Source organism: Cheilinus undulatus, linkage group 9 (assembly GCF_018320785.1).
Source record: "Cheilinus undulatus linkage group 9, ASM1832078v1, whole genome shotgun sequence".
In the NCBI taxonomy this organism is placed as follows: Eukaryota; Metazoa; Chordata; class Actinopteri; order Labriformes; family Labridae; genus Cheilinus; species Cheilinus undulatus.
Genome location: NC_054873.1, coordinates 24,218,148 through 24,506,505, shown reverse-complemented (window position 1 = coordinate 24,506,505; position 288,358 = coordinate 24,218,148). Strand labels below are relative to the sequence as shown.

The window sequence follows — 288,358 nt, the reverse complement described above, 5'->3', positions numbered from 1 at the left end:
AGGGTGAAAGATAAAAGATTTGAAGAAGAAATTACATTTCTCTCCAGTATAACTGCTGCTTATTTCCTCTGTGTTTTTGTTACAGGGATACTGTTCACTTTAAAGTGGCAGACCACCTGTCACAGTGGTTATTCTGCATGGATACAGAGCCATCATAGTTGGTCTTAAAGAAGGCAAAGACCTCTAAGAAGTGTGACACTATTTGAGTGACCTCGCAGCTGCCCTGTCGATCTATAGAGCTGAAGTACTCTGCTGTGTTTTTGTCACCTATTTACTCAGGCATGTGTAATTGATCCTTCATGTGTTGGGAAAAAAAAAAAGAGTACATCAAGGTCTGGAGATTATCACCCCTACCAGCTGACTCACATGTGCCTTTGGGTCTATATTTAAATGCAGTAAAATGATGAAGAATGAGTCGACAAGGGAAACATTACACATCAGTGAGCCTGTGGTGATTAAACATACTGATCTGAAAAGGTCAATACATTATCTCACTTACAGTGAATTATCACTTTCATGGATGCATGTTCTTTTCTATAAATATGTGCCAGTTTTTACCTACATGAATATTTTTATTTGAATTGTTCTGACAGATGAAAGTGAGATAATCTCCTGAGATTATTTGCTTCTCCTCTCTAAAACCAGGATCCATGCTGCCTTGTCTTTGAATGACTGCGGCATTATTCTGTTAATAGTTATCTGTCCTCAAGTCCTTGACCTCCTTGAATTGTAAACACGTTTTTTACACCACTCTCAGCACTCCTTGACCGAGGGAGTTTTGTCGACTGTGGGGCCCAGAGATAAGCAAGCAGGGGCTGAACCTGTTCCGGCCTGCACTGCCCTCTGCAGCACCTCTGCTCCACGCTCAGTCAAATTTCTCCCAGCGCTGCCGGATCACATGGGTTAATCTCTCCTGACCCCCGACTCCTCAAAAGCACAAGCCTGGCTCTTTTGGACTCAGTCCCGGTTTTGAGCGCAGTGCAGCACGATGGAGGGAGACCTCACACACTATTTCCCCCCTCCCCATGTTCACTGGCACCAGTTTGCAGACTTCAGAATTGTGAAGATAAGGTAAAAGAATGTCAGGAAGTCTGACACCAATGAGAGGTATGGTAAACAAACAGTTGCAGACGTCTGCCCGCATCCCTGGCCCCTTAGCGACCTTCAATTCCACCCTTTTAAATGTCAGGCTGTGAAATATGGCTCTTCAGCTGGGCTACTAGTCAAACAAATCACGGCTGCGTTAACTTGAGGGCAAAAACCCTTGAGCATTATAAACTGATTACAAAATTAACATCATTTATTTAGCACCTTATTAAAACATCAGCTTAATAATAATTCACATTATTACGCAAAGTTTCAACTTTCTAAACAATACAAAATAATAATGTAATAATTCAGATTGAAAGTTGGAGCATTAAAAAATAAGTGTACAGAATATAAAAAAGCTTCACAGAAAACATCAGTAAACTGCACTTACAATGATAACAAATTTGGATGCTACATTTAATGATTCACTCAATTTATGATACAATACATGTCATGATTATGGAGAGGATTGAGAGTTGATTAATTTATCTAAATTCTCTGCCAGAAAAAAAAAAAATCCTATTTTTCCTTTTTTAGATAAACATGTTTTCTGTTTTTAATGTTGAGATTGAATACCTGCCAAAAAGAGAAGGATTTTCAGATAAAAGTGAAAGTCAGAAAGTGCAAGTGATTGAGCTAATTACATCAAACAAGAAAAGTCAAAAAATGATGAAACAGTGTGCTTGTTTAACCCACAAAGAAATTTGTGATCTATTCTTTTGTACTTTAGAGATGCATCAGTCATGAAAAATTATGGCTGATACCCAGAGGTGGGTAGTAACACATTACATTCAATTCGTTAGATGTACTTGAGTAGTTTTTTTGAAAAATCCTACTTCTGAGAGTAGTTTTTGAGCAGAGTACTTTTAACTCCTACTCCGTTACATTTCTGATTAAATAACCATACTTTTACTTTTAACGATACCTTTACATTGGGCACGTGCTGGTCGCTACTTTTACTAGTCTGTAATTTATTTTCATTCATTATTTTTTTACACTCAGCTGAGCTCTCACAGCAGCGTGAGGTAAAATCCTCAGCACCACAGAGTAAACGGAGGAGTGACCCTGCCCCCTTAACTATCAACAGTTGGAGATAATGGCTGGAGATGTAATACCTGCATCTCCTTCAGAGAAGCATGTTTATCCCTGGTCCGACATCAAGACTCTTTGCCTTTCAAACGACAAGGAACAACAGCCGCATAATGCGCTGCCTACTGTGTCTACCTAAAACAGCGAAAATCTCAAGCTTCAAAAATAGCACGTCAAATCTAAGAAAGCATGTTATGGTAAGTTAGCTAAACAAGACTACACTGCTGGTTAGCTAAACATATAAGTTCAAATCTCTGTTTTAACCTGCAGACTGCAAAGACACAGTTGCGTCAGTGATAAATGATGTCACGTGTCCAAGTTCCTTTGCAGCTCTGCCACTAGTTTGATTTCACACACCATTATTTAACATTACGACGTAGGTGATACTATTATCATGTGCAAGTGGCATATCTCTTATATCAGTGATTATACCTAACATGGTTATAACTTTGGGCTAGTGGGCAAAAGTTGTCTTTGGTTTATTACGTTTCAGTTTGGCTTGCCAAATTTGTTGAGTGATAATCAGGATAAAAATTCATAAATTGGAGCTAAAAAGGAAAAAATTAAATTAAAAAAGAGCAAAATGTCAGAAATGCTGATACCAAAGATAAGATTAGGAATGAACAATATTGTATGTTTGCGGATAACTGGTATGCCGATATTTATAGATTTATTTTAGCTGATACTGATATGAAAACAAATACTTAAATATGTATTTCAGACCAAAATTTAACCTTCTGTTTTCCTTCTCTTCTGCTGGCAAGAGACTGTAAAATGGAAAGAGCCTCAGACCAAGAATCGGAGGTTTTCTCTTTAGGTCCATGTGACGGCGCAGCTTAAAGTTCAAAGAACAATATATATGACAGCAGGTGCCACCCGTGCTTTAATGAAAATATGTGTGGTAGTTTCCATGCATTAACAACATTTTCTTCAGTCAGACCAGAGAGTCAAATTATTTTCTCGTGTACAGACAGAGGGACCTTGGAGTTGTCATTGAGGAAGCATAATAAGGAGCACTGAATCTCCTTATCAGAAAAATTCTTTGAGTGTTTTTGTTATTTGTGACCAAAAGGACTGCACCTCAGGACACTCCCAAAACATGTGTAGAAAATATTGGTACGAATTTCAATATCTGCCTGCACTGATAATTAACTTTTTTGGCCAACATCTGCCGATACCTGCAAATCCTGATATTGTGTTGATAATATTGTGCATCCCTAGTTTAAACTAACATTATTGCTTTCTCTTTTATTTAAACACTCCCCGACATTTTCTCTCATGTTTGGCCATTACATTCAGGGTTTGTCCAACAGGTGATTTCTTCTGCCCAGTAAAAATATCGTCATTTTAGCTAGTAATTAGGTATGCCAGATGCCAACATTAAATGGTAGGACACAACAGATAAAAACTGGCTACTGCTTTCTGTTCATGGCATTATATGGCAATGTCTAATGTCTGTCAGCAGCGCCAATATAAGCTGATACCAATGTTAAACCAATGCATCAGCGTTCCCCTAATTCATAGGGTTCATGTATTGAGGCAACATGGTGCTGCAGTGAACAGCACTGCCACCTGACAGATAGGAGGTTCTTGATTTGAATCCCTGGCTTTTTTGTGTGGAGCCTGGATATCCCCCTGTGCATGTGTGGGGTTTCTCTGGGTCCTCCCACAATCCAAAGGCATGCTCATGGGGTTAATTGGTGACTGTAAATTGCCCGTAGGTGTGAGTGTGAGCTATAATGTTTGTTTGTAAATGTCAGCCCTGTGATTGAAAGGAGATCAGTCCAGGGTATACCCTGACTCTCCCCCAATGACAGTTGGGTAGGCTCCAGCCTCATGTGACCCTGCCTGGGAGAGGTGGCAAAGATAATGGATGAACATTGTTTATTTTAATTGAACTGCAAGCTATTATTACACTATTTCAGGATATGGGATCTGTCTTGTAGTGCCATTCAAAATGGACAGGTATTAGTTAAAATGTCACAAAGGTACAGAAACATCCACAATAGAGCTGTTATTTTTCAGCTCTAAACAAATAGGTTCGCTGTGGCCCCATGCCGAGAGAGGTAAGTCTATATCACACATCTCTGTGTGATTCGTCTGCAGACATTGCAGGTAGTGCTGTGAAGAACGCTGGCTATTCTAATGCATAGGCGCTAAAAAGAGATTTCTACTGGGAGACTAACGCTCTGATATCCTTCCCAGGTACTTTGATCCCTGTGGTGTAGTGAAGCAAAGAGCCAATCATTCTTTGGCGCATAAAAGTTAACAGAGCATGGCCTGGTATTTAGCTTTATGTTTATCTGTGTTATTAATGTGGGCACGAGGAGCGCGGCCTGTCACTGCGGGTCAGATTGGCAGGTGCTGAGCACTTCTGACACTGTGATTTCACAGCCTCTTTGCTCTGGGCTTCAGGTGAGTGAAATGATGCCTGCTTTAATAGGGGACCTCAGACTGACACGTGTAGGAGGATCATATGCCTCAACAACAACAATTGTCACACTGAAATCTCTTCTTTAGACTTTCCCCCCTCAAAGATCAAATAAAGACAGAGTACTCTGTAATTTCTGTTTGTTAAGTTTAAAAAAATAATAATTTGCTGTTCTGCTAAATAGTCAGTGCTTTGAGATGAGATAGCATCTTTGTGGGGGATAAGTGAGTGGCAATGGGAGAGAGCCAGATAAAGAAATGTGAGCACGCTTTTACACATTCTCTGAAACCACAGGCAATCCTGATGAAGATGATAGAAGGAGTCTCTGATTAACCATCCGGTAAGCAGGATGTATGTCCCTGCCAAGGCAGACAAATGGAACTATTGTAATGCTATGACAGTCTTTGATCAGTGCTGTGTTCAGGGAGATATCTTCATCACAAGTGCTCCTTGTTGAAGCTGTCACAGGCTAGCAGGCACAAGTATTTGCACTGTATTAGATACCATAGGGCATCCATATACAATAATTACATAGAACAAATGAGCACCCTGAGGCCATTTTAAACATTAAAGCTCATGATTTGTCTTTCTACTTCTTTGAATCCATCTTTTATTAAGCTGGGGAAAGGCTATATGTATATGAAATTAATTTCCTATCTAAAAGGCACATGAATTAAACAAATATAATAACTTATTAGATTAATATTATCTTTAATTTATGCTCCTAAGGGATTTATCTATGCTATTTACTTTATTATGTAGATCTCTTGGGCTTTCTGACAGAAATGATGTTAAACAGCAGACTAACTGACCTACGCAGGCAGAAGAAAACTTTTCACAGCCAGAAGCCCATCTGTATGCTTCCACTAAATATGCATGGGGCTAAGTACGGTCTAGGCACAGCCATTAATAATCTTGTCATCACAGCCCAGAACTCCAGAAGTTATTCAGTTATTGTCTTATTTTCTTAATCCTCTGAATTCCGATGACTTCCCATTACAAATGTCACAGCTAGAGTTAAAAAAGCAAAACCTTGTGAAATGAAAGCAGCAGTTCACTTTTCTTTGCTGGGATTAAACGCTTGGAGACTTTGTGATGGATTTAGCCACAAACATACAAAATAAATCCTGGCTGTGTGCTGAGAAGACATTTATAGTGATGCCAGTATGTGTGAATGTGCATGTGGGGAGCTGCCCCAGCCCTGTAGTGAGCAACTATCAGGAGTGAGAAAGCGGGGGGTAAGAAGACTGACGCAAGGTAGCATTTGCAATTGGGAGGTTTTGGTTTCAGGCTCTCCAGTCATCAATCATCCTGGGCCTATTCTGTTCTTTGACAGCTCCGTACAAGGCTTGACATTTAACACTCACGACCCGGGACCAGGCTGCGCTCGAGACCACAGACTTCAGAAACACAAAAATTGAATGGAATGACACTTTTCCCCTCTTCAGTAAGTGGCAAAACTGAAGCAAAGCAGATACAAATTAATAATTCCCATCTGCAATACACTTCACTCGGGTGAAATCACTGCTTAAGGCCCTGTGTTCCCCCCTTGCCCCTCACTCTGACATACACAAAAGCACTAAATGAGAAAGTCAAGAGGCCTCCGGGCCTATTAGACTAAATGCTAGTATGTTTTTTTTTACGTGTGGATGGACCCTGTGAACTTTGTGAAAGGCGGCTTTGAAAGTTACAGCTCACGAAATCATTAGTAGTGCTTTGGAAAAGGCAGAGCAAAGATGTTTTTGTAGCTTAAAGTCTCAGTTAGCAATGCAGCATGATGGAATCTGGATTAATAGTACACATTTCAAATGACAAGAAAACATCTCTCTGTCCTTAAGCTGCCTCGGATATTACACTCATTCAAATTTCCAAGGGGAAATGAGCTTATGTTTTGTGACCACATTTGGTTTTCTGCCTTTTTGGGTCAGTAGGTCGCTATAAACAGAGTAATAATGTTGAACAAACAGTGCTCTGATAATAACCGACATGACCTGACATCAACTGGATAATGTAGCACTATGGCCTATAAAACAACAGATTTATGAAATTTGAACAGGCTCTTTTTTTCCAATAAGCACATCTGTCAGTCCAGAGCTGCTACAATGTGACCTACCCCAAACTACAAAAACTGGTTCAGCAGCATTATATAACAGCCACCACGCACACATCTTTCCCGCTCTTTCTATCTCACGCACACGTCTCTGACCCATGATAGCTTGCTTTTCATTTATTTACACAGTTTTCTCTCAGGCCATACGAACATGAAGCTCGGTGTCTTGGATTTAGTATGTGGACACCGATAACATCGCCTGGACATCAAGCATATCCATTCACTCTTATGTCAGGGAATTGATAGCTTCTTTTGGATTGTGCGAGCCTCAGAAAATCTCTTCCATCTTTGTGTGCGATACGCTCTGCTAGCTGCATACTAAACATGTTGCCAGACAACTGGTCATGTCTTAACTGTGAAACTGGCAACTATTGTTCGTGCTGCTATTGAACGTGCCTCTAATGACTCCAAGGGCAACCTTTTATCTAGGTACCGAGGATCTTGAGCCATTTTGTATCTTCTTTAAGGCAGCAAAAGCCTATGATTATAGAACAATAAACACTTAAAGTTCTTTAAAAAATCATTTTAAGCAAAGAAAAAGTTCCACAGAATCATGCATAGCACTTAAATCCGTGCTGAGAGCATCATACATGCTATTAGGCATATACACACTCTACATGCAGGCACAGCAGTGCAGATTGTTGTCCAGACGATTGGATGTGATGTCAGCATAGAAAACCTCTTTTCGGAGAAAGATTCATCAGATTATGACCAAAGCCAAGCCTTTCTTGCAACACTCCACTAGCTGCACCATATGGTTGGGTCCTAAAGCCATGGGTGGAGGGTTTAATGACAGAGCGGATGTGCAGCGCACATGCCGAGGGATGTTGGGGGGATGGGCTAAAAAAAACACTCATCAAGTCTTTGGCCTGGAAAGGCTGCACAAGGTCAGCTGTGCGGCGGGGGCTGGGTGAGGGAGCCAGACACATGTCTACAACAAAAGGCAGGTGACCAGAGCTAAACTTTGTGCATGGAAAACACACAAGAATGCATAATAAAATGACCATCTGTGTTATCTTTAGAAAAAGCAATTTTTTGTTTAGTATTTCAGTATTCAAATCTTATCACAGTGCTGACCTGTTTAACAACTAATAACAACATCTCTCCTCAAACACATGAGGTCGATAGCATAGGCACATCACCAAAATATAGTGACATGGAGATCCAATCCTCTCAGCAAATATGCACAGCTGCCAGTGTGGGGTGTAGGGATGAGTAAACAAAGATGGACTCATAATTAATGTTTACTAAGGCTGATGCAACTGCATGACATTTCTAGTCCTGCACGACTTGTCCACTGACCACAAATGATCTCTTTAAACACTTTCTTAGTCAGACATCTCTCTTTCAGCACTGCAAACATGTTCAAACATAGAGTCTTAATTCTCTCAACACTTGTGGAAACCTAAAGCCTCGTTTCAGCAGCTAAATCGATCTGATGGGAAGAAAAAAAAATCATAATTTGTAGTTCAATACGAGTTGAGCACATGTGAATCTGTGCCCTCCAAACATGATGAATATGTATATTTATAACCTCTAAGTTTTGCAGGAAGAAATCACTTTGCGTTTTAGTTGGTAGATTCCACTATAGACACAGCTTTAGGTAATATTAGCCCAGCAGTGGTGAGGTGGGACATGGGGCAGCCCGAGGCACGGCAAATGATTGATGGAGTTGTGGTTGGTCTATAAAGGTCTGCAAAGAGTGCTCAGAGATAATCAGAGAGAGGGTGTCTGCAGGCCTCATAACAAACATGCACACACCCACAGACGCACACATATGCCCCAACTCCAGAGAGAGAGAGAGGTGAGACGGGAGCTTCCGAATTATTAAGCAGACAGAAGCACTGATGATGAAATTCTGAAGGTTGGGCGTAACAAGAGACACCTTACAAGGGTCATAACCTTTTCCTTGCTGGGTGTTTTGTTCTTTGTACCCCCCTCACAACATCACCTTCCCACCTTTGTGTTCACTGGGGGGCAGGTGAGCGGGGGAGTTGTGTTACATCCCTGTTTATCTGCTCATGACCTCTAGCCGGCAATTCTGCACTTGATAAGAGGAGGGCTCGCCTCATAATGTGCACGGCAGCTGATATCAGCCCTGTATCCTTGTGAAATTGATTACCAAGGCCCAGGGAGCGTGCAGAATATAATAAATAGAGATGACACATAAGGCACACATGGACTTGTAGGCTGATGGGTAACACTGCCTCAGCAATTACCTGCTACCCACTTAAAACAGGGGTCATGCAGGGCAGGCTGGCAGTGGAAGGAGTTATGGTTATTTCTTATTCTCTCTGCAGGGTGAAACATCTCTCTCCGTCTCTCTCACTGCCTTTGTGCATCAGTGTGTGTATGTGTGAGTGCAAGTAGGTGTGTGCATTACTTTCTGAAAGAGACAGGGCAGAGAGCCTTAAATGTGTGAGGTTGAGGCGTAAAGACCTGTATAGGATGTGGTAAACACATTTCTTTACAAATATTTATTTGTGGTGGAATATGAAGCAAAGCCAAAAATATGAAGTAAGTTCTTGATGAACAGTTTTTTACATGAATAAGATGTTGACGTTTTTCTGAATAGGTCTTGTCCAGTTTTCTGCCAAGCACTGCAAGATAAAAAATAACTGAAATAACTGAATGACTGCACCTGAATTGTAAAATGTAGGAATGCACGATATTGGATTTTTGCCAATATCCGATATGCCGATATTTTAAAACTCATTTTGGTCAATACCGATATATATATATATATATATATTTTTTTTTTTTTTTTCCACTGTAAAAAACACCAATTCCATCCTGTACTACAGCCATACACTAATGAAAAACTTACAGTAATGTCTTTAGGTTGCATGTGCATTACATGCTACATGTATTTTAATTCTCCTTATTACTCAGCCAGTTTGCAGGATGGCTCCCTGAAATACTCCTGACAAAGTGCTTTAAATAACAACAACAAAAGACAGATTCTTAAATGCAAAACCTCTAGCTATAGTTCATAGCTTATACATGCTTAAAGATGAACAAAAGAAATAAAACCTCAACCGAAGTAGTTCTCCTGATTCTGCTTTAAACAGCACAAACTAACTAAGCAACCAAGTTTAATGGGCATTTCACTGTCATCAGCTCTGTAACAACACAGTGACACCCACAGCCAGAGCGCTATCCGTGGGAGACTTGGCACACAGAGGTCTGTCATTGCTTTTGCCATGTTTCGCACACCGTCACGTAGCATGACATGCACGTTCTTTGCCTCTATTTTCCACATCCGAAACATGCGATCAAAAGCGGCTGCTGAGTGAGCACTCCTGTGAGGGCAGGACAGGCTTTTAAAAAGTGAAATCCTCATCTATCCACTGAGGCAGTGAGGCTCAACATGTTAACATGACGGACACTTATGTCCATATATCAGTGGTGAAGCTAATATGTTTAGCTCCTCTATGTGAAGTTTTGCAGTTCAGGTAAAGCTATAAGCACCAGCTAGGTATAACGTAGCGTGGCTTTCAATGCATCATTAGCCCATGGAAACCCGTATATTCTACCACACTGAGACTGATTACCAAGAGCTATAAATTCAATTACTTTCCTGTGTAGCTTCTTACCTCTGGGTGGTCACTGCTGTATTTTTACCTCTGCCAAGGAGGTTATGTGATCGTGTGGGTTTGTTTGTTGGTTAGTTTGTTTGTTAGCAACATAACTCAAAAAGTTGTGGACAGATTTTGATGAAATTTTCAGGAAATGTCAGAAATGGCATAAGGAAGAACTGATTAGATTTTGAGAGTGATCGGGATCACCGTCTGGATCCAGGAATTTTTTAAAGAATTCTGTACTATTGGGAGATAGGGCTGATGGCAGAGGTCTGCGCTCTCTGAGGGCTTTTTAGTTTAGCTTTATCGAATAACTTAGGTAGAGGCTGTTAATGAGTTTTCCCTGCCACAAAGTTTTGTCATTCTTTATTTTAAGAAAGTCCTTGTAGTCATCAGGGTGATAGTTTTTTTTGTTGCAAGATTAAAATGGTGGTGTTAAAGGCGTGTTGTCATGCTCCCATCACATGTACTTTACAAGTGATGAAAACAGCTACTTTGCTGTCTTGTTCCCACTCCTCAAACTTATCCCACACAGCCGAAATGTTGAGTTTGTTGTTGACACACGTTCAGCGTCATCGCGTGTGCTTAATTATGACGTCACATTATCGGCCGCACAGATCGGCGTAAATTTTATTATCGGCCGATACCAATAATTAACTGTAAGCTATTATCGGCCGATACTAATATACTGCCGATAATATTGTGCACCCCTAGTAAAATGCAATGAAATAAGAGTGAATTCATGCTGTGGGCATCAATGTATTAGATGTGATGCCATTAAAGTCCATAATTAGTGCATACATTCTTTAAATTGTATTAACAGCATACTTTATTGTTCCTTTTAGCACATTTGGGCTAAGCCACAGCAATATCTCCCAGAAGCCACAGTGGCATAAAATAAGTCCACCACTGCTCCTTAATGTCTCATTTCACTTTAAATACTCAAATTTATCCGCTTAAATTAAAAATTAACTTATCTTTTAAACTTTAGCCCATAAACTCTTAATTATGATTAACTATAAAAATGCTGAGATACATCAGCCTAGTGTGAAAATTTGCCTGTCGTTGTAAACGAGCTTAAAATGGAAGCTCTCGACTTGCCCTTTCACATGTATCCACAACTAGGTCTAACAGGAGTCTATTAATGATCTAACAACTCTGCAGTAGGGTCGTAAACATATTCATACAAAACCCTTACAGTCGAAGACTTATGGTATGGTTCAGACATGTAACTACCGGGGCACAGAAGCCCTTGTGGTTTTGTTGTGCCCTATGTGAGCGAGTGGCCGGGTTGAGGTTGAGCCTGCGGCTCCTTTCCTGCATGCCTCTGCCCTGCTCTCTCATCCCTGTTTCTGACTCTATTCACTGCCCTTCTTTCTGAATAAAAGCATAAAAAGCAACCCATTGCTAAAAAAAAGTGATATCACTTATCCCACTGACGCACAGGGGCAGAATGGGGTCCAGTTGAGAACCACTGGGGTGGTCAGATGAAGAAAGACAAGACTCTAGAGGAGTCTTGTATGGAGCCCCTTTCCTCATTTTGTCACAAACATGCTTTAAATAAATTTCATTTTTCTTCATTATCACTGTTACCAAATGAAAAGCTGTTTGCCAAACAACCAGTTCTATTGAGCTGAGCCAAATGATCTAGATCTCTCAAAAGAGACAGATTTCCTGTCACAAGTGAGGCTGGACATCAGCTGGAGAAACACAAGCAAGGTCAGAGATTAATGTGTTAAACCATGGCAAAACTGTACTGAATCTAAGGGGACAACTTTGCGGAAACGGACGATGCATAAGTGTTGTGTGACACTACTCCTCCAGGCTTTAGATCAAGGATTTTTAAAACTGTGACTGCTGCTGTTTCTATGAGATATTTTTATAAACATTGAATATTTCACTACTTTGGGGACAAAAAAAGTAGCTTAAGACTGTTTTTATTTTTGCACTTTGAACACCTGGCCCAGTCCTCAACAGCACAAAACACGACCTTCAATTCGTATTTCTCTATGCAGAAATCTATAGTCTATTTACATCTAGAGACTAAACTATAGACAAAGACAAATGGACAAAATATAAGTGTGGGAATTGTTAAGGGGATTAACTAACTGATGTATTTGTATGCCTAAAGAGCAAACTTGGCTCACTTTGGTGTTAGCCATTTGGCTGGTAATTCTAAATGGGCTAAAGTGAAAAAGAAAAAAAAAGTTGTTGGCTTTTTATAGCAGTGGATCTAAAATCATATAATCTGATGAGAACAAAGGATTCAAACCCACAGTAAAGGTAAATGAGCCTCAATTTAAAATTCCTCCTCCTTATACCAGTCCCTTATGAACAGATTAGAGCTGCTGTTGGGCACGACTTGTCTAAGGCCTTGTCCACACAGAAATGAAAACGATATATTTCCATTTTGTTTTGAAAAAGTTTTCCGTAAAGACGGGATTGTTTCAGGAAATGTCTGCATAAGCATGGATCAACTGAAAATGACTGAAAATGCTGTAGTATGTATGCCAAGCCCGTAAGTAGCGCTGTAAGGCTGCCACAGAAATGCACCAAAAGTGAGAAGAAGATTACAGAAAACTGCCACAAACTTTCTCCTAGCTGCCCTTCTGGTTGTTCTCCGCGGTGGATTTAAGAACATCAGGTGTGTGCTGTTCTCGGAGGTGGTAAAGGAGCATCAGATTTGGCTGTAAAAACCACAATTAACTCAGTAGCTTCTGCATCACGGACACAGTGCTGTAATACGCCATTGTTGTTCTGATTCTACTGCACATGCGGCGTAAGTGTGCTACGTTATGACATAAATCGTTTCAAGAAAGATGAGGTTAGCTGTCCATACTGAGATGAAACGATGAGCGTTTAAGGAGTTGTTCACTCTGAGACCCGGTTTCAAAAAGTAGCGTTTACAGCCCCCCAAAACGTCGTTTCCATGTGGATGAAACACTGATACGACAATAAACTTTTGCATATACGCCTGAATTTGTCTCCATCTCCTAAGGCATCTGCTTAGGTTCATTCTGTGTTTAAAGAGTATTTTAGAAAAGGTGTTAGCTAAATAAACCTGAAGGTAGGGTGCAGATGGCTGAGGTGCGCCCTGTGTGCGCAGGCAGCCCGGGTTCAGGTCTGGCCCGTGGATCCTTTCCCTCACATTTCTTCCCCACTCTCACATTCCTCTTTCCAGCTTTATCCACTATCTTCCTCTATGAATAAAGGCATAAAATACCCAAAAATGTACCTTTAAAACAGTAAAGAAATAAATAAAACTGAAGGTGTCAGTACCTGTCTCAACTGTCTGAAGGTAAAGTGAGTTTATTCACCATATATTTTGTATTGAAGACATTTTGGTAAAAGGTTGCAGCATTATTATATTTCTTATTCTGTTGGTTTTAATATCTGTTTTATTTTTTACAAATACAAAAATTTGTGGCATGCTGCCGATATCAGCATTGTTGACAAATATCAACTAACATCAAATAGTGTGGCATGAACAGATCATCAGTCACCATTGTTTATCTATTGTGTGCAATCCATTTAATGCTGGCATCTGAGATTTTTAATTGGACAGAACTGGACAAAAGTGATGAAAAAACATCAGTATTGGCAATCGCCTGAGTTACTATATAAAACATCTGCATCTCACAATCAGTACATCTCTAATTTTCAAGTTTAACATTCCCCCTACAACTACTGTTATCACTACTTATAGTAGGCACATTTGCTAAAAGTATTTTTTAACATATCTTTGTATCCTGTATATATATATATATTTTTATGAGCCATTTACTCTGTTTTTCAGGAATGTATTGTTTTATGCCATTTGTCTTTGGTTTATATGTTGCACTGTATGTTGAGCCATGCCAAGACAACTTTGTGTTATGACTAAGTTGTCTAAATCTGAAATAAGGATCAAGAAATTTTATCTGTTGCATTTCTTTCCTTGGCTAAACTAAAAAGTAGCTAAATGTGACTTAGGAGCAAAGAACTTCAACCAACACAAACCAAAACAAAATTCAGGTTAACCATTGCATCCCTACTTTGCACAACTTCTTACAACAAGCCCATCTGTATGGTTGTAACATGTCGAATCCTGTTAATATCTACAATTTACTGAGGTCATGACATGGCACTATAATCAAGCAGTTTTTTAATTTAGTTTTTCTTGAAGAAAATTTTTACTGCAAATGAGACAAAAACATCTTTAAATTTGTGTTTTACTGTAGTATAAAACATTTACACACTTTGTAATGGCGTGTAGCTTTTGTGTCTTAATTATATCATGCAGACAGGCAGACACAGACACAGATGTGCACAGACACCCTCACTTTTGTAGATCCAGTCATCAACATCATTAACAGACCAACAGCATCATTATGTAACCAGACGACAGAGTCATAATCATCACTGGAAGAACACAATGACTTTCAATATCTCAGAATCATCTCATAACATTTACAGTTGAGACATTTTCTTAATCATCTTTAATCTGCGTGCCCTTTATTGTGCCACCAGCCGTCTACAAACCGTTCCCACATCCGCGGAGACCATAATCACTGCGGTCGGCTTCAGACTTAAAGATGTCAGAGATGGTTTTTGTTGTCATCAAGAGCTGATAATAATCTATTATGTGACACCTGCATCATATCTTTAAAACTAAATTGAAAAAGGGCACATTTCTCACAGTTTTTTAGTTCATTCTCACTACTTTTTAAACAACAAATCTGTTTTGCATCATTAGTTTCAGCATTTCATGTTCTTTAGGCAGTTTGTATTCATTCAGCTAATGATGCAAACCCATTTAAAGTATCAATAAAACCTGTGTACCATTGATTCTCCCTGCTTTTAATCCTCTACATGATGCATCTAATAGTTTATTGAAAATTACTAAATAAAGCACACTATCAGAAGCATCTTGCTGTTGAAAGAACACCAGACTCAGGCTTTTACAGACTGAGGGAATGCTGACAGACTACAATTATTCCAGCATTATTACCATAAAACACAAACATTGTTATGAAGAACTTGTCAGTCTGTTATCATAATAACAAAAAGTGGGAAAAGGAAAAATGCTAATTTCTCAGTTGTTAAATTCTAATATTTTGGCTGATTTGGTTAACAAAGTAAACACTTTTTATTCTGCTATTGTTGCTTTCATCCAAATTAATACAGTAACAAAGCAACACAGGGATAAACAACACATCACTAGCCAATGCTGCATACGACACATTGTGCTGCTGTTAAGTTTGAAAAGAGCCCCATCTCCAGCTCTACACATGACTGTGTACTGCACATTTAATTGGCCAAAAAAAAAAAACACACTTCTTCTGTCTTTTTTAAGTTTCCACCTGAAATATCTTAGCCAGTGTGCTGCATAATGCACAGTTCATTTCCAAAACAGGCACTCCAGTTGCTTAATGTTAGCATAAAGCAGGCCGTGTAGATGTGGTGCCGGCCGTTTCAATGAAGAAATCTGAATGGCTGTAAGCTGCCAGGCAAACCTTTATATCTATTTGTTCCACTTGTCTGGCTCTCAATGAGTTTAATCAGCTGAGAAGAAGCTGTGAGGGGGGTGTTGCCTTACCCGCCCATACATTAGAGAGCCCCCCCTGCACCACACACTCGCACTCAAACACACACAAGCCCACAGCCCCATTCTCTGTGCATCGATGTGAGAGTTGAGGGTCTCCCTCTCCCCTGTTGCCTTACGGATTATCAAGTACACTTCAATTACTGCCGATCGATACACTTCTGGCTGCAAAAGGGAGTGTGAGGGAAATTAGACAGACTTTGGGTATGGCCGTGACTACAAAGCAATGGATTAACACTGATATGCATCTCTTCATTTACATCAGGAATGGGCCCATTCTCCATCGGCATACCGCACTCTCCTCTGCACGGACGTACATTCACATAGGCTTTGAGGGGACTTTTTGAAAGATTGCTTCTTTAAGTGCTGGGCAAGGTGAGGGCAAGCCTGTCATATACTGTAGGAGGATTAAAACCCACTGTAGTCACCACGGGGAGAGAGCCACTGTAACCGGGCTTTCTCACTGAATACAATAAAAGAGGTCCTGTGTTAATGTCATCATGATAATAATACTTTTTCGTAAGGTTGTCCTGTCTGTGTTGTGCTCCAAATTGGCCCGCACTCATTAAATGATTAAAGACACACTAATCCCAGAGTGCTCCAACACTAAGCTTTAAAATCCAGCAGGTTCAAATATTTTGCTGCGAAAGAGACAAAAAAGGAGCATTTCCACTCTTAGAAAAAATGCGTGTCAGCAGATAACACAATGGCTGGCGCTGGTAGGAAATAATGCCGGAGTGCTCGTCCTCCTAAAGCGAGAGGAAAGGGAAATGAAAGCAGTACTGTGGAAGAGGATAAAAAAGAAGTAAAAGTGTAGGAAGAGATAAGCAGTGGCTGTATCCCCCTGAGGGAGGCTGTGAAGGTCTCCCAAGCACGGCCCCTGCCTCTGAACCCCCTCCAGGTCATCTGCCCTCACTCTCCCACCCTTCCTCTCTACAGAGGCAGTAAAAACACTCCAACACCTGGGTTCCCCCTCCGCTCCGCTCTGTTCTGCTACAGTACAACACCCTTCTGACCGCATTTTTCATCTGCAGACAACACAAGCTCAAACGCACAGAGGAAGCTTTGTGATCGGACATTAAACAAAATCTCCGATAGGCTATTGTAGAGAGAAGGCCGTTACAACAACTGTAAAGAGATTATTATTATTGACTGACCTTCAAATATTTATTTAATTCATGCTTTTTATTTGAAGACTAAAAAGCTATGGGATTTCATCTAGACTTTTGGAAACCACCCGCATGTTTTCATCAATTTCTAATTAATTAGTGTAGCAAATATTTTCATGCTCTCTCTGTAGCTTATGAATCAAACAGTTTGTTTTGGTCACAGTCATTTAGATTTGTCTGCATTTACAAGGCCCGCTGAACCACATCCACTCGTCTCATCTCAGGGTCAGAGTCACATTACACATTACTACCCGGAGTGGGAGTTGGGTTTTGCGTCTAAAATGGCCTCCCTCTCCAAATAAAGATGCCTCTCTATTGAAAGCTCCTCACTCCACCATGAATTTGGTTCACCCCCTCCCTCCTTCTCCCTCCTTCTTCCTCCTTCCCTCCCACTGCAATCTGTCCTGCCAGCTCCCACGGTTTGTCTTTGGAAGTGATCCGTCCCCGAGCGTTGAGCAGAGCCACTTCATGTTCACATCGGCCCCAGAGGCATTCCTGCCTGCCCACTACTCCTGCTTTCTTTTGTCAGCCAAATGGATACCAATTAAATCAACTGTTCTCCAATTAGAATTTGGAAGAATCTATCTTGTTCAGTGCTCTAAATCCCACTGCTTGACTTCTTTCTCTCATGTAGCTCCTTTCCTGGAATCAGTTACAGAGAAAATGAGACTAGTTATTTCCTGCAATAGGATACTCCTGGGTTTCTTTGTTTTTTTTCTGTTTGTTCAATATGTTAAAAGTGCATTTAGGCAAATGTTTATAGGAGTGCACACAAGGGACGTTATTATGCTGCAAGTTGGGTGGAGGGCAATGGTCAATTGTGGAAAAACGAGCAGGACTTTGATACAAAAAGGAACTAAAGCTATAGCAATCATTAACAGCAACATTTACATGTTAAACAGGAGCCTCTGTCTTGAACGACATTTCACAAACAGCACTTTCTCTTCTCCTAAATGCTGAGGGAAAACTCAAATGTCCTCCCCTGGAAACTCACATACCCACTTTAGAAACATGTACTCATATACTGCCCTCACACCAGGGCCACTATTTGATTAATAAAAGGAGGGGCATCTTAATCCGCAGACATGGACAGCGAATGGCTTGGACCTGAGCCACGTCATTATTGCCTAATAGTCCTGTTCAGAAAGTATGCCCCATTGTGTTTCATATGAGCAGGCAACACCCCCTCCTGCCACTCGAAATCACATCCAGCTAAACAAACCAGCCGGCCCGCTTCCTGTGGAGCAGTGATTCAAATCCCAGGCACTAGTTTAGACCTCTGCAGCCTGCAGCACAGCGGCTACACAGGCCATGTGCACACGCACCTCTCACCTCTCTGCTCACCCCTCGGCCCTTAAGATTAAAATGTCCAAGAATCACATTTTCTCCATGTAAAATATCAAATTTGATTTTCAAATCTGAGCTGAGTTTTCCACCAGCTTCAGTTAGCCAGTGGCTGGCTCTAGAGTACTGTTAGGTAATCAGCCCCCTGTAGTGATCCAGTAATGGAAATACCAATCAAGTCCTCTTAAATGTAAAGACAATAAAATGAGTTTCTAAATGAGCCAAGTGTGTTCTCCCTGCTTTGCTTGTGATTTATTGAAACATAAATAGTCCTGATGGAACCACAAAAAGCTCAGTCAACAAGTGGCAAAGCAAACAATGATGATCTGGTAATATTATTAAATACGCACATGGACAGTTCATTTCACGTTCAATTATGCCTCCCATGAATAAGCAGCTTCACTCTAATCATTTTTATAAATCTGGGAAGTATTTAAAATCACAAATGCTTCAATGTGACTGACTGTCAGACGACTATTTTAATCGGTACAACTTATTCAGCTCTTCCCTCCAAGAGAATGGCTAATATGTAAATAGTGCTGCTTGGACACTTCTAGATTTGGATGTTTGACGGCCCCCTACTTTTACTTTGTTATGCTTATCTGCTTAAAGAATGGAGGCTTATTGTGTGTGAACAAAGGAAGCCCTTTTATGTCCATCACTGAACAAAGATGGTAACTGACATTGTGCAACAACACAGTGAACTAACTATTTCAGACTGTCTGAAGACGGGAGGTTTCCACTCCACACTTAGAATGCAGTGGGGATTCAGAAGTCTATTTATTTATTTCTTAAAATATTGTTTTTACATTTAAATGGTTCAAGTTATTTTATACCTGTAAAGCAAGGTGATGCATATCAAAACTCAAAATGTGTCTTTCTTTTAAACAAAAAAATAATCATTTTGATTCAAAATTTCTATTGATCAGTATTTTATTCTCATTTATGTGTATGGGTCAGTGTCATGACATACATATTTTTGTGTCCAAATCTATTATTTCCTTTTATAAACAAATTAATAAGTTCATAGCATATATCAAGTATATCTATGAAACCTACTGTGTTTGAATACATTTGCAGTATGTTTGAATAATATGATTAATTTCATATTTTGGCATCTCAAACCCTAGAAAAATGTAATATGGCCCAACCATCTGAGTAAATGAATAGTTTATGGGTATTATCAAAAACTACAATTTAATTGTGGGAAATTAAAATAATATTATTTGGCACAATCTTATGGTTAAAATCCTTGATTCAACCAAATGTAATAATACAATAAAATGTATCAATAAAAAGGTTTTAAGATCATCAAAAAATGTTTGTCCCTGAATTTGCAAGTTTTTAAATGACATGCTGCCACACCCGTAGTCATAGGTTTTCTAAAATGAAGTTATAGAAACAGACTGTAGCATAATTTATCATTTTTTTGACTCCAGCTGACCCTCATGACAGAATGGGACAGTTGTAGATCCCTTTCAAATAATGATAACATTTTCAGTCACAGGTGGAGAGGTACACTTTCCATGGCAGGTGGTACAACCAATGTAAAACGGTGTAATATTCATTTTACCATTAAACACTTTTTTTTATTTAAAAAAATATATGTGTCCACTATGTAACAAGAGCATAAGTAACAGTATGTGTCAAAGTATTTTTCTGTTTAATTTAAAATTAGTTGTAAATGTCAGGTGGCACAACCACAAATGAATAAAGTCATAATGTCATTGACCTGTACACCGAAAATAAAGGATAGTTTGAAGAAAGCGATGAAATCGAATTACATGCTTTCTGCTCATAATTTTCTTGTTTGAACTTGAAAAACAAAGTGCAAGACAAAACAAACGATTCATTAATATGATTCTGAATCAATTCACAATGTACCAAAACATACTATTTTAAATTTACTTTATTTCATCCTTAATTTATTTTCGACAGCAGCCAATCAGAGTGAAGCAAACCTTACTGCTGGCATTTTCTTTAGTGCAGCCTCTCCACCTTTGGCACCCTGCAGGAGGGGGTGTTTCAGCTCTGCTCAGTGCTGCTAGCCTTAGCCAGTGCTAACTCTCAGTTTTGGTGTTTACATGGTCGTCCTGTGTGTATGTGTGTACTAAGCCAGCTAAAAAAGAAGCGAAGTGCTTCAGGAACATCTCAAAAGCATGAGCTCATGTCAAACAGACTTAAAATAAGCAGAACAACGGCTGATTACCATGTTAGGAATCTTCTGGTCAATTCTAAACGGACGATAAAATAATGAGATCCATCCTTCATTTGATTTCAAAGAGCTACGCTCCAACAGCACCATCAACAATGAAGTCTTTATTGATAACTGTGTCATTTTTTCACTGAAAAGATTCTTATAAATAATCAAGCTCAATTTCATATCACACCCCAATATTTAGCCATTTAAGTGCTAAAAAAGTTTTCTCTTTGTTTCTTTTTTTTACAACCAACATTATAATAATGAAATCAGCTGATGAAACACAACCATTAGTAAAGCTGTATTATCTTGAGCATATTTTGTTTTTAATGGCACACAATAATTCTCAGTTCACGGCAGACTGGAGCAGATCCTTCAATAAGCCCCTCTTTGTAACAACTAGGGAACGAGTCTGAATCAAGAAGCTGTTTGAATGAACTCATGACCCACAGAAATAAATTCAGACCTAATCATGAGATCCTGAAAAATCCCCACACCACCAAATAAGGCACCAGCCAAATTAAGGCTGCAGTTTTCATTAGACAGTGTTTTATAACTGGACATTCTTTTAAATATTAATTAAGGGGCGCAAATGCAAAACAACAAAAATTGGGGTGCAGATGGCCCAGCAAAAGGTCACACTCTACGTTCCTTGGGCGGCCCTGGTTCAAGTTCAACCTGTGGCTTCTTTACCGTTTTCATTCTCCACTGCACCGTAAGATCAAACAGATGACGACTGTTAAAAACAAATGAGCTGTGTTAGCTTAAATATCCAAAACAGCTATTTCAACTCTGTTTCTCTGAATTAATAAAACACAATTTAGCTTTTAGTGAACAGTATTCAATCACTCTGAGTATTTTTTGTCATTGTACTCAAACTATTTGACAACCATCCTTTAATCTGCAGAGTTTTCCCAGAATGCCTTTGGGCATAAGACACTTTTGCACTGTGACCGAAGTTACTGACTCAGTTAGAGAAGTCTCACTTGTGGGGAGTAACCACAACATACCATGGCTGGTTTAGTGACCATGATAGAGGAGGACTTCCTGTTTCAGTGTGCACATTTCTGTTACTGTCACTGGTAGTCACTTATGTTGACCTCCCTTGAATGGCATAAATGTTCAAGATTAAAGAATGTGATAGAAATAAGGGAAAATTGAATGGAGAACATTTAGCTTTACGAAAAGTATGTAAATATGTTGTTTGAGTTTGATTGAAACAGATTTTTAAGTGTAGGAAAGCTTCCACTTTAACTTGTTGCAGAACAGGCACCCATATAAAAAGGTGAGAGTCCTCCTCACAACTTGCTCATTGAATTCTGATCCCGATTGGTGCATGTCTTTTACGACTCTTATTCTGCATATTTTCTGTCTCTCTTGAGCTAGGCCCTTCAAATGAAGGCAAAAAGCCTAAAAATAGTATGTGCTTAAAAAAGATACAAATAAAAAATAATCCAAAATTACCATGGCATTTACCAATATAGAATTATTGTTTCCTTAGTAACGACTGCATTGGAAAAGACTGTAAAAAAATGTTGGCCCACAATTGTTGGACAGTATTTATCTATATTGAAATATTTTTCCTGTGGGCCATGTCTGGTGACGCAATCTATTTTTCCTGAGTCAGACTTTATCTCTTAGAAATCTACACCAGAAATGGAGTAAAGTCCAAATAAAAACATGAAAGCAGTGGAGCAGACTTGGCATACAGCAACGCAGCAGACCACAGCAGACTAAAATATACTGTAGAACAAAGATCCTAATCTCATCTGCTGTTTCATATCAATCTGGTCTGTCCATAGTTTTAAGTGTCTGTAGGTGCATTTCAAACAATGTATTATTGATAAATCTTTATTTTTCTTTCTTTCCTGATAGAAATTGCATGTTGGTTTATAAATAAACATGCTCCTTTTCCAGTACTTTCTGACCCTAAACCTCTGAGCTGAACTCTCAAATGCCTGCAGTCGGGAAACCATGTGAGTGAGCTCTTGATGAACGCAAAATATAGCGCTTGTTATTCCAGCTGTTGATACAGGCAGGTTACTGAGTGCATAAACACAGAGAGGACGTAATTGTCACTCTTTAAAGGAGCTTGATTTATATGATAGAGAGCAGAATTAATATACATAATTTCTATCACATGGAGAACATTTGAAAACATTAGTGCTAGAGTTACATTTGCTAAGCAGGCCCAGCCACCCACAGTTTAAGACTGTGCTCACTGTAAGGTAAATAAAGAAACAATCACAGATATTTTTTCACAGCCTAATTCCAGAAGAAGAGGAAAAAAAAGAAAAACAATTAAAAAGTCCCTTCCCCTTCCCTTCCGAACTATTCCCACGCATTTTTTGGCAGAGCTCCTGTGATGATCTCCAGAGGCTTTGCTTCTTGAGGAACTTGTCAGGAAAAGATCTACATTTCCCAGGGATGAGTGTGGGTGAAAGTGAGAAGGAAACTGCAAGAGCGAGCAGAAGTTTGTCAAAGGAGGGAGAATTAAAAGTGAAAAGAAGAGTTCATGTATTGACAGGGGGGAGACTGGGGGTTAAGCATTTGAGGACAGGGCTCAGGGTGCAGGGGATTTGGGATATCGACAGAGAAAAGGAAAGAAAAGGTTAAACTGAAAAGAAAAAATGGCACCTATCTGTCAGGGATGTCGAGCTGACTTTTGTGTCTAAGAAAAAATGTTGGCGTTAAAGAAGCCGGGGAGAAATATAGATCCTTTAATATCACTTTTGTTCTTCAAACTGTGACCTGCTGAACACAAGTGCATTGCTAATCAGTTTAACCCTGCTATACCGATTCAACTCTGGAGTTTCACATGATGAGCGGCTGACACAAGTGCCAGTCCCACTCCAGAAGCAGCATGGCCTGGAGACCAAGCCAGGGCAAAAGCCCCGACCCCCAGAGCCATACTGACCTGGCAGGGGGACACCTCTCATGGCATTTTGACATCAGGATCAGCCACAATAGAAATCTTTCCAACAGCATCTTATAGACTCCTCAACCTGCTGCTATTATGATATTATCCATATTCAAATGAGGCCTCATTGCTTTTGTTTTTTGATTTGTCCTTTGTGACATTTTGTTGATGGACTGGGTCAGTGCTATGAGTAGTGGGTCACAAGCTGACAAACATGTCAAAACTGGTTTCCTTGGCTTTTCAAACACAAATACACACAGAGAGACGCCACACACCCCATGCTTGTTTGCTCTATCTCTTGAAATGAGGCAGCAGAGTGACAGATGAGTGACCCGAGCAGAGCCTGCATTAAATAACGCTTCAGTTTTTTAATTTAACACTTCCTACACAAATAAACAAAACTATTTTTACATCATATGGAACATAAACCCAGATTTTCTTCATTTCAACAGTGCCTGCATAATAACTGACAAGAAAAAATGCTCTCAGTTTAAAGAACTACTTTAGCCCTCCCCCTATGACTTTTAACGTAACTTAAGGATTATTATCTTGTTTTCTTTCAGGCAGTGTGGGACATGTTCATCTCAGGGGATCACAAAACTTCACAGGCGCAACAGGAAGTCCTTACCGTCACGCCTGCAAGGTCAATAAGCATTTGTGCATCAGAGGAGGCCCTCAGCCTCTCAGCTGTAGACATATTTATATAATGTAGACATGATTATAGCTTCTACTCATTCTGCTCTTTATCTCATTTATGTATCTCTACGACAAAGTTTGAAAAGTTTTGCGTGCTTAGTCAGAATCACCGGGGGGCTTTAGTCTGATAATAAGGATTTGTTCATGTTTGCTTTCAGCTCTGTGAATAAAAAAATGTCTGAATTGTCTCGACTTGTTCCTCTAAATGGTGCCAGACGTAAACACCACAAAAAATCAGCAAGCAGTTTAATGAAATCTATCAAAAAAAGTTGAAGCTTATTGTCTTTTTTATTTACCAGTTACAACCTGCAACATATATGTGATGAACACATTACTGCATCAGCTCTCATAATCTAGTACTACAATATATATTATTTTGAAATGTAATTTTACCTCTGTTTCATTAAGTTTATTCATTTTTAATAATTGATCATTTCAATAACTGCCTTTAGTATTTTACTGTAGTATGCAGATTAAGCTTTCTTTGAACATTTTGAGATTATATTATGAGAAAAAAATAACGTGGCACCATAAGGTAGCTGAATGATGGTCTTATTTATACTGAAGTGGCCTAAAAGTTGTATTACAATCTAGAAGTACCTATTTACAAGTTTTTCACTGCATTTTAAACTAAAAAGTTAACCAGCTTACAATTAGGTTTTCATAAAAAAAAAAAAAAAAAAATCCATATATAGTTGGCCATTTCAGGATCCTTTAATTCTGATCATAAAGCATGGATGTGTCCATGATACTGTTGCACATGATTAGCCATAGCTAAGACTAATTGAGTTTATTAATTTCATTTATTTATCACTGTAAGTCTAGGAAGAATGACAATTCAGGTCAGATCTGGCAAAATTAAACAAATCTGTGGGATTAAATTTGAATATAACAAAAGCAGAAAAAATAGTCTACAACCTCTTAGATGAATAGGCTATAAAATAAAAAAAAACAAAACAATATCATTTAAGACCTTACGGCCTTGCAATAAGACTTTTTAATACTTTTTAAAAGCCTTAATTTTGGCTGAATTGATTTATCAACTTTTAATACTTCTTAAGACACTGCTGACACCCTGAGTATTAGGGCTGTAGTCAAACAAAGAAAAACTTTACACCAAAACAAAGACAAAGCAACTGATGATTTAATTTAAAAAAAGTCTGTCATCTTGAGATAATACTAATGGGTGACAGTGCTCTCATTATACCTTTGTGGTGGTAAAAATGAGCTAAAAAATAAACACAGCCAGGTTGCAACATACAGAATTATTTTAAACCTTAATATGTTATATTAAACAACTGAATCCCAGACAACCAATGAACCCCATCCACATGGTCCCTGTGATCACATTACAACAATTTTTTGGAGTTGAATACAAAATATCTTCAGATAATTGTTTTTGTCTTACCTTATAATGACAAAAAAAAAAAAAAAACAGAAACCACTTAGTTTGGTCTGTATTGTGTAATATCCAAACATATTTACCGCCCAGTAGCATGCATCATTTATTACCTCCACCAAGGGGGTTATGTGATCGCAGGGTTTTTTGTTAGGTTGTTAGCAACATAACTCAAAAAGTTATAGACGGATTTTCATGAAATTCTCAGGAAATGTCAGAAATGGCATAAGGGAGAACTGATTAGATTTTGGGAGTGATCTGGATCACTGTCTGGATCCAGGAATTTTTTAAAGGATTCTGTACTATTGGGAGATAGGGCTAAGGGCGGAGGTCTGCGCTCTCCGAGTGCTTTTCTAGTTATTATTATCATAAAGACGAAATGAAAACAAGTCTTTAGGCACTAAGGGGCAGACTCTCTGGGGTCATGAATCACCGCTGTCTCTTTATGATAAAGGGACTTAATGAAACAGTGAATAAACCAGGCAGCAGAGACAGGAGGAGAAGCAAGCACCCCTTCCTAACTAAATCCTTCTCCTTCCTGTACAAGTATGTCGAGTTGTCGATGTGTTTTCCAAATTTGTTGTTGTGTAACCACTGTAAAACATTCAGGGAATAACATCTTATCTCTCTCCATCACTGAACTGTTTGCACCTATTGGTAGTCTCACTCTCCTTCTCTTCTTGATCGCCCACCACTGCAAAGATCCTCTCTCTCTCTTTCTCTCCGTGATTGTCTGACCAAGCAAGATTTTGGACGAACGAGAGCCTATCAACCTTTAATCAACTAACCAACTGGAGGGTGTCAGCTCTACAAAGTATTTTACCCTGTAGTAGTACTATTTTTCCATAAGTCAGTGGTTCCAAAAGTAGGCTGCAGGCCCCTCAGGAGGGGGTGCAGCAAAGAAAGGCAAAGCAACACCACCTGATGACTTCAGCACTGAAGAAGAGGAGCAGTTCATTGATGCCACCTCAGAGGTATTGTCTGCATTTTGGATTGGAGTGGAAAAAGAGTAGCTCTGGCTAGGAAGGAAAGCTCTGGTCACACTCTTCACTACCTATGTGAGATTGGCTTTTTCTGCTGTTGCCTCAATCAAGACAAAACACAGATCAAAGATGGACTTGAAAATGAACTGAGAGTGGCATTCATACAACTGCACCCAGGACCTGAGAAGATCTGTAGCACAAACAAAATCGATAGCCATCACTGAAATTATAGCAGAAGTAAAAAATGTTCACAAAGTTTCCAGGGAATTTTTCATCTTCAGAATGTCAGATTTTTAAAACTTTGTTTAAGGCGATGGTTGATACTTCCAAAAAATTTCAAGCTTCTATGTTGTGGTAAATTGACTTAAAAGCAGCTCATCTTAAGTTGGCTTCAGATATCAGGTATCAGTCTCATGAACCACTATGAAAACAACTACTATGCTTTCGTGGTCAAACATGAGAAAAAAATGCTGCTATTGTGGATTTGTTACGCAAAAAAAAAAAAAAAATTAAAGACAAACAAACAAAAAACAGACATTAAACCTTGCATTGGCTATCTGCTAAATTATTGTTTTTAAACATCAGTACTGGCATCGGGCAGGATTTTTACAATTTCTACATCACCACCTCTAATAGTGGTCATTGCAACACTGTTGTAGTTATTTTGGTTTAGTATCTCTTCTCTAAAATCTTGATGCTTGATGGGGCTCACTTAATAAGTGTCGTTCCAGAGCAGCACTTCTCATCATTATAAAGATGTTGTCAAGTAAATTGCTCCAGACTTTGGCACCAAATGCTTAGATATTCATGCACATAGATCAAAGTGAATTTTAACCTCAGTCAGTTTTCTTGACAAGTATATAAAATGCAATGCACAAAAAACTTAGGGTGCCACTGTAATGGTGCAAAATAAGGACACTTTCTTAAAAAAGTATTCAAAGCGTTTGCCCAGAATGCAGAATGATGTTGGAGTCAACAAATTCAATGGTGGCTGTACATTGCTAACTGGGCGATAAAATCAACATGTGTAATGTTGCAAAAGAGTATTAATTTTTTGGAAACCTAAGTCCAGTAAAATAACAGATTATTGTTCATGGCACCAATCTTGTTGCATAAAAACACCTGTTTAGAGAGTTATTTCCCATCACTGACAAGTGTTATCATTCTCTGAACAAGCAGACGCGCCTTTGAAAATAAAAGTTGGCATAAAACCATTACTTCCTTATTGTGACAGAGCGTTACCATATACATATCTGGATGATAAAGTGGACAGTCAGTACTTTAACTGCTGGCCTATTTTTAGTTGAAAATAATATTTTAAGTTTTTAGTGTTGTATGCACAATTTCTCATTGTTGCCTTACAATAACAACATAGTAGAAATGCCCTGACAGACTTGTTCATTCTCCAGACATGCTTTCTTATATAACCATTAATCAAAACTAATGCAGTATCCTCTGGTGTGTGCTGCAGATGACTTTACTTATGCCACACTTTGGTTGTGTTGTTGGCTGTCATATTGGTATAATAAAGTAGAAAACTGAAACACAGACTACTTGGGTTATCGTTTCTTCCCCTTTAGATAATCATTTGAAAGTATGTCTCTTAAGACTTAACCTTTTACATTTTTTAAAAGAGAAACAGTAAAATTCAAGAAAAACTGAGCTGATTGGAGTTTCTTTGTTTTCAAAAGTTAAATGAAAAAATAATCCCTGCATCAAGCATTGAACTCATTTATATATAAACCATTTTAGAATTAGTGCTCTCTCCCTGGTTTTACATGATATGGGTCTTACATCTGTACTTGGTTACAGGCTACCAAAGTGTAGTGCATGTCAGTTTGTCTTTATTAAGCAACAAGCAAGTTTAATCAATACTGGGGAAACTGTATGCTTTCTCCCCTCTAATGTGCCATTAAGAGCCATTCAGAGTGACTGAACAGTTGTCACAGAAAGTGGAGAAACACTGAGGAATCAATGATAGTTAAGAACTGTAATTTATCACCTTGCCACAACTGAGGCTTTGCAAAATGAGACCTCCTGCTTGTAGGAGAGAGTGTGTTGGGGGAAGCTGGGGTGATATGGTGGCTGTGGCACACCAGGGTCAGGGCCCAATTACTCTTCATCTACTGCTCCTCATCACCACTGGCAGAAGCACAGTTCAATTGCTGCATTATCTAAGCATATCAATAGTGCGGAATTAAAAGTCATTGATTTCTTGTGAGGTTTCTTTTTTCTTCTTTTGGTCAAAAGAAGGTAAAAGGAGCCGTTACCCTGAGCTGATCGCTTTAAATTAGCTAATCCCGAGGTATCAGAATGAGCAAGTTCTGCTGCTGAGTTTTGATGTTATCTTTAAAAATGTCCAAGAAATGAGTCAACTTTATATAAGTCAGAAGTATGGCAAAAAACAAAAACAAACAAAGAAACAAAAAAATGTATATTGTATTGCCAAGTGGTTAAGATTAAGCTGATTAGTTACTGGCTCTGTTATTTATCAATTACTGTAATTTTCATGAATACCCTGAGAAGCACTGCTGTAAATTTTGGCTTACTGAATTATGCTGTTTAATTGATCTGACATTTTAATTGAGTTTGCACCTGACTATTTTTATCTCAACTAATTTCAATTATTGTTTTAAATATTTTTGTTCTGTTTTCAATTTTAATGAGTTGTTTTTGTCCTGATCTGAAGATATTTCAAAACATTTTTGTATAATGTTAAATTTCTTCCATTCTTTTAATCTCATACATACAGTCTATAACTTTTTTCTTTGAAGTTAAAACAACTATTCATCTTTACAGTGCATAGTGTACTCTATTTCCTTCCTTTTGGATATGAAGAAGTAAGTAAGAGTTCACTGTAAGATGGAGTGTAAGACCAAGGCTCACCTTTCTGTGAAAATGACCCAACAGACATAAATAAAGAAGGAAGCGATCATACATCAATCATACTGTGCATGAACAGTCTGAATGACCATATCAGGAAAGGGTTGAAAGGGCCAAAAAAGAGGAGAGAAAAATTTCAATTTCAAGAGCATTATTATTTTCATTAATCATAGCCTTGCCATCAACCTATCCTTATGCCTTAGTGAGAGATCTATTATACGCTCCATTTAGCCCCAGCCATATTACCTCATATGTTTTCCTGGCTGACCAAATAAGACTTAAGAGATAAAACAATTTACTGTTCATTATGAGCCATGTCACTGGAATCAATCTATTAACCTGCGTTAACTGGGATGGCTGGCAAGATCTCATGACTGTATTGAAGGGAAAGAAAATGGATATTTATGTTTTGTATGTCTATGCTCGTAAAATGACTGGGCATTTAATTTGCCCTCTCCCACTCACTGGACGGCTTTATTTTTCCGCTGGCCGAGGCGCCCTCCTCGCCTTTAAGCAGCCCCTGACCTGTGAAAGATTCTAACAAATTAGCTTCTATTGTGAAGCCAAAGGTGCCATCAATGAGGAGACACTCCGCTGCCCCTAAAGTATGATGGTAGAGGCAAGCAACAGAGCAGAGAACCCTGACATGATTGAATTAACCCTTTGTAGGAAACGTGCTGATAAGGATGGTGGTGGAAGGTGGGTTAAAGGGCTGAACTGTTTGCTTTAGATGACAAGAAACAGGTGTCTAGCCTGAATCTTACCTCCCAAACATGACTGTAGACAGAGCCTTAAAGTGAGTCTGAATGATATTCAAATAATGTTTTTCTTCTTATGCTGTACATAAAAAATAGATCTGTGTCACTTAAGATGAAAAAGGGAGACAAATGGCCAGCGGTTCTGTTAAACTGCAAATATCACCATGGTGAAATGCTTAAATAATATAGAAATTATGTTGATGTGTGACTGGTTCAATTCTACCATGCCATCTTAATAAAGCATACCAGTAAGCTAACTCAAGCTTTTGTAACTGAACATCATTTAACTAAATTGCTGTTAAGAATGTCATTCAGTTAACCAATAAATGGACTTATGTTTAACCATATTTATATGATGGCGACAGATTAAAGTCAGTATGAATGACAAAATATGCAAAATATGATACTGCAGCAAGCTTTAACAACAATATCAGTAACAATAATAATAATGATGATGATGATGATGATGGCGATCATTATTATTATTATTAAACGAAGTAGAAAATGATGAAGAGTTAGTGACTCAAAAACTTGATTTTGCAATCCTGTGTTTTAAAACAGAAGCAAAATGACAATAAAATGGCATGACACCAAGAAAAGAGATAAAATTTAAAAAAAAAAGATAAAACAGTAGAAAAAAGTAGTACTCAATAAAAGCAATACAGATTACCCTACAACTACGAAAAATAATAAAAAAGTAGAAAAGGAGATTGGAATATTAACAAATTATAATAATAGCTGTAACGAACTGGCACAAAATTGCACATAGAGAACTTCACTAAAAAAAGAATGAACAGTCAGATCAAATCTTTTTCTGGGATGTCCCAAATCAGCCTGTGTTTTCTAAACTGAATTATAATCTGGATTTTATGCATGGTTTAAATTAGGGGGGAGCTAAGGGGAGCTAAGGGGAGCTCGGCTCCCCTGAAAAGGTTACAAGCCTCGAATAAGACGCTGAGGGAAGCTCTAAAAAGTTGTCAACATGTTGGTTATATATTATTACGTTTTCTTAAATATCAACCAATGGTATCAATACCAACACAGTGATGTTCACTTGTTCATTACGTAATAAATTAAAATTTTCAACCAGTTGTCCCCTCAAATTAACAAGATTCTGAGTCTATTCTAGCTTTGCTTATTCCTGAACTAATCAGTGCATTTTTTCTCAAGGATTTTGTGGGTACAGCAATGTGTTTCCTGTGTTTTTTCATGCTTTTCTTGTTCTGATTTTCTCTGATTAAACTTGTCTCACAGTACTTAATTTGTTGTAATCGTACCTAAACGGCAGGTTACTGACAGCATTCACTTCCTGCTGCAGAAGTGGCAGAATGACTGTTAACTCTGATGTTGACTGCGGTGCATGTGATTGGATTGCTCCTTGCAGCTTGTAATGCGATAGACAATGTTGATGAAAAACATATATTACATGCATTTTATAATATTAATTCAGATAGTGATATGACGCCAAGATTAAGACATTTATAATAGAACTGGGAGACATGCAAATCACTAGACAAATGAAAGGGGTGATCTCTCCATTTAGTCTTTCTGTTAACCTAATTATCTATCATTCAGCTGGACATCAAAATGTTTTTAGCCTGTAACTGTCCTTAGCTGGTGTGAAAAAACTCAACAGAAATAATCTGATAAGAAATGGACTTGTAAAAGAAAATCCACAATCCTGACATAATGCTATTTGACAGTCAAAAAGCCATTACACTGGACTTGAATCGGAATATTAATATGCTCCTAAAATCTGTTAGATTTGGCCCGTTTTCCCATTTTTGTATTTCACTGCATTGTTAAAAGACTTTGGAGCCACCGTGTTGACATTATCATATTTCTAATCAGATTCCCACACCTGTGACACTTTCTGTTCTAGAAACAGAGGCTGTGATCTATGAATATATGTTTGGATAGAAAATGAAGTTCAGAGGTCAGCAGCATGATCTGCAGACTAACAGGCAATGAAATGTGCTTATTTGTTCTAAACTCCAGACTGATTTCTTCAAGACTGAGAAAGGTCATCATGACAAGAAACAGCTATCCAGACTCTGTGGTGGATCAGATTCCACACAACTGATCAAGCTTGTTTGTCTGAGGATGGTGTGCTGTTTAGGAATCTGAGTTTACTTCAGAAGGTTTGGTTGTTATTTACTCAGCATGGACTACTTTAAAGGATATTATACTCAATTTATGTACAGGTAGAATACAGTATGTTTATTTTTTATTTTAGGCTAATGATTAAAGGGAATAAAACTTAGAAGTCTCTGATTACAAATCAAAAATATGTGTTCATAAATATGGTAACTCAGCTCCACCTGTCTGGCTGATTATGATGCTATCAGGAAAGGTAAACACCATTTAAAATCAAAATGTTAGCTGGCTCTGGGCTTGAATGTCGGATGGTTTACCCAAGGAAATGTATGTACCTTATGGCTTTAACAGCAGCTATACAAAGGGAAAAAAATAAATAAAGGGAAGAAAAGATCCCATACAACAGTATTGCCTTCAGGGCACGAGGAGTGTGGAGAGGACAATGGGGTCAAAGCAACTTGATTTGTATCTTCTGTCCTATGGGAAAGGAGAATACACCAGTCAAATCCAAGTTACCTGGCCTTTAGCTACCTCTTCGCTCCTAAACAATAAGCTGGAATACTACAAGATGTCTACCCTGAGTTGGGTGAAAAGAAGGGAATAAAATGGTTTGAGTACAAGACAGAGCAAGGAAAAGAGTGAAAGGACAGGGTAAGGGTCATACTTGTAACAGCACTGCTATGAGGTATATTTTCTAAACTGGAACAAAATCTATCATTACCTTTACAATGACCAAAGCAGATGCATGGTCATCCAATTTATTATTCAATTTTAATTAATTTTAATATTTATTATTTTTTGTGAAGCATCTGTACATATGTATACGTCAAATGAATGTAAATAATTGATTTAGTAGGGTTACATGTAAAAATGAGACGAAAAATGATTCATTAGGTGCTGTTTCAACCTTGTATTGTGCTGATGACTTTGAATTGAATTAGTTCTTGGTGTTTTTTATTATTCTTGTTTTCTCATTAGTGCCATATACTGTTTGTTTTTTCCTTTTTTTGTTGTATGGAGTCCAGGAAGGTTAGCTGTTAAGGCGGTAATAACAAATACTAATCTAGACCTTTGTCACTACTATAGGGAAAGTCACTTTAATTCCTGTATAAAATCACCTGAAACAAATTTGAATATATTCTCATTACTGCGTCTTAATACCCGGAGCTTAGCAAAAAACTATGACCAACTCGTGCATTATCCATCAGTTTTAGAACACAACTTCTCAGTAATTGCTTTAAATGAAACATGGCTTACTGAAGTAACAAATGATCTGTATGAAATGCCATTTTACAACTCGATTCATGCTGTTAGGAAACATAAAATTGGAGGTGGTGTCTTAGTTTTCATACATAAAAATCACAATTTTGTGAATTGATCTGAGCTTTGCCTCAACTCTGATGATAGTGATATAGAATCAGTGTTTGCTGAGATCTCTTGTTCTAGCACTGGGAAAAATGTGATTGTAGGCTGTACATACAAACCTCCAGATACAGATATAATTAGCTTTAATGCTAGCTTAAACAGTACTGGAAATTATAAACAAAGAGGGTTAAATATGTTATACTCTTTGGGACTTTAACATCAATCTTTTCAGGAGAAAAAAATCACTCCCCAACTGAAGATTTCCTGAATAATTCAACGCAAATTATTTTTATCCAACAATAAGCAAACCCACAAGAGTGACAATTAAATCAGCAACATTGATTGATAATATATTTACAAACTCTATCCAGAATAGGTCAATGCCAGGAATATTGTTTTCAGATATCTCAGATCCTTTTCCAGTTTTCCTGCTTTGCTTTACTGATGGAAGGAAGTTAAAAACTGAAGTTGTTACAGAAACATACAGGAAGCTCAATGCAAGTAATGTATGCAAATTGTTGGCGAAGATGTCCTTTGAAAATATTTACAAGGAAAGTGACGCAAATTCAGCTTACAAATTATTTATGAAATCGTTCAACACAGCATTTTGCAAAAGCTTTCCATTAGTAACTTCCTCCAGAAAATTGGATAAAGATAAAAGCAGTAATGCTTGGTTTGCTGCTGGCTTAAAAAAGTCATCCAAAATTTAAAGTAAACTTTATAAAAAATATATTTTATGTCCTATTCCCCTTAATCTAACAAATTATAAGCTGTATAAACATAAATACAACCATCTTCTTCAGATTGCCAAAAAAAAAAGTTTCTTTAGTCCTGAAATCTGCAAGTAATATCAGAGCTACATGGAAGATTATAAACCAACTACTTCAGAAGAAGAAAACTACCAGTAAAGTTCCCCTCAGTTTTTCTGATGGGAAAACTTCTATCACCAATCCATCTGATATTGCTTGCAAATTCAATGAGTTTTTAGTGAATTCTGGAGTTTCAATCTCCAAGAATATCGTTAGCACCAATTTAAATCCAACAGATTATATAAAAGGACACTTTCCATCATTTTGCTCTTTTGAACCTCCCAGCATCAAAGAGGTAAATGAGATTCTACTGGAGCTAAAAAATTCTGCCCCTGGACATGATGGTATTACTGCATCCCTCATTAAAGAGGTAAAAGATCCTATTGTGAAACCATTACTGCATATGTTTACCATGTCTATGAATACTGGTATTATACTGGCTGATCTAAAATTGGCAAAAGTTATTCCACTTTTAAAATTAGGTGATCCTGCATGTTTCACAAATTACTGTCCAATTTCAGTTCTTTCATGCTTATCAAAAATTTCAGAAAAATTAGTGTATAAATGCATCCTTGGACATTTGAACATGAATAATATTTTGTATGAACACCAGTATGGGTTCGGGAAGAACCACTCTGCTTATATGGCTCTCTTACATCTTGTAGATAAGATCCAGACTGCACTTGAAAACAGAGAGTTTGCATGTGGTATTTTTTGGATCTCTCAAAAGCATTAGATACTGTTCATCATAATATTTTAATTGCAAAATTGTACAGGTATGGGTTTGATGACAATGTTTTGAAGTGGCTCGAAAATTATGTAAATGATAGATACCAGTATGTCAGGATTAATGGTGTGGAATCTAAGAGAGCTTTGATACAGTGTGGGGTACCACAAGGTTCAATTTTAGGACCTATGTTGTTCCTTATCTACATAAATGATATTGCAATGGTATCTAATACAGTTTGTCCATTATTATTTGCAGATGACTCAAATTTACTTACCTCAAACAAAGATTTATCTGTACTCATCAAGGAAGTCAACAATGGCCTTCTAGCGTATTCTAAGTGGTTTGAAACTAACTGGCTTTAAATGTAAAAAAAATAAAATAAAATTTTATGATCTTTGCAGGGAAGAAAAAATATAGCCCACAATTAATAAAATTATTTTATTGATAAAGAACAAATTACTCAGGTCACATCAACAAGTTTTTTAGGGATCTTGATGATGAAAAACTTTCCTGGAAAGATCACAACAGTTCGGTCTGCAGTAAGGTTACTAAATCTATGGGGATTATCAGAAAGAATAGTTATTTTTTGCAGTCCTCTTGCATATTAACATTGTACTTCAGCCCTATATATCCATATTTAACCTACTGCAATATCGTTTGGGCCAGTACTTTCTCCACTTATCTTCATAAGCTCCTATTGTTGGAGAAACGCTTTGTGAGAATAGCAACATTCTCAAGTACTGTGATGCTACTTTCCACTTTTTTTGAAGTGCAATATACTGACAATTTATAATATTATCTTTCATATATGCACCTTTATCTTTATAAATCTTTATATAGATGGAACGATAACCTCTACCAATGTATCATACATCTCGAGGACAGTACTCAATCAGGTACCGTGGAGTCCAGCTGTGGAACACAAACTTGTACTTACTGTCAGATACCTTGTCCTTGACTCAATATAAAAGAAGACTCAAAAATGCCTTGATGTCAGCAAGATTTCACAGTGACTAGTCAATACAGTGTGGGCTTTGTTATGCCAGCTAATATTATTACTATTACTATTATTATTATTATTATTATTATTGTTATTATTATAATCATCAATATTTTACTATTATATTTAGATACAATCATCACAGTTTTTTTTTCCTATGTTTATTTATTTTTTTTTTCTATTGTGTATTATATTTCAATTAGAACTTGGTATTTGATATTGTGGTTAATTTTTTACATGTTGATCTCATTAGGTGAGGTGGATGCCTCCACCATCAGGGTAAGTCACTTTTGATGTTCAAGTTAATTTCTTACTCAAATGGAATGTACAATTATAAATAAAGACCAACCAATTTTATTGTTTTTTTTTTTTTTTTAAGACATATTTTTTGGCTTTTTTATGCCGTTATTCATGGAGTTAGGAAATGGATAGTGAGAAATGGGGGCAAGAGAGGAAAGGAGGCATAAGCCAGACTTGAGTCAAGGTTGCCCAAGTGCATGATGCCGGACAGAACAACCAGGCCATCCACACCCCTAGAAAGCATTTCTCTTTTTTTTGCCAGTTATGTTAAATGTACTTTTCAGGATAAAAGGACCAAACAGAAAAAGTCATTTTCTTAAAATGCTGTGTGAACCCGGGCTGTCCACGCACATGGGCGCACCTTTAACCACTAGGCCACCCGCCCCCTGCACTTTTGGGCATTTTTGGGCCGTAACTCTGAACTTAACAAGGGTATGGGTTTATAGTCATGGTGACCTAGCCATGATAAAATAGAACCAGCTTCGTGACACTGAAAACTCTTGACTTAAGGTTCAACAGACCAAGATTACCCTCTAATCTCAATCCCTCCAAGTGACTTCTGTTGTCATAGTCTGTTGACATTTATCATCAAGCCATCAAAACATGGTTGACATGAAATGGTCAGAGTTTGATTTTGGAGCAGATTGTGGTTTGGGGTTAAATTTATATATGTTGTGTCAGTTTAAATCATGGGACTAATAAATTTAGGGTTTCAGTTGGCATTCTTTTCCACCAACATGATCTAACAGAGAGGTGTATAACTAGATCATTAATCTGCTGATCATGAATTTTGGTGTGATGTTCAGGAGATGACATTTTAAAGGCAACATCTGTAGATTAACGGTTTCAGCTGGTATTCATGGTCATTGTTAGATGATCACAGCGGATGTAGTAAGAATATTAATCCGATGTTCAACATTATAAAACTGTCAAAGTTTGGTTGGGTTAGGCCCCCAAACTTTAACAGTTGTGTCAACACCTGCAGGTCTAATCTGTTGTCTGACAGCTTTTGTGTCATAACCACTGTAGAGCAGGAGAACAAAAACACTCCCTCTGTGATATTTTTAAAGGATTTTAAGCACACACAACCTGATTAAACACACTGTATATTCTTTTTTTCTTCGTAATCCATGTTGAACAGAGAAATAAAAAATAAACAGATGCGGGCTAAGACACCAATTTGTCTTAAAACACAGAAAGCAAATCTAGGCCAGGCATGGGGAGGAATGATTTGGCACATAAGCTCCTTGTAAGATATGCTCTGAAATATGCAGCCAAATATCTTACCAGCCCTGTTTTTTCATCGATATCGTTGAATACTGACCTCATATTTGAAACCCCAAACCTTGAAACAGCACCAATCATTTAAAGAGTTTTTAGTCAGTAAAGGGCAGCATTAACAGGAAGGAGGGATCCCAAAATGTCCCTTTTATCTGCAGATGATTTCCAATATAATATACTAAGGTACAAAGCATCCACCTGGCTTAAAATCTCAATAAACATAACAAGTAAGTGGTTAGGATATAAATCTTAAAACTTACAGGATGTTCACACTAAACAAAAATACAGAATGAAAAAATCAATATACATTTTCCCTTTATTAGCTAAAAACCAGTAAAAGGTTGCCACTTTCTGAGTTTGTTTGTTTTGTTGATAGCTGCCAATTATCTAATGGAATTCCAATGAACTGTTGAAAAATGTGCAGTTTGAAGTGGACATTTCTAGTTTCATGGATAATTCCACTAGCAGATGGCTGAATGCTGCAAGTTCATCTGCTTTGCATGACTGCATTTCCTATTGGACAAGAAGCTGAGAGTTGTGCTAACCTTGATCTCCAAAGTGATTGGATTATTTTTCCAGTTTTCTGGTGGGGAAGTTTAATTCCTTATTAGCTTCACCACTATCAAAATGCTTCTGATGATTGATTAACTCTTGCATTTTTATAAAATGCTAGTGTGATGATATGGGTTACAAGAAGCAGGCAAGTAATAATGATAATGTCTGACTGATCCTGGAGCCTTTTGGATTCGTTTTTCCTACTTACTGACATAAGTACTATGCAGAATGTTAAGGCATGTTTCAGGCCAAAAACTGAGGCTGCAGTAAGGCGTAGGTGTGACAAGTACGCCACCTGAGGGTACCATTGGGAAGGAAGGAGGATTGACACAACCCCAGTCGTAGCCTGGATGTCTCTGCATTATCACCAGGGGCATGGGAACATCATCTGTTGCAAAAGAAAACAAAGTCCACTCCCTTTGGATGGAGTAAGGGGTGGATGTGGTGACTAAGCAGGGCCTAGGGGTGGCAGTTGGTAGTTAGGGTTGCCACAAGCCCCTGGTCGTGCTGTGGATGCCCAAAGGGGCCGAAACTCGCTGACAGTCTCTGGGTGTATCAGCAGACATGAAAGGTCTGGACAAAAGAAATGCTATTGAGCTTGACCTTGGGTGGAGAGCTTGACTTTAGCTGCCCTCCCCCTCCCCTGGGGGAGCTGGGTTGTGGCAGGAGATGAATCCTAAGCGCCCTACATGCCTAAAATGTTTGCACATGAAAGTACACAGTTTACATTTGAATACATTAAAAAACACACAAAACAGGATGCGGCAGATGTTAGGGTGGCAGCTGATTTTTTTTAATCCATAGCCTGACTGGTAAGGAGGATATACTGTATGGTATTATTATGGTGCATGTGAGGTTGTTTTAAAACATATTTTCTGAATTATATAAACTTTCTGACTGAGACTCAGTCTACAGCCTTCTAATCCAAACCTTTTTTTGAGAGATCTGTTTAGAGATGTTCATCAGTGGGGCTCAGATGGCTTTGTGGTTAGGTCATACCAAAAAAGTGTGTGCGGCCTGGGTTTAAGTCTGGCCTCTGGCTCTTTCACCACGTCATTCCCCACTCTACCATTTCTATTTCTGATTCTATCTACTGTCCTAGCTCTCAAATGAAAGCAAAGTCTTAAAAATGTTCATCTGTCAAGGAAACAGGGACCGTGGGTCTCATTTACCCACTAAATAAGAACAATGATCCACTTTTCTCCTTTTAAAATGCAGAATTTTAGCACCTTGTCAGAGAAAAAGTTTAAAGTTAAGCTGCCTGACAGGCAGATATTCACATCATAAACTACAGATCGAATACTCCCAGGGAACTGAAACACATTCAAGGTTCTACTCTTTCCTAGAAATTGTTTTCCAGGACATTTTTACGACATTTTCAGAGACAATTTAACAGGTATGACTGGAACACATCATGCATATACACTTATATGATTCCTTCTGAAGAAGTCTGATTCAAAGGATATGTGGTCTATGGAAAAACCATAAACTCTCACAAGTTTATAAATGATGATGAACTAACCACAGATAAATGCAAATACACTTTCAGCTATACAATTCTTGCATTACTCAATATAAGCACATTACTATAATGGTTCGGGCATATCTAGTGGATATGTCCAAACAGACATACTGTGGATTTCAGCCATGAAACATATGAGATAGAGCCCAAAATTAGTGTCCACAGATCTGTAATAGAGTCTGAATTGAAATGTTGCGCTCCATCTCTCCAACTTGGCACAGTGTCAGGATACTTGACCTTGTGCAAATATCCTAAATATATGAAGGGCTGTGTCGGGAGTGGATGAACCAGTGTTTTTCTCTTTAAAGAGCCAAAAAATTCAATTCAGAGAACTTTTTTTCATCACAGAACAAAACCATTTTGCCTTTCATTAATTTTCACCATGAATAGAGTATACACATCAGACCTGGTGTGCAAGCTTTAAGTGTGTAATGTTTTATCGGATGATACATCTAAAAAACAAATCTAATAATAACAGACTGAGCATTCAAAGATCTTAACTAAGAAGTATTTATAATAAAAACCGCTCTTGCACAACATATTGTGCTTTAGGCTTTGGTTTTTCAATGGTACATTTTTCAAGACAAAAGTTGCTGTGAGTGAATAACCTCTGAGCATGAATATGATTTGAGCCCTAGCATAATTTTGCCCTTTCAGATTAAAATTCAACACTTTTAAAGAACTCTGGAATGAAAAAGGAATGTTAAATCATTTTTCTGGACAGCACAAGATTTTCCAGGAAATATCAAGACAGTCTGGCTGCAGACTGTACATCTCTGACGGCCCCTCTCACAGAACGTCTATCTGAGATGCCATCTCTTTCAGACTGGAAGTGCCTTAATTTGGAGTTATAATGTTTTTGCCTTTTTTTTAATCTAACTTTATTCATAAAAAAGTCTAGCAGTCACATTCATTAAACAAGGTTTATACAGGAATTCTAGAGTTGAATTTACTACCATTTTTACTACCTCTGCAATATTTTTTACTACCGATAAGCAATACTTGTGCTCGTAGCTGAGCTTATGTTTGCAGCTGCTGTTCTCTGTGTCGCACCAATAAACAAAAAAGGGGCTGCTCCCCCCGCACGCGAATCCACTGCTGGTGAATGATGGATTCTCGGTGTGATTTGATCACCGTAACACCATTCCAGGTCACATTTATAGGGCCCTATGAATCCGTTTCATTTTCTTGCCAAATTCCATTTTATTTTTTCCAAATTCCATTTTGCTGTTTTAATTTTTTGTAATTCCATTTTTAACCTTTTCACTTATTTTACCATAAAAAGAGTGTCTTGTTTATGTAAATGAATCAAATGTTCACTAATTAAATAGATATAACCTTAAATTTATTGAAAAAGGGCCACAATTGGCCCAGGAGCCATTGTTTGGATAACCCTGATATAAAACAATTATAACCAGTGTAACTGTCAGATATTCCCAACATTTCAAGACACATTCACATGTATAATCACGTCAATCATTGATTATGTATTGTGTTTTACTCCTGACTGTAACGGTTCTCTCCTCATCTCTCTCCATCCTCGCTGTCTGTCCGTCTGCCTCATATCAGAGCGCTATGTTAATGCAGACACGTATTCGCTTAAGTAACCTAAGGGAGCTACAGTAACTACGGGATGAATTATTAAGCTAACTGTTACTCAAATTTAACATCATTCAGACTTCATAAAATCTTGAGTCCGTCCGACTTGATTTTGAACCTCCGAGGGTTGAGCGGTGTGTCTCGCGTGAGGTGACACACACTGTGGTGTGATGAGGTAAAATAACTCGAAACACGGATGAGTTTTCTTGAAGGTGCAACATTTAGTCCCACAATACTGCCCCATGTGGGACTACGTGATGTTTGGCGGTGTTTTGTGAAGCCGCTTTGGCATGCTGTTTTGTTTAGGAGGGGGTGGGGTGAGTGTTTGTGAGTGAGGGACAAGTTGTGCCCTGCTTTAGTGTTCCCCCAGGAACATATTCCTCAGATATACGTTCCTCTTTCTAAAAAAACCCCCACATCATTTCAGTCAAATTCAATCAATTTCCATGATTTCCACGTTTAATTGTAAATTCTGTTTTTATTGACCAATTCCAGGATTCCAACCTCAATTCCGTAAACGCTGACAACATAGGGCCCTACATTTACGGTTTTTTTTGCACACTTTACAAAAAGCTTCCCAGCCATTCCCCATGACCGGCTTAAGCCAGTCTTAAATGCCAGGTCAATGAGCCAAAGTTGTGAAAATTTACATTTTCCCATTGTGATGCTATTCCGACGCATGCGCACAACAGATCGGGCAGCGGAACCAATTGAGGCTATCAACGCCGACCCAGGTCCTGCCATCCTGCTCACATGTATATTTTATTTTAGATTTTTTTAGCACCTTGTCAGAGAAAAAGTTTAAAGTTAAGCTGCCTGACAGGCAGATATTCACATCATAAACTACAGATCGAATACTCCCAGGGAACCGAAACACATTCAAGGTTCTACTCTTTCCTAGAAATTGTTTTCCAGATCAATTTTAGTACATTTTCAGAGACAAATTAACAGGTATGACTGGAACACATCATGCAAATACACTGATATGATATATGATAAGAATAATTCAATTTGGGTTCAAGGATTATGTTGTCGATGACAGTATGAAGAAGAGAACAGCGGTATGCAAGGTCTGCAGCTCAAAAATCAGTGACACAACCACCACCACCACAACATCCAACTTCATCCATCACTACAATATCCACAAAGAAAGGTAAGCCACGTGAATGTGTCTTTTAGTTAGCTGTTACGGCTGTTAGAAAGCTAACGTTTGCTAACACTAGCATAGCTTAAACAAACTACCTAATCAGGGCTTGACATTTACACTCGCCAACTAGCCAAATGCGGGTGGGTTTTGGCCGTGGCAGGTAGCAGCAAGACTCTAACTAGCCACGATGGTGGGTTGAATTTATTAGTGTCACAACTTATGCTTCACTCTGAAAGTACTTGTCTGTTAGCCCTTATGATTTAGGCTTGTTACAGAGAGGCCGTTCGGCACATAAAAGCTCAAATTTCCCTCCCAAATAACAGAAAAGTGGCTGGTCTCTTCATCCATTCGTGCATTTTTATGCAGCACCAAGGGCTCTGATGTTGTATGACACATATAAACGCGACACTAACAGACATATACGGACACACACTCGCACTGACATGTTGGTTAGACTGAAGGCTTCTATCTGTTTAGGGAAAATGTTTCAGAATTTGCAGGATAAACTCAGACCTGAACTTTCTCCTTCTGTTTTAAAGCTTCTCTCTATCCATGGAGGATCCGCACGTCAGCGCCGTTTATGTGTGTGTGTGCTCCAGCTGTGTGTTTCTGTCGCTCGTGCGAGCCAGGGCGGGCCATGTGTCTAAATATTGTTTAATTTATACTCCATCTATATTCTTTGTTTGTTGAGGGTGATCTAAATGATAAAAACCTCAGCAAAGGTGCGCATACTTTAAATGTTATTGAAACTTTTAAACGTTTGTATATTTGGGTTAATTATAAATTTGCCATAAATCGATAATTAAGGGTTATAAAAGACGGGAGAAACTCTGAAACTTTAAATAAGTTCACTGAGGCAGTGAGAAACAGAGGCAGAAGGATAAAAGTCTGTAAGTGATCACTTAGGAGTCCAAGAGAATTCAACTAAACGGTGATTTTTTTTTCTTATACATCAGTTCTTTAATGTTCTCCAAATGTGAGCTTCACGCACCAAATCTAAGTAATCTATTATTTAAAAAGGTATTTTAATTAGTATTAAACACACGTATGAAAACATTTCCTCCATACAGTATAGAGCAGAGGACAGGAGAAGTTGGACACTTAATTGCTTTCTGTTTTTTTACGTTGAGGCAGCAGTGTATATACACTGTCCAATGGTAACGTTTGCTAACATGAATGATAACGTAGCTTACTAAACTAGCGTTAAGTTTAAGATATGCATAAGATTAACGTGATGTTATATGAAGTAATATTCATTTTCTGATATGATGACCAGGCAGACAGCAGGGCACCAGACACCCAGGTGTCTGGTGATTACATCCCAGGTGTTGATTTTATCACGGCAGACGTTGCTTCATTAATAATTACATAAGTAACATTATTTTCTGATGATCAAATTCATTGTAAGTTTTTTTTTTCCTGAAAGTTTCTGAAAGCCATGAAATGTAGGCCTAGCTGAGGGTCACTTAATAGCATACACATGCACAATAATAATCATCAGCTTTGTAAATGTTTAATTTAAATATGTAATATAAACACATCAACCTATTAATTACATTTTTACCTTACATTGTAAAGCAGCCTCAAAAAAAGAGAAGTGAAGAATATTGATTTTGTTAACATTATAAATTTATCCTAAAGTCAGTATTTTCTAGGGACACTTGCAATATTTTTAAGGCCCTAAGCCCTATAAAATAATAATTGAAATAAAACTCAACTTTTGTACAACTCTCTTTACTGATTTAAATGTGGAAACTGGGGTAGATCATCTGATTTTTGTATGACTTGACTTGTGACTTGCTTGACTTATAGCAGGGACTCGACTTCACTTGCTTGATTCTCATCACAGTGACTTAGGACTTGCTTGAGACTTGAAGGTTATGACTTGAGACTTGCTTGTGACTTGCACATGAGTGACTTACTCCCACCTCTAGCATGTATTTCCATTTTGAAAGATGAACAGTCTGTGAGAGTGTCCATTAGAGATCTACAGTCTGCAGCCAGAACCTTTTGGAAATATAGCATTTTCTCTCATTTGCTGTATGGTTTCTATGACAGGGAAATTGGGCAACTGCTTTCCAGGATGGGGAGAACAATGGCATTTCTGTAAGGTTGTGGTATTTGGTTGGTATAAGGTATTTGGTTGTATTTCCAACCTGCTTTGTGGCCCCCACTTGATCAGAGTAAAAATATAGAATGCAGGTTTTTAAATGAATATCATTAAGAGGCATAAAACCTGAGAGTATCATAGCACTTCCGGTAGGTTGCTTTCTAAACAAATTTCCATGGGGCACAGGTGTAACAGCAAATGGCTTGTCAGTTAAGCTGAACCCCAGATGTAATTAAATGTTGAGGTTCTCTTCACACTTCTCCAACCCATCCAGAGGAAATGGCCCTGCTCGCCTATTATCAAGCTGTATTATAACATGACTCACATAAATAACAGCTGCAGCTCATGTTTTCTCTTGTTTCATCTGCCGCAAGAGTTCATCAGCTGTGTATTGACATGTTTTGGCTTCCAATTAAAGTATAATTGAAGGTGTGGTGGAAAATCAATACAAAAAATATTACCTAGTTTGGATGAGGTTGTGAGGTTACTGCAGTAAGATCATAGAGCAGCACACCATCACACGGTTCACATCATCTATAGGATAGAAAAAAATAGAAAAGAAGGAGAAGAACAAAACAACATGCACAATGAAGTCATGGATAACGATGTGAAAAGCAATACCTGTGGAGATAATCCAATGATATTTTAGGTAAATGACACGGTATTCAAACAGTTTGTTCAGTGTCATAAAGCCAAACACCAAATGATCCCACCTGTAATAAAATCAAGGACTCCCCTTTTGTTCCTTCACTGCTGCAGTTCTTTTTCTTGCAGTTTCACATTGACCAGACCTCATTTATTTATGTAAAGTTAATTTAGACTCACTTTGTTTTAATTTCCACCATATGACAGCTTTCAATGCTATTATTTTTAGAAGTGCATGAAGTCCTAAAATCATATTCTCTTAAATGTCTTCTAAACTGCAAACAGAGTACATCTTCTCTACTATCTTTTCTTAAAATGCGCTTCTCTATTTTCTTCTGCTGGTCATTCTGTGGCCGACTTTCCATTTTTGCTCGGTTTTATTCAAAAGTAAATTACTAGGGCAGTAACCAATGCTGGACTCACCTATTTGTGTGTTTAATTGGCCATGTTTTCGCTGGAGTTAATTGGTTCTCTGAGTCCAGGTAGTTACTAAATGTTTGGCAGCATTAGAACCTCAGCACTTTTCCATTAATGGTGCGTGAAATGAAATGTTTGATACTGCAAATAAAATCAGTGATATTCAAGGATGTTATGGTTGGTAATGTGTTGAAACTGCCATTTAATGGGTCCTGGAAGATTGGGGTAGTGTCAGCCGGAACCGCCTGGGCCCTCTCCTGACATTGCTAGTTGCCTCTCCATTCCCTTAACGACTGTCTACACTGATTACACAGACCCCCCGAAAGCTTAAAGCTGGGGAAACAGTCTCTATTAGTAGTCCAATTAGAGTCATTAGCATATTCTACTTCATTTTGATGCAATGATTATGCTGCACAAAATATAAACCTTATATGGAGGAAAATTACAGTCAATAAGAACAACCCGAAGGGGGGAGAAAACAAGATGGCTAAGGAGAGGAGAGAAATTCTGCAACATTAAGGAAATAATGTTACATTACATACTGTAATGGTGGTAGATGTCTGTAGATGAATTGGCAGTTTTGTGAATGACTGACAAGCGTAAATGTTATGATGACATGCATGAAATCACAATTCTAAGCGTGTTATATGGATTATTCTATTAGGAATATTACACCAGTAACTGTAAAGGCTTTTTCACACTAAAAACATGTATGGCTACACATGAATAGAGAGAAATTCATCAGGTTGTACAATATTTTGGCTTAACCCTTCAAGCCTTAAGCTTTTTCCTAACCACATTGTCTTGCCTGGACATATTGTCTCAAAAAGCTTGTAAAACATCAACCCTGTGGTACATAGTCAAGCTCAAAACATCTTCTTTTTTTTCAGGACAACCTGGGCTTTAAGAATATGACTGCTGGACTCATTTCACTTCAATTTTTTAAAAAATTTGGGACCATAAAGACAAAGGCAAAAACTAAACAAAAATTAAAACTCAAACTTGTTCTCCCATCTTTTGGAGACCAGAAAGTTAAAAAAAAAAAATCATTCTGTTCATTGACATATTTACAAGAAAAGACCTTCCGCTCCTTTGTGTAGGCTTCATTTGTGCCATTACTCAAAGCAGTTCCTGTCTGCAGCAACAAAGAGGGCCACACCACAGGCTCTCTAGCTCTCCATTTTGAGCTATTAAGGATGTCTCCATCATGATCTAAGTGTTAGGCATGAGCAGTTTGATAAAGCATGACGCGACAACAGAACAGACTGCCATTGGTTGACAGCCTGTCATAAAGCATTCTACTGTAGAAAACAATATGGCAATTAATGTAGCAGCTGGACAGTAAAGGATCGAAAATTTATAAAAAATGGAAAAAAGACTTTCAATATTGGTTATACATGTGTAGATTTAATCTTTAAAGTCCCCCAAAAATCAACCATTTTCACACTCACTTGAAAAGCTTCCAAAAGGAATTGAAAGGCATGGATAATATCATTGGCATGGCTCAAGGCAAGCTTCAAAGGAAAAAAAAGTAAGAGGGTATGATTTATGGTTGAAAAGTTATTTGACCTTTAAAAATCTATGTCATTCCTTGCTGTATATGACAACAACAGGCCAGGAGGGTTAAAACGTGAAATATTGTAAGAAAAAACTTGTAAGAAAAAAGTCAGAATTCTGAGATTAAAGTCAGAATTCTGAGTTTAATCTCAGAATTCTGACTTTTTTCTCAGAATTCTGACTTTTTTCTCACAAGTGAAAAAAAAATTTTCGTCTCAATTTTTTTTTTCAGTGGCCCCAATACTCTTCCGAACAAATCAGTGTGTTCAGTTTTTATCAACAATTTACAAAGCACTCCAACTTTTTCAAATTGTAAAAAGAAATAGGTTTTCTTGTCATCCTATTGTGATTAATTTTCTGTGATTACTATGTTACGATTTAGACATGTAAAAATGAAAAAAAAAAAAAAAGATATAGATTTTTTTCAGTTTTAAAATTCTTGTTGTCAGATGTTTAGGTCATACATTTCTGATGTACTGTGCCCCAGGCAGCCAAGGAAATGTTCTCTAGCTTCTACCAATAAGCATATTGCTATTGCCTTTATTTGTTATTTTGCCATACTACACATTTTATTGCTCTTGGTCTGAGCACACTTTAAAGCTTGGTGGAAGAAACTCTAGTAAATATAGAGATCCAGCTGAAGATCAGAGGATGGAGCAAAGAGGCTGAGAAAAGGATGACCAGGACCACTTTCTCTGAAATAAATACAAAATAATATCTTCATACAACTTATCAATGTGACTTGAATTCCTTTTATGCCATCCATCAAAATCATACAGATTCTTCATATTTCAACAATGATATGTGGGTACAATCCACCTATTAATAGCACTGCACACAATTACTGTGTAATGCACAGATTTGAGTCATTCTGATTCTCATGACAACTCTGACAATGATAAATGGTGAAAACAAAGCAGAGCTGTTTGTGAGCGAGGAGGATGACGGACAGCTTTTAATGAGCACAGCGGTGTGACAGTATCAGGTGAGAATGGAAATGAGGCCTCAATCTATCTTTGCAAAGGTTATGTCCCTATTTTATAAGAACATACAACAAGACAATCTTTTGCTCTGTAATTGATTTCCTATTTTCTGTGATTTTTAAATAGACATTATGCTTTAACAAATCAGCATCTTTCAGCTTAAATTAAGACTTGAAACTTTCATCAAGATTTAAATGTGGTATGTTTTTAATTTTTCTCTCCTAAACAGTATCAGTATAGATATTAAGGTGCATTGACATGTAGAGTAATATCCTAACAAGGTGGAACTGCATCCAAAGATCCAAGAATGTTTAAGGCAACATTTAGTGATTTCATTTTCTTGACATTAATTTAGGATGCTTAACCGGTGATTATGGGAGGGTTGTCTTTGTATGTGGTGAATATTACTCTTTCTTAAAAAGATGCCCATGTGCAGCAATGATGAAGGCTGAGATTAAGTCTGAAGCAGCTTAAAATGTTAGATTAAGGTAGACAGAATGTAGAAAATTAACTGAAATGAATCCCAAAACATCAGCAGTCTTGAGCTATTTTACCCAACTACCATTGCTAGTTTACACATCACACCATCTTCACTACTCAAAAAATGAGATGAGGTCGATTTGCTGTTAACTTCATATCTTTTGGGATTATTTTGTTTCTACCATGGGTGAGTACACTGGGTAATTTAAAAGGTGATTTTTTTTTCTGTCAAAGATGTGGTGTGGTGTAATACAAAACCCAGGGTTTTTCTTGATGAGATTTGAGAGATTGAGACTTACAATCAGGAGTCCGTGCATTGTGTTTTAGTTTGAAATTTATCAGATGTTCTGTGCAATCTTGTTGCTGTCGGTAAGAGTTGGGTATCATTTGGGTTTTTCTGATAAAGGTACTGGTGCCTAGAGAGAAAAAAAGTGTTTTAAAATCATCAGCTGAATATAAGCTGTGGTCATATCATAAATTATTCAGAAATAAGATGCTAACGAGAAAAGCACTCAGAGAGCACAGACCTCTGCCATCAGCCCTATCTCCAATAGTGAAAAAACATTAAATTTAAAAACATTCCTTGATCCAGACGGTGATCCGGATCACTCCCAAAATCCAATTCGCCAATTACCCCCCCCCCCCAGTGGGGTGGAGACACGGTGAGGCAAAGCATTGGCTTCAGTACATGTGGACTGTCATGGCGGAAGCACCCATGGTCTCCCCGGACGACCGAAAGTCATGGCAGAGGGTGAATATTCCACTATTCCTCCCAGGATTCCGAGTATTCTCACTACAATTCACTGTCTTTCTCTCTGTTACGCTCAGACTCATCTCCTCGACTGGGCGTGTGTCTGTCAAACTCTCTAAACTCCAAAACTTTGACTAAGTTACTCATGTCCACCATCTCCTGGTGACAGCGCAGACATCTGCCATTAGCCCTATCTCCCAATAGTACAGAATCCTTTAAAAAAATCCCTGGATCCAGACGGTGATCTGGATCACCAAAATCTAATCAGTTCTTCCTTATGCCATTTCTGCCATTTCTTGAAAATTTCATCAAAATCCGTCCATGACTTTTTGAGTTATGTTGCTAACAAACTAACGAACAAATGAACAAATGAACAAACCCACTCGATCACATAACCTCCTTGGTGGAGGTAATAAAACGTATGAAGTATGGCTATTAAATAATGAGACTACACTTATGAGGATAAAACTATGTGGTTTACAGTCACACTGAGTGTTATACTTTAAAGGTTGTGTATTCATGCACAACTGCTCTAAGTTTCCAATAAGTGACGTCTTTAGTTCACCGCTTCCTACTAACTGAAGCGCATGTGTTTTTTCTGAGGCGTCAGAAAATTATTAGCTTAAAAGTTGAGCAACACATCAACTTGAATTTTTTTAGTGAAATTGATCAAAACAGCAGCCAAATCCTTTCGTACATTAACTGAGGTGTATGGGGAGCACTGCATGTCACATGTGTTTGAATGGTGCAAAAGATTTAGTGAAGGCAGAGAGGATGTCCAAAACACTTTTGAAAATATTCAACAAATGGAACAAATTGTTCTAAATGATCAACCACACAGTTTAAGAATGATAGTAGAGATGGTCTCCATTGATGAAGAGACAGTTTGAACATTTTTCCCAAAAAATTAGAACATGACTAAAGTGTCCCAAAACTTCTAACTCCTGATCAAAGGCAAAAACATTTTGGAACAAACCGAAAGAAACACAATTTTTTTCAGGAGTGGTGGCTTGCGATGAAACTAGGATCCTGAGACATAACGGCATTCAGTACATTGGAAAACAACGTTGTCACCAAGGACGAAGAAAGCACAACAAAGCAAGTCCAAATTTAAGGCTATGTTGTTTGTTTCTTTTGACAAGAGTATAATTATGGAGGAGGGGGCTACAGAGAGGTCAACGGTGAATCAACACTATCACAAACAGGGTCTAGAAAAACTATGAGATAAAGTCTAAAGACAGAGGCCATAATTGTGAAAAAATTGTTTCATTCTTCATCAAGACAACGTACCAGCTCACATTGTGCTCCTAGTAAAGCTGGCCCATACTCAAATCACTGTGCTTGATCACCCTCCCTATTCACCTGATCTAGCACTGTGCGACTTTTACCTAAGACCAAATCTGTGCTCAAAGCCTAAGTCTCACTTTTAAATAGCCACACCTTGTGTAAGTCAAGGAAACAGGTGTTACTTCTTCACATGTCTTTCTTACCTCTTACCGGGATCATGTCAGGGTGTGGCAAGGCACTACAATGCATCATCCCTGCGCTTGATTGTAGAGGACTTCACTGAAAATAGACTTAGCGCAGCCTGACATGCTGTGGAAATACAAAGATTGACAAGAAATAGAGCATTATACTCTGGAGGGCTTAATTTATGACTCCTAAATTCAAGGTTATTCATTATCAAATTGACTGCTATTGATAAGGGAATACAGCAAGGCTCCTGTAAAAGAAGTCATGAATTGACCCATCATTAGCAAGTTCACACACAGCTGACATATGACTTACACTGAACTGGAACTAGAAGTTTCAGGCAAATTCCCTCCATTGGGAAAGAGCAATCTTTTGGATTAATTATACAGTAATAATACTTAAATAGTGTTACCATTCTGTGATCTCTATCAAACGTATCAATGCCCCTAAAATAATAAATTGCAGTTTTCACTGCCTTTGCTGTGCTAGTACTTGTAACAACTAAAACATAATCCGTAACTGTGCAAAGAAAATGAATGATTAGATAAATGTATGCACAAGTATGTGACATTCAGCCTGATAAGAGTCTCATCACAACCTTGAATTTTTTTAAACAATGGAAAAAAAGACCCAGGCCTTGGTGTTCTAGTTAGCTGAAAACATTGAGACCATAATATCTTCATCTGAATATAAAAACAGACCACTGATAAGTGTTCAATTTGTCAAACTGTTCTAATCTGATACTGGTACGTGTGCAGGTACGGGGATTTACCTGCTCCTGGTTCAAATACCAGCTGTATTTCTTGAGAAAAAAAAGACCTCTTATTTGTGTATAAAGTGGTAAACATGGAGGCAGGAGCACAGGTCTGTTCTTTGTGATAAATATTCAGTTGCTGATGACTGGACAAGATAACCAATGTGTCTTCAGAGGTTATCAGGGAGGCTGCCACATTTGGATATATTTTATCAGAGTTTATCTGTTATCTGTTTAGCTAGTGGCTACCACAGGAATCCAAACAGGGGAGATCTGGCATCAAAATGAGATTGTATTAGTGAAATCAATATTTCTCTCTCTACATAACCTTTTGTTTAATGTATGGACGATGATGCTACTTTTTTCTCTGCTTTAAATGTTAATTGAACATTTTGTGAAAGGATTTAAAGAGGCAAGCAGTGTTCATCTTCTCTAAAATGGCTTATTTGTATCAAAGAAATGTCAATTACATCAAACCAAATAGTGTCATCAACATCAATATGTGGCATTATATATCAATAAAAGACATATAAAAGGGCCTAAAGGTTGAAAGCAAAAGGATATGAGATTATCCGCATTATATTTAATAAAAGCCATTTGTATATCTAAGATGATAGGCTTGATTGAAAAATAAGGCTGCTGTTTTGTTGAGTGAATGAAGTAGAGGCAAATTCTATTTCCTATCACCTACACTTGGTGAGAAAATAAAATTGCAATTAATAAAACACCCAGGAGCCAACATGTGAGATTCATTCTATACCTTTTTTGCCAATTAGGCCTCTGAAGGTGGGAGCTCTTTTGAAAGAGGCTTTTAGATTAATCATATTATCTGCAGGTTCTGAAACAAGAATGGTTCCTGACCTCCTCTTCCATAAGAATCCATTATCTTAAACTATCACAGTAATCCTGGCTTTGGGAGGGGAGGAGAGGAAGCAAGAATCAAGCCTAATAGATAGCAAATAAGATTAATCTATGATCTAAGTGCCGATTACACTTGGACCTGCCCTTGAACACTCAGGTGTAACCTTGAGATCTGCATCCACTCTTAACAGGCAATTGGATTGAAAGTCCCTTAAGGGCCTCGGGTGGTGGAGGGGCACTTTGCCAAGACCTTACCCCTGAGAGATCAAAGGCCAAGCAGCTTAACCCTTACAAAACCGAAGGTGTTAAATATCATAGGTAATGGCTGGTTATAACAAATCTGTGGAAACCGTTCATTGGTGTGTGCTGCCTCATTGCTACTAAGAGCTACTGAAAGCATATTTCAATGACATTATGAGTCTATTTACATCAAACACGATGGGCCCTGTGTGAATTTAAAGAAAAGCTTTACATACAAGCAAGAATCAGCTATATTAAGACTCGCATGATAGTTTGATGAATCTTAAATTAGCTAACTGCATAAATCTCCTCTATTAAGCAGAGATAAAGACAAGGTAGCAGCAGGTAGACATTTGCCTCTTCTCTGAATAATTGTTTTGTGATGGACTGTACATGTTTAACATATGGAAATCAATATATAAGACTTTCACTCAAGGTTCAGATCAGCGGCACGGACAAAGCGTAGACAAACACAGACTTGCGGATCGATGCTCCTCTCAGTTTGACTCGGAGGCTGACTATTTGATTAATCTGCCGGGGCAGGCGGGGAAGAGAGAGCAGGCGTACAACAGCTGATAGTTTCATGCCATTAGGATGGCTAGAGTAATGAAATTTCATTTAATTTGTCAGGAAGAGAGTGCTAATGTTAAAAAGCTTTTGGGTAATAAAAAAAAGTCTTGAGAGATGTGAAGGAAAGCCTTAAGTAATTACTCTGTGTATCTTGGGTCCTCATGATGGAATATTTACATTACTGTCATGGAGGTCCTAAGAGTAATTAAATTAGTGAGGTGGCTAAGCTCTTTATTCCACATTTTTCCAGCCTTTTTTCTGAAAGAAAAGACTAATATGTGGACAAAGCCACTTTTCCTTGTGATGGAATTGTTTTGCAGAGGAGACACGGTGTGCAGGCTTAGTGAATGACTGTTATTTTATCGCATATAAAGTGAATAGCACCTTTACCCTGCTGAACCTGAGAGTGTGCAGTAGTCTGAACCTTTGACAGTACAGTATAAGCTTCACTAAAGGCCTTTCAGAGGATAAGAGAGTACGACTGTGCTTTTGTATGCAGCATGCTCAATCTACTTTATTTAGATTTTGTCAATAATGTGAAATGTGTAGAGAATGATCATGTGCTTAGCCTCCAAATTGAAGGCTGAGTGAAAACCTTTGTCATCGGTAGCATTTTGCAGCTGACATCTCCAGACGTTAAAAGAATTAATTGTGTGATGAAATAATGAGGGGTATGTATTAAAGCGGGTACAAGGTTAAGAGCAATGCTTTCCCAGTTTACACTCCAAGGGTACAGGCTCCATGATGGTGTGAAAAAAGGTCTTGAGAACAAAATAATCATAAATCCTGTGGGCTGTGTGTTGCGTCTGACATCTCTATCAGGGTCTATCAGCATCCTTTCTCACTCTATTCGAGTCTTACCAAGACAGATGTGTGAAAGGGCCTGGAAATGTATCTGACCGCTGGCTTACTCTAATGAATAACTTCCACTTTAGGTCTTGCAATGTAAGCAGAAAATCCACCTTGCAGACGCTGGAGTCCCGTCATGAATCTAACCCGACAGCCGACATAATATAAAGGCGACAACACTTGTATGACTTCCATTTTCTTTGCTATCTATTGATTTTCAGTTAATAACAGAGGGAAATACTAAACGTCCGTGCTGAGTACCTAATAAATCCTGTCTGAGCTTTTTTATTGAGGCGAATTTAATAAAAGCAGTGGGCTAGGCAAGGGGATTTGTCTCAGTGAGAGAAGACCGAAAATAGGGATGAGTGGGGAAGGGTAAATCCACATACTAAACAGTCATTCACGCCTGATAACCATGGCAATTTATCCATCCATTTAATGACCTCTCCTTTCACATTTCACATAATGCCACAAAAAAGTAAAATCTTAAAAAAAGACAGGCATTCAGACATTTTCATGTTGTTGTGATGGCACCGCAAGGATAGTTCATGCTGAGTTTAAAGGCTGTGGCCTCATTCTCACAAATTTATGCAGCCATAAACAACATGAGGTCTGGTCAAATTCCTGAAGGCATAAAAGCATATACTTTATTAACAATAAATAACTAATGACATGACTGTAAATAGCAACTAAATGGTGTAAACTGTTTTCCCTCAGGGGCAAAATCTCTTCAACCAACGCATAATTTGTCCTTCACAAACATCAAAACATTTCATTAACTCAGATATCCGTGTATTTAAAATGAAAACCAAAGAGAAAATGTCCATTTTATTCATATCAGGGTTAGAGGACCTCCCCACTCTTCATTCACCCTTAGGTGAAAACAAACACACAGCACAGAAGGGTCGTAGGAAGGTAAAACATCAGCTATGAAGCCATGATGTCAGTCTGTTAAGGCAGGGCTTCACTGAGCCAAAGGTCCCCATTAAGGCTAATTATGTGCCTTTGAGGAATCATTTGCAGTATGCATACCACAGAACAAAAAAATAAGGGTCATAATATTTTGCAGCTGCAGATCTAGGGTCATTACTAGTGCTCATGTCAATGTCAATGACTTTTTGGCCAGTTAATGTCTCCCTGTTACATTTATAAATGCACTAACAGTCCTTGTGCTCAATGTCATGATCTAATCTTAACCATAGATATTAGGAGAAGCTCAAATGCTAATATGTATTATTTTTCTTTTAAAACGTGAGGGGAATCTGACTTCTTCTCCCTTCCAGCAGAGGACAAAACAAAGATAAACCCTTTGGCAAATAAAAGCCCTAAAAACAATCAGTGCAAGCATCACCACGGATAAAGACAACTCTACTGTGGACGCCATCGCTTCAACAGTTAAAAGGAGCTATTACACAGGACTTCTCCTAAATGTGGATCCTTAATTATGAGGGTTTTAGTACTCCATTAGGCCAGCAGCCAAAATGCATTATTACATCATGAACAGTACTATCACCAATCACATAATGGTTTACCCAAATTGAAAAACAGTATTACAACACATACACCCATGTCAGTAATAAGGCTATCTCATGACACTTTTTGGTCCGAGGTTAACTGGAGTGCAAGAGACCACCATTATGCTGCAGTTGTAGATTAATGGAGATATGGAAATAAACCCAGGGCATATTAGTGAACCAAATAATAATAATAATAATAACAACAACAACAACAACAACAACAACAACAACAACAACAACAACAACAATAATAATAATAATAATAATAATAATAATAATAATAAAACATTCCTGTATTTTGGATTGCACTTCCATTAAAATGGAATGCTTACATAACTCATGCATAAAAAAAGACAGTACATATAGACTATTAACACTGTACACATACAGTATAAAGACAGTATTTATTGCTGTAAAATCAACTCATGTTTTTTTGTTTGGTTTTTGTTTGTTTTTAGGTGGCTGAATTGCACTTTGCACCACACTATGGATCCTGTCCAAAGTGGTACTTGGCTTTGCTTCCATCTTAAGTTTTTAAAAATCAAATGAGGGGGGCTTGTAATAACAACAAAAAAAGTGAAAATATATTTAATTTGTTGGGATTTTGTTTTTGACTAGCCTAACAGCAGGAAGTCAAAGTTTACCTCTGGAATAATATTCAAGGTGTTCCATGTAAAAATACAGCAGCAATAAAAATGGGATCTATAAGTGGAGCATTTGTCCGGTCAAGCGCGCATTTGAAGCATTTTAGTTAGGGCTGAAACAATCATTTAATGAATTTTAACAACTTGTAAGCTAAAATCCATTGAGACAAATTATTTGCATGTAGGCTTTGTTTCAATCAATTATGAATAAACATATGTTGATGGTTTTAATAAACAGACATGCATGGCATACTGTATTCTGCACATACAGTTACCTAAATTAAAAATTGTAAACAATGACAGCTGCAAAATGTAATGGACAATAAACAGCAGTTTTTCTCTATGAAATTTAGAAATAAATACATCATCATGTGTTTTCATTGCTGCTGTCATACAGCACCTTCATGCTTCTCTTCAAAAATGTGTTCACATTGACTTTGTTTATCAGTGTTAATGCATCGCACAAAGCACTGATGTCACTGGTAATTCATAAATTATCAGATGTCAGCAGGTACTGATCCTGTGCAAATAGTAGAAGACTGGAAATAAGAAACAACAAATCTTGACTGTCGCTTCAAAACACCTAGTATTGATGAACATGTGAAACTATACTTCAGATTCAACAACAAAGACGTTTTCTTTCAGCTTTTCTAAAATCTATTTTTTCCCCTGAAACTGTATTTCGACTTCATTCTTGAAATTTCAACCTTTTTCTCAACATTTTGAGTTAAATTTTGAAACTGTATTTCAACTTTATTCTTTAAATTTTGACTTTATCCTCAACATTCTACTTTTTCTTAGCATTTTGACTTTTATCTTGAACCTGAACTTAATCTCGAAGTGCACAACATTATTTTTTCCCTCACTTTTGGCCTTAATCCTCACCCGTAGACCTTGAACTTACTGGGACTTAAGCAATGCTGTGTTTGAGAAGGCAAATGTCCATTAGAGAGAACTGGACATTAAAAGACTTTAAAGGCAGTGCAGAGTGGCTGAGCTGATGTGTGAATGAAGCACAAGACTGTTTGAATCATTCATGGTGTTGGTTATAATCATACTGACGGTGTCAGTAACTTTCACAGTGTAGCTGTTTGTACTCTTTTCTGCTTCACTTCATTGCTGTTCACTCTCTTTTAAACTGTGGATTCACTGAAATGTTTTTTAAAAACTTTATCATCACAAAAACACTTTCATCACAGCTGGTGAGTGCTCTAACAAAGCTTATACCCTTCACTCTCAGATATAAAGGATATTTTATATCAGAGTGCATCAGTGTATTTTGATGTTTTGTGTTTTTACACTCACTTTGTGAGATATCAGACATTACATACGCTTTTGAAGGTTGTCTGCCTTAGAAAAATCTTGAACCTCCAGTAAAAAGATTGCAGTGATACCTTTTCCATGCCTCTACTATAAAGAGTTCTCAACATTTACTATGCCTCTCTTTGATTTCTTTGCCGCCCTTTTGTCTGCATGAGAAAAAGCCACTCGGGGTCAGGCCATTAAAGTGCTACCCCCGCAGTGGCTACATTTTCTCACAATTGAAAGCTAAAGCAAGAGATTACCAGACAATTGATTCAGGGGAAGAGGAAAACCAGGTACACAGACATGATAACCTGTGCAGGTCAAGTATCAACATCAGCCACTATTACGATTATCAGCAATTACAATTGCATGCCAAGTGAGACAGAATGAGAAAGTAGTGTTTAGACTAAGTAGTTCAGGCTAAAACAATTGCAAAGCAACACAAATGGTTAAAATAGCATGTGCTCTTTGACTTTTTATCTAAATAATTCTCAAGCAGAGCGATAACACTGTCTACATCAGGGGTTGTCTGTCTCCTGAGTTACAAAACAAGGGGCAGACTCGTGGAAATTAAAATTGAACACTCCCAGGCACACCTGTTACTACCACCTACAAATGCTCTGAAGGGTTTGGGAGGGTGTCAGAAGGTTATCCCAGCATGAATTTTAGAGCTGTGCATCTTGACTAGTCTCATGATTCCAGTCAGTTACGATTATTAGACCAATTTATCATCCAATGGACAAAGCAGAACTTTTTCACTGATTATGTCTTTTACATATGCAGATAGTGAAAAAAAATCTGCTTTCTTTTGAAAGTCAAATGTGTAACTCAGGGAGAATTGTTGCTGTGCAAAATAAAAAAAAAAATCCTTCTTCAAATAAGTTTATCTGACGCCTCCGAACAGTAGTTTCACATGATTAAATTAACCAGATAAGAATAATTATTCCTTTGATGGTTTTGTATGGTTTAATGGGTCAGCAGTACTTATTTCAGTCTTTTTCATAACCTGCTGAAAACTCCTCACAGGAGCTTTAAATTGCCAGAATTGTATCATGTAACAAATTTGAAAATATATAAAATTTGTAAAAAAAACAAAAACAAAAATTAAAAAAAATCACTGCCTGCAAATGCCCTTTTCTCAAACAATATAGTCAAGTGTAATGATAGTTTGTGTGGTTTGGCATTGTTTCCACTGTGTGCACATAGTCTAAAGAGACAAAACAGGTCAAGTCTTGATCTGCACACAGAGCAAAGTCTCGAGTAATTGAGTGGAGACATTTTAATAATCCAAGTTATAAACATCGAGTACATCAGCTTACAGGCCTCACAAACATATGGTAATTAACATTTACTGCACTGATATAATAAATCCAACCACCCCTCCTGAATACACACATGTGCATGCACATCCACGCACACACAGCCATTACCATATTGCATGAGAGGAATCATTTGCTTGATTGGACATAGCTTTTAAATACTGAAGAGGTCTGGGAACCCAATGGAGGTCTTTTAATTTCCTCCATCATAATTAGTATCTGTGAATTATTCACAACATGTCTTCCACTGAAGCAGCACAAGAGTCGACTTCAAGAACCCAAAAAAAAAAAAAACTGTGAATGCCCTACTGTAATTTTCACTGTGTAAATCAACTTCTCTGTGCCCACTGCTCTGCCAATGGAGCATTTGCCTTTTCCCAAAGCCCAGTTAAAAACAGATACAGTATGTCCCCAAGCATAGGACAGGTAGTGTTTAAATTCACCTCTTTTCACAGAAGTACTGGTGGGAAGTAATATCCATGATGATATATTGATAAATATCAATATTCTTCTTTTGAAAAAAAAAAAATTAAGTCAATTTAAATTAGATAGAAATGTTTTGTTATGTCCTGAAAGCTTTTTTTAAATACTATAACTAGTTTAAATACATTTGGCTGTTGTGCACACAAGGCAAAAGTGATGTCACCAATAGCTCAACCTTTAGCCAAATAAAGAGTAAATGGTGCAAAGCTTTCCATCTATATTGCAATGGTTAAAACAAATGCTTAAAGCTACAACACATTTGTTTTTCATTGAAATGTTTTATATTATTGAAAGATTACTACTACTATGCTATGTTTGTTTCTAGTTGAGGTCCAACATTACCTGAAATATTTTCAACAGCTTTCAAAGCCTGAGATATTCTTAATGTTTTTTATTCTATCAGGATGTGTCTTGTTATGGTGGCTGTCATGACAGAGCCACCATGACAGACACAATTTGTTCATCGTAGCCATGGAAACATTGGATTTTATGTTAAAGATTATTATATAAGGCAGTGAGAACTACTGAAGAAAGGTGCTGCTCTGTTGCTGCATCTTTTTCAAGTTTTGTGCCTTTCTTAAAAATGGAACACGAATATTCTCTGCCAAAAATTGTGGTTTCAGTTGCTCAACGTTTTCATTTCATTGCTGACTTTCTCATAATGATGGAGAAAAGCTGTTAAAAGTGCCCTTCCTGGTCACGCTGCAAGAGATCCTTGGATGCTGTGCGACCAGGACAGCGAACTAGAGAGGCCACTATTGACAGGGTTTTGCCTTTATTATGTAAAATTCACCAGTGAAACCAAAATGTGGTCTTACTGTTCAGTAAATACACTGTATGAGCACCATTTTTGCCCACAATTAAAAAACAGAAGGTATTAGCCAAAGATGGGTGGAGATGAGCTGTGATGGGTCTACTTGTCACATTTTGTTATTGTGTGTCGAGAGCACTCTTGTGGTCGGATTTACATACTGTGCATTTCAAGATGTGTAATAGATGACTCGCTTATCCTAAATCCAAGATGATTCAAAGAAGGTGGCTTCATGGTCAAAGAAGCAGCTGTAAACACTGAATTCCCAAGCACTTACTGTTAATAGTAGCCCCAATTTAACTCAATTCATTCAATAAAACATGTTATTTCAGACAAGTTCATCACAATACAAGCCCCCTCTTTTTATGTTGTTGAGATGCTTTTATTGTGAAGAGCCATACCAGAAAATTAGGTGTAATCAGAAGTAGCCTAACACAACTCAGCAGGAGAAAAAAATAAACTTAAACCACATATTCAGTCACAAGCTACAAGATAATTAAAAATGAACACAGATTTATAAAAGTGTCTTTCTGTGATTTTATGCACAGACATGAGTTGGCTCTTTGAAAAAGTTACAACAATCTTCAGCAGTCTGTAAAATGCCTATGACTAAAATCATCAGTAGGACCTTGCCTTTGTTTCTGTGAGTGTGTCTGTTCAGTTTTAATAGTGCGAGCAGGCAGCACAACAGTTTCCTGTGTTTAAAAGCGACTAGTGCAAGACCTTCTCCATCTACTCAGCTGCTATTATTCTGTCAAGAGCTGCTGTGTTTTCCAGAGAAAAGGAAGTTATTTCATTTCCACCTTTTGTCTCTTTCTGAATGCGAGCGACGCTCGTTCAGCGATATTCACTTGTTTCAACTCCCCTCTCCATCCTAACCAAAATATACAATCTCTCTTTGCCCTATAACTCTCATTGGTCACAGAAAAATAGGAATTTCCTTAATTGGTGTAATTCTCCACACCAGATTTCAGCACTTTTTCCTCCCAGATTCAGCAGATTCCTTCCTCTTAATCATCTGTACAGACAGACGGCCTGTGGACTGATTGTAAAATGAAAGGAAAGAGAACAAATCAGATGCCAACAATTTATCTGCAATGCTTGCTGAAACATTTTAAAACACTCAAACTTTAAGAGAAAGTGAATCTTCAAAATGTTGGAAACTGTCTTATAAAACATGCAGATGTTACTGGAGGGGGAAAAAAACAATATATAGTACTTACTGGTGATAAAAGAAGTGTATCTTTTGTCCTTTTGGCCCCCTGGGTTTGGTTTCATAAAAACAATGATCAAACACGTGCATGAGTACCAGTTGGAACTACAACAACTTAGTTTTGGGAACCATAAACTTGAAAAGGACCTGGGAGAGATGGGATCTGGAAAAAGAGCCTAAGCAGAGTTTTATTTTTTCAAATTAACAAAATGAAACAGCAGGTAGTGTGTAGGCGGAATATCCAAGACCAATATCATCATCTCCTTTCATCTGGTGCAAAAGCTGTGTACTGAAATGATGAACAATTTCCTGTGGATAGGAGGCTGTGGGCAATACATCCTACTTTAAAAACAAGGTGTAAACTTTAGAGGCTGGTGAGTCCATACATTTTAAATGGAGCTGAAGAATGCCTGTAGAGAGGGTATGCAGTGATGTCAGTTTCACTGGACCGAACTCCCCTTAAGGCTCATTTATGATAACTTTACACACAAAAACAGATTAGGTGTGTTAATGTACTTGTCACTGCCCACATACTCACATGGGTCTAGTACGTTTAAAAATGAATTCCCAGGAGGTCACCGTCTCACATAGTTGTCCACAACTCCTTTGTTGCTGCTCTGTTCATCTTCTGCCCAGCTGTTCTGCTAGAGTTGTTTTGGTCCAGTAGGTTCTAGGGGTGGGAGAAAAAATCGATACAGCATAGTATCGCAATATTTTGTCTGCCGATATATCGTCTCGTCCACAAAGTATCGATTTGTTCAAATTAATTGCTGATGGAAAAATAAAATCAATTGTTTGGACAATTTTTTATCCAGTAAGGTCGGCAAAGGTGACTGTTTTAGAGCAGAAGTTAGTACAACAAACATGGCAGTGCCAGGGGAAGGACATTAGGAATGCAAGCAGGTCATGAATGAGATGACACGTGAGGTTTGCAAGAAGTGCTACATGTAAATAAAATACTGCAGAAATACGACAAACATGAGGGCAAGACTAATGCTGAATCAGCTAAACAGTTGAAAAAAATGGTATAGATTGCAATATATCAGGATTGCAATACTCACTGTATTGCAAAATGCTTAAAATCACAATAATATCAAATCCTGACCCAAGTATCGTGATAATATTATATCCTGGGGCCACCAGCGATTCCCACCCCTGGTAGGTACCAGATGTGTTGGTACCAATGAACTGCCACTCGATACATCAATTTTCTCCCGCTCATCCGGTGTCAGGTGGCAGTGGCAGCAGGCCAAGCAAGTCAACCCAGACATCCCTCTCCCCCAGCAACATTTTCAAGCTCTTCCTGGGGATTACAAGGCATTCCCAGGCCAGATGAGATAACCCTCCAGCAAGTCCTGGATTTACCCCAGGGTCTCCTCCCAGTTGGAGGCGCCTGGAGGACCTCCACAGGGCATCCTGATCAGACGCCCGAAGGACCTCAACTGGCTCCTTTCACTGTAGGAGCAGCATCCCTACTTTGAGCTCCCTCTGGATGGCTGTGCTCCTCATATTATCTGCAAGGCCAAGACACTCTCCAGAGGAATCTCATTTTGACCGCCTGAACCCAAGAACCTAGTCTTTTGGTCACTACCCAGAGTTCATGACCATAGGCGAGGGTTGGAATGAAGACTGAAAGCTAATTGAGAGCTTTGCCTTCCGGCTCAGCTCCCTCTTCACCATAACGGTATGGTACAACGTCAGCAGTGCTGCAGACACTGCATCAATCCTTGAGATCCTTGAACTCCTTCACTTGGCCAAAGACACCCTCTCCACTGGACAGAGCGATCCACTGTTTCCTGGCAGAGTTCTTTTTGTGATGATCATGAACAGGATCTTGAGACGCAGCCAGGGGTTTTTTAGTTGGGTGACCTCAGAAATTAATCTCTGATTTTCGCAAATGATGTGGTTCTGTTGATTTCTTCAGCCGAGGACCTCCAGCTTGAGCTGGGGCGGTTTGTAGCAGAGTGCCAAGAGTTAGGGATGAGGGTCAGCACCTCCAAGTCCGAGGCCATGGTTCTTTGACTGAAAGTGGTGGATTGCTCCTTGCCAGAACATTTATTGTGACAACTGCACACAATATAACTCTACTGTCTAAATTCCCAATAAAACCAAATGGATGGAGAATGCAGTGGGGTTAAGATGATATTCATCATTAACTGAATGAATGTCAGCTCTGTAAAATAATGCATACAATGAGTTGTTTCTATAAACATATTACACCAACTGATGATCTACACTGCCAGTGGAGAACACTGTAAGAAAATAATTAGCGAAAAGACAGCACTTTTCAGCTGAATTATAGCTGTTTACTGCTCACTTAAAACTGATTCCAGTCACCAGTTTGTGCTTTCTGCCACTCAGCAGCTGGAACTGTGACTCATGCTGACTGTGGCGTCACATGCAAACCCTCTATAGATGGCTGATACCCTCCTACAGTTAAATTCAATGTCTGTCTCAAATGTCTGGATACGCACTCAAATGAAACAACAAAATCTGATATGTGTGCTATTGCATGTGTAGAAAGTGCTTCAAAGTGAGCTTTGATTATTGTCCTCAATACGGCAAGTGGTTCAAAGAAGGCAGAGGTGTTGTTCAAGGTTGTGCAGAAACCTGTTATTAATCTGAAAGAGCGATTTCAAAATTGGAAAATGGGCCGGTTATCAAAAAGCTGAACTGCTTTTTTTAATGTAATTTCAATGTGTAAAATGAAAACATGCAGCCAATTCAACTTTGAGGCTGAGTCAGGCTAACACACAGCTGCCAAAAGTTCATCTGATGGTGGCTGGATAATATCACTGAGACCCAGAGTCAACTGTAAAGGTCAACAGCAACTTAAGGTGAGGAAAGAGGTGTGTTGATATTGCATGTTGGTGTTCTTTTTCCCAGTCTTCTTAAAAAGTTATCTACAGTCATTAATTTCACCTTTTTTTTGCAGCAACAGTATATCAACCCTTTTCATTAAGCTACATTTTGTTTGCTTTGTTAGCTTTTGTTAGCTTCCACAGCTAGTGATGTAACTACTTCTTTTGGAGGTCAGTTTACTAGGTTTAGTTTAGTGCCATTGAAATGCACCACCCAGTGCAAGGTATCTTCCCTCCAAGCACCTTTGTGAAGAGTAATTTTACTGGTGCACCATGCAGCTGTGTGATATGGAACTAGTTGTCCATGCTCCAAAGATTCATGGTGTAAAAGTCACGGGTGTCCTTCGCATCCCAGCACTACTGTTATTGTTGCTACCTGACCTGTAACCTCTAAAAAGACAGTATCATGTACAAGATTGCTGTTAATCCTACAGGAGAGACATCAGCTCCTACATTTCCTGAAAAGAATGCAGTCTGTTCAATAGAAATGTGCTTAGTTTACCTTCAAAACTGTCACCTGATCTGACCAACTGCTATCTAAAGACAACAAAGCAGTCTAAATCAGTTTTTGTTTAATTCTTTCAACAAAGTAAATATCTAGTAATCTTTCTTGATCTTAGCTTTTGTCCAAAGATGTGCAAAATATATGATCTATCCTGCTGTAGGGGCAGATACATTAGGAGCAATGAAGCAAATGAGATCAGAGGACACTAGGGAGCAGATCAGTTGACAGGAATAATCTAGGAGGAGGTCAAAACATCCTCAAAAAACAACAGGGATTTGTACTTATTACACAACCATGATCCTATAATGGAGCTCCAAACATTTACAAAACTGCTGACACTATGAGATGGAATATATTAAGAAAAAACAGTCACCCTACCAGGCGATTAGTGTCTTGTTAGAGTCTTGACTTTCTGGGATGCTAAAGCGTTTTTATCACCGACTTCTTCGTCTTCTTTTGTTATTAAATGGCAATTAGCAAAGAGTGTTGAGATGCAGTCTGGGGGTGGTATCCCATCAGCTCTATACCAATAAATTAAAAAAGAAAACGTAATGTATTTCTTCAATGTTTTACAAATCAGAATCTGAATTTTTGAAAATCATTCCCAATATTTACCATCTTAATAAAATGAAATGGGGATTACCTAAGTGCAGTGAATGTCTCTCAAGTGATTTTATATTAAAGACACCTGTGTCTGGAAGGTCCAGTCACTGGTAAATCAGTATTCCTGGCTACCATTACACCATGAAGACAAAAGAACACTCCAAGCAACTCAGAGTTAAGGTTATTAAAAAGTATATGGTGGAATGGACACAAAACATTTCCAAGTCACCAAACATCCCCTGGAGTTCAGTAACCTCCATCCTCAAGAAATGGAAAAAATATGGCAAATGTGTAAATCTGCCTAGATCAGGCCGTCCTCACAAACTGAGTGACCATGCAAAAAGGAGACTAATGAGAGAGGTCACCAAGACACCTGTGACTACTCTGAGGGAGTTACAAGCCTCAGCAACTGAAATGGGAGAGACTCTTAATTTAACAACTGTTGCCTGAGTTCTTCACCAGTCAAAGCTTTATGGAAGAGTGGCAAAGAGAAAGCCACTGTTGAAGAACACTCATATCAAATCTGGATTAGAGTTCACTATAAAGCAAGTGGGAGACTCCATGGTCAATTGGAGAATGTTCTTTGGTCTGATAAGACTATGATGGTGCTTTCGGACATCAGACAAGACACAATGTTTGGTGGACATCAGACACTGCACATCACCACAAACACCATCTCCAGCCCGGTGGTGGCAGCATCATGCTGGGGGATGCCTCTTGGCAGCCCGCCCTGGAGGAGACTGTAAAGGTAAAGGGTAATGTAAATGAGGCAAATTACAGGAAAATCCTAGAGGACAATATTATTCAGTTTGCAAGAGGTCTACAGCTTGGGAGAGACTTATTTTCCAGCAAGACAATGACCCAAAGCATACAGTGAAAGCTACACAGAAATGGTTTAAAGAAGAAAAGATGAATGTTCTGGAGTGGCTAAGTCAAAGCCCAGACCTCAATCCAACAGAGAATTTGTGGATGGACTTAAAAGGGGCTGTTCATGCCCAATCCCCGTGCAACCTGACAGAGCTTGAGCAGTTCTGCAAAGAAGAATGGAGTAAAATTGCAGTTTCCAGATGTGCATGCCTGATTGAGACCTATCTACACAGACTCAGTGCAGTGATTGCAGCCATAGGTGACTCCACTAAATACTGACTTAAAAGGGGTGAATATTTACGCATTCACTCTTTTTACATTATTTTTAAATAATTGCCATTAGTTTTTAGAAATCTGTTTTCACTTTGCAAGTAAAGACTTTTGTTGTCAAAAAAACCAAATTATATTGACCGTGACTGATTTATTAAATCAATACAAGATTAAACATCCAAGGAGGCAACATTATTTTTATACAGGCACTGTATGTTGGACAGTGGGGTTACTGTGGTCTACAAGGTTTGGAACAACCATTGAGAGAATCCAGGCTGACCAAAGTGGACTCCGACTTTCTAGTCATGATTTAGCAGCATTTTTATCTCACAGATTTTTTAAAAACATGTTACGCTGTAAATATTTGACAACCTCAATTACCCTTCTAAAAGTAGTTTTCTTACCTCAGTATTCTGTGAAAAATATGAGTTTTATTGTGCCAATCTCTTTAAACGTTTGCTGTTTATTTAAGCCAAGCAAAAGCTCCATATTTGCTGACAAAAAGTAAGATAAATCTGTTGTCCCTTATCTTGTTCCTCTTTGTAAGGAGTGTGTTATGACAAGATGAATGTACTTGGATCAGAAGAAAGGTAAAGTATGTTTTTTCAATCCAACATGGGTTGGATGTCAGAGATAATAGAAAAGATTGGTGAATAGGTCTGAGTTTTGAAGCATACCTGTGTTAATCCTGCTCTAGATTGCTGTGCTGAGACTGCTTGTATTTACATATGCAGAGGATCCCGCTGTTTTGAGCACACCATTGACAAGACAGAGCAATTAATCATCTCCAAATACTCCCGCCGAGCAACAGACGACCCTAGCAGAACATGCTGCCACGGAAGGTGTGCAGGTGTGAATCAAGCTGCAAGCAGAATTTTCAGAGCCTGCCTCTTCCTCAATCTTCCCTTTTTTGTCACGACTATCTCTATTTTCAAGCAAAAACATGCATCTTATGTTCACTCCTCCCCTGTTTTGGAAAGGAAAGATATTTTCTACCACTTAATCAAATTGAGTGTCACTAAGCCTTAATGCAAACAATTTTATAATGCTATCATTTTGTTATACAGTGATGTTAAGTCTAAAAAGGCATTTAAATCAATTTATCAGCTGGGGAAACAAAAGAGCAAGGATAAAGGCTTCATACTAATTTGTCTAGAAATTTAAAGGTTGAATGGATGAATGCTTTGACAGGTATCACTAATAGTCTGTTTAAATATTGCACCTCTTTATTGTACAGTTGATATTTGTCCTCTGAGGGACTGCATACAGCATTGTTATGGACACATCTGTAAATCACATTGAAAATTGAAAATACAAAACTTAAATGGGTCTGCAGCTTCTTAGTGTCCATGCCAGCAAATCAGATGGAAGGTTGTCTTATTTCATATCAAGAGACATTGACTCCCAATTGTTTCCAAACCCCTGGAGCAAGGGAAGATTGTTGAATTTTGCTGAAAACCATCTGCTTGTTCTGAACAACAGGGGATAAGAGCATGCTGAGGAGTAAGCTCTCCTGATAGCTAGCATTGGCTTCTGATTCTTTTGCCTTTAACGTTCCTTCTGGCATCCTGTCTTCAGAGATACCACATCCACAGACCTCTGGGAGCTCAGACTTGTTGATGAGTTGATATATCTGCTGTACATACTTTGTATTTAAGGCAAACATCGTATCTAAACCATCTTGTCTTACAACTGCATTTTCCCACTTTAAATAAAATAGATTCTCTTTGGGAATAAACAGAATCACTTTCATCATCACTGATTTTTTTTTTTTTTTTTTGTGTGTCCAATACAGTTTAGACCAGTCGGGTGAGACAAATGACACACCTTCTTTTTAAATACTGCCCCTACAGCCAAGGGCAATTTGAAGTGGAGAAAATAACACCATTGGTTGTATGAACATCTGCTCCCTGGGTATTTGATTTCCCAGGCAGATGTTAGACCCCAGCTGCTATCACAAGATAATTTGTATGTTTGTGAAGAGAGCTCCCATTTGGCTGCTCTGTTGATAGTTATGTCTTCCTTTTGTGAATGAGCCAGCATTATTGTTAAGTATGGTTTACAGTCTCCCTCACGCTGATGTCCTTTGCCCTCCCCCTTGCTTTTCCTGGGGGTAATTCACAAATTATCAAAGGTCCACAGGTAAAACTAATCCAGTGTGAATAGTACTTCTGTTTTTCTACTTCTGGTTCACTGTGGAGCATGAACTGACTACTGGACCAGTTTGAGTCCAGTTGAAGTATAAACATGAAAGAATGACCGTATGTATTACTCTAACTTTGAACAATTCAACTTAATACAGTTTCAGTCATACTGAAATGCTTACATGTATTTTAAAAAAACCCGTTGTAGCCTGAGTATCATGATAGTTTTTCGTAAGTGGTTGTGAATGTCCTTAGTTTCAATGGCCCATCAGTGCCTAACTTAAATCACAACAGGGTTCTGGTGTTGTTCTTTTATGGTTCAGTAGTGTATGTTACATGTGTTGTGTGGTTTAGCTGTTTTCATATTTATTTGATGGGGTATGTACTTTATTTGCTTTGATTAATACACAGTAAGTGTATACTTTGTTGTTTTTATGTGTGTTCTATTTTGTGATCCCCAAAGCCAGCTACTACCTTAAGTGGCAAACGTCCTTCAGTCAATCTGATTGGCCAATAGATAAGCAGATTTAAGTGTTAGTTATTTCAGAAGATGTTCACAAAAAACTGGCATATACATACAAATTGGCAGCACAAAACAACTAGTGCCATTATTAAAGATGTCTAGTGCATGTTGAAAGTATAACATAAGCCATATAAGTCATAATTGGTGCAACTTAAAATAAAGTACCTTTTTTGCATTACTGCTGTGATAACTGACTGGTAGCTAAAATACATCACAGTTTCTTTATAGTCATGTTTTTGTGCTTACTCTGTGACCTTGTCAGGTCAGGATGACGACACTGTTGACAAAATGATACTACCATAGAAACCAAAAATCCCCATGAGCTCTTTATTGATCTCGTCATGTATAGAAATACAAAGTCTCTGAGACAACTGCACCTGAAACATTATCTGTTGGCATGCTGGTTACTGTTTGCAGATATAGAGCAGGAGATATACCCCAGTGTTTTTAAAGAACAAGTGAGGAAACAGTGTAATGAGTATTCTGGGCTTTTTTGTTCATTTTTCTGCATAAAAATGACACCATTTATGGCTAAAATGCACTGGAATATACTGCAGCTAATTTTGTACAACAGTTTTGATGACTGAATTTGATATCGGCAAAAGAGCCAAAGTAAATGGGGGTTTAAATTTACTTTGTGTTATCATCATTATTATGTACAACATAACATACATAACATCACAAAACACAACAAGTAGAAACCCTGAGCTATCAAACATAAATAATCCATGTGGACAAAATGCTCCAATTTTATAGCAACATTACAACATTATGCTTTCAGAATTACTAAAAATAAATGACTCTGTCCTCTGCAGTGCTACTGCACTTTATCCCCACACTGTGACCAGTTCAGGTGCGGGTAATGTCATCATCTGTGACATGTGAGAGAGTAGGCAGTCTACGAACAGATAACTCAAAGGAGATTAGTCCCACTGCTGACCCAGGAAGAAAAATGTAGCATTATCTTCTAGAAGAGAAGCGTGTCAGAGTCTCACAGGTCTACACTGACCCCACCACTCCCCACTTCTTTTGAAGGCTTTAAATTCTCCCCTCCCAAGTTCAGAGTCGATTTGTTATCAAATCAAGCGTCGAGCTTCTGATTCATTGCTATTCAGCACAGCGGCTGATTTATATGCAGAATGTAAAACAGATGCCTTATGCGATACATATTTATGGTGAGCCCTGCTCTGGCAAGATTTATTATAGGTTCTTTCATCGGGGTGTGCAGGAGCTCTGCTATGATGACTTGTATTTCCTCTCAGCTGCCAATGCCAAACTCATTAAAAAGAGGTGTGACTATTAATATACATTGTAATACTGACAGCTCCTAATTTATAACCCAAGTGCATGTTTGGGTTTCTGCTGTCCCAACCTCTCATTGTTAGGGTGGGGGTAGTGATCTCTTTGTATCTTCAGATGTGCGTACATCCTCATGTGTTCATATGGCTCAAATTTGCCATGCAAATGCAGATTAGACATCATTTGCCACTACTTTTTTTGTGCGTATGTTTTTTTTCTTATCTTATTTTATAATTTCATAACCCTTGAAAACTCTGCTTTGAGCAATAATGATACTAAACCTTATCAAAGTTTTAGCTATATATATTTTTTTTTTTACTAGTTTTATATCAGACAATTCTCTACATAAATAGTTAAACTCAGACACTGCTGTGCTTAAATTTCTTATTTAAAGCCTGAAACAGAGATCTATCAGCTTTTCTTGTTATTTACAAGCACATTTGATTGCAGTTGAGATTTCAAATAAAAATTGTTTCTTATACTGAGCAATAATGAGCACAATTTTTACAAAGTCAAACACTTACACCATAACTCAATATGGGGCAGTCAAAATGTGAGGGTCTATATTTTTGGCTGACCACTGAGGTCAGCCGTACAGATGGCTGTGTCTGTGTCTGACTGACTGAATGTTGATACTTAGAGGGCCCTAACATAACAGAGTTGCGTTTGCTTGTACTGAATGCTGTTGCTAATGGCTGCCCCCACTGTGTTAACTAGAGCCATACATACAGAGTTGTGCTATGGGTGGGGTTTAAGGGGACTGAAAGCCCTCTAATGGCTGCCTCCACTGCTCTAAATACCTCACATTTAGTTTTAGCCTCTGTTTCACCAGAACTGGACCACATTTCTGTGTGACAAAGAATAAAAACAACCCTTTAAGCTTTTCATGTTGAGAAAGATGTTTTCACTCCTCTGCTGACCTGCTTTGGCCTGACTATGTGATAGTTGAGGGGGAAAAGGTAACTTGTTGCGTGAATGCTTGTATACAACGGCCTGCTAGCCGAACATTAGCTCGGCCTTAGCCAGACCAACACATTTCTTCATTACAGTTAGCGCTGAGAGCAACACGGAAGTTTTCTGCGACAGAAAACAATGTTGTTGCTCTTTAGTCGCTCCGCTTTGGCATGATTATGTGATAGTTATGGGGAAAGGGTTAGTTGTTTTATACAGCTAATGAGTTGTTGTGTCCCAGCTAATGATTTTAACAGGCCTGTCATTAGCTGGGACTGAGCCGCAGCAGCGCTTTTGTCTGAACCAGACAACGTGTCTAAATCCAAACAAGCGCAGAGAGCAACCCTGAAACTTTCTGTGACAGAAAAAAATGTTCTCTGCACAATAAGTCCAGAAAGTTCACACTGGTATCAGATCAGTACTCAGTATCAGCCAATACCCAACACCTTGGTAGAAACTTTCCCTAAAGTGAACTTGCAGCAGGACAAAGCTGGCCAGGCTACACAATGTGAAAATAAAGTATAATCAAGGCCCATCTGTATCAGTTTAGATGTACACAGGACATTCATTCACATTCTTAGATACTTTATAATAGTAGTTGTGGATAATCATTTCTCATGTTTTCCCCTTAACAATGGTGGGAAAAGAGTTCATATGAGCTTTTAGGCATAGAGAGAAAGAGAGAAAGATGAATAAGAGACAGAGGATCATTGGACTCTGCTTACCGGTAAAGTTTAAAAACTATGCTTCAATTTTCTATCTCATTCAGCAACCTGTAATCAATGTCACCCTTTTTTATTCATTTTTTTGTTTTTCTACTGAAGGCAATTTGTTAAAGGAATAAATGAAGCACCTGCGTGCTCTGCTTGCACATGCACGTGGGCAAATGCTAGTAAAACATTGTTTTTAAACACCTGGGGGTAATACTGTATACATGTAATTAATGTGGGTAAGGTTCAGCAGTATCAAAAAACAGATACCACCCAATCCTACTCTAAAAATATGCACTGATTTTGAAAATTAGGGCTGATACCAATGTTTAACATAAGCATTTAGCAAATGCCCATCACAATGTTTTCTTTACAACGTCTTTTAGTGTAATACTCCAAGTATGCAAAAATCTCTCACATTTCACCATGACATAAGATCAGAGCTTGATCACTTTTCCTGTCCTGCAGAAAAAATCCTATTGACTCAGCAGCTAGATATCACATGCCAGCATAAAATTGATTGGACACAATGGATAAACACTGGTAACTGATATTAGTTCATGCCACACCATTAAGCTGATGTTTTTAACAGGGCAGACATTGGCCAGTACTGAAGCATCCGTGCATCTACAATAACAGCAAACTCTGAAAATTTTACCATGTGACAAAACCACATGTGGTACATTAATCGATTAATCACAATTATCTTGTTTTCATGATTGTGGGAAGCTAAAATCATGATTGAAATTGAAACTGCCCAGCACTAGGAGGTGGGCAGTGTGAGTTGTGGGCTATGAGTCTATACTGCACAACTGTCACCACAGGCTGAGTGCTCAACTACTGTAACAATAGATAGAAGGAGTGAAAACTCCACAAAGTGAAAACAAATGGTGCTAAATGAGATACACAGAAGCTGCTCATGGCAAACTTTGCTGAATCAGATAAAATAATCCTGCAGAAAAAAATGTGGTCCTGGGAGACCTGGCACTGTGTTTTGGGCCAGGGAGTACCAGTCCCAAAACAGACTGCGTCATATACTGTATGTCTCTGAAACATATACACTATATTGCCAAAAGTATTCACTCAGCCATCCAAATAATTGTAATCAGGTGTTCCAATCACTTTCATGGCCACAGGTGTATAAAATCAAGCACCTAGGCATGCAGACTGTTTCTACAAACATTTGTGAAAGAATGGGTCGCTCTCAGGACCTCAGTGAATTCCAGCGTGGCACTGTGATAGGATGCCACCTGTCCAGTCAAGTCCAACAACAACAACAAGTCCAGTCATGAAATTTCCTCGCTCCTAAATATTCAACAGTCAACTGTCAGTGGTAATATACCAAAGTAAAAGCGATTTGGAACAACAGCAACTCAGCCATGAAGTGGTAGGCCACATCAAATGATGGAGCGGGGTCAGCAGATGCTGATGCGCATAGTGCAAAGAGGTTGCCAACTTTCTGCAGAGTCAATCGCTACAGACCTCCAAACTTCATGTGGCCTTCAGATTAGCTCAAAAAAAGTGCATAGAGAGCTTCATGGAATGGGTTTCCATGGCTGAGCAGCTGCATCCAAGCCATACATCACCAAGTGCAATGCAAAGCGTGGGATGCAGTGGTGTAAATCACGCCGCCACTGGACTCTAGGGCAGTGGAGACACACTCTCTGGAGCGGCAAATCGTGCTTCTCCATCTGGCAATCTGATGGACAAGTCTGGGTTTTGCGGTTGCCAGGAGAACGGTACTTGTCTGACTGCATTGTGCCAAGTGTAAAGTTTGGTGGAGGGGGGATTATGGTGTGGGGACAGTTTGGGGATGGCCCCTTCCTGTTCCAACATGACTGTGCACCAGTGCACAAAGCAAGGTCCATAAAGACATGGATGAGAGAGTTTGGTGTGGATGAACTTGACTGGCCTGCACAGAGTCCTGACCTAAACCCAATAGAACACCTTTGGGATGAATTAGAGCGGAGACTGAGAGCCAGGTTTTCTCGTCCAACATCAGTGTGTGACCTCACAAAAGTGCTTCTGGAAGAATGGTCAAAAATTCCCATAAACACACTCCTAAACCTGGAAAGCCTTCCTAGAAAAGCTGAAGCTGTTACGGCTGCAAAGGGTGGACCAAAATCATATTAAACCCTATGGATTAAAAATGGGATATCACTTAAATTCATATGCGAGTCAAGGCAGGTGAGCGAATACTTTTGGCAATATAGTGTATTTGGGATTTATGTTACATTATATAATGTTTGCAAGGCTGAGAATAATCTGACCAGTCTGGACCATATATCCAGTCTTAAGACAGAAGAATAAAAGGTAGCAGAGTACTGACAGAGAAGAGCAGAACACTTATTTTAATTTTCCATTTTTTTTTTTCAGCTTAAATGAAATAGTTTTGCCAATGCACTTTATTCACTGATATGACATTTTTTAACAATCAACCTTCATACTAAATACTAGATTCACATAGAATAGTACAATCTATAGCTATGAATACTTAAAATCAACGTTTAAGCAATACAATTTGCTAGATTTATATAAAAAAGAAAGTGTATACACTACACCCTACTAGAAGAAGCTGTTCCATAATGTTTAGGAAATCATAAGAGCAAGATTTTAATGGAATTTATTGTTTATGCCAAGTCCATATCATGTGGGAGTTGCTGTAATTACCAGTTTCCTATTTGTAAACACTGTTCATGTCAGTGACTGAGTCATAATTATGACTGCAGAACTCAGATTTTTCTGAGAGCACTGATATCACTGGCTTGCCACTAAATAACATGGAAGCTGCTGAAAAAGCAAACAATGCATCAAGTAAATCAAACAGCAATAGGTAAACTGACAACAGACAACATTTCAAACCACCAACTCTTCTTCTTCACTCTGGTAAATGGAGACACGCAGGTACACACCAAAGCTTCTAGTACTGTTCCTCTACTAAACTTGGCAGTAGTGGTGGCATTAAAGTTAGTCAGAGACAACAAAAACAAACTAAAAAACTAAAAACAGCAATTTTAACTTGAGCAGAAATTACTTTCTGTTACTGTGGAAATGAGGGAATACTTTTATAAGCCAGAGTACAAAGAGGAACAATTTCTGCAGATGGAAACTCAGTGGGAAAAAAAAGAGAGAAGAGAGAAACCTCAGTGGAGACTGGCTGGCAGTACAGATCATGAGTTACCTGGTGGTTTAAGCATGTAAAGTTTGAGCCCAGTGGGACTTCAGAAGACTTCTTCAGGACATTTCTAATCAGAGGATAATGCCTCACAGACACCTGCATCACTTACCATCCAGAGTTCCTGCCTTACAGAATGCCGATCTTTTATAAATCTTCTTTAACTTTTTGAAGATATATCTAATAAACCAACCCTGACCAGAAGAGCTGAATGACAACTCATCATCCAAGTAAGTTCATGGCTATCAGTTCATTCTTTTCATGGCTGATAAGTAGACCAGCTACAGTCAGCCTTTTATTTAACTAAAAAATCCCACCAGAGTGCTCAGTTTAAATGCATAATGTAACATTTTTCAGTTAAGACCAAATATTTTATGATTAAAATAAATGCTGATCGTGTATATATCATGTATTTGTGCATGTTGTTTATAAATATAAACCAGGGTTGCCCAAACAATGGCCCGGGGGCCAAATGCAGCCTGCAGCCCATTTTTGATTGGCCCACAGCAAATTCCAGAGATGAAATGAAATATGGCCCACATTAAAATATGAAGCTTGTGCTTAACTGTATTGTACCTCTTGTTTTCAGCATGAGGCAGATGACCATGTTAACTCTGTAAACAAACATTTTGACTAGATGATATCTTGATTAATGACATACTGATGGATTACCACAGAAAAAAGCATCACCAATAACTTTTCAGGGGTAGAGTCAGTGGTAGCCAGAGCTAAACGGAGAAATCTGATTGGCTCCCAGAAATCCTGAAAATGACTGTATTTGCCCTGTCAGCCATTAACTAGCCATTTAGACATACTCAATCACTAAGCATGTATTAACTTACATTGGATTAGTCTTACTAACTTTAAAATCCTCATGGAGAGGAAAATGGAAATGGCCCTTATCATTCTTATATATTTCTGTATGTGGCCCTCCGTGGAAAAAGTTTGGAGACCCCTGATATCAAAATTCTAAATCAATAAAAATGTGAAAATTTCAAATGGAAATGGAAATTTCAAAATTGCATGTTTATGGGCTTTTTTGTAAATCTGGCTCATGTGAGTGTTGGTGAGTGCAAAATTAATAATTTTACTCCATTATATCAGCACTCCAAAGTTCCTAAGAGTGCTTTTAAGTTGTAGTTGTTTTTCTTTAATCTAAAATTACAAATTACAGATGCTTTTAAACTTCTCAGAAACTTCCTAAAAAAATTCATAGTAATAACATTTGTTGACTGAGGCCCATTTATTATAAATGGAAATGATTCTTTGGTGCCATTGCTGATATCTATTTTTATTCTGATTCTGTATAAACATTGTTTCCTTGAGCTGAGTTGTAGAGGAGTCAACCATCTTACACCCTTGATATTTCTGCTTATGGTCTAAAAACAGCTGTAGTGACGACAAGCGACAGGTAAACAAAACACACTTCTTTTTCTGCTCCAGGTAACCACCATGACTCTAACTCAGCAGCAGCAAGCAAGACACAGGAGCCTGGCTTGAGTCTCGACGAGTTTAGACATTTATTGTTGCACACACAGCTTGAACTGAACATTTGTCCTACTATTTCTTACCAATCACCCTTTCTCCATGCTCTGGTCATGACAACAACATAACTAAATCACACTTTCTCTTGGACCTTTAGTTTCTCTCCTCACTCACACAACACACTGACACACCCAGCTATCTAATTAGTTGGTAGTCATTGCCGTATCTCCCAGTGAACAAACTGGCTGAAATTGTTAAATATGTCATTAGTCTGTAAAAACAAAGATTTAAAAAAAAAAATCCAAGATTTGATTCACGATTGGGTGCATACATACTTTTTTTTTTTTGGGGGGGGGGGGACACTTTCCTTGTCTTCACTGACAATAATAGCCAACACATAGTTGTCATCCAGGGTAGACATATAGTAAGTCTAAAGCACCTTAAACTTTATGGTTCTGTTAACGTAAAACTTAAATCAATAGCAACGTAAAATATGAGGAAAGTTTGGGAGATTTTTTTAAACATATTCAAGAGTATGTGAGACTGAAGGCTATTTTTTGAATTGTTTGGTGTAATTTGGATGCCTACAACATTTTTTTCATAACAATACAGTGGGCACAGAAGTATATGGTTTGGAAATCATAAACTAATCCCTGAAAAAAAAAGACTGGAACACAGCAATATCAAATTTGAATTCAACATTTTCCCTTAAAAAAATAAAATAAAAATAATGAAGTTTTTTTTTCTTTTTTAACCAAATGGGCAATAGAGAAATCATTACCAAATCCTAAACCTAACAAATAAGCTGACAATAAAGTTCAAAGGGGAATTCTATTTAACTTTAGAACACAGCCTCCTGTGGTTTAAATAAAACATCTGTGCCATGTGTTGGTTTATATGATATGGATCAAGCATCAGTGTAGTTTTTTTGAACCCTGTTAAAACCAGCTCCTTTCTCAGAATGGTCTGTTTGGTGTCTGTCTCTTTAAATGCAAATGAGCTCCTTCTCACTGCACCCCTCTTCTTTGTAGGGTATGCCCCCACAAGCTGTGTGCTTCCACGGCTGTGGGTGGAGATCTATGGGTAACGAATCCAGGTAAGGATAGGTATAGTTATAATGACTCTCACTGTGATGCCACAATGAGACCAGATTTAGCTTTTATGTTTTCGGACATAGGCAGCCAAAGGGAAGAGGATTAGGGTTGGGCATTGAAAAAATAATGGTGTAAACTTCGAGACTGAAGTTGAAATGGCAAAAAAAAAAAAAAAAAAAAAGCGAATAAAGTAAAAATTCAAGAATGAAGCTGAAAAACACAAGGTCAAAATTATGAGACAAAAAGTCAAAGAATACTTAAACAGGAGTTCTTAGACAACCACACTATGTTTATGAGCTGAAAGAGAAAGAATCTTGTTGTGAAATCCATAGTATAGTTTCACATTCATCAATGAGAGGCATTTTGTAGATTCACTGCTTCTTATAGTCTTTAGTGTTTGGTGCAATGCATTTGCACAGGAAAATCAAAGTCAGTGGAAAGAAATTTATTGTCTATGATCCACTGAAGGTTATAGTAATAAACTTTTTTCTTGGAAGTGTGCTTCAACTTTTTCTTCAACTTTTCTCAACATTTCAACTTTCATCTAAAAACACCAATCATACATATACTGGACACCTTAATGCATGTGCAAACATATGAGAAGTGGATTTTTCACTTCAAGTCCCCGTTAAAGCTACTGTGACAGACTTATTTTCTGTATATTTAGCGCCTCCTGTGGACAAAGCAGTACTGCTCCTTTTTTTGCTGACCTTTATCTGCACATGTAAAAGTTGTGTTTTCTGACCAAAACACACCGTGCTGTGCTTGATGATCAAACAAATTTGAATGTTTCTGAAAAAATACTCTCTAAACTTGTCTGACACCTACCCTGCGGCAATGTTTTAAGCCTTTAAAAATATCACATACAGAAAAAATATCATTCTTGTTGCTGATGATCTGGTTTGCTGTTTTAGATTATAAACAGGCGTCAGAATAATTTCAGTCTGTTTCATAACCAGATCAAAAAGTCCTCACAGAAGCTTCAATCAGATTCTGATATGATTTTTGTCTGAAATTCATTATCTCAATGCTGAACACCTTAAATGTAATACTTTTATAATTTAAGCCATTATTCACATCATGTTATAGCTTTACTTTTAGTAATTAAAAAGCACTGTTTAATGATGATGGAAAAAAGCTGCTAAAACATTAAAGACATACCAAAGAAATGCAGTATATACAGTGTATTAGTCTGTATGGATACTATTTAGGTAAAAAAGCAGTAAATAAGAATGTGATAATGACTCATATTTATCATTAAATTGATAATTTGGAATCTTTTTGAGAACTGCTGGATTATAAGTTGAAGTAAAAACTGAGATGGCTTTCATTTGAAATGTGGCTGTAACAGGTGTGTGCTTCTGTGAACCATCATAAACGATATCTCACCTTGTGAGACAACACAAGCATGTGCTGAAAGGAGTTAAATGATTTTGTGCACTTCACGTTCAAATTCATCCCAGCCATCTCTTCCCATTTCTGTCTCTGTGCGTCTCTGCCTCAGCCCACTCTTGAGGTGCTTTTATGTTACATGACCACTCGAATTTGAGCCCAGGGGGACTCGATGAGTCCCTGAGCAAAGAAAGCCCCTGAAAAATCTATAGACCAGATGTATGATGTTATATGGTCAAACTGGCAAACACAAAAGGTCTAAAAACAAAAGGCATGAATTAACTGAAGGCTTTCAACAGAGTGTTTTCAAAACAGCCCAGCTGAGCGCTCAGATGCCTCTCCTCCCTCTCAGTCACTCCCTCGCTCCAATCTTGCTCTCAGCATTATCCCGTCTCTCCTTTTCTCCCTCACTCACTATCCCCCCACCCGTCTTATTCTCTCTCTGCCACCCCCCGAGACTAAATGCTTAAAAAGAAAAGAAAGGACACCATTTTTGCTAATTAGTTGAGGACTTAACAGGCGCAGGATATGCTGCCTTAGTTTTTCATCTGCTGTCCACGGGCTGTCGACCGTCCTGTGAAGTTGAGCCTGTGTGGCTAAGAGCAGAAGAAAGGAGCTGGGTAGACATACACACACAAATGCCTCAGTGGAGATCCTGAACAGGCCTCCAGTGGGGGTTGAGCTCGAAATGGGGGCCAATCATTAGTATTTAACATTTGAGAATAAAGAAGCCTGAAATAAGAAGTGTAAATGGCTCTGAGCCCCACCTCCATCTTTAGAAATGTTCACAGACTTTTTCAAATCACAGCCTTTTTTTTCTCTTTTTTGGCATGTTTGTATATGTGGCCCCTGCATGTGTGGTAACAACCACCGTAGAAAGAAAGATATCAACCTAAATGCAAATTAATTCCTCTCATTTTCTTAGAGAAAAAGTGTAGTTTAGTTAGACGATTTCTCTTGTTTTCAAACCAAAGCGTATATTTGAAGTTTAAGGCATACTTCTTGCGTCTGACTTTTGCGGGTTTCTTTTAAAAATGTTTTGCTCCTAATTTAAATCAAGCTCCACTTTAAAACAGCTTATATGAAACTGCAGAAATTGTCTGGGTGTAATTTTCTGCATTTACTCAAAAATTTAAATACAGTTGGAATCCTGACCTGACACTCTGCAGACCCTGCAGGACGATATCATGTTTGTTCATTAATGTTACTGCTGTTTATGTAACTGTAGTGATATGAACCTGGTCTTGTTTGATTTGCTCATGATTGGAAAAGAAAGCTCAAAATCAAACCATATTCCACCAAAATCATGTCCAGGTATCAAAACTAACAACAAAAAAATAAAAGCAAATTATTAAAAAAAAGACTACAACAATAAAAACAAAAACTCAGTTCAGTGAATTAATTTACATTTCAGAAACAGCAACCATCAGCCCTTGGGTTATTTATTCAAAAATATGTACTCATAAATTACAGAAACATATGCAGCACTACTCCACTGCTTTTAACTGAACACCCTCATAAAAAAATGCGTCATCGACTCTAAAGGGAAGGAGAGGCTGATGGGTAGGTATGGACATCTAAAGTTTGGAGAAGCACAACAAAGTGAGAAATTAACAGAGTGGAAACTTAATAAACTGTTGTTTCACTGCAGCACATCTAGGGGTAATTCCCGCAGGAAGAGAAAGGCCAAGAGCAGAGGAATGGCAATGAGACTCGCAGCAGAGTCGAGACAGGAATTCAGGGGTGAGAGAGGGAATCTGGGAGTCAGAGTTCAGCTATCACTATTAAAAAGGGCCAGAGTGTCTCTGGCTTTTAGCTGCATTTCTGCCTGAAAAGCGGGGCAGCAAACACTATCTTTTCCCTGATAACTGAATCAGATAAAGCCTCCGTCAGAGGTAGGATTGGTAGTTCTGTTGTCATGTCCTCAAACACTTGTATCTAGATGTGTAAGTGGCTGTTATATTGCTTGCTAAAAGGCGCAGGATGAAACGACACAGGCTGCTAGCATTCGCTGCTACTTGGCTCAAATGGGTGTATTTATCAGAGATGTAAGACACACATCCTATAAAGCCAAGGGCACCAGAGAAATTCCTCACATGATCACTGCAGCCCCATAACTGTCTGGGACAAAAATGGAGGCTGCGCCGTATGTCAGTTATATGGAGCAATAACCAACTTAAAGAAGTGCGGTAATAGAGCCATTTACCTGATCCTGAGAAATGAGGAGAGAGGACCCCACTCCCCTCAACCAACGGCACCTCCCCATTCCCCTAACCACACATACTGCTCCATTAGACATCTTCAAAGTTTATGATCTTTGTCCTCTCTTTTGTTTGGACCTTAGTATGAAGAAAATATTCTAAGGCTTAAAAAACATAAATAAGAAACAATGAAAGGACAACAAAAGTTACACTTTTGTGCATCATATTTAGGTAATTTTAGGGCTGTCAAAATAATACATTTTTAATCACTATTAATCTCAGAACTTCTGTCGTTAATACACATTTTAAAATGCAACAATTTGCATTTTGAACAGTTTTTGTGCCATTTTAGATTTGTCTTAAACTAAAGGTAACTGACTTCCTGTTTGGATGCAAACCTGATTTCATAGGTAGATTGAAGATTATGATACAAACTTAACCACAGAAAAAGGAGTTTGTTATGGACTTAAAAGGATACAAGTAGACCATAAAAAGGTATAAATTTGATAACACAAGGCTCAGATGACTTTGGTTTTCCAAAGACTGAGATGTCTATGAGTTTTTTTTTTTTTTTTAAGAAAAATGAGACATTAAAGACAAATCTTGGACTTATTTTACATCACTGTGGCTGCAGGGAGTTGCTGATGTGGCTTAACCAGAATGTGCTAAGTGGAAAATAAAAGCCTGCGATTAATCACTGTAATAAAAAAAAGCACACTAATTGTGGACCTTAATTAATCACAGTTAACTCAGTTAATCTTGACAGCCCTAGCAATTATTTTTGGTGAATTATTAATGCTTAATTGTCAAATTAGACAACATTTGATTGACTGTTTCAGGGCATATGCAGAAAATCTGGCATCAAATTAAATACTTTCTAAGACCTTTTTCATGACACTCTTCGTGCTTTTTAATACCCTATCACATCTTCAATTTCTACCCTGTTTGTTTAGTGGCGGTATGTTTTTGCTGACTGTAGGGTAAAAATGTAACAATTTTTAAAAGACTATGCCAGTAGTATTTCTTATTGTAGCATGAAAAGAGTTTTGTTAGAGAATTTTGAGCGTATGAGGGAAAAGACCTTAAGGCAGCTAACAATGCAGTGACCTAGAGCTGTCATACCACAGTCTTAACATATCTTTTTACAAATTTTGGACTTCAGCTCCAACTAAAGACACAGCTGAGCTTTGAAGATGCACTGAGAGCTCAGCATCGTCGGCATGGCTCCAAAAGAATCTCATGTGTGATTAAATAAAATATAAAAAACAAACAAACACAGAAGAACTAAGTTACAACCTCGTGGTTAAAATGAAAAATTCAAGCTTCAAAATTTAAAACCTCAGTAAAAACTTTTTAATAGTTTTTAAATGCCTTCATTTTCACTAAATTGATTATCAACTTTTATCATTACCTTTTAAGACTCCTTGGACACCCTGCTTTGACGTGATGCTATTTTCTCCAAATTTTGACTTCAATTTCCAATATAGGAATCTAATTAAATTTAGTGCAAGAATTCAGACTTTTTTTGTCATGCCAAGTATCTTGTTCCCTTTCTTACAATGTGTGTATAGGAATAGGCTTAACATATTTATTTGAGATGAGGAATGTCTGTTAACACACCTATAAAAATACAACAGTAATGCATTTTTTATTTTCATCATAAAATCAAGAGAAGAATGAAATTACTTTGTTACCTGGCACTTATTTAGCCCACAAAACCAGACATGATCAAACAAACAGAGACATGCCAAGAAGTTTAAATTAAATTACATTTAATTACTATTATATTTGCAGGGCTCTCCATGTTTTATTACAGACAAAATCAACAAGTCAGCACACATTAAGAGCACTGTAGAGCTCTCTGTATGTACTGTAAGCTACGTATAATAAGATGTTGCATCTGCGACCACAGACATAACAGCTTGTCATGATGCATTGCCAGTGTTTAAATAAATGTTTTGTTGTCGATGTTGTGGTTTGTCTTGTTATTGTGGGAGCTGTTCTCGTCAAACACAAATGCATATCGACTCGCCACACTGACATTTGTTACTGAAATTGTAGAGATGGCTGATGCAGGGAAGTGAGTGTACAGTAGCTGAGCTCATTGTGAAGGTTTCTTTTTCTCTTTGACAGGCAGCATTAAAGTGCTGAGTAATGTGGAGGCAATGATCTGCAGAGGTAGACATCAGCTTACAAAGGCTGCTGAAGAGGGGGGAGAAGATTACTCAAAAACAACTACTGATACTGATTTATAAACAGGCTTTTAGTAATAAAAGTTTAATAATGAGAAGGGAGAATTGTCAAGGATTGATTGTAAGAGAGTTAAAAAAAGAACTTTTTTGTTTCGATGTGTGATTGTAGACACAGATACAGAGAGCAGTTTCCTAACAGTTCAGGCCGGGAAAGTGTGTGAACAAGCGTGTTGTTCAGGAGTCAGGCAGGATTACTCTCTGAAATCCTCTGAAACGGGAGCAGCAGGGGCCACTTGAGGCAAAGCAATTGGGCAGACTGTGAAGCAGGTCTTCAGCAGAAATGTGCTTATTTATGTAATCATGCAAGAAATATCTCCTCCACTGCTTGTGAAAGCCTCCAAGATGGGAACTCCAAGCTCTTCTTTCCTCTGAATCAGGATCAAAATAGCAGTATAACTGCTCCCCCTGGTGTGCTTATAACTGCATTGCCTGGGAGAATAATCCATGGTGTAATTAGTATGCACCCTCAGGTCAAAGTACTGACTTGGTAGGAGAGAGTCTCCATGTAATACTCCAGCCTCCTTTTTCACCTCTCCTCGCAGATGGAAAGTACAGCACCATATTTCTGCTCTTTGCTGGATAAAATGAAGACAGAAATCCAACTTAAACTCGCACTGCTCAGTTAAAAAATCTGATATCACGCAGAAAACATCAAAGATAACTCTCAAGTCTTGAATTTCAGTCCTTGAAATTGAAGAAAATAGATTTATACTTCTGTCAGAGAAATGAAAAGAAGGCCTACACAGAGACACACACGTGCTCACACATACACAAACTCTTGTAAAGACGAAACACACTCCTCATAATTCAGTAAGCTCATAAATCACAGCAGGTTAATGCTCCACAAAACCTCTCCAACATCCTCTAAGTGTTAAATCATCACTTTGTGCAGGGAGTGGGAGAGAAGAGAGAGAGGGGGTGCAACAAAAAAAGACAGTGCTGTACGTTTTCAAGTCTGCAGTCTGGGAGTGTGTAGATCCAGCCCTTCAGTCAAATATGTTGCCATGCAAGGGGATTAGAGGTCTGTGAAGCAATATAGGTCTTGACCTGCAAGCCTTGGAGCCTGGCTGTAACCTGACCCAATACCAGGTGTGTGCCTGTGGGTCAAAGGGTTGGGAAAGCATGCAACAAAAGACAGCTCTGCAATAAAACCCTCACTGCTCCAATCAACCATTTTAAAGCAGTTTTTGTAAAGCTGTTGCAGCACGGGTTTGCTGAAAAGCCTCATATTTCCTTAATTGTGGAAGCCCACACAACTGTCAGCTAAATGAAATGTCTAGTGTGTAGATCCTAATAGAGAGAATGTTAATGGCATGCTTACTCCCTGCACCCGCCCGGCTTTGCTTTTACTTTCAAAATAATTTACTGCACCTTTAAAGCAGCCCGTCATCTGCAGCCAGAGACCCATAACTGTCATGTGAGTCGATCATTTACCCAGCGATCTCCTAAGTGTTACGTGTTAATGGGTGGAAGCGGTGGAAAACATAGGGAAATAACTAACACCTACAGAACCAACAGATCACCTCCGCAGAGGGGAAAGCTGTATCATTTCATAACACATTCAGGACCGCAGCGGTTAATCAAGCTAGCTGCCAGGAGGACGGCCATATCTCAGGAACATGTCAGAGGAGAAGTCTTTAAGTACGCTCATGTGGGACTGTCCCACTGAGTGGGATTCTTCTTTCACTTACATTAGATGTTGACACCAGGGAATTGGGAACATTATGTTCTGTGGTGACAAGGTTAATGAAACATAATGTAAGCCTCTAATATTCTGTGCTCATTTTTGTCCATGAAAGATAACTTGAGCTGTATTTATTTATATGGAATAGCTGAAACTGAGATTCAATGTTAAATGTTACACACACATTCTGAACCATTTCCACATGTGAGCCTGATGAATTTTCTTCGTTTAATCTGAGATCTAAAATAACAAGAATACCTCAGTAATTACAGCCCTGATTACTTCAATATTTATTAGTCATTAACGTTTGGTTGACCTGTAACGGCACAAACTGACTTCACTTGAACAAGTCTAAGACTGGCCGGCCTTAGAGGGTTATTAATTGCTCCAGCATGCCCTCGCACATTGTGTTTGGATAGGTGTTTCTTGTTGCTAACAAAAAAGCCTTTGTATCGCTTCACTTTAGTCTCTGACTCAATTAGGGAAGGAAATGAGAGTAAATACAAAAAGCCATTGTCCTTTTTTCCCCAGGCAGCTTCAGCTGAAGATGTTACATAACTTTACAGTATCTTGTCTGTTTTAGGTATCATGTTTTTAACTGTGTCAAAGGACACAAGTAGGTTGAGTGATGACTCAACAACCAAGCAGTTTTGTTGACTCAACATACGCACACTAACGAGAAAATTAACCTACATTCTTAGACAAGATTGCTAGTTTGGATTCACTAAAAACATGTCAATTCACCATTAAGTTGATTAGTATGCACATTTCAATATATGTTAAAACATCTAAGCATACAGAACTACAAAAAAACATGATTTTCTTCTTTAAAACGTATCTGTATTTTACTATCACTTCATGTGGTTGCTTTGAAAACATGAAAATGCCATGGACTGTAGAAAACAGGGATGATGCATTGGTTTACCAGAGGTATCAGCCTTGCTGACTAACATCAGCCATCGGTAAATAGTGTGGCATGAACCAGTCTATGCAGATGTCTACCTGTTATGTCAGATCATTTCATTGCTGTCATCTAAAGCAAACCTAACTGCCCACTAAAATAAGGGTTATCCAATTATCAACCTGATGGGGCCAATATTTGGCAGATTATCTGTATTTAAGTTTTATTTGACAGAAGGCTGATGGAATTCATTCATCAAAATGTGTGCTACTTTGGCACAAATGTAAGTTGTGGCTTCCCCTCCGGCTCTGTTTTCACCCTCCACAGTCTCCCTAATGTCCTGTCCACAACAGTATGTGATTGGCTGAATGTCATACAAGTAATAGCCATCAGCCAGAAATAACTGGCCTCTCATAGACGACTGAAAGGATTTCCTTGGATCTGATTCAATGCATGGATCAGCAACATTAGCAGTGGCCCCTTTGCTTATATTCCCTTCCAAAGCCATGCTCTGATCAACTTTGAAGCTGCTCAACCTTTCTTTTCTAGTACCCCAGCTTTTATTCAGGTCATTGCATGAGTGTGCAAAGTCCACAACGATATTACCCAGTAGGTACAGATGCAGTGTGTAAAACTGGGGGATATTAGCAACATCTAACAGTCAGATTCTAGATCGCAAGTCCACTTCTGGTTGTAAACGAAGCAACCAGTGGATTTTGTTTTTAGAATATGTTAGCTATTTGTTTTTTTCTGTGGTATGGTAGAAACATGCATGTTGAAAAATTAGAGGTGGTCGAGTCCATGGAGAGGACCCTCCCTGTGTATGAATAAAAGACTTATTCTAAGTTGATAAATATGAAACAGTTTAATATACTTAGCTGGTTAAAAACAAACTCAGATAGGCCTATTCCTAACAGTCAACCAGTATTGATTTAACAGGACCTATATTGATACAGATTATTAGTAGTGCAATTGACAAATAACCAATACTGGAAACCGACATCCATTTGTTAAGATAAACAAAATAAACTTAGTGCAGTAAAAGCAAAACTGCATGTTAAAAAAAATAAGCAAAATAAACAATTTAGCATTAGCTCTGTTAACATGAGCAACAGCTCACAGCAACACTGAAGTGGCAGGAAGTGACGCCGTACTCTCTGTGTCAGTGACGCCCAGGTCTCAGTGTTGATTGGCTAGTAGTTGTGTGACATCAAGCTAGTCAGATAGTGTTGTGGTCAGGACATTTGGTGAGAATGTAAAATGAAAATCAGAGGGAAAAATGCACCTTTGCAGTGAAGCCAAAGCAGGAATTAAGAAAAGAGGTGAGTTGTTGTTGCTTTAATAAGTAATTTTGAGTGTTTTTGTCAAAAACATAATTTGTTATCATTGCTTAAATTTAGGACTGACCATGTTTTTGCTTACCTTTATGGGTCCCTAATGTGGCCTAATAAACATATTCATCTTTGCTAATTAGTAATAGAGTTGTCTATTTATTTTCATTTTTTTTAGTGACAGGTTTGCATCCTATTACATCTTGTTTATGTACTACTGCAATTATTGACACTTATGGCTCATGTTTACAGTAAATACATACTGGATGTAAATATCAGTTTTTGGTCTCATGAAGCACTAATAATCACTGCCGTAACAGCCCTGAAAAATCAATGCCAGTTGACCCCTAGAGTTTAAAGAAGAGATGTATTTTACTGGACAGACAAAGTCAACTATTGAAAAACCTTGTCATAATCAAATATGAGAGGAAATGTTTGTATCATGGGAGTATTACCCCAGAAAAAGTAAATACAAACATATTGCTCTTGGCATTAGCAAAGCTGATATCTTAATCATTGGTGTCAACACCGGCCTGATCTTTTACAATCGGCGTATGTCCAGTAGAAAATACTGAAAGAAACTGACTTCTGCCATTTGGTAACTGCAAGGGGCTCTTTAAACAAATTCACAGTGGCCGCCATATTCAAAAAGCTGGCTAAAACTATCAACCAAGAAACAAAGAAAGAGATGGAGCTGAAGCAAGTCTTAAACCTCGGTCATGACCATGCTTATGGATAACTCATATGCATAACTTATTCAAAACCAAACCACTGACAACACATTATGTGCTAGTAAAGACTTTAACTATCTAAGCCAAAAACGTCTTTTTTAATAAGGCCATAAATACGTTTATTTTTATTGTAAAATTACATTACATTTGAGATCCAAAATAGTAAAACCTCAGGCTCATATCACAAAATAAAAGCCCCATTTGAAAGAGGGAAATACCTTTCTTGCTTTCTAAACAAGACAAATGATCATCTGACTGGTTCTGCTCACAATGAGGTAGATCACTTCAACATCAAAAAAGCTTTCCAGACACATTCCTGTCTAACCCCGTGTTCACAGTCTGCTCTGTCTCTCTCTCTTTCACCTCTGTGTGTCTCCCTGTCCGGCTCCTCTCATTCACTCCACTCGTCGTAGAGAGGGGTTTCCTACCGAGGTGAATTCCAGCGTGCACTTGCCAGGTGACCCATGACCATGGGCGGACAAGGTTACCAGTCATGACTTTTACAGCCATTTCTGCCTCCACACTGGTCTCTGTGTCGCCCCTGCCTGAAATAGCAAGTCGGATACTGTCGTAATGAAAAGCTCAGAAGTGAGAGGCTCAGGACAAACCTGCTGCTCTGATGCCCTCCAGGCTCAAGCTGACAAGAACATCAAGACAATGACAGCAAAGTATGAGAGGTGAACAAAACCCCAAAGGATGTTAGCCAGAGAGGGGAGCAAAAGGTGGCAGAACAGAGGAATCTACACACTAAATAAAGTGTAATTTAGCACCTTAAGGTGTTTGTTATCTTTTATAGTACACCTGAGGGGGAAAACTGTTAGCTGCAGTGTAAAGCATGCAAATGTCAACCCTTAAAACTGTGTGTATACATTTTAATACTTTACTATCTCCAAAGAAGATACTGACTCTTCGTTCTGGTACAATTTCCAGTAATTAAATTAGGTGATCCCAACCCAAACTAGCACTGAGGACTCAAACCACTTATGAAAATTGAGTCTACTAAATTAAGCCTAATAGTATTGTGTGTTTTTAAATAAAGTACTTGGTATCTAACTGATAAAACAGAAAATAATTAGCATTGCAATGTGACTCAAAATAAATATTACTGGACTTAATCATACCATATTGTTGTAGGGCTTAAATCACACTGAGTGCATTGTATTGTTACTCTAATTTCTTTAAACAAGCGAACATCTAAGTGATACCACGCACAAGCAACAATTTATCTTTCCTATTGTTCACTACAAGACAAATAATCCAGAAGAACAAAGAGATGTCCCCTGTTGACATGCAGTGTGCTCTGAAATCTTTGTTTGAGTAACACAATGTGACAGCATGGTCAGTAGAGGCTGATGTGAACTTCAGTCATGCGGGACACTGCTAACCATGCTGGAGATATATAGTCCTGTAAAATAATCCCATCTAGTGCAATAAAGTGTGCTTTAAAATATTATGGGGAATATGGGTATAGCACCAGAAATACTGAACATGGAGTGGATAACAGTTTTATAGCACAAGTATTTAAATCTTATGGTAGCCATATCAGTGAATGGTGGTATAACTCAGTTATCCTAGAAGACAACTACTCCATATTTGTAGTGTAGCTAAGACAGAACACTACACAGCTTTAATTTCTTAACATTGGGGAGGATTTTGAAACTTAGATTGTGGGATGGGGTGAAATTTTAAAAATTAAACATAGTGCATGTTTTATAACGTGGTTAAGAAACCACATTATTCTAATGCTTGTCATCTTATCAGCGTCAAATGAAGGATAGTACAGCACATTAAAAGTGTGTTAGATTACCATATCCATGGACAAACACTAAGAGTGTGCAATGCAATTAATCATGTAAAGACAGGAGGATGTATAGGCCAAGCTCTGCAAAAGTGGATGTACCAAAACTAACACAAACTCCACAAACTAACTTTTTTGGTATTCTCAGTTAAACACTACTGTACTTCCAAGTGCATTTAACTCTTTTCTGCCAATTACCACCATGAGCTTCTCAAAGCTGTAACAGTGACATTTGTTGTCATTGCTTCACCCAGAAATGTGTTAACTTAAGTCCTCCAATGACTGGCTCTTATACTCATTAGTATTGGGAGTTGCAAAAAGAATGAAATTGTCTTGTATTTTCTGTATAGCACTTTTAAGTGAGTTTTACTTGAGATGTTACAATACAATTTCTCTTTCCTAATACTGATTCCGATACTGGAGCGTTGGGTATTGGCCAATACTGAGTACTGATCCAATACCACTGTGAACATTCTGTGAAAACTGACATGCTATTTCAGCCCTACAGTATGGGCATAATTAATTAAACTTTTATCTCAGTTAGGATTAATGAAAAATATGTGACTGCAAATAGATTTTTATCATGTTATGTATCTGATTATTATCAACACTGATCTATATTTCATATTAAAATTAAACAGTAAAGTTTTCTCTCTGCTACAGCCACACACGATGACGCCATACATGTGCCAACAACAAACTCAACATGTCAGCTGTGTGGAAGAATTTTGAGGAGTGGGAACAAGACAGCAAAGTAGCTGTTTGCATCACTTGTAAAGTACATGTGATGCAAGGAGGAGCATGACAACATGCCTGTAACACCACGAGTTAAATTTTGCAACCAAAAAAAAAACGTCACCCTGATGACTACAAGGATATTCTTAAGGTAAAGAATGACAAAACTTCATGCCAGGTAAAACTCATCAACCGCCTCTACCTAAGTCATTCGACAAAGCTAAAAACACAGCAGTGACCACCCAAAGGTAAGGAGCTGAACAGGAAAATCATTGAATTTATAGCTCTTGATAATCAGCCTTTCAATGTGGTAGAATAAACAGGCTTCTGCGGGCTACTGATGCATTTAAAGCCCTGCTATGTTAAACTTAGCTGGCACTTATAGCCTTACCTGAACTGCCAAACTTCATTTCCAGTCACGTAGAGAAGCTCCTCATTAAAGCTAAACTGTATTAGCTTCACCACGGATATATGGACATCAAGTGTCCGTCCAGTTAACATGTTGAGCCTCACTGCCTCAGTGGATAGATGAGGATTTCACTCTTAAAAAGCCTGTCCTGCACTCACAGGAGTGCTCACTCAGCAGGGCAATTGCAGCGGCTTTTGATAACATGTTTCGGACATGGAAAATGGAGATAAAGAAAGTGCATCCTGTGCTAAATGATGGTGTGCGAAACATGGCAAAAGCAATGACAGACTTCTGTGTGCAAGTCTCCAGTGCCTAGAGCTCTGGCTGTATAGGTGCTCCGTCTCTAGCATTGGAGATGTGGGTTTCACTGTGTTGTTACAGAGCTGATGACAGTGAAATGCCCATTAAACTTGGTTGCTTAGTTAATTTGTGCTGTTTAAAGCGGAATCAGGAGAACTACTTCAGTTGAAGTTTTATTTAATTTGTTCATCTTGAGTCTAGAAAATTTTAAAGCATACTTTGCTCTGAACTATAGATTTTATGCATTTAAGAATCTGTCTTTTTGTTGTTGTTGTTATTCAAAGCACTTTGTCAGGAGTATGTCGGGGGCAATCCTGCAAACTGGCTGAGTAATAAGGAGAATCAATCTAAATTTATAGGCTATTTCTTTTTTGCACTGTTGAGTTCCGTGTCAGCAGGTTATTTTGCTGCTTTTTATTACCCTCAAAGATGTAGATGACTTTGGCAGAACTGTTAAAAATACATGTAGCATGTAATGCACATGTAACCCAAAGACATTACTGTAAGTTTTTCATTAATGTATGGCTGTATTTGAAAAAAAAAAAAAAAAAACAATACATCCTTCATTCCTGATAAAAATGTAATGTTTTGTCTGTTTCTAAAAAAAAAAAAAAAAAAAACTACACTGCTAGTATCAAAAAAATGTAGTACAGGATGTCACTGGTGTTTTTACATTGGAAAAAAGTGTAATTAAATATCGGTATCGGCAAAAATCCAACATCATGCATCCCTAAAAAAAAAGAAAAAGAGCACATCATAGTAGAGGGGCAATGATGCATACATTTTATTTACTCATTGTTTTTCAAGACAATTTGCCAATTTCTCAAGGAATTACAGATTATCTTGAAAAATACAGTTAATTTTCCAGGAAAAGGAGAAAAATAATTTGAAATCTGGAGAAAAAGACTGAAATTTACCTGTCACCACAAGAAAACCTAAAAAAAAAAAAAAAAAAAAAAGGATAGATTTTCGTTCCACTCAGGGCTTTTGTACTTCAAACTTTTTTCAGCCAATTTTTTCCTGCACACCTTTGGGATCTACTCAAAACAGCTTCACGACTCACTTGTGGACCCTCAACCACCCGCTGAGAGCCAATGCTTAAAAAAGACTGAAGAAAATTGATCACATACCTTGAATGACAGATTAATATTTGCAAATTGAGCAGTATGCATGTGGAACAGGAAAATAACAAAGAACTGCAGCTTTAAGTATAGCAACTAAGACCAGGGGCGTAGCTAGGGATTTAGGGCCCCCAGAAAGAATATTACACAGTGCCCCTCTTAACTGGCTAGCCAAGCAGCAAATGTTGCCTCATTTTTACATATATCTGCATTTTAATGTCTTTTTGAACCTTAATTTCCTCATTAATGAGCAATATTTTTACTAAATTTACTTACATTATTCTGCAGCACTGGACCACAACATTTAGACATTTTAAGTGAGGAGCAGGGGCGCCCAGCATTGTATTTCACTCTATTTGATACTAATTTTAGTCTGTTGACCGATTCATTTAGCCACTTTTGATTCAATAATGACACTAAATGCTAAGGAAATATAAATAAAAACACCTTTTTCATTGCAGTCTTCTCAAGGGCCCCTCCCTACTGTGGGCCCAGGTAATCAGTACCCTTTTCCCCCCCGTGCTACGCCCCTGACTATCACTTTCATAAAATTTTAAAAAGGGGAAGAACATAAAAAGCAAACAAACCAAAAAATGACGATAAAATGACATAAAACACAACATAAATCAAGCTCAGTGGAATCATGCATTCCCGGGAGTTTGTGTAATTATTTGTCAACAAAGGTTGAATAAAGTGGAAGATGACCTAAAGGGAACTGGGCTTTTTAAAGGATCAGATGAACAGTGAACAAGGAAATGGGTGTGTATGTGTGTGGGGGTGTGTGTGTGTGTGGGGGTGCCGGGGGGGGGTGGGGGGGTGAATGGCAGCCGTTGCATGGATTGCATAGCCTATACAGTGACTGAGTGCGTGTGTGTTCATGAGAGTATGAGACCCCCAGGGTGCACACCCTGTCAGAGAGATCATAATAAACTGTCATCTGTACAGCCAGGGGCTAAAGTTGCATGCTGGTGCTGAGACCACAGGAAGACTGAGACACTTAACTAATGCCAGGCCTCAGCAGCTCTCGGTGCAGTGAACACAGATGCCTGAAGACAGAGGGAAACGCTTTATTTCACCACCTAAATAATTAGATCATAAGCTAAAAAACTCCCTGTCTAAAACCACAAGCACCACTGCTGTTCATCTACAACAATATTCACTTTAAGCTTCTAAGCTGAAAATTAGAGCACAATTGAAGTTTGCAAGTATCTGAAGGGAATTGCTACATCAGTATTCTCCTGTCATGTAAGGGGAATATGGACAGTTTTAGCATCTGATTACTTTTCTTTGAGGGGTAAAAGTATTTCTAATTTCAATAAAGCACATAGTGATTAGATTGTGTTTTCTAAATTTATGTTTAAGGGTCTTCACTAAAGGAAAACGACTTTAAAATATCCCATTATTCAAAACTTATAAACCGTGAACAGCCCTCTAGGAGACCAGTTGTCACAACCTGGTGTGCATAAATAAGATCAAATAAATACATAAAGAATAAAATCTCTGGTCAGCAACGTTATGTTTAAATGTGATGCAAGTACATACACACTTAGATTAACAATAGTTTAGGCTTAAGACAGGCTCGCTGCAGACTGCCTCTCTCAGACGTCTGCTCTGCAGACCACTGCGGACAGACACCACCACTGTCAACACAGAGACACACACAAAAACTGCTGTGATTTGAAAATTGCAGCAAGGCATATTGTGATTTAATTTAAATGTTGATTCATTGCCCAGCCCTAATAGACACGTGGGACTAATGATGCAAATCGCATTCTCCCATTAATATACCTGGCAACAGTATACAACAATGCAGTACACAGCACGTACGTCAAGAGGGCAGTGTTGCCCCAAATCGCCCATTGCTATTTTGTACTTTGCAAAAGTGTCACCATATTAGCTGCCTCTTTTTGTCTTCTACTTCTTTTTTAACAGGGAATTGCAAACTAAAGTCTGTGATTATCTTTGAAATTTCGCAGCTATTTTCACCCACCCATTAAATTCTAGAACTTGTATTTTATTTGAACATTAATCCCTTTTCATTAAGAGAAAATGCCTTATGTTTGTCTGAAATGTGCGCTGTTGTTTGTAGCTTGTTAGTTATCTAGCAGACGACTGGGTGAGGCCAGTGTATTTAAGTTTCATTTTGCACCCAAAATACTACGTATTTAGTGCTGAAATATGCGAACCTTAGGTCTAAACAATTTTAAGTAAAAATGTATATTCAACTTTCTAAAAGCTATTGTGATGTGTTTTTTTCCACTGGTTTAGATGTTTATACTGATGCCTCTTGACGACCCACATGTCAACAAGCCCACCAGCAGACAGTATCTTTATGTGGTTTTTAAAATCTGAAATGAAAATACACAAGATAAAATAGGTGTTGCATAAATATTAATTCCCTTTAAAGTGATGGACCTAATTCAAAAGAGGTCCAGCCAATTGGTGTTAGTAATTTCCCAATTAGTGACATGGGGTTCACCTGAGTGCAGTGAATGTGTCTCAAGTGATTGTAGTGTAGCTTTATGAGAGAGTGGCAAAGCGAAATCCACTGCTGAGGAAAACTCACATTAAATCTTGACTTGAGTTCACCAAAAGGCATGTGGGAGACTCCATGGTCTTTGGACTGAAAGAAAAGATGGTGCTTTTGGCTATCAGACAGGATGCTATATTTGGCACCAAACACTGTACATCACCATAAACACACCATTCCCACTGTGAAGCATGGCAGCATCATGTTGTGGGGCTGCTTCTTGGCATCCAGCACTGGAAGGCTTGTAAAGGTAGGAGAGAAAATGAATATGGGAAAATCCTTGAGGACAACCTTATTCAGTCTGCAAGAGAACTATGGCTTGGGAAAAGATTTATTTTCCAGGAGGACAATGACCTGAAGGACACACTGGAAGCTACACAGAAAGCAGTTTAAAGACTACAAAGTGAATGTTCATGAGAGGCCGAGTCAAAGCCCAGAGCTCAATCCAATAGAGAATTTGTGTCCAGTGTCCAGATGCGAAAGCCTGATTGAAAGACTCAATGCTGTGATTGCAGCCAAAGGTGCATCTATTAAATACATATGTTGTTCACTTATGCTATCTATGTTGAATATTCTGTTTTCACTTTGACATCAAAGATGATTTTTTTTTTTGTCAAAAAACACAATTATATTGACCATGATTGATTTACAAAATCAATTAAAGGGTAAAACATCCAAGGGGGTGAATATTTTTTATAGGAATTGTAATTAAAAACCACTAAATAAAGTTAACCAAAAAAGGGTTTCAAGGTCTAACTACTCAACTGTGAGTCTAAACATCATGTAAATGCTGTTGGGTTCAGGCTGTGCAACCAAATTACCATATAAGGGTTACTGATACCTCCTCTGGGATTTGACCTCTCAGTCTCTGTCACTCATGACCTACAGGGTGGTGATGAGTACTCTAGGTAATAACACAGACAAATATGCTTTGAAATAATACTCTAAACATTTACATGGATTAAGCAAAGCTGACATACAAGCTCTTACAGCCCACCCACTCTCGTACTAGAACAAAATCTAGGAATGTCACTGGCAGACATGGGGGTCAGTTGTTCAAGCTCACTCACTGCAGCGTCATGCGAGGAATTCTTCACCAACCAGCTCCCAATTTCATGGCAAATTTTCACCACTGACTACCATCTGTTTGGGGAATGTAAAGTGAAGCGGCAGGGGGCAGTTCTCCTGGATTAAGTCTGCTCATCAGTTTATCATTCATCAGACAGCGGGAGATTCACTACTGAAAAAAAAAAAAGGCGGAGGAAAATTCCCTAACTTTCTACAGCCATACCTTCCTCTGAACTGGAGGATTAACGACAGGGCTGAGAGGACCTGATGAGTTTAAAGCTTCAGAGGAGAGCAGGGTGAAAGAAAGCCAGATCAGAACAGAGATACCATTAGGGAATCCCATAAATCAAAAGTGCTTATGGCGGGAGGGACATGCTCTTAAAGACCATCTGGACTTTCCAACCTTAACATTTATTTTAAGCTGTCTCCATTGGGGATTTGCTTTTAAGGACAAAGTTTTCTTCTGTATTATTATACTTAAGGAGGCTCACTCTATGTTGTCTTGGATAACTTTCTGTCTGTGATGTCCTTCATAAAGAATGGTTATGCTGAACACACAAACACTACAGTTCAGCAAGACAATTAGGGCTAATGTCAAAGATACAAAAGAAATCAGTGGCAAGAAAGTAACAGTAAATAAATGTTTTACTGTATGCATTGCTGTGATGACGCCTAATAAAAACCCACACAGGCCTCTCTGTAAGATAAGTGTGATTCTCTGTGAGGCCTTCACAGGCCTGCCAGCTTCCTGCAGACACCTCTTCCTTTTGTGCTTCCTGATGTTATCATAATCCGGGACCCAGAGTGGACCTTTGTGGCTCATGGCCTCGTCTTCCGCTAGCACACGTGTGCGTCACATTATCTGCTGAGAGGCCAGACTTTGCATCCTGTCAGGTGGGGGAGGGGTTGCACAGCGATGTCGGGAACAGGAAAAGGAAGTGGACAAGACCAGGATTAGGTGAGAGAATGGAAGGAACAGAGTACAATATCTATCCCCCCTCTCCCTTCAATAATTTATAAACAACAGTGTTAGATTTTCAAAACTGTAAAAAAAAAAAAAAAAGGGAAAAAAGAGCCTCTGTTCGATGTCAGCATGGTTAAAAGAATCTGTCGGGAATCAAACCGAATGACCCCAAGTCAAACAGTTTCAGCATTCATTTGCATGCACACCAGTGTCAGTGTGCTGCCATGGTCTCACAGAGCTGGTTCTGAAGAGCAAAACACTGAGACATTCAAGGAATAAAAGAAAAGATGTGTTTCTTTGTGTTCATGTGTGTGTGCTTGCACATGTGCATATGTTGGCCCAATGCTTGGCTGTAGTGTGAGTGGAAGTCATGAGCTTGGTCTGGCTCTGCACACTTAACTGGGCTTGGAGCTCTTATTTCAATGGAAGCCTAAGTAGAGTTTGACTTTGAAGGCTTTGATCCGGAGGCAATGCTATGGCATTTGACTTCTAGCTAAAAAAAAAGCAGTGTGTCAGACCTCTGGGGTCACTGAGATCATTTATCGCGGCTGAAAATAACCAGTGGCAAGCCACGATTTGGGGAATCTAAAAGAGGGCTGACATTAGCAGGTGCCCTGAGGTGGAATAGAGACAGCTACAGAGCAGGTCACTGACCTTGGACCACAGAGAACTTCTTTTTCTTTCTCTATCTTTTTTTTTCTTAAACCCGAGGGCCTGGTTTCACTTAGCGGAAAGGTTCTTTAGCTGAAACTATAGTGAGCAACAGTAATACTTTACCTAGAATGAAAACCATAGCAAAATAATATGTAACAAATAAATATAAAAACTAACACCCAATATGGTTTCACTTTCAGAGGCTTTGTTTTGCTGTTACACAATGTCAAACGATCTTCATCATAAGAAGGGGTTTGGTAACCTCTAAAGCACATCAGGACACAAGAAGTTATATAGGCTAAAATAAATGAAAAGCTTTGAAAAAGAAGCAAAGATAATGGATATAAGTCATCATAATATAATCAAGTAAACTTAAGAGAAATGTTCCAATCTCTGAAATTGTTACCTTTCACTTGATCATTCCTGGATTCATTGCAGTAAACTAATGTACAGTGAAGATGAGAATATAACCAGACTTTTTTGCTACAGGGTTTGGTGTGGGTCATTATAATGACAAAGTTTTGACTGAAGACAGCTCTAGTGCAAGAACTTCTATTCTGAACAGCTCTGATGCAAGCAACATAGTGAAGAAAGGAAATAATGTGTTACATGTTACATTACATGTTCACTTCTGTGTATTTTGGACCACAGAGTTGATGCAACGTATTAGATTGGGTCACCAGAAGTCGGTGGCTTGCAGTGCAACATTTGCTGATTCAGAGACAGGAGTCTATATAAATTAAGTGCTTATTGATTTTTACTTTAGTGGTCATTCTGCCCACGCTCACATGTCAGAGATGGACAACTCCTTTCCCAGAAACCCCAGGGGAAAAGAGGAGAGGGATAGGTTACTGCCTGGGAAACTTGACTGTTTCATCTTAATGGTTCTTTACTTCTTAAGAGGAGAAAAAATACACAAGTACACAATGGATTAGCGTACACATTTTCTTTCTGTTGAATTAAATTAAAAATAGCAAAAATTACATCTGGACCTCCTGTAATATTAAAGTCATATTAAAAATTCTGTTGTTTATAGTCTGTTGCTGAGGTTTTGAAAAGACTAAAGTAATGGATAAGAATGTTGGAGATTGTCTCCAAAGTTAATGATGCACTGAATTAAAAAACTACACTTAAAACAAGTGTTTTTCAAATTGGAGGTCAACCACCTGAGGAATGCAAGTGGGCACAAGGGGAAAAAAGGGAAGCAAACGGGATATTAAAAAAAAACTTTAATCTGGTATTTTTTTGTTATTTGTCTCTAGAAATTAAAATCTTTGTTCTTTTCTCAGCAAGTTACTCAATTTGAACAAATTAATACACACCCAAAGACATATTTTGATGAAGTCTTTTTTGATGTTACTAAAAAAAAGATGAAATCAACTACACTGATTCCTGAGCCTTTCACTACCTCTGCAACAGAAGTCCTGGTGATGCCTTCCTATTCTGCTGTAACTTTGGCTGTTCTTAATACTGGCACTTTATGGTCACCGTATGATCTGAGCTTAATCCTGCTCTGAGCAAGCTTGGCTTTTTCACTGAGCAACTTGTAAATACCATTCCTTAACATTACAGTGTATCCACAGGCTGTGTGCACTTCAAATGTTACATATTTCCCATCTACTGTCAGTTCTTTTCTGATTGGTTCTTCTCTAGGAATGACTACCTCCTTATCCAGACTACATTGCCACCCTCTTTAGGCCTTTGCACACCGAGTCTGTTTCTTTCCTACTCATTTTTTGCATGTTAAAAAAAAAATTTAACTCATGTTGCACTTATTACTTTTACACACTGACGCTGAAACTTAAGTTGATTATTATGTTCTTCAGGACAGGTTGTATTTTTTTTTTTTTAATAAGTCCAAGTCATTTTAATCGATGATTGATGATTCAGATCAGCGCCTGCTGCTTCCTTCTTTCCTCCTCCCTTTCTCTCTTCTTTCTTACCTCCTTCACAGTGAACCCTTATTTAAAACACCCTGATTTGTATTTGTAAAATGTGGATATAAACCGCAGTACACTGCTCAAAAATCATAAAGGGAACACATATTCATCACAGTGTAACTCCAAGTCAATCACACTTCCGGGATATCAACCCATCCTGTTATGAAGCAACACTGATTGTCAGTTTCACCTGCTGTTATACAAATGGGACAGACAACAGGTGGAAAGGAGAGGCAATTAGCAAGACAACCCCTATAAAGGAATGCTTTTGCAGGGGGTGGCCACAGACCATTTCTCTCTCCTCATCCTTTCTGGCTGATTTTTGGTTACTCTTGCATTTTTCCAGTGCCCTCACCAATAGTGGTGGCATAAGGCAGCGCAGCTCATCCAGGATGGCACATCCATATGCGCTATGGCAAGAAGGATTGCTGTGTCACCCAGCACACTGTCAAGAGCATGGAGGAGATACAAGGAGACAAGCCAGTACACCAGGAGACATGGAGGGGGCCACAGGAGGGCAACAACCCAGCAGCAGGACCGCTATCTGCTCCTTTGTACAAGCAGGAACAGAAGAAGCACTGCCAAAGCCCTACAAAATGACATCCAGCAGGCCACTAATGTGCATGTTTCTGCACATTAGTGTGGTGTATCTTGTCTTCATTTATGCCAAGGATCAAACAATCTCTCAACATGACAGCAAATCACCAGAGTTACAGTCCCGCACCAGCATCTTGCATTAAGATGCAATAATATTCCACAGTCACATCATAGAACAGGGTAAGTGCCCGAATTATGACATTTTTAATTTACTGAAAACCTGTACATGGAAACATCTTTTAACTAGTACACCCAAAAAGTATTCTGAGAGGTATCAAAGAAAACTGGAGCAACAGTGTGGCATGCAAATCGACACAGACAGACATGATGCCAATTATAGTAAGCCGTGCTCTTTTTCCATGACAATCATTCAATCACAAAAAAATCACATCAAACATATTGAATAATAAGACAATGATTTCTATAACAATGAGGCAGCATATTGAGAAGCTGTAATTTTCAGTTCTCCCATCATAATGTACAAACGGCTGTAGCAACTCTGCAAGATGGGGGTTCTTGACAGGGGTTAATGCCAAATGAGTGTTCTTGACATGACAAGAACCCTCATGACATGTCTTGGGGATTTCTATTGCTGTCAACAAACTATGCAGGAGTATTGCAAATTAATGATTAGACTTGAAATCTAGACCTTTAGTCACACTAGGGCATAGATATAACAAGTGCTGGTCAACCCTTGTGTCACCCTTTTCTCTGTCCTGTTTTAGCTTGTAAAAACAAAAATCAATGCGCGGCAGATGTAAACAACAGTGTTTACACGGTGATCTGAGGACATGGTGTCACGAAGGATTAAGAGAGATATTTCAACATGTTCCTGTACTTGAAAATGAAATTTTGTACAAAGTGTTCTCCAGATGAACCCCTTGATCTACAGAGGATTACATTCCTCTTTAAAACTTCTGTGGTACATGGTCTAAAAAAAAGGATAGATTTACCAAGTCAATAAAGCATTCTGGGTTTCCCCCAAAATAACCTGGGAAAAATACATTTTCTGAGCACATACAGCCTCACAATAGGGCAAACCAATTTCAATGTAATGACCTCCAACCTTTATTCATTTGCCACCTTCAGGACAAACCAACAGCAAGAAAGCTCTTAGAATAGCAAAAAGGCCAGAATGGTGTTTGTTTAGTCTGAGGCTTTTGTAATACCCGGTGTAATGAACACTAGAGGCTGCTAAAAAGGTTTTATACTTTTAGTCTTGTTAATCCCTAAACCACACACTACCACTGACCCAGCTGCTGCTCACCCTAATAAGAATAGAGTCCTAATAACGGTTATAATGGTGCCATTGGAGCCAAAGAAGCTCCATTACAAAGACTCCCACTCCTATTATCATGGAAGTACAACAGATGAACACGAAAGCATGAATCTTGAACAGCCTTCCCTTGAGGTTCAAAAAGAAGTTTTATGTTTTCTTGTGTATCTGGGAGCTGATTTATTGTTGCGTCAAAAAACTATAAAGATGTCCTGTTCCAATAACAGAAAAAAGATTTGTATCTACAATATTAAGGTACCAACTCCTCCCATTTGAATGGCTCTTGCATGACAAACTATTAAAATAACATAATCTCCAATCAACCAATAAGATAATTATTTTAGCTTTGATAAAAATATAACACAAAGCCCTTAGCTATTAAGCAAACTATATGGGATATGCATTTCAAGTGAAACTGGCTTTTGAAAGTCACTAGTGACTAATTTTCTCACATTTTTCATTACACATGATGATTGGTCTATATTTTGCACATTTAGCATTTAGTATCTCAGTTGTATTAGCTCAAGAAACAATTTTACTTAACTATCCATGGTAAAACAGCTAATTTACTAGCACATTATTTTAGCAATGATTAGTTTGATAGATCCTAAAGTTCAGAGTTGCTAGTGCAGATGTGCATCTTCAGTGGTCTCTCCATTCAATGTGATTTTGCCCATCATGCCAATGATCTAATTCTGTTTGATACCAGGATGCACATGGAGATTCATGGAGATGGGCTGCATCTTTAATTTTCTATATTACTCCACATGGCTGCATTACTGAAGAGAATCAGTTAGATAAACATATCTAACTGATATGTCCAGTCAATATAAATTTCTTTACATTGTAAATCAAAATAACGACTAAATATTGGGCTCTTAGTTCACTTATTTGCTGTCATCAGATGACATGATTGCTCCACAGATGTGTTGTCTGACAGGAATGTTTGATATGACCGCATAGAGTGATCCTGACCGTACTGAAATATACAAGATACAGAGGGCTTAAACTATCAGCAGGGACAATAAACATGTAAGAGTCCGTCCATTCTGAATAATGAAATCTTCTTCACTGCAGTTCTTCCTAAATCTCCCTCACTTCATATCTCTGTGTTTCTGTCTGCCCTCCATGTTCACAGCCTTGACTGGAAAAAGGATTTGAATAGTTGAGTACCATCACGTGTGAAAGTGAAGAGTAGAAAATCTGTGCTTTTTGAAATAGACTAAGATTAAAATTCTACCTGTTTTAAAGGGAAATTGGTTATTACTTGCGTATTTGTGGTGGTACTAGTGATGACAGTATACATTAATCAGCGCTGCCTTTGCATCAATGCCAAATTGTCCACTTCGCATCATGATGCATCATGGAAAAGATTATTTTCAACCTCTCTAGATGTGAGGTTACTTTCTTTAAAGTTTGTAAGGTGACATTTGGGTCACTTGATACATGGTGCTTCTTCTCTTGTTATTTAATGGATGTTAGCTAACAGCCTTCGGATGCACTACAGTTACCACCAGAGAATACAACTGTTTAACCTTGCAGTACAACAGTTTGACTCCGCATTACAACAAGGTGTAGGTTTATTAATTACAATTCTAATACTGAGTAATCCTGACCCAGTCCTATGATAAGAATCCTAAATATGATAATTATAAAACAATCCACCCATCTAGACATGTTGGCTGCATTCACACTGCTTGGATCAGATTGTCTTTATTGGTCGGTTCACATAAATGTAGTCTGTATCAGACTCTTCCATCCACTCACTGTCGACCTAAAGACAAAAATAGCCCAAATCTGATTAGAAAAGAACGTGACTTTTGCTGTTCACAGAGTCATGAAAAAAAAAATCTTAGTCCAAATTAGATTTAAGTAACTTTGGCCTGCAGACTGAAAGCAGCCTCTGACTTAGGACTGGACAATTTCTTAATTTATTACTATACTTTTGGAAAATTTTTGAGTTTTGGAGGTGAAAATTAAAGTTTTATCTTGAACTTCATTGAAGCTATACCAAATCTTAAAGATACCTGGAACTTAGATTTTGTTAGCTTTGGCGACCCCTAAAGACACATTGATACATATTTGTTTTACACACTACTCATGTACAGTATATCCAGTGTTCTCACTCCATAAGAAAAATGTCCTGCTGCCTTTTCACGATCACTGTACACTGAACCTTTATTAAACACCTTAAAAACCGTTGCTCCAGGTGCCATATGATTTTCATCGGACACTGACCCAATTAAAGAAATCAAAAGAATTTCATACAAAAAAAGAAATACTACGTATATTTAGGATGGTCTCACATAAAGACACCAGTATTCATCTAATTCTGTTTTTCAAGCAGATAAAAAATTGTAGATTCTTAAGTGTTGGTGTAAATAACTCCCCTCTCTTAAAACTGCACAGTTCTCTTTTGAAATTCTGTTTACTTTTGTTGAACATTATTGACAAACTTGATTGATAGGGTTTTTTATTTTTATATTAAAGCAGGAATGAAAATTTATTAAAAGGTTTAGGTGTGAAAAATCTCTCACAGACAGACAGCTACATGGCTGCTGACTTAAATATCACTTGGAATCTTTCTTGTCCCAAGGTTTGCTTTCCAAAGTAGACAGCCTGCTGCAGTTGCCTCTGCATCACTTATTGACAATACAATGACACGACATCAAAAGAATTACAGAAAAAACGCACGGACTATGGATCCTCTTCAAATCCTTCTTTATAAGCCAGGAAACAAGTTTCTTCTTACCCTTTTAAAACAAAATGAAAAATGAATCAGTAGGGTCATACAACAAAATAAAAACATCTGAAAGCCTTTTGATACAGACTTGTCCTACAGTACAAAAGGCTGTTAAAATACTCCTTTTTAAACTGTTCATATCATAATGCAAGTCTTGAAATATGCTGACTAGGAACAGACATGAAGGAGAGCATGAGATGGTATGTGGGGGACCAGAAGGCAGATGGGGGGAGGAGAGACGGATCTATACATGCCAGGAAATAAGGTAGAAAAGGTTATTTACTTGACATTGATCTGTTGCAGTGGCAGCATGAGCTCAGCCTGTTTCTCTTTTGTTAACCTTTAAGCTTGAGTTTGCTCACAAATGACAGGGGAGTCAACTAAAAGGTGTAAAGTGAGGATCGATGGAGTTCTCACTACCTCTGTCGATGACCACTACCTATGTAGTTACAGCCATAAAGATATTTAAACATCAATAAGGATGATAAGGACAGTTTTACAGTCAATGAGGGTTGAGTTTCTCTCTGAAGAGGGCAGCTAGTCATGACACTAAATAATCAGGGATAGAAATATGGGAAAAATATGGAACGTTCATGGTTTTCCAAAAGAATGAGGGAGCAAAAGGTTACAAAATGAAAGGGAGCTTTACAAATACCCTAACCTGGGTGGAAATGAACAGATTTTCTCCTTTATCTTCAGGTTCTTAAAATATACCAGTAAAAGTACAAGTCAAAATAAGTAGTTATCAGGCACCAAACAGAAACCTTGCAGTTAGGTTAAACTGAATTAGTAAAAATTGAGAAATGTACCTTTAATGGTGGTGTTTCTGTTTATCAATGATGGACAGTTTATCCTGGATGTACTCATGTTACAAAGCTTCCGTTTTCCTTTATGCCTCTTCACTGAACATCTCCTTTTGTTTGCTCATGATCATATAAGTGGCTGGGCTTTGTTGGGTTGATGAGTAGTTTATAATAAACGACAAGCATTGTGAAAACCCACGAAAAGTGTGATTGTTCACCTCTACTAGCTTCACTGTCTCCAGATCCTCTGGAAGGCAGATCCACCGTCTTGGAGCTGAGCAGGTAAAAGCAGAGTTGCCAGACTTTTCAGTTCTGCTCTGAGGAACAGCCAAGAGAAAACCAGAGGATCTGAGAGGCTGTCCTGGTTCATAAACTAAAACCATCTCTGAAAGATAGTCTGGAGCAAGACCATGTGCTTCTTTATAAACTAATACAAACAATTCAAAATCAATATGGAAACTAGTAGGCAACCAGTGTAAGGAATTTAAAAGTTTAATGTGTGCTCTCCTGGTCACAATCAGTCCTCATGCTGCACAATTTTGAATGAGCTGAAGCTGACTTGTAACATGGTCTGCAGTAGTCTAGCCTGTTGGTTTTAAAAGCATGCATTAGACTCACTGTTCACCAACAAACATCACTAACTTTAACCATTAGAGCGCCATATCGACCTCCATGCTTTTGTCCTAACAGCAGGCGACCCTGGTTCAAATCTGACTGAGTGCTCTTCTGCACACATCAGTCCCCATTCTCTTTCTAGTTTCCAGCTCTATATCCTAAGTAAAGACAAAAAAGCCCTTAAATATGTTTTTGAGAGAAGAAAAGGGAATTTATTTACTTAAAATTTTATGTACTGTGTGTGAAAAAGGTCAAATCTTTTCTTGCAGCAGCAGTGTCCCATTAGTTACCTAGACTATGGCGGCTCGAAACAGTCAGATTGTTTCTGCCATAGTCTGCTTTGCCCCTATGATGTTACATTTATAAAAGGCCAAATGGCAGCAGCCCGGGACACATTTAAGGATGTACACAGACCTTTCCCTGCACTTGTTGCTCTCTATTTTATGTCGATGTAGGACCTGTTTTACCAAGCTACCAGTAGATAAGTATGCACGCAGAAACATCCACTGTCTCTGTCTCTCCCACAGGTTCAGGCTGGGTAGCACAGTACATTAATGCATAATTTGATTAATATTCCAGTGATATTCTATTTTAAATGAAAAAAACCTGAGTGTGCAAGTGTGCAATTACAAAAATTGAGCTTCAATCAGGAAGTATAGTTCAGTATAACTAATTAGTGGAAAAAATCATTATGAAAACTCTTTGCTACCTCAAACACTGTCATAAGAGAGAGGTAAATGAATTTAAACAACAGCTAAATAAAAGTCACTGATTTCAATTTATTTTTATTCCATTTTTTTAGTTTACTTTATTGAATAATCCATGATTCCTTCAGCAAACCTACTCCAACAATACGATTTAAAATTCACAAATAAATAAGGGTGGGCAACAAGACATTGTTCAGTGAGCAACCTGGTGGCTAGATGCTAGAGAACTGGACAAGTGTTTCCCAACAGTACAGAGTTCATTTATTCAGAGTGAGTCAGACAAAATCAATGAGGGGTCTGGGGTCCTCCTCCAGGAAATGTAGGACATCCACCGCCAATGACATCTAATTCCCTGATTTATAAAGAATATGCAAAAATTTGTGGGGGAAGATGATTCAAATCTACCAAAGGCTGGCAAGAAAACAAAGCATGGATAAGGACATGTCTAACTCAAAAATGTAAGGCCTCTCACTGGTAAAATTAAGACTTCTTATGGCCGTGAATTGGGATAGGTACACCCCTCATATTATACCTACAAGAACACAAAATTGTTTAGTGAGAACAAACATTTTCATAGATTTTGCCTCTTACTCTTGCTCTCAAAGTGCACAAGATTGATGCATAGAAAATTTAAAATGTACAGTTATTTATGCCAGGGGAGCATGGCCCCAGACTCCACTGGACAGTTCTGGGTCCTCCCACCATAGTCTCTTAGATCCTATAGGAGACACTGAGCAGCCATCTATAGATGGGTAAAAGTTGTCGGTGAGAAAAGAAAAGAACATTGTAACATGAGACAATTTTCAGTTTCTTTATCTTATCAGACTCTGTAAGAATGAGAGAAGAAGCTGGTACTTCTTAGCACATAAAGAAGCCAAAGAATAATATCTAAAACGTATTCAAAGTACAAACACATTCCTACACCAAAATTATGAACATGTAACATAGGATAAGAAAACTGAATGCATGCAGAAGGTTTATGCTGCGCTCTTTTGCTGAACATCAGTAGAAGCTGGCCAGAGCCCAGTGTACACTTCTGGACATCCATCATGTCTGTTTTTTAGCCCATGAAGATGGCACAGACCTGATGCACTGAATGAGGAACTATTTGTTCTTCCATATGCCAGTACTTGTAATCGCTTTCTCAGGATCCTGCCAAATTTTGCCCTTTGCCAACAAGGGCCACATGTTTCCACAAAGGAAAGTCTGGCAAACAGTGCGCTGATCATTTTGTAATTTGGGCTTCAGTAAGCAAAATCTTGATGCCATGTGAGTCATTATAAGCATACTGTTGTTTCATCCTACGATGTTTAGTCCTTAAAGGGTTCTTACTATGAGAGTTTGTTCATAGGAATTTAATCTTTTACAGTCAGATTTGTATATCTAATTCATTTAGATCTTCACAGAAAGTAAACATTTCCTCTGTGTCATTTTTGTCAGCTTGATCCCCACACCTCATACGTCCTTAAACTAGTAAGGCATTGTATTCAAGGAGAATTTTTCCCTGGCCAAACTAAAAGACTGAAACTTAGCCAGTCTCCCAGAGTTGGCAGGACTGCTAAATAAACATGCATTGGTTGTTCAGGTTCACAACCTTTCCACAAGGCACAACCAGGTGCTCTAATGGAAACATTCAATGTTGCGCTAAAGGCAGTTTTTTTTCTCCCCTTTGTCACACTCCTGAATTTCATTTAGAAAGACAAAAGAGGGCTGCATACAGAAACCAAAAGCAGGTAAACATTTATGGTAAGCTATGAATACTTGAGTAAATACATGCCTTGCCTTGTAACAAGGGGTCATGCAACCCCATAAAAAAAGAATAGTAAAAAGGGTATACATATTTTAATGTCCTTATGTGGAAGCACTTCTCAGAAATCAGTCCATTGTGTATTCTGGTGACTCATTTTCACAGAGGAAGTAAACCCATGGGGTGAGCTGACCCTAAAGAGGCAGGAAATTTGTTTTTTTTTCCACCTGAACTTGGCTATATCTCACTTTCTAGAGGTGCCTGTCCCTCTCACTCACATTCAAGGACCAAGCCAATCTCCCTTTGTAAATAGAACTATGTTTTATAATTCCCCCTCGCTCTCAGATGACCATATCAATAATGCAGAGGAACCACATCTGTCCAAGGCCATGAGATTATTTCTCTGATTTGGGCTGACAGTTATGGTAATAGTTTGGCAAACAATCTACTCGAGCAACAATGACCACAGATTACAGCTGTTTTCAGATCAAAGAGACTGCAGAGAGGCCCATGATTGATTGCTCACCATGAGACAGAGTCAGCCGGTTCAGCCCCCCACATCTCACTTTTACCTCTCTGCTCTGATAATGGAAAAATTCCTCTTCCTGGGAGTTTTGATTGATTTATGATACCAGAAAGGCCATTTAAGCATTAAAAATGTTGATGCTTCAACAGGTGCAAATCTATGAAAATTAAAAGTACAAGCAGCAAAAATCTAATTTTGAGCCCAACCCTAGCACACCTTGCCCCTACCACTCAGTCCTAACATGTCACTTTGCACATTCATGTCTAGGATTAGGGGTGTCCAGGTTTTTGTTGGAATGAGGGTGTACGGTAAAGTTCTGGGGGTGCATGGCCTTTCAAAAGTAGATTTTCCAGAAGCACACCTCAAGTCATGTGTTACTGGAGATCTCCCAGAATGCCTTGTGAATCATTGGTAAGAAGGCTGCTCAAGCAAGGGATGAAGTGTATAAATCCAAGTAGTTTCTTAAATAATGTTTGATGACTATGAAACACATTATTATGATTACTTTCACTGAATAATGGTGATGTTATGATGAACATGGTGTTTAATGTTTTGAACAAGCATAAAAACATTTGTGTGATTGCTTGACTGTCATCTGGTAACGTCACATCTGTTTGTGTAAATGCCCTCAACTACTTCCAATGATGCATCAGGTTTCGAAAGGAGTTGCCCTAATCTTTGTAACTTTGAATTTAAACTGGAGTTAAAATTAGAAATGGGACTGAGCCTTATTGTACTTTAGAAAAGCTTACAGTTACATTTTTTAAAAGAAGTGTGTTGAAATACTTTAAGAAAAGGAGCCAGGTTGCTGTATATATTACACCTCTAAGCATGAGCAATAATGTTGATTCTGACAAGGTGTGAATGTGACAGAAAACTACATCCCTCATTAAGAGAATCAATCAACGGTCTAAAGAACTACAATAAATTTGAATTTGACAGATTAACAAATACAACTGCAGCCTTTGTATATCAGATAGAGCTTTGCATCATTACTGGTCTCAAAGTTCAATTATAATTATCCTGTTAATGATTCGATTTAAACTAATACAACGATACATCACAACGGGTTGCACCATGCTGCAGAAGTAAAAACTCGCTTTTTTAAGTTTTAAAAACTTCTGCAGAAATCAATGTTAACATGAATGTCTTTACATAGTAAACCAGAATTAATTATTGTGTGGGCCTGAAAATTCACAAGCAGCATCCCTGCAGAATCATCAACATCAGCATCATGAGTACACTGGAAAGTTTAAATTCAAAACCACTAATAGATAAAAAAAAACCTTCCCAGAAAATATATTGCCTCAAATGCTTATTTAGTTATGAATAGCTTCAGCATCAGTGCATTACTCGCAATTGATTAAAGTCCATGGTGATGAAAATGAGCATTTTGCTATACATCAGTGCATCTGGGACCTGTGCATGATTAAATGTTATAGCATCAATGTAACTTTGTGTCCATGTTACATCAATGTTAAATTAATTAATTAAATAATAATTAGTGCATTAATGTTTTTAATTGCATCAATAATGTGCTTGATTGTCCCTTTCAGTAGACACTGGTTAAGCAATTATCAGATCTAAATCTGAGTGTGTTAGCTTGATGCTAACACATAATGGACATTTAACATTCATTTTAGGCCAAGAGATTTAGCATTCTTTAATGCTACTTTATTACAGAAAAAAAAAACTTCTTCCTTGACAATTCTAAGTTAAATACATTTAGTAAGTGATCATTAATATAAAACTGTTCAGTAAAATAATAGACACTACTGTTATCTAGCTGTTGCTAGTAAACTGATACCAGTACCATCAGCGATTGTAATGTTTGACATGACAAATTTTTAAAACATGTCATCAACAGTTTACGTGAATGTGATGAGTTGTAGCAACATTATGTGAGTGGGTTTGTTTGTTGGCCTGTCTCTGGCTTTAACACGAGCTCTGTGCTTCAATGGATCGACTCAGACTGTCTTGAGTCCAGCGCTGCAGCAATTTGTGTTACAGTGGTTTAAACAACTGTTTTTTTAACTGATGACCTGTTTCTTTTTGCAGTCCATGATGATTCTAAGAAGCACACTGTAGCATTAAAAAAGGTCAGAGAAGCAGCTAAAGACACTGTAGGTCTATACAGTGCCTATAAAGTGTTCAGCCCCTTGGATGTTTCGCACTTTCATTGATTTTATAAATCAATCTTGGCCAATATAACTTTGCTTTTTTGCCAAAAAATTAAAAAAAAAAAAAAAAACTCTTTAATGTCAAAGTGAAAATAGATGAATGTTAATTAAATAAGAATATGTCATATAAAATAAGTGACAGCATAAATTTTCACCCCCTTCAAGTCAATATTTAGTAAATGCACTTAGTCTGTGTGGATAGGTCTCAATTGGGCTTACACATCTGTCCATTGCTATCTGTCTTGTCTTGTCTTGTCTTTAAACTATTTCTGTGTAGCTTTAACTGTATGCTTTGGGTCACTGTCTTCCTGAAATATAAATCTTCTCCCAAGCTGTAGTTCTCTTGCAGACTGAATAAGTTTGTGGTCCAGCATTTCCTGTATTTTGCTACATTGATTTTACCCTCTAGATTTACAAACCTTCCAGGGCCAGCTGCCGTGAAGTGTCCCCATAGCATGATGCTGCCACAACCAAGCTTCACAGGGAGGATGAAGTGTTTGTGCTGATGTGCTGTGTTTGACGCTTACCAAACAAAGCATATTGTCTGGTGGGAGAAAAAGGCACTATTTTGGTCTCATGTGTCCAAAGAACTTTCTTCCACTTGACGAGTCTCCAAAATGCCTTTTGGCGAATTGTAATCAAGATCTGAGTGTTCTTCTACAGTGGCTTTCTCTTTGCCACTCTCCCATAAAGCTTTGACTGGTGACGAACCTGGGCAACAGTTGTTGTATGCAGAGTCCCTCCTTTCTCAGCTGCTGAGGCTTGTAACTCCTTCAGAGTAGCCATAGGTGTCTTGATGGCCTCTCTCACTAGTCTCCTTCTTGCACAGTCACTCGGTTTGTGAGGATGTCCTTATCTAGGCAGATTTATACGTGCCACATTCCTTCCATTTCTTGATGGATTTAACTGAACTCCAGGGGATTTTCAGTGCCTTGGAAATGTTTTGTATCCATCCCCTGACTAATGCTTTTCAAAAACATTTCTCTGAGTTGCTTGGTGTTCTTTTGTCTTCATGGTGTAATGGTATCCAGGAATACTGATTTACCAGTGATTGGACCTTCTAGATACAGGTGTCTTTATACTTCAATCACCTGAGATACACTATATTGCCCAAAGTATTCATTCGCCCATCCAAATAATTGAAATAAGGTGTTCCAATCACTTCCATGGCCACAGGTGTATAAAATCAAGCACCTAGGCATGCAGACTGTTTCTACAAACATTTGTGAAAGAATGGGTCGTCAGGAGCTCAGTGAATTCCAGCGTGGTAATGTGATAGGCTGCCACCTGTGCAGCAAGTCCACTTGTGAAATTTCCTCGCTCCTAAATATTCCACAGTCAACTGTCAGTGGTAATATAACAAACTGGAAGCGATTGAGAATGATAGCAACTCATCTACGAAGTGGTAGGCCATGTAAAATGATGGAGCAGGGTCAGGATGCTGAGGCGCATAGTGCGCAGAGGTCGCAAACTTTCTGCAGAGTCAATCGCTACAGAACTCCAAACTTCATGTGGCCTTCAGATTAGCTCAAGAACAGTGCGTAGAGAGCTTCATGGAATGGGTTTCCATGGCCGAGCAGCTGCATCCAAGCCATACATCACCAAGTGCGATGCAAAGCGTGGGATGTAGTGGTGTAAAGCACACCGCCACTGGACTCTAGAGCAGTGGAGATGCGTTCTCTGGAGTGGCAAATCATGCTTCTCCATCCGGCAATCTGATGGACAACACACACAAATGGTAAGAATATGAGCTCTTTGGATATAAAATGTTCTACATATGAGCTCTGTAAATGGGGTGTAGCTAATTTTAGAAGGCAAAGTATACGTGTTTGTACTTCTATGTTAATTTTGATTTATTTATGGACTTTACACTATAAAACTTTAAGACACCTAGCGGGTACTTAAAACCAACTGCAGTGGAAAAAATAAAGTTGCTGTAGGTTATAATTTGTGTAAGACTCCAGATGCCAAATTGTAGCCATTCTAAAAAGTAAAATATCATTTTAACATTGATACACACATATTTGGTGGTTGTGCATCACTGTTTGCTGGTGTGAGGAGTTTGTATCTAAATACCTTAGATATCCAACAAAGAGGCTCATTATCTATTAATGACACAGAAGCTGTAACACCATTTGGATAATATAAATTTGCATATTTATTAAAAAAGAGACATTTGTGATTAATGGCATCCAGCCATGTCACATGTGGATGAGGAGGAAAATCATGGATCCTCAATCCTGTAGAGCCTTGATCAGTGTGCTTCACTTCTTCAATCAAGAAGAATAAAAGTGTAATAATTTTTGTCTGTTATACACAGACCTTGGTCCAGTCTTTGCAGGGTTACGCAGAGCTGTTAAGGCACATTGTTTCTTGTATGAATGCAGCACAGTTTTATAGAGAGTGCATGTTTGTTGAAATACAGTAAGAGCTACACACTACATCAGCAGGCTAATAACAAGTTAGTAGACTGTATTGAACTGTAAAATACAAGGTGGAAAAACTGGCTTGTCTACCCTTGATTCAAAGGGGAAAAATAAAAAAGGGAATAAAAAATTGCCTTGACGACAAGGACATTGTCAGATAAGTGGAGAAGGGCAGTCAGAGAGCTATTTAGAGTGACGGTAAATGGCCTTTTTACCATTCCAGCTACCCCTGCCCCCCTTCCCCGTTTAGGGATGGCATTAGAGACTGCAGACTGACATACATTTTTTATAGCTTCATAAAGTCGTCCAATGACCAGGTCACCCTTCTCATAACTAGGGAGCAGAACGCTTGAAAAAAGCCATTCATCACCATGAAAGGGCCTGCTTGTCCAAACGCCTTCAAACATGCACACAGTCTGGCATGAGACGCTCGGCACAAATGCTAACGTACTTCTGCCGCTAATGCCAGATGACCTTCTCACATCTATTAGCGGGCTGGCTGACGCAGAGGGCAGACACGAGCCCCTCTTGTCTCCTGCAAAGATTTCAATGACAAGGAAAAGAAAATATCATGCATGATAATGGCTGTTGCCACCAACAAAGCAATCTTTGCCTTTTTTTTGAAACAATACAGGGGAATGTCAGGTGAATATTAAGTAATCTGTGATCAATTACACGCTGAGAAAATCTCTGTCCCCACATATATTGCCCTGTAAATTAGTTGTTATTGTAGAGGTGCAGTTAGAGGTAATATAACAGAATAACATGACATGCTTTTTTAAATGTGTCCCCTTTGATTTGGCGAGCCAGAAGGACCTCCGATGTAGAATTGGAACGCCCCTCACAGACAAACCATCAGACCACCAAACCCCATTAGTGGGCAATTAGTGACAGCTGGTGGGTTGTCAGCTTGGTAATGGCCTCAAAAGGAGTACCCATGGAATACAAAAACTAGCAGCCATGCAACGGTTCACACCTTGGCTGTAAAACTCAAAACAGAAAGCTTGTAGCTAGCATGTCCACTGATCATCATTTTCTACATCTATGTAAAGCAAAATGCCATTTGTAAAGCAGTAAATACTATCAGGTGTTTTTAATGCGGGGCAATTTTACAAGGAGTTATAAAATAGGCTGCCAGCTTCAAACTCTGTGCCCTGGGGAAATGTAGATCTCTTCAGGTAATCTCATTTCAGCCAAAGGTGTGCTATTTTAGTGCTCTACCAGTTCCCCCTATTGCTGGCCTTTCATTTCAAAAGCAGGGGCTAAGCTGTGAGAGGCACAAGAGGTGGACGGGCAGAGAAGCAGGAGGAGGAGGTGGAGAAGGAGGAGGGGGTGAAGTAGTTTAATAATTTATTTAAGAGGGAAAGAAAGCAGCCAAGGGGAACAAATAGTGTTTCTCCCAGAACCAAGCCCTCCTGACCCCGGCCCTGCGTACCTGAAGCCCAAGCCCCATCGCATTAGTGAAATTCTTATTTGATGGCATTTTAATATTCTGCCTTGATGACTTTTTAGCAACATTTACTTTCGGAGGTCTCGAGCGCTTCCCCCAGAGGAAATGAAACATGTCAAAACCCATTACGAAAAAATCAAAATTTAAATACCTCAGCCGTGTTAGCGGTAATACACACAATCCCCACCGCTCAGAGGCAAGGCTCACAAACACTCATCTGCTTGCCGGCTCGTAATGAGTCTGTTTGATGGGTAAGCGATTTGTGGGTCACCGAGCATACGTTACAGATCCAATTTAACCCTTGATTGCTTGTACTCTGGAGGACCTGGGAAAACGTGTTATTGAAATTTAATACCAGATCATTTCTTCTTCCTCCCATGCAGGGACAAAGGTATGCTTACATGACTCCTTCCATGGCCTGTGCAGACGGGGGAGGCAGAGGGAGAAGCAACCAAGGAGGAGAGGGGAGAGACAAGACAACAGAGAAAAACAAAGACAATTTTATGCATGAGGGTAATCTTTGCCTCATCTGCAGGTCTTGCTAAACACCAATCCAATTAGCCCCTGAAGGCACTACGCTGAGCACCAACTCAATTGACTATGGGTCCTCCATCATGTGATATATCACTTTTCTAATAATGTTTACTGCAGTCTGCTGTTTACTGTCAGTGTTGACACTCAGAAAAGATGAAGACAGATTCAACAATGGAGTTTCTACTCCTCTACAAGGACATCGCCTTGTTATCAGGCAGAGGAGTTTGGGCTGATTAACACCCTCTGCAGAATTACTGTAAATAAAAACTTATGATAACACACTTCAAACCAAAAGAAAAACATGTATATGCATGGACCCAAACAAACATGTTGAACAGGTTTTCTTTTCAAAACATTCTCAAGGCCATATTTTTTAATATTTCAAAACCTGCATTTTTCACATGAAATTACATACCAAGATGTTTCTTAACCTTCATCAAAATTTGCACTAACAAAATAGTGCATTTCTGACTGATATTCATACTCTTTCAGAGGATAGTTAATTTTATCTGCAGAGATACTGTCGCCACAAAAGTTTAAGAAGCAACAAAAATGTTTAAAGAATGTTTCACATTCTAAACAAATGGGTTATTGCTTTAAATGGGTGGAATCACTGAGTTTATTAACAATACAATACCTAATTCAAAGATAGCGATTACATCATGATGCATTTAAAACAATATTTTAATGACACATTATATTATCTGATCAACTGCAAAATTTAAACTGTTTCAAAATGTGTTAGGTGCTGAACCTATGTGTTTATCCCCTGATGTGAATAATACCATTTAATGTTGTTTGGAACACTGTATTGTTCTTTTTATTATTATTTCAGTATATTTTTGGATTACATAATAGCATCACACAAGTCATCTTGGCAATATATTGTCTAGGGAAAAGTGCAGTTTGCTAAATGGTTGAAGTGGGATTCCTCAATAGCCGACACGAGAATGACTCCTTGTTGAAAATAAAGTGTAATATATTTTCTTAGTTCAGACTCACACAACTAAAGAACTGCTCTGTCTGTACTGTAGCACAGCAGGCCACCATTAGTAACAGCTTTAACTCAGGTGAATGGCTACTGCAATGGTACCATAATTCTCTTTACTCTCACGTAAACAACAGGGAACAGATACCAATAGCATTTATGACTGTGTGGCCAAAGCCTGATGAGCATTAAAGATACTGTGAGGAATGTTTAGTATGTGTCAGTTTTGGAGCCCTCTTGTGGATAAAGCATTACAATTTGCTGATTTCGTTGCGTTTATGTGTAGGTACACTCAAAAAAAACATGGGTGTCTGCTACACGAACCTAAGTCTAACATGTAGCTCCTATTATATAAAATCAAGTTTTATGGTTGAACACTTTCAAATTATGTAGTTTTAACGTAAAATGCAACAACTTAAAATTTACTAGACTAATTTATGTTAACACGACCTAATTCCATTGAGTTAAAATTGCAAATCACCACTGCTTACAACTCCAGACCAGTAGGTGGCAGTAATGTGCAACTTTGCTTTGTTGGATCAGCACAATTTATTTTATGTAACTGTACTATTTTAAAAAGTAGTTGTAACTACCCTATTAAATTAAGTAACTCATAATTATATTGTGGCGATCCAGGAACCAGTCGCATGGAGCAGGGACTTCTGGGATTGTTTTGTGCAAAAGAATTCGCTTTTCTACTGCTCTATAATGTCCATGTTTCATTGCAAAGTTATGATTATGCATGTTTTGTTTATTGGTTCATGTTTTTAGGGGAAAATGTTTTTCCAAGTATGACACCATGAGTAAGGGGGTTAATGCTGCAGACTACCCTGCCTGTATGGCTCTGTATCTGAGTTCTAAATAAAAGATGGTTGCTCGTGCTTATTGCAGGACGGCTTGATAAGCTCATTCAGCTTGTCTTGAGCCTTTCCTCATCACGGGTTGCCACAATATCATACCTTTTTTTTTTCTGCCACAGTATCATACAAGTTTAAATGGCCCAAGAAAATTGCATCAGTGTGTTACATTTACCCTTACAAATCTAGTTGGCCTGGACCATGGTAATTAAGGAACATTAACGCAAATACATCATGTTGACCCAACATATTTACATTTAGGTCACTCAAAAAAATTGTTTCTGGCTAAGTTAACGCATTTTACTTGGGTGGAACCTCTTTCCATAATTTTATTACGTTCACTGAGCAAGTTATTTTTTTTGAGTGTAGTGTTTCCTGACAAAAAACATCTCCTACTGTCATTAAAAAGCCAAACCAATCAGCTGTGGAAAATGGAAAAAAAAAATCCTGTTTTGGCAGGGTGCTGTTACTTACCTTGTCTTGACACCTACCCTGCAGTGGCATTTACAGGCTTTTAAAATAACACAGCATTAAATCTTGCCCATGATTGTCTCATTTGCTTTTGTAGATCAGAAAGAGGCATCAGCAATAATTTCAGTATTTTTCTAAGCAAAATTAAAAACTCCTCAAATGGCCTTTAAGATCACAATTATTAATGTATCTTAAACAATTTTTTGATTTCTAAACTTTTTTAACTCAAGCATTCCATAATTCATACAACCCCATCACATAAGCTTTACCAAGACAAGAAATATCTGTTTATGAAGATTTTTTTAAGGGGTGAACAACAACATTGAGCTTAAAGTTCATGTCAATCAACACATTGCCACTTTTGGCATTTTTTAGACTGGTGGTAGTGAGAGAGGAGTTGCGTGTGTCTCTTAGGTATCCTTGGGCGAGACACTGAGCTTGTACTTGATGAGTCATTATTAGTCACTCTGAATAACAGCGTCAGCGAACAGCTTAAAATGTAAATTGACAGTCATGAAAACACTTCAGGCACGACCCAAACCCTCTTAATGTTCGCTGTTCTTAAGGTGTTTAAGGTCACTGTAGAGACATTTCTGTACTTTACTTGCTCTCTCATGTTGACTGAATCCTTTCTGTTATAGTTCATTTTCTAGGAAATCTGAATAATACTAGAGCTCTGAATGGTCTGGGGACTTATGGGTAAGGGGGTCTAATTGAGAGCTCAAGTGAGCAGTGGCAGGCTGGCACGGCTCATTCAGTGTTTGTCATTAGACCCGACTGCAGGGAGAGAATAAAGTGCACTGCACCATTGGTGTGTAACCAAGATTTATGCTAATGTCTCCCTGCATATGCTTATTCTACATATCTATATTAAACTTAATAGACTGTTACATTGCTTCTTAACCCCGGCTTCCATACATGATTAACTTTTCTGATTTCTTTGCAAAATGGCATATAAACACGGGGCAGGGATTTTATCAGCGTGTCAGTGAGTTTGTTTCCAGTGGCAGCCCATGGCTCCCGTAATCGTTTTGATACTTCAGGGACTCTATCAAGAATGCCTGCCTTAGAGGCCACAGATAATATGTCACTCTGTAAATATAAAAGGCAGCTTAAGAGAGTGTGGATTTCTTACCCTATTTGCTTATGAAACATCATCAATTACAGGAAGTTAAAACAGCTGGTCTCAAAAAAAAAGACACCTTTAAAAATTAGGCAAATTTCCAAAATTGTGGGGGATATGAATTCAACAGCATTTAGTTAACAATGTCAAACTTTTGATCACTGTGGTTTTCAGGGTTGATTTACAGTACACCAAACCAGTGCTGAATTTTCTGATTCAATGCACTGCTTAGTGAGGGGCCCCCAGGAAATTTTGGGCATCCAAGGTTTTCTTTCTTGCATTTTGGTGAATATTTATGAAACAATTTGTGAAGGAAATTCATTTAGAAATCCAAGTTCTTGATTTATAATAGAAGATAACAAATATTTCCTTTATAAAGCTCAAATTCTGTAAGCTTGAGTTTGTTGTTTTTCCACATGTCCACGTTTAAAATGACTAGATTTGTAGAAAAAACAAATCATATTACAAAAGCCTGTTAACTGCTTTTACACCTAAAAAACAAAGACTATTTAAGGATAGCCTTACATTAAGTCAAACACAGAATAGTATAGTCTACATATTTCACTAAAATAAGGGGATTAGCTTGTTACTGTTGCAAAAGATGACTTTTAACACACATTTTTCAAAAATTATTATTGATACACCTTTAAGTTTGATAACCTTAGTACCTCTGACTGTAGTATGCTAACTCTACCTTTCTCTCTTTGTGCATCACTGACTGATTTCAGATCTTTTCAGATGATTTCTCTTGTCTTCGCTGTTCCATCATTGGTACACTCTGTTTATTTATTGGTCTTTAATACCCATGGTAACACATCTTGAGTTTATTTGAGCGAACTAACACTAAAACACTTTTTTTTTTTAACATGCAATCGCTATTTTTTCTTAAATGTCACAGGCAGGCCATGGCAATACACATCAACTTACTTGATATCAAAGCATCCTGGTTGGCAGAGAGGGAGAAGGAGACATGAGGTAGAATGAAGAAAAGTTTTAGGCTAATGCTTACTGTACAGCCATCACGTAGCTGCTACTGTTTTTCTGCTGTTTTCTGGGGAAGTCTTAAATAACGATGATTCTTGTCTGTGTGGTTGGAGATATTTCTTACTCTTTTCTTAAATTATTTCACCAATTTCTCTCTACGATTGAAGACTTCTCTCTGACCCTGCTCCCACTGAGGGGCAGGGCTGACACACAGTCAGTCAGGCAGCACTGCTGCAAATGCCGCTAACTGTAAGATGGACAAACCTGCGCAAAAAAAAAAGACTTAAATCGAAATAATTTTAGTTAGAGAACACAATAAAGACATGTCCAAGGCAATGTGCCTTATAAATTTCAAGACCTCTTACAGGTAAAATCAAGATTACGTGTTGTCTGTCCAAAAGGTCAGAACTGAACTGTGAAAAAAGGCATTTAAATTGACCGCCCCCTTCCCTTTACCTGGAAGGATTTACAAAAAGTGTTGAAACTCAATGAACTGATCTCTTTGGACACTTTTAATTGAAAGACTTGGACGCAGACTCATCTGACTGTAGATGCTTTGATTAACTTCACAAATGTGATCAATTCTGGTAAATAGTTTCTGCTTAAATTGTAATCTTGTGCCTTTGATACATTTACACTACATATGTTGTATTATGTTGTGCATGACTGCTTTTTGTTTGTCTGAAACTCTGTTTGCTTCTGTCGTCCTGGCCAGGACACTCTTGAAAAAGAGATTTTTAATCTCAATGAGGTTTTTCCTGGTTAAAGAAAGGTTAAAAAAGACTTCAAGACTTTTTATGGCCTTAAATCTTGAAAACAGACTTTTGAAGAAACTGCAGCAACCCTGGGTTTTGAAACATAAGATGAAATAACAAGAGGGATAATCATGATAGAATTCAAACAAAGCTTTTCTGATTGATATATTTATGTCCGAAATAAATGATATGATCACATGCAATTTTAATACACAGTATTCATAGTAAATGCACACAGATAATAACTAACAACTTTGGAAATGTCCCTGAACTGTAAAGCATTTCAGCCTCTTTTTGGACAATGCTTTTATTGTCTAGCCCATAGCTGTACGGTTTAGATTCTGCTAATCTAAACCAATTTGACTATGTCTTAGTCTTTTGATTGATTTTTTTGAGGCTAGTTATTTATAAAAGTTTTTTTTTTGTTAGCCAATGGCTTAACAATAAGGTATAAGATGTCAGGTATCAGGTATAAGATGGAATGATGTCAAAGTGTCAGAACCACCTTTTATATCAGGCTTTTATAAATAACTAGCCTCAAAAAAATCAATCAAAAGACTAAGACATAGTCAAATTGGTTTAGATTAGCAGAATCTAAACCGTACAGCTATGGGCTAGACAATAAAAGCATTGTCCAAAAAGAGGCTGACTTAGTCTTTTGATTGATTTTTTTGAGGCTAGTTATTTATAAAAGCCTGATATAAAAGGTGGTTCTGACACTTTGACATCATTCCATCTTATACCTGATACCTGACATCTTATACCTTATTGTTAAGCCATTGGCTAACAAAAAAAAACTAATTTTGAATGCTTAGCTATTATTTTTAAGTTATATGAAATATAGCATCTTGAATATACCCTCGTTCAGGCCTGGTATTGATCCAGTTTTCAGATGTCCACAATCATATATTGGTAATATAATAAAAATGATAACTTTTCCAATGATGGATAAAATTAGGATTTTTTAAAATCATTAATTTGGGAAAATCACCTGAAAATCAATGACAGACCCAGACAGACAAAGATGGTAGTGACTAAAAATAAGGTAAAAGTACAGGATATATTGCACTCAAATTATTCATGTGAACACAAAGACAACCTCATATGAATAGGGCTCTCTATATAAAGATAGAACAGTTACATTCGCTTTCTTTAAACCTTATGTGGAGACAACAAGCTACGAAAAGCTGCTGTTTATCTTAAGAGAGCAAGCTGCAAGTAATTTAATACCACCTCTCTGCCAAATATTATAATGTATCCATATTCTAGGGACAAAAAAGCACAGTATATGGCAGGTATTTGTTAAAAGTAAAACTGTCAGCCTCAGACTCATTTTCATGTAGGTGTATTTTGGGAGCACCGTGCTGGTGAAGTGACATTTTATTCATCACCCGCACCTATTTGGCATTTTGGTGCCTCGCCCTGTGCTGAAGTTGGAGGAGACTTGCAGTGGGAGTGTGCCATTGGTGAGCCAGCACTGCAATTTTGGTGTCAAGGATGTCAAGGTTAGGATCTGTTCTCCACCTGCCAATTAGACAAGCCCAGAAGCTCAAAATTTCAGCAGGAAATACAATTTTATTAGGTACAGCTATAATGTCAGGGAGGTAGAGTATGGACAAGTGGTTGATTATTACAGAATACATAACTAAACAATAGAAGCTTATGGAGACTGTGAAGAGAAAATATGCCATCTCTTGTAAATAAATATTTTATTTCCTAATTTATTTCAATAAGTGCTATTTGACCCTAATTAAACATGTCTGGGTTTTTGGCTCTTTGGGAAAAAAATGTACATTATTGTGACATTTCATTTTATGTTTGCTGACACCACAATTGACACCAGATAAACTCAGCAATCCAAGCACTCAGAACTGGTTTGAACACATCAGGTGAGCTATTTCAACCCCTGTCAATTGTACAGTCCCTTTCAAACTTCAATAACTTTGTAGTTTGATGCAGTGAATGATGAATAAAAGGCCTGAACAGTGTAGGTGGTATCTTTACAGTAGAACTGCAGGGAGCCACTTAAGTGGCATGCAAAGCTGACCAGAGCTCCACTTGCCCTAAACAGACCCTCGGCTCTCACTTTACACGCCATACACTTTCAACACCACCCCCCCACACACACTACCCATTTTGCCAGGCTCTTGACTTACAAATTGCTGCTTTAGACTTGGTTTCATTGTAGCAGCTTTCAGGGGAGAAGGAAAGAAACATTTGAAAAAAGCCCACTCAGGACACTTATGTCCCCATGCAATACAGCAAAGCTGGTCCTTGGCTAACAGTCAGCACATTGTTTCCGCTTGTCCCTCAAAGTACTAACCTCAGCGCTGTCAATAACCTCTCTATCCATTCTCTAACCTTCCTATCTTTTCAATCTACTTGGACGACTTCCAAGAAGCATGAAAAAAAAGTTAAAATGCCCTGGACATAAGCCCTCAATAGCTCAGCGTAATTCCCTCTTTAAATGTAAGACAAAAATATCAGGGCTCTTTAGCATGCCAAAGAGACTGCACACAGAGCCGTGCTCCCAGTGGATGGCTGACAGGAAGAAGGGCAAGTCCTTCCTTGGCATAAAGAGGCACTGTGTGGAGGGAAGACATCAAGCAAAAGAACCTTTTGAGGTGATACCCATGCACACAATGACCCACACTCTATCCTAATAAAGATATCTCAACGCAAATAAGCTCTGCGTTAATAATAATCTTTATCACATAACATATCTCAGCACCAAGAGTCAAGGTCTCACCTTGTAAATGTTTTAATCACCTGCAGAACATTTACCCTTTGGTTCAGATTTACTATCACAACAGCAAGCGTTTAAAACTCCAATCTCATTGAAAGCAGCACAAGCTTTTTTTTGGGTCCAACCTCAAACCTAAAATACCCACTCCACTCAACAGCCTTGTACATTTCATCACACTCACCACGGCGAAGAATTAAACGAGTAATCCAATGAAATATTAATTAAATTATTGTGGGGTTTTCACTTAAGCGCACCATTTTCATAATTGTTCCATAAATTATATTTTCCAGTACATTTGCTTTAGATGGATAATTAATTTCTGGCTTTACCCGTTTCAATTTGATTTTGTTTATGGAAACAGCAGAATGCAAATTTGTGTGAGTGAGTGTGTCTTTAAATACACAAATTCAGCAGTACTTCTAGTGATGACAAAATGTGACTGTTATTTACTTAACTGTATAAGTTAGACTCTTTATTTGCAAAGGAGGTAAAAGATTAAAGAGGTACATGGCCATATAAAAGTGAAACAGATGCATTTAATAGTGATGAAGAGGGATTTTATCACACATGCTTCGCCTCCATGCAGCTTTTCACCATTGTGAAACTGATACTATGATAACTACATAAGGACGAGGATAAAATTATCAGCCCACCTATGGAAATTTAAGTTTTGGAAGTTTAAGTTTGGTTTCGTTTTGGTCTAATCACACACTGCTTTATCAGAATTTCCCACTGCAGTTAAGTTAGTTTTATTTTGGAGATTCATACCATAGACTTTTCTCCATATTGGAAACACTGTAGAAACCAAACCACTCCCCCAATTTAATCATGCTTAGCCTTCAGGACTTGTCACACAGGAAACAAAGACAACAGATGCTTGTCAGATCATCAAAGAGGATGCGGAGTTGTGGGAACAGACTACCTGATCAATGTTACAGCTGAATGTTAATATAGATATTAGGAAAAGTAAAAAGATGATTAGAAGCAAAGACTAAGATTAACTTATGATCTTTAATATTTTTAAAACATTACTCATGCTACTCTATCTCCTATTGTATGACTTGACTATTGTTTTGGTTTAAAAGGAAAGGAAAATCACAAGTATCAAGAAAGTATTGATAAAGATACAAAGATAAATTGAATCGGCACCCAAGAATCATGATTAAAAAGTACAGACAAAGGTATATCATCCTAATACGTAGTTTAGTGTCCAGCAAATATGCAATCTAAAAACTTAACTCCTCTGGTAAGCATTCCAGCAACCGCTCCATTTATTATTTTCATCTCCAGTCTCTAAATAACCATTTACAAAGGTGAATGAGAACACATTCATGTTTCCAATGTTCTCTGCAGCTTAACTCCATGCTGGAGATTCAAATGAATATGAAACAAATCCTACATCATGGGAGAGGAAACAGTGGAACAGCAGACATCAAACTCACATGTAAATATGCATTTCCATATACACATGTATCCAGTCCCTCCAAGTTTGTCCTATGATATCTTTAGCTGCTAAAAAATGAAGCTTCGTTGCTTCAGAATCCTGTATAAGTGAGGCCACATTACCATTTCACAAGGCAAAGACAGAAGGCAACATATGCCCAGTGCTGTCCTTTGGTCGCTCAGATTCAAAGTATTCATCAAAAAGCTGTGCTCTCCCATGAGCCTACTGCCATATGCCGCTGGAAAATGTCACCAGTAAAAGTCACAATAATTCACCGGCTTCAGATACGCTCATATTGCTGTTTTTCAAATATCGGTTTCTGCATTTCAGACTTAGGAGATCTATGTTACCCAGCAGTGAGCATAAGACAATTGTTATCATTGGCCTTTACATGTGGAAGATGTAATATTAGTATGTCCCTGCTATGTAACTGGGTACACCTGGATTGACATGTGTCATGTGACTTGTGATAGGTTTAGGTTTTACATTATTGGTGTTATGTTTCAAAAGATGACAAAAAGTCAGTATAAAATAACTGAGATTGTCACAGTAACAATCTTAAACTTTGATACAATATGGTACAGGTATCAACAGAAGTCGAAGACTCCTAACATTGAGAACTTTCTTGTTTTTACCACCAAAAATGCAATCAAACTCACAGTCTAAATGGCACAAATGTATTTCGGTGTCAAAATGTATTTGTGCAATTAAGACTATGTCACTTTTGATCTGTGAATTTGGATGCACCAGTCCTGCTCTCCTGTTTGCAGCAGCATTAGGTTAAAATATGAGAGAATATCTGTGTCCTTTTCAAAACTTCTGTACATTTTTTATGCCATCAATCATTTAAAAAATAGATGCTTTCTGATATCTTTTTGATAACATTTTTTTTTAATGATAAAACCTAAGTGCCTGAAAATGTGACAACCTTTGTAACAAATCAGATACAATGACAAAGTTGTACAACTGCATACAGATTCCATATACTGGAGTTTTTCCCTGAACTGAAAGCATTGTTTAACTTTTGTTTTGATTCAGCTGCATTATTTTTGGATCCGTTAACATGTTGTTGGCTACCAGGATGGCGATGCCCAAATTAATTAGTAAGAAGAAGTCACTAGTATTTTGGAATCTGGAAATCTAATAGTCTGAGGCAAGACTATAACAGCTCTTGGTGTAGTCCCCACTCTCATCAGAAGTCAAATCATCTGAGATGTTATTCTCTATCATAGCAGAACATTCTGAAATCATAATACTGATATATTATCTCCCCCAAGGAGGTTATATGATCGTGTGGGTTTGTTCATTTGTTAGTTTGTTTGTTAGCAGCATAACTCAAAAAGTTGTGGACAGATTTTGAAGAAATTCTCAGGAAATGTCAGAAATGGCACAAGGAAGAACTGATTAGATTTTGGTCATGATCAGATCACCGTCTGGAACCAGGAATTTTTCAAAGGATTCTGTACTATTAGGAGATAGGGCTAATGGCGGAAGTCTGAGCTCTCCAAGTGCTTTTCTAGTCTGATGTTGAGATTGTGATTATGATTTTGCAACATCTGCATCATTTGTTAATCTCAGGCCTAGTTCACACATAGGTCAGTATTTTTGAAAAGAGAGGTTTATCTCCTCTCTTCTCAAAAATAGCCATATTAACACACACTATGATCTCAGACACTTCTCCACATGAAAACACAAAACAGCACTGTACCTGCTGTAGAGAGCCCATCATGTTAACCGTAGTCTGTCCTATACTGTGGGGGCAAATCAGCTCACACAGAGACAGTGACGTCTCTTGACATGAAATTTCCTTGCCATTCCTTGAAGTGTTGTCTGAAGCAGCGGTAACCACTGTAGTCCATTCAGATTGCTCTGTTCATCAACACAGAGAGAAAACGGGTGCATGTGATAGCATGTCAAAATAACAGTTAGCAACGTTAGCACCAGAATAAGTTTAGCTTTTGTCCACCATTGCCATGTCAACTAAAGTGATAACTTTGCATTCCAGCAGTGTTAATTTTGTTGACTATAACTATTTTATTTATTTAGATTTATTTAACCAGGAGAGCCTCACTGAGATTGAGAATCTCATTTAGAAGAGTGTAAGGATATGCCAGTGATTTAGCCTATGTGTGACTAACCAACTTGATCATACAGAATACAATAAGGACTTAAGGTTCATTATAAACCTCAGTGCCCATGGTACACAGTATCCAAAGATTAAAGGCATTGAGAAGACGCATGTACAGAACATCACCGTAATCAGTCAAAGGCACTGACGGGATTAGCAGTAGAAAGCAGCAGTTTTAGCATTGTGCCACATTTCTTTATTAAAACAAGAGCAAAGAGCTACATCATAAGCTTTTCTCAGCAGAGAAGAAGTGTCTGCTCCTCTCCTCCACTACCTGGCATGTCAGATTAAAAGACTAAGACTAAATTAAAAATAGCTACAAAAATGATTACTGCACACCAGTAGCATCAAACAGAGGAGAAACCGCACAGTCTGACATTACATGTCCAGATTGTGACTTACAACCTTTACATAAACACTGAAAACAGAGTTTCAAGAATGTGGAAGAGGGAATTTTCCAAAAGGTGAGTTTTCAGTGACCTCAAAAGTCATTTGTATGTGTAGAAAGGCATGGAAGCATGGAAAACCCTGAAATACCCGCTGATGAGTGGACAGGACTAGGCCTCAATTATCTTGTTTTTATGACAGTGAGAAGCCAAATTAAAGCCAGAATTCTGACTGAAATTACATCTCTAGTTCCCAGCATTAGAAAGTACGAGGCACTTCTACTGTATGTCTACTGTACCTACTGTATTCAGATGTACAAGATCTGTTTGACAGGGAAAGCAATTAAAAACTCAAAATGGCTATGAACTAAAACATTATCATGTTGTTGGCATAGTAAAACAAAAGGAGTGTTTATTTTTAACTTGCCTTTTTTATCCTATGCACCTACAAACTCAGAAAGAAAACCTTGATGAATATTTAAAGTTTTCGATAATGAAAAGATATGAAAAAGGTAAATCATTTTCCAAGCCAACCTAAACATGGAGCATGTGTACCCTTATGACCATTTACAAAAAGGTATCCTGCTGAGGACATCTCTGATAACCACAAATTCAGTCTAAGACAGACGCTCCATCCTGTGGCGTCCTTGAAAAATCCCCCTGACATATCAGTGAATGCTTGAATAACCATAGAATTTTAAATAGAAGTGACACGTAAAGATTATTATTTCATAATTGGTTTTGAATACCAGAACATGAGTCCTTAGTGACCACTCATCTGAGATAGCACTAAAGCCTGCTTACATTTGAAAAGAGGGCTAGAGTTTCCATGATGGCCCACTGTGGAGTATGAAATACAAGAGGGAGGAATAAAAGTCTGTTTTAATTACTAAACTGGCAATCCACAACAGGGTCACGCAAAAGACAGAGCCGTGTACATGTTTAATGAGTGGTATTGTAGAAGCTGTTGTTTGCTTTGTAATGATGTGCAGTTCCATGTTATCATCCATTTTTAGAAGAATAATATTGTTATAGGTTTAAAGGAAACTGTGGGGTTTTCCAGAGAGAAAACTGTTTGGCAGACAGGAGCTTGGAATAATGGAATTTTTTAAATGGTTAAAATTGGTGTTTCCCTTATTCATGCAAGGACGGAGAGGCTGAGAGAAGCAACACTATTCTGCGTGTTAGATGAGGGAGCTGAGCTGTTATCTGCTGATCCCAGAACTTCCCTTGGAGCACCGGAGTGGGTCTGTATCACGTAGTGCACCCTGCACTGGGACCGTGCAGCCTGCTGACAGGAAAGCTCGATTAGCGAGCCACAAAGAGGCCAATATAGAGGAGCACTTCCTCAGCCAAAGGGGGTTCGTCCGGACAACACGCTCCAAGCCTCTTTCCTGACAGGGGACAGTGACAAACACACACACCGGCTCGCCCACCTTGGGGAATGCATGATGGATTGGGATTTGGATTCTCCGACACACGTGTATGCTTGAATCGCAACAAACATCGCAACAAATACACACATACACTAGAATCGATGAATGTGAATACAAAAACCTTTCCTCACATGCAGGGAGGCTGTGATGTTTGTTACATTACTAAAATACAAATGTTAAAAGGATCTGGAAAGTAACAAAGTTTACGTTTTTCAAAGAATACTGGCGGTGATCCAGCGAGAGAGATGAGTATGTTTGGACTGGCCCCAGCCCTGCGCGTGCTGCCTTCACTCACACAATGGGATGTAGATGTGGAAGTGGGCCTGGGCCAGATGAGGAAAACGAGATAGCAAGGGTGGGATGAGGGGTGGAGGTGCGCTGAGCGTAGACTGGTAGGCTGTTAGGGGACCCTGTGGCGGAAGGGCATTGTTCAGCAGAGGAAAAACACAACAACAATAAAAAACAACTCTTCCTGAATCTTTTTATATGATTATGTAGAGAACAATCGAGTGGGTGGGATCCGCTACTTTGAGGATATTGAAAGAAGCCTCTCCTTTGAGACCAGAAATGATCCTTTCACACCTTCCCCTGGAACGCAAGCAGGAAAATAAAACAATGTGAGCTGCTGAGCAAGAAGCATATTGATCAAGAACAGTGTGTCCATTGAGGGAGATTACAATGGCCTTTGGCCTGTGACACATTAAGCAATGAACCAAAGGTTAATGAGGGGAAAATTGAATGATAATGGATCTATCTTCTCAAATACATGGCATATTATGCACTATAATACAGAAAAATGCAGACTATCGGTACTTAATGGAATTCATTAAGCTGAATTAAAACAAGTTGAGTCTTCAATTTTATCAGAAAAAACAAGCAACGCAAATCTATCTATCTATCTATCTATCTATCTATCTATCTAGATGTCTGGAATTCTGGTGTTGAGTTAATTAGATTATTGTAAAGATGAGTATAAGAGAACGGTAAGTTTGTTCATATAATTTCATGCTGTCCACATAATGTCTACTTCTGTGTCTGACGTTTTTTCAGCTGATGCTGCCTGGCTGTAGATTTCACTAACCCTAAGGTCATGCACCTGATATACCTTTGAATCCTGCTGTTTGCTGGAGTGTAGAATCCTCTCAGGGGAGATACGCGTCCACAGATAAGAGTCTGGTGTGATGTTGTGCATCTCGGCCCTCAAGGCCTAGACATTGGTTTTCTCTTCATCTCTTTTTCACGTTTTTGCAGCTTTCCATTGATTCAGAACAAGATCAATTCTGTTCAAGCGAGGGTTGTATTAGCTGGTGTGCTATTGTCTGAATAGAGACAGTTGGGGATATAAACATTCAAGATAAGTCTGAATTTTATCAGTGTAGGTCAGAGCAGACACTGCTGCCTGTTATCCTTACACATACAAGATTTATCAGGATTCTATTAAGATTCTTGAACAATGTAGGCACAGTTGGGAGCTCTCACAAGAGAAAGTATCACAACAAACATGATAAGATGCTGAAACACACAAACATGCATATCCCAAGTATCTAAAGCCAATAAATATCAGAGTTTGTAGTCTTCTCTATAATTAACTCAAGAGAGAGCCTTCAATATATGTTTAATTGAAAAAAAGCTTTAGGCTAATCATTTGAAACAGAGTTGATTGACCACAATTGTTGACTTTTAGATATATTATTGAGGTCACTGGTGCAAAGGTAATTTTCAGGGCCTAGTTCATGGTTCCTTTTTTACTCCATAGTAAAAGCCAAAACACAGAAATCATACAAAAAAAACAAAAAAAACAAAACAAAACAAAACAAAAAAAAACGAACAAAATCTATATTTAAGATTTTAGACATACTACAATTAAAGATTAGTTTTATTTGATTGTATCACATGTTGCAGTTGCTGATACTGACAATCAAATCATAACATTCAAAATTCAAATAACAACCTTTAGGGGGAGTAAGATGAATACACTGCCATTAAGAAAACTAAAATAGTATTTTTCTATCCAACTCAATTGGATTAATCAAATTTCAGTTTTTCAAACTGCTATTGTGAACAGACAAGAAATTGTAATTACATAAACATTTTTATAAATTTGTAAATTCAAAATTAAAAGAATTGCATTTGAAAGATTACTTAAGAGGCAAAGGAACTGAGAATAAGACCCTAGTGTGCTAAGGTACCTTCTCTCTTCTTTAAAAAGGAGGGTGAAACTGAACCCACAGACCCCTCTTTAACAGGTAAACATTTATTACTCCAGGGGAGCCCAATGGCCTGGGAGGCCCTCACTTCACCAGGCTGTAAATGTCATCTTCTCTTTGACACATTACTGACAAATGAGTCAAAGCTCCAGTGGCCAACAGAGATGCTAGACCTTCCTTTATCTGGTGCAGACAGCTAGCTGGCTACAACTACTAACAAAGCTTTAAGGGATACTGAGGTAATACCACTGAAAGAGTAATGGTGAGATTTTGGAAAACACACAAAATCAGATGAACTCTTCTTCTCATTCGAAAACTGTTTTGTTAGCACAGACTGTGTTAAAGTAAGATCATGCCAAAAATCAATGGCATGACTTCTCCGACAGAGCAACCAACTTTAAAAAAGAATTTTTACAAACAACTGCTAGTGGCTACTGTAGTTATGGTGGGATCACATAGTTGTGCAGCAACACCAAACATGGGAGTTACTTATGTAGGGTATTAGACTTTTCAAATACACAGCCTAAATTGTGTACTTAACTTGAGCCACACAACAGAAAGCCCTTATCTTAAAAGTGTAGTTTGTGACTTTCAGAGATGTCATGTAGACACTGCACTTCAGCACTAGTCTTGGACCAAAACACAGCTAGTCTTAGGACACACCATTTTTAACTCTTCATTACATCCCTCCCTCAGTGGTCCAGGCAAGCACAGCTGAGAAAGGCTGATTCAGATACGCAAGCCCAAAGCTGATGCGATTTTTAATTCCTCTAAACATGAGCAACCAAAGGTTTTTTTTCCCACATTTGGGAAGTCTGTTGGTTCTCCTTGATTTGTACTGTTGCAATGGAACTCCACCACTGTGCCTCCGATTCCCTGAGTGAACTGGGTTCTTTCTCTTCCATTAGCACTGACGTCACTTTCAGCGGGCGGCATGACTGCTCAGCCGGGCTTACTGACAAAACACAGCTGTCTGCTCTATGAGGAGTTGGTTAAAACCAGAGAAAAACAGACTAATTTATGCTTTTATTAGGGATATTTGGACTAGATAGAGATCTATGCTGTTTCCTGCTTTTTCCCAAATGATTTCTGTCACCAGTACAAACTTTTGCCATATCAGCAGGTGGAACAGCAGAGACTCGCACTACCTGGCTGTGACACCACATACATATTCACCACAGTCCACCCACCACGTGAGGGGATGGGTGTGGAATCGCAAACTAGTTTTAGTTTTAACGTACTGAACCATACCAAACAATACTCAATCAAACTGGACCACCTCATGGAAATGCAGCTTTAGTCAACCACTAAAAGCCTGCACTTTGGTTGCAGAGAACAGCTGCCTCGCTCTGTGTCCGAGTAGGAGAGTTGGAAGTCTAGGATTAAATGTACATTGTACAATAAGAGAAAGTCTGTGTGCAGTCATTTCTAGGGTTTTAATCATCTTTACCTGTCTACCAGTCTGTAATAACGGGATAATAATTACTTAGGTTTACTGTCGGCTTGGTTTCTACTGTGTCGGTTTTGGGTCAGGTTTGAAAATAAAAATGTGTCCTCTCTCCCGTTTAGCGCAGACTTGTATGTATCAATGTACCACAGAATATCAGATTTATGCGTTTTGCTGCTGTTAATGCTGCAAAATAATGTTGAAGCAAATGTCCGATAGTTGTTCTAAATAGCCGGAATTCTTGAGGACTGCCGGTCATTTTGACTGGGGAAAAAAAAAGTCTAGCGGAAACACTGTGTTATACATATGCCCATGTATGTATGTTTTTATACATACATAACGATTAATCAGTTAATTGATCGTTAACATTAACAATGCTCGAGTTGGCAAGTTTCTTCCGAATGCCCATCCCTAGTCACGATTACAGATTTTCTTGGTGCGATTATTGTCAGAGAAATAATTGCGATTTTACGATTATCACGATTATTTTTGCATTAATTAATTTCACACTACCATGAATAAGTAAAATCACATCAACACTCCTTATAGGTCTTGTATTTTAATTATTCTCCATCCTAGGATGCTCTCATAACAAAAAAATATATATCAACAATGTAAAGTAACCAATAATTACAAAATGACAGGAATCCCATTTGGTTGGACCACTCGAGTGGTCTTAGCTGAGTAGTGTGGGGATTCGAAATAATTAACTCAAATTGTCTCAGGGAAATGAGAGTATCAATCTTAAGCGTGTTATAAAAGATTCCACATGTTTGGAGCACAGAAGCTAAAAGCGGATTTTCCCTGTTCAGAGTAAACACATGGTACCTTAAGCATTAAACAGTCAGTAGAGCGAGTTTGATAAGGTCCAGATGACCAGTTTAACACTGATGTTATATAGGATGGTGTACATCCAAGAAGGGATTTATAAATGAAGAGATACAGGTGTTTATCACGCCTCTGTGCCAGAGAGGACCAACCAACTTTGTTACACAGAACACAATGATGAGTGTTATAAGGGTCTCCTGTTATAAATCTGAGAGCAGAGTGATAAACTGAGTCCAGAGATTTAAGAGTGGAAGCAGCGGCATGTCTATAGACAATATTGCCGTAGTCTAGCACTGACATAAAGACTGCCTCAATAACACTTTTCCTACAGTTTAAAGGGAAGTTGGACCTTTATCTGTAGAAAAAACAAGTTTCTGACAAAGTTTGCTAACAAGGTAATCAATGTGGCATTAAAATGTAAGTGTTTCATCAAGCCAAATCCCAAGATATTTATAAATGGTTACTCTTTCAATAATTGTTCCATCCAGTGTGGATAAATGTAGACAGTTAAGAAGAACATCAAGTTCTCAGTCTTTCCACATGTTTACAAAAAACTTCCCTCCAACACATCCTGTGTGCTTAGGGGTAATTTTCTGATATTGCTTCTTTGTGAATACAGTAATTTAATACACATGAAACAGCCTCTCTGGCTGTGGATCAGTGGTAAGGCGGTTGTCTTTTGAGCAAAAGGTTCATCTCCGGTTCCTGCTGTCAAAGTGCCCTTTGGATTGACACTGATCCCAAATTGCTCTCTATGGCAAAGCCACCAAATGTGAATGTAAAGGGTTAATTAATACTGATGGGAACTTTACACAGCATCCTCTCTGATCAGAGTGTGAATGTGGTGTGAAATGGAGAATGAGACATTTGTGTTAAAGCGCACACAATAATCAGAAGACTAGAAAACAGTCAATTTACCACTGAGCATTTAAAGAACTTGGAGTGCAAACAGATCACCATGTACTGTATGATACAGAGTAAGAATAACTACGGTGGGGGAGCATTAGTGATCATTTTTGAACACTATGGAAAAATAGTCAGATGACTGCTGCCTGAACAGAAGAGATAAATCTCCACTCCATCTGAGTTTATCTTACATAATTTGTGCAGATATACCACCGTATTGCCATCAACCTTCAATGACATGACACGTGAAAGAATTTGTCATATCATTTTTCATAATAAAATATTTTTTGTATTATTTGTCCTTTTTGAAGGTTTTCAACCCTTTAATCAGTGGATGACTTTGGACGGATACATAGCTTGATGTTCTCAGAATTCAAACTAACTTCAATAGGTCTTGCTCATTTTGATAGCACATAATCTCTAAGGCTTTCTTTTTTTACTCTCTCAGACTAACATTAGGTCGCCTTCTGGAAGTTCTGACCTGGGCCAGACAGCAAGGCTTCAGAACTGGCAACTGTCTCTCCACCCCATTAATCAGGCACACAGAGGACTGTCTCCTATCCAGATGGGGAGCCTCTCTACAACCGCAGAAAAATAAGCAGGCTAATTAATTCTTATTGTTATAGACAGAGGGAGATTAGATGGAGAGAAATTGAGAGGGGGACAAGGAGAGAGAAAGTGGAGACTAAGTCACCTTTAATGAAGCCCTGGATTCACAATCTTTTCTCCCTGCATGGTCATTGTTTCTGCAGCAAAAATATATCTTTGACTTGAAATGCTGTATGAGCGACTGGGGGGGGGGGGGCAAATCACAGCCAGAGGTTAATGAATGATAAGGAGCCTGGAGCACTCGGGGATGCAGTGTGGCAGTGATTAGACCAGCCTAATAGAATGCAATCAAACTTTGAGTCCACTTTGCAAGGATAAGTGAGATAACGGAGATGATTCCCAATAGTAACATTAATATGTGACCACTAATAAATGCCTCACTACGCACTGATATCTTGGATAAACGTTTTACATGACAGCATTATAGAAAACTACAGGTATTAACAGATTTGGGTTACCTGAGATATTTTTTATGGAAACTATATGGATATGATTTATGCACAAGGCAAAGATGGATAATCAACATGCAGAGACCCACAGAGAATTTAACTTGTTTCTATTTCTGTGACCCCCAAACACTTTTTTCTGGTGGATCTGAATAATTCTGACTTTATACTTAAATGTTTGCCCTTTCTGTACTTGTACATTCACTGGCTTTATTCATTGTTCTAACAGTTTAAACAAAATAATACATTTGCCCAAGAAGCACAAATAAACCCTGAATTGTGTAAATGCTTTTGCACTAACTGTGGATCATTGGACTTCATGAGTCATTTTGTACATGCTCTCCTGCATGTGCATTCATGTGTAACAGTATTAAACACTGTAATTTACAGGATAAGCTCTTTGAGACTCTCCAATCTCAGAGTCAGGGTTTCAGACCATTATAGCATAGTGACGCAACACTCATTTAAATAAGAAATCGAAAGGTCAAGATCTAAAATTACATCTCTTTGCATTCATTGCATTACAAAATCAAGACACTGCTTGCTTCACCCAGGGACATAGCTAGGGATTTGGGCCCCCAAAGGGGCCAAGCAACAAATGTGTCATTTTTACAAATGTCTATGCATTTACAAATATTTTTGAACCATAATTTCCAGATTTATGAGCAATATTTTCACAGTGGTTAAATTAAATTTACTTGCATTACTCCGCAGTGCTGGACTATACCATTTGGACATTTTGAGGGAGGAGCAGGAGCCCCCATTATTTTATCTCACTCTATTTGATACAAATTTCAGTCTATTGACCAAATTATTTAGTTGCTTTTGATTCAATAATGACACTAATTACGAAGAAAAAAATAAACAAAAACACACTTTTCATTCCAGGCTTCCCAAGGGCCCCTCCCTACTGTGGGCCCGGGAAACAGTACCCTTTTTCCCCCCTGTGCTACACCGACTCACCCTTTTGGTATAACCCCCGTATAACATTAACAACAGCTAGGGACAACAACAGTAGAACAATCTCATTATCTGTTAGTATGTTGAAAATGTTTAAATCCGTTTGTTTATGCAAATGGAAATTAGAGGTAGATGTCGTAAACTGGAATACAGAAGGTTTAATTTTTAGAAAATTAAACCTTTTCATTTTTTTCACTTAACACAACAAAGTAAAATAGGGGGGAAATATTTTTTTCTTATGTAATACATATAGTCCTTTGACAATTTTGTACTCAGAAGTAGTAATAAGGAAGACTTTTCTTTAGATCAAGGTTAGGCTTCATCTCATTGCAATACAATGACATGAATGCATGTCACTGCACCTAGGCCTTTATCCAAAAAACAGAATGCATGCTGAGTGAAAGCGTTGCATAAAATAATTCTACTGTTTGCCATGAATTCATACTTCTGGGATATGTTTGGTGGAATGCTTGTTTAGGGATGAACCTTCTGTGCTATGGGCTATTACCTTTAAAACGTTAAAATAAGTCATTGTCTTTTTGCATTTGCTTAGGAGCTAATGAGTTAAACAGGAGTAGAAAGGAATATTTGATCTTTGTTTCATTATAAAAATACATGTTCTATACAGCTTATATCTAAAATGCTTGTATTGCTAGAGGAGATACAAATCTTGCTTTTTTTCCCAAACCTTTCTAACACAGAGACATCTTTTTAATACAACTGTTATTAGATATGACACCTTGCATTCATTGTTATTAGATATGGAACTTTAATGAGTCTAACAGGTTGGGCTAATCCACATTTCTTAACACTAAGCAGGGTAAAGTGTGTTTCACAGGTATGAGACCCTCATTGTTTGTGAGCTCTCCCAAGAGTCATGATGGGGAAAAAAAACTGGAGATGAAGTCAAGTTTTCCAAGCGTTTCCAGATGGCACTGTTTACAGGGTGCAACAACTTATTGGTTTTCTTATCAAATGTGAATTACAGCAAGGATATGAGTACCTGTTCACAATGACTATGCAGCAAGTTTATCTGGGAAATCAAGTATGTTAATTAAAACAAAAGATGGAAAATATACTTGTTTCCCATGTTACTCAGAATGACAAGAAAGAATTAAAGTTTCACCATTTCAACTCAGGCTCAGTAAAAAGATGGTTAATGAAAAACAGGCTGACTAACTTAGTCAAGTGTTTAAAGAAACCTCCAGGAATACTGATAACCTATGTTCATTTTTAGTGACAAAGAAAGCCAATTATAACGCATAATTAAACTAACCTGGGTGGCTTTGGAGAAAAGCATAGGCCAGATGAATCATGTTTTGATGTTAAACAAAAGGTTTAGGTGAATTTGCCATTCCTGTCATCTGGGGCAAACATATCGCACTAACAAACAAGTGGAAATTGACGGAGGATGTCTCTAGAGAACTTGAGCAATTATCTCATCTACCCTGCAGCCTCAACTGACATCTGTGTCTCTCTCTACCTTAAAATGTGACACAAAATAGAAAAAAGGTTATAACAAAAAGCAATCAGGTTTTTGTGACACAGCATCTAGTGCTGCAAGTATTTAATGGTCTTTCAAAAAATAATTACTGACTTACAGCCGGAAAATCTGTGTCAAATCAACCACTGGAGTAGAGCTCAACTAATGTACAACAGCCAGATGATGCTAATAGAGTTTAAAAATCTACAGGGGTGATATACAGCTGCACAGAAACTACAAGCTGTGGACTTTGCTGAACAAAATTCAAACTGGAGGACAGTTGAAACCTTTTTCCCCTAGGTGCTATATAAATTCCAGACATCATTATTATTATTTAATTATTATGTAAGATTGAAAAAAAAAAACAAAAAAAAAAAAAAAAAAACAGACTGAAGCATATAAGAGTGATTTATATTCCACATTCTACACTGATTTATTCCTGCACTTCTCCACTTCTTTCTGGTTTTATACATAATGAGAAAACCTTATCTTATTAGAGGCTGGACACTAACACTTGAAAAAGTATTATAAGAAATATAAATATCATTAATTACAGTGTTATAAACAGCAAAAAGAAGTGATAACAATTACACATACATTTCAAGAAAGAAGGCATAAAAGCCTAAAAAATCTTGATGATATTCCAAACGAATAATCATGTTTATGGCACTTCAAACATCAAACTAATTCAGGTATTCATATGTAACATTAAAATACTTTGTACACCTACATAAATGTAGGTAAACATAATTCTATCATGATATTGTTAAAGTTATCGCCACTTTGACCTGATTTTAGGAAACAGTGATATTCTTTACTCATGACCTACCTTTTTAGCTTTTAACTGAATATGACATCATCATTATCTTCATTTGTTTAAGTGTTTTAGGTTTAATCTCTATTTTAGTTTAAGGATTGTCTTTTAGTAGTTTACTCTCTTATCGTAATCAAAAAAGTTCTCTTTGTGTTTTTACATATTTCTGCAAATTATATTGATGTATTTCTTAGTGTTTTAATCCTATTTTACTAATTTTTTATTGTTTTTAATTCATTTTAATTCATTTTTTATTTCATTTTATGTTACTTTGTTTTTACATTTTAACCTAACCTTTCCTCTTATGAATTTACAGATAGCGTTTCTACAGTTCGTAAGTTCCTGTTCTTAAAAAATCCATTATTTAAGACAAACGTATTTGCCAATGTTGTATTTGGACTGGGGGGGTGGGGGGGGTGAGGTCATGTATCTTTTATTTATTTTGTTTTGTGTGTAAAGCACTTTGTGCTACATTGATTCGTATGAAACTATACAAATAAAGAATTAATGATTGATTATTAAAAGAAATATCTTCTGTCATTTACCGACTTTATTCAGTCTAAAATTCTGTTAGTTTCCCAGGGACCGAAAAATAAATCTAATTTTATTATCAAATGATGTATAATGTGTCATTAGACAGAATTACCTGGTCATATTGTTGTTAATAATGTTGTATGTTTATTTTCATAAATATCAGTCTTGGTTTGAGTATATTCATTAACTAAAACTAACCGGGCCGTTTTATTCATGCAGCGCTGGTGTCTGGGCCACAGACACTTGCTCTCTTTCTTGTGCAGACATTGTCCCTCATGAACCTGCGAGCACGCTCCTCAACCTCATGCGAGGCTGTGAAGGAATCTATTATTTTTCCAATCCTAGGGGAAGGAGAAAGGTCTCCAGCATCATTATTTTCCTTCAAAATGTAACTGACTTTACTGCACACCCTAATTTGCTTGCCATAATTATAGGTCATGCACCCCTTTTGTAATTTATAAAACCTTTTGTTCTTATCAATAATGAATGGGCTTTAGCAAATCATGGTGCTATAATATTTTGATATTATGAAAATGCTAATGCGTCAGGGACCTTACGCCTTATCGGCCAGGTCCGATGCTCTATTAAACAGCCAGCAGAAGAAGTTGGACGCAAATTGCTTATGTTAATGCCCCAGTTGTACCCAGACAGCATGAGGAGTCTGCAATTAATTTCATCCAGGCGGTGGATGGACAGGCAAATTTATTTCCCTTCCACAGGATAGTGGCTCCCCCACCCCTCCTTTCTCTAAAAGGTCTCCATGCACAGAATGGAAAAGGCTGTGAGAACAAGAGATAGAGGGTAAAGGGAAAGTGAGAGGGGAGCGGTAACTTAGGAGCAATCTGTGACCTAATTGAAGGGTGGTAAAAAGGGGAGGGCAGTGTAACAGAGACGAGAGGCAAATTCTTCATTCATTTGGCTGACAAGTGTTTTCACAACTTAAACCTGTTTTATTAATTATGTTTGACATTTCCCTAATTACTTTCATTTACATCACATCAGCTCCTAGCAGAGGATTAGACTGCATATCAGCTCAGAGAACAGGGAGAGGAGTGACTGAGTTATAAAGTGTTCTTTTATTACAAGTAGTCTGATAACATCTCACGCACTCATCAACGAGTGCTTGAGATCTACTTCTTTTCCAAGGTGTTATGTGTGTAAATAAAAAAAATAAAGCTTGAGGCACTTGAAGGAGTAATGGATGCACACGTCTGGCCATGTTACTGTACAGCCATGTCTGCAGAGAGTTGTACAGTGTGATGTCTTGTAGAGAGCAGCCTGTAAACACTTGATTAATTGACACCACTGTTTCCACCCCTGCCTTGCAAATGCTGTCAGATGACAGAAACACACACAAAGTGTGTTATTTTTACCCTGCCTTGAGACACAGAAGCATCTTCTCACAGAAGAATTCAAAAGTACAGAGCTTAGGTAGAGTTACCCTGGCCTTAGTGCTCATCTTGTTAAAAAGCTTCATTGGGGCTCTCATAGCAGCCGTCAACAAGAGACCCCACACCGTCTTCTTTACTGTCCTTTTACTAGTAATAGTACACTCCCTAGATGATTCCCACAGCTCTGATGACAGCATTTTAAAAAGGGCTTTCCTAGATTTGGAACTGTGACCACACACGAAAGCTTAACTAGAGAATATCCCTGACTGTCTTACTGCTTTACTGTATCTCAAAAAAACTCTCTGTGGTAAAGGCCTCACCTCATATGTGCATTTTCACTCATTAATTTATTGGCTGTTCCCTGAATTGCCTCACCTCATATGCATATTTGCAATAATCAATCTACTCACCATACTAATAATTAATCTAATTTAAATCATTTACCATATTCCACATAGACTATTTTGTGAGGGGGAACATAACTCAAACCCCGATTGCCCCTGCCTGTCCACCCTAGCTTGTGTAGCCTGTTTAATGCTGCTGTACAGCAGCCCTACCGGCCAAGAAAGCAGCTCAGCCCACCAGGAACTCTCTGGGTTCTCCAGATTAGCCACTCGGGCCTGCTGTAAGAAGAATCTCTGTGGTAAAATCCATCACTTCATATGAATAACTGCACAAATCTATCTACTTACTGCACCTATAACTACTTCAATCTATTAGCCGTACTCAAATACTGCACATATTTGATCTATTCACTGTTACTGAAATGCTGTAAGAAGGCTCTCTGTGGTAAAATCCATCACTTCATATAGATATTTGCACTAATTAACCTATTTACCGTAGTCATTACTAATTCAATCTATTCATTGTACTTAGATGATGCAAGTAATTAAATCTATTCACTTTATATCAAACGCTGTAAGCTAGTTCTGATTCTCAAATAGTTAAGGAATTTGAATAATCCAAGAGAAAATATTTAGCACTGAAGCCTCAAATAAGTTGAATGATGGATAAGGTTTCTGGTAATGTTTCTGTCATTTTATTCCATTATGAATTAAATAAATAAATAAATACCTTTTTAGAGTATAAGTAAATCCCTCTTCAAAGAAAAAAAAGTTCTGCATCAGTAAGAAGCTGAAGAAATTTGGTTTACAATAACAATGACATATGGCAAAGTTTTTAACAAGTGAAGTTCTTTCAGAAATACAAATATAAGAATATAATTTGCTTAATATAATGAAAATGATATAACAGATTACCAAAAACGTGCTATTTTTTCTGCCGATGATCGACCAAATTAATAGATTGTTTTAATTGTTGCTTTTCTCTCATTCTTTGTGATGCTGGCAGAGGAAAACTGAGGATTCCTGAATGTACTCTTGCCCCTAAATCTGTCTGCTCCAAGAAAAGCAGCAAAGGATTGTCTGTGTAATCCAAATAACTGTGATTCTTTCATTTTTAAATATGTAATGGAAATAGATGAGGATGACTCATAAAAATTAATGCCTCAATTCTCCATTTTAATTTATGGCCCACCCTCCAGGCACATATTATTCAAACATTAATATAAAAAAGAACTATACATCAGAAAGTGTCAGCTTTCACTTGTACTTCCATTCATAGTCATGCATATTAGATGCAGACTAGGCTTGACTGCTGCTCTTACAACAATTATACATTAAGTAACAAGCAGACTGATGGATTGATAGATAATGTCCACATCCTGCATTCGGTGTTCTTAAATTTTAATGACCTTTTCAGCACCCTTACTTTTCTCTTATATGTTTAGATAATACACTTTATGCAAATGGGAGAATTCTATAAATTTTAGATTTGTCTCTATTCGTCTTTTTCTGTGACTGAGAGATGTTCATTGTGAAATGTGATTAAAATCAAGTTTAAATCATTCACTTTCTTGGTGTGAGACACTGCCGTAGCCTCACACAAACACACACACACAGGAAAACTGAAATCAAAGCTTGTGTGAACCTGAAAATAAATGTCACCCATCCATCAAAATAACTTCAAGTCAAGTACAGTATAATACTTGCTGGATCTCTGTAATCAGTATCAATACTATTGAGATCAACCTCTGCTCAGGGATAAGAGAGGAAGTAGATAAAGGCTAATCATCCTCTATAATGTATTGATGTGTAATGTTCTTGTTTCATTAGCAATCATTAACAATCCACTCATGTGATGTGATGCTAACAAACTGTTTGCCTTAGCTACAGGGGGCTGGGTAAATACTCAAACAGCATCTTTCTCCTTTTTTTGCATTTTTGTCCTCAGTGTCGGTCCCGTATGTTTGGTAATCGGCATTGGTAAGTCAGAAGACATCAGCTTGACTCTATTAATTACCACCTGATCCTTTCTTCCTGGATAATTAGGTACCCATTAGTTCTAATCAAGTAGTTACTTAATTATTGCAGTAATTAGTCTAATGGTCTAGCAAATTGAAGCTTTATCACTTTCGGATACTTAATGTTCTTGGCAGAGTACATCACAAGTGTCAAAGCTTAGGTTTCAGCAATCAAGCGGTAGAAAATAAAGTTTATAACATGGCATAAATGATATTGGTCTATTCATGTTTTTATATGTGTTACACAATTTCATGTAAAATATAGTTTTGCAAGTTAAATGATCTCAGCAATGAAAGGTTATTTCCTTCATCCAGAGCAGGAACTTAAAAAAGGATTTACTAGTTTTATGTTGTTGTGCTCTATTTGCATTATCTTACTCAGACAAGGGGACATGTCTCTGATACCACAAAAAGAGGGCAAGGTCAAAGAGGATCTGCTCAGTTTCTGTAGGAATGTGTGGTATTCAGTTCATTCATTTTTCCCTGTTCAGACACACAGTGAAGCCATCAGATGTCAAATGTGAGTTTAAGGACGGGTGAAAGCAAAGCTCCAGCAGTGGTTCTCACCCGGGTCCAGGGAGGGGAAAGTGAATGGGTTGTCTTCAAACTGCAATAAATTGGGCCAGGCTTGTCTGTCATCACCTTCCAATTAGCTGCGGTTTATTGAGTTTGCCAGAGACGGAGGACGCTGGCAGGTGAAGAGAGGTGTCTGAAAGGTGCCTGAGCCAAAATTAGACAGAGCTCACATGTGACCCAGAAATCCTCCACCACCTTGACCGATAGACCTCACAGGCGAGACGAAATACATACATGTACACACAAAGTGCTGAAGACACACGGTGCAGAAAAGACGCCCATGAAATCTGTCCGGGCTCAGAGCATGTCTATTTGTTGAACATGGCTAAAGTTCAACAGAAAAAATAATTTGATTAAGCAGTTCAAAACAAAAAATTACACTCAGACAGCAGCAATTTAGTACTACTGTTTAATTAGAGATACAACTTTCATGACAATGGTTTAATTTCAAAAAGTGCAGAGTTTCTTAAGTTTTAACTTTTGAAATCACTTCAAAGACAAAAAAGCATGACTAGACAAATCTCAAGTCAACCGATTATGTTGTCCGCAATTATTACTGCTGGGCCAAAACACTGTCATAACAAAAGAAGCAAGAAAACACTTTTCAGTTGTAAAGCAATATGGTGGGGCATATAGACCTGCTGGTTGATGCAGTTTACTGAGGATTTGCACAGTAAAGCCCAAAAACTTTTATCTTAACAGGACCCTTCCAAACAGATAAATCAAAAATAAAAAGGATCACTTGAACTGTAAAAGTTGAACATGGAGTCCAACTGATGGTTGATTTTCCAAAACTGCATCCCTTCTGTGCATTCATAAAAAGAATAGCCTATAGTACATTTTGTTGTGTAGCATGATGTTTCTGTAGTATAATAAAAAGTAGTGCTGGGTGATCAATTGAAAAATAATCAAAACTGACATTTAGAGCCAAAAACCAACATAAACCTGCTGTGTCGGTTATTTCGGTTTTGCCCCCTTGTGAATCTCTCTATTAATGCACCATAAAAGAACACTCCGTGAGAGGCAGTCACCCAACACTGCCCCATCCAATGCTACATGGAAGCGTTACAGAGTAAAACTCAAACTGTATGGTGGGGAGGATGGGGGCTCGTTCTGACCATTCCTCTCTCTCTCTGCACATCAGGCCGGTTTTTGTATGATACATATGATCAAGGTAATACATATATATGGCATTGACCAAACACAATCTTATCTGGGCGTCAAACATTAGTAAATGAACCCCAAAGATATCTAGTTATGGAGACTGGTGCCATCTGTGATCAGTCAATAAGTGTGCAGTGGTCGCGCACTCTGCATCCCTCTCTCTGAACAGAGACTCTTTCATCAGGTCTCTCCTGTAAATGCATCCTCTCCTGTTAAACGTCAATTTCTGCTTTTGTTTAGTTTGTGAATGTATGAAGAAACTCCGTCAAGTAACCACGCTGTTTCTGATCATGAATTAATAAACATCAAACTTCCTCACGCAGATCAGCTGTTTTAAAATAAACTCTCAGGTGAAAACAAATAATGACGATGTATGTTTAAGGTGATTTAATAAAAAAGGCTACTGATGATAACACTAAAGTCGAAACACAGGGAAAGAAACAAAGCAGAACAGGTGAGAAACAGGTGAGCTGCTGTATGTGTAGCCTATGAAGAAAGGAAGGGGGTGCAGGGGGGAGGCAAGACGAGTTTATGTTAGTTTTATTTTGTGGAAAACATTAATAAAACAGATAGAATTAATTAAGCTATAATTAAAATAAACAACCTCTTTGATAAAGGTGTTTTTTAATAATAGACAAGAAAAAACTAAAAACGTACGTTCTTCTGTCATGCGTACAACTGATAGCACTGATATGGATTTAAAAAAAAGGTGTATATATATAAATTTGGCAGTTGAAGCCTGTTATTTATCTGTGGGGAAAAAACACTGATGTGACTTAATTCATCTTTGTTTTTGCAGTAACTTCTCAAACTGTGAAAAAAATTAAATTGCTATTAATTGCACAGCCCTACTAGGCAATGCGGGTATAACCTAGAGTATAGGCTGTTAGATGCCTGATTGGTGCTGTGTTGGCTATTTCCCATATAAAGCCTTACTCTTTAACTATAAATACTGTCCACAGGTGAGCTTAATGACCGCAACATCTTAAAATAACTTTTTTTTTTTCCCCCAATATCCTCAATACGTAACACTTTTATGTCTTACACATAGGCTTACTGACTTAAATCAGTGCTCCACTGTGCCCTCTGTTCGATGGTGTAAGCACAACAAACATGGTAAGATTGTTTAGAGTTTCACTGAGCAGAATAACAAGGCTTATAAACCAATAAAGCACTCATAAACACACTTTTTTATGAATTTTTAAAACTCACAAACTTTTCATCTTTCTTTGACCTATTTGTCACTACCTGCACGATGCCCCACAAGATGCCTTCACAGAAAAATGTAAAAGGTAAAACTCTGCAGCACTCCCCTGCCATATGACAGGAGTGTGTGAAAACTGACACGCCAGAGTTTTCAAATTGGGGCCCGGGGAGCCGAAGCATAAAATAACTTCAATCTCAGCAGCTCTCCAAGGAATAGAGCAGAAGTGCGACCAACAACAACACAACAACAGAGAGGCAGGAAGGGGTGAAGGTAGGAGTTATTAGAGAATAAAACATGCCTCTCCATCTCACTCCCTCTCTCTCTCAGGAAACTCAGGGATGATCAATGGATTTAGTCAGAGAGATATTCAAGCAGAAAATTGTCCCTTTTGCTTTTCTTTGAAGTATTTCCAGAATACATACCAAAGCCCCTGTCCACCAAGGTTGAAAATAACAGCGCAAGTGCGGTCTCTACCAGTAATCCTGGAAAAAGGAGAAGAAGGTGGGGGAGGGCAACAGAGCGGGCGCCAAATGTTAAAGGACGCAGGGAGGGCCTAGATTGAAACTTTGCAGGTATAAAATTGAAGGCAGCCAGCTGAAGAGACATAGTCAAACTATGGCTATTTTTCAAAAGGGAACCTCAATGACCAGCATGGAAACTTAAATAAAAAAGGAGCAGACACATGGCTGGGACCCAGGGCATAGCTATGCAGATATGGTTCCATGATTTATTACATCCAGTTCACATCTATTTAGTCTACAGATGTGGTTAACCTAACTGTAAAAATGTTTTCTTTACCAGTAAATCAATTTGCATTTCACCCTAAAACACCAAAGAAAATCTGTGAGATGATGTATTTCATCAAATGCTAACATTTATGTAGCTGATAATAAAAAAAAATATCTTTCAGTAGTTTTTCTACCTATGAATATGTGGCTCTTCAGCTGAAGTCCTCCCCTAGAGCCATGGTACTAGATGTTTACAGGCCACCTAAATACTGTACAGACTTTTTTGATGATTTCAAAGAACTGCTGTCCATAATCTGTATTGGGTATGACTGTATAATCACTGTTGGGGATTTTAACATCCATGTTGACAACCCCCAGGACAGAGGGGCTAAAGAACTGTACTGTACTCTAAAAAGGCTAATATCCGATATATCAGCCTATATATGAAATAAGAACATTGATATGCACAGGATATATACCAATTTAACAGTTGCATTTATCTTTGTTTATGTCACAAAGATGCAACTTGGACAATGTTAAAATGCTGTTTAATAGTCTTTTATTAGATAATGGTGGGCATGTGAATTAACAGTTGCATTTATTTTTATTTTACAAAGATGCAACTTAAATGACTGGAAATGCTGTAGTGCATATGCCAAGCCTGTACGTGGCGCTGTATTGCTGCCACGGAAATGCACTAAAAGAGAAGAAGAAGATCACAGAAAACTGACACAAACTTTCTTCTAGTTGCCCTTCTGATTGTTCTCCATGTTGGATTTAAGATCAATCTTGCTACTGCTTTAGCACAGTCATGTAGCCCCGGATTAAACCTTCAAGGCAAAGAAATAAAATTTCTCATGTATGCAGATGACCTGGTTCTGCTGTCTCCAACAGAACATGGACTACAGCAGAATCTCTCACTGTTAGAGAGGTTCTGTTAAGATTGGGCCCTTGACATAAATTTACAAGAAACAAAAATCATGATATCTCAGAAGAAGGCCTGATCCCAAAAACCAAAACATAATTTTACAATCAGAGGAAGCACACTTCAGCATACAATGGAGTATAATTACCTGGGCATAGTCATCAGTGCATCAGGGAGATTTGACAAAGCTATAAACTCCCTCACTGATAAGGCACGAAGAGTCTTCAAATAAACTTAATCCCCCAGATAAAATTTGGCTAAAATTATTCAGTAATGTTATTTTCCTATTCTTATGTATGGAAGTGAAGTGTGGGGCTCTGTCCTAAAACAGTGGCAAACATCCTGGGACTTAACTCCAACAGAAAAATTTCATCTCCAGTTCTGTAAAGAGGCCCTAAAGGTCCACAGAAACTGTCCAAACCTGGCATGTAGAGCAGAACTGGGGGACTTCCCTCTTTCTCTACACATAATTAAAAGAGCCATTAAGTCATCATACCATCACCTGGCCTTTCTGAGCAACAGCCTCTGCCCAGAGACTGACCCCCTTAAAAATCAGGGATGCACAATATTGGCCTGATATCAGTATCGGCAGATATCAGCTAAAAAGACAAATATCGGTATCGGCAGATATCAAAATTTCTGCCGATATTTTGGCCATGGATATCAACATATATTAGCTCTAAAATTTGGCCATATACTGATAAATTAGTGGAGTTTTAGGCTGGACAACAGACCAATGGAAGTCATGATCTTTTTCTGTATCCTCATTCTTTAAAGGAGACATATTATGCAAAAATCACCTTTTCAGGCTTTTCTAACACAAATATGTGCCCCTGGCCCGTCCACAATCCTCTCAAGTACCAGAAAAGTCCATTCCCTTTTTCCCTCTCTTTCGCTACCTTTCAGAAAATGTGTGCTGAAACAAGCCATTCTCAGATTTTGCTCCTGGTGACCTCACCAGGAGCATAAGCACCAGCCCCCAGGTTTGCTTGGCCCTCCCCCACTTGGAGGAAAGTTTCGCCCTCCTCTACTGATCCTTTCAACTACCAGCTGAGATGCTGGATAGCTCAGTGGGTTATCCTCCTGACTACAGTCTGGGAGGTTGATGGTTTGAATCCTAGTCCTAGTCATGTTCTAAACTTTGGATAAAAATGTCTGTAGTACCGAGAGTACTGCATCCATTTCCTGAGAGGGGTGTGGTCAGGGGCGGAGTCAGAAAGCTAATTACCATTTCAAGCCACAGAGAGCTACACTGTGTGTGACATAAGTTTCAAGAAAGATGTGGTTGGCCGTCCACACGGAGAAGAAACAGTAGTCGTGTACGGATTTATGCACTCTGGGACCTGTTTTCAGAAAGTATCGTTTACAGTCACCCAAAACGCCATTTCCATGTGGATGAAACGCCGATATGACAAAAAACTTTTGTGTATACTCCTGAATTCGTCTCTGTGTGGATGGGTACTGAGTGGGAGACAGCTGCTTGTGTGTGAGGGGGAGGGACCACGCACTTGGGCTGAGTTCAGCAGGGACACACACACAGGAACAGAGCGCCAAAATCCCCATGCAGCAAAAAGTTAATATATCGGCTACATATTGGCCGATGTTGATTAGTCTGTGATACGCTATAATCGGCCCGATTAATCGGCCTGGCGATCAATCGGTCGGGCTCTATCAGGCACAGTTCTTGATTGGTTTGCATCCTACTTAAAGAACTGGGATTATCTAGTGTCAACTGGTAACTTCAAATCTGAGCAGACCAAAATTACATGTGGGGTCCCCCAAGGCTCCATCCTGGGGCCTCTTCTGTTTAACACCTACATGCTTTCACTTGCTCAGATCATAGAAAACAACAAAATAAACTACCATCATTATGCTGATGACACACAGCTCTACATTTCAATGTCCCCAAGTGACCATGGCCCCATACAAGCACTGGGTAAATGCATGGAACAAATTACTGAGTGGATGTGTCATAATTTTCTTCACTTAAACAGAGAAAAAACTGAGGTAGTTGTTTTTGGACCCCAGGAGGAATCTCTTAAAATCAGCATGAAGCTCCAGTCACTTCAGCTGAAAACCTCAGACCAGGCCAGAATCTGGGTGTTGTCATGGATTCAGACCTGAATTTTAAAAACCGCATAAAAACAATTCCAAATCAGCTTATTATCACCTCAAGAATATTTCTAGGATTAAAGGACTAACGTCGCAGCAGGACCTTGAAAAACTGGTCCATGCATTTATCTGTAGTTGAGTTGACTACTGTAACAGTATCTTTACTAGTATGCCTAAAAAGTCGATCAGACAGCTGCAGGTGATTCAAAGTGCTGCTGCCCAAGTCCTCACTAAGACCAAGAGAGTGGACCATAACATTCCTGTTCTGAGGTCTTTACTCTGGCTCCCTGTCTCTCAGAGAATAGACTTTAAGATACTTCTGTTAGCTTATAAAGCACTAAATAGTTTAGGCCCAAAATACATCAGAGACCTAGTCCAGTATGAACCATCCAAACCGCTCAGGTCGTCTGGTGCAGGTCTGCTCTGTGTCCCTAGAGTCAGAACTAAACATGGAGAATCAGCGTTCAGTTTGTTCCATATATCTGGAACAAACTCCCAGAAAACATCAGGTCTGAGCTCTTTTAAATCAAGGTTGAAGACACACCTGTTCACTGCTGCCTTTGACTAAAATACTGCATCACTTTTTACATTTTCTATTTTCACTCCAACTCTGCACTGTAACTTTTACTTCAATATCTTTGTTTCTATATTTTGTGGGTTTTATTTGCTGTTTTTATCTCTTTTTAAATTTTTCTTTTAAAATGTTTCTATTGTGTTTCTTTTTCCCTTTGTCATTGTATCTTAATGTCCTGTGTGAGGCACTTTGAGTTGCCTTGTTGCTGAAATGTACTATACAAATAAACTTGCCTTGCCTAATAAGCAGCAGATTTTTGGGGTTAGTGCAGAGGTGAAGGGTTTCTGAATAATCCAGGAGGAAGCTGATCTCAAGTGCTGGATAGCGAGGACCCCCTCTAGCCCCTGGGGGCCGTGGTGGCACCGTGGAGATGACAGCAGGGGCATGTGGCACACTCATGGCATTATGGATAGGACCAGGCGATGGGGGACCAGACTCCTCAGCTTCCTGCTGTGTGGTGTGATGGCCTCATCTGTTTTCCCATCGCTCCTCTAACACATCTGCAGACCGTTCCCTGCTAATTAAGATTCCAGCCTTCTATTTGTCATAGGAAGGAGAGGATATCACTGAGGGGAGTTTAGCCGCATTTTTTGGATTAATTGCCAGGCAAATCACCACACCTAGGAATGCTAAGTGAGCCTGAGCAAGGATACCAGTGACAATAAGCCCACTTTTTTCTCTCTTGCTTTCACAGATAGGCCTCCATGGGGATTTGGGTCTAGAAACTGTTTGTCACAGCCTGTTCGCCACTTGCATTTTTAAAGTCTATTAGTGTGCAGTCACTGTAGTCTTTGTTTAAGAGGAAAGGATTTTCAAAACAGAGAAAATGTTACAAGATAGACATGGAGGCACTTTTGTCTTTAGGACATGTATGATGCAGTATTTTATAGTCCCAGGATTTTAAATAGTGCATCAATCTTCACTGCTCTTTCATATGAAAACAGCTGGAAAACTGCTGGAATATAACAAACAAAAGAGTGTTTCAAAGGCACAGTTTAAGCAGCCAAACCTTTTTTATGACAACTGTTCACTTAAAATACTTAAATCAGGTTTTTTTCTGCATATTAATTTACGAGGCGGCCACCTCCAGCAAATTTCTTGCCACCCCAGCTTTCAGAGGTCATGAAAACATATTTTTTGACAAGTATTGCTCGAGGTGGATGCCATTTTTAACCGCAATTGATGCCATTACGATGATGTAGCAGCAACAAAGAGGGACAATAGGGGGTTAATCCTTGTAGACTGTAAACTGAACCCGAAAATTAATTCCCATATTATTCTGATGATAATAATAATGTAATACAATAGATAGCCTAATTATAAATCATTTAGCCACAAACATAAAAAATGCCAGCATTAATTAGGGAATAAAGGTAAACTGAATAAAGGGTGTGAAACACAATTTTCTGTTGAAAATCAGTCATGGTCACATGACCAGTTATTAAGATCTTTTTATTTTAGAAAAAGTCAACAGTCAGTTTTATTATAGACATAAAATTAAACATTTGTTAAAGAAAGAGTAACAATTTTTACTCTTAACTTGGAGGAGGATTAAACTGGAATTGGTGTGCCTCTGGTTTAGGTAACTACAAGAGAACAAAATTGTTTAAGAAGAAAAACATTTTTTAGTAGATTAAATCCTTTTCAATTTTGCTCTCAAAGTGCACTAGGTTAATATCATTAGCTTTAAAACAAACACATTTTTCTTCCGTGAAGGAGCATGCCCCAAGAACCCCCTAGAAAGTTTGGAGTGCGCATGATCAGAATGGTATAACCTCTGCCTCGACTTCAGCCAGAAAAACCTGCTTAAATGCTCTACTAAAAATACTGAAGAAAGGTGAATGACTCCTTTTCAAAGATGGCTCCCGTGGTGGTGAGTGTAATTAGCTAACAGTTTTTAAACAGCTTTCATGTTTTGTGTCATTTAGACTGGTCACAACAAGAGAGAAAAAGTGTAAACGTGTGTTACATTTATTGAAAAAAAGAAGACAGAGTGTCAATCTGGTAAAGCCGGGATGTGTCCAGTGTTGGGCTGATGTCCAAACCCCTCTTTGAAACCTTGTAGTGTAATCCCCAATTCTCCCCATGTAGATAGTAAATCAGCTACTTTCAGGTCTGCTGCAGACAAGTCAAGCACTTAGCTGGCAAGCTAGCAGACATTAACAGACTGATGTGGTTCTGCCACCCCTAAACTGAGATATGATTTTCTTTACACATCCTCCCCATGTTCTAGTACAATATTAGTGTTTGGAAACTACAGATGCACAGATTGTAATTATCGGGGGCAATGTCAATACCAATGTTTAGAATACAATTAGCCGATGGATGATACCAGTGCTTTTTTTTCCCATAATGTCATCATTTTTCTCATGCTTGAATATATAAAAACAGATCAGGGTTTTTTCCACCAGGTCACACCTTCTGCCAATAATAAATGTCCTCATCAGCTGCTAAAATGCCAGAATGTAACTGTTAGGACACAATTGATCAACATCTTCAGCTGAAATTTGTCCATGCCCCACATATTTTGCAGATGGCAATGTTTGCCAAAAGGGCTGATACTGATGTTTAACTGATGCATCTGTGCATCGCTACCAGAAATTCATCACAGATCCTCTTGAAATATGCATTTACTGCTGGGACATTTCCTACTAGGACTGACACCCTGAAGACAGTTGTTTGATGAGCTCTTGTTCTGGCAAAAATGAGTCCACACGTCCGCTACGAAAGCGGTACAAGCTGCTCCGTTTGCTCGCTCAGACCAGAAGGCTCACGTGATCTTGTTCTCTAAACAGAGCACAAGAGTCAAATGCCTGCTGCCAACTAGTGGTCGGAGGTTGAAATTACATCACAAAACTACCGCACCAACAAAGTAAATTATTCATTACTAAAATACCAATACACCATTTTAAAATATTGATACAGTAAAGCGCCACGAAATATTGCCATATTTTAGTGCAATGATATTTTCTAACATCCCTAACAATATGGTGGCTGTTTTGAAATACCCCAGGATATTACCCTATTATTACCATATTCTAGTCTGGACAAATACATGTTCAGATATTACACCATGAGTGCTGGAATAAGCGGATGTTTCTAAATAAGATAAAAACAATTACAATTGTAAATTAATTTGCTGTGATCCCGGAAATATAGGCAGGTGCATTCCAGTCAGCTTTGATTCGCTTGCTATCTCGATACAACATAATGAGGTTTAAAATAATTTATTATGCTGCCAAAACTTTTTAATGTTTCAAACAAGAAAAAAAAAACAGGCACTCCAAGCATGAACAATTGTAAAATCAGAAAATACATGTCTGATAACCCTTTGTTATACTGATTTGGCCGTTATAATAAAGGCTTTATGATCAGATACTTCTCTGTATGATTGGTTCTGGTAAGGCACAACTTTTCAGGTGATGTTAAAAAAAGCTTATTGAGCTTAAATACTGACATCATGAGCTTAAAGATATGATTAAAAGGAACCATGTCAAAAATCTTTGTTATGAAAAGAGAATACAATCATTACCTTATTTATTCTAAGGCAGTCACCTGTGTAGAAGTTGCGTACAAACTGCTAGTATAAATGCTGTTTAGGGCCAGGATCATTAATAGTTACATATTGGGATGCTTCCTGTGAGTTGCATATCTAAACATTGGAGAAAAAGTTTAATTTATCGCTTCATCATACAAAATTAACTTGCTGGCAGATACATTCTTGTTCTCAAGAAGAAACTACCATTAATTACTGTTATAAGCTTTTACTTATGGCTCCTTATTGATTAAAAATATCTTTTAAATGTTTTATTCTCTTATCCTCATCCTAAAATATTTTGTAACATAGGATTACATCTTAAACACATTTTCCCAATGCTCTTTCCTGCTCCCTGTGTTCTCTTTTCATGCAGGCAGCCGAGCAAACTCACCATTGTACAAATATCAGCCTTTTTATCAAGCAAAACACAGGTAAATCCTGGAGAGAATAAAAAAAATCCTCCATTTTCAGCATAGTTCCTATCATGTCAAGGGGGAAGGCTTTCTTTTTATGGTTTAATTCAACAATAGCATTTGCGATTGGGGTTTTGGGCATCTCAAGGGCATTCCTGGTGAAATTACTGAGACTCTGCACCATTTATCACAGCCTGACATGTGTCATGTTCCAGATTCTGGTGCAGAAAGGTTACAGCTGAAGACAGCTCTCTCTTTGTTGAGCAGCCATCAAAGACAACATCTCGTATTTATCAAAAAAAGAAACCTGACAAAAAGATAGGAGCGACAAAAGTGCTGCCATGTGTTCCCCAACATGCTCATATTCAGACATATTATTCTGATACAATATAACAGAAACAAGAGGGGCAGGAATTAGAGCATATACAACCATAACCCCAGAACAAAGGAGTTTATTTACATGTTTACAGTCTTGTAATAGATATATGAAATATATATAAAATCTGTTTCAGGGCCAATGATGATCAACAGGATAGAAAAAAAAACAAAATTGTACAGATTTCTGAAATTCTACAGAAATTTAAAAAAAGCAATTTGGAGCTTTGCTTTTGTGTTTTTTGCTGTTGCAGCATGATTAATTTAGGCACTGCTGTTGCTGAACCATTATAAATATAATTCTGTTGACTAGTGACTTTCACCAGCTGAGATGCTAAAAACAGAAGGTTGACTCAAGAATGCCTCTTAGGTTTGTCTGATGAAAGAAAAACTAAACAAAGAGGTATTTTAGGGCCCTGTGAAATCCATTTTATTTTTTGCCAAATTCCGTTTTTTCCATTTTAATTTTTTGGAATTCTGTTTTTTTAACCTTTCCACTAATTTTACCATAAAAAGAGTGTCCTGTTTATGTAAATAAATAAAATGTTCACTAGTTAAATAGAAATAACCTTACATTTATTGAAAAAAGGGCCACTGTTGGCCCAGGAGCCAGAGTTTGGATAACCCTGATATAAAACAATTCTAACCAGTTTAAGTCAGGTTTTTCCTATATTTCTAGACACATCCACGTGTATAATCACATCCTAACTAATGTTTATAATGTAAATGAAAAAATCCTTCTGTTCTCCATAGTTTGGACACCCCTGGGCTAGTGGACCCATTACATTATAGATGGAGCGTTTGACTGTGATTTTGGACCTTAATTAAAACAAATTTAATTAGTGGCCTAAAATTCTTGTGTCTAAATCAAATCAGTGAATGTTTGCCTGCATGTTTTTGATTGAAATAGCTTTTGATTTCAGTAAATATCACCTCCTAATGCTGCAAATTCAATGAATGACCATTTTCAGTTCTTTACAACCTATAAAATGTTTTAAAACTCTGTTTTGCATAATAATGTGGAAAGGGCATTTTGAGGTTTTTATTTAAAAAAAAATGGTTATCATTATGCAGTTTGTTCATAAACATTTGAATTATGCTCTAACAGCTGATGACTTGAAAAATATTGACTGTCATTTGCATGAATATTTAGGAAAATAAGAGAAAAATGTCATTTGTATAATAATGTGGAAAGCAGTGTAAATTCATGCTGCGAAGTGAGCCCACACCAAGTTGAAAACTTGCATACACAACGTCAGATCTGTGTGGGAAATGAGCGTGTCGTACACTACTGTCCAGATAAAAAAAAAAAGGCCAATCTGTGTTAGAAAATGAACGTACACCCAAATTTCTGGTGAATGTACATTTGATAAATGAGGGCCACTGACACTGCTGGTGAGTGGCATTATAGTAGTCACTCTGTAAAAGCTCAATACTTTAATGGTTTTCTCAACAACTCCTGGAGACACAAATCTTTTTTCTTAATAAAATGCTGCTTCACATTTTTACTGAAGTTCTACTTAAAAGTCTAACTCCCCTTGTAACTGAGACATAAGTAAAAGTCAGGGAGAAATGCACAACTGCATCAAGTGGATATCACAGAGTTTGGCTGGTCACAGGTGGATTTGTTGCAGAAGTTTTTAGTTGCTGCTAAAACAACTATAGATACAACAATTAGTGATGCACCAATCCACTTTTTTCATTCCGATAAATATGTGCCGATACCGATACTGATTCCGATATATATATATATATATATATATATATACATATATATTTATATTTTAACAATTATTATTGTTGTTGGTATAGTGTGTGAGGTTGCATGAGGCTGTAGTAAACCACCCAGCTCCTCTTATTAAAAAGCAAAAAAAAAAAATAATAATAATTGAATTTAAATGTATTCCAAACAAATTTATTTGAACTACTACTAAACAATAAGTAATATTTATTAGTAAACTAATTACCTATCATTTTATGAACACAGGCTTGAAATCCCTGTCTATAATGCTCTTTAATGAACCTCCCACCACTAGAGACTGCTGTAGCTTCAGTTAAGGGCCGCAGCCTTCCTCTCTGACCCTTCAGCGGATGTAAACAATAAAAAGCTTGGCAGCTAAGCTGTTAGCGTATAGTAAGAAGACCGCGGTATGACAGTTTTCCAAAGTAGTAAATGGAAATTAAGTGGTATGTGGGCTGTCGAGGGTTAAGCTCAAGTATGACTACTCACCCGAAGTGAAAAGAGGCCAAATATCAAAGCACAATATTAATCTGCAAAGAGGAACGAAGGCAGGTGGCACTAGCTTTCAATGCTAGCCACACTGTAGATTGTATTATCAGGCTAACATCACACCCATTCTTCTTTGTGTTCTTTCATCTTCAGACTAGTTTTAATTATTCTAATATGGATTTACGTTTAATCGACTAGGTAATTATACCACTAAGAAAATCCTAACTAATACTAGCTCAGTTACACACAGACTGTCTCTGTTAGACTGCGGTGCATTCATGGTCTACCGCAAACTGTAGGATGGATTTGGATCGGTCACTTGGATTGGTGCTGTCAGTCAGATATCCGATCTATTAATTATGTCCATATCGGACCCGATACCGATTGGATTGGATCAGTCCCATCCCTAACAGCAATATGTCAGCAAACAGAAAAAGACAAGAAACAAGCCGATCAAGATTGCTATTTTAGAAAGTATCAGATTAATCGAGCTACTTTAAACTGCTGATGTCTCATTAAACTGAAACACAAGGAATCTCTGTAATGCTAGAAGAAGAGGAACAATTGTGACAGCAACATTACCGCTTACATTTTAAAGTTTGGCATGTTAAAGCTGCACTATATCTGAATTTAAATTAGCCGTCACTCTTTTTAAAGACATTCAGAAAATACAGTTAACTTTCTAAAAAGTATTACCACTGATCTAGTTCTTAAGCTTGTTTGAACTGACAGATTATCTGATTAAGTACAAGAGTTCCCATACCAGCACTTGATGAACGTATTTAACTACACCCTGTTGTGTGCACCTTCTAAAATCAAAGTTTACACGACAAGGTCTAATGATGTCTAACAGGTTTATCACAAATCTCATTTATCAGTCATTGTGTTTGCAGCAATCATCTAATCTACTTAATTCTTACAAATGTGTTGAAGAAAGGCAGTACTTAAAAAATAAGAGCAGTTTAAACCTGTTTGCAATGGAAACAGCTGAAGATATCTCTGAGGATTTTTTCCCCCCCAACACTCTCAGCGCCTCACAAAATAGCTCCCTTTAAAAGGCATGTAAAATGTCATTGTTTAAAGAGTGCATCAATAACTGCTGACATAGTTAAATGTAAAGTACCACAGAAGGGGGAGGGTTGTGTATAAAATTAATTAATTCTACTGGTGCATTATTTATGACTTAATATGATATACTGGTGTGCTTTATAATAACACTGAATGTGCATATTTCTGGGGGAGACAGTGGAGTAATTATGCAGAATGCCTTTTACCATGAACGTACAATATTAATTACAGGCACGGTTGTTTATCAATCGTGAAACACTGTTTAAAAGCTGTTTGGAAGATTGCCATGATGACCCAGGCTTGTCTCCTATCTTTTACTTTCCACTGCTTATAATGTGACACAAGGCATCCCTCTTCAGAGCACTGATACATAGGATAATGGAGGAGGAAGTGATGAAGGAGACCCCATTGTGTGAGAAATTAATCAGAATTTAATCAAAGATTAAGACACATGATAAACCTGACAACAACAGCAAATAAATAACTGTGATAAGAACATTGCAACATAAATGTCAATGTTAAATTTGATTCATGAAAATATACATATATGCATATATGGGTGCATAGTGTGACTTTGCTGGTATGTTGATGATGTGCCACTATTCTGCACTGTTGACTAAGAATGCAACCTTTACCTGTGTTACCTGACTTTTAGTTTGTCTGCCACACCTACTGTACCTCTACAGAAACAGCCAGGTCACTAGCCGTTTTGGACAATGTGCCACTGTTGTGCCATTGCAGGCATTACTTACCTAATCCTCTACATTATGTTGGATGAGAACCTACACTCAGATAGTATAAAGCACCAAGGAGGATTTGATCCTGGTGCCTTCTGTCAACGAGTGGCATGTAATAATCATCTGACATAAGTGACCAAGCGCTGTGCGCTGATAAGAACACGGGGAGAATTGTTTGTCTTCATATGTGCAGCGCCTACTGAGGCCTGGTATTTTTACAGCAGCCGCAGGAGTTTTAGATATTAAGTAAGATGGGAGGAAATGATAAGTTTGAAAAACGGGGGAGTATTATTGATAATGTGGATGTAAGAACAATGTTCTTGGACTGAAGTTGAGAATCTGACATGATAATACGGTCCTTTTTCCATTAGAGGTTCTTCAAAACATCACAACTATTATTTATCAGAGATTTAGATACAGTTTAATGGATAGCTCTTTGTAAGACTAAATTAGGGATTGAGATGGAAAGACTGTACTGTCAGTAAGTCTGTTCTGTTATTTAAACATCAAGTAATCAGCCAAACAGCATCATGGAAAGTTCTGGAACATATACTAAGAAAATTTCATACAAAATGTGTCATTTGCCATTTTTTTGTCCTGGCTTCTTAGTGCACCTTGCAATGAGACCACTTTTTGGTGAAAATGTGACCCTAAACATTCATAATTATGATTTACACAATAAGCCTCAGTGTTTTAACTAACAAGGCAGTAATGTTTGAAAAATGAAAAAAATTAGCATGAAATATTCATTTAGGAACTGACAAGGTAAGATCCACACCTACCAACAACACAGAATGAATAAATGGCAGAAATAGTAAGTTATCTGATTCTCTGAAATAAAGAAATAGTAGAAGTCATAAGCAGCACGCCAATGGAGTCAATGTATGGATTTATTATTTTATAAATCAAAAAGCTCACAAAAAGATGATCAAAGGTAGAAAACCAGTAATTAGTGTTGCAGTACTCCAGACTGGTCTTGAGACCACGCTTTGAACGTCTTGGTCTCATCTCAGAATCAAGAGCATCTTTACTCAGTCTTGCCTGTCTTGGACTGGCCGGACTCAGGATTTTCCTCGAGACCACCAAAGATGTGCTATTCTTGACATCATTTATGTGATATTAAGGAAAAGTCCTTGCTAAAACAACAAATAGCTTCTTTTTGACTCATGGTGGTGAGTTCTGATTTTTTAGTAATTTGTTACAGAATTTAGCTCAGGCTGGGCATATGATGTCTTTCAGTTGAAATGTTATACTGAACTGTTAATTTTAGAATCTGACTTAAAAAGCTGCCGTTAGGTCACTGACTGTTATGTCTCCTTAGAAATCTATTCAAGTGCCTTATGTGTCAGTTGTGACACCTGCAAAAACTCCAATCTAAACAAACTAGTCAATCCTATTTCTAGTCAGAAATGCCTCTTAACACTTATTTTATGCATAATTCCCCAAATCTAGACAAATCTAGATCAACATCTCATTTTCAGATAACTAAAACAACTCCGGACTTGTCAGTGACTTTTTAATACTTACAAGGATTTATTCTTGACAAGAAGTTAGTTGAACAAACTTGCTCAGCTCTGAGATTTTTGCATTGGGGTGCTTGGGAAAAAATGTTTCAGTAACCTTGCTTATTGCTGTCAAATTTATTCAAAAGCAAACTAAAATTAAAGAGACAGTTCTCTTTTACTGTTCAACCTTGTGATGATTTTTTTATTGATATTTACGGTCTTGGTCTTGTCTCAGTCTCAGCCTGTCTCAGTCTTGGTCTCGACTTGGTCTCGACCAGCTTAAAGTCTTAGTCTTGTCTTGGTCTCAGTGCACTCTGGTTTCAGGCTTGTCTTGGTCTCTGATAGTGTCTTGACTACAACACTACAAATAATGAAGTCTGCAGCATATTCACCAGACTGAAGAGTTTCTGACTGAAGAAACTCAACAGAGCAAGAAAGGATGTACCTGGAAAAATAAGATATCAGCACAGGAATATGAACACTGAAGGCAAAGCTAGCATTGCTAATGTTAGCCACATTCTGCAAACCAGCTTCACATCATTTACTAACTGCCACTGTTATCCTGTTGTGAATAAACAGTTTGCAATTTTGACTGATTTCTGAACATATTCTTGACTTTGGTCATATAAACAAAATAACTATTTGTTTTGGTTGTGTATGAAATTATTCTCCTTTTGAGTTTCCCTTTTTATAACTGCAATCTGGGAGCAACAGGGCACAAGATTTTCTTTTAGAAATAATACAATTTTATCTTGTCTTTAAGGTTATACTATTAGAGATCTGGATATCATCTGCATTACATCGGTATCAGCAGATATGAACATTTCTGGTGGTATTACACCTGATACATTGGATCTAAATATTGACAGACCTATGACAGAGGAGGTTTTTTCCTTTGTTTATCCTCAGTCCAAAAACTTTAAAGTGTGTTTTAAGGACTGACATTTTAGGTCTGAACAACATTCACATGGGTATCAATATCAGAATTGGCTAAGATGAGTTTGTTAACATTGGAGTATAACATCGTGCATCCCTATTATGTTGTCAAATGCTGATATTAAATGATCTTAAATTTTATCTGCCACTATGCTATAAATCTATATAACAGAAAGCAGATTTTGCTTTAGAAAGTCTAAGAAGGTAACATTTCTACAGTGACTGTACTGGTTAATGGTTGCATGTATATCAAATGCTGAGTCAACATATTGACAGTTTCTTTGCAGCCTCACATCATTTTCACCCACTTACAGATTATTTGTTTGGGTTTGTCCATCACTATTCTTAAATGTCTAAAGACTCAATTTTCAAAATCTAGGACACAGATTCAGAGTTTTCAGAAAGGCAAGAGGATTCAACAAAAAAAAAGTTTCTTCAAGGTGGTACTGCAGGGATTACAACTACCATGCAAGTGATGTCTTCAAAAACATGTTTTAAGATTGTATTAGAGAAAGTGTATGATAAAATAATATTTACATTTTACCCATACTAGGGATTAAAGGTCATATCTTCTGCTCTGATCTTGATAGTTATCAAAGAATCTGAAAATAATTCTGAAAAGAATATTAGCCCTTTACTGTAGGGTTTTAGAACCTTTTTACCTTAAAGTATCAGATATACTTCAAGCCCAGTTGGAAAAGAAGAATGCAAAACACTTGCAATGCAAACCCTATTGTAGTAAAATGACATGACAATATTTGGTTGTGCAGCCACAACTTAAAAACAATTTTATCTGGAGATAATTTAGATGTCAAACAGCAGGATGTACACTGGTAGTTTAATGTTGCAGCTCAGTGTGTCTAACAGGTTTCATTTATGACATGTCACCACTGCATGTACGTGTTGTGTTACTATAAGAGATGTCATGCCTGGAGAACATTACATGTACTCTAATGCTCTGAGAGAAGAGGAGGCTGAGAGAAGAGTCCAGGCTAACACAGTGCCATGTATCTTCACTGCCCTCTACAGGACAAAGAGCATCCTGTGATCTATAAGGTGTCTACACCCCCAAACCCACCCCATCTGACAACCAGCCTTAAAATAAAGCAGTCAAGAGTCATTCTGTGCATAATCTCCATGCACAAAGTTGCATTTACTTATTTTCTAGCTAAAGAGACTAACTTAAAAGGAAATGACTTTTAATGTTAAGTTCATGCGTGCACATGGCGGCATAACAGATGATGTTATTAACAGGTATGAAAGTTGCACGTTTCAACGTTTAAGTTGAACAGGTTAGTTTTAGGGTGTTTGCTGTTGTTTGTCACCTGCTGCGCTTCTCAGAGAGTACAGAGTAAGATTATCTAGAGCTAAGGTCACTGGCCTTGGTCGCACAGAGCTTAACCAGCAGAGCAATTAACTCAAACACAAATCCGTAGAAGGCAGTCGTCTTCATAAATCTATACAAACCTGCTTATCCCTAAGGGGCAGCGCTTATCCAGGTGCTTCTCACAACCATAACTATCTTGTCTTGAAACTTAAAAACTAGGAAAGGGAGAGGAAGTAGTTCAAGTTCTCACTGATTGACACATAATGGCCTCATGTGTTTCTGCTGTTATCTAATAAGAAAACTGGCATATTACAATTTGGAGTAATAACTCCAAGATTAATGTCATCAAGCCAGCATCATAGTATTGTAGAAAAAAAGAACAAATGCCAAGTTTTTATTTTATGCACAGCAAATAAAGTTAAATATATGTCTAATATATAACTGCCAAGACACCTGAAAGAATTAAAGGTTTCAGAACTTTGGTAAATTCAACAACTAATGTTAACATTTCCTATGCAATGTACAGTAGATGACAGAAAAGTCCTCTTAAAGGCACAGTATGACACAATTTTTGGGCTAAAATCTCTACATTAAAATGTAATTTATTTCCTCAAAAATATTTCCAACAGTTTTCAAAGCCAGAGAAAATTACATTTTTTTAATAGCTGTTACTAGTGTGATTCTTGTCACAACAGCTGCAATGCAATAGCCGCCATGACGGACACAATATGTAAACTGGTGCTTTGGAAGCATTGGATGTTTTGTGAAAGACTGCTGCATAAGAAGCGTGAATTGTGATTAGAAGCTGCCTTTCTGTTGATGTACTTGTGATGGACCATGATAATTCTCGGCCATCAGCTGCACTATCTATCGCAAGAGCACCCACTGTGAAACAAAACCTCCTCACCCCACCCTAGGCTGCCACCTGCCCCATTAGACATTTCTAGGTTTAGTACTGGTTAGATGAGTGGCTCTACACACCTCAAATACTACTTCTTTTTTTGAACTGAGGACACTGCTCATTTGAAAAAAAAGTACTCCATAATGTGTAGTCACTAAACAGTGGACCAGTGTTTCTCTTTCATAAATGTTTTTCACTTAACTAGGGAGAAAAGCGGTTAAAATGGCCTTCCCAGTTTAAACTGTTAGCTACAACAGAAACATTCCAGGATCACTCTCAGAGCCAACAACAAGGGCTATTTTGAACAGCTTTTCTCCCTCATGGGAAATTCATCCTTAAATCTAAGACATGGGTTTACTGTTTAGTGATTACACCTTTATGGCATGCCGTTTTTTTACTTGAACTGAGTCCTGGATACTAAATACCAATAATGCAGCAGAGGTGGACAGAGCTGACAGCTCTTCTCTACTTGTCAACTTTTGTTATTGTTTTGATTGAGATCCCCCTAGTGGCAGAATTTACACTGCACTGTGTGTTTATCTGGTACACTTTGAACAAATTTTAAATCAGTGCTCAAAATTTTCAAACTTGATGGGGCTTATCTAATGCACAACGAGCAGCAGAATACCGGATTATAAATTGTGTATTTTAAGCAGTTATTACAGTTCTTTTGATGCTTCCTAATAGCCCAGTGGTTTTCAGCTGGTGGGTTGAGACCCAAAATTGAGTCACACAGCCATTTTTAGTGGCTTGCAAATAGGTGCCTGGAGAAAAAAAACTGTGGCACAGTATCTAGGATGTACGGGAGTTGTAGTTAGACGTGTTTCCATATATATTTCACTGTGTTTTGCTGGACAAGGACAACAATTCTGGTGGTTTTCTTGAGATTCTAACTTATTTATCAAGTTGTCTTAAAAAGAAATATCTTCAATATAGCTAGTGTTCCCATGGTAATGTCTTCATTTCTCAATATTTCAAGCTGCAGTAAGCGGTTTATTTTTAGTATCATATGCCCACAAAAACAACACACCCCATCAGGTTACTAAAGCCATCTAACAGAGTAACACACTTTTGCAACGCTTCCTCGCGCTGCACTCTCACTTGAGGAAAAACAGCAAGAGACGATGTTCCAGCCAATGAGGAGGCCAGCACTCACAGCCAATCATCGCTCAGGATGGAGGGAGCGTTCTTATTGGCGGCTGTAGTAGGCACTTCTGCCTCTCAGCTCAGTGAGAAGTTGATATAATGGCGGAGTTACCAGCGGTGTTCGGTCCTATGCAGAATTTGTGCTGAGATGAAGTGTTTTCTTGCCTGTAATCTGGCCATTGATTTCAGAGGAAAAGTGGAGCAAAATCAGTCAGTATCCGATTCAGCGGACATGCTCATCTGCAAGGAGGTATGTGAGAAAAGGGGTGGCGCTACAGAGCTCAAACACAGAGAAGAACAGGAAGTGAGGGGGAGTAGGGTTGATTCTACACAGTTCTAATAGAATGTTAAATACTCAAGCTTAAAAAACAAACAAAAACAAAAACAAAAACATCCCAAATCCATGTTAACGCTGCAAACCAGGGTGAACCTGCTTGCATGCATGTCCTTACATTCTTTTTCCAGTCTTTTTGTTCTAGGGTCTGGGTTCTGTTCTAGTCATGTTTCTAGGGTCCAGCTTTTTTCATTAAATGAATTTTAACTGTTGGAAATGTGGGGGAATTTTGGTCGCAATTACTTGTTAAGGAGGTAATGGAGGGTCCTATGGCCAGACCACTTTAATAGCCCACAAAAAGAAAGAAGGAAAGACATGGGAAAACACACTTTATAGTCACCTAATAAAAGACCAAACTACTCCCCATATGCTGTTAGTGGCTGTGTTGGAAGGACTTAGATGGTATTTCTTATATTTAGCTATTAAAGGATGAAAGCTTTATCAAATAGAGTCTATAGTCAAAACAGACTGTTATGAGCGTATATAAAATGTTAATATGCAGTTCAATAAGGCACAGGTCAGCAATATAAGTAAGTAAAGTATAAATGTGTCTGCTCTAATGAATAAAGGCACGTGTCTGGTATCTTAAAAACACTTCATCAAGGTTTTCGCGCCATGCTATCAACTGTCCTTCATTTTTTTCCAAAAGGATAACACTAATATTAATGTTGTTTAGGTCAAGTAACAGGAATGACTTTGGACACACCACATCTCCTTTAATGCACAATCAAGAGCCTAAACCTTGAAATGCTGTTAATTTCCTTTCAGCTAAAATGATTTCTTCCACAGTACTGCAACATGTAAAAGTAATGATTAATTAAACTCATTAATCTACAACTACAGACCTATGACAGCAACCACCATACATGGATGTTTTCTGTCACATTATTGATCCTACATTGCAATTACACAATAGTGCCTCTTCTATCAGGTGAGTTACAGCCTCAGAGCACAGTGAAGTGCTATGTAACATGCCTGTGAACGGACACCTCAGAACAATATTTTGAGCTTAAAAATAAAGCTGTAAATAAAAAAGTGGCTGATGCTTTCTGTGGTGTTTTCTCCTGACCAAATTTTCAGATTTATCCTTGAAATACCTCTCCCCACAGCATTTCCCTTACGGTATGCATGTGCGTGCTCTCACACTTTGTTAAGCCCTCTCTCTCATTTTTTCCCTCTCACTCTCTCTCTCACCGCTGCTCCTCCTGTCTCAACCTCTCGTCTCCTCTGCACTTTTTTCCCTTCTTCTGCCTGTGTGGGCCAACTGAGGTAAATGTGCCAAAATGCCCTATTTAGGTCACACCAACAACAGCAGTTCACTTGGGATTCAACCCGGCAAACTTTGCCTGTATCACGGCAATAGGGCAATTTAGGTCATGGCATCTGCTCTGTAAATTCATCACCAGACATAGCATGCTAACTGCAGGAGAAGCACAGAAGTGCCAACTGCAAAACAAAAGTAACACAGACAACTTTCTTTGCTGCTATACGTCCTTACGATTCAGAGAGGCGTTCATAAAAACATCCAGCGATCATGTTGCCTCTTAGCACCCCTGCAAAGGTGGAGGTAAAGGTCAATAGAGTGAAAAGTGACCTGGCTCTTTAAGAAGTGGCAGGGGGAATTACTGATACCGTGCACAAGGACAGACAGAGCAGCTGCTGTCACTTTTAATGGCATCATAGATGGTTTCAGAAGCACCACCACTGGCTTTAGGTTTGTCTGTGATGTAAGAGCTGGAAAGAGTAGCCAAAACCTTAGTGAATCAGTGCATTTAGACCTCAAATGGGTGTTAACCACAGTCAAAGATGGGATGATATATCAGATACCTTTAAAAACTATATGTCATGCATACAAGCAAGCATTACTTTCATGTTCCTGCAACATTGCATGACATTAAATTAGATTTAAATCCAGTGTAACCTTGCTAACAGATATACAAAAGACATGTGCTACACTTTCTAGAAAGTCAAATCAGACACACTATTCACTTTTTATAATTCAGCATTAGTGCACATAGAAGCAGCTTAAGCCTGAGTTACACCACATCAGCTGTAATGTGATCCTAAAGCTTTTGAATTAATTCCTCTCAGCCGGTTTTGCCTTGAATAAAAAAGGCAGCTTCTTGAAATTATTTATCTCCATGTTCCTGTTGTCACATCTTAGACTCATCACATCACTTCACAATATGACAAGAGCTGTGCAGCGTTCTCCTGCCACTCATTCGTTATCTGTCAAAATAAACTTGCTTCCACATTAAGAGGGCAGCAGTGACAAGCTGGCAGCGTGTCATGTGTCGTATGTGTGTGCGTGGGTGTGTGTGTAGCAACTAGGAAGGGGGGCTTCAACCGCCAAAGCAAAACAAGCTGCACTAATCTAGCATGATCTGTGACTTCCCCCTCATCATCTCATTGGGTGTGAGGTCTTGGGTGTGGTTATTAAGGACGCTGATCTTAAACGGGCCTTCTGCTTGTTCACTGATTATTACTCACTGTGCAGCTGTGGATGGGATCACTGAGCTGTTAAAGTCTCCTTCAAGTGATCACAGTTTAAATAATGCATGGACAACGCCTGCTGCATGCACACAGTAGGCTTTAGCAAAACAAACTCACTAGATCGCTGATTTACTTAAAGGGCTTCTTATTATAACTCAGAATTTTGCAGATGAGAAAATATATAACAAAATCTGGTGTAAAAGACAAATTTTAACATTTTTTTTCAAGAGTTGTCTGAACCTTTTAAACTAGTGCAAACAGTATAGAGGGCTGTTCAATTGTGGCAAAAATCATAGTCATCATTATTTTCATTGATACCAAGATCCTAATTTGAAACAAGTATTTATTCTGTATTACCTGCATCACATACATTTATTGAAGTTTAACACTGCTAGCACTTTATCATTTATTTATTCTCATAAAATGTTAAAATACGATTAAATAAAAATCATAATACAAAGTACTGTTCAAGTTTTATAAACAATTCTGTTATTTAAGTAGTGGTTATTGTGGCAAAAATAAAACATTAAACACTGAAACATTTACCTTACATAAAAAAGCCTATGACAAAGTGAGCTCAGCGTGGTACAGTAGTCATTTAATATCTGTTATTTTGTTTTCATAACTCTGGGAAGCAAAAATTATACTTGAACTTAAAACTTCATTAATTAGCCAGCACTACAGTATAACATTACAAAATTATGGGACATGTGCCTTGATGACAGCAAGTGCAAACCATCACCATTGCACACATGAGCACAGCGCTTGGGACCTGATGTGACCTCTGTTTTACTTTGAGAAAGACCCCTGAATGTTGAAAAATCAGAGTACATCATATTAAGAATCGCTGAATTTACTGTCTGCACAAAACAATATTCTTTATGCTTTATAACTTGTAAGAATCTGATCTCTATTCAGTACTAACTATTAAACAAAGTGGATGGTGGCAGCAGCCAATGACAAGCTCTGGTATTGATAAAGCATGATGAGTCAAGTACATGTTTCTATTTATGTGTGTAAAAAAGGCTTTTCCACAGAGTGAGATCCAGTTTAATCAGAAATGATGTCCCACTCTGTGGTCAGTCAGATTATTTTCAGTGTTGTTTTTGGTATATGTTGGCAGTAAACTGCTATTTATAAAATCAACCGGTAAAATTTCTGCCACCGAATTTCTGAGTCCAGCATGTTTCACTCCAACACTAAAAAGCAGTCAGTTGACAAGCCAAACATCAACCATTTTGTCAGTGTTGCTGAAGTGAAGCACTAAGGCTGGGTATTTCCCACAGCCTCACAATACAGAGGCCACTATATGATATGTTTGTAATGCATGTTGGTTTGGTATAATAATCCAGTCTTAATAGGAGACAGAAAAGGTATAGTTTTAAGGATTTTAAACTTTAAACACTTTAATTCAAATGTAAGAGATATAAGTAAATTAAAATAGTCTATACTCACTAAGCTATTGAAATGCAAATACAGCAATATATAACTTTTGTACTTAAAATGACCCTCTCTGTTGTCTCCTCTTGTTGTTGTTTTTAATACTTTTTATATATTATTATTTTTATTCTGGTTTCCCTTAACAATAAGCTTGCATTTGTAAAAATGACTTGTTGCTTTACATTTGCATAAAACCACACCACAGTGAACCGATAAGTAAGGATTAAACGCTTTTACACTCCTTAAGCAACTGTCTGAATTCTTAATTATCAGCACTGCTGTTAGGGTCACGTCTTTACAAATAAAGCATAGACTGCTGCTCATGATCTTCTGGTCCTGTAAAGGGGTTGAGAGAAATTTTGCCTTCACAGTGTTATTCAGTGCTGGTTGGGTCAACACAGACTAGCCCAGTGAGCCTAGCTGTTGTTGCTAACTGCTAGCCTGGTGTTTTGTGTCCCTGAAGATTGGTGTTGTTGCAGTTTTTTACCTTGTTTATTTCACAGCTTGCATGACTCATATACAACTCCTGATTTTCTAGTTTTAGGAAACCCAGAATAATCCAGTATCTTTCCTGTTTGTCTTGCTGGCAGTAGATACACACTATGATCCATGGAACCGATATGAGTATCACTTTTAACTCGTTTTGGTGTGTGAGGCATATGCTGCTTCATACAGTTTAGTGTCTACCACCATCTTCTGGCCTTTTATTCCAACTGAGCCACAGAAGATGTGTATTTTAAAACTGCTGTCACAGCTTTTAAAGCCAAATCAATTCTGTAACACATGTATCGATACATATATCAGCAAGGTGCACGCGATGATATATAGTAGCATCTATTTATGGGCACAGGCCTATGAGGCACTGTATTAGGGTAAATTCTGTTGTCTCCTCTATGAGTTCAGTCAACCTGAAGTTGCAGAGCATCTCTGCTGGCCTGTCTGGGGCTCTATCACAAACTGTAAGCTGCAATGGATCAACTTGGCTATTTTATTGTGAAACCCACATCAGGAAATGAGGTGTTGTCAGTAGCAGTTTAACACACCTCAGCAGGAGAGAAATTAAACTTAAAATTATGGTTACAGTTACAAAGACGTGAACACAGAGAGACTAGAGTTATTTTTCTGTGATCTTATGCACAGAAATGAGTTGAGTATGCCTTTACAGGTGCATCTCAAAAAATTATAATATGATGAAAAAGCTCAATATTTTTTGTCACTCTTTTCTGAAAGTGAAACCCATAGATTGTATGGACTTGTTACACATAGAGTGAAATACTTCAAGCCTTTATTTCTTGAAATGTTGATGATTATGGCTTACAGATAAGAAAACCCAAAATTCAGTGTCTCAAAAAATTAGATTACATAAGATCAATTAAAAAAGGATGTTTTACACAGAAATGTCAGGTTTATGAAAAATTTGTTGATTTCTTTACACTCAATACTCAGTTGGGCCTCCTTTTGCATGAATTACTGCATCAATGCGGCGTGGCATGGAGGCAATCAGCCTGTGGCACTGCTCAAGTGTACCGAAAGCCCAGGTTTTGGGTTTTCTTATCTGTAAGCCATAATCATCAACATTTCAAGAAATAAATGCTTGAAATATTTAACTCTATGTGTAACAAGTGTATACAATATATGGATTTCACTTTCAGAAAAGAGTGACAAAAAATATTGAACTTTTTCATCATATTATAATTTTTTGGGATGCACCTGTACATGTTGGTTCTAAGGGAAGAAGGGGAGTTGAATATGGATTCAAATGCAGTATCTCTTTACATTTTGTAATACTATGATATAGCAGCGTTACTGCTAGGGTTGTCCCAATCAGCATTTTTTCTGTTAGCTTTTTTTGCCTTGTCACTCTCTCGAGGGTACTTGTCTGTTCTCTTTAAGTCCAGAGTGTGTATCATCGGTGAAGCTGCCTGTTGCTCTTGTAAAGTCCCCGTATTTCGCTGCATGTTTTGATCGGTGACGGATCAAATTTGTAGTGTTAAATGCTGCTCTGCTGCTACCATCTTGTGAAACGGTCGTGTTACAGATGCTGCAAGCGGCTGCTGGACTGTTTTTGCTCTCAAGTTTGAAGTTTTTCCACACCGCTGACATTTTTAGCATATGAAAGCTAATGATGCTACTGCTGCTTTGCTGTTACTGGCGCGTTTACAGCCTGTCGTAAATTGTGCTCCATTTACGGCAACTGACGTAAATGATCGGCTGGGCTGATCGGATCAAATTGCCAATCCCTGATCAATTAAAATGCTTAGTATCGGCCCTGATCCGATACATGTGATTGGGATCGAGACATCCCTGGTTACTGCAATAGGCAAAAAAATACAGTGATATATATTTGAGGCTGTATCAACCATCCCTGGTTTTTGGTAAAAACACTAGAAGAACACCAGCTCATTCAGGGTAATGTACACTGTGTAATATTGCCTTTTCAGATAAAGATAAAATCAAAATAAATAAATAAATAAATAAATAAAATCAATAATTCTGACATCATACCCCCTCCCCAAAAGAAAAACACCATGACAAACAATCATCAACTGCTGCCCACCTCCTTAGGAGAGCTGTTTAACCCTCACCAGGATGGTACGTTTGGGAAAAAAAGGTGTGCATGGGCACCGATCAGAATATTGACCAACAAAGATCATCATCTCTCGTTCAGAATAAAATTTCATTTCAAATGGGCCGTATCAGATCAGAATCTTCTGACTTGTGACATATTTTTATTCTGATCAGGTTGTTTTTTTTCTTATTTATGTCCATCTAAATATAGCCAGCTGAATCTCAATCCTCCTGAGAAAAAAATATTATGTTTTTTAATTATTTACTATAAGCTTAGTAGATCATGTAGTATCACATCAAAGGGATATTTGGTGTTGGTTTTGTGCAGAGCTCAGGCTAAATTGAGGGTCATTGTGTGAGGAGAGTACACTCACGGGTTTCAGAGTTGATGCTGGAGGGGAGCAGACACAGTTTTTCAGGATCTTGGAATAAGCAGGAGCTGAGTGTCAGGACCTGTTAGAGGTGAGGAGGTGCCTTCCACAGTTTACACCCATGTCCAGGGGTGCCTGAAGTCCTACCCCCAACCTACCCTTCCAAAAACCTTTGCCCTATCCCGTTTAGCTGTCTCTGGGGTTAATTCCATGCCCTGGAGCTGAAACAACAGGATCACAGCCACAGCACTAATACTCAATAGACACTGACCTACTTTGTTGGATTATACGGGGAAAAAAACTGATCCTCTGCCCTAATGCCAGCAATGAAAACGATCTAATGGTCCTAACTGCTCTGTTAAATCTGAAAGCATGCTCATGTTATTAATTTCTCATTATGGGAATGCAGTTCTGCTGATGGGATTAAATGCCCTGCTCTGGCTCCCTTTCATTCGGTGACCTCCCCACTGAAAAACAAAGGCTAAAAACCATCTGGCTGGACGCTCCCTCATGTGGCTTGTTTATTTGTTTGTGTGTTTGTATCCGGGTATGTGAGGCAAGGGGTTACTCATCCATGTTAAACTTCACAACACTTTGAATCTTAGACAGCGGTGGGGCTGTTTCCACTGGATTTCCCTCCAGAAATATAACAGAAAATATCTAAGTACGACTACAGAGCAAATTTGCTTTGTGTCTCAGGAAATTGAACATCATTTCAGCACATGAGATTATTCATCTTTTCATCTAAGCATTATCAAAGCACTTGCTATTTTTTAGGCTCAAATAAATGACTTTACAAGTCTGTGCAAATTAATGCTCAAATGGACATAGAGTGCCCTTGGCTTGTTGTACATCCAATTTCAACAATCAAAATCTATTTTTCTGGTCCATTACATCACCACCAGGGGGCACTTGTTTCCTCAAGCATGCAGTGTTGTGTTTGACAAATTGCCATGGAGGTAACACATGTACGCAGCAAGGGAATTAGGGAAAAGGACTGGGTATGCAACCAGCCTCCCACCCACACACCCAGCCCTGGTTTTCTATGTGTAATCGGCTATATGACAGCCAGCAGCTGCAGAGGAAGAGCTGCTATAAAAACATTAGTCCTGATCCAGAACTCAGCCATAACCAGTAAGTGATTTAAGTGAAGACTAAATTACCTTTAGACTTTTGAAGTCAGAAAATGTAAAATTTAGATCATAAATAAGGGAGAGCAATGATATAATAAGGAAAGAAAAGCTTTTTTTTTAATCTGCAGCTTCATGACTGGCTGTAAAGATTTTAAAAATAAGGTTTTCTTTAAAAACATATCACTGGATGAATCATACTTTAATCTTAGGTTCTGTGTCAAATGAAGGTGACTAGCAGACTTCTTTATTTTTAACTTCATGTAAGATTATATTATATATATGATAGCATTACTCTCCATGGACAATAATGTAAGAGGACTGGAAAATAATAAAGGAATCAGTTTTGAAAATGATACTGCTTTTTGTCCCTTTATTTTATACCATAGAAAAACATATATATGAATATAGAAATAAATCCTTCATAAGCATCTGCAGAGAATCTCATAGTCTTTGTATCTCCACCAATCAATCACAGCAAATTTGGATATGAAAGGCAACAATTCAAATGGCTGAATAAGCATAAAATACGTACAAACCTGAGGCTTTCAGGATACATAATAATACAAACATGACAAGCAATACATCATATCAGCCATTACCAGTTAGGCGTACAAAACAAGATGAAAATATGCAGGCTGTTGTCAGATCAGAAAGTCATCTGCATTACTATTTTCTATTCAGTACCATGGGCTGTTTTTTGTATCAGAGCATGTCAGCTATATTGAGAGGCATTGTGGTAATGCTGTATTAAAGGCATCATTTAAACTGATTTTATTAAAACAGTAAACAGATGGCCTAAAAAGGATTATAAATCTATTAAAATTATGTACTTTAGTCATTAAATGCTAATGATTCTTTGTCTGTTAAGCACAAAAAACGAATCAGTCAATTTGCGCTAACAAATTCCAAATGTGACATTTTTAAAAGCGCAGCTATAACGACTATATTTAAAGCTTGTACCTTTAAGTTCAAAGAGTAAACCCTGGGGGTAGAGGGCTATAAATTATTTGCAAGGGAAAAGGCATGATGCATCTTTTAACATGTGCAGTCATTTCAGAGTGCAAAACCTACAAATGTCATGTCCTCTTAAGATCAAAAGTAATTGGTCAGGCTGCACAACAAGGCACAGGGGTAACGAGGCAGTTTGCCACTGTAACAGACTCAAATGACATACTGTGTAGCATGTCGGTGAGCTAATAGACCCCAACGCACAGGGAGAGAGCACAGGTTCACTCTGTCTTTTTAAATTACGCTAAGGAGGTGCACTACTTTTTTCATCCATAAGCTATTTTATTTCCTGGTACTAGCTGATATTTAGTGCTGATTAATTAAAATTAAACACAAATTCACCAAGTACAAAGGTATAAACACAGACCACAGGAATAAGGCACTATTTTCATCTCATAAAAATGCAATCAGACTAATAGTACATCACAAGTGCATTATGATGAAAAAACGAGGGCGTATGAACGTGACACGAGACTAGTCATTGACCTAAAGAGACAAGTCATGGCAGTGCAGTGCTGTAGGTGAGCGGATGAGTGACACTGAAGTGTAAAGGCCATTGAGAGGGCAAAGTGGGGGATGGGAAGCATTAGGGTTGGCTCACAGAGCAGAGCAGAGCAGTGACCAGGCCCTGTGGTGCCTTAGTGCTGCGGGAAAGAGGGTGACGACAAGGGAAGCAGGTGATGTGCTCCAAGTGGCCCTCTGCCACTTTGCGGTCTGCAGTGTGCTCCTTCATACCCGTGAGATATCAGATGTCAGATGTGATGAATATGGCTCACATAACACAGCAAATGTTTAAAATTAGATTTATGAAAAACTTTGACACTGAAGTTTCAAGCAGAGATAAGAAAATGTATCCTACATCACCACATTATGTTCATTGAATTTTGTGCTCCCAAATATGTTGCTTGTTTTTGATATTTTTTAGCTAAACAAAAAAAGACAAGAGGACCCATTTAACTGCCATAAATTGATTTATCATGCAAATTTTTACCATTATTTATTTCAAAAGCTAAATATTAACAAACACGCTAAATAAATCCCAAATAAATGCAAATATGTCCTGATTGAATCAACACTAAACAATGGTGCATACAACAATGAACATTTTTTATTCCAGTTGTACCAGTACTCTTAAAATTAAGCTGTATTTTAGCTGTTTGTAAGATTCTTTGAAATGTTTTTTCAGCATCACTTTAGGTGAGAGTGAGAAATATATATCTGGCCTAAATCTCTTAAGGATTGTTGTGCCATTATTTTCACATATTTTGGAGCAAAAAATTGGATATCAGGATCTAATTTGGGCACAGGACATCTCAAAAGTTTACAATGAGTTTTCAGTGTGTACGTCTTTTTAAATAAATAAAAATAAAATTGATCTCTTGATTACGAAAAAACTACTAAAGCTACAGAAACTTCAGAAGTGACTTGCATAGTAAAAAACTAAACTATTTTCCTTTACAGTTTATTTGATTTGAAAACTTTTTTCACAGCAACATGAGTGGCCGACTTAAACAGCATTTGAGCATTGGAGCATCTGATCCAGCTTGATTATAAGCCAACACTGCAAACAGTCAAAGTGCTGTTTGAAGGTGAAGTTGAAGCTGCTTCATTGGAACTTGACTGTCACCCTCCCATCAGTTGGTAAGTGGGTCACAGGACTGTACATGACCCAGACATGGGTCTCACCCCTCAGGGTCATGGGCCAGTCAGGCATGAGGTGCCAAGTGAGCGCCTCTGATTTGACTCCCAGTTAGGTGGCCTGAGCGGAGCCCCTGAGTTGAGCCCCTGGCTCGCTCTACTGTCACAAGGCTCAGTCTGTCAGGGACCCCGGGGTCCACACAGTCACAGTCACATGTCTGCAGCATGCTTGGACTGACACCACTTACCCTCAGTTCCTCCCTTTACCCCTCTGTCTTTATCCACTGATGTACTTAGTAAGTACGTGTGATATTAAACTTACCACGCCACTGTTCTGTGCTTCATTTACTTTGAATAAAACAAGCCTCTAATTATTTAGCATTTATTTTTGATGGCACAAATACAATCACAGCATTAGTGTGGAGTAGGAGAATATTCGGGTATTTACAGTATGTTAAGATGTTGTGAAAAACTTTGAACTATCTTTAATAGGTCGGCACAGTATTTAGGCTGCCTTTCCTTTAATTTTTTGGATAGTTTCTCTGCATATAAAATGTGCATTTTCAGTGTTTTTCTTAGCCAAAGGATAATCAAAGCAGACAGCACCAAATCTGATAAGACTCTTCTTAAACCACGTATGAAGCCTGCTGCAAGGCAACAATTTCTTTAGTATTGAGCTCTTTTGTCTGTCTTGTCCAAAAAGCTTCCCTTAGCCAAGAAAAGTCAAAAAAGCAATCTTGTTTTACCTGCCCAGGACCTGCTGATTGAAATCAATCAATTACAAATAGGGCAGACATCATCGGTTTGTCTGTGGGGCCCCCTGCAGTGACAGAAAAGCTTTTTCCAGAGCTGGTTGATGGGCATGATTTATAAAGCTGCTCCAAGAAAAATAACTGGGCCAAAATGGACAAGAGGAAAAAAGAACTCCAAATAACAAAAAATTCACTACAATACATAAATATATCAATTCACATGAACCTGTAGAGACTAAACTATACTTAAACTTCTAATTGAATTTGTCCAACAGCACATTAAACAAAGAGGATGAGCAATATGGACCAAAATTCATATCTTGATCATTTTTAGCTGAACAGCAATACACATTAAATCATGAAATTTAACAAATTCACTTTTTATTATTCACTTCTATTACCCACATATGCACCTTAGCTTGTCAGTACTGCCTCTCCTTCCCCCTCCTCTGTCCTAAGGATGTTCCTAAGTGTCTATTCCCTTATTTGGCTAAACACTCATTTAAATTGCGTTTAACCGACTAGTCTGAAGAGGAGAAAATCCTTTGAAAATTGTCAAATAACTCACAGGGTCATTGTGTTAGCGGGTGTGAATTTAGCCTGATAAACTCACTACAGCGTGGCTAACATTACAAGCTAGCGCCGCCAGCCTTCGTTCCTCTTTGCAGATTCATATCGTGCTTTGATATGTGGCCTCTTTTCACCTCGGATGGAAATAAAAAGTAAGTTCAACCCTCGACAGCATACATACCACTTTATTTCCATGTATTACTTTAAAAAACTGTCATACCGCGCTGTTCCTGCTTCAAGCTAACCGCTAAGCCACCGTTGAGCTTCTCATGTTTACATCCGTGAAGTGCCAGAAAGCAAGGCAGCGAAAAAGTAACTAAAGCTACAGTGGGCTCTAGTGGTGGGAGGTCATTACAGTTTAAAAGAGCATGATAGACCGGGATTTTCCAGGATTGTGTTTATAAAAAATGAAAGGTAGTTAGTTTAACAGACTGGAAAATCCCAGAAAGGATGGCAGCGAACAGTAACTGAAGCTACAGCGGGCTCTAGTGGCGGGAGGCTCATTACAGTTTAAAAGAGCATTATAGACCGGGTTTTTCCAGGACTGGGTTTATAAAAAATGAAATGTAGTTAGTTTAACAGACTTGTAAATCCCGCGCCAGCTAATTTGATACGCGACTTTAACCATTTTAGCGATTGTCCACATGTATCCCTACTCTCTACACTTGCGTGTGCAATCTTTAATCATTCTCAGCTGCAGGGTTAAAGTTAGGACGTTTTCTAAAATTCTTTTTTACAACTCATTAAATGTTTCTTGCCGGTCTATGTACCCGCTCAAGGCTGAGCCTCATTCATGGCTTAAAGCATTTTAAGATCCAAACATTGCAGCATGCAAAGTAGGGCTGGACGATTTGCAAAAACATCTGATTGCAATTTTTTCCCCCCTATATTGCGATTGCCATTTAATATGCAATTCTTACTAGGTTCCTCAACTTATGCATTTTTCAACAAATTCAAGCAATAAATCATTTTACATTATAACATACATTCAGTCAGGAACACTCATCATGCATTTAACCATTTTACTGCAAAATGGATCTACATTTTAACTTGGCAGAGAAGGCTCTGCTCTAAACATGCTCCCTAGGTTAGTCAAGCAGCATGCTTTGACTTTTCAGGGAGTGCATGGCAAGGATGAATAGATACATAAATGACAATGTGCATTGAAAACAAAGTATTGTTTTAAAAGCAATTTATCTACAGTAGCATGATTTTGAAGATAAGAGTGCAACAAGCTTTAAGCTATAAAGGAGGCAGCTGGGGTGGAGGAGGTGAAGCTGGCCATAAGCTGACCACAGCTGGGGGTGTGAACTAATGGCAAGCTTCATCAATATTATATAGAATGAACTGGTTATTTCTGCTCATATTACAAATTGGATACAAATTGCTTTAGCGAAGGAGATCAACATTTTTATGTCACTCATTTTGACTAAAACAAAACGTACATAAAACACAAAAAGGAGGACTCTTGTAAACCACTTAAAAAGTGACACTTCAATTATTGCATAATGTGCATAAAATCTCCGCTGCTGCAAAAAATGAATGTATTAAACTGCTATTTTGACAAATTTCAGGTTAAAATAATATTACAACTTCTGCGATTTGTAAATTGCAGCAGGCCATATTGTGATTTAATCTAATTTGTGATAAATTGCCCGGCCCTAATGCAAATCATGTTGGACACTACTATACCACGCACATGAGGAGAGGAAGAGAAAGTGAGCTGATGCTCTGATGATCCAGACTAGGGTCACTCATCTGCTGCGACCTATAATTTAATGCAGGATTTTCCCGCTTTATGGGAGCGAGACTTGCAGGACTTGAATATTTTGTGTGTGATTCCTGCAATCCCGCACCAAAATTCAGATAAATCTATCTGCAATATTTAAAAAAAAAAAAAAAGAATTATCTTGTGGTCAATCAGGATATAATGTTCGCAGTTCCCTCTGTAAACAATGTTTTCACAGCATATGGCCTTGCGTTTAATCCTTTTAAATCAATCATTCCACATCACACCCAACACAGGCCAAATAAGGTTGAAGAAAGCTTATAATGTTATTTAACACAACATAAACCGAATATCTCATATGTCTCAAAATATACTGACATATACAGTACTTAACAAACTTACTGGACCACCTGTCACATTTGTCTCAAAGACCATCCAGCATCATGAAGTGCTTTAATGCGGACTCTTTCATTTTCAGTCAGCTCTTCCTTTTCACTATTTTGAACAGGAATGAGGGATTTCAAACTGAACTCACCCAAATTTGAGCCGGCTCACTAGGCTTCTCTGAGAAGACAGAAATGAATCAAGCATAACATTCAACCGCTAAAACTCATTTTTCTCTTCAGGAATGCAAGTAAATAACTATCATTTGACATATTAATCAAGAAATATTAATGTACTTTACAATTTTTTCAGTTTTTTTGGTGAATCAGTAAGTTTGAAAGTTTATGGATAACAATAATAATTATATTTTAGCATTAGAAATATCATTTGGGTTAAAGAGCTTCTACATATTGGTGTATTAACCATTGCAGAAACATCAAAAATGATTTTGGTAATTACCAATGCTGTTAATTTAGGGCAGCTGTGGCATAAACCTTACTTTGGTTAGGGTTAGTGTGGTCTAATAAATTTGTTAAGCACTGTATATATATTCTAGAAACTGCACATATTGCCCAGCCCTATCTAGATGCATCTGGCAGTCAATAAATGCTGCTTGGTCAGAAAGTTTTAGTGGAGATATTAGAACACATTTATAATTAATTCATTTGGCCTGTGTAACCTTGAAACCGTTCATACTTCAGACTGTAACATCCTTATTGATCCTGGGAATGCTTCAGTAGACTCTGCACTTATCTCACCATTAAAAGCATCTCTTGTGACAAGCCCCAATTTAATTAGATGACAATCACTGTTACCAATGCACAGCTAACATCACTGAATTTGCACATTAGTGCTGGCAGTGATAAATTTCAGTATCACAGCAGGGAAAACTCCCATCATTCATGTAACCCCCTCTCTATCGTGGTCCCAGAATAATGGCTGATCATGGAAATGAAGGCAGGAAAATATAAACAATTATGGCAGTATATTTGCAAAAATGTGTTACTAAAATGCTGCACTGGAAACTGAAAATTACTTAAAAGAATGAAGGATTCATTCCTCTGATCAAATGCAGCCATTTAATCCAGCAACGCCAGTAATACATGAAAACAACCACCAGAGGGCAGGGTACAATTTAAGCATCATGGATTTAACTATTATTACACAATTACTTCAAAAAAGAGAGAAAGTGATGATTTATGAAGCAGTTTAGGGTGTTTTCCAATGATGCAGTGTCATGAGCATTATCAGGCTAAGTAGTGGCTTCTACTAAAACACAGGAAGTGGCATTCAATAGTGACAACTATTTCAGTGAATCTTGGGGAAAGAGGTAAAAAAAAATGACATAATTTAGAGAAAGCACAGTCATCAAAAATCTATTATAGTGCTAGTAATTCTTATTTCTGTAGCAGAATAATTTGTGTCACTATACAATCAAGACTAAGGAGTCTCTGACCTGTGAGGATAAAACCTAGCAGAAGGGTCATCAAGACAACAATGGGAAGAAACTGTATTTTTGGCAAGGGGGCATGGGTGGAGGCCAGGGGCTAATAGCAATGAGGGATTTGTCAGTCATCCCCGTATTTAATAATCCCTAGCTCTCCATTTTCTGCTGTTTGTTTATATTAACCTCTGGTTGAACCCTCTTTAGTGGCAGCCTCTTTTGCCAGAAAGTTCAGTGAACATTCAGCTTCGGAAGCGGAGAGCATGTCATCTCGAATCTATTAGCCCACAGGGGAGATTGCAACATACAGCAGTCTCTCTCCATCTCTCTCCCTCTCTCTCCCTCACTACCCCCACACACTCTTTAGCTCTCAAACATGCACATGCGCACACACAACCACACACTAGGTGAGTTTCTAACCCACACACTTCCCATGCTGACGGTGGATGTAACTGAGATTATTGCATAGAGTGATCTGGTTCTGACCTCGCCTCTTCACTCATGCCTAATAATCTCATCATACTACGCACTACATCACCGCACCACGGAGCTCTGCCAACATCATCAACTAAAGCTTAAGAAAGACAACAGTGCAGGAAACTTATGCTCATTGATTTTTCTTTGGAAAGTGTGGATGGAGCAAGTAAAGAAACCAGAGGACGCTAAGTGACTGACAGGCTGTGCATGTATGAGGTGCAGAAGTTTAAACACCAGATGTGCACAAACTGCACATGTTTAATTTAGTGTGCTGTGAGAAAACGTATAGGAGTACTAACAAGAATGCCTTTTTAGTTAGAGCTCTCTAAAGAAAAGGTAAAAGCTTGTTAGAATGTTGTTTTTTGCTTCTTTATTTATTATTTGTTGAGAATAGCTTAGGCTTTGCTTGAGTACTTTTAGTTTTTACAGTCGAGAGCATTTTTACACATCTGAACACTGATCCAATGTTTAAAAACTGAAATCAACTGAAATATAAAAACATCAGTCAATTGTATGGGACAAAAAAAATGCATTATTTTCTTCAAAAGGCAGTGGATGACATAATTTCTGCAGTTCCCTTGCTTTATTTTTCCACTACCACCAATAAAGAACAGACACTCATGTACATCTATAATTTCATTTATTTCCTATTGTTAGGATGCAAGTATTTTTTCAGTAGTGTCCTTTATTATCTATACACTCCTGGCCATTGGAGTTTGGCTCTCAGTAACAATTTAACTATACAATTGTCATATTTTAAGCTTTTAAATCCTTAATGACCAAATCTTGCTCATTTATTCATTTTATGGAACGTTCTCACCCAGAAAGGAGAGGGGCTGGCATAGTTTGGGCAAAGTACCCAGGATGGGTTGCACTTATCAACAGCTGGGAGTCAGGGTTTATGGGTGGAGACACCAGGTATGGGGGAGCTACTGCTGGGCAATACGGCCTATAGTAAGTGACAAAAATAGAATAATTCTATATACAACTTTAACTGATCTTTTTGTCCTGCTTGAAAATTGCAAATGCAATAGGAATGATTCAACAATAGTTATTTTATCAATAACCTTTAACAAAGTGAACTGAATGTCCCTTTTGTGGTTAAAATGAAAGCTGAACCTTTGTCTTTTATAATGAACTATGCGTTTCATGAAAGAGGGCGCTGCCTGTAGAGCCTCATTAATGATGTGCTGAGCATTAGAATGATCCAACAGTAGGGGTGTGATGAGATCAAAACGCCACGAGAATTCCCGTCGCGGAAAAATCAATCTCGCGAGATCAATATTGCACAGACAGTAGAAGCAGCAGCTCTCCTTACAAATGATGAGTTTCTGCTGCTGGTAACCTGTGCAGTCTCCATGAGGAAAATACAGCGTTTATTTAGCTCGTGTATGCGCGCAGACTCTCTTTTAGTGCTGCTTTTTTTGACTTTGTAAGTTTGAGTCGCTGCTTCCTCATGTGTCCTCGTCTCACCGTCTGTCAGTCACACATCCATCAGCTGTTGGCTGTGTGTATCATCAGTAAGAGGCTTAACATGGGTAGTGTGATGGGCCGTTTACTGCAGCGGTAAACTTAGCAAACAAACTCTGTTTGAGCGCCATAGAGTCCACTGTTAGCTCCAAAAAACTAAGTTTTAGCCCCAGTTAAACTGCTGTGCTTGCTGTCTGAAAGCACAAAGAGCAGAGACACACACTCGCTCACCAACGCACACACTAACGTTCATCCGTGTGTCGTGTCCAAGACTGTCAAAGCTCATATGAGAAAAAAAAAAGACCACAAAGAGACCACAGCAAACATGTTATTGACAGAAATATTTCTTTTGAGTGTTTTAAATATGGATGTCCTTAAAGAGGATCAGAAATAGTTTAATTTTACTAATGCTGCTCCTTATATTTCAGTCTGTTGAAAACAGTGCTTAAAGTACTTTCAAAATTATCTAAATGCTTTTAATATATATATTTAAATATAATATTAAATATAGTAATTGTTATTGTAGCAATGATTGTATAGTGTAGTAAATTAAAGATTGTGTAGACTGTTAAAATGAAAGGTTTGATTTGAAGAACATTAAAATATACAGTTTGAATCAGAATTAGACAAAACATACTCTTTGGAAGCATTAATAGCCTATTCAGTACTTAGTTTAAACATTTCTGAATAGACCAGAATGCATTGCAATTATGACTTTCAGTCGTATAAAGGACATATTTTCCACCCATGTATTTTTTTTTCCCAAAATGAAAAAAAAAGTGTAAAATCTCCTCTCGTCTTGTCTCGTGGGCCTAAATCTTGTCTCGTCTCGTCTTGTGAGATAAGTGTCTCGTCACATCCCTATCCAACAGAGCAGGATTCAGAGTGAGTGTCAGATGTTAAGTTGCTGTTAAGGTTTTGTTGTTGTTTGGCTTCTTATGCTTATATGTGTCACTTAAGTCCACTATAAAATCTTGTTTTAAAGTGCTATGCAATTTTTTTTAATCATAAGTAACACACTGACACAAACATATTGGCATCCCCCACCACCACTACCACCAAAAAGAAAACAAAAGAAAACAAAAAAACCTCTCCAACTGTACCAGAAAACAATCCATTTGATCTCTGAAAATCTAAAATCAGATAACTTACAGGCAGACGGGCTCTCTAAAACATTTTCTTTAACCTACTTCTTGACCTTCTAGATGTTTTCCTTCAGTGCCAATTCTCGCCTACATAATCAAAATAAAGCATTTCATCTGCCAAGATAAGTTGCATTTTTAACAGCGTTTGAGTCTGTACTTTTTAGGAATCAGTGATCCATGGATATTTGAGTTGATGTACTTATTGACGTTGGACGTGCTTGTTAAATTTCAATATAAATATCCTTCTGAGAAACATATAGCAGCAGAAATGTTTAACTTCTGACAGTGAACAGGGATGTTGAGTACTTATTGCTTGCTCTCTTTCTAGCTTTGTATTTTATTTTAACTTGAGAGTTGAATATGTAACAACAAAAAAAGAGTTCCAGGTCTGTACTTCTAATTATCAAAAAGCAAAACAATCTTCAGAGGTTTCTGACATGGTAAGAGCTCAAGTTTCCCTTCATGTTCTCCAGAGCATTTGTTCATTGGTTTTTTGAAACCTTTAACCAAGAAATGGAATAAGATGAATAAAACCAAATAATTGCTGACTGAAAAAATGATCAGGGCTTCTGTTTGGAAAAGTAAGGTGGATAATGAACAGACCCCAGTGAAGTGCATTTGCTGAACACAAACAAAAAGCTATAGTTACTCTAGATAGACCGGAAATTTATTTTGTATAACAAGCAGATAAATCTTGTTCTCACTTCCTACTTTTTCACTATCATGTTCTGTGTGTTTTTGAATGAATTGGCATTAACAACAACAAGATGCCATCAGAATGTAGGGATCTTTCTTATATGGTAAAAAGAATCTCAAAATGATCCCTGTATCCTGGTCATCCTGCAGGTAATAACTTACTACAAGCTGAAGTTTAACAACCAGTTCTAACTTTGCATGGGGAATGCAGTTATGGGGTCATTTGTGTGACAGTGGTGTGAGCATTGATCAGAGTTTTGATGCCTTCCCCACTGATTCAAAAAAGGGCCTGCAAAATATGAGAAAAATATGCAATGTCCAATAAAACTGCTCAATATTGAAATAACAATATGAAGTGGAAGCCATACACAAAAGAGTGCATATTAGACATAACTTAAAAGTTTTATGCCAATCTAAATACCTTTGTAGCAACCTGTTAAACCTGAATCAAGAATATATCCAAAAATCAGTTTTCACTTCCTTGGCAACAATTCATCTGAGGCTAAAATCTAGCCTTAGCTTCATGGTGATTATTAGGTTGTTCTACATCTATATCTTAAAATGTCTCTTTATCGACTGGGAAGAGTACAAAGTAGCATTGCTTGTTAACATTCAAATATTTGTTCTTATTTCCTGTGCTTAATTTAGAATCAGTTTTGCAATAGTGATTAAATTGCATTCAATTGTATTCTCATATTTCATAAGAAAATCATTCTTACATAATGCTCTCACTCTTTTATTTCTGTGTTAAAGACATCGTATTAAATGTCTGACAGCACATATTAGTCGCATGCAGCTCATCAAAGTTTGACATCCTTGTTTCTGGGCCAAACCACATCTGATTCAGTCACCTCTCAGCTACCTCTGCTGATGGCAGATTCTTATTCCCTGACACTATTTAGATAGTTTGAGATGCTGGAATGTGAGATTGAATGCATTATAGCATATTTTAACTTGAAACAGTCAGTGTTCCTTTAAGAATGAAATTACGGTGATGCTAAGGAGGAAATGAGACCGCTGTGGCCTGCTGTCTGGGCTGGACGTGTTTTTGGTGAGTGTAAACTAAACCCAACACTTGCTTTATCTCATCAGGTGACTTGCCGACTTCATGTTAGGTCTGGGCAATATGGCCTAAATATTATACCACAGTATGTGTTTTCCCATCACAGTAACAGTATTACAGGTGCATCTCAAAAAATTAGAATTTCATGGAAAAGTTCAATATTTTTGTCACTCTTTTCTGAAAGTGAAAACCATATATAATATAGACTTGTTACACATAGTGAAATATTTAATCCTTTATTTCTTGAAATGTTGATGATTATGGCTATGGAGGATTTAAATTTAAGTTACTGACCTGGACAGCAATAAGCAGTGCAGACTCTGGCCACTAAGAGTGATGACTTTATCTGAGACTGATAAATGTATTCCTTATTACAGTCCAACAATCAATGCATATAACATTCCTTTATCTGACAAAACTTATTCCTACAAACGTACAACTGGTCTAGAATAGTCCTGTAAATCTTCTCTCAGGGTGGAGGGGTAAGACTCATTAAGCATGAGTACATCCTTATGGGAGAAGGCGATTTCATCCTCATTAAATACATTTCAGTGTCCCATTTATCTTGCTGGCCCATTTTCCTCAAAAACATGCTGCTTAACCTGGGCCAGCTTCTGCACATAAGATAACCTCCAGCAAATACCCACGGCATCACTGTGCTTGATCATATTTAAACAGCCAATTCCCTCTCTTAATTTCCAGAGGCGTGTTCAGATTAGTATCCCACCAACCGCTTAGACAGTCACACTCTGGGACACTAGAAATTTAATACAGCACCTTTTATAAGAACAGCATTAAGATTCATGAGGGTAGGGAGGGCTGCAGTAGTTTAACATACACTCAGTTAACGTATCCTCCAAGGCTAAAGAAAGTAATTAGAAGAACTTTCTTTACATCTTCAGGTAAAAGAGAATGTGTGTCTTCCAAGGGAGTGGCTCTAAGTAAAGGACTATACGATCACAATAGTGTACAGAGTATGTTTTCACATGATCTCAAACCCCAAAGGGGCATTACAACTTCAAAAACTTGATACTAGTGGCTGAATAGATGTTCCCTCACAAATAAGATGGCAATGTTGAAAGTCTCCTTTTATAATCAACTGCCTGGTTACTAACAATAATCACTTAGCTTTTAGATCTCTCTTGGTATCCTTCAGCTTTTTGAGAATATTTGAGATAGATGGATAGAAAGAACATACTTTGTAGAATAAAAGCAACTCCTTAAAAGATTTTAATTACAATTTTATGCATGTTTTTTAAAAGAAAAAAAGGGGAAAATATTTGAGGTCTTTTGTTCCCATGAAGAAATGTCAATTATTATTATTTTCATACAGCTTCTCCCTTGTCTTCAAACAGTACAGTTGCATGCCATGTAAATTACAGATCAGACAAAAGATTTGCAACACAATAAGAATGTTTTACAACACTGCATGGGAAAGTTGCAGCTGTATGAGATGAGCCATTGCAGCCCAAATCTGGCAGGTTGATTGTTTGGCCTGCAGTTCAGTTTGTCAACTCCCCAACAGCTGGTTTTAAAATGCAAAGCACATCATGTTTTAATGACCAATCAAAGCCTCAGAGCCCAGAGCGCCATCGGACAGTAACATTTGAATCCTCTTTTTTTTGTTTTTGTGCCTGTGATGCAAAAGCAGGATTGCAGCCATAGCAAGTAACTGACTATAACTGTGTGATGAGTTATACAAAGTATATGCAGCTCTAAGACAGACATGAAAAAGTTACAGTTACACGATCAATTAATTAAAATGGTGTGAACACAATGTTATAGGGTGGCTTGCATCAAGCAGGCAAGTTTGAACTCATCCCTTTGTGAATTTTTGGCCTTAACTGCCTTACAATGCAACACCAAGAAGAAAGACTTGCTGTTTACCAAACAGCATTTTCAAAAAAATCCAGTCATTTACTCTGAGTAAGCATTATTAATGTCAGACAAATGCTCCTGTAATTCAAATTATATTTTCTAATCCTACCTCTTTATTCAAGACAGGATAGTTCTCTTGGATAGTTTAAGGTTATATAGTTGCAAGAAAAAGTATGTGAACCCTCTGGGATTTCTTGGATTTCTGCATAAATTGGTCATTAAATGTGTTCTGATCTTCATCTAAGTCACAACAATAGACAAACACAGTCTGCTTAAACTAATACTGCACAAAAAATGATATGTTTTCATGTTTTTATTGAACAAAACATGCAAACATTCACAGTGCAGGGTGGAAAAAGTATGTGAGCCTTTGGATTTAATGACTGGTTGACCCTCCTTTAGCAGCAATAACCTAAACCAAACGTTTCCTGTAGTTGCAGATCAGACCTGCACAACAGTCAGGAGGAATTTTGGACCATTCCTCTTTACAAAACTGTTTCAGTTCAGGAATATTCTTGGGATGTCTGGTGTGAATCGCTCTCTTGAGGTCATACCACAGCATCTCAATCAAGTTGAGGTCAGGACTCTGACTGGGCCACTCCAGAAGGCATATTTTCTTCTGTTGAAGCCATTCTGTTGTTGATTTACTTCTATGCTTTGGGTCGTTGTCCTGTTGCTTCACCCATCCTCTGTTGAGCTTCAGTTGGCGGACAGATGGTCTTAAGTTTTCCTGTAAAATGTCTTGATAAACTTGGGAATTCATTTTTCCGTCAATGACAGCAATCCGTCCAGGCCCTGAGGCAGCAAAGCAGCCCCAAACCATGATGGCCTCTCTACCATATTTCACAGTTGGGATGAGGTTTTGATGTTGGCGTGCTGTGCCTTTTTATCTCCACACATAGCGTTGTGTGTTCCTTCCAAACAACTCAATTTTGGTTTCATCTGTCTACAGAATATTTTGCCAGTAGTGCTGGGGAACATCCAGGAGCTCTTTTGCAAACTTCAAACATGCAGCAATGTGTTTTTTGGACAGCAGTGGCTTCCTCCATGGTATCCTCCCATGAACTCCATTCTTGTTTAATGTTTTACTTATTGTAGATTTGTCAACACAAATGTTAGCATGTGCCAGAGACTTCTGTAAGTCTTTAGCTGACACTCTAGGATTCTTCTTCACCTCATTGAGCATTCTGTGCTGTGCTCTCACTGTCATCTTTACAGGACGACCACGCCTAGGGAGAGTAGCAACAGTGCTGCACTTTCTCAATTTGTAGACAGTCTGTCTTACCGTGGACACATGAACATCAAGACTTTTAGAGATATTTTTGTAACCCTTTCCAGCTTCATGCAAGTCAGCAATTCTTGATCGTAGGTCTTCTGAGAGCTCTTTTGTGCCAGGCATGGTTCACATCAGGCAATGCCTCTTGAGAAAAGCAAACTCAAAACTGGTTGTGTTTTTTATAGGGCAGGGCAGCTTTAACCAACACATCCAATCTCATCACATTGATTGGACTCCAGGTTGGCTGACTCCTGGCTCCAATTAGCTCTTGGAGAAATCATTAGCCTAGGGGTTCACATACTTTTTCCACCCTGCACTGTGAATGTTTACATGGTTTGTTCAATAAAAACATGAAAACATATCTTTTTTGTGTGGTATTAGTTTAAGCAGACTGTGTTTGTCTATTGTTGTGAGTTAGATGAAGATCAGAACCCATTTTATGACGAATTTATGCAGAAATCCAAGAAATCCCAGAGGGTTCACATACTTTTTCTTGCAACTGTATACTGCTTATATTAGGGATGCACAGACTTATTGGTTCAACACTTGTAACGGCCAATATTGGCCCTGTTGAGAAACATCGGCCACCATCTTTGCAGCTATATCAGCTGTAAATGAAACTTTTTTTTTTCTTTTAAGCTTAAATGCATATAAACATACACAACAGATGTTTTTCTTATCTTGTACATTTTTCAACAAACAAATGATGGGTGGTTCTACATTATGAGAAATACAATTAAAAAAAATAAAAAAAACAATAGTGATTATTTTGACTTATTGTAAATTCACTACGAATTGTTGTAGTCAAGGGAATGAAATGTTCATATATTTCTCATCTTTGGAATTTTCCCTTGTGGGACTAATAAAGGAATATCTTATCTTTAACTTGACAAATATACAAAAACAAGGAAAGTAGGATTTGTTTTTAATTATGATTTTAATCCTAATTTTTAATAATTCTAGAAAAAAAATCCACTTGAATGTTCACATGATGTGTTGGGCATAACATCTCTGCCTCAGAAAATAACTTAAAACTGGTATTTTGAAACACATTTCAGGTTAAAGAAATATTGCACTTTCTGTGATTTGAAAATTGCAGTAGGACATAATTAGGTTAGACCAACAGACCTACATCAGCTGTAGTCTTTTTCTTTATCTATCATCATTCCTTACACCCAAAAGTGTGTTTTAAGTATTGAAATTTGTAAATTTATTCATCCTTTAACTTTAAAATGTGTGCTTCAAGAGTTAAAGTTTCAGGTCTGAACTACATTCAAATACTGGTAGTGATAATGGCCAAAATCAAATCTTAAATATCAGCATATCAGTTATTGGCAAAAATCCAACATAATGCATCCCTATGATTAAATTTTTTATTTTCCTTATAAACTGTTTTTTTAGTTCTGCACAAAATCCGAAAAGGGAGATTATGGCAATAACATTACATTTTGTCTAACCTTACCTTATTTTATTTTTGTTTTAGAACATGACTTTATAGATGGGATCACAAATCGACAATACTTCATGCACATTAAATTGTCCACAAGTATTCACTGCCCTGCCCAGATGTTCTGCAAAGTATTTAACCATTTTTTATTTTTATGCCAATACCTGACTCATTCCTAACTCAGATTTTGCAGTAGAGATACACGATAGTATGGGCCTGATATGGGTATCCGTAGATATTAGCTTAAAAAAGCAATTATTGCACGGCAGATATCAAAATTTCTGCAGATATTCAGAGCAGTTATTTTAGCCGTGAATATCAGCTTTATCAACTGTACAATTTTTGCCATTTGTACTGATAAGTTTGTAAAGTTTTAGGCTGGACCAACAGATGTACACCAGTAAAGGTCTTTTTCTTTGTTCATTCTCCATCTATAAACTTCAAAGTGTGTTGTAAGCACTTCAGGTTGTTTGTTTGTTCATCCTTAAACATTAAAATGTTTCCAAAGGAATATAGTTTTGGGTCTGAAATATTTATTTGAATACCGGTACTGATACCTGCTAAAATTAATCTGTAAATATCAGCTATTGATATCGGCAAAAATTTGAATATAATGCATCCCTACTTTGTAGGAAATGATTGATGTTTCCGTGATAGCTTCAAAATGTTATTAAGGTCAATTATACAAACAACCAATTCCTTCATGTTAGCATTAAAGCACCTTTGATTGTGTATATGTAATGCATAACAGATAAGCAGAGAATAAGTAGCACTGGTAAAATTTTAAGGAAATATCAGTTGGAAAGTCAGTGCTCACAATAACCAAGTACAAGTTATGAGATGAAACAGAGAGGTTCCATGTGCCCAGCAGTATATTAAATATTACGTGACAGCATCCCAACAAACAGCAGCAGCAATAAAAACACAATCTAGGTTCAGCTCCTCAATGCTAAACAGGACAATAAACAAAGACTATAAAAGTACCTCAGAGACGTGTTGTGTTCAATGGCCAAATCCTCAAGCATGTATAAATTAAATCCAAAATATTTTGGGATTAGCATCCTGGGCAATGCCCAGAGGGGATGTTTATTTTGATGCAGTCTTACTTGTATGAGAGGTTAAGTGAAGACAGTAAAGGTTTGTTTGCTTCCATATTGCTCCCTGTCGACGATGGTAAGCAGCTGCAATGTGTCTTGAAAGTCAACTTATAAAAGTTTTATGGAACTCAGAGAGCTTAAGTGATCTTCCCAAGCTCTGCAGTAGCCTGCAGCGTGCAGGATGTCTGCTTATATTAATTTCATGGAGTTTAAGAGGTCACCAAACTCATTTGGAGATTCTTACTCATTTATGAACTCTGCAACCCTTCTGTTCTGCAGCGCTCTAAGCTACTGGTCTTGAGATGCTTAAATTTACATGGAATATTATATGGCAAGGTGGCAAAAAGTGTAGTGCATCTGGAGTTTAAGGAACATAGGGCTGACTGAGAATGCACTTGAAATGACATTTACCTGTGTTTTAATGAAAAGCAAGGTGAACAAGGCAGTGTTTTATCTGCTTTGTGTATTGGGAATTGGGAGACAAGAGCAGGAGAGGGTGAGAGAGAGGGGCTTTGGGGAAATTGGTTTATCCAATATTCTGAAGATTTCCAATGAGACAATGAACTCCTATGAAAGCAGCTTAGCCGGAGAGGAATGAAACCCTGAGATTTAAAATGAGTAATGAGCTCACAAGATGGTCTTAACTCTTAAGGAAGGCATGCTGACAATGAAACAGAAAAAATCTGAGCATTCCTTTCAATTAAAAAAGTAAAGGACTATAAGAGGAAGTAGTTAAGGCTCAGTTTAAAGGTTAATCTGATGGTGCTCACTCACACCGACTTCCCCTCAGAGAGACCTGGCTCTCATACAGGCGATGGCTTCACTGTCCACCACAGATCTTTGACAGAGCCAGTTTGTGGCAGTCTTTCTTCTGCAGTAGATCTCCCAGTGAGAGTGTTTAAAACCAATGAGGTCTCACATCTGTGCTGGGACTGAGCTTGGTCAGGGGGGTAGTGGGTGATTAATTGATGGTCACATCCCGCTGACTGCTGCCCACACCGCTTTGATGAAGAGGGATTAGGTTGTGCACCACAGGCTCAGCTGATAATAGGAGAACAGAAAGGAAATGCTCATGTCACGCTCCATGGCAAGGATTTCAATCAAAGAAATGCTTCATTCAGAGAGCCAAGACTTTTTTAAAACAAGTAAAACCCATAGTTTCCTGTAGACTTTATTTACAAACCAACCGTGTCCGGATTAAGTGTCCTCCCTAGCTGCATAACTGAATGACTATTTTGTTTTAATATTTAAAACAAACATGTAAAATGATGTCTATATACAAAGAGATCTTTATAAAACTCAAAGTTTCTGTTGCTGTCAAGCCAACGTATTCATAACAAACTCATAACCTCATAAGGGTGGCTGGATGGGTCCAGGGTCTGAAATAAATACCTGAAACGTGCCAACTGCGTGGAAATTTTTAGTTTGGCAAGTAAATCTCAAAGGTCTAACTGTCACAGGAAACAGGTATGTAATTGTACCAAAATAGTTATATAATTAGGGGTAAAAATGCTGAGAGCTCACTCAGTCTGGAGTAGCTACAGATTCTTTCTCTGGAATATTTTGCTGACTGCACATCAGAGCTTTGCAGAAGGTTGACATAAACCAATATAGGGAAATATACAAACATAAATACCAGCACACTGTTTACTAAACTAAACAGCAGTTACTCGACTGCAACCCTTCACACTGCTTGCTAGTGTTAGCATAAGGCTTTTAAAATTGCTAAAATTTGGTCACATTTAACAGAAATCACCCAGCCTTACAAGTGTTTTAAATGGTCTGCAAGAAACATATGCTGACAGAGATTATTCAACATATAATCACCACCTTGGCTAGTGAGTCAAAAAGTTCATTTTGGACCCTGAATGGGTCACTTAATACACCTACCCAGTGGAAGACTGTTTATGTCCATGAGTACACAAAAATTAAATATTAAGCCTGTACTCAAAAATCAATATGGCAATAAATCATCATATGCACCTGCTGACACTTGAATCAGTTCAAATGTTACAGAAAAAAAAAAAAAGCCATAAAAAGAAAACACTAAACTGCATGATGTAGGACATGCATCAGATCCAAACAAACTTCCAGTAATATGAATGAGAAAGTCTGTATCCTGCCAGTGAGACTGACAACAAAAATTCTGTTACGGTGCAGATATCTTTTAATATCCAGAAGAGGACATGACTCATGCAATATAAAAACTGTGCAAAAACAAGGTAAAATACTGCAGCAACACTAATCAATACATGTCCCTCAACAACTTATGAAAAAGTGGTACTGTTGCATTTTATTTTTTTAAAAACTTGTGCAGTGCAGCGTATTTGATTATAAACGCTTCAGACATGTTACTGAGTGTCATTCATGCTGTTTAGTTCCCAATACTGACAAACGACAGAAACTGAGGTGCCAACACTTTTGCAGATGAAAAGCAAAAAGACGTCTTTGAAAATAACAAGTGGATTCATAGTCAAGGCAAACAAAATCATTGTTGTTGCATGAAAAACAACAGATGATGATTTCAATCGTCAATGAATCAGATGATTATTTTCTCGATTAATCGATGAATCGGATGTTTCCCGGGAGGCAGTGTCCCTTATTTAAAAATTTAACATAGATATTCCAAAGCTGTCAAAATAGAGTTTAAATGTCTTTATTCTAAAAACTAAAACAAAACTTTTTTTTGAGTTCTGTTCAATTCAGTTACTTGAACATTCCACAGAATAAACAAAAAATATAATACATCATTTTTAAAAATCAAAATATTTTCTATGTTATTACTTTGCCTCCCTCCTTACATACATACATAAACTCTTTAAGATCATACTAATGACAACAGCCTGAGGATATGATTTGAATAACAGACTCTTATTGATATTATGATAACTCATAAACATTTATCACTCACATATTCAACAAGCTAACATTAGTTCGTTCATGCTTGTTGTCAGACCGACCCGCACTCGGGTCTTCGTTGCCAATTCTTTAGATTATCGATTCTTATCGTTTCATTGTTGCAGCCCTAATCATATCATGGTTCCTGTAATTCCATACGTTTTGTAGTATGAGGCTGTAGGTAATACAAAGCCTTAGAAAATGTTGACTTTTTCTTTGTTTAATATCTTTTAATCAAACTGCATTCATAGCACTCGTTGAATAACGTTAAACACACAACCAAATAATGCCATAACCAAAAGTGGTAGCAGTAGCAAAGGTATGTAGTTACTGATACTTTTTAAGCTGTTCTGAAGAAGGATCATACAGTAGAAACCAAATAAGGAAATCAATGTATTGTGTCATCTTTAAGGATTTATTAAAGGGGACGTATTATGCAAAAATAAATTTTTAGGCTTTTCTAACAAAAATATGTGCCCCTGTCCACAATCCCCTCAGAAAAATCCATTCCCTTCCACATTCTCTTTCTCCACCTTTCAGAAAATGTGTGCTAAAACAAGCTGTTCTCAGATTTTACCCTCATGACCTCATGTGGGGAGTTATCACCACCCCCAGGTTTGGTTGGCCCTCCCCACTTGAAAGAAAGTTCCACCCTCCTCATATGATCTTCATGTCAGCTACCAGCTGAGATGCTGAATAGCTCAGTGGATTACCCTGCTGACTGTGGTCTGGGAGATTTGAATCCCAATTGGTTTTAATCCCAATCAGGTCCTTAACTTCAGATAAAAGTGTCTGTAACATTGTAACATCAGGAGTGCCACATCCATTTCCTGGGAGGGATGTGGTCAGGGGCGGAGTCAGACATCCCATTAACATTTAAAGCCACAGACAGAAATGGCTCGTTCTGAGAAGGGCTGAAACAGAGGGGTTTTCAAACATGCAAAAATCCTAGAGTGTTTTTTTCAGCAACAAACTTCACAGGCATGTTTTAGGGACCTCTGAGACCAATAAAAACTTCTCTTAAAAGGGCAAAATATGTCCTATGTCCCCTTTAATATTAAAAAGGATTATCTTCCTTAAACTCTACAGAGATTTTTTCTCACAGGTATATCTGCAGTGCAATGAATACATCAGTAGTTGCTGGTCAAGAGGTCCAATCCAATCCCACCAATCCCACCCATCACTCTCTTCAGAAGGAGAAGACAGATCCAAAGTTCTGACTAAAAATCAACTAAATTAACTATTCAATATACTTTATGAATGACACAATTTGAGTTTAAAATGCCTAATGCGCAATAAACATGTAGATTAGTAACGTTCTATGTGCTTGATATTACTTTCTGACACCATGTTTCTCGCTGGGTTGCTCAGATCTTTGGCCCATAGCCTTCCATTGACTGCCATTGTTAGCTGCAAATGCACACTAGCTCCTCTTCAACACAAGAGATTGGGTGAGCAGTATTCTTAAAAGTAGAGCTAGACTTATAATAATTATAACTCTCTTTGCACTGTCTTTATGTATTAATTTAGTTAGCATAACACCCACTAATTATAACCATCCATGGACTTAAAAACACAAGTATTTGTAGTTATTTCTGTTACTAAACCGCATTGAAATAAGTATTCAAAAGTATAAAAAGTCCACACTGAATAAAAAACAGAAACCAATTTTCTCATCAAAAGAAGCAACAATTTTGTACATATGGTGAACATGACTTCATTGAAGGTGGAAGAAAATGATTGTCTTGGGGTTGTAAGGTTTCAGTGCAGGTTCATCTATCTGAGCCTTTATTTAGCCTCCTATCCTGTCTGGGTACTTCCTGAACTGAGATCAGTCTGCAGTTTTCCCCAGAGACAACACTAATGTCACATACTGACTTGGCACACTAATATTTCACATCCAAACCGAACCTATTAAGGATGACTACTTACCATAGACAAGATATGTCCTTCACAGCAGCAACCTTCACATTCAGTGTTTTCTCAATCCCCACACACCCACACAGTCACATGTACACATGCACACAAATATACACACAGACTGCTGTGCATATGTTTTTTTGTGTTATATTTCATGTACTGCGACATATGATGGTGTTGTCCTCTCCCCCTTATCATAACCTTGAAATCTTTGGCATCACATGCTGCTCTGTACACGGGACAGTATTTATGATAACAATGAGAATGTGGCACAGGACAAAAGCTAAGTCAGTGTGTAAATTTAGGGGACAAGACTAGAGGAGTTTAATAATACTCTCTCTTTGTTTTCTACAAAAATTAAACTCTAATCACATCCAAGGAAATATGTTAACTTTTAAAAGTCAAGGTTTACTTAGTCACAGTGCTGTGGATTCCTTTCAATGGGGTAAACCTTATAACACTGAAAATTATGCACACTGATAGATTTGGTCAAATTACACTAGTGTTTCCACTCCCCCAAACTTCTTAATTTACACGTCTGGGTTAATATGCACAAAGAAAGCATTGTGCTTTAACTCTAATAACGTGCAGTTCATGGTTAGGTTCTAACTGTTAAAATAGTTTGAGCTGTATGAACATAATTTATCACTATAAAACTGCAAAGAAGACTTGTTAGCAAAAGTGTTGCCTAAATGTTGCAAAAAGAGCAACAACATTCATGTGAGTCAGTCTATCCAGTAAATGTAAGGACTAATATAAACTTAGCACAAAAAGTAAGGAAATTTGTGTTTGGTAGATTATTTCTTTGTTGTAACAATGCTTCTTGGCAATAAATCATATACTGTTGGAAGGCCAGTTTATTACCTTTTTAAATGGTGCCACATTTGTAAGGAACATGCATTTGTGGGATGAGCAGCTGAGCTGAGAATGTGGGTTGCGCCCATGAAAAATGTGCCAAATCTTCTCTGGCAAGATTTATTGCCAAGAAGCATTATTACAACAAAGAAATAATCTACCAAACACAAATTTACTTACTTTTTCTACTAAGTTTATATTTTCTTAAAGGTACAATATGCTGAATATGCAATATGCTTTTTGCACTGAAAGGTAGGGATTCAAAATCTATGTTTTCTGCCTTTATTTGCTGTGCTATTGCTATATTTTCTATAATAATAATTTTCTGTTTTCTAACCTGCTAGTTGCAACTTTTGGTTGTCTTTTGATGCATATGAAATTTGAAGAACATCTTCACTGAGAAAAGTTGACCGCCACGGCTAAAACAGACACTCTAAGAGGGGAAAAAAAGGAAAGTGTCAGGCAGTAGGAGAAAACATTCATGTTTAAGCTGAGTGACACTACTATCTGTATCTGTGACTTCATTAAAATCCACCTTGAAGATTACAGATGACATTTTCATTGTATTATCACTGGAATATTGATCTTGGCTGCTTCATTACTGATTTGCTGTATTTCTTTATGCTGACGATTATGACAATTAATGATTGAAAATTAGAAATTATGTATCATTTTCCTGTGGGAACAAACAATGGACTTTGATAAATGTTCTTCCTGTTCTAATGAACTATACAAAGGAGCTTTCCACCTTGACCGCTCTATTAAAGTAAGAGGCCAAAGTTATCAATTGAGGGGTGAGAGGAAGGGAAGTCTTCTCAACAAGCCAGGCTTTCTCAGCCTAATGGATCATGCTACGCTGCAGAGAGCAAAAGAGAGAGACAGAGACCGAGTGAGTGAGACGGAGAGAGCAAGATGCTCCTCTACTGTATGGTTTTGACTGATTATGCATTTTTTTTCTTAAGCTATTCATAGAAGATAGATTCATCATTCCAATTTGTCAAGCTAGCAAAGATTTCAATTAATTATGTGTAGAGAAAGACTGGGTGTATTAGGCCTCTCTGTCAGGTCTAGTCTGAGTCCCCATTTACTGGACTCAAAATAAAGAGGTATCAAAGAGGTGCTTGGATCCACCAGTAATTAATTTGATGAATGCCTCAGCGGCACAAATAGTGGCAGCCGTGCATCTTTTCATCAGACACCGGCAGCAGTCTCTGTGCTCGGTGCTAATTTGAAGGGGGCAGCTCATCTGTATAGTGGATGTGTTAGCGGCTGGGTCTATTCTTCAACCTATGTGCTCATGGCTTCCTGCTGTCCTGACAGTGTGTGGGGGCCTTATGTTTTCTGTCAACTTTGTCCTTGTGCCAAGCAACTTGCTCCACTTAGTGCCCAGTTTTTTGACTTTGTGGCCTGAACTTGATAATTGGAGGCCTGCTGGATTAATGGAAGGGGCAGTCATGACGCTGCTCTTCGGATTCTCAAGACAAAGTATTAAGGTTATGATCATATCATATACTGTGTCTGGCAGGGGTGAAATTGTATTGCAATATAAACTCAGATCTGATGAACTACCGATAATCTATTAAAGAAAGAAACACCTAATAACAATCCTTAAGGATAAGAGTGCATCTACACAATGATAGATGAAGAAGGTAACATGGTCTGAGGTGTGGTTAGGCCAATCTAAAATGATGGATCATATTATTGTTATTAGGTGAAAGCCTCAATGGCAGCTATTTGTGATGCACACCGTCAATGTCGACAGGAGGCTCAGCCGAACAAAGAAATAATTGGACTGGTGCCACATAATTCAGGTTCATATTTTCACAAGTGGGGGAACCTCATTATAAATCAGGTCAGCCACTGATACAAGACCATAAATCAAAGAAAGACATAGCTCCAACAATTAGATAATTACTAGACCACTGTGTCACCGCTGCTCAGATGCTTTGCTGTGCCACTGAGAGGGAATGGAGAAAGTAATGACCAGCACTTAGAAAGCACAAAGCACTTTGACATTAAATGGATGGAAGAGTAAAAATGTTCAAGATGAGGCTTATTTTGAAATATTACATGCTAAAAATGCTTTGAATTGTGTCCTTATATTTCAAATTTGCAGCAGCTGCTTTGGCACTGAAACTCACTATTAACACCTGTTTTTAAAATGAATCAGGCATAAACTCCTATCATAATGTGAAAAACATCAGTCCTCTGATCACACCTAAAGTGATGATAAACAAATCGGAAAGGGTCTTTTCCCAGCATGATTTCATGGACTGCCACTGACCCCTAGTGTTGCTCATATGATAAGTTACACTGCTTGAGCAGCAGTATGAAAGCCTGTTACTCTAATTATATCTACAGCCGCCTCTTGATTACCCCTAGGCAGAGAAGCTGCCTGAAATCTAGAGGCAGGGGTCCAATTGACCCCAATTGAAAGTGTCATTTCACAGGAATGCCAAGTTGGAGATGCACTTGCAGCCCAGGATAAGCGGACGTTAATTCAATGGTCGTCCTCACTTGGGTTGTTTGATATCTGAGCGGCTCTTCCACTCTGCCGACCTATGCTCTGCTGGGCGGGTGTAAAGCTGCCTGTACTGTTGTTGTGTCAAACCAGAGTGCAAGGAAGCTCCGACAGCAGTCAAAAATTGAGGTCACAGCACAAGAGTGAACCAACTGGAACAGATTGTTGTGGAACCTCCAGGCTTCTGCAGACACGTGTTGATCCCAGCACAGCTTGTCCTAGCTTTTACCTTCCCAACCTCTTCTTCACAACTCTCCTGACAGCAGCTTATGGACAGCAGACATTCAACTCTACTGCAACCGTTAACCCACATGTACTGAACAGTCCTACTAGTGTAATAACTGGCCTATATGGCAGGCATCCTAAAAATCAGCTTCTGATATGGAATTGGAGGATGGCTGTTAGTCTAGAGCTATGTTGAAAATTATTTTTTATAATACAGAAAGACAGTAACCTAATGAAGCCTGTAAAATTGAACGGAGGTTAAATGAATTAAAAAACATCAATAGCAGCTTTGCTGTTTTTACTAGTAGTATGGTGCTCATTCAGAAGCTTGTTTTATGTTCCTGTTTTCTGTTCACTCTTTTTAATCATACTATGAATACATTTTTTTTCATAATTACCAGCACATGATCTTGGCTGTGCTGAGACACAAATTCAGAAAAAAACTCTGTTTGGCTTTAGGTGGAAATGGTTAAATACTGAAAGACTAAACTGTATCTGAACTAAGGTATATACTGTGAATGAGTGTGTCAAAGCTTTATCGACCCAGCAGAACAAAATGTAAATGTCTCATTAGATCATTGTCTTCAAAGCTCTTTAAATAGATATTAAAGCCGCTCTACACAAGTCCCATCTGTTCTACTATATATCCCCATGGAGAAGAGGCAGTGTTTTAAGGCACAATTGATCCTTTTATAATGTCATGACCATTGTATGACCCTTAGCAGGGGGTGTGTTTGTTGGAGGGGGAGGTGGCCTGTGTCTGCACACACCCACGTTAAGGTCTGTTGATGGACGATAGGAGGGAGACAGGTACTACGTGTCTGTTAAAGAAGGATGGGATTCAAAGTGTCGTCTTGTGTTAACTGGATACATTTGGTAACATTTCTGACATTCTGTCATTATTGTCACTTTACATGAGGGCTGGGACAGCAAAGAGGGAGCACTGACAGCAGATTGACCCCAGATGCTGTTCATTTGATTGATATCACTACAGACAATGATCCCTTTTTTGCACTGCAGTGGTGGTTACACAGGGAGGCGTTGGGAGGGGGCAAATACAGGAGAAATGTCACACCAGGGAAGTCAGCGAGGCGTAAAGCCCTGCCTGACGAGCGCAGGGTCAGTGGCTCCTCTCTGCCCCCTTTGTGCCCCGGGTAAAATGATCTAAGTGACTCTGGACCTCTGCCACCGATCTGCTGGAGTGCAGGAGTCAACCGCGTAGGCATAGCAGAGTGAAGGCTGGCAAAGGATTTGCTGGTAAAACTGCATGTAGCGTGCTATTGCCTAGAGGACAGACTCATTTCATTTCTGATGCTTTCATTTTATGTTTTTCAATTACCGTGGCAAACACCATACATATACATGCCTGTGACAACAATCAGCACCCAAAATATATCACCAAGAGATGCCCTGGGTACCACTGAGGTCTCAAACTGACATTTTCCTTCTCACTGTGTAGTAAAGCTTTGAAAGCAACTGCTCCATTTCAGACCATATATAGAAATCATTCTGATGCTCCCGGTGTTTCTATATTTATAGCTGGCCGGTTTAGCCTCCCAGATGATGAATAAAGGGGAGAGGTTAAGATTACATTGTTCTGGTAAATTACTTGCACAGAATGGCTTCAAGGCATAAGCCATATCAGTGGATACATCCTTAAAGTCTGTAGCACAGAGTTTGTTGAGCTAGTATCGTGCTGTAAGCTGTCTTTGTTTGGATGACGGGGATCACCTCAATTAAATGTGATAATATTGTCACTATTAGTATTTATTTAGGGGAAATAATGACTGCAAAATACACAAAAAATAACTATCTAGCCTTTGTTTTTTTTTTTTTACTTAACTGTATATTACATTTTGATATTCATAAATTGAACCAAAGGTAGTTAGACATATTAAAGAAAAATGTAGTCACAGGTGAGAGAAATAAAGGTGATATATGTGAAGCATTACAGAAGCCTTTTATTCCTGTAAGTGTTACCTGTGTTCTTCACAAATATTTGCATCTAGACGTGTTTGTGTGTTAAAGAGTCAGAGGGAGCAAGTTATGTGGCAAGCTCGTCACTGCGCAGGGTAATAAGGTCAATGCAAAAAATAACCCAGGGGCACATTTCCCAGCAAACGTGCAGAAACACACACAGACACACGAACGCACACACAACACTGTCCCGGCCTTATGTTGCAGAATCCAAACCAATCGAGTCAATTGCCAGAAAACATGACATGACCTTTCAGATTCACTGAGCATCAACCGTGAGTGGGACTGGCATGCTTTCCGTTTCAGCGCACCCTGTGCCCCTCCCGCCCACTCCGTCACCCCCAGGGCCCTAAACCCTCCACAAATAATTACTCTCGGTGGAGTCTGTACTCCACAAGACAGAGCCAAAAAAACTTGACTCTGATCTTGACCCATACTTAGGGTACACTCACTATTAAATCATCCCTCACAGGGCTTTTACTATTTGAACAATTCAGTGACCATAAATTGAAAATGAGTAAGGTCAAGTTCATGTTTAGACACATACTGCTATAAATATATAGTGTATTATGGCCTCTTCTGCCTCACAGGGAGGGGGAATCATCCTATACAGAAAGGTTAAACCTGGATGAGTGCTATTAACAGTTATTTTAGACACTATCATTTACAGCGTGCTTTCAATACTTAAATTTTGTCTTTTATACTTGCCTTTGAACTTCACGGTCAGAAGAGCTGCATATAAACAATAATGAAGATATCAAAGAGAGAAGATTCAGAGAATGGGGGGATTTTTTAACCTCTTTAAAACAAAATACAGGTCACATTTCTTATGTGGTAGTTAAACAAATTATTATTATTTCTAAATGGTTAAGGCCCACAATCCCAGGCAAACACTCTATCTAAACTGTAACGCAGACACCCACCACTAGTAGCCCCTGTGGCTGTTGTAAATGAATACTGCCATCTAGGGGTGGCCGATACATTGAGTATACTCAAGGTATCATGACTTATGCCACGAGTTATGTATAAAATTACTGTATTGCGAACATAGAGTATAAATAACATAAGAGATTTTTGCGTAAGCATGCAATTCTCTCCAGAGTTTCGCTTCTTCAACTATCCCATTGAACGTCTCTCTCGAACAGCAGAGAGCTCACTTCCCTGCCCATCCAGAAAACTGTTCTCCGTGCATGCACGTTTTTGCATCAGCAGAGGAAAGTTAGGAGGAGTTAGCTCTGTCAAGAGATGGACAACAAGAAACAGCACTGGATCTGTCATCTGGCAGTGGTTCAGGGTTAAACAGGGAGACACTGAACAAAACGAGGTAATCTGCAAAATATGCCGTATGATGATGCCGATGCAGTAACACATCGCCAAAGACATGACCCCAGTAAGTGTCATTAAAAAGCCAGGCGTTAAAAATCTCATAAAGACACTTGACCAAAAGTATGATTTGCTTGGGTGAAAACACTTTCCTGAAAACTCCCTGCCAGTGTTGTACATGTTGGAGAGAAGGAAGGATGGACGGATGGATGGACGGACGGATGGATGGACAAATGAATGGACTGACAGATGGACAGATCGTGCTGCAATGCTCAACAATCCAATGTAAACAACAGTGAACAGATAGCATTGACAGCATCTCATAGGAACAGCAAAATTTAGCACTATTTTTATCTAGATGAGGATAAAGTTGTCCAGAGGCTGTGTCAGATTAAACTTACATATAACCGAAGCACAGAGTGATGATATTCAGCACATAAATGTGGACTTCAACCTGCAAAGAGTACCGAAGGCCAGCAGTGATGGGACTGCTAAAGTTATAGTGTCAGGTTGGTTTACAGAATGTGTCAGCTAAACCCAATTATTATTTACAGTAACTGGATGTGAAATTGTCGCTGAGGAATTGCCACATATTGACTTGGCCTCAACTTCCTCCTTTTGGGTATTTTTACTGAGTTAACCACCTTTTTCTCTTCTTTTTCTAACTTAGAGTCCAAGAAGGCCAGCATTATCATTTAGTCAGAATCAAAGGGCAGTGTTGTCCATCAGAATCATAACATTGCAAACAATGGGGATTATTGTCTTCCAACAAAAGTTACTTCCCAACAGTGCCATTTCTCTTTCTCATTCTTTGTTCATTTTTTGCCAAAGTGAACAGTTACATCACTACAGGGTCTCCTCGTTGGAACTGATTTGAGGAAAATACATATGTATATGAAACACTTGTATTAATATTAATAAGATTTCAATTGTGTTAGTAGCCTAAGTACAACAAGACATTACAGCTGCTCCTAATGGCTGTTGTTGGGGTGTTATTGTGAATGGGAGACCCCTACCTTTTCATTGTCTTTTTTTAGTTTAGCTAATTCAAATCATTTTCTGTGATTTGCTATGATCCTCGTCTCACAACATAGTTCATCACAAGTGACGCAATGTTACATTGGCACAGCCGATCCTGACAAAGATATTCAACTTTTATGGACTGCAAAATTTTGACTAAGATTTAACCTTGAAACTTGAAGACTCAAGTAACTAAAATGCTGAATTAAAATTCACAAGCCTCACTGAATCCATGAATCTCCAAAATTTAGAACCAGTTCCAAGTTTAAATAATTCAACACAGCAACAGCAAATAGGGCATCTTTTTACTTGTACTAAGCATAGTCGGAAAAGCAATGGTTCCTTAAAATTCCTAAAAGCATGTTCTTGTTTTTTAAATAGAAATGAGAGATCTAAGCAGATATTTCAGTCAGATTTGTGGTATTTGAACCATAGCAGACGATGTCAAAATGTCAGGGGTCAAACAACCAGGTTGAGGCAGTGAGTGGACTAATTCCTTGTGTGTACCACCGCTCTGCATGGCAGCCCCTGATAAAGTCATGGATCAATGGGGATTGTAGCTAGTGACACTCAACAGTGAACTTCAACAATGTCATCAGTAACCTTAATGGTTAGCCACTGGAGTGTAACCACGAGACTCTTGCTCACCAAGGTTTACAACGTCTCTCTTTAGCATTCAGCAGAGAAGGACTGATTCACTTTGTATGTTCAAAAATGTAAATACAGATACAGATTACTGGTAAAAGACAAATTTAAGTTCACCAGACACAACAGGGTCAGAGAGACAAAGTCTTCATTAAATGTTTTAAACTTGTTTTACATCAGAAAACAACCAGCAGTGTTTCTGAAATGCCTGACAGAAAAAAAAATGCATCACAATACATCCATTTTTGTATCTTCTTTTCATTTGCTATCTTGTCATATGGTAATGCAGGTGCAGGAAGATTCCTCTCCATGCCACCAACAAAGATCTGCAGTAGATATAAAGTCAATAATGTGGAAAACAACCATTTCAAGATTTAAAAAAAATAATTTAAGGTGTCCCTTTAGAAATATTTGAGAGTTTACCAGCTTACTAAAGTAAATAGATTGCTTATTGTTACATACACATTTTTAGTTTATCCAAAGAGTTATTAAAAAAAGTCAAAACCTTGTGTATTAATGTCAACATTAAATTGATGATTTCAGCACTTGAATATTGCTTGACTCCCCAAAAGTAACTAACTAGTCAGAAGTGTTCTGTTAGCACAAATTTCCAGTGGAGTTAACAGTATACTTAGCCAACCTGCTCACTGTTGGCCTTTAGCCAACAGCTGAACTTGTGACTCTCTCAAGCAATGCTTTGCCAAACTGAGCTTTAAATAGCTAAAGTGTCAGTGCACCACTACTGTCCTATCCTGTTACCCAGTTCATCCACTGAAGGTTACCCATTGTAAGGCTGTGTAACCTTTGAACTAACATTTTCTGTGTTATCCCTGCAGCCCCTTAGTTTATCTAACTTTTAAGACAAAAACATGTGCATAATTATGTTTTAGGACACCAACTAAATCAGCCCTTAAGAGCAGATTTCAGAAAGCATGTTGCCCATTTCTTAAGGACGTCCCCATGACTGGTTACAATGAGGTTTGTCCAGGACATCATTTTTAAGCATACATAAAATATGATATAAAAGGGTGGTCCTAAAAGACTGTAAAGGTCAAGGATTTTTAACTGGTTTCCAGATTGACTCTGACTATGAATGATTCCTCTCCCTTGGTCATTCTTGCCTAATAAGTTTAAACCCCTGTGAAAATGCAAGGTGAAGTACATTTAACCCTAAACATTGAGCTTATTCTTCTGCCAAATCTGCACTGTGAAATTAATGTCCAGCTCCAACATGTTTTGTTCTGTTTCCTATGAGAGGGTAAACCTTAGTGGCACACAGCAGGGAGGACCCAGCAAGTTTCTTTTCATTTACCACAAAATAAAGGCGGCAGAATGATGTGGGGCAAAAAGTCTTAATACAACAATCTTATTTCATGGAGGATACTGCCCTTTCCCCCTTGATGTGCCTGTGAAGTCGATTTGAAGTCGTGGTTAGTCCTTTTGATACGAGGCTGGGTCAGACCAATTTGCCACCTGGTGAGGAGGGGGAAGTGGGGAGGTACATTTTTTAATTGTCAGGTCACTTGGTGCAGGGACAGAGGATCCTTTGGGCACATTGTCTGTCTTTGTGTGAAGGACCAGCCATCTGAAATCCCCTGCCTCATTATGAGAGAGGGAAGATTAATTGACCAGTTCACTAACTGGCAGCCTCAAGACTAGATCAACTTAGCAAGGGAGCTCACCAATTAAGACTGGACTACAGCACCTTTTCTTACCAAGAGTAATCCTTTTTTTATTATCATTAGTCTCTGTAGTCCTGTGAGGAAGATCAAGGCTAAGCTGCCCTTTGTCAAAGGCACAAAAAAGACTATAGGATGTGACAGCATGATTTAATGCCAGTGATGGCATTGGGTCACTCCAAGTCATGGAGAGTACTGCTCAGTAAGGGCAGAATAAACATGCATGTGCATCCGCTCAACTATTTAGTATTTCAGCATAGAATTAGTCGAAATCACTGCAAAAGGTTTGGACTATTTTCCACAACATACTAATTAGAACAAAAACAAATGAGTGAATTTTAAGGAACCGAAAGCAAAATAAAAACATTTTACAAACTCAATGGAGACCTCAGTTGTAAATTATTCTGCACAAATGATGATCTCAGTCAAAAATCATGCAAACCTAAAAGTCTATGTGTGCATGACTCTGTGTATGCGTTAAGAAAAAAAAAGAAAGGAAAACTTTGTAGCAATCTTTTATTTCCAACCAAAGGCCACACCAATTTCCTCTCTCTTTTTCACCCAGGCTTCCCTTAAAATAGTTCATTCTTTATTTCCTTCCCTTTATGGCTTTAAATTTCTTTATCAATCTTCTTCAAGAGAATTCAATTTCAGTGAAGGATGCTGTAATAATCATTCACCAACAATGGCACAAGCAGCTACATTCACACCTGGATTTTTCAAAAGCTGCCATGATGAGAGCTCTACAAAGCACCTTGAAAATCCTGAGAAGCACAATAAGGTGCACTTTATTTCCATTATATCTGCCAGTCATTCCAGGATTTCCCAGGATTTTCTTCAGATTGTTGTGGCATAAAATGCCTGATTTTCTGCAGCCTTTTCAAAAAATGCGGCAATGTAACAATATTTTGAGGGTTTCCCTTTCCACAAAAGTTCTAAAAGAAAATGCTTTTCTTTAAATGTTAAACGCATAAAGTGCATGATGGTCGATAATAGGGCTGGGTTTCAACAGAGAACAATAGTTAAAAATAGCACAAAGAACTTTCCAACCAGGCAATTAACATTAGGGACGCATGCGGTTAAATTTGTTTTTTCAAATTAGCCGGTGCAATCATTTTTTGTAAACACAGGCTTAAAATACTGGTCTAGAATGCCCTTTTAAACTGTAATTAGGGAAGCACCGATCCACTTTTTTTCAGTTCAGATCCGATCCCGATAAATATGTGCTGATACGGATACTGATTCCGATATATTATATATATGTGTATATACACACACACATATATATATATATATATATTTTTTTTTTTTTAACAATTATTATTGTTTTTGGTATAATGTGTGAGGTTACATGAGGCTGTAGTAAACCACCCAGCTCCTCTTGTATAAAAGCAAAAAAATAAATAAATAAATAAAAAATACAAAAATGAATTGAATTTAAATGTATTCCAAACAAATTTATTTGAACTACAACTAAAAAATAAATATCAACATTATCCAGAAAACAACAACAACTGAATTTAAGTTATAAACAACAATGCTTACCCTAAATAGCATAACTCAAGTAGGTTAAACTACTACTTAAACAGTTAAACTAATTACCTATCATTTTTTATGAACACGGTCTTAAAATCCCTGTCTATAATGCTCTTTAAAACTGTAATGAACCTCCAGCCACTAGAGACTGCTGTAGCTTCAGTTAATGGCCGCAGCCTTCCTCTCTGACCCTTCACCTGATGTAAACCATGAGAAACCTGGTGGTGGCTAAGCTATTAGCATCTTGTAGGAAGACCGCAGTACGACAGTTTTCCAAAGTAGGAAATGGAAATAAAGTAGTATGTGGGCTGTCGAGGGTTAAGCACACGTATGACTACTCACCCGAAGTGAAACAAGGCCAAATATCAAAGCATGATATTAATCTGCAAAGAGTTGCTAATTTGCTAATGTAGCTACACTGTAGAGAGTGTCAGGCTAACGTCACACTCACTAACACAATGACCCTGTGAGGAATCTCACATTTAGCTGGATAAAAATACCAATGCTTCAATAAAAAATTGATCAAAACTAGTATTTATGTAATATTTTATATCAATGTGACACATCTTGCATATTTGTTTGTCTATGTGCTTTACTCTATGTGCTTCTTATTTCTGTATTTCAAGGAAATATCACACAGAAGACATTGACAATGGCACTGCTGTTCCAAAAGTTGAACAGTTTCAACTGAGAGCACTTTAAGCTGGGCAACGAAAACAGCTTACGCTGAGGGTGGCTGCTCAGGGTGCTGATCGCTCAGAATCCTGGACTACATTGGTTTGTAATTGAAAATAAGCATTGTCAGCACATGGTCAGTGCATGTCAAAGCAAAATATCTCAGAATATTCATCTTTATGTGCTCCTTAAACATAAAATTAGGCCTAGTCAACCAAAGAACACCTTCATCGACTGAAATTACACCCACGCGTCAACCAATCGATTGGTTGTTCAGGTAACAAAAAAAGAGAGAGGGGGAAAGAAATAGGAAAAAGGAAGGGTTACCCCTTTAAAGACTCCACCATCTTTGATTTTTGCATCCAGCATGTTTCTCCAGTACCACAGAAGGGACCAAATAACAAACAGCATTTTTTATTCCACTGTTTTATACATTTACACACTGTACCTTTAAAAAATGACTCCTTTAGAATCTTTTTCCATTTCCTCCAGAAGCACCACTGGAAAGGTGCTGGTTGTGGTACAAGAGAACCAAGGCTTTGAGGTTAATGTTAGCGTCTAATCTCCTTTGACTGGACAAAACCAGCTCATAAATGCCGCTGCTGAGTTTATGATGGCATCTTTGTATAGTCTGGCCAAGACGCCGGGCGCAGGAGGTCTCTCCTGTAGTCCATCCCAAAACACATAAAGATCAAGTATCACATTCATGGCACTGTAAATGCTGCTGGACCCATGTAGATGATACAGACCTCAATCTCCTCTTGAGGGACACCACGGAAGCCTGAGATGTGTTTGTAGTCAGAAACACTAAGTCATAAATGAAGTATGTCCTTAAGTTTGTTCATAAAGAAGTGAACATTCTCATTAAGTGCACTACAGAGCTCTGTACAGAGCCCTGTCACCAGGTTGTTACAGTGCTACATGTAGCTCTCAAAAAGGAATATGAAGCCTATTTTTTGCTGCTACTGTTATAAATAGATCTTGTACATTATATATGTGGAATCCAAAGACTTTTGTTGAACAAATTTGTCATTTTTGGTGGAATCTCATGTTTTTCGTGTTATGTTTTTCTGTTTCTAAAAAAGGAGACTGTCAGTAGGTTGAATCCTAGTACAGGAGAGAGAGTTCTTGACAGCATTCCTGGAAGGTATGTGTTTAATATCTAAATTAGTTAAAATTAATTTGAAAATATCTGAATATCTGATATCAGAAAGGATCCTAACCTGACACGCCAGATGGATTTGTTTCACACATCCATCTGGGAAAGCTTCAATAGGAAACGTTTGGGAAAAAGCAGAGGCTTTCGGATTGTGATTGGATGAACGTTCTGTCTGTCACATCTCTACGGCCAATCAGAGCAACAAAACACATGACATAGCCGCTATCAAGCTGTGCGTGCACAGCTACCAAGGAATAACGCGAAACATGGCGACTATAGACATGTAAGTACTCGACTTCTGTCATTTTTGAAAAGAAAACAACTCACTGCTGTTCTTTGTTCTTCTTTTAACAAAGAAATGTTGTCAAGTTCTGATAAAATTGGCGCTTTAGCAGCATTAACGCTAAGCTCTTCCACCACAATTGCACCGGTCTCTTGCTGCTGCTTGTTTAGGTCATGACTCTGCCGCGCCTGAAAATATTGCCCCTCATCACTGATTGGTCCTGTCACTTTCCAAACAGTTCAGATGGGAGCTTTGAAAGATGGACTCACCAGTGAAAAACAAGGAAACGGGCATATCCATCTGCTTTGCAAGGTTACAAGGATCCACTATCTTGCATCCTTTTGTTGATGTGTGAGGAAGGGTCAAAAGTTAAATTCATGCAAAAGTCATGCAAGAAACTCTGCAATGGCCACTTGTCATGTCTGCAGTTATGGGTTATGGATTACGGCAAAAAGTAGTGCTAATCACGGACATTTGTTCTTTTTTCTGATCCGTCTCAAGGTCCAGTTTTCAAAGCAGATCGCTCTCATCATCTTTAATTACCATCACTACTATAAAGTTACACAGCTTTCAACAGTTTGCTCTTGTTTTGATTCTGAATGTGGAGATGAGCTGTCATCGTGCAAGGTGCATCTTTTCATCCTAAGCAGAGGAGCATCCTAAACTGTGGCCCCATCAGCCTTAAATTTCTCTGCAGCCTTGAGTGGAAAAAGTTTGGACACCCCTGGTGTATATGATGCTGTACGGGTCAGGAGAGCAAGGAACAAGGACAGCTTGTCAAATTTCGCAGAAAAGTTGCAGTGATTTGACAAAACTGCAAGAATGCACAGAAATCAAAAGGACTGGCTGAATTTGTGTTAACAGTTGCAATGGTAAGACTGGGATTTCCTAAGGAACTGATTTCTCATATTCATAATACAGAGCATACCAGGCCCAAAATGCCGTTTATGTTCTTCAGCATAGAGGTTGTTGTTGTCAAAGCACCTTTTGTTGTGGTAAAACTAACTGGAGGGGATGGATATGTCATGACCACAGAGGTGTCAGAGATCTGGTGCCAACACCTGTCGTCCCAGTGAGCGTGCATCTCTAATAGCAATACAGATTTTGGCATGAAGCATATAACACATCCATAGATATACACACACTCAAACACACCCGCTCTCACTTTGTCTTTTGTGCACACGCAAATGCTTCGAGGGCAAACGGAGTGCTGAAAAGATGTCATCATCACTCTCTTCAGGAGGCCATTATGGAAAGGAAGCTAATACACTCTGCAGATATACCAGCGTCTTTTCACCAAGGGCTGCTTTTCCCTTGTGGCTGATCGGTAAAATTGGTTGACATTTTCCTGGCTCCAATTAACCTTCGATTTGACTCTCGGTTTTGCCTGTCTTCTTTTATTGTCTTCTTGGAACAGTGGCAAAGGGGCAGCACAGTTGGAAACAGCAGCATTGTTTCCTGATGTTGACCATATCCTTTTTTGGCCTAATTGTTCTCTTTCCCTGTGGATGACCACCAAATGAAAAGTTGATGTACTTCATCAGGGGGACATGGCATTCTCTACAGAAGGTTAATAGTACTCCTCTTTATTGAATTGTAAAACATAAATCATTTGAAATGAAAGATGAGTACCACGGTGTTTTGTTCATGAATCAAGTGGCATGTTAGGCACGTTGTTTATATTATTGGAGATCACTTTATCTTGTTATAAAAACTGTTGTCTTTTCATGCTTAAATATTTGAGCTCAGTGTTTTCCCTATGGGTCTATATGAAATCCATTTCATCTAAAGCTATGTAAAATGCGGTGTTATGGGTCAGTCGTTAGTGTTTGCCTGTGGGTAAATACAATCATATATTGTACAGTTAGCTCCATGTCACCCCTCCCCCATACTGTTTTTCTATCTTTACTGGGGTTCATTCAGAGGTCATACACAGATTGTGTTTAGAGGATTACTCATGTAAAGCTTAGATAATTTACACATTGCATTATATTCTGCACAAGCAGCAAATAAAGAGAGACAAGGTTAAGTTCTTTATAGCACTCGCTTTTAAAAGAAAAGGAGCAAACTGGTTCAGAAGACTAACACGACATTACACTGACAAAACTTCATCCACCTACAAAAAGTTGACTATTTTAGATTAGGCAAAGGTGATATACTTGTAAATGCATGTGTTAGTAAATATATAACAACATCATGGTAACTTATATCACTATTCAGTTAACACTGTTATCTGTTGTATTAAAAAAAGAGTGGAAACAGAATTTTGGCAAGCAAAGAAGAGAACATAGCTTCTACCGTCTATGCTAGAGTTTTCACAATACCAAGATTTAAATTTTTATAAAATATCTTTTAAAATCAAACAATATTGGCACCTGTTATGATACCACGGCAACAGAATTATCTCCTGGATATATAAAACTGGTGAATTTAGTCATTTATTCTTTAATTTCAGAAAAGTTCCCTTAATGGTAAATACACCGCAAAATTAACACACTATTTCTGCATTTACTATTTCTGATTATGCAAGTTCAAATGAGTAAGATTTTCCTTAAAAAAAAGAAGGGGGCCAAACTAATATCAAATATTTCATCTGCATAATCATCAGCAGACCAGAGGAGGTGCATGCATGATTCTGCACTTTCTGTAATCTCCATTTTAGTCTTATTTAGGTGATTTCATGAGAGTGTCTGTGCAAGGGTGTGAGGCTGTCATCAGTCTGCAGGTTATATTGTAACAAACAACTTTAGAGACAAGGAGTCATCTCTGTCCGTAACATACGGAAGTTTCCATTACCCTTAGAAATGCACAAAATCTAAATAGCGCAACAAAAAACTGGTAATAGAAACACCTGAGTTTCGAAAAACCTCTTAAATATCACTAAAGAGTTTTTACACTCTCATGAGGAAGTTTTGTGGACGTTTCAATACAGAAAGTACATCGCAAAAGTGTAGTGGAAACACCTTTTCTGCATTTACAAGTCACAGAACGTGACGTACGGTGTCATATGACCAGTCACTCCGAGACAAGATGGCGCAGTACGTTTGGACAGAAGTGGAGACGAGACTTTTCTTAACATCAATTATACCTCTAACCCTACACGTGGCTTTTGCCATACATATGGACTTTGCTTCTGAATTATCATCCATTGCCTTTGTCCTTTGTTCAAAATTATCAAGGCAACTGCTGTAGATGTGTCTGTGCAGGGGTGTGAGGCCCTACCCGTACCAACACCCAGCAGGTTTTCAGCATCCAGCTTCCTTGCGGCAGATTCCCATGAGATGAGATTTTACAAGAATTGCAAGGCTTATGCCCAAAACTCCCTTCAATGGAAACACATTCAAAGTGCAATTGTACTTAGTAGAAATTTTAAAAATATCATTTTTATTTTACAAAAAAACTGTAATGGGAACCCAGCTATTAATACATACATCTCTATGTGACGTTAAAGGAACTAAATAAAACGTATTCGCTGACCCATCAACAGCACAGCCAATGGGGGGAGAGGCTGTTACAGAGGCCAGAGCTAGAGTTGTTCTGATTCCGATACCAGTATTGGATACAACTTAAAATGCAGGTATTGGCGAGTACACCTGTTTATGCACCGATCTGATAATGTTTTGTTCACTTTTATATTATGCTTTGTTTAGCCATGCTAAATGTTAGCATTAAAACCTGGAAATCTCTTCTTCTTCGCTTCCAGAAAGCACTGCATGCACGAGCTACTGTGTTTAGAGCAGTGAAGAACCAAGAGGACCACTGCAGCAGCAAAGTTTGGTAGCTGCGTGACACTTTTTTCTCTGTATGTGATCGTTAAAATGCCTTCTACACAAACGCTGTGGTACACAACAAGAAGTGTGACACAGTTTATCAAAAGTTAAATAACTTTTGAACTATAAATCGTTGTCTCTTACTTGGTTTTCCTCTTGAAGCTAGCCATTGTGCCAACCCTACTGATGCCTTTGCATCCCTTGTGGCAGCATTTTCAGGGAGCCTAGAACTTGTGTGAATTTTTAGGACACTAATGATTAAATCCTCAGCAGTAAACCAGACATTGAACATCTTTTTATCCATATCAATCCAATTTCTATCATTTATTACCGCTAGCTTAAATGCTAATGGTCATATTATTTACCCTTTGTGAGCGTCTGTCAGCCAATGGCAGGCTGTTCCGTCATTTCGTCATTTCGAGCCATGTTCTGAGTCTAAAATAATTTGCTCATCTGCACACTCAGTTCAAAAAATTTACACCATCGGATAGGTACTCGATATCAGTACCCAAAACCTTGGTATTGGAATCAGAATCAGGAAGGGAAAAAAAACGGTACCGAAATATCTCTAATAAGAGCCACAAACACCAAAACTTGTAGGGTGGTCCCAAATTTCACCCAACATTTATTTTCTGTCTAATTGGCTATATGTCAGTCCATTACCATGATGCATGTTGACAAGACAGGAGTTGTCAAAAAAGAATCCAAATGCTTAATAGTGCATCAATTTTAGTGAAGACTCCTTATTTCAATAAAAATCAAACTCCTGCACATCAAATTAATAAGACAAGTCCTTAATGTTCACTATTTGCTACAGCTTCTAGTGCCATTATGTAGAGAGAGTGAGAGACAGCATGTATATTATTAACTTGGTAAATCTCCATAACTGATAGTGGAAAGAGAATAAGCTTTTCTTCACTTCTATTTCTTATTTAACTGCCATAACTCAATCTCAGGAGTCTCCCTTAGCTCTATGATGTATTTTCCAGTTTTACCCACTCTATGCAATTGTACCACTGCTGCATAAAGAGCAAAGTCTACACAATAATCAATATTTCAATGCATCTCATTTCCCCCATCGTCATTGATGATTTAATGGTAGGAGCGTTGAGGTCATGCAGTGGTTCAACTAAAGCATAAAAACCACAGTGCAGTGCCTGAAACACAACTGGCATACATTATTGAAATCCCATGGTCACAGGGAAACTGACATTCTATCAAACAAGCAAAGGTAGTAAAGCCTGTGACTGCAGTTTGAACTCGCACTGAGGATACCAAGCATTACAAGTCACTCCTCTCTCAGAGGCAGAGTGTTTCACCAACATAGTCCATTACATGGAGCCTTTCAACTCAATGTTCTCTTCAGGGTATTTGCATGTCAGCGTGGTAAAAAGGCCCTTGACAGGCATGAGGTAAGTATTATTCAATTAAAGTTCTACCTATTTATAGGTGAGTATAATACTATTTCAAACAACTACAGAAGCTTTGCCAGCTTTTAATGGAGTTTAACATATATGGACTCGACGCATTGAACAATATCACAAATGGCATTCATCTGTTTTTTATGAGCTGATTAATTACAAAGCTAACACACAACTGTACTCAGACCGGACTTTAACTGCTGAATCTGGCTGGACTTTGATTCATAATGACTTCACAGTTCAGAGTGATAGAGGAGAGAAAACGTGAATGTGCATTGAGAAGACATCAGAAAGGAACATTTCAAATCCTGTTTTACCAGTGACTTTTATGACGGTGCTTATCCACCAGGTATACAGAGGTTAACACCAGCAGCCACGTGAATCTCAAAGAAAGAAAATATTGAATCTAAAGATTGGCTCCCGTTAAAGATGTAGTTCGTAGTTGTTAACTAAGAAGCTCAAGACTCGATCCATGTTTTACATGAACAGGTTATGTCAGACATGTCACACAGATTGACAGAAGTCCTGTAATTGATGTAGACCCACTTATTTAAATCAAGGAACCTATCAAAAAAGAACTACTGTTTGGACTCACTTATACCTTCGCATCACCTGACAGCCTCTTCTCAGATGGGATCATTAGAAATAAGCTCAGCCCTGTGCAGTGTTAATATCATATACTGAATACTATAGCTGATGTGAAGCTCAAGATGAGAGTATTAAGTTTCATTTCCTACTATTCAGACAGAGAAGTATATATTCCCACTTCTGTAAAGAAACATCTTATTTTTTGTAAAAGCAATTCTCTTTATTTATTGCACACTGTAAAGGAGTGATTCTTCCAAATATATTCAGATTTTGGCTGAGATAATGCAACTGAATAGCTCCCATTTAAACAAGGTCACAAAGGCTTATGCCCTTGTTAAACAGAGGTACAGGCTACAAACATCATGATCCACTACCATGCCCCAGATGTCCTAGCCCTGGTACACAGTTAGGGCGAGGTTATACAGAGCCTCAGATCTCGTAGGGCTGGAGTGCTGGCTCAACGTCAATCATTGTAATGCTGGCTGACACAGTGGTGAGGGTGGTGACAGGGCAAGGTTATGTGTCACTGTACGCTCATGGCCTGCGTGAAGACCAGGACTGCCAGACCTCTGTCTCATGTGAGGGGTCACCCCTAGGGTCTGGGATCCAAATTAATATCCCCCCACTATCAGCAAAATGCCCCCCTCAAAAAAAAAAAATCTCCTCGCTGAAGGCCCCCTAAAATTGTACCCACAGCAGCACAAAATAACATCAGCATTGGCACGCCATTACAAGTAAAAGGATGTTTGCTGTTTGAGCCAGGACATTTGCTCTCAAATGTTGTCACCACACAAAAACTAACATTGATAGCTTCTTTGCTGTCTATTATCTGATAATATACTACAACAACAAATTAGTTTGCCACTCTTATAATGGTCCCGACAAATGCTTGAGTCCTAGTTAGCTGCCCTTTAGTAACCGCCTTTATTAAGATGTGAAAAGATATCAAATTCAAAAGTGGGGAACTTTCCAGATGTATTTTATGTCATAGAAAAAAACGTTTAAATTATTTTAACTTGTGCTCACCACTGACCTTATTTCAGCTATTTAACTGAAAACTCAGTTATAAATCCCATAGAAGTCCAGATGAAGGAACCAGAAGTGGTGAAATACTAGCTCACTACCGTGTTTCAGGACTCATTCCAGCACCACTCTATAGTGATGCTCTGCTGCATGTGCCGACTGTGCTGAGAGTATGTTGGACGAAAGCACACCCTGCTAGACAAACTACTTTAAGTTTTACACCTTTAATTTTATCAGTATTTCATGCGCTTATCAGTAGAAAAAAAAATCAAATGAGGGCATGTCAGGAAACAAACACTGACAATGACACGACCTCTGATAGGCCCATATCAGCTGAACACATCTACAAAAAGTTCTGTTTGGAGTCATGAAATGAAGTTCCTCTATCACTACAAATATAAAGCTTTTTCACACACCCATGATACTTTCAAGAAAATCTCAAGAACATTTCAGGAGCTCTGCCCTGAAATTTCCCATGTTGCTTGGTCAGATAGTCTCACAGCAGGTTTTTTTCCCTGCATTTTGCTTGTCAGGTAAGAGAAAGGTGGGGCAGGGAGGAAAATCTGGGTGAAAAATTTGGCAGTTTGCATTCACACATGCAGCTCACCCAGAAAAAAACCTGAAGATTTTAAGGAGTTTTGTGCATATGTGGACAGAGCTGAAGAAATCTGTTCCAATCTTATGGCATGAATACTGACCCAGAACCCTAAAGTTAAAAAAAAAAAAAAAAATGTTTTTTTTCCTTATAGAAATGTTGGAGTCCCATGAGAGACAAACAAGCAGTGATGTTGTGTTGGTTTGAATGTTCCTCTATGGGTGATGGATTGTTGAATTAGGCCCCTCCGAGTTGTGAATCACGTTCACCTGGGCAGTTGACATTTAATCAATAAACATCTGAACTGTTGCCTTGACCCTGAGCCATGAGGATTTAAATTTGTTTTCCCACACCAACTGCAGAGGGAACCCCGTGGATTTCCCAGACAAACCTCCTGTTACCTGTGGTTTGTTTCGACATCTGCCCAGCAGACAAAAACAAAATTCTTATGCTCTAGTTTTTGCAAGACATATAATCAAATGTCTCTCACAGTGTATGGCAATAAGGTGTAATCAGGCATGTGCCAATAACTCAATAACAATGAAAAGAATAACTGCTACATGCCACTTAAAAAATCCTGTTAAAAATGTCATTGAGGGGAAAATTCATGCTCCCCAAACGTGTTAAAGATTGTGGGGGATACTGGCAATATATTGCAATATTTTAGCTTTGTTCTCCACTGTTGAACCATGATGCTATCATCATCAAATGAAAATGTTGCTTTTACAACAGCATTTGTGCATCCATAATGTAACACCAACATATGTTTTTTGTAAATGAAAAAAATGCTTACATTTTTGTGTAATTAAAACAAGACACTAGAAGATGATATAGTATAGCCATACAGCAATGAGTTCATAGATGTGGCATACATGAATCTTTCACCTCAATAAATATTTAATCTTTGCCCTGAATCATTTAAAGCAAAGCCCTTTCTGTTGTTCTTCAGGCAACATGTGCATGCAGTGTACAGGGTTTTATCCCAACTACTCAGTCTCTACCTCCCTCCCTCCCTTCCTTCCCAATTCTCTCTCTCACTGCATGCTCTCTCTCTCTCTCTCTCTCGCTCTCTCTCTCTCTCTCTCTCTCTCTCTCGTTCTCTCTGTCAGTTGGACAAGCTGCTCAGTGGCCCTGAAATATGGCACATTATGCCGCTCTGTTGATCACCGTTCAGCGTTACACCCTGAATCTGAATGCAATGTAAATGATATGATGAAACCCTCTAAGGCAACATTAACTTAACTATCGTTCAGCTTTTCCAAGTGAAAAGGTTGTCTCCATGAGACAATGAAGTAAGAGAAAGGTTCACTTTGGCTTCATGTAGTGGCTGTGCCAACACATGAACATACAATGACAAAGCAATTTCAACACAATCTTGGTTAGAAGGAGACAACTATTTACACACATGAGATCAATGACTATTAAATAACACCTTTAATTAAATTTCTGTTTTATATTCTTCAGCACAAATAGGATTTGATGATTCGACTCTGCTGTCTAGTTAAAGGAGTCAACTGGAGGTCATGTGTGGTTTCCGGCTGACTGGGTATGCATATGTGGATAGAAACACTACAATATGCATGGCTGCTAATAACTCCATGTTTAACCAGGCTAGCTTGTAGTTCAGCCCTATAGAAAATGTGAATTAAAAATAACACACATGTTCCATCAAATGCAGTTATAAATCTACACAGTATAAAAATGTGCAAGATCCTTGGCAAAGCAATTTTTTAAGCCCAATCCCATTAACAATTTTTATACAAGTTCACATTTTCCTGAAGCATGAAAATACAGTTTTGCACAACTCCAAACCAACACAGAAGCTTAAGCTTTGTTTACCAAAAGCAGCTATCCTGACATTTCTATAAAATAGACAAATCAAAAAGTTATATCTGTAATTGAGCTGCAACTAGGGATGGGAATTTACGGTTATTCAGGTGCTCAAGTATTTGCTTTACCTTATGAGCAAGAAACCAAGGACTTGCTAATCATATTTCTTTTCAATGAAAGTCTCACAGGGTGATTGGATGAACGTTCTTTCTGTCACATTCAATTCAGGCCAATCACAGCAGCAAGGTAAATGACAAAGCCTGAGGAGTGAACTACATATGGTGAGCTCAACAGGCAGCTGCAATTATTGATGACTATCAGTGAAGTCAGTTGGTGAATCAACCTCATGTCAGGGCCAGTCAGGAGAAGAACAAAAACATATCTGCAGCCAAGTAAAGCTTTCAGTGCAGTTCTTTGATCTTCTTTTATTAAAGAAATCCAATCCAGTTCTGATAAAACTAATCACTTTACCGGCAGCAGGCACAGTGTACCGGCTTGCATTAAAGCTAAACTCCACCCATAGCTTCTGACTTGTTCTCCTCAATGATAGGTCTGATAGGTCTGTTCATTCTCAGGCTGGGCACAATCATTTTAGAGTGAAGATCTGCTGAAGATGGATCTGTCTGATGACAGACATGGGATCTGGCAAGTCCAGCGGCTTTGCAAGATTATTAGGGACCTGCTATTGGCCCACTATGTTTCTCTCCCATTGCTCATCAGTTCTTCAAATCCCAGTACCGAACGAATGATGGTTAAAAAATTGAGGGTTATTAGTAGTGCTTAAACTAGGGGTGTAACGATTCATCGACGTATATCGATCAGTTGATTAAAAAGCCAATCAAATCGATGTAAAGTCAAAACATCAATCTAAATTAATGCTTTAAGCTGTGCTTTTATTTTGAAATTCCTCCTGCATGCTTGTTGACAGCTTCTGCCGCTGGCAGCATCCTCAACAAGCTAGCTGCAAGCTAGCTAACTAGTGCCAGTGGTTTAAAGGGATACTTTAACATTTTGGCAAATTCACCCATTACCATAATTCCTATAGTCTTAGTAATAGGTTCGTTACCTTCAGTTGTTGATGCAAGCTGTTTTTAGCTCGCCGCTGGCGAGTTCGGACCTGCTGTGCCAACTCAACGTAAGCAGACGGTATTCCAGCTTTCCCTCATCAAACTCATCAAACTCACAATCCAACAACTCCAAAACGCTCTCGAGGACAATTTGTGACCTGCACATTCACCCCGCTATGAAATAATCATGGAACATTACGAGACGGAGATGTTTTAAAGCTAAATGCAAAGCCGGAACTACACTCCAGACATGGCTGCTGCACTGTGTTACTCCGCCCAGTGCTTTACTCAAGAAGTAGTTCCGAGTATTTGGTTCATGTGTTGTAATGTTACATAAGTAAACATTATTATTTCATAGCGTGGTGAATGTGCACAAACTGAGTGGTCAAGGTCCTGAAGCAGCAAAGCAGCCCCAGACGATCACACTGCCACCTCCATGTTTGACTGTTGGCATGATGTTCTTTTTATTAAATGCAGTTATCTTTACACCAGATGTAACGGGCCGTACACCTTCCAAAAAGTTCAACTTTTGTTTCATCAGTCCACAGAATATTTCTCCAAAAGTCTTGGGGATCATCAAGATGTTTCTTGGCAAATATGAGACGAGACTTTGTGTTCTTTTTTGTCAGCAGTGGTTTTGGCCTTGGAACTCTCCCATGATGCCATTTTTGACCAGTGTCTTTCTTATGGTTGAGTCATGAACTCTGATCTTAACTGAGGCCAGAGAGGCCTGCAGTTCTTTGGATGTCGTTTTGGGTTCTTTGTGACCTCCTGGATGAGTCAATGCACTCTTGGAGTCATTTTGGTTGGCTGACCACTCCTGGGAAGGTTCACCACTGTTCCCAGTTTTCTCCATTTGTGGATAATGGCTCTGACTGTGGTTCACTGGAGTCCTAAAGCCTTGAAAATGGCTTTGTAACCTTTTCCAAACTTATAGATTTCAATCACTTTGTTTCTCATTTGTTCTTGAATTTCTTTGGAACGTGGCATGATGCGTTTCTTTTTGAGATCTTGTAGCCTTCGTCTGACACCTAGAGGTGGGCGGTAAACCGGTATTAATACTGTCACCAGTAAAATTTTTGCCACTGAATGGATTTCTGCAACACCGTCATCACTGGTTAAAATGCCTATGTTGTGCTGTGATGTATGTGTCGCACATATCCACTCCCACAGCTGGCGAAGAGAGTGAGTTGTAACACACAGCTCAGGCTGAGTCTACTCAATAACACATTTAGCTCTAACATTACGTGTAGCCAGGTAAGTAACCGAATGTCAAGGAGTCTTGCAGCTGTAACTTGGCACAGTTAGCAGGCAAAAACACGTGTTTTTCCCTCTCAAAGTCTGACGGCTATACCACAACAAAGTCAGTGCGCTGTCTCTGTCAGCCTGCCTGGGACTTTAACACGAGCTAAGTGCCGCTTTGGCTGGTCTCAGAGCCCAGCGCTGCAGCTCTTCCTCTTACAACGGCAAAAACAAGTTAAAATAGACTTTTAAATAGTTATGACTTTCTTTTCTAAGTCCACAGTGAGTCAAAGATCCAGGCTGCGATGTTAAATGAGGTCAGAAAAGCTGCTGTAAACTAGCCGTATTCTCCGGTACGGCAGCCAAAGCTAAGCTAACTCAATGCTAAACACAATATTTCCGTCAAGCTCTCGAAAATAAAAGTCTGCGGCTGTTATTTTCCTGAAACGCTTTTATTGTGAACGCCTTCACTAGGAAACATGTTCAAGTCATTAGCAGCTTAACACCCCTCATCAGGTTAGAGATGAAATGCAAAACTTGGAGTGCAGTTAGACAGTAGTAAACCTAGAGAGACTTGAAAAAAATAAAACGTTTTTTCTGTGATCCTATACTTAGACATAAATTGAGTATGCCATCAAAGACTTGTTTAAGGGGAGAAGGGGGTTAATAATACTTGAATTTGGATTAAAAAGCATTATCTCTTTTAATTTTGTAATACCATGATATAATACCGTTATCATCAAAGACAAGATAAATACCGTGATATGATTTTTAGGCCGTATCGCCCAGGCCTACTGACAGCTTCTATTTAAGTGAATTTTTGGTTCGACACATCTGGCAGTAATCAGGCCTGGGTGTGGTCAGTGAAGTTGAACTCAGCTTTCCAAGAACTGTGGTTAATCACAGTTAACACATGACTTAAAAAGGGAGGGTTATAACTTTTTCACATAGGACCAGATAGGTTTGGATTTTTTTTCCCCTTAAAAAATAAAATCATCATTAAGAAATTGCATTTTGTATTTATTTTTAACATTTAAGTGTTATAAATATGCAAAAAAACAGGAATCAGAAAGGGGGCAAACACTTTTTCCCAGCAATATTAATGGAAAAACAATGTCCACAAAGATCATTTTTTGATTTCCCCTCTAAATCTGTATCAAATCTGTGCAAATGCATTAGCAATTACATCTCAGGGAAACTACATATTACATTTTTAGGCTACTGCTATAACCTTTGTGAGAAATGTATTGCGTTTGTGAGAGTAATACACTAAAGCTGCAGATCTGTGTTCTGTTTGTGGTCCATTACATGTGTGGGCTGTCATTATGATGGAAAGTGTTACAAGGCCACTAAGATTTGCCTTATGTTGTCAAGGCTATCAAAATCTCTTTCAGAATCCTTCAGCCTTTCTTCAACTTCTAGTTGTTATCTCTAGACAGAGAGCCCATATATCACAAAGACACAAAGTAAAAATACGGGGGAAATGAAACCTTCTACTTCAGACTGCTTTCTGTTTTGTGCATGATATCCATAATGTCCAAGGAGGCACCACATTTTACCACAAATACTTTGAGCTCATAATATCAAAAGTTTCCTTCAGATGGGACGACTGACAAGGAATGCTCTTTTTACCATGTGGACAACTACAGTTTCAACAGAACATCTGGTCCCTGTTTTTAATATTGAATTCAACATCCAGTCTCACTCCCAGGAGTGTCTGTGTCACTTTCAATGTCCCCCTTTCATTTTACAACAACTAAAAGCACTTGAAAAGTTTCCAAACAAAAAAGGGCTTCAGTAAATGTTTATGGAGTGGATATGTCACTATTCAATTAGCCATGTGCAAAATACTCCAAAAGAACACGCATCACTAGAACAATAGCATGATCAGTGCGATCACAATACAGCTTACCTCATCACTCCTTGTCCTCTGCTCCAAGTGCTTTTTTCTTTCCATGCCAAAACTGGGATGTCTGTTTTGACAAAATGGAAACTGTTAACTTTTCATCACTTTAACAAATTACAACAAAACTGCTGTGTCTTCTATCACATGTGTATGGTAAAATTACCATTCAATTTTAGCACTCACCTGTTAGGCCTTTTCTTCCTTGTCTGGCTTCACCCTAGCTTTCCTTCAGTTTCCCTTCAGTTACATCACCTGCACTGAACAAAGATCAGCATAAAAATCAATGTCATACTCAGCTAGGACCAAGATCACAAAGCATTAGGCCTGTAGTCAACCAAGGAAAATCTTGGTAGACCAAAATTGCACCCAGGCACCAACCCACCGAATGGTCATTCAGGTAAAAAAAAAAAAAAACACCTCGTTGGGGACCAGTTCAATCCATAAAGGTTCCTTATTGCGTCTACTTGGTAGTCTAAATTATCCTAAAATGAAAATAACTAGCCTTTTGAAGCATTAATACATTTTTAAGGCTCATCATGTCGTACTAAAAAAAATAAATAATTGAGAGATGTTCAGCGTGCACCTGCCTTTGATCATAGGATCTCCTTGATCCCAGCGCGGTAACTCTTTAAAGTCATACAGCCTACAAAATAACCACGGATCATTGTTTTTTATTAATTTATAATGGTAACTATTAACAGAATCACTTGATCCAGCCTGTGCCGTGTAATTTAAAGCAGACAGCATGCTGCGTTTATTTACGGAGGTGAGAGAGAGAAGTTCGCTAGTCAGGACCCAATGACCAGCAGGCATTGTCTTTTATCACCTCTGCTTTCTGCCTGTAAGAGAAGCTAACGCTAACACGACTCGCCAACCAGGGTGATCTTGGTCGGACAAAAGCTTTTCAACCAAGCAATCAACCAGTGGAACAGAAGCTGTCAGCCCTACAATTCTTTGAGACAAAATTACAGCTTGCTGTATTTGTAACACTTAATTCATAAAATAAAAACATGCTTTTATCAAATTTTTGTCATTTGTGTGTGTTTTTTAACAAGGATAAGAAAAAAATCATTTAAAATCGTAATCAATTTTTTTTTGCTTTTAAATCGGGGATTAGATTTTTAGGCCATATCGCCCAGGCCTAAAAACAATGCCTGTTTATATCTCCTAACAACCCCAAAAAATAACTAAGATATTAATTCAAACTCAAAGTTTTTCTCACTTTGTACCTTTATGCAGCAACACTGAAACATTTTAGAATCACTATTAAGAAAAGCCAGAGTCAGAAATTTGCTTCAGTAATGTTTAGATATGACTGTAGCTGCCATAGTGGCAGTTTAGCCGTGTTTCCATCAGGGGGCGGGTTCGATTCAGTTAGGTTTGGTATGGTTTGGTACGCTAAACCCCCAAATAGTTTGCATTTCCACAGACACCCATGCCCTAACCTGGGTGGGCAGGGCTGTAAAAGCATGCATGTGAAGTCACAGACAGCGCGAGTCAGCTGGTCCAGCTGCAGAGTTATAGAAAGGTTAAGTGACAGAAATCAGTCAGGAATAAGCAGTAAACAGCTTTAATTCAGCTGAAAGTGCTTTTAAAAAAATAACTACATCGTAATGATGTTAACCGCTGTCAGTACAGATCATCAGCTGATGGAATACGTGTACAGAGACGGTTTGAGTTGTAACATTATGTTAATATGTGAATATATGGAGTCTAGAACAGTTTATACGACAAAAAATGAAAGTTTAGAGCTGTACTTTGAGAATTCACCACATCAAAAATAAAGGAAAAGTTCAGCTGGTATTAAAATCAAGCTAGATTAAGTCAGAAATCCGGGGTGCACTGATCTTGTTTTAAAATAGTCTGCAGCCTGAAGTTTTACAAGCCCGTTCAACAACCACAGAGCGATGTTTTCACAGGTTACCTAACATAAGACGCAGATTAATAACTAGTTAAAGATGAGAATGAACTGTTCAAAGGCTTCGTATTCACAAAACTTCTGCATTAATTTAGTTTCTCATCCATCGCGGATGGATCAGGCTGATGCGAGCCTTTGGGCTCTGCTTGGTGTTCTTAAAATAAGGTCCAGATAAACGTCAGGAAACTTGATTTGTGGCCAGATACCAATATCCATAGACTAGGAAACAGTTTGGATCTTCGTCGAGTCCAAATATTTCCCATTTAGGCAGACAGTGGTCCATTTTTCTCCTGTTTTTGCCCGCTTCTCACAGCGCAGACTTCCATGTTTGAAGCCCGGAGGCGAGCAGCTGAGTGACGTGACATCAGTGCAGCTCCTATTGTAGTGTGTATAGATCCACCTTTTTGGTACGGTTAGGTAAGATTGGCACCCCTACAGAAGGGTGCCGAAAAGTGGGACAGTATGGGTTGGTTTTTAGGGACCCTTTCTCTATGGAAACGCCAAAAAAAGAGTGCCATACCACACTGAACTGAGCCGGACCGCTCGGTGGAAACGACCTATATGTGGCTTGTGGCTTCACTAATGCCACAAACCGAATAAAAATCTAGAAAATTATGTACATTTTTATGTATTTCGATGTGTTTTAGTCAACAATGCTGCCAACTGGTGCCAACTCATCATCATTAAAGCGAAGGTAAGTGCTAATAACTAACATTTTGCAACAAGTGTCTATAGCTGCTGAAAAAGTGGCAAGGCACTGTTTAGCTCTGTAGCCTAGCACAGTGGTTCCCAAACTTTTCACAGCCCGTACCCCTTCAGACATTTGACCTCCAGCCATGTACCCCCTACTCTCACGCACTTATAGCAGCTAGAAAAAGAAATGTGTCTGTAGGCCTGCCGCCACCCCCACCTCCCACATTTAGCATGCATAATATACAAATAAAATCTCTTAAAGTGAATTATTTCTCACAAAATAGATTTTTTTTACCAGCATTTTCAGTGAGCAACACCAGTTCACTTTTTAAAAAAGAAATTTACATTTCTAGAACATATTGAACTTGAAACTGTTAAGTACAAACTCACCACAGCTTTAATGAGAAGGTGTCTGATTGAACATATGTTACTATAAGAATCTTGGACAATTCAGGACAGATTTCCTTCTCTAAGATGCCTCACGAATCCAGCCTACAGCCTCTCTGCCAACACTTCAGGCCTTTATCAAAGCTCACAATACAAACATTTGCCAGTTTGAACTTTAACTACTGAAACAACTGGTTGAAACCTGACAGGTATTCAAGGGCCAGCATGCATAATAAATAATAAAAAATAAGATATGAATTAAATCTTAAAAACAAAAATAAGAGTGAATCATTTTTAAATAATTTAATAATTTATTGTTTTCAAAACACGTTTTTATTTTTATTTTTCGTGTACCTCTGGAGGTACAAGTACCCCAGTTTGGAAATCACTGGCCAAGCATATTAAGAATTCCCAACAGTCTCTTTGCTTCTTCCAGGTTGCCTGTCACCGGCTACAGGGGGCTGGCTAGCTAGAGCTGAAAATAAAGGTTTGGATTCAGTGGTGTGGAGCTGCAATTCCTAAAGAATTACCCTGTCCTCCAGAGCAACAAATAAACTACATTTAATACATGTACCATTATCGATAAAGGAGAATGGGGAAAAGCTGAACACCCAGCATGAGGCAGAAGCAGTCACAGAAGCTGAGGCTAATCTACACTAGTTTGTGGTAAAAGAAGAAAGGGAGGCTAAGAGAAAAACACCTAAACCACAAGGGGGCTTGTAGTTAACTGTATGCCTAAACGCACAACAGCTGTAAAGCAGTAGAAGAAAGAGTGAAAAATTTCACTTTAGCTCGACTGACGCATAGAGAAACACAACAACAGAGCAACGGCAAAAACAGAAAGTGACGCAATACGCTCACTGCACGTCAGCACGTCAGTCGAATTGGTGGATGGGAGGGGGAGCAAACTGAAGCTTAAACACAGTAATTTTGAATTTTATAGAAAATCTATATATACAGTCGCTAGAAAAAGTATGTGAACCCTCTGGGATTTCTTGGATTTCTGCATAAATTGGTCATTAAATGTGTTCTGATCTTCATCTAAGTCACAACAATAGACAAACACAGTCTGCTTAAACTAATACTGCACAAAAAATGATATGTTTTTATGTTTTTATTGAACAAAACATGTAAACATTCACAGTGCAGGGTGGAAAAAGTATGTGAACCCCTAGGCTAATGACTAGTTGACCCTCCTTTGGCAGCAATAACCTCAACAAAACCTTTCCCTGTAGTTGCAGATCAGACCTGCACAACGGTCAGGAGGAATTTTGGACCAATCCTCTTTACAAAACTGTTTCAGTTCAGCAATATTATTCGGATGTCTGGTGTGCATTGCACTCTTGAGGTCATGCCACAGCATCTCAATCAAGTTGAGGTCAGGACTCTGACTGGGCCTCTCCAGAAGGGGTATTTTCTTCTGCTGAAGCCATTCTGTTGTTGATCTACTTCTATGCTTTGGGTCGTTGTCCTGTTGCATCACCCATCCTCTGTTGAGCTTCAGTTGGCGGACAGATGGTCTTAAGTTTTCCTGAAAAATGTCTTGATAAACTTGGGAATTCATTTTTCCGTCAATGACAGCAATCCGTCCAGGCCCTGAAACAGCAAAGCAGCCCCAAACCATGATGGCCTCTCTACCATATTTCACAGTTGGGATGAGGTTTTGATGTTGGTGTGCTGTGCCTTTTTATCTCCACACATAGCGTTGTGTGTTCCTTCCAAACAACTCAATTTTGGTTTCATCTGTCTACAGAATATTTTGCCAGTAGTGCTGGGGAACATCCAAGTGTCTTTTGTAAACTTTAAATGTGCAGCAATGTGTTTTTTGGACAGCAGTGGCTTCCTCCGTGGTATCCTCCCATGAACTCCATTCTTGTTTAATGTTTTACTTATTGTAGATTTGTCAACACAAATGTTAGCATGTGCCAGAGACTTCTGTAAGTCTTTAGCTGACACTCTAGGATTCTTCTTCACCTCATTGAGCATTCTGTGCTGTGTTCCTGCAGTCATCTTTACAGGACGACCACGCCTAGGGAGAGTAGCAACAGTGCTGAACTTTCTCAATTTGTAGACAGTCTGTCTTACCGTGGACACATGAACATCAAGGCTTTTAGAGATATTTTTGTAACCCTTTCCAGCTTCATGCAAGTCAACAATTCTTGATCGTAGGTCTTCTGAGAGCTCTTCTGTGCCAGGCATGGTTCACATCAGGCAATGCTTCTTGAGAACAGCAAATTCAACACTGGTGTGTGTTTTTTATGGGGCAGGGCAGCTTTAACCAACACATCCAATCTCATCACATTGATTGGACTCCAGGTTGGCTGACTCCTGGCTCCAATTAGCTCTTGGAGAAATCATTAGCCTAGGGGTTCACATACTTTTTCCACCCTGCACTGTGAATTTTTACATGTTTTGTTCAATAAAAACATGAAAATATACCATTTTTTGCACGGTATTAGTTTAAGCAGACTGTGTTTGTCTATTGTTGTGAATTAGATGAAGATCAGAACACATTTGATGACCAATTTATGCAGAAATCCAAGAAATCTCAAAGGGTTCACATACTTTTTCTAGCGACTGTATTTATAATTTTGTCATGGTTCCAGTTTCAAACCAGTATCCCCACAAAGACCTCTGAGAGGTATGAATGACAACTGGAGCAACAGGGAGGTTTGCAAATCGAGACATACAGACAGACAGACAGACTGCTCTCCAATTATAGTAGTCAGATTAAAAAAATACATTTTAGTGTGGCTGATGGAGTTACAAATCAAGATATGATGGGCCAAAAAGTATTGTTTTGACCCAAAAAAAAGTTGAATTAACAATTTGTTATTCTACACAACCAGTAGCTGAGACCTCAGCCTGGAGAAATATTCACTTCAAACTTGTGTAGTAAAACAGTAGTTCAAAGTTAAGTTTGAATCATGTGTTGTCCCCTTGATCAAGAATCAGTGATATTGATCTTGTTTGTTTTCTTTTGCACACCTTCGATGGAAATATAAAAAAAGGTAGACAATGAAATCCAGCATATTAAGTGCTCTATAAAAGCTTGAAAAAACACACTGAGGTCAAAAGTTCCCATTTTAAAGAGCCCAAAAGAGCCACCAGTCATCACAAAAGAGTCACATGTGGGTCAAGGGCTACTGTTCAGTATCACTGCTGCAGGGCTTTTCAGTTGCAGTACAGCAGAGTACCATGAGCAGCTCATGCAGGGTCTTTAGAGTAGAGCTACGTTAGCTATCATTAGCAAACTGCTTTACTAGTTTCACACACACTCGCTGTCGCTCAGGTTAGCATTTCATTAGTCTGAGATCGTTTTCTTAAGACGCTCTTGTAACAGCGCTAGCTTAAATTTCGTAGTTAGCTATAAGCTAACAGACCCGTATACATCTATATTTAGTCTAAGCTATTTATAACTTATAATTTAACATCGTCTAAATCCTAACCAAACACGTGAACAAGTCCATGTTAGCGACACAAGCAAGCAGCTTTATTCAGAAAATAAATCGTCATATTTTGGAGGAACAGCATGTTAGTTAAAGCAATTTCTTACCTATTTAGCTCTGCGCATTTAACTGGATGCCCTCCTGCAGTGGCGGTGGGGGCTGTGGCAAATGTTACTGGTGCCAGACTTCTTGAGAGGCAATTATTGGTATGGTATAAACCCCTAAAAACTTCATTTCACTGTGCGGTTAATTTTCTTATTCTGTATTGAGGTTTATTGGCGGCTGTCCTGGTAATTGAGTTACCTGTCCTAAGTTATAAGTAAGAGGCGCCGGTTGAAAGTTACGCCCATAAGAATGCGCGGTTCTCGGTTGACCAATCACGGTTATTGTAAACAGGAAGTAAAGCAAATCTGAAACAAGAACTAAAAGTGTGTTCATTCAAAGCTTCACTGTAATGATCGTGATAAGTAGCCTACTCTCCTTTATCTACAAATGTAAAAACCTATGTAAATCATGCAAAAGTAATGCAGCAGTCTTGCAAGTCAGATCAAGTAGCATATTTTGTTTGTTTTACACAGTATTGTTCTAAACATTCAATTAAATTGTCCTTCATGAATGTCCTGGACAGAGGAGATACCCTAAGACGGTGCTGTAGTCAAAAGTCACTCATGTACTTGCTGACATTTTTCATAACCCTGGCAGAGAACCTTTACTTCTGGAGAGAGATCTTTTTTACATCAGATTAACTTTAGGCTACCGTGGGGAGACATGTATCGGTCAAAGTTCCTCATGAGATAAAAATAGTCACGGGCAAGTAAAATATGTCAAAACATGGACTGCACAGTAAAGTGATTCTCGGATTATGTCTGTGTTAAGTGCTGTATTTGAGCTTTTATTTGAAAAAAAAAAAAAATATATATATATATATAATTTTTTAATGTTTTATATATTGAGGGGATCAAACCTTGCTAACTAAAGATAGTTATGTCATGTTGATATTATACTGATTAATTGATTTATAAAAGAGGGCGATACTCTATGACATTACTCTAGCACTCAACCATTGCCCCAAGTTAAACTAATTAACAGAATATTGCATACCTCTAAACAATAGATGTCAATGACAGAGTGGCATTACTGTAATACTTCACTCCTTGTCAAAAACCCTCTACATCAGTTTAACCTGATGAACAGCTTCAAATTTAACAAATCTGAAAGATCCATAGCACCATCTACTGGTCAAAGAAAGCACCACGATTACTTTGACCTTTTGGCTCTCTCCCTATAGACTCAGAAACCAGCATTCCTGTTCCTCTAATTTAAAGTTACATCCCAGCTATTGTAATCCCATTTTTTTTGTATTGGATATCTATAGAGGGAAATTTAAAGTTATTGTACTTTAGTAGTGAGGATGGCTTATAAGATATATCAGAGCTTCCATTTATCTACAAACATATAAAGTTTGAAAGAGAGAATGCCCTTAAAGGGAGTTATCATGCCTCTTTATTTATTTTTGATAAAATACATCTGTTTTGAGAAGTAAAATTTAGTCAGTGTGTTCGTAAGCAACAGCATTTAAAATGTTGGGGATTTTATCTTGTTCAAATTTGTTTCTCTGTTTATTTTTTCTGTGATCTGTATTGTGTACCAGCCTATATCACCACACCCAGACATTTGCACATGTGCAAAGAGGCCGCGTTTAATACGTAAAAGGCAAGAATTTTTCAGCTTCTTTGGTTTTGCATTTAGGCCTAGTTGCAAAGATGATTCTCCTAACTGAAAAATATTTCCCTCTTGTCCTAAAGTCTTTCAGATTCACACACTTGTATCACTGAGATCCTTGTAGTTTCTATCCAGTTTCTATACATTTTGTTGGTGTTGTTATATGATCTATGATAAGGATAAAGTTCCAAAATGGCAGAAAGTCACAAGAATTTACCAGATGTCTAACTTGAAAGGACTTAAAGACAGTCCAAATCAAAACGGAGCAACAAAAAAAGAGGAGAAAAAGGGTTAGGTCTTCTTCTGATGCCAGTGCCTAAATCAATACTTTTATGAGAAGGAAAACTGCGTTAAAGTTGATGAGTGAATTAAAGCTTGGTATGGTATAGGATAGACAAAAACAATGCCAATAGAATAATATAAGAAAAGAAAAAAGATGGTAGCTTTATATAAGAGGCTCTGACAAAACTCACATATACAAAAATTACAACTAGTCCAGAACAGAGCTGCAAGGCTAGCACTTAACTGTGGTAGAAGAGCTAACATCCACAAAATGCACATAGCATTAGGCTGGTCATTGGTGAAAGAGAGGATTAATGTTTCTCTGCTTTCCTTTTTCAGAAATACTTTATTGTAAAAAATGTTAAATGTTTTGTTTAATAAATTGCTGTTTAGTTGTAATGGTCATGATTTCAACACAAGGCATGCATCCAAGCATTGAAATATGTGTTGTATTTCAGTATAGTAGCTATCAAGGTTATAATATTTTTTGGTTTTTAATTAGTTTCTATTTTCATTTCGTTTCACTTCCTTTGTTCAATTTCAGTTTAGTTTTTATTAGTTTTGACTGCTGTTTTTTTTTAGTTTAGTTTAGTTTTTATTTTGCAGAAATGCTTCATTTTGGTTTAGTTTTTATTGGCTTTGGTGTTAATTTTAGTTTTTTACGGATAGATGTCAGGGCTGAGTGAGTTTCATACATTTTTTTAAAAACATTTTAAAACAGGCTACTCTTCACTTATCATTTTATATGATGTTTGAATACAACTGCAGACATAAAACTACCACTATGCGAAGTTTTAACCAATCAGACCAGGCAGTTTTACTCTCCCCAGACTTGGGTGTAGGTGCCACTGAGTCTGGTAGTGTCAAAGACTAAAACTAAAGATATTTTGTCTCCATGTTTATTTTATTTTATTTTTGTTAGTTTTGTAAGTGCACTGTACAGTTATAGTTAGTTTTCGTTTTATTGGTAAAGCTTAGATGTTATTTAGTTTCAGTTAACTAAAATGATTTGTGAATTTTAGTTTTAGTTATTCAGTTTTAGTTAACTCTAACAACCTTAGTAGGTATCAGATGTGTTAGTACCGGTACCAACATGGTCCTGGATTTCGATACTTATACCTATATCTGATAGGTTCAGAGAGACAGGGAGAAGTAGACTGTTTTGTTACATCAGACTTCTTCATACCATTTGGGTTTTTAACTTTCAAAAAGTATTTATAAAATTTAAAAAAATCCAGCGCAGTTTCTATTAACAGTTAAAATGCTTTTGTTTCAATGACATGGTCATGTAGATCATAAATGTGAAAATAAGTCATTTTAATTGTAAGAGTTCCTTTGAATTGTTTCTTCTTTATTTATGAATACATTAATCTCAAGCCATACTCAGTTTGAGTCTTGAAAGCACTCCTTTTCAAAGTAATGTTCTTTAATTTTGCTGACATTGCACCTTAGTTTATTTCTGAATACATATTGGTGCTTTTTAAATTTTTTTTGCAAATTCATCAGCCTTATTATAATTGTCAGACAAATCCCAAGGAAATATTTGTCTGCTGTATCTTTTCTGCTATCTGTCATATTGAACAGTCCATTCCACAGTCGCACCCTGTCGCCAATATGCCTCACACCCATGGGTCATAGCCCATATCACCATTAATGCAAGTTTTGTTGCACTTTAACGCTCACACAGAAAACAGCACATAGCTCTGTTCTGAGCTGTGTCAAATTTGGTTGGCATATAGTTACTCCCAAATCCCAGCACCATAATCTTTAATAGGACAAACACAAGATTTATACTAATGTGTGTACGTTTTATAACCAAAGTCACAGCAAAGTTTAACTTTATTAAGGCTCTTCCTTTCATTCTCTCAACTTAACTGCTCCTTCAAATGTATATTTTTGATTAGTCCTTGATATATGTATTTCTTAGTAAGTGACAAGGATATTGAGCAAAAACAAAATCTAAACTTGTAACGGTCCCTTCCTAGAAACTTGAGTTTTATCTCTGTGTATGTTCATTTACAATCAACAATACTCAACAAGCTCAATAAGTAGCATGAACTGTCATAGAAAAGGAATACAAGTTTGTACATTTAACTGAGGAGATTTTTCTCCCCAAAATCTAAGAGGAAATCTAAGGTCATTAACCTGGGATATACCAATGTCACAACAAAAGTACCATTACCAAATATACCTCATTTGATTCTGCATGATGTTACAGAGGATTTCACATTATTAGAAAAAGAAGAATAAGGTTTGGAAGCTCCATTTGATGGGAATCACAGTTATTTCAGGATACAGATGAAAAAAAAAAAGCAACAGTTAACAAAGAAGAAGTAGCATGTATTGTTCCAGAGATTTATGTAAAAGTTGAGACAATATTCTGAGAGGGTTTTAGGCCTATATTGGGAAGACATCTATTATTAGCAGAGGATACAAGACAGTTGATATCAGTCATTCCTTAAGTATTTCCTTAGATATTTTAATGGAAATTAGACAAACATTGTACACGATTCATATGCTGACTCTTACAGCTATGTTTAAATAGGCATCAAGGCAAATTAACTGGCAGTGTAGTGTGGCAAAGGAGGCCTCAAAAAATAAATAAACAAGTTGAAGTTGGAGGAAAGTGGAAAAGGCAGTGGGAAAAAGAAAGAAAGAGATGATGGTTTGACTGAGTCCACAAGACGGTGAAATGAGGAGTACAAAAACAGATTGGAGAAGCGAAACAATAATATCTAGACAAAGATAGAACAACAGCTTCATTATTTTACATAGCAAAACATAGGCATATGTGACCACTATGGACAAGAGGAACAATGTCAGGAATATGATTAAGAAAGGAGACAGCTGATTGAAAACCTCAGAATATTAAGTGCATGTTTGGATATAATCAACATAATATAGAAACATCTGAAAATTAAAGATCTAGAATTAAATTCAGTATCCCAGGCAAATAAAGTTAAATACATAAATATATATTTTACATATTTTTAAATGGGTACAATCAGATATTTTGATTCACACTCCATACCACTAGACGGCGGAAATGCACCAATTCGTTCTTTGCCAGCCGCCAATAAACCTCAAGAAAGAAGAGGTAGGCTAAGTAGCTGCTAGTTAGAGCTACCAGTTGCTACCATGTAAGCAAGTCAAGCTGAGGTTAGACCTTTCGGGAAAGGCAGTGACTGGAATTACCGTCGTGAAAGCGTTTTAATAAGGTACCTACGTCGACGAGGTCTATGTGAACTTGAATTTAAAGCTGCGCTTAGCTGTTTAGTATTTATGTCGCTTTTAGTCATGTTGTTGTTGAAGACACGCTGGCTGTCCAGTCTTGTTTGGTTAGCTAAAGTAAAGCCGCTCACAAACTTGGTTTCTGTAAAGATGACGATAGCTGGTGAACACATGCTGAGGATAAAAGCGGAAGCTAACCTGTTAGCTGCTGACTTCTGTCTGTCTTAGCTAGCTACTGTTGGTGCTGCTTTTGGGTGCTTCTAGCGAGCTTCCGTCACTGACAGCATCAGTACCACAGTAAATGTTCACTGGGCCGTACTCAGAGCAACAGGATTAACTGTTAGACGGGCAAATTACCCATAAATGAGGAGACAATGAACGTTTCATAAGCGTTTGTTAACCACATAATGGTTCAGTCATCCAGGCAAAATTTTTGTTAAACGTGTTGAAAAAACTAAGTCCAGCACTGAACCTATTTGAAACATGGAGTTCGTTCAAAACCTTTTTACTGTGTTCATGTGCATTTAGTTTATTTATTGCAATATTATTCTAAGAATATTAATAAAACGTAAAATGTTAATTTTAGTGAACTAGTTTGATTTTGTGCAGTTGCACTGGGCCTGCTACTGAGTCCTGTTACTGCCAAAGACAAAATCAATTTAATAATCGTCTCATAATGATAACTATCTTATAACTATGACTTAGGCAGCTGGGTTATTGTTATTTTTTTAACATCAGCAGGTTTTAGAATATCACAAGTTCTTAGTGGGCTAGTTTTACAAGTTTTCCCTATTTTGTAAATGTATGTTTTTTATCATCTTCAAGCAAAGGCAGCATTTTTGTACAGTGCAGGCCACTATGATAACTAGCCTATAACACTGAGAAGTAAAACTCACCACATAGGTGTTATATTTTTTTGTTACTTGTGTTGAGAGATTTTTTTTTTTTTTTTGCTGAGGTAAAACCTTTATAACTCAGGGTATTGGATTTTGTGCTTCCTTGTGTTTTTCTCCCTGCAAATGAAAAGCATTTTGCTAAACTTTGCTCAAAGCAAAACCAGAGCAAGCATGTCGTTTAACTGTTCTGAGGGAAGCTGCAAGTCAGATTTTTTTTTTTTTTTTGACAAAAATATCTAACCTATCTAGTGATTTATTCCTCCATCAATTGCATTACTTGTGAGGAATCCATGTTGCACTGACACAACTATGTTAGTGGACAAGACTCATCGAGGGGCTTATTTGCTGCCATGCACTGCTTTCAGACATCGGTTTAAGAAAAGAAAAAAGGGATGGAGAAGAAGTTTTTAAAAGAAAGAAAGAGGGTGATGTAAATGGAGAGCAAGAACAAGGTCTAACATGGGATGTATTCAGCAATGATAACATTAATTGTTTAATAACCCAAATAAAAGCTGGGAAAATTAAACTTTAAACAAATGGCAATTTAAAAAAAATAATTTAAGTGTAAGCCAACCAGGTGCGTCTCCAAAATTGTGTTAAACAATTGGGGTAGTTTATGGATTCGGCACCCACAGCAGAGCCATCAATAGCGTTTTGCTGTTAAAACTAAACCCTACAATGAGACCCTGGACTTTTATTCATGTTTAGATAATAAATAATGTTTTTTAAGATGGTGCCATTGCCCATACTTTCCATTTGTATTTGAACTATAAAATCTGCTGATACACAGGTAAATTAACTAGAAACATAAATCAGATTGCATCCAGCCCTAAAAAAAATATTGTTTCTTTTTTACACATTCAACATTAACATGCATGTATTGGAAAAGACAGTTAAAAGAAACATTCAACTAGAAAAGCCCACTCAGTCACACAGGCCAGTGGAGTAGAGGTCAGCCAAAAGCCGTCTTATGTAATTTACTTGCAGCTTCCATATTAATACCCACCAAACTTTAATGCTGGAATTGGGAAATTCTTTACAGGCTTTCATTATGCGGCGGGGGGAGCACGTTGCAAGGGCTTTCCAGGCCCCTGTGGATGTCCATGCTAGTGCGGATGGCCAGGTTTACATGTTCAGAAGGATGCCGAATGAGTCCGCTGCTTCTTCAGATGATGAGGAGCTTATCGTCACAGAGATGAGGCCTCGAGTGTTCAGAGAGCAAGACCAGGACAGTCAGAGGAACATCCAGCTGCTTGAACGGGAGGTGTCAGACGGTGACAACCTCAACAAGCTTGCACTGCAATATGGCTGCAAGGTAAAGGAGCACCATCACTGATTTTTTATGAATTATTTGTGGTGTTTTTCTCTTCAGCGCACTTTTCTCTTGTTTATGTCAACAGGTAGCAGATATAAAGCGGATTAACAACCTTATGCAGGAACAAGATCTATTTGGACTGAAATCTATCAAAATACCTGTTCAGAAACACAGCTTTTTAACAGAGGGTTACGCAGATCTCACTGAACCTCATGAAGAAAGTCCACATTCATCTGCCACACCGGTGAGGTCTCAAGACAGAGGAAGAGCCCAGCCACATCTTCAGGAGGCCACAGACTTTCTAATGGAGGTGGACCAGGACATTGAGAGACTGATTCAGACGACAAATGATCAAGATGACGATTTCTTGGAGAACAGAGGGAGGTTTGGGTTTAAAGGACGGGGTCTGACCTGGCACGGTGCGGACTGGGGAATCCAGTGGTGGAACGCTGTGGTGGCCATGCTCCTCATAGGCATCGTCCTGCCTTTATTTTATGTTATTTATTTCAAAACAAAAGATAATGGTGTAGTTTCACCAACAGATGGCAGTGGAGCTACACAGGCTCCAGGCAACTCTTCTAACATCTCAGGACTAGGCCTTGCTTTAAGAGGAGATGGATAGTACAGGCTTGAATTTAAGAAAACTAGAATGGTACTGGTCAGCTAAGATGCTACTAGAAAGAAGAACAAGCCAAATTTTAAACATTTGACTCAAGTGCAATACCACCACTTTAACTATCTTCACCAGCAGAGCAAACCTTGTATACAAACATTATGGTACTTCAGGTAAAAACCTCTATTCTTTTCTTCAAGTGAAATATCAAATGTCTGTCACCGAAATGGGAATTTTGCTTCCATAACCACATTGGGGCTGGTAAAATTTTTCTCTTTGGGTCATTCATTTAGATTTTGAGCTTTCTATGTGAATAATACACTGATTTGCACCTATTGCAGGCTCTATGCCAAGGTACAGAGAAAAAGAAATAGTAAATAATAGTAGTGTAGTTAACATTTTTAGACATTTTCAAAGCATTTTTTAATTGCTTTGGATGACAGTGACATCATATTCACTGATACAGATATACCTTTGATACTTCTTTTCCTGCCAACCAAAAAAATCAGGCGCTAGTATTAAATGGTCATTAGCTCCCCACTCATTTCTATGGAGGCTTAATCATTACCTGCCTTTTCACCAGTGCCTGTTGTCAGTATAAATACACAAGGAGCATTAAAATCCCAGGTACATTTTCTATCACCTCTTTTTTATAAAGTCATATATTTTAAAATTTTGCTTATAAATTGTAAGAAGTGAGACATCTGTGATATCCTCTTGTTAAAGCTGAGTGTAAACAGTATTTGCTATGGGTTTTAGTATCACTTGTGTGCCTTAACTTATTTGTGTGTGTGTGCCTTGTTAAGTTATTGCCATACACCTCATACCTTTGTATAGTTCTACACACACCGAAATTAAAACATTGTAGTTACGATATGAAATTGGTGCAATCTATGAAATTGTGTTTGATTTTATGTGTTCATGTGACAACTTGCAAGAGATTTGCATGTTGAAAATGACCTGTAAGATAAATGCAAGTGCCTTAAGCTTTTTATAGTATTGTGCACTACGTCTTACATATGTTTGTGTGGCTTCTCCAATGCACTTTAAATGAAACTGGAATGGATATTTTTCAAACATTGGAGTCACTTTGTCATCCATTTTTGATAGAAGATGTGACACAATGAATGTGAAGGAGTTGTTCTTCAGCATGGTCCTAGTTGAATACAAACTTAACATGTGAAAGTGTTCCTATTCATTTTCTGTCATTTGTCTTTTTTGTGACTAACAAAGATTATCTTAGCCATCTTGTTTAACATGCTTGGATAAGACCACTCATTGTTGATTGTGTGTGTAAATTAGATCTACATGAAATACCAGTATATATTTTGTGGAATTAAAGTATTTATTTTAGCAGCAAATGAGAGCTAGCAGTACTTGCATTTACCAGCAGATGGCAGCATGCATGAAGGATCCGTTTTTTTTTGTTTGTTTGTTTAGAGGAATTTAGGCAGACTATAGTTTTTCCACAATTACAGAGACACGTCTTAAAACCGTCCTTCTTTTCTTCTCAACACAAAGGCCAGTTTTTAGACTTGTTCACAAAACCTCTTATTCTTCTGTCATAATAAATCCCATCCAAACAGTTTTATCTGTGAACAGAATCAAACATTGTGTTCACATCAGAAACAAATCGGGGAAAAAAACAGTACTGCTGTCACTCCACACTACAGCACAAAATTAACACAGTGGTTGTGGATTGCTTCTGAACAAGATTATCTTTGAGACACTATCAGGCAAGTTGCAATCATTACAGCTACAGTTACTGTAAATGCAGTTAAATTTTCCAAAAGATATATTAAAAGTACCAAAAACTGAGCATACTTTGGATGGATGCATAAGAGAGAGGTCAACAGTTAAACACAGACTCCCTCACGCTGTAATGTGCACCTGAATTCCAAGATTTACTGTGTTGCTTCACAACATTGCATTATTTAAACCATCAGGCTGCTTTGTTGTTGAAATCAACATCCCAAATGGAATTTCTAGTGAAGAAAACAGTGTTAGAGGCTGTTTTCTAGTTAAATATAATTTTTGTCTATATATATATATATATATATATATTTACAGTGCTTAACAAATTTATCAGACCACCTGTCATTTTTGTCTCAAAGACCATCCAGCATCATGAAGTGCTTTAATGCGGACTTTTTGATTTTCAGTAAGCTCTCCACGTTTTACCATTTTGAACAGGAATAAGGGATTTCAAACTGAAATCACCCAAATTTGAGCTGGCTCACTGGGCTTCTCTGAGAAGTCAGAAATTAATCAAGCATAACATTGTACATTTTAGTTCTCTTGCAGAACTACAGCCTGGGAAAATGAGATTTTCCTTGAATGAGATTGTCCTCCAGGATTTTCCTTTATTTTGCCACATTCATTTCACCCTCATTTATTTAAAAGCCTTCCAGTGCCGACAAGCAAGAAGCATCCCCACAGCATGATGCTGCCACCACAGTGTTTGGTGTCTGCCAAACATAACGTCTTGTCTGATGGTCAAAAAGCACCATTTTTGTCTCATCAGACCAAAGAACTTTCGTCCACTTGACCATGAAGTATCCCACGTGCCTTTTGGCAAACTAGATGAGATTTAATATGAGTTTTCTTCAACAGTGGCTTTCTCTTTGCCACTCTCCCATAAAGCTTTGACTGATGAAGAACCTGGGCAACAGTTATTGTGTGCAAAGATTCAAAAATCAACCCCACTATTTTAAATACATGTCATCTTGCATATTGATACATCTTTGTTTATAAAGCCAGAAGATTTTTAGATTTTCTGTACATTTTGATCTCTTAAACTCTCAAAACCAAACACCAAACCAAATAAGAGTTGCCAAACAAACAAAAATCCTAGATTTAACCCAGTTTTTTTCAAAGGCAGTGAATAAGTCTCATAAAAAATCAGGTGAAAGGTTAGTGAGAAAAGTTCTGAATATATTGACTGAGTCAAAAACTTCTGAACAACCCTGGACACCCACAGTCAAGGCTATAGACCTGAACAGTTCAATTTCTAAACAAACAATGAGCACCCAAAACCAAACCAAAAAGTGAATGAAGTATGTTCACCGAGTAACAAAACCAGACAGATTTTAAAGGCCCAAAGGCAAGATTAATTGCTTTTCTTTCTCCACTCAGTGCAGAAGTCAAACTCAAGGTTAGCAGCAGCAGGACTGCTAAAACTAAAAGGAAACTCATTGTCTGGCCGGTAGATGGGTGTTGTGGTGGGGTAACATTGCCCACGCTGTTTGTACCCTACATTTACACCATTCCTCCAGTCTACAAGCCAGAGGAAAACAAGCTATATTAGTATTTTCTGAGTCTTGAAAACAAAAGTTAAAGTCTGACTGCAGTGGGCTCTGTGCCTTTTATTATTCCATGACCCTCATCTCATAACTGCAGCTCACAAACCCTGCTCTGATGTAGCTCCAGGCCGCAGAGCTTTGGCACACTGCCAACTCCCAGGCTGAGTCTTATCCTACTGTTGATACATGGGCCTCCCCCTCTTTTTTCCCTTTTTACCTCCAACCTGGACTCTCCAACTCACTGCCTTTATTTAAAGAAATCCACATCAAGTCTGCTCCAGCAGAGGACAGATTCTCTTCATTACCTTAACAATCCAAATATAGCTCATCTCATTGCAGTAAAACTTGAAGAGATACAGAATGACTTCAATTTAATTTTGCTTGTATATGTAAGGGGATTTGAAAACCATTTACTGTAACTTTATTTATGTAGCACAAAGTGTTTGTTTCAGTTTTGGTGTCACACAAAGTTTGGATTTGAATCCAACACATTTTCTGAGGGCAGAGCGGGCTTTTATAAAGGTGGGGGCTAAAGTTGAGGGGCTTTCCCTCTGAACAAAGCACAACCATCCATACAGTCTGGGTGGAGGGCAAATAGAGTGAAAAGACTCACAAGCAACCCGAAGCTCTGCAGCTTTAAGAAGTTTGCACACTTGAGCAGCTGGCAGTGCGCCACTTGGCCAACATAAACAGCCCTAATCCTTTTTCCAAGGAGCTTTCAACACTCATCTCTCTGGCACATCGGCCACTGACTCACTCTCTCTCCCTGACATTCCTGTCTGTGTGCAGGTTGGCGGAGCTGCCACCAGGAGGCGCTGTGGCTCTTGCCATGTAGAGGCTGTTGGCTTCATGCTGTTGATCATTATTCACTGCTAAGGTATGTGCCGTCCTTTGATTTTCCCCTGAAGCGAAACAGGTCTCAGTTTTCCCTCTTTCTTAGTGCGAAGGGAGGCTTAGTTTCACGATGTCATGTTGACCTGAAGCCCGCAGATGTACAGAGAGGAAAGATCTGTGTTGAAGGAGGCAGGATGGGAACTTTTTAAAAGCTTGTATTCTTCACCTTTAAACCAACCAGCTTTTGAAAGGTTAACAGTCTTTTTCCACCTTCAGTGTCACATAAAAACTCACAGATATGAGTTACACCTTCAAACATCCGTCAGCTTGTATGTAATGTATTTCTTAAGTTAAATAAGAACCTAAATTGCTGGTGATATAAGCAAACCTGAGCTTTCCTTGTGTAAAGCTCAGCTCTGTGTCTGTGGGGGCAGGGAGATCCAGGGTTTTGATTTCCTGCGCTCCCGGGGGGATTTGGCAGACACAGGGTAATTTGTAGTGAAATTTCCAGCACAGTTTGTTTTGCAGGTGGCTGAGAACGAAGGCAGGGCGTGGTGGGGAATGAGAGAAGCAATTTGCTGTCTGTGGGCTGTGAATGTGTGTATTGTTGCACAGCAGTAGGTTCACCGTTGAGCCGGTATGTGCTACGGTCAGGGCTGGAGTGCTGGAGGGGAGGCAGCAAAAACACAATTGAGAACTAAACTACCAAACCAGCCTTTATTAACTAAGTATTTTTTTCCCTTGGTTCGAATTGACCGAGCTGACCTATCTGTCTGTACACCAAAAGAAGCTGAAATAGACTTTACCAGTTTGAAAGAGGGGTCAAATTACAGGGAAAAAACTATTTTGATCTATGAAAGAGGTCACATGACAAAGCAACATGAGTATGGATTCAAAGGTTGTTGCCAGAAGACATTTGGGTCTCACAGTCCTTGGAGTGGATTCAATTAAAAACTCTTCTCTTTGATTCCCCCGCCAGATTTTCAGCGTATAAATCCACGCCAGATGTTACAGCGCCACTTGAAGAACACACAGGGTGTCAAGGAAAGAGCTCAGATTGTTCCAGATTGTTTTTATCAGCATATTTCTCCTCTATGGGGAACATATATACCATGTTAAAATGAATGCACCAAAAACAAAGAGAGAAAAATATCTTATCAAGGAAAATTTAAATGTCAGGGAGGGATTTGGAAAAAAATGAAGGTGGCGGGAGAAATATAGCATACATGCTGTATGTTATCCTTTAAGTCTGTCTGTGTAAATAAGGGATCATCTGGAGGCACAGTTGGCTGGAGAATGTGATGCTCTGTCAGTCTGAGGCGGCTGTTTTTCTTTCACCCCTGCTGTGGAGGAACCAATTGTGCAGCACCTGTTTTACATTCCAGCTGAGGTCTGAGGGGTCTTCACCCACGGGACGTCCAAGTCAAACTAGATTTTTATTAAGGAGAACAATTACCTAGACTTTAAGTGATGATATTTGCCATAATCCAGTACATCATGTATTGTACAAACCATTAAACACCTTTCTGAATGCTTTCACACCGTATACACGAGGATTAACTATAAAAGAAAACTGTGACTCCACATGTCAGATCTTAAGAAGGCTAGAAGCTTAACTATAAAAGACAAATTATTGTGGTTGAACCACTGAAAATCCGTGTAGTAACACTTATCAAAACATAAAATTGTGTTATGATTCAAATTTAGAGTCATCTTCATTTTTATGGAAAACACAAAGGGAATATTATAGGATGCACTGTACATACTATATGTTCAATGCACCAGGGTTTCCTGGATGCCTGGAAAACAGTGAGAGAAAAAGCTTAATGTCCTTGAAAATCTTGTGATGTCCTGGAAAATTCAAAAACAGCCTCCTAATTTCATCTGAAAGGTGTAAATTAGTTGTAGGGTCCATTAATGGGTAATAGTTTTAAGAATTGGCTTCTTGCTGCAGCTCTTGACCTGGAAAATGTACCCTTAAAAATCAAAGCCTTACGCATGAAATAAGTTGCACATGAACATTTGTTGTTATCATTATTTCTAAAATTATTTTGAAAAGGCAGATGCAAGATACTCGCATAGCCTAGTTTATGATTTTTAGAGAAAATTAGAGAAAAAATCAGTTAAAAATGCACAGTTATTGTAATTTCTATATTAATCAAATGTTTCTAGTTTTGTTTTATTGTATGGTGAATCTGAGCATAGAAGAGTTCAGAGTAATAGACTGCACATGTTTGAAACCAGACTTCCACAGTAGGAACATTCCAGTGTATGGCCAATAGAGGGAACATTTTACCATCCAGTTAAAAAGCTAAAAGTGAAGATTTTATTATTATTATTATTTTTTTTAGAAATAAGTCCTACTTTACTTTAAGTGGCATGAAAAAAAAAACATATGGGAGCTAATTTCTCTGTGACTGATAACAGTGACATCTATGCAGAGGAGGGAAGTAATGAAATACAAATACTTCCTCACTGTACTGTACTGTAAGTAAAATCTACTTAGGTATCTGTACTTTACTTCAGTATTTATTTCTTTGATGACTTTTACTTTTAGTCCCTACATTTCACCACAAATATCTATACTTTCTACTCCTAGAACTGTCCAAACAAGCTTATAACTTGAGTACCAAAGCTATTTTATAAAACTGATCCCGGTGCTCATGCAGGATCTTTGGTTAGTTCAGTCTTAATTCTTCTGTTTGACAGAAAAACTAAACTGTATTCACTGATTTTTTTCTCTGTACTAGCACTGTGCAGGTTGTTAACAAAAGAGGAATTGTGAATCATTGATGGTAAAAAAAAGAAAAAAAAACAACAACTTTTGTTTCAGAGCCAGATTTTTTTTTTTATTTTTACTTGAGTAAAGGGAATGAGTACTTCTACTTATCAAGTTGTATACTTCTACTTAAGTACAGGATGTGTGTATTTTTCCACCTCTGATTATATGTATTGTACATGCATCCTCATCCATTGTATGAGCCCTGAATCACTGTATGATGCATCTCTCCACTTCATGCAAACTCCCTTATTCACCATTGAACTCTCCCTATGACTGTTTTCTATTAGCTCAACTGATTGTGATTCACTGATTGGTCACTTTTCATTCGCCAAAAGGAAAACTTCTTTAACCTATAAGGAAAAAAAAAACAAGGCCAGTCTGAAATCTATTGACATTGACAGAGTCTCATAAAGAATGGCTCGGTAAAGGCACAGGTTTACTTACTTTGAAGGCTTTGAAAAAGTCCTTCAAATTTTGTAAGAGATTTTTAATAACAGGGGGACTTCTTTGTAAAACAATGGGCTGAATGAAAAATAATGAAGAAAAATAGTTTATATACATAATGAGAAGTAAAATAGTTTTACATCTTGTGTCCAAAAATCAGGGCATAAATCAAGAAACACTTTGCTGTATATCTGTAGATATAAGCAGGTTTAACATCCCATAATCACCATTCGATATAAACGACTACTCGTATGAAATAATAGCTGTAATGATTTGTTTAGCTTTTTACCTTTTCTTGACATTATCTTAGTTGTCTTTTTCAGTTTATTTTTGGTCTTCTGCCTGATAGAAAGAGCTCAAGAAACATGAGTAGAAAGAGTGTGGGAAAGACATGCACCAAACAGCTGAATCAGAGCTAAACCTACAATGAATCAAATGAGGACTGAAGTCTCATACATAGGGGGCTAGCTCTACCAACTCAGATAAACTTCCCACATTATTTTTTAGAACTTCATTTTTTTTTTTTTTACCTTTCATGGAAGTAGACAGGTATGAAAACATATAAAAATTAACCTGTTATAGGGTACTCATTTACATATACTTACTATATTCTACATTTAAACACTAGAATATTAATGGTGGACATTCAATGTCTTTTTTTCCACCTAAATGTGTTTATGTTTCATTATTATGGTAAAAAATTAAAGTAACTGAAGTGACCATTTATGGATCATTGCCAGTTTATGGTAAAAAAAAATCTGAACTATTCTCATGTTAAAATGTTAATAATGGAAAAACAAGCACATATAAAGTCACAGAGTATTTGCTTAAAGTATCTCATTTTAAAAAATCTATACAAAATATTTATTCCATACACATAGTTATTTTCTGAGTGAAGTTAAAAGAGGGATCAGCAGCTTCTCAGTGAAACTTAGGTCGAAGGGCAGGAAACAGAGATGTGCAGGTCAAACCTCGCAGTCCTCTTGGATGGCTGCAGTGTCTCCTGTCAGAGTCAGGAACATCAGAGCTGGTGAGGCTTTAAATTCTGACCTCTTTTTAAAGGAAATACATGATTGACTTAAGAATACTCAATAAGTAATGGTGGTAGTGCTGGTTTCATCCTATTATTCTCGCAAGAAACTTAAAGAAATTCACAAATATTGAATTACTGAGTGGATTTAGGCAGGAATGAGACTCACAATAAAAATAAAAAATGATTCATGCCATTAGTATAATAAAACTGGTGTACTGTTGTTAAGCATACTAAAATTTAATACATTTCATTGTTTTTACCATTTATTTTTACTTATGATTCTATCAGAAAACAAATCTCAAATATTGAATGTCTAAATGAATTTGTGCCAAAATAAAGCTCACAGAACAAATAAAAACTGATATGAACCACATAAGTATAAAAGGACTGTGATAAGGTTATTAAATTAACCAATAATCACTCCTATTTTACAACTGAAAACATCTATAAATTAGTAAAATTTGCCACTGGATAGCTTTAATTTTTTACAAACCTGTGACAACGTCCAACTACGCTACAGAGCAGGACTACTCCACGGGATCCTGAAAAAGAACGCTACATGAAGGCCCAAATGATATTTCATGACATACAGTATATGTAATTATTTTTATAGCTTCAGTCAATCAGTCCACTGTTTTTGATTTTCTCATCTGTACCAGCCCTCTTAGTTGATTCAAGCATACACGCCTTGATGGTCTTTGCAGTTGTAAATGACGTTTTCTTTTTGCCTAAAATCTATACCACTAGTAACAAGCTGACTTAGTTCTCTCTTATTTTGTACTAGACTGAGAAAGGGTGCCATGACACCCCAAATATAATGAAAATAGTATCTTTTAATTTTTATGTATTTATTTTAAGAAAAACTGGATTATCCTTCAGCATAAATAGTGGACTTAAAGGGCCACAAATAATCCCCCGGGCCTGACCCGGCCCCAGGGCCTCTTATTGAATAGCCTTGCTATAGAGTACTATTTTCCTACATTTTACTGAGTTACTTGTCAAGAGAATAACCTTATAACTGACTGCTAAAATTACCTTGTGTTTTGATATAGAGATTTTACCCCCCTAAACAAGCATATGTCCAAATATGGTTCTTCCATTTTTTATGCTAACATTGCTGAAGTTGCTAGAAATCCAACAAAAACAAAACCTATCATGACATTTAGCACTGCTCTTCACCTTTACCACGCAAGAGTTTCCTCAACTTGTCATGGGTTGATAGGATGTTAAGACCAAAAAAAAAAACAAAAAACTATAAAACAGCATTTTGCAAGATCCGGAGGAAACAGGAAGTTTTAAGCCACTGCTAACTGCTCCGATGCTGTGATGTCACGTTCATGGACGTGACCATATATGGTTCCTTGCCCCATAAATGGTTAAATGTAGCAGAAATTAGATACAATAATGCAGAAGCATCATAAATAAATGAATGACCTGTAGAATTACATGCATGTGCTTACACAGTCACAAGATGAGGAATTTGACAGCTGAAAGTCTCACTGCTCCTTAATTTTTTTATTCAGTTCAGTTTGCCAAGCATCTTCTCACATGCAGTTATTGCCATTATGCCATCTTTCCATATTTCTAGTGCCAGAGATTTTTGCTTTTTCTAATATTATAGAATTAACTGAGAGCATCATTAATCCAGTTATTAAAACTCTAAATAAATATTTACATAAGTTAGGTACAACTGCAGCACCTCACATTCTTAACCATCCTAGTAATTATGAAAATGTGATATTTAGTCTGTCATAATGTAAGAAATCCTTTCAGGCAGGTCCAGTATTGGAGTTATTTAAATGCAAGTTCTTATCATACGTGCCATGCTCTTCGAGTGTCATGATTTTTACCTGTTTTGTGACTACTGTACTTACGGTTTTTTCACCATCTTCCTTTTTGCTTTTTCTTATGCCAGAGAAATGAACATAGCATTCATGTCTTTGACAGCGGTGTGGTTTAACAGCCCTGTTTATGTCAAGAATATAATTTAAGAGACTTTGATACTTCAAAAACATGGTAAAAATTTAAAAAGTACACAGCATTCACCTGAATCCTCATTCAAAGCCGACTAATGCAACACCGACTGATTTGACTCCATTTGAGATTTTTTCCATCTTGACAGGAAATCAGTAAAGCTTCTAAGTTTGCAGAAGTAGTCTGGGAATTTACAGTTGTCTCTTTCTGAACAAACTTGATGAAAAAAGTGTGACTATTTCATCTGAAGTGTTGTTGCTGGGATCACATAGACTCTCATAAGCACCAGCACTCCATTGTGTCCTTGTGAGCAGCGTAGGACAATGTAAAATCCTGGCAGGAGGACAGAATCCACTGAGACAGGCATGGATGAGGAGAGGATAATGGGTTGGACATGCTTCTCAAAAACACTGGATGCAACTCAACTGAGCACCTGCTTGGCTCAACCAAGAGGATACAACAAGACACAAACATGAGGCTCAATATGGTCTCTCAGTATTCTCTGATTGATATTACACCTGCAGCGCTGACGAAGTTAACCCTTTATCTGTAGCTTTGCTTACATTATTTATTTGTTGAAGAGTAAAACAAAGGCTTTACACTTTGTTTGGAACCATGATTTGATTCGAGTGAATTTAAGCCCAATTCACTCAAGAAATGTGCATGTTATTTATGAGCAAAAGTCCAGTATAACTTGGTTCAATTATTCCTTTCCTTATAGGGATAAATGTTCTCTACTCTGCTTGATTGTAGATGCCAGGTTAAACACTTAAAGTCATCAGCTTTAAAATAACCAGCTCAAAAATGCAATTTTCCATCCATTCTTTGCTTTTGGCACATTTTAAAGGCCTTAACACAAAATCAGACCTTGAATCTAAGCTGCAGAGCTGTGTGTAAAACAGCTGTGTCAGACCAGGTGCAGCCTGCTCACTCCTCTGGTCTCAGGCAGAGTTTATACAGTAATTCCTGGCTGATAATTCACAGCTTTTCCCTGCCACATGAACACTATTAAAAGTGGATGGTTTTGAACTGGAGCTGGAATGCCCCCTCACTTTAGAGAGGGATCTCTGTTATTAAGAAGCATTTCTTCGTCTGTGGTTTTATACCACACAAGGACATTTGGGATTTTGTTGAAATACAAGTTTGTACACTGTAGTGAGCACTAATGATATGGAAATCCTCCTCTATCCTTATTATTCAAGTCACGTCATGCCGAGTGTGTTATTAACAACAACTGGAACAATATTGTGGACATATTGTAAAAACACAACATAACAGTAATTATAACAGGAGACAAACATCAACCTCAGAGCCCCAGCTGCAACTTCAATTCTACAATTTGTCTGGAAGATGACATGGGTAATGAGAACCACTTGCTGCTGGACTCCATAAATTCTGTCAGGGTTTGGAGGTTGGAGGGCCCAATACCCTGCTCATCCCTCTGAAGTGCTCAAAAAACATTCATCGCACGTCACGCTGAGAAATGCTGAGCTTCCTGCCATTCCCAGATGTTCCTGTGCAGATGTTCTCAGAGGAGGCTTTCAAAGGAAGAGTTATTTGCTTGCGAAAGCTGCGCTCATGTTTGCCATTTGCTCACACGTCTGAGCAAAAGACAGTGTTTGAAACGACCTGTCTGAAACACTCCTGAGAAATACACAAGACCTAAGACCATATGGTATGAATATAATGGCAAATAAACCTGGGCTTAACATGAGTGCACTGCTATTTAGAGCAAATAAGATAACAAAGGTGGAGTTGGTTTTGATGGGATTCAAAATATATACAGTACTGCGAAGAACTTTTAGGCCAACATTTAGGATGAAGTAAGGTGTGTAATGACAAGTAAGCAATCCTGAGGGCAGCAATGGGCAGGAAGGAAGATTGACACAACCCTTGTAGTGCTCTTGATGTCCTTGCGTGTTATTGGGAAAAAAACCCCATTGAAAAAATAACAAAGTCCACACATTTGGGATGGAGTAAGGGGTGGATGTGGAGAGTTAGCACAGGGTACCATCTGGATGGGTAGTAGGGTTGCCAAGAGCCCCTGGTAATGCTGTTGATGTCCCAAGTGCTCAAAAACTGCCAGTGAGCTCTGGGCATATTACCGGGAGTGAAAAGGCCCAGAGAAAAGAAATGCCATCTAGCTTGACCTTCACTGCCAAGTGAAAAAAATGTGAAAAACAGTGGAAAAAAATGTCTGCCACACTCAGTGACAAAACAGCTCAATTCAACAAGACCTGGTCCACTTTCACCAATAATCTGACATCTGCTACCTCCTGATTTCCAACCCACAATGTTACAGAACAAACCTTATTATTTTTATGATTCATACTTATTTATTCCCTCACAGTCATCATGCCAAACATACTCATAGTCACTGAAACATGGGTACATTAATGTGTATCCTTTTTCCAATTTTAAAAGTGCAAAACATTTACAAGTGGTGATTCTTAACTTTAGTTTGGAAGGATGTATTTTAAATATATGGCCTGGATGAGAGAATGAGCCATGACTGACTGAGCTGGGTGACAGTAGTTAAATCAGCTGTCATTCACCAGATTCCAACTGAGTGTATGACCTCCATGTCCTGCATGAACTAACACAAAGCTTCATTTATAACTCCCTTCAACACTCTCACCTACATAAAAGAAAAAAAAAGAAAAAAAAGAAAAAACAAATACTAACATGAATACAAATCCTGTTAGAACTCCTGTCAAGTAGCTGCATCTTCAGAAGGTCTGCAGATCTACTCAGCTTTGATTAAAATCTATCAAATTTACAAGTTCTGCCTCCAGGATTTTTGCCTTGTTGTCGTTCCTTGGAATTCCACAACCTGATTATAAGGATTTAGGACAATTGGTCAGTCCTATGCTGGTTTAAAATAAGATTATGCATGTTGTTTTTGACAGGAATATCATATTGTCCCAATATTTCAGCAATCATAGGTCACAGGAATGACTACCATTAGCCCTGTTGTGTGATTCATCAAGGAACCTCCCATCTACTTGTACAATTTTTGACATTGACATTAACATTACATTTACATGCAAAGTGCATAAATATTCCCTGTAAATGACCACATATGATAGAAATATTTGGATTGTTGTCTTTGATTCAGTTTTGTTTAACTGGTGTCAAGTAAGTCTATACATCAGCTGGTAAGGCCTACACTAAATGAGGCTCATGCAAAAATAGGCTGTTTATACTATAGTATTCTATACTATACTATACTATAGTATTCTATACTATACTATACTATACTATACTATACTATACTATACTATACTCTTGTATATAATACTATACTTTACTGTATTATACTAAACTCTATTCTACTTCACTCTACTCTACTCTACTCTACTCTACTCTACAATACTATACTACACTATACTCTACTATACTTTACTCTACTGTACTCTACTGTACTCTACTACACTATACTATATTATACTATACTATACTATACTATACTATACTCTACTCTTCTATACTACACTACACTACACTATACTATACTACACTACACTCTACTCTACTCTACTCTACTCTACTCTACTCTACTATACTACAGTATAATATACTATACTCTACTCTACTCTACTCTACTCTACTCTACTATACTCTACTCTACTCTACTCTACTCTACTATACTACAGTATAATATACTCTACTCTACTCTACTCTACTGTACTATACTATACCATACTATACTATACTATACTATTCTTTACTCTACTCTGCTCTAGTCTACTCTACTCTACTCTACTCTACTCTACTATACTACAGTATAATATACTATACTATACTCTACTCTACTCTACTCTACTCTACTCTACTATACTATACTCTACTCTATTCTACTCTACTCTACTCTACTACACTATACTTTACTATACTATACTATACTTTTCTACACTATACTATACTATACTATACTATACTATACTATACTATACTCTACTTTACTCTAGTATACTGCACTGTACTGTACTATACTATACTATACTATACTATACTATACTATACTATACTATACTTTATACTATACTAGGCTTTCCCTCCCCTCTCAGCTGATATTTCTAAATTAAGGTCACATTTATGAACCTCAAATGTTGTTTTTGAGGTAATAATGGAGCCAGATGTAAGCTTATTACACTACTGTGAAATCAAATGTCTTTCACTACCATTTGTTCTTAATGGGATTTTAAATTTGATTCAGTGCCAGGTCAAGCAGTAAATAAGGGCATTATAATAATTTCTCATTTTTGGTAGGATAAATAACCAAAAATTGCTTTTACTTAATATTATTTTGCAGTCACTTTTCCACTTGGCACAAGCAAATAGTAGACAGTGATGATCAAACAAACACCTCTGAATGCTGAGGTCAGAGAAAGTAGATGAAAACATGATAAGTGTTCTGGGTCAATAGTGAGAGTGGACACAGGGAACAAGCGTCTATCTCTCATCACAGCTTCACAAAGCTGTCTTACATCGGGGAGGACTTGTCAGCTGTGTTCCCTTTGGCTAGTGGCTCCTGATCTAAGGCCAGATAAAGACACAACCACAAAGCCTCTCCAAGACTGAGCTGTAGCCTTGAAGATGATTTGGCATCAGAGGGACACAAACACTGACGAGAAAGACTTGATGTGAGGACTGACCGTAAATCGCTGTTGGTATTCCTAAATGCTGCATTAATGCCAGAATATGCAGACTTATAAACTGATCTGTGTGTACACAAGGGGGCTGATTGGTCATTAACTGTGCATGCAGACAGTGGACATAAACAGATGTTTCTACAGATTACAACAATTGAAGTCAGAGAGGTGAGCGGGTCCAATTTGGCTTCTTTTTTTGCACATAAAATAGAAAATAAAGTGTGCAACAATAACAGGAAATCAGGAGTCAAGTAAAGTCCAACTCAGATCCACAGCGTAGTTTACTATAGCTGTACAAATCTAACACTGCCTTTCAGGTGGATTGCACTAAACCAGCACAGATCAAAGGACGGCATCACTGTCTTGTTCTGTATTGACTGCTCTGAGGCTTTTATTGAAGAACTGCAGAAGGAATTTCAGCTTTGTTGCTTTTGTTTTTGACTGATTCTGATGAATCATACTCCATAACTCTGGTCTTCTGAAATAGTCTTCTCTCAAATAAAATACAAAAACATCTTATGCCGTCATCATCCAACATCTAAAAGTGTCAGCTATTAGGTGACCACTATGCAAAGTTGCAGTGCTGTGTATGCTTCCATCACCAGAAAAGGCAGACAAACTAAGATACTGATTTAAACTGCAAGTTCTGGGCATCCTTTTTGTTACAACCTCACTAGTATGAAAGTCTACAAAAGAACAAACAGTATTATCTATTTTTGGTGTGTCTTTGTCAGCAATGCTGCTGTTTCAGAAATGAAGGACAAGACATTCTTCATTAAAGCATAGATGAGTGAGATGAGTGATGAGCCAGTGATCTTGTCCTGTAATGCATGTTTAAAGATACTCATGTTCTGCTCAAGTTGACACGGTATTTGACAGATAAGGTTTTCTGTTTGGTGCTACTGTCTCTGCTCCTCTCTGTTTTTTTTTTCTCAGATGTGGTTCTGTAGATATTTAACCAGTGCTAGTCTCCTCATCAGTTAGAACAACTTTCTTTCATTTCAAAAAATATAAATGGTCATAACTCATATATGGCAACTGAGACTGCCAACTTCCCGTAGCGAGTGATTTCATGGTAAGGGACCTGGCTGTACACCAGAGATCTCAGACACACCTCTTGCAGTCCACTACTATGGAATGCTGCCTCTGTCAGACAAAAGGGATGCAATCTTCCAGTCCATCTTGTTTTGTGGAAGTGTGTTTTTCCATCCATGAAATAACCCCATTGCAAACATTACTGGCTATGAAACATTTCATAAAAGTTTAAGGTCTAATCTGGGATTACATGGCATAAATATTTAGACATGTTTCAGAAGTAGTTACATGAAGCTTTGTTAGCGTTAGCTTCTCTAGCTATGTAGTAAATGTTAGAACATAGGCCAGTGTAGCTTTAGAAAATGCAGCATAATCTTGCATAACCTTGTTTACTTTTGTTTTGGCTATGTTAGTTATGTATCTATCATAGCTAATATACGTAATGTAGCTTTGTGAACTTTAGATTTAGCTTTGTGTGTGTTTTCATGGAGGACAAGCTTTTTCACTGTTTACTCAATTTTTGCAGATCAGATTTTTTACTGTAACTTTTGGTAGCCTAATCTTTACTTTAATCCTAACTGGAAGTATATTCTGATTTTATTTGGAGGTCATAGCATGTATCCATTCTGCAGAGGCGGTGTCTCACCGCAGTGCTCTGGGAGGAGGGGCAGCATCTGAGATCTGCTACTTGTTCACTACACTATAGGTAGCATTAGCTAATAATTCAGCCAATCAAACCCTTTCCTCAAGTCTCCCTATCTCAACATAGTCTTCTCAGGTTCCAGAAAACAAAAGATAAAAAAGGCTATAACAGCTAAAATTCAAACATTCATTCCCCCTGAATTCATAGGTGCAGTGAGCTTATAACTGTCCAGTTTTCTTTACAGTAAGCGGCATGATTTATAAACATGGGCCCATGACATCACACTTATCAAATACTCAGTGCAAAGGTCTGATGGCAAAACTGTGTAAAAAAAAAAAAATTTTTTTTTTTGGTGGGGGAGGGGGTTTGTTTGCACTGCATCATATTTTACATCTGGGTCTGTGCTTACACACACAGAGTGGGCTCCAACTAAAAAGTAAACCATTGCTCTCAGGGCATGAAACTTGCAAAACTAATACCACGGCCAGGCAGAATGTGGGTGATTTGTGACATTGTCAAACATTCTGCAGCCCTTATTATTGGATCACACCCTCTTGTAAATTCAAGAACATATGATTTAGTGAGGCACTTTGTTGAATAAAGGAAGATATCTGCTTCATGACGCCTGTCACATTGATACTTCCTTTGCATCATAGACTCAGTTAGAAACCAAGCTAATCAACACTTTTCAATAGTTTGCGTAGATGCTCACCACTTCAATAGTACCAAGATAGAAATCAGGATTAGTGGAACATGCCCCATGAGAAATGTAAGCACAGGCTTGAGTCTATGCCTTTCAGCTCTGACTGTGATAAACACACAAGCATTGCCAGACTCGTGTTCACACAAACATCATAGACTGCTCAGCTTCAGGCTCTCTGTGATCCCTCTTAATACTGAAGATACTGCTAAATATTAATGTGGTGGCTAGAATGCACTGGCTTTTTTAATGCAAATGATATATTGAGAAACTTGTAGGAATATTTCATGGGAGAGTTTTCTATTTGTTTGTTTTTTACGCCTTTCAACTTAAAAAATAAAGTTACAGTCTTACAGCCTTTAAGTTCAAGAAACTGCTTATGTATATTTCTGAGATAGAAAAAATCCTGACACATACAAAAATGATTTTAAGTATGATGAAATACATTACAGTTAGTCTGAAAGTGATTAAAAAGAAACAAAGATGATCCTTGGTACTCTACATGCTCAAACAGAGCTCTGTTTATTCAGATGACTGATATGAACGCACTATAAAATCACACGTACCCACTTTCTTCTCACTTTTGTATTGATCTGATTCTCTGTGAGCTGATGTGTTTTTCTGACCTGATTTGTGCTCCCATGGATACAGCTGCAGCGTGAAGAGCGGGGGAATGGAAAACATGATTCCTCTCTGTGCTCGTACACACACTGTATGTGTGGAGATGACAATGAAGCCTCTCGACACACTGTAACCTGATGCAAAAGGTCAGACTTTGTTCTGCATTTGAAAACACAGTGAGCAGTCAGATCAGTGGCTGCTTTGCTTCAAGCTTTAAGCTCCTCGAGCTGAAACTTCTACCTTGTAGTACTTTTATATCCGTATGTCAGAGATGCAGCCATTGAGACTGTCAGTTAGCGAGACTATAGCTGGCAGGAAGTGATCCGGGGAGTTCGAGGCTGTCTTCTCCGACAAAATGAGACATTGTGAAGCTGAAAGAGTGAAAGTTCGGAGTAAATACAGGAGGGGGAAAAGGCCAGCTGTAAACTCATTTGAAAAAAGTGTTAAAAAAGTTTACATTACTAGCTGTGGGGAACCCTTACTTATCTTCTTTTTATGTCTGGTTTGATTCAAGTGACAAGAATGGACCAGTCCTCGGACCTCAGACTGCACAAACACAACTATTTCAACCAAAAACTGCAACCTTTTGTTGCATTTTGGCTGTTCATTTACATGACAACAGCATTTTGGTTGCCTTAAAATGGAAAGTTTGGAAAACAGGTTCATTGTCATGTAAACTGGCAATACAGTGTTCCCTCTGCACATGCAACAATAGCAATGCTGGAGTAGGTGGACGACAACAATGGCAGATTCTTAAGTTTCATCAGTGCTGCTTACTCCTATTCAACATTTTCTTGACACAATTAAGAATTAAGTATAACTTAGACAAGCAACTTATCGTCCATCCTCAGAAACATCTGTATATCAGCCATTTTGATAGAGTAAACCTTACAAATCTTTTGTGAAAAAGCTTATGTATTTGTACTCTTTTATTACAAAGTCCCACCATCAGCTCCTGGCCTACAGCATTTTTTTGCTGTTGTCATTTCTGCCAATCCATGTGCACAGTAATAGTGATCAAAATGTTGTCTGAAAATGACATGACAATGAGTGAGTTGGTTCAGCAAAAACTTATCCTTAACCTAAATAAAAATGATTTAGAAAATTAGAAAAGGAGGCATGTTTATATTTCTCTTAGGTTTTTCCCTTTGTTAACTACACTAAATTGAGCATATAGCGTAATTCAGGCAGGCCACATATAATTGAGATCAGTTGGCCAGATGATTTGCTCTTAGCACACTATTTGCTTATGCTACCACAACTACTATAGCCTGGCTACGCTTTGCTGCTCCCTCTGGAAGCCACTTCACAACCCTCCTCCACTCCAGCTCCTCCTTCATTATGCTTCTGATGTCATCTGTGTCATTCTGTTTTCATTTATGCCTGCTCTGCTCCAGATTTTTCGCTGCTTCTTTTCCTGCTTCAGACTTTCCTTGAAGGCACAGGATAGGCAGGAACATGTGCTGTTGCAGCTTCATGCTTCCACTTAGGCTCATTAAAGTGCAGGGGGATCCCAAACTCTTGAAACCACAAATCATGTGAGTTTCTTGACAAAGTGGTCCTGACTGAAAAGTGCTTTCTGAAACAATGGTGATATTGATAAGTCTGCCCATGATCCACACAGCATCAGATTGTTAGAACGAATGGTCAGATAGATAGAATGAATGGAAGGAGGAATACTTATGATTTAAGTGTTAACCTGCCATTTCCTGTAGCATCCTTAGCTAATTGATGTTTTTGTTTTTCAGTGATGTAGCTCAAAAACTCTTTGATGAATTGCTGGTGTAATTGGTGCAGATAATAATTTGAAGTCAGTGTTTAATTCATCAACTAAAACTATGACTAAAAATGTTTGTCGACAGCTGAGAAAGACTGAACTCAAACTAACAAAAAATAGATCTGTGATGACTAAAACTGACAAAAAGTAAGTTTAGTTTTCATCAGGATAACTAAAACTAGACTAAAATGTGATAAAGTTTTATCTGGACATTCAAATTCCATAACATTTCTCCACTGTGTGTAAATCTGTCAAAACAATGCATCTGTATCTCTTCTGCCTCTCAGCTGTAGAAGGCAGGGACCCCAGATTTGGCAGAGTTCATAGAACACACTACCGTGATTTAGAACCAGAATTAGGCGACAGGATAAATGCTTGACTAAAAGTAAAGTCTAAAATTTGAAAACTTTTTATAGACTAAAGCTAGACTAAAACTTTTGGAGGGTAGACATGACTAAAATGTGACTAAAACTGAAATGAAACGAAGATGACGAGTTATTTCTGTCGATAATCTCAAGCATAATTATTCACACCTGACATACAGTGCTTAACAAATTTATTAGACCACCACCCAAAGTAGGGTTTATGCCACAGCTGCCCTAAATTAACAGCATTGGTAATTACCAAAATCATTTTTTATGTTTCTGCAATGATTAATACACAAATATGTCGAAGCTCTTTAACTCAAATGATATTTTTAATGCTAAAATATTATTATTATTGTTATCCATAAATTTTCAAATGTACTGATTTACAAAAAAACTGAAAAAACAGTAAAGCACATTAATGTTTCTTGATTAATATGTCAAATGATAGTTATTTACTTGCATTCCTGAACAGAAAAATTAGTTTTAGTGGTTGAATGTTATGCTTTATGTTATTAATTTCTGACTTCTCAGAGAAGCCCAGTGAGCCGGCTCCAACTCGGGTATAAAAAGGTGAATTCAGTTTGAAATTCCTCATTCCTGTTCAAAATGTAAAACATGGAGAGTTCACTGAAAATGAAAGAGTCCGCATTAAAGCACTTCATGATGCTGGATGGTCTTTGAGACAAGTATGACAGGTGGTCTAATAAATTTGTCAAGCACTGTACATCTTAATCAAATCACATGACCCACATCCTCCTAAATGAATGGACTATTTAAGCTGCAAGATTGCCGGTCTCTCCTCTGCTCTGCAATCGCCTGCTGCCTGGATCCGCACTGTGCTCTCTCTTTCAACCCACCTCCACTCCAGCATCCACCTGTTGGCTCTGACTGGGGGTTTAAGCCGTTATCTTATAAATCCTCAAATTCTGTATGTAAAAATCTGCAAGAAGTGGTTAAGCTGGAGCCTGACGCCAAACATGTTATGTTGCATAATAAATGCTTAAGCAAACTACAACGTAAGATTATTGGCCGACTTGCATTTAATCTAAAGACTAAGACTGAGATTTAAATTAAAAATAGAAGTCAAAATTCACACTGTGTGAAGTTTAAGTTACCTGCTATGAAAGTCATGACAATGTTCAGGAACTTACATTGACAATTTGGGGAATTTGCTTGGAAATTTTTAATTGCTTTCATGGAATTTTTGGGGTTATGTTCATATATCTTAAGTTTGCGTGGAAATTTGCTTTGGAATTCTTCACCATTTTCATGTTTCTTGTTTTTTGGGGAATTTGATTTGAATTTTGGCAGAACTTGCTTGAAATTTGTATGTATTTTCATGGAAAGTTGGAAAATTTATTTGTAAATATTTGGGAATTTGGTTGGAATGGTGTGTGTGTGTGTGTGTGTGTGTGTTGGGGGGGGTTCATGGAAATATCTGAGAATTTGTTTGCATGTTGGTTTGTGTGATTTTCTGTCATTTTCATTGAATTTTTGGGAATATATGGTAATTTTGGGGAAATTTGATCAAAAAATTGTAGGGGTAGTTTTACTTTGAAATTTGGAGTATTTGGAAATTTTGAGGGGTTTACATAAAATTTTGGGGAAATTTTTATTTGAATGTTTAGGCTTCATTTTTCACTGAAACATTTGGGGAATGTCACACTCATACAGTATTCACCCATGAATTATTGAATATAATATTTACATATTATAATAATTATTATAATTTTATTACAATACGTATCATATGGTCAGACTTTGGGCCGGTGGTTCGGCTCTGGAGCTGGGTGAAAATGAATAGACAGACACAGAAATTTTAAGTTTATTTAGGCTGTCTAAAAATACTGGATATAAATCAAGGATATACCAGACAAAAAAAAAATGAAAGATGTATTTAAATTCTATAAATATAATTTTTTTTATTCTTAATGTTTGCTTGAAATGCGACAAACTGTGTAGTAGTTCAATCTTTACACCTTGGTTTAACCATATTTAAATATACAATCACAATTTGACCCTTTAATAAGAAAATTAACAAGTCATTTTGTGAACATAAGTTCACAATCAACAAGGTAGACAATTTTCAATTCAGATATATACAAAATGTTGGAAGAATTTTTTCTTTTTTTTTTTTTTACATTTTTAGAAATTTTAGATTTTTTCTTTGAAATTTTAGGAAATTTGTGTGGACTTGAGAAAGGAAAATATCCAAGAATATCAGGACTTTTAGAGGAAATTTTGTTCATGCTTAGCCTTAACAAGTCCTTGTGGTCCATCATCAAAATGACTCCCTCATCCCTGTCTCAGTAACTGTCATTACTGCTGTATTTTCTGCAGTAAAAGGACCTTCAGGAGATTTGTTGACAACATTTACGGTCAAAACTAAATCCTTTTTTAGACGAGGCTGAGCGTCAAACTATCTGGTCCTATTGATCCAAAAGAAGAGTGAGAAACTAAACATGCTTTTCAAACAGAGCTCAGATCTAAGGATGATATTCATTTAGTTCTCAAAACAAATGAATGTCTTTGACTTTTCATTAACATCACATTTAGCTGTCTTAAGGACATTTACTGTAAGTGGTGTAATTTATCCCTCAGATCTTACGGAGCTTAATATTGCTGTCAGACTTTTACATTTACAGAGCTGTGGGCAATAAACACTCTTTAACAAAAATACATGAAATCTCAGTGTCACAGTGAGACAAAGGATCTGTCAGATTCCAACATATCATCAAAAGTAAACCCAACTCTACACATGAAATGTTCTGTATTCAAGTTAAACCTCCACACTCATCCATATGTTCTCATCGTGTCTAAGAAGTGGACAGAGGAGGTGCTGAGTGCCTCCTGCTCCCATAGCCTCCTCTTTGTCACCATCTGGTTCTCCTCGACGGCTGGGAGATTTCAGAGGTGTTTTCTGAGCCTCATCAGGTCAGAGCACTGAAGCCCCACTCAGCACTACAATGAGTGAGCGACAACAGCCTCCCACTGATAGGAGCGGAGCCAGAGAGCGTGTGTGTATGCACATGCCCTCGTATCTGTCTGCCCGGCTGATGAGTGAGAATCAGACCCAAGGGGGATCACGTCACCACAGAGATAGCCACCATTGCCTAGCAACCTCAGCCCTCAGGCCCACTTAAGGAAGAGCAGAGAGAAAACTGATCCACTTTAAAAATGTGCAAATAATGGGTATTTTCAAACTTGCTGAGAGAAAACAAAAATGGAATAAGAAATTTGCTCTTGTTTGATGCATTTAAATCATATGTCAGGCCGGTGGTTCCCAACCTTTTTTCCTTAGCCCCGCCCACTCATATCTGACAAAATCTAAGCCCCCCCCCCGGCCCATCATAATAGGCCCACATATAATTTAATCAGGATAGACTAAGAGTTTAACAATAATCTATTTTTGGCGGTGAGACTTCATTGTGATAGAATAGGACACACCCCCCCGCCCCTCCCCCATGGAGTCCACTTGTGGTGGTGGAGTGATGACGGATGCAGGATCAAATGAGCAGAAGATCTATGAGGATCTGGACTAAATGATGATGAAACTGAATGACGGTGGGTGGGTTGGAGGAGGATTGCAGCATCCAAACTGAGACGACAGGCTAGCTGTGAAAGAGAGTAAGGCAGATTTTAAATATGACAGGTACATGATTATTGGTCAAACTAGCTTGTGGCAGAATCTGATTAGCTTAGTACTTCAGAGCGTGAACGACCATAGTCAGCTGATCACTAGAGCAGGAAGAGAAAAGGGGCCACAGTTTAAAAAGAAAAAAAAGATGACCTGTCAATTTCAGCAAAAAAGAACTTGAAATTTTTCATTTTTTAAATGTTGGGTTTTTAATTTTCCTACTTTGTAACTGGGAAATTCTCAGTTTTCCTCTTAATAAAGATATATACAAAATTATAATCGAAAAAATCAACACAATTTGGGCTTTTTTGCCCTAAAATTAACAGATTTTCTTCTTTTTTTTGCTATCTTTTCGGGGGATCCTAACACACTGTTTTACATTATGTTTCTAATCATGGTTTTTAAAAACTATATGCACATTTAACTCAAAGCAGTAAGGGTCCTGCGCCCCCCTTTAGATCTTTGGTATCCACCTATGGGTGCCCACACCCCAGATTGGGAGCCACTGCACTGAGTGGTAAGTTATTATCTTTTAATTATTGTCAACAAAAATAATAAAAAATCAAACAAGACTGGCTTCATAATTAGCATAGCGGGCTCCTTACACCAAAAAAATTTTTGTAAAACCTGAACAAGTCTCAGTAATCACGTCGCTCCTGCTGCTATAAATACGTTAAAATCAAATACACATTACTAAAAAGTATCCCAGAAATATCCTGATTGACATTCAACCAAAAAATAACAGTGCCTATGTGCAATAAGATAACACTGAGTCTTTACTCTTACTAAATGTTTTCTGCTTTGCTTATTCAATAGCTTTCAAAGCTTTGCATTGAGTGTCAGGGAGAAAAATAAAACAATCAGATTACTCTCAGTTGTTTAAAGCTTTGCAGTTTTTGGATGATGACAAAGATGCAGAATCCGGCTGAACATTCAAGCATAATTATTTCTATTTAGTTTGCATGTAAAAGTCTTTGCTGGTGTGAAAGGTCGCCATCTTAACATGTATTCTAAAGCTGCGTGCTGTATGAAAGGTCATGTCGTGAGGTTTGTCGGAGGCTCTAAATGACCTCTTAATGTGAGATGTCCTTTCTAAAGAGATCCGGTTACCAGCCGTCACTTTGCCCCCAGCTAACACTGTCCAGACTCTGAGCTCATTTCAATGTGTTACTAGACAAATTATTGTCTTCCTGTTAGACAGCCCTGACAAGGCGTGTCAATAGTGCAGGTGCAGTTGGGCCTGAAATTGCTTTGTTTAAACTTGTCAGCTTGGAATGGAGATTTTTCAAAGGGATCTGTCCTCATTTGCTCGTAGAGGCGCTGTTAAAACTCCACCCTTACTCCTCTGACTGTTTTTTAAAGGAAAATAAAGAGTGTGAAATTTGATAAGCTGATAACCCTCCTTTAAGCCAGGCTGTCAATAATTAAAAGTGTCCTTTAGATAACCTTCTGCTGTAGCGAGTATTGATGTTTACTGCTGTTTTCTCCTGTGAGTTACAGTGACTGAAAGGAGCTGCTGGAAGTGGGATGTAGAGGGAAATGCAAAGTAGAAAGTGGAGTACATCACATTAATGTTTGAGGATGTTTTAAATGTTGTTTCAACGTTTAAAAAGAAACCCCTGCTCGGTATTTGGAGCATTTATGTTATATGTTATTTGGGGGAAATGCCTCCTTATGCATCCAGCTTGTTTTCCAGTATTATATGGTCCTTATTGCACCTTTTAGTCTCAATTACTTAAACTGCACATCAGTGCTTCAGTTTTCTTCAGGCTTTTGCACATCAACAGTGTGAACACTTCTGACACAGATGCTTTGACTGCTTTCAGTTCTTAAACTGTGACACCCTCTTCAAACCCTTTCAGGTCTCTGGTCTTCACCTTTATACAGGGACAAAAAAGACATTCAGATCCTCTAACTCGATCTACTTCAACCTGTGCTGTTCTTAAAGTTCAGCTGACATTTCTCCTTTTCCACTTAAGTCTCACAACCTTCATTTCAACTCAGCATGTTTCATTCAGCTGATACTTCAAGTTTGCTCTGTGCTCAAATGAACTGTTCACCTCGTCTCAAAGGTACAGGTTTTCAGAATGCCATTTAAATTTTGTTCCAGTGATACCATGTTAATTCATCTCAACAATAAACACGTTCTTTTTCCTGCTTTATTTCAGGTTTTAAAGGCGCATTAAGGTGCCTTAAGGCATTCAAAAAAATATAAGGATGACCGCACCATACACCATACTGATAATACTGACCTATAGTGTGTAAAAGGTGGTCAGACCTATCAAATATAGATTAAGATATGCTCACAGCTTTTCATAAATGGCTGACAAGACATTTTGTCACAGTCATTGTTGAAGGTTATAGGCTGGCCAATCAGATTGCAAGAAGATGATTAGCACAGAATGCTTTGTAATTGGACCTTGAGTAAAAGCAGACAGCAGAGCAAATGAGTGCCATAATCCTGTGGTCTTTACTCATTAGGGAGCTACGAATCGAAACATCTTTATTATTTTGGTTGTCAATGTGTTTACCATTTACATTATGTTCAAGAAAAAGCACGGCAGTGAATTCATCCTATCAAAATGTTTGTTCACAGGGTAACACAGCGGCACTACTTAGAGCTGAAGCTAAAGTACAGTGCACTTAGGCACAAGCTTCATGTTTAATGTTGGACACATTTCATTTTATTTTTAAATTTGATGGGGGCAGTTAAAAATGGTGCAAAGACTGTATTTAGCCCCTGGGCCATAGTTTGGACAACCCTGCATTAAAGGCATGACAATTTTACTTACAGAGTACCATTCATATACAGAACAATTCAAAGTCATTGATAAGGTTATAAACAGAACTTTTATACAAATTAAAAACATTTAACGACAGCAATAAAAATATTAAATCAAATATTATGAAACATACCAACCAACCAGCAGAGTTCAAACTGGATCAAGACTGGGGTAGTTCTACACTTCCTTTTCTTTCTTTTCTTCTTCTTCTTCTTTTTATCTTGTATTATTGTGTGATATGTCTTTGCGTTCTGTGTTGTTCATTCTTTTAAATGTTGGGATTGTCCATGTATATCTTTGCTGTGGAGTTCTATGCACATTAAAGGCCCAGGCATTGCATATTAGCTCTAAATGCTGTGTTGTGTGGCAGTGATTTATTTGCTTCATATGTGTCCCTTTCCAAGGAGGCCCATTTCCACTACTTAAAAAAGTTAAAGAATATTAAAAATCAGGCAATTCTAATGAATATATTAAAAATCTTAAATTGAAATTATGAGAGAGAATGTCATAACTAAGTGATACACCACATAATATCGACTTACTATCTCATAATTATGACTAACGTTCTCAGAATTTCAACTCTTTCTCTCATAATTATGACTTACATAAATATGATTTACTCTCTCATGATTTTTTCTTTTTAATCTCATAATTATGACTTATCTCACAATTTCAATGTAGGATTTTTTCTTTTTTTCAGAATTGCCAGACATTCTTACTTTACTATAGAAATAAATGCAAAATAAATACATTTAAAAGTCCCTCAACAGAAGTAAGAATAGAAAAACAACATATCACTTGCAAAGCTGAGTATAATATGAGGTCAATTGAAAATAAATAATGGTAATTGAATCAAAAGATTTGTTTAAGAAGATAAGAGGAGACTGGATTTATAGGAATACAGCAGTAAATAAAAATGTTGTAAGACCTGTTTTCAAGTGATGTAAAAAGCCTCATGTTCTCCGGTACTTTGTTCCACAGGTGAGGAGCATGGAAACTAAAAGTGGCCTTGGCTCTATTTTTAGGATCAGTTAGTCCTAGAGGACCTCAGGAGTCTGGATGCCACATAAGGTACTGAAAGATCTGATTGGTATTTTGGATCAAGACCATTTAATGCTTTACAAACCAGAATCAGAATTTCAGAATCTATCCTTAGACTCACAGGATGCCAGTGTAGAGGCGTCATGTGGTCTACTTTTTTGGCGTTAGTGAGGATTCTGGATGAGCTGCAGCCGCCTGATGGAAGCAGTTTCAGTAATCTTACCTGCTAGAAATAAAAGCATTAACAAGTTTCTCTGGATCTTTTTCTGAACGGAACTACTTTGATTCTTATATCATTATTAAAGTTGGTATTAGGTGATTTTGTAACAGTCTTTGTGTAGGTGTCAAAATTCATGAGTCAATGACTACACAAAAGGTTCAAGGCTTGATTTGTATGTTTTAGTTTCATGAAGTCAAGCTAAGCTCTGACTAACGCTGAAACAGCAGCATTTTTCGTTAAATACATATAAATGGTTGATTTTTTGGGGTGAATTTGGGTTGTGATTTCTCATCAAGGAGGTGGTGGTGAGTGCTGAGGCTGGACCAGTTAAGAGTGCCTTTAAGCATGGATTATACTGGCTTGAAAAGCCCCCATCCCCAATTTGTCAGAGGGACAAAGGGCAATGATGCACATTCCTGAGAGCAGCCATGGAGAAGCATTCCTCTGTTTGTAATCGTTCCCAGCTGTAAGCAGAATCTGCTTCTTATTTGTCACATTCACGGGTCAAGCGTTACCATATTTTTCATAATCATTCGAAAAACAGAAGAAAAGCTCCAGGAGGAAAAGAGTGTTTGTGTAAACTTGATGCAGTAGGTGAGGCGGTGCAGCTGTTCGCCTCTCTAGTACATGATCATCTCCTGCTCTTGGGGGAGTGTGTCGGGTTTTCCTTTTCTTTGATATCTCTGTTTTTGAGTATCGGAGCATCAAAGTTTGAAAATCACTAGTGTGCATCCACTTTTTGCACAAATAACATATTTTAAATGTGCATTACCTTTGAGTTTTTCAAATAATTACAGCTTGTTGGTTGGATTTCAGCATTTTTGTGTAACTCATTGTAACAGACAGGTTTGAAAATGCATTAAAATGGATCAAAATGTGTCATTTCCAGTCAGAATCCTCTCCTTGTTTGAGCAATAACAACAGGGTCAGGCTCTTAAAAGACTAGGTGTTATGATTGTGCGTGCATGTGTGTTTGCACAGGTGCCAAAAAAATTCAGCCCTGTGTACAATATGTGCTTGTGCTGAGAGTGAATGGCTCTCCACTTAAAGCAGAGCGGCAGCCCAGTCCGCTGTAGTGTTTATAACCAAGCGAAGATCACACAGACAGCAGGGGGACAGATTGTATCTGTTTTTCAGTCATCTGAGGCTACCTTTTTCTCCACTTGAAACATTTTTCTGCTTTGTTTTTTACCAGGGAGCTAAAAGAAATGTTTTTTTAATGTCTATTGTTCCAAAATGCCACAACAAGAAACACGACAGATGCATGTTAAGGATCTGACATCAGCTGAGGCGGAAAACCTCTAGTCCAACTAAATCACTCTGCCCAAGCCACGAAATTACAGTTTCTAGGCTTGTGGGTGAGGGAATGTGAGTGACGGTTTTTCTTGTGGACTCTGAGTATGTTTTCTTGAACCACAGAGCTATGGCACATGTGCTGCCAGAAGAGGGTGCTGTGGCTCCTGGAGTTCGAAGGGTTTTGTGCCTACAAATTAGTTGTCACCCAGCTTAAATGATAGAAAGTGCAGCTCTATGTTTGCATGCATATTTGGATTATCTAGCAGTCCCCCTTCTGTCATGTGATGAGTGATGATGGTTGCAACAGACAGTGACCCAAACTCCAAACCATGTGGTGGTCCTGCTCCAACATTTTATGGTGTTTTTTTGTTGTGACTGCGTGATAAACAACGTCTTCTGTTGAAGCTCATCTTCTCCACATTAGACCTCAAATTAAACACAGATCCATACTTTGGACTGTCTGCATATTCTAAGCTGTATTTTATTCTTTTACTACCTCTCTGAGTGTGTCGTGCATGTGTGCGTGGGCATGTGTGATGAGCTCTATGCTAATGCATTGTTGTGGTTTTGCAGCCCCCCCCTCGTCTCCACTTCTGCTGGTCTGAGCTGAAACAGCTGCCTCGGCTGCCTCGCCTCCAGCTGCTTCCAAATTGTCCCACCATTAAGCTATTATACGTTTACAACCGCAGCACTGAGCGGGCCCACGAGGTGCTGGTAGTCCTGATGATCCTCTTGCATTGTAACGGATCATTATGCTGGTTTCTTATTACACAGCTTTTGCCATGCTCTAATTAGCCGTGATACAATTAGGCACACTATCTTAACCAAGCTGCAAAGGTATCAGGCAATGCTTTGTGCCACCATCATGGCCTGAATATGTCACTCTGGCAAGATTAAAGGGGAGAACTCCTCAGATGAAAATATTTCTACATGAGCTGCAGTTTGACTGCCATTAAAATTAAACATCTATTATATGGAAATGAAAAGAAACGAGGCAACTTCCTCCATTTTTAGTGCGTTTTTGTAGTATTTTTCTCTAAATTTCTTATATTTAGATTTTTGTTTGTCACAACCATATTTAACATATTTGAGTCAAATCAAAGTTATTCAAGGCTGTCAAAAAGGGGGAAGCTTTCTGGGGCCCAGCCAAACATGGAGTCTATGGAGGTTCACAAAATCACAGTCAACTGTGAAGTTGAGCTGTGATAATGATATTTTATTTTTAACCTGAAGAATAACCACTCTTATCGAAGAAACAAAACATGTTTTGTATATGCTGTAATACAAGCCGTTTTCAAAATGTTAACCCCTTCAAAAAAATGAAATAAAATGACTTTTTGTTGGTAAAGTTAACAATGTGGGTGGGCAAACTTGACTAAGCTATATCAAAAGTAATGCGAGACTTCAAAGCAAGGCCATGATGTGCACAAATGTCAGGATGCCAGAAAAAGAAAAAAACTGAGAAAACTTTGATGGAAAATAATTAGACAATTGTAAAAAGATGTAAGAGATGTAAAAGAAGGTGAAAAGGCAAAAAAAAAGTGGGGAAAATGGCAAAAAAGCAGCAAAAATGGGATATGAATGCCAAAAATGAAGTGGCAAATATGGGTTTAAACAGGCAAAACAATTGAAAAGTGGAAGAATTTGCTGTGATGTGGAAAAAAATGGTCAAAAGTGGCAAAATAGGTTAAAAATGGCAAAAGGAAATGGCAAAAATGGGTGGGGAAAGTGTTGAAATAAATAATTACAGCATCAGAACCCAGTAATAGTTCCAGTTGCTAGCACCTGTTTTCCACATTCAACATTTATGCATTGAAATCATCAAGAAACTGGAGAGGGCCCATTTACTGGGTTTTTCAGGGGCCTAGCTCACCCTGTGGGCAGGCCCGACTTTATTTATAGAGCACATTTACAACAATGAAGGTTGACCAAAGTGAAAAGGTCATAAAAACAGTATCAAAATAGTAACAAAATACTATTTAATTTAAAAAAGTAGAAGTAAAAGTAAAACTAAAATCTGTATGGATAAAACATTCTTATTTTTCCCACAAAGGACACAGGGCTGCAGGGGTCCAAGTCCATAGGAGAGGCATCCCAGATTCCACTGGAGCCAAACACAAAGACTTCAGGTGTACTCTCATTAAAGTTTAAGAAGTTCAGGGCCATCTAGGCTTTAATGTCCTTAAGGTAGTCTGGAAGAAAATTAATTGTGATGCCACTGCTTCTTTTTAAAGGTAGGTATTTTTGAGTATTGTCTGCATAAAGGTGGTACAATGTACCATGTCAAGAAGGAGGAGGTAGAGAGGGAAGAGTATAGGTCTGAAGACAGAACTCTTGTGTGACTCAACATGGAAAGGGAGGCAAAGGAGGAAGTAGAGTCCCCAAGTCTGATCTGAAAAGATCTATTCGACAAATAGGACCTGAACCCATTTAGGATGGTGTCCTTTAAAACAAACAACATTAAACATCATTTAAAATCTTTAAAAGTGCTGACTTGGTGCAGATGAAAAAACCTTTAAAGCAGAGTTAAAAATATCAAGAATGCCTTTAACATTCAGGAGTCAGTACAGATCTTACTTAAAGTGGTAAACTATTAAACTAAGCTAACACGGCTGATATTGTGTTCACATCCATAGCATGGGATATGTTTCACATCCACCAGGGAAACACCCAATAGATAGAGTTCAGGAAGGGGGAATAGAAAAGAAAAGAAAAACTTGGAGGGTGACTGGATAAACATTCTGTCGCGTTCATTATGAGCCAATCAGAACTACAAAACATATGATAGGAATAAACAACCCAAGATTACTGAGGAGCAACAGTTATTATTGTTCACAATAAGTGGAGACAGATGCCTTATGACAGACATGGAATCGGGTCAATCCACTGGTATTGTTAGGTCAGAGCAGCTACTGCTAAAGCTCACTGGTTATAGGCAGTTTTGCGGTGAGCATTAAAATAATTTAGATGAGCAAGTACTGTTGGATATTTGTGTTGATATTTATAACAGATTTTTTTTTTTAGGTTGGACTGTTTGTGGCTTTTTGACTGAAAGAGATGATCTGAAATATTTTGTTCGCTGTCTATGGCTGATTTTTAAAAAATGGGGAATGGCCTCATATTGGCTATTATTGTGCCAACTCAGAAACTGTTTTAAAAGCCAACAACCAAAAATACTCCTGTGGTGAACAGGAAGCAAGAAGAGAGAGAAAGTAGCACAGGGATAATGTGGTCTCTCTTTGTTTTGCGTGTTAAGCGGTATGCAGCTTTATTCTGAACCAAGTGCAGGCATTGGATGGACAACTGATCAAAACCCACATATTAAGCATTAAAATGTTATTAACCCTCTCAAACGTCAATAGGGAAATAACCATTAACCTTGGCTACATGCCCCATCTGATAGGCTCAGAGAGGAAATCGACCTGTTGAATTTAAAAACATCAAATAAACACCAAAAATCACTGAAGAATGCAAACTAGCAATAAGAGGTCCAAGAGTGCCCGCCTCCAGGACCAAGGATGACCAATCACAAAGACCTCTGTATTGTTTCTGTTTAAATGAAGGATGTTTCAGGTCAGCCATGCTTCACAGCATCTCAGAAGATCAGATAAGGGTGGCAGTTTTTTTATGTTTTATATGCACATCAACAGCAAAACAGTGCAAGGAGACATTATATTTCCTGAAAATAGAACCCATGGGCAACACATACAACAAAATTATAAATGATTCGCCTAATGTGGAGAGTATTTTGTATTTCTTATAGTTTTGTAAAGTGTGCACCTCTTTTGCTCTTTCTTTTCTCTCAATATATCAAGAATAATTAAGCAATACATCTGCCCTTTGAAACTGTGAAATTTGTTATTCATTCAGTCATTTCTCGCCTCCAACATCAGCTTCATTTGTGCCTTGTCTCTCTTTTTCTCTCCTCTGTCGGTGTGCTGGGCTCTGGAGCAGAGGGAGAGTACCCACTCGGAGGAGAGCAGCACAAACACATTGATCTTATTTGGACAGGCTTTTGTCTGGGACACATCCAAACCCAAACAGCCAGGGGAAGCACCACAACAGGGTGTAAGTAATTCTCCTGCAATCCAGACACACACTCTACATAGGCTACACATAGCAAAGCCACTTATGTGTTATTGCTTGATTCAGCGTGTAATTATTTATCTAACTGATTTTCCCTCACTTGTTTTTCTCTCCTGTTTAGTTTTTAAGAGTAACTGTGTCGTTTAACAAAGACTATCTTTACCTCAGACTGGAGCTGAGCCTGGATGCCATGAAGGTGTTTGTCTGTCAGCCCAAACTCACATCTGCTTCATGTTATGACAACACTGCTCTAAGATACAGCTTGTATAAATCGGAGCCAGTTAGCAGATTTCAAGAATTGGAAGCATTCACTGTCTGCATGTTTCTTATTAACTCTACAAAATAACACTGTACTGTAGCTTTATTGCACATATTGAAGACATACCTATTTCACAATGACTGCAGTCTGTTTACTGAAGGATATCTTTAGAAAAACACTGTACTGGCTCTATTCTCCATTTCTCAGTTTAGTTTACAAGTTGTTGTGATTGTTTTTTATCCATTACGATTTGTTGCCTGGGAATTTTACTTACATTTATAAGGATATAAACACAATCAAGTTCATGAACACAATACAGGGAGATTTTGTTTGGACCTTATTCTTGTTTATATTCTCATTTTTCAAACGAAGTGTGGTGAGTGCAGAAAACCCTAAATGATGCAGATTCACAGGTGTCAATGGAGTATGAGATGTCATAGAGTTAAGTGCAGGGGACCATCCTCACACATTAAAAAGACTTATTCTTAGCTAATGAAAACGTTCAAAATAAAACATTAAATATTAACAGTGCTTAACAAATTTATTAGGCCACCTGTCATATTTGTCTCAGAGACCATCCAGCATCATGAAGTGCTTTAATGCGGACTCTTTGATTTTCTGTGAGCTCTCCACATTTTACCATTTTGAACAGGAACGAGGGATTTCAAACTGAATTCATCTTTTTATACCCAAGTTTGAGCCGGCTCATTGGGCTTCTCTGAGAAGACAGAAATTAATCAAGCATAACATTCAACCACTAAAACTAATTTTTCTGTTCAGGAATGCAAGTAAATAACTATAATTTGACATATTAATCAAGAAATAATAATGCGCTTTACTATTTTTTCAGTTTTTTTGTAAATCAGTAAATTTGAAAATTCATGTATAACAATAATAATAATATTTTAGCATTAAAAATATCATTTGGGTTAAAGAGCTTCTACATATTGGTGTATTAACCATTGCAGAAACCTAAAAAATGATTTGGTAATTACCAATGCTGTTTTATTTAGGGCAGCTGTGGCATAAACCTTACTTTGGGTGGTGGTCTAATAAATTTGTTAAGCACTGTATATATATATATATATATATATATATATATGATTGATTAAACACTAATTGGGATAGACCTAGTTATACTGCTTAATGCTACAAGGCTAAATATAACACACTGTACTGTAAAAGAGTGGAGTAGTCATTCATAAAAAAAAAAACAGCTAAAGGATAAAACAGAGAAACAGAAATGGTAAAACAGAGATGGAAAAATGCTAATTATTGTGTTAGTCTAAAGTGGAGAAAATTCCTAGAAATCAGCCTGGTATGCGAAGTCTGGCGTAGCTAAAGTTAGCAGCTAGCTCCACCAGCCTTGATCTGGTTATCTATCTGTTCGGTTGAATTATTTATTATATGTGACCCTCAACAGTCTACATACATCTTGATTTCCACTAAAAAACTGTCATACCACACCTCTATGACATCTAACCGCTAACCTTTTTACTTACAGTGAAGAGCCAGTTAAAAGCACTGGCTGGAAGGGAGTAGCCATTAACTAAAGCCACAGTGGCTACTAGTAGCGGGAGGATTCATTACAGTTTAAAAAAAAAAGCATTTTATTGGAATTTCAGTTCTGTGTGTATAAAAAATGTTAGGTAATTATTTAAGCCGGCTGGTAAGTCTTGCGTCGGCTAGTTTAATATCCAAATTCAGCCGTTTAGCTAGCCATATGCCTTCCTTCTTTTCACTAACCGTTAATAAACAGAGGTGTAAAGTTTGTCCCATGTATCCACTTTTTGACATGCAAACAGTTTATCACTTGTTATCTCTTAGCCAGGTCCTATAGACCTATAAAAATTAGCTGATGGCCATTCATCCATCTGGGTTTACCCCGAGGTCTTCTCCCATTTAGGAGTGCCTGTAAGACCTCCATAGGGACATGTCCAGGAAACATCCTGATCTGATGCCTGAACAACCTTAAAAGGCTTCTTTCCATGCGTATGAGCAGCGGCTCTACTCCTAGTTCCCTCTGGATGTCTGAATTACACTCCCTCTCTCTAAGGCTGAGCCCAGCCACCCTTTGTAGAAAACTTATTTTGGCCACTTGTATCTATGATCTCATTCTTCGGATCTTTACACAAAGCTCAAGACCAGAGGTGAGGGTTGGGAGGTAGATCAACAGGTATCATAAACTTTGCCTTTTGACTCAGCTTCCTCTTCACCACAACAGACCACACAACAAACTGGCACAATACCTGCAATACTGCCGATGCTGCACAACTCCTCCTATCAGTCTCATGCTTGCTTACTTTTGAACAAGATCCCAAGATATGCAATTCTCCTGCTCCTGCATGTAAATGAACTGTGTCTCATTAAACTGGTAAGAGCAGGAATTTCAAACTGAAGTACTAAAACTGGACGACATCTAAAGGTCGTTTATCAGAAACCCAACAGTACAGAAATAGAGAACTAAACAAACATAGAGACAATTTTCTGGTTTGAAACAAGTAACTAAAAAGTCATTAAGAGTTGCTATATTTCTTTAAAACCAAGGTTTTTTTTCCAGTTAGAACTGTGAAACCATTCAGGAAACAAGGAAGATTTAAGGTCTTGTTCTAAATGTTGGTGTTAAAGAAAAGCTCATATAATGCTAAAGTTGAAAATGATTCATCCTCTGGGGCATGAATATTTCTATAAGTACTTTTCACAAAGTTTCATTTGAATATGAATATTTATAACTAGAATTCCAGCATTACTTTGGCTCTAGATTAAACATGAATTGCCTAAAAAATGATTAGGAATCACCCTGAGGGGACCATGAATATTCAGCAAGAACCAAATGTTGAGGCCAGTAAGAAACTCTTGATTTGTGGTTTGGAAAGATTTTCCCTGAACAAAAACCATGTGCACAGTAAAAATGTTAACACTGAGAAACAAAACATTCACAAAGAGGTTATTTCTGCCAGTTTTACTGTGGCCATGACCTTTGACTCCATTACTGTTCTGATGCTGTGTGTGGGTTTCTTCTGTTTTAGATTGCATGAAGAAGATTTCGTCAGCAGGTACAAGTGTGTGTCAACACTAACAGTTTAGAGTATCTGACAACCACAAAGAATTAAAAATGATGTAAATTTATCACCATATGTTTGTAATGTTTCATGAAAAGATTGCTGAGCAACAGGTTCCTGCATTTATCTACCATCTATTTAGAATAAAACAGCAGAAAATACCCATTTAAATCACAGAGCCAAGTTCACGCTCAGGTGACTGCACAGAGAAAACATCAGATAGGCAGTGCTGGCTTATCACCTGATTTGGTTTTGACTGGATTGCTATCGTCGCGCTGCATCAAATAAGCTTTTACTGGGATTAAAGAAAGTGTATTATGCCTTAAATACATCAATTGATGCTTTAAATATAATAATTAGTTGAATGCTAATAACACAACAGTCTTGTCAGTTTACTTTCAGTATAAAGGGACCACAATAGCATGGTAAAAACCCTTCAACTTTATGCTGTCACAGCAAGCACCACCCTGAGAAACATTTATTCTCATCTAGGGCTCCAGGTGTCTGCCAAGCTCAAGGCAAGGCAGGCAGACCTGAAAAAGAAAAAAATCTCAACATAAATTTAGTAACATAAATAAACAGTGAAGGAATCAGACCTATTACCAACCTCTCACCCATCTCAGCTCATCATGACAGTGACAGCCCCCCCCCATTTCATTAACCATCAGCCATTGGCTGTGAGAACAGGAAGGCCCACCCCTATCCAGTGTGACAACCATGTTATATTTATTATGATAAATGTGTGATAAATTAATGTTAACTAAAGCTTTATGTGCATGTCTAAATATATGCACACTGGAAATTGAATTCACTTAAGACAGACTCCATAAATTAACTCATACATTACACATTTCTGGAGCTGATATATCTGCTTACATGTAATACAGAGTAGAAAAAAGATGTTTGGTATTAATTTCCAAGCTAAGAATTCCCCTTGTGTCTGTGAAATAACAAGTAGTGTAGATTATTTGACTTTCCTGTTTGTATAATTTAACCTAGGAGGAGGAGAGCATGGCGGTAAAACTTCCACACTGTGCACTTCATTGCTAAATCATCATCCAGACAACTTCTCATGAAGTTCATCAGACAGTGACCTGCCATACAACACATCTAAATACATATTCATTTTTACTTTACAGGGTCTTTAAGGGCACTTTGTGTTGTAATAGTCACTGACAGGACACCCTAAGAGGATGTTTTATCATGTCTGAAGTCCACCAGGGTCAGGCAGTATAAGGAGGAGGAGAGCATGGCATTGAAGTGCTATATGGCAGTGCGTGACAACACTACCCTGGAGAGATCAGTACTCTATACTGTGCTGAAGTATACTGCAGAAAAGTGTACTAAAGGAAGTATGAAGTATGTGACTGCAAACAGGCATTTAAGGTCAGTAACTCCACTTGTGTTTTCACACTGACTGACTAGAGCGTCATGTCATTGTGTCATGAATTTAACTTGTTAGCTTGACAAATTTTAAGAACAAATTGTTACCTAACAGTAATTTCAAGATATCAACATATTCACATTACATGTCATTTTTCACTAGACTTCTGTGAACATCACCCACTGATGGTTAGAAAGAAATCTGACACAACACATGCAGGACAAGTATTAATGCTGATCCTTCAGTCCTATCTGGTAGAAGCATTTCTGACATCAATTATAATCAGAAGCCTCCGTTCGCTAAGGTTAGTAAAATGTGTCTTTGACTCATGTTAAATCACTGTCCTTGCCTTACAAATGTTAGGTTGCTCTGTTAGTGGGTTTAAATTTCTCTGCAGGTTTTAAACACTCACCTCAAAAGTGGATTTGAAAAACAATACTACCTACTGAATAGAATAACTAAGCAACACAGATCCCAGGGTGTTTCTGGCTTTCTTTGTAGCATTTTAATAACACACTATTTCAGTCTGTTACTCAAATGAATCTAGATGATTTGAAATGATATTTATTATCTTAGTACATGTACTCAGCCTTGCCAAATTACCCCACTGATACAATAAAAAACTAATTATGATATAATAACCAATCAATGCTTGGAAGATTTGAGGGGTATTACTCAGACATGCAAAAAAGAAGTTCATCGGGTACCCAGAATGCATCCTTGTTGTGTCAAACATTCCTGTTTTCAGACTCACATTAGCTCATCGGTAAGAGACAGTGTTTGCAGACATCTTCTCTTTATCATTGCCTTCCTCTTTTCCCAGGTGTCTTTTTGAAAGAGGATCAACATGCTGGAGGCACATTGCATTTAGTGCTCTGCTGTGGGACTTGATCAGTGATAGATGAGGTTGTATCAAGTAACAAAAGACTTGAATTAACTGGCTGCTGAATCGATAGCAGCCTTCCTCTCTTTTTTCAGCTGGTGTCACTCGTTAGTTTGAAATTATGTTTTGTTTTTGGATCCAAAAGTGAGTTATTCTCATCAAGGCCATGAATTTAAATACCCAACTCAAGAGCAAAAGTAAACATGTTCACAGCCTGGTACAAAAATAGTTTCAGTCTCTTGCTATTTTTCCTGTTCATTCAAGCCTTAAGGGAGTAAATTTTAATAAGACTTGCTCATGTTAACTCATTAAGGTATTAAATTTATTATTAATTTGGGGCTTGTGGCAACTTTTAATGACAGGTGAGTCCTGCTAACAGTCTGTCATCTCAGATTACCTCAGCTTACTCAGACTGAACTTGACTGGACATCAAACTTCATTTCCAAACATGACCACCTCTGGATTAAAGAAAACGGGAGTTACAGTTTAGCCAAACTTGAAATTTCCAAACTGCATAGACAGGCTTTTCAGCACTGACCACCTCTATGGACACTTTTAAATTTGAGTTTTGTCAACAAAAACTACCCTGCATTAGATGGTTTTAGTTAACCGTAAACTACTGTCTTTGTTTTATGAATGACTTTCACATAATGAAGGAGAAAAAGCAGTTAAAAGTTGCTGGTTTGTACGGCAATCAACTCAATGAGCATTCTGAGATTCCTTATAGCAGCAGGAGGGTAGTACATTATTTTATATTCATCCACAAAATGAAAATAATGGTTTGTTGTTTAATAAATTCACCATATGGTGTTCATTTTAGCTGACAGAGACCTTTAAAAGAAATTTAAAAGAAAAGCAAGTATTGGAGGTTGGCAGAGCTGGGCAGTGGGTTTCTATTTAACTGAGGCCATAGCTGGGGTTACATATTATGACGGGCTGCTTTGTTGACATCTGTGCCACTGATTGCAGAGAATCATTGTCGTCCACTGCAAAAAGCTGCATGAAACATAAATGGCATACAGCAACAGAGCAGCAGCTTCTAGTAGCAGTTCTAGCTTCCTTATGTACAGAGTCTTTAAAAAGTATTCATCCCCTTAGATGTTTTACCCATTTATTAATTTTAAAAATCAATCATGGTCAGTATAATTTGGATTTCTTGACAATAAAATCCCTCTTTAATGTCAAATTAGAAACAGATTTCTACAAAGTAATGTCAATGAAATGAAATGTACATCATGTAAATTAACTGATTGCATAAATATTGATCCCCTTTAAAGTGACTGACCTAATTCAACAGAGGTCTTATCAGTTGGTGCCAGTAGTCTCACAATTAGTGACATGGGGATCACCTGAGTGCAGTGAATGTGGAAAGTCCAGTCACTGGTTAATCAGTACTCTAGGATACCATTACACCACTCACACCTAAAGAACACTCCAAGCAACTCAAAGAAAAGGTTATTGAAAAGTATAAGTCAGGGGATGGAAACAAAAACCTTTCCAAGGCACTGAACATCTCCAGAGTTCAATTAAATCCATCATCAAGAAATGAAAGGAATATGGCACATGTGCAAAGCTTCCTAGATCAGGCTGTCTGCACAAAACTGAGAGACTGTGCAAGAGGGAATCTTGTGAGAGTCCACCGAGACACCTATGACTACTTTGAAGGAGTTACAAGATTAAGCAGCAGAGATGGGAGACACTCTGCATACATCAAATGCTCTTCACCAGTCAAAGCTGTATGGGAGAGTGGCAAAGAGAAAGCCAATGTTGAAGAAAACTCAGATCAAATCTCAGCTAGAGCTCACCAAAATGCATGTGGGAGACTGGTGAAGTGGAAGGACGTTCATTGGTCTGATAAGACCTAAATGGTGCTTTTTAACCATCAGACAAGACGCTTTTTTTGGCTGATACCAAACCCTGCACATCACCGCAAACACACCATCCCCACTCTGAAGCGTGATGGTGGCAACATCATGCTGTGGGGATGTTTCTCAGCAGCCGGCCCTAGAGGGCTTGTAAAGTAGAGGGAAAAAAGGAATGCATTTATAAAGTAATAAAAAGGTTTAAAAAAAATCCAAGGTGGTGATACTTTTAATAGGCACTGTACTTTGAAGTCATGTCCAGCATTTCCAGGCAACAACATGACTCCTCTGTCTGTCATGACAAGATTGGTCTTTTTGCTGCTATATAAATGAAAGACTCCTCCTTACAAATATCTAAACACATGCTTAGTCATTTAAAAATATTTCAGAAAAACATTTCATTGCTTAAATTCTACATGCTGTACCTTCAAATGCTGAACTTTAAAACCCTGTTGAAAATGTGAAGTATCCCTCTTGTTCTTTTTAATATAGGGCTCAAATAGGATGGTTACTCAGGAGGTTGGAGGCACTCAGAAAGAGGTACTTATAATAATGCAAACTCTGTTTATTAGGGCTACAGACTCATGGACACATGTTTCTTTATCTTCAGTATTACAGTTATGTTTTTTCAGAGCTTTTTCTAATTGTGCATTTCATGTGTTGAATTCCTTGTTTGTCTTTTTAAAATACAGCAAACATGTCGTATAAAGAAAGAAACTCTTTCTGTTTCCTTTGAATAAATTCAGTAAACGCCTTTTGGTATTCTTCCAGCAAGGACTAGACATCCTTATAACTCTTGTAACACAACACTTTCCTTTGAAGCAGGAGTTTAAGGTGCCTTTCATTCACCCTGGTGCTTTATTCAAACACTATTTAATTTCTTAAAACAGAGGGCTGGTTGAGATAACTGTTAAAAAAAAAAAAAACCTCAGGGATAAAATAAACACCTGCCTTTTTGACAATAATTTCAAAACACTGCAGCATTTTTACCCAGCATGTTTTCTATGCAGCATAACTGGCATTTTCATGTCTCTCTTACTACCTCTATCTGTGTGTGACGGATAATATGTGCCTGTAGGTGTTTGTTCATATTTTGCATAAAGTGTGTATCTGTGTGCCTGCCTGTCATTGTGAGTCTGTTTAGTTTGCATGTGTATGAGCATTCACTGTTAAGGTCAGAACAGACTTAGCCTGCTTATTTTTGTCCAAGTCGACAGCCTGTTTGCTGAGAAAAATAATCTGGAGCTGTCAGAGTCTCTCTGTGAAACTCAGGACTGTGTTTGACCTTGCTGAATGGAGGATTTCTTCCTCATTTTGATTTGAAAGTCTGCGAGTTTATTTAAAAAATGTGTCATTCAACGTTCTAAGATTACATCTTAAAGAGGAAAAAGGACTCCTTGGGTAGAAAACTTTATAATTGAACATTTCAACTTTTTCAACCAAAGAAGTGAAGGACTGTCAGGGGATATCACAAAGCAACTTTACTTCACCAGTTCAGAGATAGTCGCTCCAAACCATGAGAACAAATTCTCCTCTTGGAAAGCTGAGCTAAGTCGGCTAAAACAGCTCCTGACATCCTGACAGTAAGGTAAGCTGTCTGACATAAACGGATGACAATCAGATATTTCAACCAAATCAGTCAAACCATTATCATTTTACCTTGACTCTCAATTCTGCCTGAAATAGGATTAAAAGAAACTGTCCACACTTCAGATTCAGATTCTCTATGCTGTCCCACAGGATAAATTAGTTTATCAGTAGGAGCAGACTGTGACCCCATTTATACCTTGTATTGACCCAAATGACTATTCAGGTACTGAGTTGTAATCCTTAACACTACGGTAGATGTGGACGCACCTCTGTTCATACTGAGGCAGACTGGAAGTTACAGCATAATAAGCTCAGACCGCATATGGAGGTGGTCTGGGATGCTATCACTTGGACTGGTTTGGTAGTGTAGACACTATGAGTACTGGCATGCATTAAAGACTGCCAAGAGATGTAATCTGCAGTAAACTGACAATAGGTTTAAACATTGCTTTTATTTATATCTGCATGGCCTTGTTAGTAGTGATGGGAACTCTAACTCCTAGAGATCTGGATGTTGAGTCCCTAACAGCTCTTCATTGGGTAGCATTTGGCTTTTTAGGTTTGTTTAACAACACAAATAGAAATAAAGAAACTGGCTCTCAAACAAGAGCCAGATCCTGTCATTCACATAAAAGAGTCAACTTGTGTGTGAATGTCACATCACTCTTGCTCATAACCTGTTGCTTTGAATTGTAATTTTAAGCTAACCAGAACCCTTAAGGTTTTTGTCTTTTTGCTAAACAGTTCATCAAGCCGGCCTATAAAACATGGACTTGACTGATGTAGTCACCATAGGCAGGGCGAGGGATGGCTTATGGGGCTTATGGGGCTTAAGCCCTAAATGTTTCCTTTAAAGCCCTGAATCTTAAAGGTTGGTTAAACATGTTTCTTATGAATGCTATGATAGACAAAATGCAAAACAAAATAAGCAATAAACAATTGGGCCTTGCATGGAAATTTAATTCTTAAAGCCAAACTTGAAAAAAAAACAAACAAACATTTTTTACCATTTAGAACTTATGCGCCCAATAACTCTAACATTCCTAAAAAACACAATTTTCCATATTTTTGTGAATAAATAAATATTTTTAACTTATTATGGTGATTTTTGTTTTTCTTTTTTAAATTTTTTTTAAATATGCAGTTCCAGTTGTAAACTTTAATTCAAAATAACTCCCCTACCCTACTTAAAAATAAAAAGCATTTACTTCAACAAGGTGTACCATGATTCTAGGATTATAATGACACTTTTAGTGGAATCAAATTAAGACAAAAATATGTAAGCAGTGAAGGTTTTTTTTAGGGTTGAACTGCATCAATTTTGCCCAAATTATGCATAGATTTGTTGGCATTTTAAATCTAGATTTGTGTTTAAACTTGTGAAAAAATAGTGCATACAACTGCCCTATAAGCAAAAAGTTCTGGGTTCTTTTTTGGGGCTTAGCCCCCATAATAAACACGGCTGGCTCAGCCCCTGCTCAGGACCCACCACCACCTTCTGAATGAATAATACTGACCCAAATTTGGTAAGTTTTCAACAAATCATAGAGAAACCCTAGACTGATATGCATGCATACAAGATGACCAAGTGAGAATTCCAATCACAGGTCGTCACTGAAAGCATACTGTTAATGCATTATTAGGATGCACTAAGTGCAGTCTACTTGATATCAGAATGGCCAAAATGGATGATCAATGCAAGGCACAAACTACCCCAGAAAGAAAACAAAGGACATCATCAGCAGTCGAATCAGACTCAAATAAAAAAATGATAAGTCAAACACTTAAGATGACACTATGTAAAAGAACAGCATCAACACAATAAACTATCAATACAATGTTAACAATGATTTATTTTACAAGTTTTAACATATTTCAAATGTGAACTATCTTTGCCAGATAGACTCCATTGTAATATATACAGTATATGAACTTGAAGGGGTAATGACGCTGACAGCAGAGGATAGTCCCTCCTATGGAGTCTAGACACTGGTGCTGGTGCTGGAAGGAGTAACAGGAGGAAGGACTTCTGAGCTTGACCCAGGCACTGAAGGGGTGGCAATGAAAAGATGCAGGATGCTTGGAGGAGCTGGTCCTGAACATGGATGAGAAATGGAGGTAGAGGTGGCTTGGGTGGTGGGGAGTTATAGCAATCACACTGAAACAACAGGCTGACTGTGGAGAAGAGGAGAACATATTTTAAAATATGACAACGGCAGGATGATTGGATAAGAGAGGGGGTGGCAGAATGGACTGACTCAGAGCTTAAGCGAGTAGACATCTGTACCAGCAGGACAACAAAGCAGGGGAAAGGGAGACAGTGTAATTATTAATGAACAAAAGGGTGAATGAAAAACAGTCAAGAGCTCACATCAAAATGAAAATCTCCAAGTAATGTGAAGTGCAACATGGAGGTGTGTGAATGTGCCATAAAATGCAAGAAGAGCAACCATAGGGCTGATTGCCATTTAGTATATGAACTGCACTGGAGATATAAGAGACCCAGAGTCCTTTAGTCTTCCTCACAGATGCCCTGAAATAAGAGCCTGAGGGCAGAAGCTCAAACTCCCTCTGAAGTGGATGATTTAGATAATCCAGCACACCATTTACCCTCCTAATGAAATTGCTTGTTATAAATGTCCAGAAGCCCATCCTGCCAACTCCCTGAAATGTTTTTGCTGCCTGTTTTTACAAGACTTCCCAGTGTGGTCTTAGTGGCCAAGTTTTGGTTTCCAAATCATGCAATGATAGAAAAGCTGGGGGCCTACATGTCTAGTCCCAAACAGAAGCAGAACTGGGAACTGAAACAGTCACTATCAAATGTAGCCACTATCAGGCATTTGGGCGCAAGGGGCTCCAGTAGCATTAATGATACAGGTTTACACTGAACTTAAGCAGGATAATTTTGCTCAGTATTTAATGAAACAAGACTAGTATATGGCTGACTGCAACTATCAGGGATGCCTGTTGAAATGCCTGACTGGCAGAGTGATTTTGTCATTATTGTTATTTTTTATGAGCCAGATTTATTGTGGTTACTTAAATGTACATAGCTACATGCTGTCCTCTCTCTCTCTCTGTCTCTCCTCTTAATAAAGCTCTTCTCTGTGTACATATGAAACACTACAGAGACATGAGTCAGACTTCACTGATAGAGAAAGACAGTGTCACTGGAGATTAAATGTTTTCTTGTGAGATAAAAGTATTTAATGGTAGTAAGTTTATACGAACAATAAAACACCAACTGTTAGGCGCACCGGTAGTCGAGTGGTTAAGGCACATGCCACATACGCAGGCGACCCAGGTTCAAATCTGGCCCATGGCACTATTTCCTGCATGTCTCTCCCCACTCTCTCCCCTGTTTCCAACTCTATCCACTGTCCTATCAAATAAAGGCAAAAAGGCCAAAAATAAATCTAAAAAAAAAAAAACACCAACTGTTAATGGTTTATTCTAAAATGAAATAAAAACTGCGGCAGGCTTCATGAACATTTCTTATTCTCCTCAGACAGGTTTGTAAGGGTCTTTTTATGTGTAAAATATATGTGTTTCTATTGTTTTTTATATCCGTTAATTATCAATAAACAGCACATTTATCATATTCCCTGCAAATGAAGACATGCTAAACATTTAAGTATAGCGTTCTCTTAACAATGCATATGCAGATATTCTAACATGTATTTGTTCCCCATAATCATTTAGTATTAAGGGAATATTTACCAAATATTTTTTTTAACATAGCGCACACCCCTGGCTCATGTGGGCGACAGAGACACACAGCTGGAGCGCACACACACACACACAGTGCTGACGCTCTGATCCTCTGTGGTCAGAGAGGAGCTTTAAGAGGAGAAAGTTCAGGTGTTTATCCTCCAGTATTCTGAATTTTTTGCCCTCAAAAGATGGAAGCCTGAGGTCTACACTACCAACATGTTAGTGTGTGTTTCAGTGTAGGTGTGTATGTGTCTGTGTCACTCTTATGCAGCATGAGAGCAGACAAGGAGAGCTGAGCAGCCAATGCTGCTGCGTGAAAGACGCATGAATAGTCAAAGAGAAAGGGACGATAGGAGAAAGAATTACAGGGGGACAGGAGATCATGATGGAAAAATTAAAAACTGATGATTGTGCACGAGTCTCAAATCATGAAATATATTCTCTGCACAAGACAAGCTGTCAGTGTGACTCTGTGCTCTGGTTTTAAGAAGAACAGCGGTCCAGATCAGAGTAAACTGCAGCGGTCTTACAGTGACATCCAAGCTAACAGCTAACGCTGGACAATGCGGGACAAGTTCACCGCCATGATCGGAAAGCCATGCCAAAACAGACTGGGAGTAGAGCAAGAACTTTTTTTTCTGTCACAGAAAGCTTTCAATGTTGCTCTCTGTGCTTGTTTGGATTTAGATACGTTGTCTGATTCAGACAAAAGCGCTGCTGCGGCTCAGTCCCAGCTAATGACAGGCCTGCTAGAGTCATTAGCTGGGACACAACAACTCATTAGCTGTATACAACAACCAACCTTTTCCCTGTAACTATCACGTAATCGTGCCAAAGCGGGGCGACAGAGGAGTGACAACCGTTTTCTGTCGCAGAAAGCTTTCTGTGTTGCTCTCAGTGCTAACTGTGATGAAGAAATGTGTTGGTCTGGCTAAGGCCAAGCTAAGGTTCGTCTAGCAGGCCGTTGTATACAAGCACAACAAGTAACCCTTTCCTCCTTTAACTATCACACACTCATGCTGTAGCGGGTTGCCACCCTTTCTGTTACAGAAAGCTTTTAGTGTTGCCGTCTTCACTTGTTTTAACAAAGAAATGTCCAATTTTGACAAAGTGCTGCTGTGACTTAGTCAGAGTTAATCGCTACACGAGCAGCCAGGATACACAAGCATTCACACAAGAAGTTACCATGTCCCCCTCACCTATCACAAAGCAGGTCAGCAGAGGAGTGAAATCTTTCCCAACATGAAAATCTTATAGGGTTGTTTTTTTTGTCATAAGAAATGTGGCCCAGTTCTGGTGAAACAGAGACTAAAGCTATATCTGAGGTATTTAGAGCAGTGGAGGCAGCCATTAGAGGGCTTTCAGTCCCCCTAAGCCCCACCCATAGCACAACTCTGTATGTATGGCTCTAGTTAACCCAGTGGAGGCAGCCATTAGCAACAGTGTTCAGTCCAAGCAAATGCAACTCTGTTATGTTAGGGCTTTGGAAGTAGGGTCACTCACTCAGTTACATAGTCAGTCAGTCAGTCATTCAGTCAGTCTGTCAGTACGTCAGTATACAGAGCCATATGTAGGGCTGACCTCAGTGGTCAGCCAAAAACACACAGAACTGAATACATAGAAGCAGAGAAATGTTGTAGTTTTTTTGTTTGATTTATCACAAATGCCATAAATGTGTAAACAGATATGTTGCAACACCTGAACTGAGTGGATGGATGGTTGGGTATCAAAGCATGACTCTTGATGATTTGATGAGTTCACTGATTACTGTTTATAAAGCCTCTTCATGTGCCTTGTCAGCCACCTGAGCCCCTCTTGATTTCTGCAACAGCATATCTTGTGCATGCTAGGAGGATATCTGGAGAATCAATTCAGTGGAGAAAACATTATTAAACTGTAGATTATGTAGGTGTATCCATCTATTATGATGGACAGCTTCCATCTCTGAACTTCAGCTGTAGATACAGATATAAAAAGAAGATGATATGGCCAAAAAGCTATGTGTGTTTGACTTTACCTGCAGTGCAACATGAAATCTCCATTACTCAGAGAGCCAGACTTAGCCTGAGTTAAATGTTATTCTCTTTAGGTATACTCCTAATGATTAAGTCCTCATTTCACAGTGTAATAAATGTGATTTATTGTCTTACATTAAGGTGCTTTGGCAGTGGTTTTAGCTCTCCTTGAAGGACGATGTGACATTTTACTCTCATTTCCGTGGACATTACTCCCATACAGCAACTTCAGGCCAATACATGAGGAGAATATTAAGTTGTTAGAGAAAGTGTTGCATGAAGGGACATTTTTCCTTTTTTGCGAAGCCAGTAAACTGAGGTAAGTGAAGAAGCATGCTACAATGAAAATGAAAATGTATCAGCTGTAGCAGCTCCAAACAGGAGACATACCTGAGAAGATTAAAGTGAGAACAAGGCATGCTGTGCTGACGACAAGCACTTTTGGATGGCGACAATGTCAGTATGCAGTCAGCAGAGGCACATTTGATTACACAGCTACATGGAGATCAGAGGCAAAGAGAACATCAAAGATTTTGGGAAATAAAGTTAACACATAAAACATACAGCAGTTTATTTCAGACCAGCATGAAAGAGGTTGGAAAGTTAAGGTGCAAATACTTGTTATGCAGATTACATATAGCCATTCTCACAACTACATGCTAAATGTGAAGCTTTAGCCAGGAGACAGTTAGCATATCTTAGCTTAGTTTAGAGCAACAAATAAACATTTTAACCACCTGATTTTGTTCATATCAAACAAATGGCACATGAGTTGTAAATAGGACATTGTTAGGAATACTTTTGGCCCCTTTAGACAGATCAAGGCTAGCTGTCTCTGACGCAATGCGAATTAAAAAAGCAATTGACCACTATGTAAAACTCAGAGATGGCTTTAAAGGGCTGCTTAATCAGTCCAAAAGGTTACAAAAAAAGAGGAATCAAAGAGAACAAGCAATATGAGGGGAGACACATTGTGGTTGAATAAAGACAACAGAGAGGGGTCTAGCTGCAGGTCTTACATCTCTAAATGGCCAATCTCACAGACCATCCAAAGGAGACACTACATCTAAGAAAGGAAGTGCTATTGTTTTCCAGTCTGACAGTTACATTCATGAAATAAACACATTGCAAAAAATCATCGACTAAACATTTCATAAATGAAACAAAAAATTATCATAGGTCTAATCTGTGATTAAAATATGTACAGACCAGTTTTAGAAGTAGTTATATGACGTAGCTAGAGCTAATGTAGCCATGCTAGTTAAGTATTTAACATTACTACACAAGCCAATGTTGCTAAGTTAGCTTTAGCAACATGAGCTTCAGCAAACATAGCCAAAGGTATCATAGCTATGTTTCTACCTTATCTACAGCTTAATTAAATTTGGCAACTTGAGCTTTAGCAATGTGAGCTTTAGCAAATGTAGCTAAAGCTTACTTAGTTATGCAGATATCGTATTTACATAGCTGCTTTGAGAACTAAGCTTTAGCTATGTAGTTACATTATCTATGTATGTAGCTTACACAGCTAACAGAGCTACATAAGCTACAGCTGCTGCATTAAAATGTTTTCATGGAGGAAAGGCTTTTTTTTTTTTTTTTAGAGAGAGTTTTAGCATTTATATCCACTGATATATGGCGTCTCAGATTAAAGGTCTGTGAGAGCAGCCATCATGAGTGGTCTGCAGCCAGGTGTGGGTAATCAGGACGGGGCTGGAACATGAAGCAAGATTAAAAGGAGAAGGGTCTGAACAGACATACAGGAGTGAGTACAAAATTATAAAATAAAACAGGAAATAATAAAAATGAATACAAGAAACAAAAGCACGAGAACAGTCTGTATTTAGTATTCTCTACGTCTTTATAATATGTTACTGTCACGTTGGGAAATTCATCTCTTTTTAGAGATGAAGATCATTTTGTGTTGCTAACTAATTCAAAAATCTGACTGAATTTCATTACAGCAGATCATGGCATGATCAGTTACTCTTGATGAATCAGGTTCAATTCTTGCATGTTTCATCTATTGGTATTACCACTGCATACTTTCACACAGTGAGAGCAGGGGCACATGCCAGTCCTCCAACCTTAGGGCTTTATTCCCTGATAGTGCCTGCACAAACTGGCAGACAGCATCCAAAACCACCATGGCAAGAGGAGGCACATCTGTTTAATATTCCTCAGACCGCTTCTATCAAAAATATGATATGAATATGATATGAAACGTGAATCTCCAGCAGCTACTACAATTGTTAGACTTGGCTGGGCCCCTGAAAAAAACAGTGAATAGGCCCTCCCTAGTTGTGATTAATTGATGATATCAATCCATGTGTGTTGGATCAGTAGCATTTGGACTAGGTGCCTTATTAACAGCTGCTTTATTTTGGAGCTGAATAGTATGTCAAGCTGTTATTGGGTTCTAGGGTTGAAATTCATGTCACTTTTAAACACATTTTAACCTCTTTTCACCTCTGTTTCTACTCATTTTTGCAATTTACCCCCATTTTAACCTATCTTTTCCACTTTTGACTCTTTTTTGCCTCCTTTTTTGGCCCATATATAACTCTTTAACCCATTTTTCCACCTTGTGCATTAATCTTCATTATTTTTAATTCCTTTTTACCATATTCTCAAACAATTTTTGCCTTTTTCTTGCGATTTTAACCCATTTAAGCCAGTTCTTGCCACTTTTAACCCATTAATAGCCCATTTTTTTAACAGCTTTTCACCATTTCCCACCAATTTTTTTGCATTTTTGGGGGCCATTTTTGCCACTTTAATCCAATTTT

The 288,358-nt window shown here is 38.0% G+C and overlaps 1 protein-coding gene and 1 long non-coding RNA gene across 2 annotated transcripts; one reads left to right on the top strand and one right to left on the bottom strand.

The window, feature by feature from the left end:
• Positions 1–107,007: 107,007 nt before the first annotated feature.
• Positions 107,008–229,789, bottom strand: LOC121515519. The gene is made up of 5 exons (XR_005992376.1): positions 229,618–229,789; positions 223,247–223,320; positions 223,070–223,130; positions 126,802–126,962; positions 107,008–107,604 (listed from the first exon to the last, which is right to left on the bottom strand). It is a non-coding gene; the product is annotated as an uncharacterized LOC121515519 (long non-coding RNA).
• Positions 229,790–234,605: 4,816 nt separating this feature from the next.
• On the top strand, positions 234,606–238,759 carry lysmd4 (LysM, putative peptidoglycan-binding, domain containing 4). The gene is made up of 3 exons (XM_041794653.1): positions 234,606–234,732; positions 236,684–236,956; positions 237,042–238,759. The coding sequence occupies exons 2-3, from the start codon at positions 236,693–236,695 to the stop codon at positions 237,576–237,578; spliced, it is 801 nt and encodes a 266-aa protein (XP_041650587.1). The 5' UTR covers positions 234,606–234,732; positions 236,684–236,692; the 3' UTR covers positions 237,579–238,759.
• The last annotated feature ends 49,599 nt before the right edge of the window (positions 238,760–288,358 follow it).

Bases quoted from the DNA above. Each gene is read 5' to 3' on its own strand.
- lysmd4 (XM_041794653.1), top strand. From the start codon at position 236,693: ATGCGGCGGGGGGAGCACGTTGCAAGGGCTTTCCAGGCCCCTGTGGAT. The intron at 236,957-237,041 runs GTAAAGGAGCAC...TTATGTCAACAG, and splicing joins CACTGCAATATGGCTGCAAG to GTAGCAGATATAAAGCGGAT.